This window comes from Xiphophorus hellerii, chromosome 3, assembly GCF_003331165.1.
Source record: "Xiphophorus hellerii strain 12219 chromosome 3, Xiphophorus_hellerii-4.1, whole genome shotgun sequence".
Classification (NCBI taxonomy): domain Eukaryota; kingdom Metazoa; phylum Chordata; class Actinopteri; order Cyprinodontiformes; family Poeciliidae; genus Xiphophorus; species Xiphophorus hellerii.
In genome coordinates this window covers 1447633-1657086 of record NC_045674.1, presented here as the reverse complement: position 1 = coordinate 1657086, position 209454 = coordinate 1447633, and the positions used below count along the sequence as shown (strand labels likewise).

General features: G+C 42.4%; 12 protein-coding genes and 2 long non-coding RNA genes across 22 annotated transcripts in view; 7 read left to right on the top strand and 7 right to left on the bottom strand.

Moving 5' to 3' along the window:
* glrx3 (glutaredoxin 3) overlaps window positions 1-1121 on the top strand; it is a 1614-nt gene extending 493 nt beyond the window's left edge. The window contains exon 2 of the mRNA XM_032556345.1: window positions 1-1121. Within this exon, the coding sequence (XP_032412236.1) occupies window positions 1-613 (613 nt within the window). The 3' untranslated portion in view covers window positions 614-1121.
* A 3276-nt stretch (window positions 1122-4397) lies between these two features.
* apom (apolipoprotein M) lies at window positions 4398-9576 on the top strand. Its single transcript, XM_032556765.1, has 6 exons — window positions 4398-4574; window positions 4839-4978; window positions 6649-6719; window positions 8079-8213; window positions 8917-9015; window positions 9094-9576. Exons 1-6 carry the CDS (start codon window positions 4461-4463, stop codon window positions 9105-9107), a joined length of 573 nt encoding a protein of 190 aa, XP_032412656.1. The 5' UTR covers window positions 4398-4460; the 3' UTR covers window positions 9108-9576.
* LOC116716033 (uncharacterized) lies at window positions 9470-11875 on the bottom strand. Its single transcript, XR_004338372.1, has 2 exons — window positions 11788-11875; window positions 9470-10921 (listed from the first exon to the last, which is right to left on the bottom strand). It is a non-coding gene; the product is annotated as an uncharacterized LOC116716033 (long non-coding RNA).
* Window positions 11876-15522: 3647 nt separating this feature from the next.
* On the top strand, window positions 15523-26800 carry lta (lymphotoxin alpha (TNF superfamily, member 1)). The gene is made up of 6 exons (XM_032557875.1): window positions 15523-15611; window positions 19615-19738; window positions 22195-22225; window positions 22309-22341; window positions 22424-22456; window positions 26079-26800. The coding sequence occupies exons 1-6, from the start codon at window positions 15556-15558 to the stop codon at window positions 26435-26437; spliced, it is 636 nt and encodes a 211-aa protein (XP_032413766.1). The 5' UTR covers window positions 15523-15555; the 3' UTR covers window positions 26438-26800.
* A 21260-nt stretch (window positions 26801-48060) lies between these two features.
* Window positions 48061-53722, top strand: tnfb (tumor necrosis factor b (TNF superfamily, member 2)). The gene is made up of 4 exons (XM_032558046.1): window positions 48061-51332; window positions 51423-51477; window positions 51565-51624; window positions 52226-53722. The coding sequence occupies exons 1-4, from the start codon at window positions 51144-51146 to the stop codon at window positions 52669-52671; spliced, it is 750 nt and encodes a 249-aa protein (XP_032413937.1). The 5' UTR covers window positions 48061-51143; the 3' UTR covers window positions 52672-53722.
* A 113-nt stretch (window positions 53723-53835) lies between these two features.
* gabbr1a (gamma-aminobutyric acid (GABA) B receptor, 1a) lies at window positions 53836-144427 on the bottom strand. The gene is made up of 24 exons (XM_032558038.1): window positions 144274-144427; window positions 137643-137729; window positions 137257-137321; window positions 135868-136006; window positions 131811-131996; window positions 130133-130150; window positions 116091-116251; window positions 107070-107204; window positions 100351-100521; window positions 99739-99840; window positions 99406-99471; window positions 99134-99325; window positions 93008-93253; window positions 90273-90336; window positions 89584-89661; window positions 78795-78945; window positions 74025-74157; window positions 68344-68460; window positions 66227-66337; window positions 64382-64475; window positions 60640-60767; window positions 59140-59268; window positions 58105-58248; window positions 53836-57531 (listed from the first exon to the last, which is right to left on the bottom strand). The coding sequence occupies exons 2-24, from the start codon at window positions 137719-137721 to the stop codon at window positions 57247-57249; spliced, it is 2994 nt and encodes a 997-aa protein (XP_032413929.1). The 5' UTR covers window positions 137722-137729; window positions 144274-144427; the 3' UTR covers window positions 53836-57246.
* Window positions 116260-144517, top strand: LOC116716998 (uncharacterized). Of its 3 annotated transcripts, XR_004338667.1 has the most exons (8): window positions 116260-116371; window positions 124685-124732; window positions 125882-126050; window positions 131881-132025; window positions 136125-136207; window positions 136285-136704; window positions 137272-137390; window positions 142968-144517. It is a non-coding gene; the product is annotated as an uncharacterized LOC116716998 (long non-coding RNA). The 3 variants fall into 3 exon arrangements; XR_004338668.1 differs by lacking the exon at window positions 131881-132025; XR_004338669.1 differs by lacking the exon at window positions 136285-136704.
* A 1200-nt stretch (window positions 144518-145717) lies between these two features.
* Window positions 145718-150974, bottom strand: sh3bp5la (SH3-binding domain protein 5-like, a). Its single transcript, XM_032558044.1, has 6 exons — window positions 150232-150974; window positions 149837-149899; window positions 149469-149597; window positions 148279-148443; window positions 147139-147312; window positions 145718-146997 (listed from the first exon to the last, which is right to left on the bottom strand). Exons 1-6 carry the CDS (start codon window positions 150472-150474, stop codon window positions 146482-146484), a joined length of 1290 nt encoding a protein of 429 aa, XP_032413935.1. The 5' UTR covers window positions 150475-150974; the 3' UTR covers window positions 145718-146481.
* Window positions 150975-151429: 455 nt separating this feature from the next.
* On the bottom strand, window positions 151430-156039 carry mgat1a (alpha-1,3-mannosyl-glycoprotein 2-beta-N-acetylglucosaminyltransferase a). 4 transcript variants are annotated; one of them, XM_032558040.1, is made up of 3 exons: window positions 155884-156039; window positions 153472-154332; window positions 151430-152565 (listed from the first exon to the last, which is right to left on the bottom strand). In XM_032558040.1, the coding sequence occupies exons 2-3, from the start codon at window positions 154093-154095 to the stop codon at window positions 151867-151869; spliced, it is 1323 nt and encodes a 440-aa protein (XP_032413931.1). In that variant the 5' UTR covers window positions 154096-154332; window positions 155884-156039; the 3' UTR covers window positions 151430-151866. The 4 variants fall into 4 exon arrangements, with proteins under 4 accessions (XP_032413931.1, XP_032413932.1, XP_032413934.1 ...); XM_032558041.1 differs by lacking the exon at window positions 155884-156039 and adding an exon at window positions 155259-155838; XM_032558043.1 differs by lacking the exon at window positions 155884-156039 and adding an exon at window positions 155325-155838.
* Window positions 156040-157415: 1376 nt separating this feature from the next.
* Window positions 157416-159364, bottom strand: LOC116716996 (uncharacterized). The gene is made up of 2 exons (XM_032558047.1): window positions 158470-159364; window positions 157416-158393 (listed from the first exon to the last, which is right to left on the bottom strand). The coding sequence occupies exons 1-2, from the start codon at window positions 159061-159063 to the stop codon at window positions 158325-158327; spliced, it is 663 nt and encodes a 220-aa protein (XP_032413938.1). The 5' UTR covers window positions 159064-159364; the 3' UTR covers window positions 157416-158324.
* A 1204-nt stretch (window positions 159365-160568) lies between these two features.
* On the bottom strand, window positions 160569-163349 carry rnf183 (ring finger protein 183). The gene is made up of 2 exons (XM_032558045.1): window positions 163013-163349; window positions 160569-162028 (listed from the first exon to the last, which is right to left on the bottom strand). Exon 2 carries the CDS (start codon window positions 162003-162005, stop codon window positions 161091-161093), a length of 915 nt encoding a protein of 304 aa, XP_032413936.1. The 5' UTR covers window positions 162006-162028; window positions 163013-163349; the 3' UTR covers window positions 160569-161090.
* A 130-nt stretch (window positions 163350-163479) lies between these two features.
* On the bottom strand, window positions 163480-177530 carry dhx16 (DEAH (Asp-Glu-Ala-His) box polypeptide 16). 2 transcript variants are annotated; one of them, XR_004338666.1, is made up of 22 exons: window positions 177302-177530; window positions 176344-176546; window positions 176009-176244; window positions 175433-175610; window positions 175298-175354; window positions 174966-175220; window positions 174662-174895; window positions 173150-173341; window positions 172874-172984; window positions 172684-172799; window positions 171821-172031; window positions 171079-171177; window positions 170267-170419; window positions 169939-170079; window positions 168410-168572; window positions 168219-168337; window positions 167350-167417; window positions 167100-167262; window positions 166473-166634; window positions 165029-165202; window positions 163912-164119; window positions 163480-163879 (listed from the first exon to the last, which is right to left on the bottom strand). XR_004338666.1 is itself a non-coding variant. In XM_032558037.1 (21 exons), the coding sequence occupies exons 2-21, from the start codon at window positions 176539-176541 to the stop codon at window positions 163991-163993; spliced, it is 3159 nt and encodes a 1052-aa protein (XP_032413928.1). In that variant the 5' UTR covers window positions 176542-176546; window positions 177302-177530; the 3' UTR covers window positions 163480-163990. The 2 variants fall into 2 exon arrangements, 1 of the variants encoding a protein (XP_032413928.1); XM_032558037.1 differs by having other exon boundaries at window positions 163480-164119.
* A 775-nt stretch (window positions 177531-178305) lies between these two features.
* LOC116717417 (lysosomal thioesterase PPT2-A-like) lies at window positions 178306-183750 on the top strand. Its single transcript, XM_032558789.1, has 8 exons — window positions 178306-178581; window positions 179614-179767; window positions 181179-181274; window positions 181369-181473; window positions 181555-181638; window positions 181959-182043; window positions 182361-182415; window positions 182774-183750. The coding sequence occupies exons 1-8, from the start codon at window positions 178426-178428 to the stop codon at window positions 182915-182917; spliced, it is 879 nt and encodes a 292-aa protein (XP_032414680.1). The 5' UTR covers window positions 178306-178425; the 3' UTR covers window positions 182918-183750.
* Window positions 183751-184119: 369 nt separating this feature from the next.
* LOC116717416 (uncharacterized) lies at window positions 184120-195051 on the top strand. 3 transcript variants are annotated; one of them, XM_032558786.1, is made up of 11 exons: window positions 184120-184480; window positions 186127-186349; window positions 186941-187926; window positions 188133-188273; window positions 190489-190572; window positions 191266-191382; window positions 191542-191691; window positions 191757-191909; window positions 192585-192710; window positions 193453-193644; window positions 194478-195051. In XM_032558786.1, the coding sequence occupies exons 2-11, from the start codon at window positions 186175-186177 to the stop codon at window positions 194580-194582; spliced, it is 2229 nt and encodes a 742-aa protein (XP_032414677.1). In that variant the 5' UTR covers window positions 184120-184480; window positions 186127-186174; the 3' UTR covers window positions 194583-195051. The 3 variants fall into 3 exon arrangements, with proteins under 3 accessions (XP_032414677.1, XP_032414679.1, XP_032414678.1); XM_032558788.1 differs by having other exon boundaries at window positions 184122-184480; window positions 192588-192710; XM_032558787.1 differs by lacking the exon at window positions 184120-184480 and adding an exon at window positions 184583-184968.
* The last annotated feature ends 14403 nt before the right edge of the window (window positions 195052-209454 follow it).

Here is a 209454-nt window from a genome sequence, read left to right as displayed (position 1 = left end):
CCTGAACGAGCGTCTGAAGAAGCTAATCAATGCGGGGCCCTGCATGCTGTTCATGAAGGGCTCCCCGCAGGAGCCCCGCTGCGGTTTCAGCCGGCAGATCGTGGGGCTCCTGAAGGAGCATAACATCCAGTTCAGCAGCTTCGACATCCTCTCCGACGAGGAGGTCCGACAGGGACTGAAGACCTTCTCCAACTGGCCCACCTACCCTCAGCTGTATGTCAACGGGGAGCTGGTGGGCGGACTGGACATCGTGAAGGAGCTGGCCGAGTCCGGGGAGCTGGAGAACACCTGCCCGAAGGCCGTCAGCCTGGAGCAGCGCCTGAAGTCCGTCATCAGCCAGAGTCCGGTCATGCTGTTCATGAAGGGCAACAAGGAGGAGGCCAGATGCGGCTTCAGCCGGCAGATCCTGGAGATCTTAAACGGAACCGGGGTGGATTATGACACCTTTGATATTCTGCAGGATGAGGAGGTCCGGCAGGGGTTGAAGACCTACTCTAACTGGCCCACGTACCCGCAGCTGTACGTGAAGGGCGAGCTGATTGGAGGCCTGGACATAGTCAAGGAGCTGAAGGAAAGTGGGGAGCTGGTGTCGGTTCTGAAGGGGGAGTCATAGGTGCATGTCCCCCACCGTCCTCCATCCTTCAGACAGGGAACAAGAAGCTTCTGCAAGGGCCCCAAACAGCAGCTCCACAGGGGCCTCCAGAGCAAAGATCAACAAGAACTTTCAGATCGTAGCAGTTCGGTAGATTCTGTTTGCAGAAACAGAGAACATGTTTGTTTCTTAAGAAAAGTCATGCAAACACTGGAGACTCTTGAAAATGCATCTTTAAAATGTTTAAAAAGTAGGAATATATGTGGGATAATGGCATAAAATCCTGTAATTTGGCCCCTCACATCTGATTCTTGGGAAGATTCTGATAAAAGCTACTTTTGGTTTGAACTTTAAGGTTTTTGAGGTTCTTCAGATCGTTCCTCTTCATGTTTTTCACATCTTCGTCCTTGGGAAATGTTTCATAAACAGCTTTTCATCCGTTTCATGAGACTTCTGGAAATCCCATTTCCTGCCTCTGTCATTCTTCCTTGATTAAAAACAATAATTAAATGATTTAAATGAACATAAAGATGTTTGCTTCTGTTACTGAACATTTATTAAATGAGTCGTCCTGTTTTCCTCTTGAATAGGAAAAACCTGCTGAGTTGCATCATAAATCCTTTTAACTGTTGGACATGATGCTATTCAAGCTGCAGCAGAGCCAAGCTAACTTTATTTCAAAACAACACACCTGATCAAAGTGCTGAACAGATTCAACTGAATATCCACAGAATCTGAACATATTTCTGCGGTTTTACGGACCTGTGACCTGATGAGAATAAACGTAGAAGATAAGATGCTGCGACGGCTCGTCACATAGACATTAATATTAAGTTTAGATTGTCAGCACATTTTGATTTGCTATTTATTTGATTTACACCAATAAATAGGAAGTGAACACTGGAGGAGCTCAGGACATTAATAGAAGCATCTGAAGGTTTTATTAAACCTGGTTATGAAATAAGCCTTTGAGCTAAAACCTTTGAGTATCATAAATGTGATATAAAGCCACGTAAACATCAGCAGGTATTCTTCATGTCTATGTTCTTCAATCCAGTTGCTGATTGGATGATTGTTGGCTATAGAAGCCATTGAACAGGTGTACCTAATAAAATGGCCGTTCAGAATACAGAAGAAATTGCAGAAAATGAATCCACACTAAATAGATCTGCATATTAATATTATAATATTTAGATGATAGCCTTTCTTCTATTTTTTCAGGTGACCAGGTTGTCTAAACTTTTTTTTTTCAAAATCTTCAATTTGAAAAAAACTTGCAGCCAAAAACAAAAACACATTTTAAAATACTAAAATCACAAAAAAATATATCGGGATTTTTTTGTCAGTTCAACAAAAACTAAGCATGAAATATTTAAATGAAACAAATATATATATTTTAATTAGGAAAGCGACGTGTGAATCAAAACTTCAAAAAAGTTTCACATTTTGATTATTAAAATAAATAAATCCAGTTTTCTAAATTTCCTTGGCTTGATTAAAGGTAACAGAATAAGATGTAGTTTATTATCAGCAATAAAAACAGGAATTAAATCACCGTTAATTTAAAAACACTTTCTGTGTTTGGTTATGTTTTAATAAAGTGCTTAAAGCTGATCTGGGTGCATCAAACTCCACTGGACAGATGTGATTCTACTCAGCATTAAATCACAGAAAAATCAGGAAACTTGGTTATTAAAATACTTTGTGTGTGTCAAACATTTTTGAAATATTATTTCAATTTGTGGATAATTATTTTGCCCCTCCCTGCATCACATTTGCATCATTAAGGCCGTTAGTGGCCCCGGGCCACACTTTGGACCCCCCTGATCTGAGGTGAGTCTTCTTCTGCTAAAACTTCACATCATTAAGCCTTAAAGCCTGAGAATCAGGCAGGAAATGGTCTGGCTGACCCTCCAGGTAAACATGTCTGTCGCCCCCTTGTAGAAGCAGGAATTATTACAGTAACTAATCATATCTTCCACCATCTCTTTCTGCACCTCTCTCCTTGTTTAATAGTTTCCAGTGATCTGATGCATATGAATTTCATTACTCATTCATAGTTCTCATTATTTTTTACTTGGTAGAGCAGTCTAACCCTAATAAGGTTGTTATATTCATAATTTAAGCAATAAGCACTGAATCTATTTTGGATTAACCTAAAAATGATTCAGCACAATGATAAAATTTCAGTGTGTCTATTTTAATAAAACAAAAATGTATTTTTTAAATTTCCAGAGCATGGACTGACCTTTTGTATGTCAAGATTTTCCCTGAGGGGTTTTATTGTTTCACATGTAAATCAGTTCACACAACACAGCTCCTGGAAATGACGACTATGTAACCAAGGCTATGACTACAACCACCAGAAATGAGAAGTGCTCAGGTTTTCTACTGTTGTCACTGAGACTTTAGGTGGTAAAACAAGAAATACTTTCAAGCTGAAGACCAAAAAGCAGAAAAATTTAGAATATACTCTTTTTTTCAACTGAAGGGGAATAAATGGTTAGTTCACATCTAAGAGAAAATAAACCAAACTGACCAGAAAACCAAAAGGCCACCAGAACCAGAACACACCCAGTCCTGACCTTGGCTGCTCCTTCAGCTTCATGCTCTGCTGCTGAGGCAGCATGCAGCTAAAAGTTGGTTTGTTTATCCACACAGTATGTTAAAATGATCTTTTTAGAGAGTATTGTGTAATTACAAGATAATTAAATCCTCGCTGACCTAAAGCAGTGAAGCACCCAGAAGGTTTGCTAAAAGGATGACATGACGTCATGCAAACCTGCAGGCGTTCCCGCTGCGTCTCCATGCTGCTGCTGAGCTGTGTGTGCACCTCCTGCCTCTGCTGACCTTCACTCACCATCGCGACAGAAGCTCCAGTAACCTCCAGATGCCACTCATCATTTACAGTCTCATCTAAGCATCTAGTCCAAGGTGGTTTCACGATTTACTTATTTAAAAATAAATATGTATTTAAAAGTAAATAAATAAAAATTAAACACCCTTCAGTGATTCTGATCCATGAGGTATATTTCATTTTCTGTTTTTGTGGCTATGATAAGAAAAGAACATGGAAAATAAAGACTGCTCTGATCTTTTTTCCTAAAGTTATTTCATTTACTTATTTACTTTTAATTTTACATTTATGCATTAAATACATTAAATACATTATATGTAGATTATCTGATTTCTAAAAATAATTTATTTAAATCTTTTGTTTATTGTTTTTTGAATATTTTAATTTCTTTTAGAACGCTTCAAATAAATTAAGGGGGAAATTAGAGAAAATTAATAACTGTAATCCTGTCCCCCAAAAAACTGCTTTTAAAAATATTTATGTATGTAGTTAGTTAGTGAGTTAGTTAGTTAGTTGTGAACAGTTCTTTTTAAAAATACGCTCTGCTCTCTGAAGAGCAGGCTGCAGCACAGTTAATAATTCTGTTGACATTCTGATTCTGACTGTTTTCCTTTAAATTGTCTCTGATACAGAAGCTGAGGTTGAAGCAAGACTTTCTTTAATGATCTGCTTCTTTTTTGATGAGATTTTGACATTACCACATCCTCCCACATGGGGCCGATTCACTCAGGAAGTTAGTTTTTTTAAAGTGGGTTTTCAAATGTTCATCTCTTTGAAAAAATGAAAGTTTGATTCACTTTATACTATGAACGAGTTCATCTAAAAACCACATTTGTTTGCATCAAAGGATGCTGAAACCTCCTTTGAGGTTGGTAACCGCGGCACCGCTGCAGAACAGTAGCTAATAATTCACCCACACCCACTCTGTTTAATTTAGCAACATTGCATAAAGTCAGACGTGTCCTTGGAGTTCACTGACATTTCTTGTACATACTGGTTTAATTTGCAGTCATGTTCAGTGACGTTTGGCTATATTTGTTGTATTTTCAAGCTTTTGTTCAGCAGATTTTTGCTCCCTGCAAGTATCGTGAGCAGCTGGCTGTGAACTCGCTCGACCTGCACCAGGTGAGACTTAAAATGTTTACTTTCTGTCAGTAAAAAAGTAAATGGACCCCTGAAGGAACGTTAACCGTCCCTCGTGTGGTTTGCTGGTGCTTTTGCTGAGATGTGTTGCCTCAAAAGGGAACTTTCCACCTCCTCTGCTCTTTCCACAAGTGGTCTTTGCTGCAAGTCGTGGGCTTCTATCTTTAATAATCTTCTTCTCGTATCTGCCGCTCCCTCCCCCCACGCCACACCATCTCTCTCCATGTGTGTGTGTGTGTGTTTCAGTTTGCGGGGAAATGGTTCTTCAAGGCGGCTGTCAGTCTCAGGGACTCAGACATCAGCAAGTTCAGGATGTTTGACAACATCGTCTTCACCATACAGGACAGGTCCAACACCACTCTGGTCCTGACTGGAAACATGCGGATGTAAGAAGTCAAACTGCCCCGCTACACACACACACACACCACCACACACGCACGCACAAGCACCCCTGCACGCAGGCACGCGCACACACACACGCCCACACACACACACGTTATGTCCTGTTTGCAATTCAAACACACTGATTTGGTACCAGCTCGTTCTTTTCCGTTCCAGTTCTTCTGGAAGGATTTCCACAAGGCTTAGGAGAGTTGATGGGAGTTTTTGATCACATCTGTGAGGTCAGACACTGATGTTGGATGAGGCTCACCATGAACCTGTCCTGTTCATGGCTGATAATTGGTGCATTAGTGAGAGGTCATGTTAGCATAGCTGGAGGCCAAACTGCTTTTCATTTCTGCACTCGACGCTCCACATCGCTCTTGTTGACCTAACCGGCAGCTCGTATATTTACAGCGCTTCAGCTACAGAAACCCATTTTTAGAATCTCTCTACGCGCCATTCTTGACCCAATCTGAAGGACATATGAAGTTCTGCAACTACTAACTCTGCAGAATGCTCAGACCTCTGACCTCTGACCCCACTCTGTGACTAAATATGTACCAATGCTTGCATTTTAATATATCTCTAACAGTTCACTGAACATGACTACGGCTGCAGCTAGTGATTATTTTGGTAATCAATTATTCTGATAAGTCATCAGGTAAAAAATAGGTACATTCTGCATTCATTTAATCATATGCAAACATTCAGTTCCTTTTTCAAATGTCTCTAAACATTTCAAAAATAAAGTTTAAATAAACATTTTACTGTCTAAAATGCAATAACTGTATTCATTTAGTCAAAGCCTGGTCATTTGTAGCACAGGATGCATCTGAAGCTAAAATATCCTTCTGACTTCAACATGTGAAATGCCCAGAGCTTTCTGATTGGCTCTAATCAATACCGTGATCAGTTGATACATTTCTGGATTAAGCCATTAATAACTGGATAGTAAAAGGTGCTTAATGGGAAATTACAGAAGTTTAACCAGGAGAAACTAAACTACAGAACTAACATATATACGTATATATATGTGTGGGTGTGTGTGTGTGTGTGGGTGTGGGCGTGGGTGTGTGTGTGTGTGTGGGGGTGTGCGTGTGGGTGTGTGTGTGTGTGCATGTGTGTGTGTCAACAGCGGATTTCTTTATTGATCGGCTGTTTAATTGTGTAATCCAGCACTTATGATTCCTGACATTCATGATCTTCTGCCAGATGGTTGAACTCAAACCCTTTTCAAACCCGTTTAACTTCCAGTTTTTGCTTGCAGTCCGTCTTTGGACGTTGAACCCAAACATACGAGATGTTGGTCTAAAATACCAAGATAAGCTCCAGTGTTTGTCAAGCTGCTTTTTGGTGAAGGTTGATTAGCCTTTTGTATTTAAAAACTGTAGGTAACTGCATCTATGAAAATCAGCAACAGAGGACGCGTTGCTGTTCAAAAGTTTAAAAAGGGAACTAAAGTTTTTATGCCTGTGAATTTGCGTCAGCTTCATTGAAACCAGAGTTATTCAAGGAAAATAAAGCTGCTTAGTTTGTAAATAAAAACTAGAAAAGGGAATCTGACAGAAGAAAAAGTAAAAATGATTTTGTTTGAAAATTCAAACAAAATCATTTGTTTTCACTCTTGTATTTCTCAATAGGTCAGTTTTGGTTTTATTTTTTATTTTTGTAGGGGAGATGACTGCATAAAGCAGAACTGGACGTACCATGTGCAGGCGGGGAGGGATGACCTGCTGCTGGAAGGTCAGTGCAGCTTTTACTATCTACTAGTATTGACACAGAGTGGGGAAACGGATCAGGATTTGGTGGTTAAAACGGGTGGTGGTGTGTTTATGTCTGTGTACGAACAGAAAAAAGAGGAAAAAATGAAGAAAACACCTGACATCAAAGATGTGATTCTCTAGAACTATATTGTGAGCTGCTGGGGAAATCCCGGCGCTGGTTTTGGTTTTCAAGCCTGTAGAAATGTGATATTCTTGGGAATGTGTTCAGTTTGCCGCTTTGCATCAAACGTTAGAACCACTTTCTCATCACATGGAGTTCCCCAGGGTACTGTTTTGGGTTAATTGTTTTTAAAAAAAAATTATCATTCAAACTCATCTTTCTTCACTCTGATTATAATATTTAGGAACTCTGTTTCCTCCACTTTCCCCACTACAGATAACAAACTTAGATAATAGCATAAACTGCCTTAATGATAGCATAAGCTGCCAGCTGCTTCAGATTGGTCAAAGATCTCGTTTATTTACAGTCAAGGTCTAATAAAACCACTTTGCACCTTTTTAAACTGTTTTTGCTGCAGAATAAGACTTTAACAGTTGCTGAATGGTTGCACAGCAACAGAAAAGTTTCCTACAATGAAGACAGCGAGGGACTATGACTGCAGGGAGTCCTCTGGACCTGATAAAGTGAAATACACGAACAGGCAAAGAACCATTTACAATCAGTAATTCAGAATACTTCCAGGATTTCCACAGATTTTTGACAGTGATTATTAAAAGATTGTAAATACCTGAGCCGCCTGAAACAATCTGTGCACCTCGTCTGGTTTACTGTACGTCATTGTTTTGAATTGTTTTCTCAATAGAGAAAATATGTCTCAATTTTAAAATATTTTTCTTTATTAAACATATCTGGTGAACAACTGACAGCATTTTATAAACTAAATGGTGAATCACAATAATGTTTTCTGTTCACTTTAAGGAACAAGCTAAAATCTTTCTCACCACTATAAATGGTTAATGAGAAAAATCATTAAATGGACACAACAAAAATTATATTTGTCTTAACTTCATGATTTCCTTCATACCTATTAAAAACAAGAAACCCTTCTTATATTCAGCTTGACTGCGTGATAAATGAAGCAGAAATGGATTTTCTTTTACATCTGGACGAGAGACGATCTGCCTCTGAGCCTTATCTCAATCAATCAATCAATCAAATTTTATTTGTATAGCACATTTCAGCAGCAAGGCATTTCAAAGTGCTTTACATCATTACAAACACAGAATCACAATGCAATATAGAATCAATCATTAAGTCGAGTTACATCAATAAATTTGTAATTATCTGTGTTTTACTGGTGTGTCGGTTCTAATCCAGGGAGGCCACAGCGCCGTAATCTGCTGTGGAGCGGCATGTGGGCCAACTGCAGCGACTGCATCGTTTTCCAGGAACTAGACCCGCCTCTGAAAGAGACCGACTCGCAGGATTCACTCAACAGATTCCTGCTATACTGTAAGGAGTAACTCACCCGACGTCAAGTCACATTCAGTCTTTTATCAAACAATAACCTCTAAAACTGCAAATACTTCACTTTTTTTTTCTTTTTTTTTTTTACGTCTGTTATATTTATATTCTGCTGGTCAAATTACTTCCATTGTGGTTTGTGTTATAAATAATTTAGTTAGTTGTAGGGATGCAATTCATCAACTTGTGTTTAATTGTATATTAGATGAAAATTAATTCCAATGATTAACCGATAATGTTCGCTTAGACCTTCCTGTAGTGTTGTAGTTTGGGCAGCATCCAGAAGAGGGCGCCACTGGTCATTTTTAAGCAAATCAGTAGATACATAAACAAAGATGGTGGGGCCATCCCAGAACGGGAGAGAGAAACGGTGTGGAGGGGAATGAAAAATGCACCTTATTTGGTTCTGTTTTGAAATCTAAACACTCAACAAACTTTTTAAGTTTCACAATATATAATGTTTTAAAAAATTATAATTATAAATTCTAAAAAGTTTTGCCCTAAAGAGGCAAGAGAAAACCCAAATTTTTAAGAAAATGTCCAATAATTGAAATAATTGAACTAATCATTCATTAAATTAAATGTCAGTCGATTAGAAAAATCAATCACGTTTAGATTAAGTCAGTAATCACTAACTTGCATCCCTACTAAGTTACTTAGATTTTCTTTTTTTCTGCGGTTTGACCTGAAGGTCGGCAGAAGGATGTCGACTCGGAGATGTTGACGACGTTTCTTAGGAACTCGGCTTGCAGTGGCCTGACAGCGAGCGTCACACTACCTCATGAGAAAGGTTTTTTATCAGCTATACACATTTTATGTTGTTTTCTGTAATGTTAACATTTATTCTAACAGTTTGATGTTTTTCCAGAGTTTTGCATCTAGACGTGAGAGTCGAGGACGTAGAGTCGCTGCAACTCTGCAGCGGCTTCTACCAGCTGCAGAGTCGCTTCCCGCTCAGTGAAATCGCAGCATTTATCTCAGGATGCTTTGGGAGATCTTGGCTCTTTGTAACTGGGATCATTTTGTCTCTCCTGTGCCACACTAAAGTGAACCAGATGGCCTCAGAGAGTAGTTATAATTTTGTTAAACACATCAAAGCCAAACCCATCCAGAGGTTTTATTTTCAGAGCTGCAGCTGCTGAGGCGGGAAACCCGACAGAATCCACCATCAATCAAAACCCAGGAAATCCCAGCAGTCAGAAATAGCTGATCACCTGCCCAGGAAGGAGCAGTTTGTGTTCTCATATAAATATTTTACTTTATTCTTTTGAGTTTATCAGAGTGGCATTAATGTGACTCATTGTGAAGATTTCCTTCACATTTCTCTGAATAAACAAAGCTTTCATCTTGAGATCAATTTGAAATGGATTCACTGAACTCTGATAAGACAGTTAGTATGAAAAGGTAAAACATTTCTGTTCCAAGAGGTTTTCAGTTTCAGAGGCTTGTTTTTGTAGGCAGGAGATCTCTGACGATGCAAAGCTGCATGAATGAATCATTCGGAGGTTTTGTTTGTGAGTTTAATCTGTTGTACATTAAGCCGAATTCAGTGCAGATAGACGTTTCATTTGGGTCAAAAAAATATTGCTTAAGTCAAATAAAATAAGTGTTCAAGCTTTGATATTATTTATCCTGAAAACATGAAGCTAAAGCTCACATCATCTCATATCCAGCTGCATCACTGCAGATTACAAGCAGTCCAGTTCAATCCAGCTCCATTAAAGCTTTATCACTCATCTTAATTTATAACTAATTATATTATAATCCTTTATGAATAGACTGGAATCAGATTTGAACTGAAATCCCATAATTAAATTTGAACCAAATTTATTCCTCTGAAGCTTCCTGGTTGCTGATGGGAGATTTTAATAACGGTAAAATGAAAATTTTTTTCAACTTGTCCAACTAGAAAAGATAAGAGCTTCAATCTGTGTTTTGGTCTGTCAGTTATGATCATTTATTGAATTTAGATGAACTAACAGATCTGCAGATGTATTGTTTTTTATGTATGTTCAGAAGAAAGTCTGGAAGGATCAGGGTGGAGATTAATAAAAAATAAAACAGAATACCTACAGAAAATGCAGGCGGAGAAGAGGACATGCAGCACAATCAGAGGAAAGGAGAGCAAAAATAATAAAACCCGGAAAGCTTAAATAGTAAAGGTCCGGGTGGAGAATGAGTCTGAATGCAGGTGAGTTAATCAGGGGAATGTGGAACAGCTGAGGAGGAGAACAGAGGAAGAGGAGAATAATGTACACAGAAATCACAAAGGAGAGAAAATGACCTTAAAGATGGAGGTAACAAACATTTCTAACCAGTAAAACACGTCCCTGCACATTTCAGTTTATTACAATCTCTATTATTCTGGTCAGATTCATTTAATCCATCAGTTTATTTGAACTCAGATAGACAGAAATTTACATATAGGTCGAATATAATGTTTTACTGAACTTGGATGCTACAGCATGATGACACAAGGTGAGTTCATCCACTCTGAAGCTAAAACAAGAACACAAAAATCAACTAAAGGAGGTCAGATTAAACCAGATTAGCTGCAACTGCAACATAACTGAAGCTACTGGTTAACAGGAAGAGAACAGTCTCTTAGAGGATCTGGATGTGACGACAGGATGGAGTCAGGGAAGAAGGAGCAGAGGACAGGACTGAATGGAGACGGATGAGTCACCGTGGCAACGCTGAAGGGAATAAACACAAGAGAAGAAGAAGAAGAACTGAGAAACAGAAAGAACCTGACCTGGACAATCAGACGAGGGGAATTCATGCTCCACAAAGAGCAAATTATTAGAAATTATTAGAAATTACTCAACAAAATAAGACAAAACTGGAACCAGTATCAGCAAGGAAAACCAGTTAGCTAGATGTTTCACTGGTAAAAGTAAATCAGCAAACATATGACATGTAAACAAAACTTTGTGTTTGTGAATGTAAACACAAAAATGGAAGTGAGGATCATTCAAATGAACATTCAAGATTTAGTTCAGTTTTTCCACCTGAATTAAATCTGAAACTGATTTAAAACATTATATTCAAATTCTGATTCACATCCTGCAGACCAGTTCAGTCCAGTTCAGCAGAGGAACGCACCAGTACGTTCCAATTCATTATGAATAATAAAAACTTATCAGAGTTTAATCTGATTAATTCTAAATCAACACAGACCAGATTACTGGAACCTAAATGCTTTTTCATTTAAAACAGAAAGTTTTTTTACATTAACTTCAGCTAAATCCAGTTAATTAGGACAAAGTTCATTTACCAACAGTAAAAACATTTTCTAAAATTTATTTTAGGTAAATCTTTTTAAATTTAAAAGAAAGCATTTAAGTTCAAATATAGAATCTGTTAAATACTCTTAAATAAAAAAAAACAACACAAAAAAAACTCGGCAGGCTTCAAAGCTCTGCAGTTTTCACAACACAGTTATTAAATGCAAAACACTTACACACTGCAAACATCTGGCTGGTTCAAACCCAGCAAACTTCAACTATTATTTTATTTTAAGTGTAGTTTTGTCAAGTTTTGCTGGTAATTTTCCTTTTACCTGCAGCAGAAAGATATTAAATCACCGTCAGAAAAGGAAGTAAATCCGTTATGTCAGCAGCAGAGAGGAGCGTCTCTGCTCACCTCAGAGAAAGACAAAGAGTTGACCAGACAGACACAAACAACAGTTTATGTTAAAGTGTGACTTCCTGTTTGCAGACCAGCTGTGCGGAGTCGAGATCCAGGCACATGAAGAAAGATCCAGTAGAAACAGTCGAGTACATTTTACTTTACTTTAGGTCATTCAGATTTACACCAATTTTAATCCAGTCGACTTTAATCCGACTGAACTAAACTCAAGTCTTATCTTAATCTTCACTAATATCTCCATATTTATTATTTCATTTTGTCTGAAATTTTTTAAAATACTCTTAAAGCTGGGATCTGCAACAAGTGGCTCTTTGGACTTTCCACAACGGCTCTTTAAAACCTTTGCTAAAAATGATAACTAACTAAATAAAGTTTTTGTATATATTTATTAACAAATGCAGGTTTTCATAGTTTTTCCATTTTTTTCATGGAATGATTGGATTGAACTTCTACGATCAAATGACTCTAAAAGTAGCAGTTATATTCTTTGGGTCTGTTTTTCTTGTCATTAGGTTGGAAACTATACACTTTAGTTAAAATAGTTAAATTAACATCCAGAAAATAAATCCATTCTCTTTTTGCAAATGCTTTCACGTTTAATTTGCTTTAAAATCTAAAAATAGAAATAAAGTTGAGGTTATTTAAAAAATGCAACACATTTTCTATAGTAAATATTTATCAAAAATGAAAACTGTTGTTTTTGAAAACTTTATTTCCTCTTTATTAACTCTTTGTGGCTCTAAACTACTTTTATTTAGTCGGACTAGTTAATGTTGCACATCTCTGTGTTGGAAAACTGCAGCACAGTTTAAATTTAATCCCCAGATCTCCACACATCTGGGCTGTTTGTTTTGGTTGTTTGCTGCAGAAACTTTAAATATATGGATGTAAAAATATCCTAATTCTGTTTTGTTTACACTGACGGATGCAACCTCAAACAGAGAAGTGTGAGCAGAGCAGACTGGCAGCGGTGGAAGTGAGCATGTCCTCATTCTGCTGGTTTGAACTGTGGCCCTGTTAAACTGGGGCCTCACACTGGAACATAGTGCAATCTGTGGGTGAATCTTCACACTCTCTGCCTTTCAAACAGCACCCGTTGGGAACTACCTGCAAACTCATCGCCCTCTTTACTACTACAGGTAGGATGCACAGGAAGCAGCGGTGCAGAGTCCCTCCGCTGTTTTGAGTGGGGACAGCACCCTGCAGCCCACATCCAGGCCAGTTTGCGTTCTCGTGTTGCGGGTGTAGGTGTGTGTCTGTGTGTCTGGGTGAGCATGTGATGAAGCAGGAGAAAGTTAGTGACATTTTCAGAGTCCAGAGAAACCTTTTCAGCCAGCCTGGGGGGGACTGAGGGGGGGCCCCATGGAGCACGAAACCAAAAACAAAATGGAAACAGACATGCTGCTCTCACTTCTGCTTTTTTTTCCCAATCTGTCTTGTCCTCGTGTTCAGATTCACACTTAAATTTGTAAATAACACTTCTCCTCTTACAACCACTCAACGCAGCTTCTAGTTTCAAGCAGCATTTCTTTCGGAACAAACTGATTTTGCAGAAATTACTGCATCAAATATGGAAACTGGACAAATAGAGAACAAACTCAATGGAGTTCAGTACAACTTATAGTCACTCTGCATCGATTATTACTTCTTTATTCCACTAACAAATGTACACACACCAGAAAACACACCAGAGATGATTTCCACTGCCTGATGTCACACAGTAGTTCTGGTTCTGCTTTAAGGGCTTCAGCTGATGACATCACCAGGTTCAATGATAGAGTTTATTAGTAAAAATCATAGAGGGGCACGCTGTATTAGTTCAAAAATGTTAATAAAGAGGAAAAAAGAACCAAATTCAGAAAACTTTAATTGGTGGCTTGTGTCCCCGGTGACCCGGTGACCCGGTGACCTGGTGTCCCAAAACTATTAGATGTGTCCCTGCGTCAAATGATGAGGTCATCAGCAGGAGAATCTGGAAGCTGAGGAGGAAATCAGCTTTTTAATTCAGGTGTGTTGGACCAGAGGCATCTAGAGGCTGCAGCCCTGAAAGGCTGCAGGCGAACGCGACCCAAATCTGATCTCTTCACTCCCCAGAAAAATAACATTTGTGTCACTTCCGATTGTTTTCAAAGTGTCTGCAGTCTGAACTTCATGTCGCATTTTCCCCAACTTTTACGTCATTGACGCAGAATTATGGTGTTTTAGATCGGCACGAGAAATCTGGTTGAAAATGATAATAAGGAAATTATGAAAGCCTGAGTCAGTGAACACATCACAACCCAACCCCACCACTCCTGGTTCGACTCCACATCCAAACAGAACCAGATCAGAACCGGGTCAGAACCCGGTCAGAAGCTGCAGTCCAAGAAAGGTGCTGGTTGTTAGCTGGGCTTTCTTCTTATCATCTTCCTTCATCCTGCAGCTATCCAAATGTAAAAACCCGAGAGCAAAACTCCTTCCAAATGCACAGCATCAGAATAAATGTCCAAACAGAAAAAATCCTACCAGAAAATGAACTAAAGTCCAGAAAAAACTAATCAGAACCAACATAACAGAACACAAGAATAAACTAAACATAAAGGACTGAAGCTGGAAACATGGAGAATGGCAACACCTGCAGGTCATAAAAATCCCCAAAGAAAATAAACACAAACAAAAACTCAAACCCAAACACAGAGTGTGAGCGATTTGACAGGAAACTGAGAGACGTAGCCAGAAAGCAGCTGAGTGTGGATGTAGAAACCTGGCATGGAGGAAAAACGTTACATTTCTGACATCACGACCAGATCACAGTTTCATGGGCAAAGTTTAGAGAAATCTTTAAACTTAAACTGATTCTATAGAAACATCAAAAGTCAACAGAAAATAATCTCATTTGTATAAAACTGAACTTTCTACAAACTGTTTCAACTCTAAAAATATTTTTCTCCAACCAGATTGTTCTGCTAAAGAACAATCTAAAGAACAATTCCTGCTTTCTGCAGGAAACATTAAGAGATTGAATACTTTCTGTAACGGGGACCTTTCTGCTCCTCTGCCCCATCACAGCTCATTTATATTCAAACATGGCTCATTAAATATTAATCTAGGGTAAAATCAAGTTCCTCAGGTTCCTCATTGATATTTAACCTGCAGTGTGGGACAGTATGAAAAGGCCTCACATCCTGCAGCTTCATATCTGACTCTGAATCAGCCACCAAATGCTGCTGTGAGGAAGAATTTCCCTGTCATGTTTGTTTGTTTCACGATGACCTATAAACGTGGGAAATCTGAAAGCCGCCCTCAGCAAACATGTATGTGTCAATGAGGGACCGCACCACAGCGCCTTTCTCTTCACATCACCCTGCTTTCCTCACCAACATCCCCTTTTTCCTTTCACTGCTGAACCTTTTGCTTCGGGTTTAGAAGAAAGTGTTCCAAACACACACACACATCCACACACACATCCACACACACACACGCTCCGCTGGACGAGGCTCGTAAGTTTCATAAATTGAATAAACGTGTCAAACCAGAGGTGCTTCTGAGTTTCAGAGCGATGAGTGGAGCCACCTACACCACGAGCAGCAGCCCTCCCCCCTCCACTCGTTCTGTTTAACCACAACTCTCCCTGCAACAACAACAAAAAAAACCCTTCCATCTCAGCTCCTGCTCAAAGAGAAAAACCTGCGAGGCTGGCATGTCTGTCAGAGAGGAGACTCAGATGAGCGTGGACGAGGACAGCGCAGGACGCAGGTGAGTCCACTCTCTCACCAACATTCCTGGGATCCATCCCAACGTTCCCATTCAGCCCAGCAGAACGCGGCGGCGGCGGTTCGGCTGCTTGCACTGAAATGCCTAAATGAATCATTTGTTTCTTCGTTTAATCGTCTAATTTTGATTCATTTTGGTGCAGATTTACTCATATGCCATCAAAGATTTCATTTGGTTCCTCTTTTGAAACTTTTGTCCAGACTGTAGCTGAGTTATGAATCGATTCCGTTGTATTTCGCATTTTGAGTAATGAGCACTTTTATTAGGCTTTCTACGAATATTATTGATATGCGTCTTATGATACAAAGAAATGCTCATATTCTGAGAATCCTGATTTCTAAAATGAAAAACTGCAACACTAATGGACCAACGAGATCATCTGCTTTTCTGTTGAAAAGATTTAGATTCAACAGCAGAAAGGAGATAAAAGATCTGAATATCAGCTTCTGTTTGCATGAATTTACTCACCATTAAAGACGTTTCAAACAATTTAAATAATTCCTTTTTTGCTACAGCAGCATAAATCTCAGAAAAACAACCTTAATCTCTAAATGGTTTTAGAAATAAAACACGAATCAGAATAAATCTAGAGCAGCTCCACAGTCATCAGGTCTAAATACAAACTTTTGGAATCTGTATAAATTAACGCTTTTCCACTGTCTGCTTAATGTATCAGTGACAAAACAAAGCACATTTTTCTTTTTTTAACCTCATCTAAAATTTTCTCCATATAAACAATTCAAAACCATAAAAATCAAAATGCCTCACAGTTTAAATCTACATCTTTACTGAAACTTTGGCCAGTCTCATCAGGAGATAAAATGGCTGCAAAACCAGAAGTATTTGTGTAAAACCCATCAGGGGGATTGTTGTGGAAACAATGAAGAGTCCTCAACTCAGGAAAAAGAAAGAAGTCAGTGTTTCATGTTGTTTAGGGGCGGAGCTGCAACACCTGTTGCAGATGGACCAGATATGGGAAAAAGAAAATCCCACATTTACTGAAAATATTACCAAACAAAAATCCTCCTGCTGTCACTTTAGCTGCACCTGTAACTGTATAGTTAAAGCACAGAGAGACACAAAGCCTGCTGGGTTTGGATGTCAGTGTGTTTGTTTTTGGATCATCGTCCTGCTTAAAGATCCAAATCTGGCCCAGATTCACTTCACTGACGGATTTTCTGAGGTTCTCGATCCTTCAATGAACTGAAACGAGGTTCCTTGGGCTTTTGGAGTAAGAGGCCCACGGCACCACACACCCTCTACCATGCTTCAGTGAGAACAGCCTTGATCTTCTGCTTCACAACAAGTTTCCCTTTAAAGTCCCAGTGGCGTTTGCAGAACTGGACATGTCAGCTGCCAGACAACTGGCAGGATATTGATTAGCTTCAAACGGAGACTTTATCTCTGCTGCACTTCTAACCATCCTGATCCATCTTGGTTGCCATAGTTACACCTTTGCATTTCAAATATTTCCTGTACGGATCAATAGGAAGTGCTGCTGGGAAAGCATCAGGCCTCACATCCACACATCAAACAGCGGTGAAATGTGCAGGTTTAGGCAGGCGTCTGCTTTCTTGGAGCTGTTCTTCCACATATGAAGATCAACACTCATCTGGTTCCTTGGTTGTTCTCTTGTCTTCCCTATTTTGGAGAGTTGCTCAGAGAAATTAACTTCTCAAAGAAATAGGAAGTAAAGAAGCTTATGAAACGCTTTGCTTACATTTAGCTTATGGGAATTATTAGGAGTTCTGACAAGTGAGGCGTCAGTAATTAAGAAAAAATAAATAAAAATTTCCTTCACTACTGAAGTAAAAGATAGTTAGATATTTTTTTATCTCGTTTTCTGGGAGTTTTTGCTCCTGCAGATGAAAAGATGAATTCATTTTAAGGCTTTAAATCTGGAGACTTTGTCAAATAAAACGGATTTTATGAGAATGTCAGCGTAACTACGCCCTGATCGGCGGTTTTTGTCGCTGATACAAACAATCTTTCTCCAACTGAAAATGACCAACATGGGAAAGAATGGACTGTTTTAGACCAGCGGTTCCCAACAGATGGAGACAGGGCTCCAATGTGGACCATGAAGAGTAAAGAAATAGGTCATAGAAAGTGATTACATAAAAAATGACACATTAAAAACAAATCCAGCCATTGTGGACTCATAATTGGGTTTAATAACGCTGCTCTGCACTCAAAATTTCCCACGACTTATCATAACACACTTTCAGAAAAGGTCCGACTGAGAAGCACTTCACTCACGCTCCCTGGTCAGGGGTATTTCAGCCAACACAGGGAGTTTCACTTCACGTCACCACAGGTAGGAAATCTAGACCACCGTCATTATCTCCCTCCGTGAAAACTCCCACTGAGGTAAAACCCCAGAGAAGCAGAACAGGTTTGGTCGCTATAGGTTTAAAGTACATTTACCCACAATACACTGCAGGCTGTTCTATAAATGTCTTTCATAGTAATCACTGTGGGCGTTCACCAGTTTAACTCTTACAGTCACAAACGTGTTGAGTTCAGGCTTTAATCCTCTGATGAATGCAACCAGTAAGCATTTCCTTCTGTTTAATTCAAATCTTTGACTTCTGAAGGATGAGCATGATGGGAATTTGTTTAAAAGTTATGCAGCTGTGGCATCAGAGTCTCACATCACTGGAAATTCCCGCAGCAGAGTTAAATATTAAACAGAAATGTTTCTTACAACACCGAAAAACACAAAACCTTACAAAGTGTTTCTGTCTACTTTCTAGTGCAAATATCTTATCTCACTTGAAAAAGGACAAAAATAAATTACAAGTAAGTTTTCATCAAGACATGGGAGCTTTAAGTCAATAAATCCTTAACATTAATGGAAAAATGACTTTGACCAGTGGAACTGGTACTTTATTTTAACCTGTATTCAAGAATTGTTGACAAAAACAATGTGGCTTATAGAAAAGTTACTTGTAACTTAGTTCTGTCTTATTGAAAGTGTGATGAGATATTTGCACTAGAAACCAGCCAAAAACACTTTGTAAGGTTTTGTGTTTTTGCAGTGAAACAGTTTTTTTTATTGCTGTCAGGACCAACAGTGGAGATGTAGTTTTATAAAGATAAAACTGTTTTATCTTTTAATCTTTTAATCAAACACTAAAAATAAACCCCCAAAGTCACTTAATTAGATTTAGAATGAGATCAAAATGGATATATTGTATTTACTGCAGAAAATAATCATGCCTGTGTGGAGATGCTTTGTTCAGCAGCGATGATGGAAGAATGGATGGAAGAACCCCTGAGTCTGAGGTGGAGGTTCACCTTCCAGCAGGACAACCGCCTGAAACATACAGAGATACGATGGACGGTTTACATTCATGTGTCAAAATGGCCTAGTCAAAGTCTAGGCCTGTGGCTAGACTTGAAAACTGATGTTCAGAATCCAGTCTGTCTGAGTTTAAACTGTTTTGCACAGAAGAATGTTAGGAAAAGTTCAGATTCCTCCAGCTTTCTGATCATGCACCAAACTGTGTTAAAGTTTGGTGCCCATGACAAACTGCAACGGCTCAATGGACAGTAAAAGCTCTGCATTCATGTCACCGAGTGGTGAGTTTTGTCCCTGAATCAAAGCAACAACACAAGAAGAGGAGTAAAACCTAAAGGAATAAATCCTGTGAAGTGAAAAAGTGAAGAAAGAGAAACATGTTTGGGTTGGAGGTTTGATGCAATCATTGAATTAGCATGAAAACAGAGCACAAATTTAGCTCCCTGTTCTAAATTTGTGCTAGAGGTTTCCTCTGAGACTGTCAGAAACGGCGCGTCTGTTCAAACGGTACTCCTCCCCCTCATCGCTGCCCACAGGATGATGCTGATCTGAGTTCAGAGGTGGAAACTTTGAGCTGAGAATCATCACAGCTGGAAAAATGTTAAGAAAAAAAACACTCACTCCAGCACCAGCTCCGTGATGACAGTCTCCATCTGATGCAGGTGTGTGTGTGTTTGACAGAATGGAGGGTCAGTGCCGGTCGTCTCAGAAGTACCTGCTGCTCCATGTGTGGTGCGGACTCCTCACCATGGCCCTGGTCATCATGGCCGCCTTTATCGCTTCCATCAAACCAAAATCTGAGCTAGTAAGTAAACCTGATCCACACATTTCCACATTATAGGTTGAAAACTTTGACGCCTTGAACATATCTGAACATAGATTCAAAGAAAAGCCATGAAAACAATTTGTTGCTAAATAGTTTGGAATTCAAGAATTTAAAATACAGAAAATTGAACTTTTCTCAAACAGGTTGTATCAAATGTATTACTGGTGATGAAAAAACCTGGTCTTCAGTGAGATAATCAAACTTTAGATTAGTTCAGATTCCCTGTGAAACATCTGGGTGTGACTCCTACTGGTGATGTAAGCTAACAGCTAAAGACCCAGTTACACCAGGATTCCTTTTATAGCACCAGAGCAGATCTGATCTTTGAACAATAAAGATGACAAATACTGAAATTTTTCTCTGTGAGTCGATTTGTGATGAGGCGATTATTGAGTCGGTCAGAACCAAAGTGATGCACAGAGATTGTTAATCACATGAGATTTTGACCCAATAACATCTAAATTTCATCGACTTGTCTAAATATTCTGCAGCAAACTTTAAACGAGCTTGCAGATGCTTTTTCTTCATCAGTGGAGTCTGCATGAAGGCCTGAATGACATATCTTATATTTAATTTTTTCAAGTAAAGTCATAGTATTCCGCCTTTATTCTTGTAATTTTATGACTTTATTCTTTATTTTTTCTTAGTATGGCTCTAATATTCCATCTTCCAAATGGAAATTATTAAACCATCACATAAATACTTATTGAAGACTTTTTATTGTACCACGTTTCTTTTATTTTGGTCCTGATTCTGTTTCAGTGGGTTAGCTCTTACAGTGAGGAAATATTAAGTTACAACATCAGAATCACATGATCCAAACTTTCCACTTCAGGTAGTTTTTCATAAATTGCTTTAAATCACCAGTTGTTGTGAAGATAGGCACATAAAAATATATAAAACATGGATGGCATGAAGACTGACGTTGAATAAACAAGTTACCCACAATGCACTGCAACCTTTCCTGTATTTCCCAAAGAAATAGGAAGTGACTTTGAGTAGCTTTAAAAATAAAAATTTGTTTAAAGAAACTCTTCATTTATGTTTATCTTGGAAATTATTAAATGTTCCAACAAATGACGCATCTGAATAAAATAAAACATGTGATGATTTATATTCTGAGCATTTCCACACGTTTGGCTTCAATTTCCCCAGATAGTATTTAGTAAAGAAGTATCTCTAATTATTTTGAATCATTTTTAAATTGCTTCAAAAGCACAAATTACTCCTTGAAGACATCATGGGGAAATAAAAGCACAATGATTTCTGTATTTTTACACTTTACTGGTTTGATCAGAAGCTTATCCTGAGAAAATCTTGTAGATTCTGAATTACATTACAATTCATCTTAAGCGTATATATATCTAAACTGCCAAACATATTTTATTAGTTGTTTTAGTTATTTATTTTTGGCTGCAGCTGGTCAGTTCTGTCCAAATGTTGTTGTTAACTTGCAATTTAGAAAAATATCTAAAACATTTTGATAGACATGAGTTATCCGGTGCATGGATTAGTTTTAAATTGAGAAGTTTAATCCATTCATTGAAACAAAGTTAAAACCTGATCTGGTTTAATTTTCGCCTGTAGGTGGCAGCATTTTCAAAGCTAACAGGCTGTCCTCGGGTTTCCCCAGACGGTTTGGCTCCATTGTGGGTTCAGAAACATCTTCACACTCTGATGATCTTTATCTATCTCTGATTGGATTGAAGCAAAAACTGATCAGAAAAGATTTGGTCTAAAATGTCTCAGAGTCTGAGAGGTGGAAATTTCATGAAAACCCCCAAACCTCAACAATCCACCAGTAAAGCTAACAGTCATGACTACAACCTGGACAAACAGCAGTTTACACCTGATTCTTCCCAGCATGAAAACCAGAGCAAAGTTTCTCTTCATTTTTCTGAAATCAGGTTTTTGTTCGTCAAATATGTGAAACTTAGTGAGCAGCAACAGTTTGAATTAGTTCTAAGACACACATTTAAACTCCAGCAGGAGAATATTTAATGAAAACAACAGAGACAGACAGACAGACAGACAGACAGACAGACAGGCAGGCAGACAGACAGACAGACAGACAGACAGACAGACAGATAGACAGACAGACAGACAGACAGACAGACAGACAGATAGATAGATAGATAGATAGATAGATAGATAGATAGATAGATAGATAGATAGATAGATAGATAGATAGATAGATAGATAGATAGATAGATAGATAGATAGATAGATAGATAGATAGATAGATAGATAGGGAAGTAAATACAATGTAGGACAGAAGAAAAAGCAAATAATCAAAATAAAACAGGAACTTCAACTCAACAGAAAACCCAAACCAACTCAGAGCATAAAATCACAACAGGAAGTTTTTAAAATCTTGTCAGTAATGAAGTGTTATACTCCATAAACACTGACTTTAAACGCTTTTGTCCCTCCAGCCCAGCGGCTCCCAGGAAACCCCTCCAGCAGGTGCGCGTCAGAAAGTCAGACTGTTTTTCAGAGTAAATCTGATCAACGCCACTAACTTTGTTTCATGTGATTTTTCTTTTCAGTCAGCGCTCACTTTTCCCCAGAGGGACTTGTTGGTATGTTGGATCATTTACACACCATAATGATTCACCAAACTGACTCAGGAAGCTGAAATTACTGTTCTTTGTTGCTTTTCAGGAAAGTGGTCTTCCTACATTGAACTGGAAACACGTAAGTTCACCTTCACTTCCTTCTAACATTCAAATGATTCCTTTCACTTTCTGAAGAAATGAATCCGTTTTATAAGTTTCTAAGCTTTTATTTAGGATTTTCTCCATGTTTAGAAGAAAAGAGCTGTCGTTTTTTCACTTGTTGCTCTTTACAGGTTGAACTGTTAAACTTCTCATTTTTCATGCTGTGAAAATCAATGAACTCTTTAAAATAAGCAGCACAGGTTGCTTAGCAACATCCTGTTTATTTATTTATACAGAGACAATACACATTTTATTAACCTTTGAAACCACAAACTTATTAAAAACATGTTAATGTTAAATGTTAAATATGCAAACATTTTATAACCAGAACATGTTCCAATCTAATTTTGCAATTTCAACAGATATGATTTGAGGTAGTTTAGAAAACAAACAGATTTAATTCATGTTCACATATCTGTGTCCAAATCACCACAAACACATTTAGATTCAGTCACATGGAGTCAGAATTACAGTCCAGGACAACAGGCAGTGATTGATTGATTGATTGATTGATTGATTAATTGATCTGGTATTTAGAGGAAAAAGCTACGAAAACTTGATGTTTCTGTTCAAATAGCAGCAAGTTTGAACAAAACAAAGGAAGTGACCACAATAGATTTTAAGTCTGAATTTAAAACAAATCAACCTGCAACAAGTTTGAACTGAGGTTCGAAACACACACAATTCAGGTGTGTGTAGCTGAGGGTCACTTGGGATTTTTGACTAAACAGATCAAGGAAAAGAGATAAATGGAGAATAATGTGGAGGTGTGGACTGAGCCCTGTGGTACACCACAACCATCATGAAGCAGCTGTGTGAGAATATTTTACATCCACATGAATGACTTGTTGTGCTCTCATGTAACAAACCTCTAAATGACTGCAACTCAGCATGATGTTTTACTCTCCTCTGGTTTTCTACCCAAAGGAGCTAATGTTCCTCTGTGGAAGGGTAAAATAAACACACCTGACCCCTGAACTCTGACCTCAACCACATAAAGGCAGTTACAAAGTCGGTCTTTTATCACCTGAAGACACAAAAACCTCTTTTATCAAAGCACCAATTAGAGATAGATCTTTATTGTCATAGGACCGATGAATAAGTGTGACTATGGTAACAAATTAGCAGCAACAAGTTTTCAAACTTTAATAATTCAGATATTGTTTAAATAAGTATTAAATATTTATATTACCTAAGAATTCATAAATCAAAAAGGATATTTTAACTTTAATGAAAATATTATTAAATTACAAGGTAACAGATAATCAGCCCTCATTTGCAGAAGCCTTGACCTTTAACCTTACTTGTGTTGATGAAAAGTGCTGATGTGACGCCTACATGTTTGGTTACAAAAACTTCAAACATGTTCTGGGAGAAGTCAGTCATTCTGAGAACGGTACAAACAAAACCCGAATCTGAAACTCGTCTGCTTCTGTTACATAAAAGTTAAATTTGTCTCCACCTTCAGTCGACTCCATTTCTGAATTCAAAAATCCTGAAACTGTACGCTCTGGCATTTCGCTTTAGCAAAAGATTTAACCTTTATAAGAATATCTGAAGACAGCGACTTTAATTTCGGCAAAATTTAAGATGGTAAATTTCAAAAGAAAGGAACTGTTAAAGTTAGTTCTCAGTCACTGATGTTAAAATAGTCCAATTTGCAGCGTTAGTAAATGTTCTGAGCCAGTCGGTGTGTGTGAGGCGGAGCAGGGAATCCAGCCTCGTCATGTTTCCAGTCGCTTGTGTCGGCTTCCTCCCACCATGTTGGCTCCTTCCTGTGTGAAGTGGCTTCCTACAACCACAACAAACCTGCAATGACTTTAGGCATAACTATGAGCCATAGCAGCAAACATGGGTTTGATGTTTAGCCTGTGCTGACAGAGAGGAGATTATGAGGCTTTCATTTCTCGCAGCTCATGGTGAAACAGATCTGTTTATTCTGCTGGAAGCCAAAGTGAACTCAAGAATCTCATTTTTTCATTACAAACCTTCTTTCATCTGTAAGGACAGTCGGTGGGGACCCGGAAATTCAACCACACACAGGAGTTGCAAAGGAAAAAAGTTTAATAAAATTTTCAGATACTGGTTGCAGCTCAGGATGTGGTCATCAAACACAGCACTGAGAAGAGAGGAGAGAAGGCTGGTGATGCACTGATAGAGGGCTAACTTAGAAATGTTCAGCTTAACTGACCTGTAGTGCAATGGACGGGTGGAGCAGAGAACCCAGGAAGAGACTAAGACGATAATCAGGCAGAGGTCATACACAGGAGAGCGGAGAGAGCAAACTTAGCTTGAGGGGCAGGCAATAGTCAGTGGTCGTGAGGCAAAGCTTGGGTCAGGGTCCAGAAATCCAGAACAGTTGGGATCCGTGAAGGGCTTGGCAGGGGGGTGTGGGGGGGGTCAATCCATGGATAGAAAAGGGTCAAAGAAACACTGAAGGCTTTTAAGGAAAAGCTGGATCTCTACTGGCTGTCGCTAATCTGGCAAGGAGGCTGAGAGGAGTTTAAGTAGGGAGGGGACCAGGTGGAACAGGTAAGCAATCAGCAGGCGTGGCAGGTGAACTGAATGAGTGTTTACGCACAGCATGGACAGGACAGAACATGGATCATGACATTCATCCCTGTGCACAGATCTGTAAAGCAGACACATATTAGCAACTTAAACATATTTAATCTTCTATCATTTCCATATATTCTGTTTTCTCTCCATTTCTGACTGGTTGGACGCCGTCATCTCTGAGTCTGAGTTTCACTGACCAGACATGAGCAAAAATCTCTTCCTTGTTTTTCAACCTGTGATCCTGAAACTCTTGGAATCTTTTAAAGTTCTCCAGGTTTTCTGAGGATTTTTCGAAATTGTTCTGCATTTGAGGAACGATCTAGAGTCAACATGAAGCTTCAGTTATTACAGCTAGAAAAAAAGAGATCAGGCCTGAAATCTGTGATGAACTATGACCTGAACCTTCAGAGCCACATAAAGACAGCTACAAAGTCAGCCTTCTATCAGCTGAAGAACATTTCCAGGATTAAAGGACTGATGTCTCAGCCAGATCTTATTTAAATGATTATTGTCTTTATTTAACCAGGTAAAACTCCATTGAGATCCACATCTCATTTTCAAGAGGGACCTGAGCAGACATCTGCAGCACACATGTAGAGAAACTCACCCACATGTTTATCTTTGGTCCCTGATTACTGCAGCAGCGTCTTCACAGCTTAAAAAAGTCAATCCTCCAGCTGCAGCTGGTCCAGAACGCTGCTGCTGGCGTTCTGACTAAAACCAGGAAGATGAATCACTGATCGTCTTCGCACTACAATACATTAAAGATCTGCTACTGTTGTATCAACCCTCCTGACCTCTCAGGTCTTCTGGTTCTGGTTCTGGTTCTGCTCTGCATCCCCAGAACCAGAACCAAACATGATGAAGCAGCTTTCAGCTTCTGTGCACCACAAATCTGGAACAAACTTCCAGAAAACTGCAAAACATCAAAAGCACTGAGTTTAGACCAGAAACATTTCTTGGGAATGAACTGTTTCCTTCGGTTCAGTGCAGCTGCGGGACTGAAGGAAATGTTTTGGATGTTTTTTGTGTTTTTGCAGACTTTGGTAAAGATGCGTGGAGGGAACACGTGGCCTGTGCGTCCTGCTCCCTCTGCCTCCATCAGGACGCCATCTACGTCAACAGCAGCAGCCTGGAGAGCTCGCTCTTCTTCTTCTACGCCCATGTGGCCTTCAGGAAGAACACGACTCACAACCTTCCCTCGTCTGTGATGTTGATAAGAAATGCCACTAAATATCCAAAGAAGGACGAGAGGGTTTTGGTGGCTGTCCCGGCGGCGGGCGAGTCGGTCTGGTTGGGGAAGATGGTGACTCTGACCGGCGGCGACAGCGTGAGGCTGAGGATCACAAGAGAATATCTAAAAGGCGACTCGTTCTGGGGAGCTTTCCAGCTCCATTAACGCGCCACGTCTGGATGGACCGGTAGTTCTGGTATAACTTATGACCTGTTCATTCATTTGGTTAGATTTTTTCCCCCAAATACATTTCTGAAGTATTTCCGTTCCTCCTGTGGCCAACATGGAACACTAACTCCATCAGACAAGTTTAAATGCAGATTTTACTCCTAATCGTTGAATAACGGCCCTTTTTCTCAGTCCTTTTGGTTTAGTGAAGTTCATCCTCCGTTTGAAGCCAGTAGAAAGTTTAAATGAATGTAAACTGTGAATGGGCCATAAAAAACCTCCTTCATTCCTATTTTGTAACTTCTCTGTGTGTTTTTTTAATTTATAATTAAATATTTTATCGTGGTTGTTTGGAAGCAAACCAGAAAACTAATAAAATGTATTCTTATTATAAGTCACATTGTGTTTTTGTGTTTAACATTTCATTTTTTATTACTCCAGGTGTAATTATGTTCACTTATTGTTTTTTATATATTTATGAACAACATGCATTGCAGTCTGAATTATCCTTCGGTGTGAAATGATGGATGTTATTTTTGCATTAAATATGTTCTAAAGGTATTTTTTTTACAGTTTCTGTAAACATGCTGAATATTAACTTCTACACCAAATTCTGACTGATGATGCTCCGGTCTTGTCTCCTGAGGTAACGCTAGGCGGTTTTGTTGTCCCTCATTTTGACTGAAAGAAATCCCATCGTTTCATATTTTCACATTTTTATCCGTCAACTTTTAAAATGAAAATCATACATTAGAGTTTTATTTTCATTCAGTTTAGCTAATATTCAACAAGTTGAATGGAGAACCCACATCATGCCATCACACACCAAGATGTAACCTTTCTGAGAGGTAAGAAAACCCGCTGACTGCAGCCCCAGTAACTTTCTGAACGCAATGAAAGTGAAAAATGGCTCTTAAATTATGAACGATTCTCCGGCTGTGGCCTGAACGCACCGTCTCACAGCCTCCTCCTGGTCCTCATGGAGCTGAACTGGAACCTGTTTGTGCGTAATCAAATGTCTCCGGGTTTATGTGTTGATCTGGAGGATGAATCCAGTCTCTGCTGCCACACCGGAGAATGGAATAACCAACACCAGCCAAAGTTTTGAAATCAGGGAACATTTCTCCATCTGAAGTGATCAGAAGACTTTCTGAAGGAGAAGTTTCCTGATCCTGTAAAACGCAGCAGCAGGTTCAGACGCTCCAAAGCCTCCTGAGCACAACTTTTCAACGCGCCGCTCCTGGATAGGGAGACGCATGGAGTCAGGACTAGAGAAGACACTCAGATGGAAATTTATATATATATATATTTAATTAATTTAGTTAGCTGTGCGATAGTCTCAGTGCATAACTCCAACCCCCGACGTATGTGGCAAGGCCTTCAGATTCTCACAGACTACAAGAACCCCAATACACGCCATCATCAAGTTCGCAGACGACACCACGGTGATCGGCCTCATCAGAGATAATGACGAGGCCGCTTACAGGGAGGAGGTAGACCGTCTGGCTGAGTGGTGCGACAAAAACAACCTGCAGCTGAACACCGAGAAGACCAAGGAGCTTATCGTGGACTTCAGGAGGAACGCTGACCCACATCCACCCATCCACATTAAGGGGACAGTGGTGGAGCGTGTGGACACCTTTAAGTTCCTGGGAGTCCACATCTCCGAGGACCTGACTTGGACAACCAGCTGCTCCAAACTCATTAAGAAGGCGCATCAGCGCCTCTTCTTCATGAGGACCCTGAGGAAGAACCACCTGTCCTCAGAGATCCTCACGAACTTCTACCGCTGCACCATTGAGAGCATCCTCACCAACTGTATTACAGCTTGGTACGGGAACTGCTCTGTCTCCGACCGGCAGGCGCTGCAGAGGGTGGTGAAAACTGCCCAGTATATCGCCGGGGCACCGCTCCCTGCCATCAAGGACATCTACAGGAAGCGGTGTTTGAAAAGGGCCGGGAAAATCACAAAGGACTCCACTCACCCAGCACACACACTCTTTTCCCTACTGCCCTCTGGGAGGCGTTACAGAAGCCTACGGACCAGAACCACCAGGCACCGGAACAGCTTCTTTCCCACAGCTGTCACGCTTTTGAACGCCTCCTGACATAAAACATAAACTATAAGGACTGTACTCCCCTATCCTCTCATACAACAATAACACACGGACTATCCTCACACACACACACACATCACGGACTGTTTTCTTCACACACACATACAACCTGTAAATTTTATCTGCCATTATTTATCTTGTATTATATTATATACATACTGTATATAATCCATTCCCTAACATTCTTGTATATTCTGTACAATCTGTATAATCTGTGCATATAGCTCTCATATTTATATTTATACACAATATCTATATCTCTTGCTATAACCCCTTATAGTCCATACATACATAGTCTTGTACATCTGTAAATAAATATTTATATCTCGTAGAGCACTTCTGGATAGATGCAAACTACATCTCGTTGCTTGTACTTGTGACAGTGCAATGACAATAAAGTTGAATTCTGTTCTATTCTATTCTATTCTATTCTATTCTATTCTAAAACTGAAAATGTCCTGACTTGTGCTCAGCTGTCTGAATTGTAATCCATTAAAATGATGGAAGGTCATCAGAAGTTTCTGTTACCTTAAAAAAAAAAACGGTCAAAGATGTAAAATATTCAGTGAAAGCAAACATTACTGCTGATTTGAAGTCATTCATTGTCCAAAAACCTGTCCTCCTCATTCCAGCTTTTCTTTGGAGGTAATGATTGCTAACAATAATCAATGATTTTAACACATTAATTCTGATCTGGAGTCCTGCTTCACCTCCTCTGATGACGTCATCATCCTCAGATGAAGCTAAAACACTATTTTTTATTAAACAATGAAGATGTTCTAGTGTAAGTAAACTTTAGATAAACTTTTAATAACGTCGCAAGTGACCAGCTGCGATTTGACCACACGGTGGCGCCACTTCCCACCAAATTCATTGAAACAAAAGCCCACGTGTGTATTCTGTAAACACAAACTAATCGTTTTTAAATTACAGCCCAAGGAGACATTTATAAGTTACAAGAATAACAAAGAAAGACATAAATAAATGTAAATATCGTTTATGTTGTCAGTAAATTCTTCAGTAATGTTTTGGGTCTGAAGGTGATAATGCAAAAAGCTGAAACCTCAAAGGTATTTATTTACAAGATGCGTCAAGCAGCAGCAGCAGCAAAACAGGAAGCCACATATTTGGTGCAGCATCTGTCAGCTTCCTCCAGCAGGTTCACACTTCGAGCGGCTCAGGCTGCTCACACTAACGCTGCTGCTGCCGTCAGCCTCCTCCAGCCTCACTGCCACGCCCTCCAGGTTTATCTCTGTGGAAAAGTGATCCGGTGAGAACAGTGACATGCTAAATTGGGTAATTGTTTTCAGATGTCGTGATGTCTGACCTCAACACTCATTAACTCCTGAAGTTTTGGGCTATTTTTGGAAAATTCCTCCTGAGAAAAAAAAAATTCCCAGATTCAGTCAGAAACAACTCCTGAGCCAGAATGCTAAAAATAAGTTTGAAAAGCTTTTGTGATGGACTGAAATACGCCACTTACACCTGATTAAATAAATCCATCCATGAGTCACATCAGTGTTTTAATAATGGGAAATATGGAGAGTCGATGTAAAGTTGGTTGCTGAAAACTGACAGCTGCAATGATTTCTTTAGGGACCATTTTCTTCAGGTCTTTATTTAATGTGCCGGGTTTAATAAGGATCTGTACCACACTGGATCCTGTGGTATTTGAAAACCTTTCAACAGTTCCTCAGGTTTCCTGGTTCTCACTCCTCACATCAGATTTTCTTGGGTTGTTAAAGCTCAGCTACATGAAAAAGACAGCTAAGCTCAAGAGATGAACCAGAGTCGTGTCATCAGATCTTCAGGATCGGTTTATTGTGATTTATCACATAACACAGATCCAACAAGTAGATTTCAGTTCCAACAAGGTAATTCCCTGGGGGAAAGAGGTTTGCCACTTTCTCTTTAGTCCAAAATTGAAGCATGAATTACAAACCCAGTTCCTATAGAAGACCTGGATGAAGCTTCAGAAAACCTGAAGAGTGTAAAGAATATTTCAGAAGATCATTCTGGGTCTTTGGAACTAAAATCTGAAGATGTTTTACTCTTGACTGGATGGTGTAAACTAAAAAAGGCCTTTAGTAAGAAGTCAGTTGTTAGCCTGCGTACATAAAGTTATCACCGCTGTGTGACAGGAGGAGCCGTTTCTTGCTTTTGCTAACAAACAAAAGTTATTCCTCTGGAAGGTACAAGGAACGAAAATAACTGAAACTAAAAAATCCTGTGGAACTACATGAAGACCGCTTTAAAGATTACAGCAAAGTTTTGCTGCTTGGAAGGAATATCCATATTTCAACCTTCATAAACAACAGCCTGTGATATTGACAGAAGAGTCTTCTCAGCTCTGTGATGTTTGATGGATTTCTTTCATGCACTGTTGGTTTTAAATCTCCAGCAGAATCTCAATAAGACTCAGGTCTGAGATTTAGACCGATCTGCTCCATTTCTGTCTCTCAGTCCTTTCCCTGATGGATTCCTGTGAAGTTCTGGATAACTGGGTGCTGCATGGTTCACCTCGGCTTCAGCTTTGATTTTTGTCAGATGTCTCCCTCTGATACAGCAAAGTCTTCTTGTGCATTTCTTAAAAATTAGTGTGGAGCTGCAGACCAAATGAATCCCATTAAAACACAAGCTGCCTTTCATCTGACCATGGGTTGTATTTCTCTTCTTTTTATCATTCGTCTCGTTTTAACGTGTTACTTTCTATGGTTGTTTTTTACACGTTGACCTGAACTCCTTGAAAGAAGAATTGTTTCTCATTTGGACTTTCTTGGTTGAAAAAGGCTGATTAAAATAACTAAAGATAGATTTTAGAGTCACCTGCCCAAACCACAACGTTCAAAAAGCCCAACTGTTTCCTCACTCTTTCACTTCTTTAATATTTTTCTGGTTATTTTTGGCCCAAATCAGTTGATCTGAACTTTCTTCTTTGCCTTTCTGTTTTTATTCTTTGTGTTTTTATTTCTTCTTTCATTCATTTTGCATCTGCAATCATGTTCCTTAAGGTCTGCATTGACAGACTGTCCATCGAAGACAAAGGCAGTGATATCAGTGTCTCCAGCATAAATGTAAGTTTATAACATGAAGATTAATATGACAAACCATAAAGGAAGAAACTCAGGAGAAACACAGCCTGCGTGACTGATCTAACAGAACGGCACATTTGACTTTGATTCACCACAAAGATTAATGGAGATGCCAAAATTTGAAATAACTTCCTCAATTTTGTAAAAAAAAAAAAAAAAGTTTTCAGCAGGTTTTTGGCTTTTCCAAAAATAAGCTGATTGAAGGGGAGATGGAAGTACATTTGCCAAATAAGTTCTGACGTGATGAGCATTTATCTCACATGAATGACCAGCCGTGTCCACCTGCTTTCGAATCACAGTTATTCTTCCTGCATGTCTCTGGACTGATAGAACAACTTCTGATAGCAACACATTCCTGAAAACCTTCCTCCATTTTTCTGCAGTCCAACACTCCGTCTTCATTTGGCTCAGGCACTGAGGAAAGTTTTCTACTTTCTGCAGACTTTGTTGGTAAAAAACCTACAGAAAGCTTAGAGGGTTTATAGCAGTTTGTTTTTTTGTCACTGTAGACATTTATTGATGTGATGAACAGGCGATAGACCAATAAATAAAAAGTAAAAACAACAGACACTTTATGCTCACAAACAACAGTGTGATGCCATGGCTCCTGACTCACTGCTAGAGAAATCTGCACAAACTCTGTCATGTTCACATCCGTCAGCTTTGGATTGTTTCTTTTCTTGAAGCAAAGATCCAAAATATTTCATAATTTCAGAGCAAAGTGGACCAAACAGACTCTGTTCTGGTGAGTTCAAGTTTTATTAAATGCTTACCTGTTTTCCAGGTTAGGTGATGTTTGGGGAAAGAACCATTGCTCACTCATTTTTCTGTGTTATTGTCATGTAGTTATGTATCTTTGGGACATTTTCCCTTTAAAAAAGTCTCATTGTTAAGAGAAGAACTTATTTTCTGTTAGAAATTGGTCCACAGAGTTGGAGCATCTAGAGAACACACATAAAGAAATCACTTTCTGTTGTAGAGAGCAGTGCTCTTAAATAACTTATGCTGCTTTCATTTTAATACCATAGCCACGATTTTTAGTTGTTTTACCAAAATATAGGAATATTTTCAGAAAAATCTGGACTGATTGAGATTCCAACTAGATATAAAATGGATCAGTTTGGATATTACGTTTGCTGTGCATTTCCACTGAACTGAATGAGTGTACTATAGATAAATAATACACAAAACCACTTTTTGTGCAAAACAAAACCAGCTATTTGTTGAGCATTCCCAAAACCTCCATCCGATCTAACAGGGTGTCCTCGGCATTTCACAGGACTTTATGTCGTTACGTCCGTCAGACTGAAGAATTTTCTCTCAGGTGACTTTGAATTTAAAGAAAAGGAAAAGCCGGGGAATCACCAACACCTCTCTGAGGGCCAGATGAATGTGAAATCAGAAGAAAAGGAAAAATTTGCTGTAATAATTGTGTCAGATGAAACATTTTGTTGCTCAGTTTGATGCAGGTATTTCCCCAAACTCTGCAGAGAGAACAAACTGCTCACATCAGACCAAACTCAGAACGTTCCTCAGAAAAGGAAGAAGTTTCAAATTACACAACTTCAAATGAAAAACAGACAAACAAAACAACATAGACGAATATGAATCAGGAAGCAGAGAATATGTTTATCCACTGTTAGTTCCTGAACTGAATAATAAAAATTCGCTCAGCTTCTTCTAACCCTGAAGACTCTGGAGCTTTCAGCACATTTCCTCTTCTGCCTCCAGCCTCTGTTGATCCCCTGCTGCTCCTGTCAGACCTCTCATGACATTTAAATGACACTAAAAGCAGAAACGCTCCCTGCTCAAATATCACCCTACACTGTGGACTCAACACAAAGCTGTCCTTTCAGAAAAGCAAAAGTTCAACTCAATTTTCAATTCAGCTTATTTATAAAGCATTGATTCACAGTGGAAGTCATCTCAAGGCTCTTTGGGAAAAACACAAAATGTACAAAGAGAAAAATGTATTTAATCCTCTACAATCATACAAACTGTATGGTCATTTATTCATCTGACCTTTACTTAACTAGCAGGTTAGTTATGAAGGGCAGATTCTTACTTACAGCAATGACTAGGCAGGGAAAAGAGGGGAAAACACAAACAGCACACAGTTCGAATAAACAAACAATAATTATACTGCTGAGGTCATAAAAACAATAAAACAATTCTGTGACATAAACAGAAAAAAATGTAACAAAATAAAACAAAATAAAAAGCGTTCAGCTTTACTGCTTGTTGAAGTTCGCTCCATAATGGAAAAATATTTCTCCACATTTTCATTTAATTTTGGAGACACTGAGAAGAACAAACACAAACCAAAGGATTTTCCTTTAACGACCCGTAAACTGCAGAGTACAGACAGAGAGACGTACAGCAGAGGTCAGGTCATGGAGGGAAAAACATAGATCTACGTTTAGAATAGAACAGAACAGAACAGAACAGAATAGAATAGAACAGAACAGAACAGAGAATAGAACAGAACAGAACAGAACAGAACAGAACAGAACAGAACAGAACAGAATAGAACAGAACAGAACAGAACAGAACAGAACAGAACAGAGAACAGAACAGAACAGAACAGAGAATAGAACAGAACAGAACAGAACAGAACAGAACAGAACCGAATAGAATAGAATAGAACAGAACAGAACAGAACAGAACAGAACAGAACAGAACAGAACAGAACAGAGAACAGAACAGAACAGAACAGAACAGAGAACAGAACAGAACAGAATAGAATAGAATAGAATAGAATAGATATAACAGATATCTGTTAACAGATAATAATAATATTCTGTGCAGGTATTAGGAATAGGAAATCACTACAGTAGAAAATTGGGAATAAAAATGGAATAAATGTCTTTTGGACCAAAGTTTTTCTCTCTGAATCATGTGGAAGTGTCTTACTGTCTCCAAACCTCATTACGCACAGCAAACATTTCTACTCTTTCATCATCAGTTGTGGATAATTATTCCAATCTGTAAAATGTTTCCTTTCAGACGCGGCGAACAGCATGGAGTTGTTACGTTTGCAGCAATCCCTCCTGCTTTACGGCTCTCCTATGTTAACCAACAAACTAACAACCAAACATGGAGAAGCAGCTTTCAGCTTCTATGAACCACAAATCTGGAACAAACTTCCAGAAAACTGCAAAACAGCTGAAACACTGATTTCCTTCAAATGAAGGCTAAAACCCAGCTGGTTTGATTTTAACCATCATAAACGAAAATCGATGATTTCTATGATTTCTATGATTTCTATGATTTCTATGATTTCTATGATTTCTATGATGGCTCTCATCAAAATGTGACGTTTGTTTCTGGTTTTCTCAGTTGTTGACTGGAGTCGTTTGTAACTTTGTGTTTTTGTGGTTTTATGAAGCAAAGCATGAAATATTCTGTACAAGTATTGATGGAAGAATCATGAACTGTTGTTGTTTGGAGTTTTTTTGCTCAGGTAATAAATGTGACCAAGTGATAGAAGGCCGAATAAATGATTTACTTTACATCAGTGCAGAATGTCAATGTGAAGGTTTGAGAGAAGTAGAAGATGGACAGAATATCTAATATAATCTAAACTGTTTTTAATATATAAGTTCAATAAATATTTTTGTGTTTCTAAGTTCTTTAAACCATCTGTAAGTAAATGTGGTCCATTAAAAAAACCTTCTACACCTTTGTCTCCTCCCCACTGAACAATCTCACAGCTAAATTATTTATTATCACAGATAAAGTCAGCTGAGGAGATAAAACTGGAGGTTTAAACGTTTTAATTCCTGCCCCCTCAGCCAGATTCGACGGACCGAAAGGAAAACGTTGCTGCTCCAAGCAGAACCTCAGTGGAGGAGAAAAACGGATCTACAGCCAGTCCAGCTGAAACCATCACCACCAGCAGCAGCAGCTGGTGTTCTGGCCACATAAACATAAAACTGAGTCAGAAATCCTTTATTAATGGTTGTGGTTTCAAACACTACAGGCAAAACAAGCGGACTAAATATTTCTCTTCATTTTAACCATTAGAAAACAAAATGGATATATAAAAAGCATTAATGTGTATTTGGTTAACTGAGCTGCCTAATAAAGCTAATAAATAACTGAAACTTGTAAGTTTTACTGCTTCTTTATGAGCAGAAACCATTTCTGATGTCCAGCCTTCTGCTGCTCTGCATCCTGGACGGCCCGGTTCAGGAGGCAACTGGAAAGTGATGAATCAGTGATCAACTTATTTAATGAGTTTGCATTTTTAGACTCTTAATTTACATTTGAAACAGGAGAGAGAGAGAAAGAAAAGAACTTGAACTGTGAACGTCCACAGTTCCTGCAGAAAACAGAAGATGAAGTTGGTGAAGTGAAATCAGGTTCATGGAGTCCAGCGACACGTCTACCTGCTACAATGATTTCTGAACAGAAACCTGAGCAGGGAAACTTGCTGACAGGAGAAACTCTCAGATTGTGGTCACTGGATGAAAGAGGATTTAAAAACAAGAAAAAATGCAGGAAAACACAGAAACTCTTTTGGCCAGAACAGCAGCAGCAGATCTCTGACAGCCGAGACTCAAACAGACAAAGTTCTCCTTTTCTCCATCTGCTTAATGGTTTTAGTTTCCATGCAGGCTCAGTTTGGACGTCCAGGTTCCACTGATGGTCCCTGAAGACAAAATAATAATAATAATAATTTTTACCACCTTTAACATGAGCTGTCATTTAAAAAGCAGATCATTCTCAGCTGCTGTGCATCAGGTGCATCAGCTGGCCGCCTGCAGCGCAGAGAGGAAGATAATCGCTTCTTGTCTTACTCTGAACGCTCCTTTGATTCTCAGCTTAAAAATGGACCTGCCTGAATTAGTCCCTTTACCCCCTCAGGAAGCCGAGACATCATCAGCTGTCACTCATTCCTTTTTGCAGGAAGCAGACATGAAATCATTTTGTTCCATCACATCATCTCTACTTGCCTCTCTGCAGGAAACTGCACTTTCAGAGGAAAGGGAAACAAAAGCCTGTCCTGTCAGAATCCTAGCAACCATCTGTTTGGCTGGTTGCCAGCGTGTTGATGTGCAGAAAGTAGCCCTGCAGAGGACAGTGACAGGAGCTGCACAGTTTTTGCATGTCTTTAACACTGCAGGAGCAACTCTGATCTACATTAAGATGTAGAGCCGCCGGGTGAAGAACCTGCTGCAGTAATCAATGTGACTGAAGGTAAATGAGTGTCTCTGATGCTCATCCAGGTTAGTCCTCTAACCCTGGAAATGTTGTTCAGGTGATAGAAGGCCGACTTTGTAAACTGTCTTTATGTGGCTCTGAAGGTTCAGGTCAGAGGTCAGCCTGATCTCTGGTTTCCAGCTGTAGTAACTGAAGCTGTGGTGACTCCAGACCGTTCCTGTTTAGGCCCAAAGATAATAACTTCAGTTTTGTTTTTGTTCAGCTGCAGAAAGTCGTGACATATTGTCACATCAGTTTGTTCTAAGATTTTGTTCAGTTCTTCTTCTTTGTGGTTCATATTGTACCACAGAAAGCACATAAATCAGTCCTGTGGTCTCCACCTACCTGCAATAAAATTTCCCATCAAGTCGAATAACATTTTCATCTTCCATCCATCTGTACAGCTTATTGGAACATGCAGTGAATGTTATGCAACATACATGAGGCTTTATCTAATCACGCAGGGTGAGATTTCAAATAATCAGGATTTATTTAACTTGTACCTTGCAATTACTTTATGGTAACAATCAGATTGCGTCAGAAAATAGCCTTTCTTCCGATGCTGCACTGTTGCAGGGTTTCGAACAAGGAGTGACTCAGATTACAAAACCTGTTGGTGAGCCACTGGCAAAGTCACTGAGATCAGACTGGAAAACACACCGAGGGCAGGACAGGAAGGAGACACGCCCAGAAACACCTGAGACAAAACAGAGGCAGGTGTGACGATTAAATCCATACCAGGACGGCCTGCAGAGATCAAACACAAAGCAACACAAACAAACTTATTTATGCAGCACTGAGTCACAGCAAATATAAACTCTAACAGTTCTCTGGTTAATTCAACCCAGATCAGCTGATCATTAACTTTTTACCAGATCAATAAAAAGTTATTTATCTTAGAAAGCCGTGATAATTATTCCTCAATCTGAGATTAAACAAGAACAACCAGTCAGTGTCTGCTGTCAACGCCGCAGAGTTTCAACTTACACACAAATTAAACTCAGAAGAAAGAAAACCAACAAGTACGCAAAGTAAATAGCAGATATATCCAGGCAATATGGAGAGTAGTAGGAGAAAGTAGTCAATGGTCACTGTAAGCCTCTTCAAAAAGAAAAGGTTTTGGTCTAGTCAAAGACTCGATGTGACCTGCTGGGTTTCCTTAGATAGAAACTTTTTACAGTACTTTGAATGATGAACTGATCATACTGTACTGTTTGATAACTTGGATCAATTGGAATGATTGAATTGAAAGGATTTTTTGTAAAGTGGCAGAAACAACTCATTTAAATGAACTGAGTTGAATTTAAGTGAATAGTTAAAAGTAGACAGGATGTCTTTAAAGTAAAAAAAGGAAAGAGAGAAGAATGTTGGTATTGTAGGAAAACCTGGAGGTCTGTAAAAGACCCAAAGAACAGATGACCAAAAAAACATAATTTCTGAAGTTGGAAAGAAAAGGTGGACGAGTGGCAAAGAGTTATTCATTCATAACTCCACTATTGTAAAAGCTTTAACTTCACGTGACTGCCACATAAATTGGTTCTAATAATGGAAAAGTTACAGTTTTCTGCTGTAATCGATACCTAAAAGGGAAGTAGATTGTTGAGTGAACCTGGTCTTTGTTCCTAAATACCAGCTTCTGGTTTTCAGCTCAGACTTGATCCCTCTACGACAAACAGCAGGAGGGGGAGGAAGTGTCAGAGCTGCTTTTGTTCAGGCGGCATTAATGGCCCACTACTGCATCTGTGGCGTCGTCACTCTCCAGGTTGTGAAACGGGAAGCGACCAGCGGAGGTTTCCACGCTGCGTTCTGGTCACTGCTGAAACAAAACCCAGATCTCTGAGGGACCCAAAAGTCTCGTCGCTCTGCTAATACTTTACTGATCCTCCGTTTCAGGGCCTTACAGCCTCCAGTCCGCTCGGTTGGACTCTGTCGGCATGTCAAGCCAGCCACAGATGTTCTACCTCATTTAGGGAAGCTGTACTTTGACAAGGCCGTTTACAAACCAGAAGTTTCTTCAGCATTGATTTAGATTTATGTTGAGTGTAAAAAACACTAAAATCTAAGATGGAGCTGTTGCTTTTAATCCCTACGGACAAAATTTAACCAAAATCGATTTGAAGACAACAAAGATTATGTCAGATTATGATGCTGCCACCACCGTGTTTTACCCTCACTGACAACTGTGGCTTCACCTAAAGGCTGGAAACGAGAAGCAGGCTGGAAAATCCGACCGGATTAATCAGATTAACTACATTTGAATACAGGAAGGAAGGATCAGCCAGTTTGAGGTTGTTGACATCCAATCAGAGTCCATCCAACTTCTTTCTTTCTTTCTTTCTTTCTTTCTTTCTTTCTTTCTTTCTTTCTTTCTTTCTTTCTTTCTTTCTTTCTTTCTTTCTTTCTTTCTTTCTTTCTTTCTTTCTTTCTTTCTTTCTTTCTTTCTTTCTTTCTTTATTTATTTATTTATTTATTTTTTAATTTTCCACTCCACCTGATTTCATTTTAATGTTTTTTGAATCACCTGAACCAGCATCTCCATGTGTCATTATGAAAGTCAGGAGGATATGACAAGAATAAAACTGATCTATCAGTTTTATTCTTGTTTAACTCTCCTGAGCTCATCGTCCCTGACAGGTGCAGGAGAGCTACAAACAGCTGAAAGAGCTTAAACCTAATTTAAAACTGTATTTAACTAAGTTTTATTTCTTCTATTTGATTGTAGTGTATGGAAAATTCATACATTTTCAATACACTGATAAGGGATTGTATTGTTATATTCTTGGTGGAGGCCCTTTGGCTTTTCCCTACTTCATCTGTATTTTTAATTGTGCAAACTAAACTAAACAAAGTTAAAAACTAAACTCCACTGATGTTATTGAGTTTACAGCTCCTGTTTTATTAGAAAGACCGTTCCTGCTGCGTTCGTCACACTTCTGCTCCACACAAAGGGGATCCCTATTGTTTGCATGATAAGACTTTTGTCTTTTAAACGCAATGGTATAAGGATGTGGAAAATATATGTCATCACTTCCTCCGTCGTCGTCGTGAGAACGCCGCTCAGCTAACCTCAGCTCATGTTTTTAGGGTCTACTTCCTTTATTTACTACTGCCCTGTTTGCATACATCAGAGTTTTTCTTAGTTCAAGGAAACATTCAGACTTTCTCGTGTCCAAGCAATGAGACTCCATCGTTTACTGAGTGGTAAAAAATAGAAAACACGCTCCCTTCCCTCATTGTCTTCAGTAGAGGGTAAAAGCTTGTTGCTGACTGTTTCTTCAAACATGAATCATGAAAAGGTCAGAGAGAAAACACTGTAATGTCACTGCTGTGTGCATTAGTCACCTCTCAGAGTGACAGAATCTAACCAACATGAAACTGAAGACGGCCCCACTCGGAGTGGAAACGCCTGACATACAGTAGAGAAGCGGGTCTCTGCGGTCCTGGTTTACTAACAGGTGTGCTGATGACCTGTAATGAAAGTGTCTGCGGTGGCACGCAGGTTGGACCTTCTGCACCAAAGGAGGTCAGGTCTCCTGACATTTACTCTGTTTATGAAAAATAAAACATCTCGTTGTTTTCTAAATGTTCTGAAAGGATTTGTGACAGCGGCAGTTCAGGCTAAAATTATTCATACGCTTGGCAGATTTAGCTCCAGATTAAATCCTTTCTCTAATACCAGAATTGGCTGCATATGGTAGCATGTTGGAGGAACTGTAGCGTTAGTTCCAACCAACAGAGGAGCAGCAAAAGCAAATGAGGTGGATTAGCAGAGCTGCCGATAACTAATGGTGTCAGAGTGAAAAATGGTCTCTGCTGTCTGGATGTTAACGACTCTTTGGACGATGAGAGTTCAGATACCATAAAGCTATTTTTGAGATGAATCTTTTTATTTAACCAAAGTTTTTCTTCTGATAGGAAACAAGCTCTGAAGTGACCCATCCGACCTCAAGCTAGAAAATGATTCCTTTTTGATCTTAATTTTCCATGGCAACCATGGCGGCCATCTTGAAAAAGCACAAATATCTTTGTAAAAATGATTTCTATGATTTCAATTGAACATGATTTGGCACTTTAAGAATTCATTGATTTTAAATATTGGCAAATTTAGCGCACAAATTTATTTTCCATGACGGCCTGAATTCTTCAGTGGCGAACATTTTGGGTTTTTTCCCCAAACAGCAAGAATCTGGTGACATCTGTGCCAAGTTAGGTTCTTCTATCCACATGTGAAGAATTTTGCTTAAATATTCAATTATTCAATGATCTGCTGGACTATAATATCCTCAATCTATGTACTTACTACTTCATGCTCAAGTACTTATCATTTTTAATCATTTTGTGGAAATAAATTTTCCTTTCTTAAAAATAAAACAAACTCAGATCAATATTTCTTTGGTTCCTGTTTTGATCAATATTAGTAAAGCAGATAATCAATCCAAAGCTAATACATGCTAAGGTGTATCAGCTGCTGACCCATATAGGTCCTCATGGTCTAAATGAAAATACTAACATGAAAAATAAAACTGTCAGCAGTTAAAAATTAAGTCATCTGACATGTTTCAGTGGAAGTTATCTTAGAACATTCTTTCATTTCAATGTTTAAATGTTTAACTGTCTGTAATTAAAAGTCTGAAATATTCAGGCTGATCAGACCTCAGCAGGGATTTCTGGGGCACAGAAAGTGTTAGTCAGATTTTCTGCCCAGGTGGCGTTCATGTAGCCGCCGCTGCATTAAGTTCAGCCTCACCGAGTGTCAGAAAGGTGCTAAACTGTTAGCGCATGCTAACAGTCCTGTGTTCAGCTTGAAAACAGGACAAAAAGTGAAATTGAGGAGAGTTTTGGTGCCAAATCAGATTCAGGTAAAGTTGACAATTATAACTTTACAAACTTTAACATAATAAAGATAAAGAAATCGAAGGAAATCAGTGCAGTTCATAAACTGAAGCTGAATCCAGGCTGCTTCATTGTAATTAAGCCCAGACTTCCTGCCAGAGGTTTGTAGGCCGCCGTGCTGCGGAGCCCAGAGGCAGCTGAAGCCACGCAGCTTCGCTGGTTGAACCCGGCTTTGACCTGATTTCGGCTCCGTCAGAGCCCACACACACGCTGCCACCGGCGCAGCGAATGATGACAGGGAAAACCGAACCTTTCTGATGTGGATTTGTTTCTTAAAGAGTCGACACCTGTGAGTGTGTCACCGAGGGAATCTGAAACTGACGCTCTTTGCACAAACAGGGCCTCCACTTCGCCTACAACTGGTTCCTTCCTACGCTTCCACTTCCCTCGCCGCGTCACGCTTCCCTTTTCCATCCCTTCCAGGTCTGATGTAATGTGTGGCAGCAGACTGCTTGGGCTCAGCTGTGTGATTACTGAACTTCTCTGGGATAAAAATGACGCAATCCTTGATAAAAATCTGCAAAGAACAAAAGAGAGCTTTTTTTTTAGGCCGTACTGATAACAACAGGCAGAGTTAGAGGACAGAAATACGTCAGCGGGGGCTTGGAGGAATGGAGAAGGGGGAAAGGGCAGGTGAATACAGCAGAGTTTGTGTCCAGCTCTGTTTTCCCCGAGGCCGATGAAAAGAGGGATTTGTGTCAGGGAGGAATCCCATGGGAGCCTGAGTCACATTCTGCTGACGACCTCTGACCGGGAAAACTTTTCTGTCAGGATTTACAGATCAGCCATACTGATACAAATGATTTCATTTCTACATTCTCAAAACAAAAGCGGTTGGGATGTCTCACCCTCCAAGGTTATGTGACAGCTTTTGTTTGAGAACATCCTAGAAAAATAAATCCCATCTATCCAGAGACTAAAACAATCACATAACAGTAGGTTCTCACCTGCTCTGTTACGGTTTCACGCAAAGATGATCTAAAACAGCTGCTGGAGCAACATCAAATATTAATAATTTAAATAATTACAATGATACATATACCATTTATTTATTGTTTTCTGAATGGGGGGACACTTCTGCTAATGCACTGTCAGCAGAGATCATTTTTCGTTTAGCATTTTTGCGTTTTTGAAGATGCTTAACAAACTTAGCTTCCTCTAAATTAATTTTTCCAAATAAATTCTAAAGTGCTAATTTACTGGGCTGTTTTGTAAACTTTCAGTTGAATAAACTTCAATATCGGTGGCAAAGTTTTGGTTAATGACAGTTAATGCAGTAAACGGTTTGAAATCTACTGAGGTCTTTCTGATCGAAGTCGAACCGCGTTTAGCCAATTAGGCAAAATTAGCAGCAGAGTTAGAAAAACTCAACAACTATAAAACTGAAACCATTAATCAAAGGTCTGTTCCAAAATAAAATCACTTCCTGCAGTCACTGCTTTACCATTTTAGCATTAGCTTTTTAAAATGACATGTTGGTATTAGCAGAATTACTGTAAATGACTAGAACTTCAGGATAGAGCAACCAACTTTAGCTATCAGTGCTTTATCCATCCATCCATCCATCCATCCATCCATCCATCCATCCATCCATCCGTTGTCTTCCGCTTATCCGGGGTCGGGTCGCGGGGGTAGCAGCTTCAGAAGGGAGGCCCAGACGTCCCTCCCCAGCCACTTGTTCCAGCTCCTCCGGGGGAATCCCAAGGTGTTCCCAGCCCAGCCGAGAGACATCGTCCCTCCAGCGTGTCCTGGGTTTTCCCCTCCTCCCGGTGGGACCTGAACTCCTCACCAGGGAGGTGTCCAGGAGGCATCCTGGCCAGATGCTTGAGCCTCAACTGGCTTCTCTCGATGTGAAGAAGCAGCAGCTCTACTCTGAGTCCCTCCCGGATGACTGAGCTTCTCTCTAAGGGAGAGTCCAGACACAGTACGGAGAAAACCCATTTCAGCCGCTTGTATCCGCGATCTCGTTCTTTGTGCTTTAAACTGGTAGTTTTCATCCTTAGAGCAAACACTGAGTAAACGCTACGGTCCAGTAGTCCAGTTTGAGCCAGCTAACTGCTGGTGAGTAGCAGTTAGCTGGCGCTGGGGGAGGGTGAGCGCTGTGCTTCTTTCTGCACCATAAAGCTGAAGATATCCCTGGTTACTTTTACTCTTTCTCTTGCACCTTGTTAAGGAGGATTTTTGTATACTTACCAGTGGTACAACCAGCTTGTCCCAAACACTAAAATACTTAGAAAACTCCACAAAAAGAAGGTAAAATCCAATAAAATGCATTTTACGGTTTCATTATTTCTGCCACTGGAAAATGTTTGCAAATCTTTTATTCCATATATTCTAAGAAAACCTGTTTCATTTAATATTTTTATTTATTTCCTCTGCTTTCACAGGACACGACAAAAAACGTTCTAAATGACGGGTGGAATTACAATGGACCTTACCAAGCTCCGCCCACAACCGACCCACCTGACCGCAAGTCTCACAAACAAAGCCTCAGCGCGTTGTTTCTATGTAAACATGACTCGATTAGTGCATCTGGATTTTCACAATATATCAGCTACTAAATGGACAGAGGAACAAGTTCCTGTCATCATCTGGGAGGAGGTTACTGGTTTCTCAGTCACAATCTGGTTGCAAACCTGAGGCCAGCAGGTGTCAGTCAGTTATGGTAGATCTGAACTTTGACCTCAATATGAGAAGCTACAGACTGATAGGAGGAACCAAAGAGCTCTGTAAAGGTAAAGGCAAATCTTCTGAAGTTGGGATATAATTAATTTAATTTCACATAATTACCGCGGTAGAAGCCATTTGTTTGTTAACATTTTATGAAATATATTTGTTCTATTTGATGTTTGTTGTGAATGACGTAAACTCACAAACGAACGAGGTAATTAGTCCAACGTTCAGAAACTACAGCGGCTGTAATGAGCCACAGCAAAGGTAAACAAAGGTAAAATAACCCGAACAGGTGATCAACTCAAAACCACTCCTACCTTTTTACTCTCTCTCTTTGTAGTTTAAGCACACCTGTTACCGTGGCAACCGCCTGCGCCCCCAAGACGAGCAAAGATTAGTTAAAAACATAACATTCAGTCCGTTACATATCAAGTTTCCAGGCTTGATATTTATTTCTCGATTATTAATCAGCGCTTCCCTGAACACAGCGATGGTTGACTGACTAGCTGTACTTGGTGCTAACGTGGCTAACACAAGTAACAGTTTAGTCCAAAGCCTTTTCTGCTAAAATAAAACCTTTAGTGTATGTCAGATACAGACACATTGCATATTGATCTGTTTAGCTAACGTAAGACTGTGTAGCAGACAGGCTTCAGGGTGTAGAAGTTGTATCAGTTCTGCCATTATGCTGTACTTAGCTAACGGGAAGCTAAGTGTGTTTGTGAGATGGCCACGCACGTGACCAGGTAGAATGGGCATCAGCCAATGAAAAGCGGCCCTGTGATAAGGTCCAGGGAGTAAAATAGCAACAGCTCATTAACTATGATGCCTTAATTTTGATTAATTACGTCGATTTTAACACTTTAAAAAATGTTTATGCACATTTGCATACGTTTGTTCCGGCCTGGAATCTTTGTATTTGGACGACAAAGCTAAACAATGCTAAACAGACTGCAAATGCTAATGCTAATGCTAGCATCCTCATTTCTAAGGAAATTCTATAATTGATCAGCAGTACCTGAAACTGTAAAACTGAATGGACAGAGAAACACTTTACACCAATCTGACAGATGAAGGACCTGAAGAGTTTTTAATTTACATTTTAATTTAATTAAAAACTATAAATATTTTTGTTGCTGAGTCCATATGTTTATTTATTCAATAATTTAGCAGAAAAAAAGGTTGCTCAAACTGATGGAACCAGCAGCCTTGAAGTGAGAGAGAATATTTATGGGCTGATGATGAAAGAGAATAATCCTACTGAGCATCAACTTACAGAAACCATATATTTACATACACTCAAAACTTTCAGCTATTTAGTGAAAACCTCTCCTTCCTAACTGCCAGAACGATGAGAATGTGAATTTATTAGGTTTTTTTTCTCTGTACTTGGTAGCATTGCCCTTTAAACTGTATGAACTGAGTAAAACCGTTTACTTCTCTGAAGTTCTGGTCCGTTTCTCCTGACAGAACCGGTTTACGTGACAGCTACAGCATAGCCCGTCATGAATGCTATTGCTAGTTAGCGTAGCCACCAGTGACAGTGGATACACAGTTTTCCTGGAACGTTGAGCATCATTGATTGACAGCGCTAACACCCGCCTCCTACCTCTGATTGGTGCATTTCGTCAGTCGGTAGCTCAGACAGGAGATCGATCTTTTCACAGATTATCTGTCTCATATTACGCTGTGGTGACATGATGATGCTTTAAAAGTTACATCCTGCAGCTTTGTAACAGATTTATTGGTTTCTAAAGAATCCATTTATAGGTCCGAGCTTTAACTTCCTGGTTGATGTTTGCAATTGTTGCCTCAATGTTTCCACATCTTGTTCTCTCCTCATGATGCGATGTATTTTCTGGACAGCACCAGTCCTCCCACTCCTGCCCTCCACCTCCTTACTTCATAGTAGGGATGATTTTCTCAGACCTGCAAACTTCCCCTTCTCCCCTGAAAACGTATCGATGTTATCGTGGCTGATCAGTTCCACTTCATGTTCATGAGTCGACGTTCAAATCTGTCATGAATTCTGCCTCCTGATTGGCCTTCATGTTGTTTAAAGCCACAGTAATCTTCAATAAAACAATTCTTTCTCATTTTTCTTGGCAAACAGAAATAAACGTTAACCTTAACCTGACAGGAGAGGTTTGATCTACAGTTCAGTAATTTATCTCCTCTGACATGAATCATGAAGATGCATGAGTCACCTCAGCTCTTTTAAAAGCACTTTAATGTCACAAAGTGTTGGGATTATTTGCGTGTATTTCCAAGAACGTGTCCTCTGCAACTGCTCAGAGAGAATGAAAGTTGGGTTGGATTTTTACTGACCTTTAGGGAGCGAAAGTGTTATTTAGGAGCTTCCTGTGCTGTTTGAACACACCGGATACCAAAACCAAGATCTTCGCTCTGTTATCTCCATCTGAATAATCGAAAGGTGGGGGAGTGAGTCGCAGGAAACGTAAAGATGCAACCTGTGTGTTTGTTTGTTTGTATGTCATGTGGGTGCTGCATGATGATGGTGAGGATGATGTCATCCGGCAACTTGCTGCGGTCGGATTGTGTTTGCAACACTGGAATGAGTAAGTCAAGGTGAGACAGAAAGGAAGAGTTTCCCAACTGGGTTTAAACTACAGTGTGGATATAAAGTCATAGTGCTGAACATCCAACGGCCCACACAACGTTTACCCACAATCCAATGGGCCACATGTAGCAGCTACTTCTGTCTCCCTCAGAAAAAGCAACACATTCACCAGCATAATGAGCAGCACAAAATGAGCAGAAGAGCAAAAATAATTAATCTATACAAAGATTGATTAAAGAACTGATTAAAAAAACATAAAAATTAAATACATTGAGGGAAAATCTTTTTACCTAATAATCATAATAGTAACAGTTGCTCATGTTACTATTATTATTGTTATTACTGTGTTTATTTATGATATTTCACAATAATAACCCTCAACTATTATTCAAAGAAATTTTAAAAATATGAGAAAATGAAATCTTCATTGCAGATAAATGAAGATTTATAAAACTAAACCAATTAATAACAACAACCATAATACTAATAATAAATATATTAATGATAGTAATTATTTACATAATTACTGTCATTAATATTAGGAGAGGAACTCAGACAAATAATGAAGGAAATAATAAAACAAAAACATAATAACAGTAATACCCAAGTTAAATCATAACACATTTAATAAAGGAAGTGAAAAATTACCAATTTACATTTGATAAGAAAATAAATATCCGATCATAATAAGACAAAAAGGATAGAAAAGAACCATCACAAATTAAAACAAACAAAAAAAAAATTATTACAGAATAAAAGAAAAACACACAAAAACATTTTTATTAAGAATAAAATAAAACGCTCAAAAATAATTAATGCTCTCATTATATAAACCAGGGAGACACATGAAGTTTTCCATCAAACAGCAGAGATCACAGAAACCCACAGTGGTTCTGATGGAGCATCAGAACCATCAGAACCATCAAAACCATCAGAACCATCAGAACCATCAGAACCTGAGTAGCTTTCCTCCTCACACAGGAAGCAGGGTGTGCAGTGGAGTGCAGAGTGGAAGTCGGACCAACAGAACCGCCTGGAACATCTGGAGCGCTTCGGTCCGGGGAGGAGGCTGGAGGAGAACAAGATGGAGGACAGAGCTCAGCAACAGGAACAGGAAGGATGTTCATGCGTGGGGGCGGAGTCCAAAATAAAACATTTCATTAACAGGGACAAATTTGGAAACATGAAGATGTCATTCTGGTGATTCACTGGAAGAAAGACGAAATGAGCAGCTGATGCTCTAAGTGATTAAAGCCTCACAACTCATGGCTCGTAATCACCATCGTCATGGCAACAACATCACAACCGACAAGGAGGTTAAAGATCTGCCTTAGCATTTCCAACGTGGCAGGAACCAACAGAACCACCAACGGTCCAATGACCTGTCGCCGTCGGCAACAAGGATGTGCCTACAGTTTACTAATGCATTATTTTAAAAATAAAAAGTATAAATACTTAATAAATATACTGTAAATATATTTTTTAGGTGAATTAAACTAAAGCACACAACTAAACATTTACAAATCAATAAAGATCAACAAAATTTGGCTTTCGCAAAAAAAAACAACTCCTTAATATAAACAAAATAATTTCTAGAAAATAATGAGAATTAAATAAAATGGTCTGACAAAATAAGTGATTACATTAATATTCACACCTTTCAGTCAGTAATTACTGTAGTAGAAGCTCCTTTGTGTGGTTCAGTGTGCAGCTTCCCCTGACTGATACGTTTCAATAAGCTCTCCTCTGATTGGTTGGAGTAATAATGAACCAGTCGCTTATTTTATCTTAAATATTTGTAATTAAATGCCTTAATATACTGTATATTTTGTATAAATCCATGTTCACTTTTACGTTAACGGGCTATTTTGTATTTTTGTGTAAAAAAACCAAAAAAGCCTGTCGAGTTCTGTTGATCATGATTGATTAATAAAAACAATAAAAAGGTAAAAAATAATCCTAGAGGGGTGAATACGTTTTTATAGGCTTCAAAATTTAATGTATTTAAATGACTTTTCTGATCCGTGTTTTTACGATATTCCGGTTCTGAACAGAACCTGAACAGAACCATCAGAAAGAGCCCAGTGAGCTCCTGAAGGAAACCAATCACATTTAGGTAAAACATTTTTCTGCAGAGGAACCTGCAGAGTGTCCAGAACCAGCGTGTGAAACAGAGACGGACGGATAAAAGTAGAAACCGGAAACTATGATTACCTGATGATTAATGATTAGCTAACGGCTATAACGGTCAGTTACAGCCGCTAATCCTCTGAAGTGATGAAGTTCTTCCTTTAAAGGCGTTCTGGTGGAACAGGTTTTTCTGTGTGTTTCTCCCTCTGCATGTCGGTGATCTCTCTGGGTACTCTGACTTCCTCACAGTCCAAAAACAGGACTGATAATTGATCAGTTATTTATCAGATTTCAGCGTTTCAGATCAAACCAGACGGTGTGAGTAACGAGAAGCAGCATTTCAGGCGTTCAGCAGACAGAACCAAGCTGGTCTTGTTAAATCATGAATTATTGGATTACCAAGCCTTTCTAAACTGAGCTGAGATTATGCTTCGAGATTAAGTGCTTTTGTTTAACTTGGAATGTCTTATTTCCGGTGTTTAACCTCAGATTGTGGGAATAATTATAGCAACCAGTATTTCTTAGATTTTCTCTGTTTATCACAGACAACATCTCTTTCCAAGGAAGGTTCCTGCCTTCCAAGCAAACATTTTTTCTTCACACTGGTTTGTAATCACCCACAATCATGAATCATTGTTCATTTGGATCTGTGTGGTCCTGGAGGTTCATCTCTTCACAGAAATGTTGTGGTTTTGCTCCTCTGATGCTGGATCTGTCCTCTGCATTTCTTCTGTGGTTTTTATGAGTTTCACAGTAAGATGCTGTTTCTTCTCCATCCTCACCAGATCAGGAAACACAAACGTTATTTTCTCTGTTTTCGCCTCAGGCAGCTTCACTCCTCACTCTGTCACAGCTTCAAAACAAACCTCATAAAACTGAAATAGGGAAGCTGAAGAGTTTTGGATTCATGCAGAGGTAGCATAGGCATGTTTTTTACTTTAATATAAAATGCTTGATTTTATTGAAATGCATAATGTCGCCAGGCATCATTGGTTTCCCTTAAGAGAATCCATCATTTCTTCCTCACTGAACGATGAGAACGTCTCCGGACTGAAACACAGGACACAGATATCCGCTGGGTTGAATCGGACTGACTTTTAAAGTTCAGGCTGAACTTTTAAATGGATCAGAATTGATTTTTAAGCCAAAGCTGAGCGGAGCTTCGGGATGAAATCAGACAGTTCGGTGAGAGTCAGAACCGGTCGGGTGGGGTTGCATCACCTCCATGTTGTGAAACAGAAAGCGGGGAGCTGCCAAGTTTTGCTTTTCAGACTGAACAGAACTTCCAGAGGATTTTTCACCCAGAGACACAAACATCAGCTCATACAGAAAAAGAAATCACTTTAACTTCTAGCTTTTCTGATTCACTTTCCTTTGGTGTATTTTTTAAAACATATTTTTGGATGTTGAGTAAATATTAATATTAATACAGTCATTATGTTTTCCATTCCTGCCCACTGTGTGGTGGAGCTTATCATTCACCATCCGTTTGTTGTATTTGTGGTAACGTCTCTGAACTTTCACCCCTGCATTAAACTGATCACAGATTGGATCAGCGATAAACTGCTGGAGTGAAAACTGAACTCCAGGTTGATTCCGGCTGCGCAGGTCGAGGCGTGGATTACTTGTTGTTAAAGCATCTGAAGGCTGCGGCTCCAACCTCAGCTCTGACTCTGTCTCCTGTCTGCGTGTTTGTGGATCAATCTGTCCGTCTTAAAAACTCCATCCACTTTCCCGTCCTGAAACCGCAGCTCCCACCGCGGCGCAACGCTCCACACACACACCGAGAAATTCTGTGACTTCTCTTTCCTTTGCGGCGCTCTGCTGCAGCTGCGGCCTCTCTCCGCTCACTCTGTGACATAACTGGAGTTTCCCTTCTGCAAGAGCAGCCGCCACTGCATAAATACTACGAGGCGTGCTGGCAGAAGTTCATTCTAACTCAAAGACAGGCGTAAGCAGAGAGGGCTGCCGGCTCCAGCAGACTGCCAAGTGTTTCAGTCGGACACCAGAGGATGACGGGATACAAAATCACAGCGGGTGACGTGGAGGCCGGGCCTCAGGACAGGATGGAGGTCCTGGTGCAGAAGAAGTCGTCCACAGGGTGTCTGTGGAAGGTGCTGGCGGTGCTGCTCTTACTTGCGCTTTGCCTTGGAGGCGCCCGGCTGTACGTTTGGTACCAGCTCGAAAGATCACAATCAACAGTAAGGAGATTCTGCTGTATGTCTGGGTTTAATCTGAAATCTGGTTTAATCTCTGGAGCATGTTTTTAATCAATGTTTCCTCTCCTCCAGACGCAGGCAGGACACACAGCAGCACCAATCAGAATGGACTCTGATGAGACAACAGGTGAGCATCCGCTGATGTTTATTCACATGAAGACGGAAAGATTCGGTTAAGGATCATCTGAGCTCAAATTTGTCTTTTCCTCCTCAGGTGCTCACTCCACGCTGAAAGAAATGAGCAAAAAAGCAAAAGCAGCCATTCATCTAGAAGGTGAGTTCAACCCAGAGCTCCCAAACATTTCATCCAAGGAAGAGTCGACCTGCTTCAAAGTTAACGTAAAATTAGTCATTAGAAAAATTACTCATGAAAACAAAAGTCTACTGAAGTACAGATAACAAAACATCATTAATGTTTAAAAATGACATCAGATGGACCAAAACATGAGTTATGTGGGGATTTTGATATTTTCAGGATCAAAATGAAGATAATTGATATAAATAACTACAAACTCAGGAGAAACAAACATTTTTCAAAATCACAAAATCTTACCAAGGATCTTTGCTCTAGTTTCCAGTGCAAATGTCTTTCAGGAAGTTACGGGAGTTTGTTTTAAATCAATAATTATTTGATATTTATAAAAAATTTGTAGTTCCACTGGGAGATTATTTCACTCATATTAAGACATTTCTCCCATGTTATAAGTGAAATAATCCATCAGTGGAAGCAGAACTTTTTTCATTAGTGACCTACCTATAGTGGTCTAAGATGTTTGCACTAAAACTGACAGAAATATTTGGTAATATTTGATGTTTTTACAGTGTTGACCCACCTGCGGCTCCAAGGCAGAGATTTAACTTGTGAATCGTTTCAGGTCATTACGAAGAAAAAAGCAACGCGACGGCCGTGGAGTGGCGCGACCGCGTGGGCCAGGCCTTCTCTCAGGGCGGTTTCCGTCTCCATAACAACCAGATCATCATCCCAGAGAGCGGCCTGTACTTCGTCTACAGCCAGGTGTCCTTTCGGGTGTCCCGGTCCAGCGACCAGGAGGGCGAGTGGCGCCCGCCGTCCCTCAGCCACCGCGTCCGCAGGATGTCTCAGGCCATCGGAACCAAGGTGTCCCTGCTGAGCGCCGTGAGGTCGGCCTGCCAGAACGTCCAGGAGGACGGCGAGCGGTCGGGCCACGGCTGCTACAGCACCATCTATCTGGGCGCCGTGTTCCAGCTGGCCAGAGGGGACACGCTGGAGACGGAGACCAACCAGCTGAAGGAGCTGGACACGGACGAGGGGAAGACCTTCTTTGGCGTGTTCGCGCTTTGAGCTGCTGCGATACTAAGAGACTGATCCTGGACAGGATTTAAAAAGAAAAATGCACATTTTTACACTTTTATTCCACCTGAAGGTGATGTAGAAATGCTAACATCTCCATGGAGATGGAACTAGACTTTATGAACTGTAACAGTTTGAAACTTTATCTCTGTTTTAGGCACTTTTTGACTTTATTTATGTTGATCTCAGATTGTAAGACTAGACTTCTGCTGTAGCAGAAATTTCTCCACTATTTACTTGTATTTATTTATATTTATTGCTATTTAAGTTGGTGGGATTTTTGGTTTAATATTATATTTAATATGAATAAAAATGCATAAAAAAATCAACAAAAACTGAAGTAGATTTCTGAGACTTGAGAGCCTTGAAGCCTCGTTGGAAGTTCCAGTTTGCACACAAACACACACACTCTCTTAAACACACACACACACACACACGCCCTCTCTCTCTTAAACACACACACACGCACGCATACACTCTCACACACAGAGTTGGCAAAAGTTGTTTGAAATTCCTCTCCAGCCAGCAGATACTTCCTTTGTTAGCTCACAGCAGCGGAGGGGAATTTCCTGCTCGTTTTCAGTGACCCACTGACTGCTGTGTCAGGTGGAGGCCCGCAGAAGTCTCGGCCCAGATCGGGTTTTCCCCAGTGCCGCCCCCTCACAACCCACACACACACACACACACACACACAGTCACACACCCTGCAACCTTCCTCCTCTCCTCAGCCACCATTACCACACACTCTGCCTTCAGTCAGCTGGAAACTGAGACGACAAGGGAAGCTGTTTTCTGTGTGTGTGTGGGTGGGGGTGTGTGTGCGTGTGTGTTGTGGGATCATGGGACTACACCACAGCTGGTTTGCATCACACCATCATCATCTAAAAACACACTTGAACACAAACAGTGGCAGCAGTGGGAGCGATTTGTCTGCGTTTGCGCCCATCGTCCCGGTAATGAGGCTCCGGCTGCTGAAAACAAACCCCAACTTTCTGCTTAATGAGCTCTTCCTTGTGTTTCCGCTCCCACAGGTCATCCAGAAAAATGTCTCCACACAAACACCGTCGACCTCAAATGATAAACCACTGAAAAGGTCTCAGAAAGTCAGAAAACAGACATGTGGTGACCCCTAGTGGAGCCACAGGAGACGGCTTCTCAAGTGAAAAAACTATTTATTCATATTACCCACATATTAGCATACACATACTCTGAAATATATTAACATTTAAGATCTTTAGATATAGTGTGTACAAATATCCCCAAATCCATGTTTATTAGCATGTATGTGCAGGACAATAGAACATTTCTTGTGGTTTTGCTGCATTCATATGTTACACAATCCGACCCACTGAGCAAAAACTTTAAAACTGAACATCCGTCATCGTTTGGGATAAAGTGCAGCTTCACAGCCAGCAGCTGGAGAATATCTGATAAACTTGTTTAACCTGCAGATGGAGCTTATTGGTCGTTCCTTCAGAACAAAAACAGATTCTCTTCCTTCATCTTTAACTTTGACACGTTTGCAAAAAGTTCAAGGACAAAAAGGAAAAAAAAAACCTGAAATCATTTATGGTTTTTAAACATCTTCATAAAAATTAGAAAAAGCTCACAGAGATGAAGTGCAACAGAAATCATGCGTTTATTCACAAAGCTTTGCAAAAAGTTCTCACACCCCACTGACCTTCACATTGTGTTCCCACAGACCTCAGGCGGCTTTTTAGGATTTCATGGCCAGCAGGAAGTAGTGCAGAAATGTGAGAAGTTGCCATGGCAACCATTAGTCGGCAATTTGCCACGTAAGGGAAACAGAACAAAGAAGAAGCTCCTTTAGTCATCGTTTTACACTACATGTGTGGGAGAAACTAGCATTCCTCATGTCGCCTGTGGTTGGCATGGTGGTGGCAGCATCATGCTGTGTAGACAGATGGAGCTAAATCAGGACAGTCCAGGAAGAAAACCTGAGCTTCACCTGCATTCTACAAGCTATTCACTCACCGGTGCTCTTTACACTGGCAGGCCACACTTTTCAGATCTAAATCAGTTAGAAAAATATAAAATTTTCCTTGAAAATTCGGACTACTTTCTCAGATAGTCCCAGTAAAACACGATGAAGCTAAAATGTGAAAATGTTCAGGGGTGTGAGACGTTTAGCAAAGTGCTGCTGCAACTGCGGGACTTTATGATTATTATCTTCTATATTCTGCAGTAAGAGAGCAAACTAAGCTGAAGCCGAGCAAATGTCAAGCAGCTTAAACATTTTATTTAGACGTTTAAATTAGGTGAAGAAACATGTTTAGAGTGTTTGGCTCAGTTAAAGGCCGTTTCAGGAGTTTTTCCTGCTGTTGAATCTAAAACTGCATCTTTCTGACATCCAGCTGAGATCAACTGCAGTCAAACGTTACTCTGGACTCAGAATAATTCACTAAACGTTTTTCTGCTGCTCAAGTCTTGACCCAGCGCTGAATAACCAATTTACGACATGACTGGGGTCAAAGGTCGGTTAAAGTATTTTATATATTGAAGGTTGTGTGAAACTCTGAACAGTCCTGGGGCTGTTTACTGAGGTCAGACAATCCGATAAATGAGAAACTTCAGCTGCATAAAAATCTTTGTCGGTGGCAGCGCTTCAGGAACGATGCATTCAGGACACTGTAGGAATTGTTAGCTTTATGTAGAAACACAACACAAAGCATCATGATGAGAAGTGTGTGTCAGTCAAATCAGAGCTTCTCTCTTCTATCAGCCACAGGGTTTCACATGTAATGATTTAGTCTGTGATCACGACCTTTTGACCCCTGGGGGTCTCTATACTGAGACACCTGGAGACAAATTTTTTTTTTTTTTTTTTATCTTTAGCTTCAGATCCCATCATGTCTCTAAGGTTTTATCCTGCCACCATGTTTCAAACAATTACGGTTCTGATCTGTCCAGAACTGGCAGCGGTTCTGATCTGTCCAGAACTGGCAGCGGTTCTGATCTGTCCAGAACTGGCAGCGGTTCTGATCTGTCCAGAACCGGCAGAGGTTCTGATCTGTCCAGAACCGGCAGAGGTTCTGATCTGTCCAGAACCAGCAGCGGTTCTGCTGTCAGCCCCTCGCTCTTCCTCACCTCTGCAGTCAGTCTCTCTCAGTCGTCCTTTTAACGCCACATTGTGAAATAAAGCAACTGGATTTTAAAATGTAAAAAAACATAATTAAAAAAATGTAATAATTGATGCCAAACTTATTAAAATCCTTGCAATACTTTCTGCCGCATTATGTAATAATATTATTAGATTGTGCTATTAAAAAATAGGGGGGTAGCTCTTTTTTATAAATGATGATTTAATAATGTGGCACATTATGTCATAAACTGTTTATGTTCATTCTAATCATTATATTTCTAATAATCATATTGTAAATCACATCTACATTTACATTGAAACTTTGGCCAATAAATGCAGTTTTTGGTTCAGAACCACCATGTTGTTCAACTCAAAATATTTTGTTAGATTTTGTGTCGATTATTACTTTACGGTTTAATTAATTAATTACGGTTTTAATGATGTTTTATTACGTTTTAAAGTCTGATCTTATTACATTATTATATAATGTGGTATTGCATTCAGACTCGTTCCACTGCGTGTCGACATGAGAAATAAATCACGTGAAACGCCACGCTGGCATCATTTATAGATTATGATCGGATCCTTTCCGCTGATTTAACTTCAGGAAACAACATGCTGCACGTCCCTCATGAGGGTTTAATGAAGCAGGAAGTTTCTCATCTGTTTGATTTTAAAAGACCAGAACCGGGTCAGAAACTCAGCTGGATGTGTGGCTTCAGTAAAACTGACCAATAAAGAGCCTGTGTGTGTTTTCAAAACTGAATAATCTCAGATTACAAGAAATTAAAAATCCCCAAGAAAGGAAACATGAAAAACTAACGAAGCTTCAGAAATATCCCAGCTCGTCTCTTCTGCTCTCCATTTATCATCAAGGTTTATATTGAAATGCAGGATGGACAACAGACATCCACACATGCTGACCCCTGACCTTCAAGGTATGGCTATTAAATAAATCACATGACAACTCTTGGATAAACGTGGTGTTCCCGGGAACGTTGAATAAAATCTGTACATTGCTTTTATCAGTCAGTAACTTTCAGTTTTCTCCTGAAAAGTGAACAAAGAATCAGACGACACCTCCATGACGAAACAGATCGAATATCACAGAACGATAAAAACCATCTACTGCATGAGGAACAAACCCCACCAGACAGAGACGAAATCGCAGAAAAACACAAACACGCACGTTTTTCCAAGAACATCCCCGTCTCCACGGAGAGCGTGAACGTTCAGATGACCTCTGACCTCTGGAGGTCAGAGACGCTCGCTGCGGCCGCCATGTGTGCTTCGTTTCTGGGTTTGGATGCAGAACGGTGAGGAAGGGTTGACCTGTGGGCTCCTGCCCAGCAGAGTGACCGTCACAGTCGTGTCCTGTTTGTGTTTCGTGTGTCCACCCACCCCCTCCACCCTCTCACCCCCCAGTGCCCCCTGATCCCCCCGGCCTCCCCCCGCCTCACCGCCTACTTGTAGAGCAGCGGGATCTGGCTGTTGTGACAGTGGTTGCGGCTCATCTTGCTGTCCGCCGGGTAGAGGCTGGACGAGTTGGAGAAGGATGGCGGCAGGGAGTGATTGTCCGCGGCGGGGTTGGGGTATCCTGGAGGGGGAAGCAGCGACTTGGGGTCGGTCTGGGACGCGGGCGGCGGGGCGTTGTGGTTCTGATTCTGGCCTGAGGTGGGTTGGCGGCGGTTGCGTATTGCCTGACGCTCGGCCAGCTGGTTGCGAAGTGCAGACACCCTCTCTTCTTTCTAGAAAACCCAATGACAGGAAAGCTTTAGTCTTCTAGCGACTGCAGAGTTCTTCTTCTGCTCATTCTTATTCTGTCCAACTCATAAAGCATTAATGTCAACTACCTTGTTAAACACAGCAACAAAAGGAGCAATACAACCACAGAGGGCAAAACGCAGCAACAAGAAATGGCACAATGGAATTTCTCCTAAACCAGAACTTAAGTTAAACTGGGATTTTATGTGAAAACAACATTTGTGCAAAAATAAGTGATGATAAATTTGTTGCGTTGTGTGAATTTTGTTGACCCTTCGCAGCCACCGTAAAATATACTTTAATATGTATGAATACAGTTGAAGCTGCATTAGCACTAGCATTAGCACAGAGGCTAACAGAAGCAGTTTAGCTAATCTCTGGGGGAACAGCCAATCAGCAGTGGGTTCTGGTGTTCAGTGGGTTCTGGTTGGTGTTCAGTGGGTTCTGGTTGGTGTTCAGTGGGTTCTGGTTGGTGTTCAGTGGGTTCTGGTTGGTGTTCAGTGGGTTCTGGTTGGTGTTGAGTGGGTTCTGGTTGGGTTCTGGGTAAACTCCTTCACCTCCTGGATGATCTTCTGCAGCTCCCGGTTCTCCCGCTCCAGCTGCCTGGACTTCTCCTCGTCGTTGTTGTTGGTGGACGATCCGGTCTTCAGCGTGTCCTGCTGCTCTGACTGCCACTCGCCGCGGGTGATGAGGCGCCGCATCTGCACCGCGACGAAACAATGAATGATGGACACAGCTGGGAAGTAACTAGTTACATTTACTCAGTTACATTTGCATGAGTAACCATTCGGGAAAAAAATACTTTTTGGAGTATTTTTGCTCCTTCTTACTTCTACTTGAGTAACTTTACGATAAAGTACTGCTACTCTTACTAGAGTAACATTTCTGAATACTGTAATCAGAGTAACTTCAATAAATGAAGAACAAATTATATGTTTAGTTTTATTTCATTTATAAATGGTTTATTGATGTAATGAAGTGATGTGTGTATGAAGGTAGCATCTAAATGTAAACAGTAAATAAACTACATTAAACTCTTGAGTTGATTTTTTACCAAATACTTTTTTACTCTTAGCTGAATAATGTTTTGCACGGAAACGTTTAATTGAGTAAAATATGTTGAAGTAGCGTTACTCTTAATTGAGGACATTTTTCTGTACTCTGCCTCCTCTGATGATGGATCTGCTGATGAGACATTCCTTTGTAAACATCTGCACCAGTTTTTGTGAAGTCAGTTTTTCCTGCAGGTTTTCCTGGTTTCCCAACACTGTAAACTTAAGTTTGATTTGCTTTTGCTGCAGAAAATCTTCTACTTCTATATGTCATACCGTCTTTAAAGTTTTATTTTTGAGGCACAAAACAATGTTACGCATTGGAAAGCTTTCTTTCCAATGCGTAACATTTCCCTCCTCACCTTGACATTGCAATACTCTCTCTAACAAACTGGAAGACATGAAGAGAAAGATGCACTTCACTCAAAATACTGAAATCGGAATTTTTATCCGCTCAGTCTGAACTTTGTTCTGACAGGTCTGACCTTCATTTATACTCTACTGTGACGGTTTGCCTCATGCTATCAGGCTATCAGTCACCTTCGGTACAAAGAGCACCACCAGAGTGATGTAAGCAGAGAAGACGATGGCGAGCGAGGCGAAGGCGAAGGAGGCGTCTTGCTGCGAAGACAGGATCATCGTCACCGGCGCCGTGATCAGGCACAGCACCTGCAGCCGGAGACGCAGCACCGGTTAGAAACAAAGGACAGAATCACATCCATAAAAGCATTAGGCATCTGTTTATCATTCCGGAGAAGAATCCCGAGTGAAAACAGCATTAAAAAGTCATGACCGAGGCGGCGGCCGGCGCTGTCGTCTCATCAGAGCCGGAAGCTCACAGCTGAGCGGAGAGGAAGACGCTCCCCTGCAGACCCCATTAACTATTGACATCTTCATAAAACTGAAATGTGTGCATCATAACACTAAACACACACTTCTAACTTGTCTCTCATTATGGGGCCGAGTGATGAAACGAGCACACGGGCTGTTTTTATTGTCCTTATAAATTATTTGAAATTAAACATAAATGTATTTTTTAATCAACAAATCAGCACAGTTTAGGCCGATGCAGGCGCTCATTAAAGAGCTTCTGTTACTTATTATTCAGTCCAGAAGAAGAAAAATATCTGAATAACACACAGCAAAACAAAAGTGGCTCTGAACTCCTCTGGAGTTAGAAGTGGCAGAAACCACTTATTGTTTTCAGACATTCTACATCCATTCCAAAGTCGCTCCATGTCAACCGTGTCAGGAAATGGCAGCGAGTGTTTCTCTAAAGTGGCTATGGAGAACATAATGGCACCTATTTCAGCTGAAAGTGCATCCTAGGTGCCTCCATTTAAGGTGATTCACTTGGTATCAGCCGCCCCTGAAAGATGTTTACCACAGACGACTATCTGCATTAATGCTCTCCTTCAGAAGTCAAATTGCTGCATTTTCCTGCGAAAGGCCGGAGCAGATCTATAGAAGGCGCGGTGCGTCCAGTCGCGTCCCGCTGTGCACATTCTGCTTATTATTTATGCTGAAGAATAAAGCCGAAGTGCTGCACTGTGTGCATGAGCAGCAACAGACTGCAGCACAATACAAGTTGGATTGTATTGATTTTTGTTAACAAATGTCTTCAGAGATAACCGTGTCGTTGCGGCACAAAGCGATAGTTTGCGCTGTGAGTTTAGCAGGAATCTGTTCCTGTGAAGGAAAACTTCACAACAAGCTGCTGAAATCTGTTCCAACTTCCTGATTGGCTCCAACCAGGAGCTTCAACATGTTTGTGCAGCAACAACCAGGAAAGTTTAAGCTAACTTTAGATGGTGTGCTGTTTAAGTCTTTGCTAGAGGTCAAGTTAAATGTCTTCCATGAGAATGGACTGCAGAGCGGTGATGAACCCACTGACAGATATACTACGACCATCTTGTGCTGTGAAGCAATAAAAATGGCTCCTTATTGCTGCTTTAATGTTGCTCAACGTGCTGCAAACTGCAGCAAAGCAGGGAAGCAGAAACGGCAGCGCAGCAGACAGGAGTTTCTGTTTGGACTCACGGCTACGTTGTAGATGGCCATCCCCACGGCTCGATGGTCATTGATCTTCTCCGTGGAGACAGACTTCGTCTCATAAGCCAGAAAAATCCCCAGGAGCAGCAGCAGACCTTTGTAGCCATAAACCACGCCTAACAGAAGATAAAGAACGGTTAGAGCAGGAAAACATGAAGTGAATAAAAGACAGAGGGAGTTACTTTCTAAAGTAAATGTAATAAGTCACTGTTATTTTAAACAGATCAGTTTGTTCCACATCACTCCGCTACAGTGAAGTTTGAGTGAACTGATATAACTGCATGAATACGTTAAAATGTTTGAATTAACAGTTTAATAAAATATTAATATACTAAAATATGTCACTAGGTCTATCAGTAACTCAGGCGGTAAATCCATTCATAGAGTTTTAATCTATTAAGACAAAAGATCCACACAAAGAGGCAGCAGGTGAAACTTAAAGCTTCCTGAATTTCTTCCACCAGATTTAGTCCAGTTGGTTTCAGACATCAGAAAGTCTTTGTTAGATTTGGAAAGATGATTTTACATAAAATAAACTCATTAAAACAGACCATGTGAAAAAAGAAAGTACTTTTATCTATAAAACCTTTAAAATAATTTATTTTAGTTTGTTTACCACAACTATATCTAAACATCTTCAATTAATTTCATGTGCAAATTCTGTACTTATGCTAGCATGCTAATATGCTACACAAAAAGTAGTTTTAATTTTTTTTTTTACCAAGATAAAGGAAACTAAAGGGATTGTATTAAATGGATATTCAAAATGCAAAACAAGACAATTATGTGATAAAAACACTTTATCTCATTTTATTTTTGATTCATTTTCAATTCAGTCTTTCAGGAAATTAGTGATCAACAGTTATTACTTTTATGTACATGATAAATTTGTAATGTCAACCATTAATTTTCTAATAATTACACTGATCATGTTTTAAAATCGGTGACAGTCTGCGGATCGTTTTATCTTCACTTCTGTTTAATTAATAGGTGGCCATTAATAAGCTGAACTTATTAGTAATGCAATGTTTTATAACGGATCAAATTATAGAGTTTATGTTAGAATGTGTCAGTATTACTGGATTGAACTGATTTTGTGTTAAAAAAAATCATTCCTATATTTTTGTTTGCAGTATGCATTGCTAGATTTATTGTTAATCAGCACTATTTAAATAAATAGCAGGAGCTGATGGTACATGCTAATGCTCTTCACTAACCTGGAAACAAAACATGAGAATAAAAACCTTTTCAGAAAATTAAAAGTCTTAAAAGGGAAAAACTTGCACAGCTAATGCATTAAAGTGTTCGAATAATCAGACATGTTGATCCCATGTGAGACGAAATATCTGACTGCCAGTCAGTAATATTAATAACGTTAGTAATGTTTATCTTGTATTATATTATATACATATACAATCCATTCCCTAACATTCTTGTATAATCTGTATATTCTGTATAATCTGTGCATACAGCTCCCATATTTATATTTATATTTATAAACAATATCTATATTTCTTTGCTATAACCCCTTATAGTCCATATATACAGTACAGACCAAAAGTTTGGACACACCTTTTAATTCAATGAGTTTCCTTTATTTTCATGACTATTGACATTGTAGATTCACACTGAAGGCATCAAAACTATGAATAACATGTGGAAATATGCACTAAACAAAAAAGTGTAAAACAACTGAAAATAGCCCTTATATTCTAGTTTCTTCAAAGTAGCAACCTTTTGCTGTGATCACTGCTTTGCACACACTCTGCATTTTCTTGATGAGCTTCAACAGGTCGTCACCTGAAATGGTTTTCACTTCATAGGTCAACCTGCCCTGTCAGGTTAATAAGTGGGATTTATTGCCTTATAAATAGTCATGAAAATAAAGAAAACCCATTTTAATTAGAAGGTGTGTCCAAACTTTTGCTCTGTACTGTACATAGTCTTGTACATCTGTAAATAAATATTTATATCTCGTAGAGAACTTCTGGATAGATGCAAACTACATCTCGTTGCTTGTACTTGTGACAGTGCAATGACAATAAAGTTGAATTCTATTCTATTCTAATGTTATTAATGTTAGTAATATTAGTAATGTTAGTAATATTAGTAATGTTAGTAATGTTAGTAATGTTAGTAATATTAGTAATGTTAGTAATGTTAGTAATATTAGTAATGTTAGTAATGTTAGTAATATTAGTAATGTTAGTAATATTAGTAATGTTAGTAATGTTAGTAATATTAGTAATGTTAGTAATGTTAGTAATATTAGTAATGTTAGTAATATTAGTAATGTTAGTAATATTAGTAATGTTATTAATGTTAGTAATATTAGTAATGTTAGTAATATTAGTAATGTTAGTAATGTTAGTAATATTAGTAATGTTAGTAATGTTAGTAATATTAGTAATGTTAGTAATGTTAGTAATATTAGTAATGTTAGTAATGTTAGTAATGTTAGTAATGTTAGTAATATTAGTAATGTTAGTAATGTTAGTAATGTTAGTAATGTTAGTAATATTAGTAATGTTAGTAATGTTAGTAATATTAGTAATGTTAGTAATGTTAGTAATGTTAGTAATGTTAGTAATGTTAGTAATATTAGTAATGTTAGTAATGTTAGTAATGTTAGTAATGTTAGTAATATTAGTAATGTTAGTAATATTAGTAATGTTAGTAATGTTAGTAATGTTAGTAATATTAGTAATGTTAGTAATGTTAGTAATATTAGTAATGTTAGTAATGTTAGTAATGTTAGTAATGTTAGTAATATTAGTAATGTTAGTAATGTTAGTAATATTAGTAATGTTAGTAATGTTAGTAATATTAGTAATGTTAGTAATGTTAGTAATGTTAGTAATGTTAGTAATGTTAGTAATATTAGTAATGTTAGTAATGTTAGTAATATTAGTAATGTTAGTAATGTTAGTAATGTTAGTAATGTTAGTAACGTGTTTATAAGGTTCCACAGGAACGGATCTCATCTCCCTCAGAAGTAAAGGCGGTCGGTCTAACAGCTGTAAATGCTGGAATTAAAGAAACTCAACAAACTCATTTCCTTACTTTAGCATAAATTAACATTTATTTACAAATGACTAGAATAACTTAAGCAGGATTTTTGCAGTGCAGTTTTTGTCTTTCAGTTCAGGATCTTGGAGCCTGAAGCTTCTGCAAATTTTAACCTGACGAAAATTTCTCAAATTAATTCACCAATCAAGGCTGCTTTTACAAGATGTAATAAAACAGCACTATTAAATCTGTTTTAGGAAAGTCTGAGGTGCAATAAAAAAAGAAACAGATTTGAAATGTGGCCAGAGGCGAAAATAATAAAGATGGGAGAAAAGCAGCGAAGCGTTTAAGATCAACCGCTCCTCCAACTGCCCGCCGTTTCCTGATACAGCCTGAAATTACTCCTCCATCTTCTCCTTCTGAGGGGGGGAGCGACGGGGCATTGGCCCAGTTTGTGACCCACATTGTTAGAATTTCAGAACTATTTCTCTTTCATAAGAGCAGCCACGAAATGCAACAGAGACAGACAGATGCAGAGGAAACGAGGGTGAAAAGCCGGAGTGAAAGCTGGAATCAAACCTAACTGTGTGATGAGAGACCCGTTTAATTTGCAGTGAAAGGTCGTGACGTGTGTGTGTGTGGGGGGGGGGGGGGGGGGGGGGGGGTGACAAAGATACGCAGGGCGAGCTGAGAGAAACGGTGGAGAGGAGAGGACAGATACCGAGCCACGTGTTCATCTTCTCAGAGCTGCAGTGCTCCAGCAGAGGCTGGATCAGGACGTCCAGGTCTTCTTTAGGCGCCTCTCTGGTGAACTTCTGCTCAAATGGTGGACAGGGAGGAGGAAGAGCAGGGAGGAGATGAAGAGCAGGGAGGAAAACAGAGATAATAAGAAACGATGAGACAGCAGCAGAAAAAAGCAACGTAAGCCTGAAGCTGAGAGCTGCAGGTCGATCCCGTCGGGTCCAAAGGTTCCTCCCACGGCTCACACAGACGATACCAGACATCCAATACACAGGAAATATGAGATTATAACTTCCTGTAGAGTCTGACTGAAGTAAAGCTTAGAGTAGATTTATTCACACTCCCCTGAAAATCAGGCTGGAGGTATTCACTCAGTGTGTCATACACACCATGTAAAATTAAACTTAAACTAATTTATACAGAGAAATATATATTTGAAAAGCAATAACCTGGTTTCACGTCTAAACTAATACTTTCTAAAATCACACTGCAAAAACACTAACTTAAAACTAACTTGCACAGATAAATCAATCATTGCTAAATATTGATAAAAAGTCCTGTCAGGTTATTCCACTTATGGAGAAAATGTCTTAAGGTGGAACATGCAGGATTCAAACCCAGAACCTTCTGGCTTCAGGCAGCAGTGCTGCTAACTGTGGCGGCCATCTTTTTATCGTTTGTTTGTTTTCCCCAAATTAACCAAAAATCAACTTGGAAATAATTCAGGAAGGCAGAACCAGATGATTCTGTGCTGCAGGCGACAGACGTGTCCTGTATCCTCACTCTGCTGCAAAACAACATTGAGGTCTAGTCAAAGTCCAAAACTAAATCTGACAGAAAGCCTGAAGACGACTGTGGATAAGAAATGTTTTCAAATATGAAAGATGTAGCTGGCACCCTGGGATTACATACAAACACGTTTAATCTGAAATAACCAGATAAATGATCCACTGCAGAAATGTTTTTCCTGAGTGAGAAAAATAATACTAAAATTATTCATGTCTTCAGAATATTTTGACCAGGATAGAATTTTGGGAGAATTTTTAATTATTTTGCTTTTGTTCATTTTACTGCAAATCTTCCCTGAACTTTTTAAACTAAATCTGGGTTTCTTCAGCTTTTTTATTTATTCATTTTTAATCTCACATTAAGATTAAAAACCTCTTTTTGCCTGTTTGATTTTTGGTCACAATTCGTTTTCTCCTGTGTTGAAATCCTTTTTGTTTCAAGAAACAAAATTTACCGTACAATTTTCCTGTACTGGATAGAAACACACAGATGGAGCGATTTTAATAAAAGCAAAGATAGAAATTGATCAGAATGAATTTTGTTGCTGGTTTCTGAAACAGGCTGTGAAAAACAGAAATCAGTTTCTGCTCAGGATGGGAAAAGTCTCCCTTTTGTTCTGGTTTAAACAAAAACAACCTTTTATTGCTTCAACTCGTATTGAAGAGCTTAAAATGTGTCATAAATGTTGAGGGCTAATGTTATTAATAATTAATGTTAAAAAATTAGGCATTATTTTAACATTAAAACATTTTTCTATTTCTATTGCAGGACTTAGAGGCTTTAGCTATTTATTTTCTGATTTAAACTGTTTCTCTGGTTCAACCAAACATGTTTGATTTATTAAACACATTAGTCCAAATGAGTTTGTTAAATGGCTTCTGTTTTCTCTGTTTTACAACCTGCATTGATCTAGTTTCTTGTTTTGAGGCCTTTGAATGAGGAAATGAAAACCGCCGCTCTGTCAGTCACGCCTCGCCGTCTCATTACTCAGCGGCTGAACACAAAACCATGATCTCATCCGTCTCTCGTACTCTACCTCGACCGTGATGTGCAGAGGATCCACAATCTGCCAGATCATGAGGGACAGGAAGTCGATGGCCAGCAGCACTCCAACTGTTGCGTAGAGTTTCCACGGCTCCAAGGGTTGCTGTGAGAGTGGGAGCCAAAGACATGCACAAACACAAACACAAGAGTCATCACTATCCAAGGGCATCACGAGCCGCCCGGCAAACAAAGACAAACTGCCCGGGCAAACAACACGACAGGCGTCCTTGTGATTTCTGGATGACTGGGCACAAATTGTCTCTCTGGATGTGTGTCTTAGCCAGGCGGACGTGAGCATCCGAGAGGATTCAAGTGTCCGAGTGTGTCTGCAGGCGACACACACAGCGCTGCAGTGGCTATATTTGTGCTGCCACCTGAAATCATCGTCTAAACACACAGAGTCGACTCTGGTGTGGACTGTGTGGATCTGGAGCCGAGCCGTGATGGAAGCAGAACAAGCAGGGCTGGAAACAAGCGTCCTTCTTTTAATTCAACGGCTTACTCACAGCTCCTCTGACACAGCAGCGGCCAAGCAAGCATGCGATGACTAAAACGGAGCGATAAAATAAAGGAGGAAACTCGTTTACAGCACTTCTCCTGAGCAGCAGGAGGAAAGCAGCCATTCTCCTCTCGGTTTGGGAAACTTTCTTTAAATAAGCGCGCTGAGCTCTCAGGCAAATTGCCCTGCTGCGGACATGAAGGGAGCTGAAAGTCAACCTGATTCGACGCGCTTTAGCTCCAATAATAAACCCCTGAAGGTTGGATTTCTGCATGGAAATTTAATGCCCATCCATATTCATAAATACTCCATAAATGGCTAAATCTCTTATTCTTCTGCTTAGGTCCTAGAAATCTCCACAACACACTGCCGAGTCCCTCGGTAGCTCCAGGAGACACTGTGTTGGACGCACACTTCAACATCTGCTTTGTACTTGCATGAACAGCATCTGGAGCTGCATGTTGGTAGTTTTATGTCACATTGTTCAATAAAGACGCCTCCCGAATCCTCAGCAAAGCTTTGTTATGGCGATACAGGCTCTGCAGCTCGGCCATGCTCTCCTCCGCTGCCTCGGCCGCCTGCAGGCAGGATAATCCCTCCATGCTTCCAGCAGAGCAGCACAATTAAACTGCTGCTCAGCTGGCAGAGGCTACTAAAATGTAGCTTGAGGCTATCGCCCAGCCAAAGCCAGACACCATGACTGAGCGGCTGAAGGTGACCAGAGCCGAGGCGACGGCTCATTTGATTTCAGTCAAATCCTGTCTAACACGTTCAGTTCAAGGTGACAGAGACACATCATCATCATCATCATCATCATCATCACTGTCTACTTGGCAAACAGGTGAGGAAGAGTTACAGAAAACCACCAGCTATCGGGCGGTTAGCTGCTCTGGAGGCCGCGGGGCGAACTGCTAGCAAAACATCATTTACGTTAACCTTTAAACACTAAGCATTGTTTCGCTAGGCTAATGCGCTACTGGCAGCTAATGCTAAAGTGGTAAACGCTAACTTCAACAAAATGTGTGATCCTTCCTGTTCTCTACCGTTTTATTTTGTTCCAGTTTGTATTTAAAATGACATTACTGGAAAAAACAGGAGAGCAAACAAAACAGAAAATTCAAAATAAAAGCAAGAATATAAAGGCCAAACTACTTAAATAATTCTTAACAATCGATAACTAGAACTTAAAAAGGACGTAGGACTTTATTCAACTGAGAGTTTACAAAACAGCCAAGTAAATTAGCACTTTAAAATATATACAGAAAACTGTGTTTAAGTGGGCTAAACGTTTTCAAAGTTAGCAAAAGTGCTAAACAAAAAGTTAGCTCCACTACTAGCGCATTAGCATGGAGGTGATGGATCATGAATCCTTCAGGTTTTCCAAACTGGAATTTCACGTTTTTGATGTTTCAACTCCAACATTTCATTGTAAAATTTAAACTTTATTGTTAATTTTTTTTCTAACTGGTTAATGAGATACTAAATTTACAAGCTGGTCAGCAACTTGTTGCTGAAGATTAGCAGCAATAGACCGACGACTAGCGTAGCTGCGGTGATAACTGGATTCCTGGAATCACGTCAGTGCAGCAGGTGGCTCGGCTCATCCATACCTTCTTCTTCTCCTTCTTCTCGTCCTTCTTGGTGAACAGGGTGTGGACCCACCAGATCTTGGTGAACATGCTGCCATAAGCGAGGCTGAAGCCGAGGCCGAGCAGCCACAGGCGGAACTGCAGGAGAAACATAAAAACCTTGTTTTTAGTTTAAATATTTCTCATTTCAAGATGCAGCTGAGATTTAGGAAATGGGAACAGAGTGGAAGAAAACACTGAATAATTTATTAACCATTAAGTTTTCATTGCAGGAAGGTACTGACCAGCGTCAGGAAGATATTTGAATGTATGAAGAAAACCAAACTTAAGCTGAAAATCATGTTTCTGATTTCTTGGATGCTTCATTTTGCTTTGAAAGCAGCTCTTCATTCTCCACTTCCTGAGGGCGTCGTCTGGACCTTTTCCAGCGTGTTGGAAGGAGTTCTTACATATGCTGAGCTTTTCTTGGCTCAGTTTACCTCACTCTGACTGCCTCACACCAAAGGCTGAGAAACCTCTAGCTAACCCCTAGTTTACCTCTGTTAACTAGTCAAACATCACTAGTCTGAGTTAGTTAATCTGAAAACTGACAAGTCAAACATTCAGAAACAAAACTTCAAGATCTGAGCAGCTGATGCACTGAAAAAACACAAAATCTTACAAAATATTTCTGTCTGGTTTCTGGTGCAAATATCTCAGTGAATTTGAAATAAAGCAAAAGTAATTTACAAGAAACTATTCAGCAACACATAGGAGCTTCGTTTAATAAATATTCCTTGAGTATTGATGAAAGTGCTAGCTCCACAGGCAGATTATTTCACTTACAGCAAAAAAATCTGCCAGTATGAATATTAAGGAATTATTGACTTAAAACAAGTTTCTATATCTTGCTAAAAATGTACTTTTTGCTAAAAAGCTACTTTTTAGCAAGATATAGATATAGTTAGTTTGTCTTTGACTGGAAACAAGACACAAATACTTGGCAGTATGTTGCGTTTTTGCAGTGATGTGACTGCAGTTTAATGCATGATTATAAATGTAGTCGATGTTTTGCATGTCAGATGTATTTACAGACAGAGAAGCACCAATCTGTGCAGGTGAGACATCTCTGGCTCTCAGAGCTGCTGGAAGTTAAAGTTTTTTCTCAGGACATTCCTGAATCCTGAATGAGCCTCTTGTGTGTCTGGATTTCAGAGCAACGTTTCTAAGTTGAACATGATGGTAAACAGAGGCTGAGCGAAGAATCAAAGCAACATGTTAAGAGTTAATAAATTAATTCATAAGTGGAGAGAACTAAATAAACAGATGAAGACTGAAAGAACGAGACCCCAGATACAAACGTCTCCACATGAGCCTCCATCCGCGGACGGTTGGGAGTTCAGAGTCGAGCGTGCAGACGACCTGCTTTCTTGGGACAAATTCTAAAATCTAAAGGCATGCTAGCAAGTTTAAGCTAGCTGGGAAGCTAGACCAGTTTACTGTGCGACACCGAGAACACGAACACGGCCGAAAAAACTAAACTTTGCACAGGCGTGTCCAACTGACATCCGCTTTGAACTTTGACTGAGTCTAAATCCGGTTTGTGGGAACCTTGAAGCTTGATTTAAACTTGATGCATTTATATTCCACACAGAAAACAGACATGTATAATCTGCTCAAAACAGCATTTATAATCTGTTTTGCTCATCTTCTGCTAGACTTTAGGCCGCAACAAAGTTAGAAGTAAAAGTTGCAGTTGTAACATGGTGAACATCTGTGAGCGTAGTCGTCTTTATAGTCTGAATTATGAAGGAGAGAGACTTTGGAAAACTCCATCAAGAGGAGATTCTTCTCGTCCGCCATGTTTTTTCACTGGAACTGCCCATGGGGCAGAGAATGTGGTCCATGCAGAGGAAACATGGATACCTTTGGGATTTTGGTGCAATGTCTGTTTCAGTCAGGTTTAACAAAGGAAGTGACTGTTGAGACTTAGTTGCCTTGGTTACGTCTAATCAGGGGATTTTATGTGCACCTGTTTACATGATCCTTTTTATAAACAGTCCAGGTCATCAAGCCTGATATAGACAGACAGAGGAGCAGCAGGAGGCGAGACGTTTGAGGAGATGAGAGGAAGAGGAGATCCAGGGCCGAAGGTGAGAGTCGGAGCAAAACATGAGAGAATAACTGGACAGGGACAAAGAGCCGAGAAACCACAGAAATGGAAATCTCCCTTCTCGCCTCCGCAACACAAAGGCTCAACATGGGTGACACAGACGCACTCCCACTCCTCATTAGAGCTGGGTTCCCGGCGCCGAGCTTTTCTGGCAGACAGGAAGTCACGGCTTCTGCGCCCAGAACCAAAATACTTTCAAAAAGGAAACAAACTCTAAACTTTTGCTACGTTTCATGTATACATGCTCAGAATCGCAAAGAAAGCTCCTCACAGGTCGGCAGGTTTCTGTCTGCTGCAGAATGAACGCTGCAGTTTTAATGGAAACTAATAGTTGTTGCTGAAAAACGCAAAATTCTTCCAATGAAATGGTAACAACTGGCTTACACATATGCCAGATTTAGGATAACAGAATAAAATGGTGCAAAAACACATTTAACATTTATATATTCATATCAGAATAAACACTGGGCTTAAATTAAAGGCTCAAAGGTAATAAAATATACATGTCTCACTGTCAGTCACTACGGAGAACGGTGATATTTCAAACCGCTGACATAATTAAAACAAGACAAGACCAAATATCAATGAGCATATTTTAGGAACGCTGGTTTCAACTCTTCATGACCTCAATATTAAAACAGCATAATGTCCCTCACACAGCGCGCTGTCAAAGTAAAACGGATGATTAAATTGTTTTACTGACTGAACAGCAACTTTTTTACAAAGCAGGACTGAAACAAAGCAAGATCTGATATCTGTCTGCAGCGCTAACTGATTCATGCTAACGCTAACCTTTCATAGAGGTAGCATTAGTTTTACCAGGTCTGCCTCATTAACTTATTTTTAAATACTGAACAACAATTCAAAAGCAGAAACTGGTTAAATTTCAGTTTCAGGTTAAAGTTTTCAGTATTTCTCTAATATTTTAATGCTACCGTCATGCGAGACGTTCCAGTGGACTTCTGGTCACTCAGCTGTCTGGGTCACCTGGTTTTCTGCTGAAGGAGTTTGTTTCTTCTTAGGCTTTAACAGATAAGCTGATGTTTATCTGTGTGATAAAATGGATCCTCTTCTTGCTAAATAATCCACTTTGGGATTTTTGCTGTTCCAGTGAGACAGAGACGAAGCAGGAAAGCAAAGTAAGATATTTTCTTTAAGAAAGACCAGAAAACACAATAGAAATGAGTCAAACCCCTGACTGTTGATCTGTTGCTGACCTGCAGTGAATGAGCAGAACTAGTAATCTGTTGAACCAGGATCCTGTTGCTTAGAGGTGGAGAAGTTTCAGTCATGCTGTTATCTTCTCATTTTCTGCCTCTCACATTTAAAAATAATCACACGCATCCCAAAAAGGTAACAAGCTTCAGTATGGCTTCCTTTAGGTGACTGTGTTTCAGAAATTTGGATTTTCATTCTGAACCGTTTCAGGTTAACAGCGAAAGGTGAGAAAAACAGAAACCTTCCAGTGAGCAGCAGCTGCTCCTTGATTTCAGGAGTCGGAGCAGAATGATCAGGGTAGTTCAGATGATAAAAAGGCAACAGCACCTCTAACAACCACTCATCACAACCCAGAGCTGCAGATTCAGTCCCTGACGGAGGGGAACCTTGAAGCAGATGGCCTACAAAGATAGAGGACCCACCGGGTGCCGCTCCTGTCAGCTGGGAACCAAAACTGGGGCAACGGCTCACACTGGCTCAACTTAACTGGACAATAAGAGGGTAGAGAAAAAATGTTGCCTGCTTTGATTAGCCTCAATTCTAGCTGCAAATTTCAGACCGACGGGTCAGAATTTAGTGTAAAAAACATTGAGTATGGATCCATGCTGCTGGGTTCCAGCTGGACGATGCATCAGGTCACAGAGTTCAAATCATCGTAATCTGGTTTCTGGTAGGGAACCGCTAATAGGAAACTAGCTGCGCTAACACTAAAACACTGGTCATAAAGCATGAATATAAAAATTTACCAAACATATTAGAATCTATGCAAAAAAGACTTTATTTAGATGAAGCTAAGTGGGCTAAATATTTTCAAATTTAGCAAACACACTAAACAGAAAAGTTAGTTCCTTGGGTTAGCAGCAGGTCCTCCACGGTCACCACGTCTTCATCCAGTAGAAAATACTCATAATACTTCTGGTGGAAGGACAGATTGACATCACGGATGTGCAGCAATCAAATCTGCATAAAAACAGAGAATCCTAGAGGAATGTCAGAGTCGGATCTGCGCTCGGCAGAATGAAGCAGAACGGCAGAACTAAGAAGCGTGCAGGAACCGACCTGAAGAAGGATTTATATCAGAAAGAGAAGCCTGCTGTCAAATGAAAGGATCAGAGATGGAAAAGGACGACTGACTGGTTGCCATGGTAACCCCTGTCTTTTCCAGGGGAGTTGGTCGGGTTGGGTTTCAGGGCATCACCTTTCTCCACAGGGAAGACAGAAATGCAAACAATAATTTCCTTCCTGTCTGATTTTCTGTCTGCCACGGCGTGGGTCCAACAGTTCTTCATCCGGCTGGTGTGGACCGGTTCAGGACCAGTTCAGGACCGGTTCAGAGATTGTTCCAGATGTCTGCCACTGTGAAGTCTATCGATCGCTGGTGTCTTCAACCTTCTGGCTGCTGCCTCCCTAGAGTCTAGTTTACCTCCAGAGGAACCCAGTGAGCAGCGAGGCGTTCTGTGGCCGTCTGCAGAGCCTCCGGTACGGACCGGCTCCGGAACGGACCGGCTCCGGTACGGAGAAGAGGTGAACTCTGTGAGTTTTCCACAGCAGTCTCAGTCATTATCTTTTCTTTTTATCATGACAACAGACAGATGTTTGTTAGGACCAGAGCAGAGACGAGACGACGCGGCAGTTCAAACCATCTCAGTCGTAAACGAGTAGAGGATGTGACCCTAGAGATCACATCCTCTACTCCAACATCCATTAAACCAGGCAGAGATTTACAGAGAGGAAGCAAAAGCAACTGAGGCGGACCAGCAGAGCATCTAATGGTGTCATTCAGGACGTGTGGAATATCGTCTCTACTTCCTGGAAACTGAGCTGTTAGCATGTTAGCATGAGCCTGACATCAGCCTCACAAAGCTAACTGCTGCTAAAGATCCGTCCTGCCCACAGCGTCACCTTATCAACAAACAAGTTACAACAACATTTAATTTCTCTTTGGGATAAATGAACTATTTTTGACTTTGAACCTAACAAATCAAAATCAGTCTTAGAAGTTGGGAGATGGTTGATTCGGTTTCTTCTTTAGACTTTGACTATGCTAACGTGAAAATCTGGAAACCTGACACCACCTGCTGCCGCAACTTGGGTATTTGTTGCAACTTCTGAGCAAATAGAGGAAACAATATGAGAGGAATGCAGTCAGGCACTTCGTTACCTTGGTAACATCTTATCAGGTGATTAGAAATCCACTTGTTGAGACAGAGAGAGGAGAAAGATGGATGTATGTGGGAACAGATGGCTGTAAAGCCCTCTCCTCTCCATCCTGCCCTCTGCCGCCTCCCCCCCCAACCCGTCTCCCCGGTAACAGCCCCCCTCCTCCTGTTACCTGGCAGACGACGGGGAACTGCGGTCTGTTGACGTGGTGCCGATCAATCCCCAGCGGGAACACTGCAGCCAGCGCCATCATGCAGCCCACCGCTGTCATGTTGTTCAGGTAGGGCTGAGAGTTCTGGATGTAGCTGCAACAGATTCACAGCGAACACAGTCACACACACACACACACACACCCCGACAACAACACTGCTTTCTGCTGGGAGGTGAAATTAGAAAGGATATGAAAGGAAACAAGTCGGATGAAATGTTCTGATTTTTGTTAACCGTTTTCTGCTTTCGTCTGGTCGTCTTTTGTCACTCTGAGAAAAGGGGCTGAAAACGGAAAGACTCCAGGGTTTCTCCTCTGAAGTGTGATTTCCAGGCACGAGGCTAATTAGTGTTGACAGAAGGCGACGTGTTGTCGTCTGTGCAACAGGACAGTTTCAGGTGAAAAACTATTTTTTCCAGAAAGAAAGGAAAATGTGTTGCGTTCTCTGCAGACACCCCAGAGAAGCAGAAAGCATTATTTTTCCTAATTAACTGTGAATTAGCAGAAATGTGTTGCTTTCACTGCAGAACGGCTGATCACAGGCAAACTGTGCACAACTAAAGGTTCGTGAATTTAAATATGAATAAAATCATCATTTCATAAAATAAACCAACAATGAGAGCAGTTAGTCATTCACAACACCTAGAGATACATGAAATGAAAACAGATTGATTTACTGTCATCTTCCTCAAATCCCTCAGATTATGAATAAAAGTCAGACGATGGAGAAGACTGATGATGTTTGATCTGATGTTTTTTATTAAATTACAGGCTGTCACTTTGTAATCCACATAATCTGAAGTTAAAATGGTTCTTCAGACGCATCGCCTTAATGGGAAGCTCATCGATGTTCTGACAGATCTGGGAGCAATTTGGAGGTGTGTGTGCCATTACCCAGTTGGAGTTTGCAAATTTAAAGATAATAAAAAAGAACATTTCCTTACAGAAAACTCTAGTCCTGAAACCACAGAGCTAATCCCAAACTGCCTTACAGTCCGTGACTGTTTCCTAAAATCTCTGCAGAGGGAGAAATTTCTCATCCAGTCAAATAAATCACAGAGTTCACAGAGTTCACAGGTCCGTCCCTCCATTTCACAAACGTTTATTTTATATATATAGGCAAGAATTTCTGATTTTATCTCATCATATTCCCTTTGGGGGCGTTTATCCATCGGCTGTGTTGAACGGAGGTTTTTGTTTTTATGTCCTCCTCTCTGCCTCTAAAATCAGTTTTGGCTCCATCTGATGGTCAGACAAGCTTTCATCCTAATTAAACCAACATGAGTTAACAGCAGGAGCGAGGTGACCAGGCGTATTAAAGTTGAATCAAACTTCTCCAGCCGCCGTGCTCAGAGGATTTGAGCTGCAGCTCAGAGTCGGACTCCTAATCTTTCCTCCGCTGACCTTCCCTCATGTCGCCCTGAGGCCAGGCCGCTTATTTACACCGCAGCAAACACACATTAGCATATAAACACATTTACTAATGAACACTGACCTTAATCCAACCTTTTAATATGTCTAAAACTTTAAATGCCGTCAGATTTCCAATCACCTAATCCTCTTTGCTGCAGACGACTGTTCTGCATCTTTAATTATAATTCATCCAGGAAAATGATTATATTTTGTACGAGCAAACGGGATTCAGTTCTGCAGGTTTAGTCGGTTTAAATGTGTAAAAATAAACTCCAGTTAAATCTGTCATCCATAAACATGTAAAGGTCAAGTTTCTGTTTGTTTTGCCATTTTCCTGTAAATCATGAAATAATTGAAGCTGATTTTTCCTCTGACCTGAGAAGGTTAATATGCTGGGAGACTCATCTCCTACAACAACACTCTGTAACATTATCATGATGTTTTCATTTCTTATTGGAAATAAACACAGGCTTTATGTTTATTCTGACAGATTGTGGTTTAATGTAGATAAACTAAAAGTCAATGCAGGAATAACAGTAAAATCAAAACAGCAGCTGAATCAAAACGTGAGTCTCGTATCGGACAGATGCATTACATGAGTGATTTATTTCAAGCTTTTGCTTCTGATCATTTTGATCATTACGGCTTACAGATAGTAATTCAGAGAAATGTTTAACAGCGGACCCAAAGCACATTAATGTGTGCTAATGAAAAGTTGAGTGGAAGGAAAAAGTGTGATCTAAAAAGTTGCTGGAGTTTCAGTCCCATCCCTGATGTCACCACTCCAGAACCAGAGACAGAGAAAACAAAGACTGCTCCTCTTTTTTTGTTTTTCTTCATAAAATTATAAAGAAAAAAATGTTTTTCAGGGACTAATGTTCTCTTTTCAGATGAATATTTCATTTCATTTGGAAATCAAGGTCTCTTCTGCTCTGCAGCTGTTTGTTACAGAAAACAGAAATTCTTCTAAATGTGGACAAACTTTTCACATCATTTATTTTAATTAAAATGAAACATTTCAGTTTAAATTTGTCCTACAGTCATATTCAGTAAATTGTAATTTTATAGAAAAGTTAATTAATTCCACATCAGACACATTATATGGATTAATTCCACTCACTGTTTTTAAAATCTTTATTCCTGTTAATTATGATTTTCTGCTTACAAACATTTAAAATATTACATTTATGTTAGATTACATCAGACCAATTAAATAAACATTTTAATACAGAAACTTAATGTAAAATATGTTTAATACTGAATTTATGTTAAAGGATTTAAAACTCAACATGTGAGGAAATTAGCTTTTAGAAAGATAGAAAATGTAGTTTTTGTGAATTAAGCCGTATTAAACTGTATTTGGTGTTTGAAGTATTAAAACAGGAAGTCCAAGCGTTTTTAGATCAGCTCTCAAATATTCATAGACCCCATAAACAAGAAGGGAAAAATAATAATAATAATAATAAGAACTGTAATTTATTTATAGAAGCAGAACAAATAGTTGCAGAGTTTCTATTTGTTTATGTTTTTGTAATTGTTGCGTTTTGTTTTACTTTAATCACTATTTTATTACTCATTTTAGCTTCTCCCAAAGAAGAGACCATGAGTATGAAGGCATTAGTCCATCATGAGGAGAAGCCTCAGAACCAGCCTGACAGGGGGTTCGGGTCCGTCTGGGTCCGACAACCAGAGCAGAACCAAGACGGAGCATCTGTTTTCTGAATCTACTCAAGTTCAGGTGTGAATCGCTGGAGCGTCAAAACGCTTCCTGAACTTTGCTGCAGACCTGCAGAGGTCAGGTTCTTCCGTCTCGCCTGGCTGTTTTTCTTGCTCCTAAAACTGATCGATTCTGTTTCTGCCCTCTAACGAGCCAAAGTTGCCTCAGAAAACAGCTTAGTGAATATATTTTGTTTGATCTGACTCACACTGTTTGGCAGATGAGAGCAGCGCTGGGTGAAATTGCGTTTGAAATGTAATCAAAGCTGGAAGAGGGTCTGAACGGCGCGCAGGAGCCGGGCGCAGATTCCCTGAGGAATGAACCTCTCCAGCTCCACCAAAGGCTGCGGTAAGCTCCGGACTTTAGGGACTTAAAATCACTTTGACCTCAGTTAAACATACAAATACCACCTTAAAAAAGCCCGTCTGCTCAGACGTGTAATAAGGTTGCAAATCCCAGTTCAAAAGATATTTATTTTAAAGCATCTCTATTTGCATTTGGTCCTGGGCTGAGCTTAAGCTGCGACAACAAAACCTGCAGCAACACCAGAGAAATCTCTCCACCCGACTTCAAAAGAGGAAACATTTATTCTTGTTCTGATTCACATCCAAAAAATGATTATTGACACTTAAAGAGGGAATGCTGGGAATGACTCGAAGGATCCAGGTGTGTTGGAGACATCAGCAGTCCTCCCACTTTCACCTCTGGACTGTTATTCTGAAGTAAAGCTACACGAACGAACTCCGCTCTGCTCACCTCCAGTTACAAACATGATTTAACCAAAACAGACAGATTCCTGGTTAGTGCACAGACTTCATTATTCTAATGTTCTTCTCTGTCAGTCTGATACTCTACCCCCGTCTGCATGTGTGCAGGAGAGCAGAAACGCTACACATCAATGGTGAAGCAAGGTGGAGGCGGCATGATGGTTTGGGCTCGTTTTGCATCAGATAAATGTTGTTAAAAACTATTAAGTGCAGAGATAAAAACTACATTTCTTACATTTTTTAAGGATAACATTATTTTTCACCAAAGTTTTAAGATTTTAATTCCATTTTGAATGATTCAGTTTTATTTGAAAAGTTTTGCTGCAGGAAACATGAGATTTTCCAGACCTGAAGGCAGATTGGTGACTATTTCCTCCGTCCAGGATGTTTGTATTTACTAATAAACTATAATCTTTAATTTTCAATGCATCTATGTGCGTTATTGATAAATTAACATTTGATTTCTGGTGATTAAATGAGACATTAATGTTGGGTTTTGGTCCAACATTCAGCGTTCATCTTCAACAAAACCAAGCAAAGAATCAAATTTCACCAGAGATGATGAAACTTTTAGTTTTTGTTATTAGAAAACAAAAGTAGAGCTGACTGCAAAGAAAAAGAAAAACATTGTTTGCTTTTGAATCAGCCTCATATTCTTCAAATGCATTTTTGACTTTCATAAGTCTATGAGGGAAAACTCATCTGGACTTCCTGCGAACCCACCGGCGATGCAAACAGAACGACATTAAATAAAAATGATAAGAGGACAGAAGGAATATCGTTCCAATGAATATTTCAGCTTTATCAGGACGGACGTGTTGCTGTTTGGGAACTCACCGCACGTTGCCGTTGTAGATGTTGAAGGTCAGACAGACGATGCCGAGCAGGATGCCGAGGCCGGCGAAGACCGACACCGACGCAAACAGCTTCTGAGACAAGAGGCGGTACTCCTCCAGAACCACGGTCCGGTCCGCCGGAGGCTTCCCGCCTGAACAGGAAACCACAAGAGTCTTCAAAGGTCTGAGACCACGGTGAGTTTCAGATGACAGAAAGGCTCCAGTGCTGTAAATGATCCTGCTGCGCTAAAATAATTCAGTTCCACTTCTACAAACAGCAAAACCTGTCAAACTTTATGATTTCTGTAAAAACTGATAGAAAACAGAAATAAGTCGACTTCAGGGTTGTTGGTGAAACACTAAAAGCTGTTCTGTTGTATCTGCAGCTCATTTTAAACTCACTGCATAAAAAAACAGAATGTAAGAGCGCTGTGGGACATTTTAATAAATTTGACTATTAGATCTAATGCTACGGTTGCTGATGTAAACAGAATAAATGTAACAAATAAATGAGGTAGCTTCCCTCCAAACTGCCAAGGGAGTTTGGTGCAGCAGGGCTGAGAAAACAGTTTTTACATTCAGTCTCTGTTTTCCTCATGAATTCGTTCGAATCAAACAGAAGGTCACAGAGTTGCTGTTTCCACACAACGAACCAACAAACATCAGATAGAGATCACAGTCACTTCTGCTACCCACCACACCGCTCATATCAGGCTGAGGTCTGGGCTTTGACTAGACCAAAGCAACAACTTGATTAATTTCCTTTTCAGCCTTTCTGTTGCAGATTTGCTGCAATGAGCCTCAGACAGACAGACAGACAGACAGACAGACAGACAGACAACCAGCAACATGCACTAAAAAAACACAAACAGGAATGAAATGTTTTGCAGTCTCGAACAGATTCCATCCGGCATGTTGATATTTTAATATCTGTTTCTCTTCTCTGTGACCTTCCTGAAAACACCGACAGTCTTCACATTTTGCCTCATTTAAGATGCAGGAACAACAGCTGGGAATAGCAGAACCTTCATTTCCTCACAACGGCAGTTTGTTTGAACCCCAAGTGGCTCCAGATGGCGAGCACTTTGCACGGCAGCTCTGACTCCATGGCTTCATGTGTGTGTGTGTGTGTGTGTGTGCGTGGGTGGGCGTGTGTGTGTGTGTTTACAGGTGAGTGAGTAAAAACCTTTACAACAAGGCCAAGGTTAAAAGGTGCTCTGAAACAGCAGACCATTTCACTCTGTCTGGCTCTGGCAGTTACGCAACCTTTGCTACAGATTCAGCGTCTGGTCTGAACACGAAGGTCACACACGCAGCTCCTGCGACGTTACGAGCTGCAGCTTGCAGCAGAGAGTGTTTAACAGGTGCAGGTAAGAGACGGGACCGAGCCGGCGCCGCAGAGAAAAAACACTGACTCTACGATGAGCTACATCCTGGAGGGTCCATGTTGGGAATCTGTTACAAGGAAAAGCTTTTATTTGTGGAGAAATTCCCTTTGTGACTTAGATTTCCTTTGTTCCTAGTTGGGGAAATGAGTTGGAGCCTCAGACGGCTCCCTGGAGAAGGTCCGGGGTTCGAGTCCCGGCCTGGGACCTTTCTCCTGGGTTAGTTCTCTGCAGGTTCCTCCTGCAGTCCAAAACCAGGACTGATAATTGATTAATTGGTTTCTAAATCGTTTCTGGGTAAAAACAATGGGTGGAAGAGTTCAAAGAAAGCTGGATGGAGATTTACATTCCCGTTTATGTCCATCATATCTGAACTTCTCGCTCCAGTGAATGTATATGATAAACAAAGTGGCATTAGCCTGTAATGGCTAACAGCAGTTAGCCTGGACAGCTAGCAGCAGTAAATCCCTCTGGTTTCTGGCTTCCTGCTGAGGCTCGGTTAAATTGAGTGTTTTGTTTTTCCCAGATCTGAGTTTCAGACCCAGACTCTGCCTCTCTGCTGTATTTACTGTTTGTGAGTAACTGGGCCTTTTCTGTCCAACCCCCCACACCCAGAGTACTGAGACTACAGCACTGCAGCAAAGCCACTGCAGCAAACACTGGCAAAAACAAACCGCTTCATTCAACACCTGGAAACTAAAACAGTGATCCAGTAAATGTGTCAATGATCTACAATTATGTCCCCAAAGCTTCCTGATGATTGTAGAACAACAACAAACTGTGTTTTATTCTAAAACGTCTCAAATTGTTTCCATTTCCACTGAATGTTCTGGTTTCTCTGCATCCAGCTCTAATCTCCAGGAGTTTTATTAGCTGTCATGGTAATGACTTTTATTAGCACATTTTAATCTCTCTGCTCATGTTGCTCACTGTGTGACTGCATGCTGAACCTCACTATACGACCGACAGGTTTCTCTGCTCAGAAGCTTTATTCTTAGCCCTAAACAATAAATATTACCTAAGGTCACCATTCCAAAATAAAGGCTTCGGTGCAATGTAATTATTTAATAAGGAGATATAAAATATATTTTACTTAGTATTGAATCATAATTCAGGTATGGAGTCTGTGGTCTAATTATGTAACTGCAGACAACATGAGCAGATGACCTGATGAATCAAACATTCAGACAACATGAGGCACATTCTGGCTTCACCTCCAGTTACACAGAATAAACTGGTTTTGAGACTCGAGTTTTGAGTTTTAGGATGTTTTCACACCTGACATTCCAGTGAACTCGGTTTGATTGAGAATCAAAGTTGCAACATTTGATCCATTTCCAGCTGCTGTGGTTTTCTGACTCAAACCAAGCAAAACGTTTCAGGAACCTGTTCCCCTCCTCGCCTGTGGGGGCGCTGAAGAAAATGACACAAAAACCTCTGAAGAAGACACTGAGCAAAATTTCTGTCTTCACAAGCAAAAACGGAGCAGCATCAGATTTTAGCGGTTGGTGGATTTCTCTTCTGTCTTTGGCTAAAAACCACGAGACATTTCTCCCGCTAACTCTATGCTAGCACATTTGTTTTGGTTGTATTTACCCAGAATGCCCTGTGCTGCAGTCCACTTCCTGCTTTTGGAGCAGTCTCCGGTCCGCTTGTTGTTCACATACGCACTCAAACCGAACCAGAGTTCAGTTTTATCCAAACTAGACCGACTGAACTGGACTTTCTGGGCAAACGGACCGGAGTTGGATTAAAGCAGACTGATGATGGCTGCTGGGAATGAAAGCTGAATTACTGGCACATGAAATGGAAAATCCCAACAAATACTGCATCCAAGCAATCCTCAGTGAATCTGATATTACACAGAAGTAACAGATCAAATTTTGCATTTCTAATTAAAACTGAATGAAAGAATTCCTCTGACTGTAATAAAACATTTTTTAGTTTTCTCTGGAGCCTCTAACTGTTTATTGGTGATATAATTTATTTTTTTAGAGTTGTAATGAGACATAATCTGAGATTCTAAAGCTGAGTTTTTTTTCCAGAGTTTTAGATTTGTGACTCTCTCCTCCATGTTTTGTTTTATCCATGCAGTCAGAGGTTGTTGGTTCTGAGCTGAGTAAAGCTCTCCCTGACTGAGAGTGAAAAACTAAATAAAACACCAGGGGCTTCAGTGGTTAAGGAATGTGTGTATTAACCACCGAATTATTCATGCTTGCGTAGCTTTACACCAGAAGAACTCCTCAGTGAGACAGGTTCAAACACGGGCAGATGGACAGAGAGTCTCTTTTACACCCAGCAGCCTCCGACTATCTGTCTGCATGAATCTGCGCCTGCCTGCAGATTCATGCGTGTTCATCTGAGCACAGCATATGCAAATGTGGACTAAATAAATCCCACACGTATGTGGATCGAGACTTCAAGCGTGAGTGAACATGCTCAAGTGTGAGCCCGCGGGAAGCCTTTCTGCATGCGCGGAGCGAGGAGTGTGTGCATGTCAGAGGGGAAGCAGAGCAGGAGTGTCAGCGCTGCGTGAAGCTGATGTGTCAGATGTCAGAGGAAAGTGTCAGAGCGTCGTCCCTGCAGGGCGTCAAGACGCCCATCACGCTCTGTTTAGATGCTTGTCACCTCAGTCACACAGCGAGTGCGTAGCTGGTGACATCTGAGCGAGGAGAGATATTTTAATAGCATGTAGTGTTACCTTCCACATTGTCACACTGGCTAAAAAATGAAGACCTGAGGGGAAAAAAAAAAAACTGAAATAAAGTTCAGGATTTAGCGTGAAATCGTCTCATTCTCGCTGCACACCAACAGGAAGTTCCTCCAATTCATCAGGATTGTTTACCAAGAGAATTTTATTACCTGGTTGCAGTTTCAAACTGACTCAACAGGTGGCGACTCTGAGCTGGTTGGGCAACTTTTAACATAATCAATTCAGCTTTTTTATAATGACCAAAGTTGAGAACAGTGGCAGGCTAACTTCTGTTAATCCGCAATTTTGCCAACTCTGAAAAAGTTCAGCACTTTTATCTCCCCTAAACTAATTTCTCCAGATAATTTATTAAGAGTTCATTTACTTGGCTGTTTTGTAAAATTTCAGTTGAATGAAGTTAAACATCTTTGTTAGAGTTTTGGTTTCTGAATGTTAAGAACAGTTAGATGTTTATATTCATGCTCTTATTTTGAAGTGAGTGAAGACTGTTTCCTCTCTGCGTGTGTTCATCCTGTACCCAGAATGCATCACTGTAGTAGCGGTTTAAGATCCCCTGACGTCCAGCGTGCTTTATGTTAGTTAGCAAAACTCAACAGCTGGAAAACTGAGTGAAAAGTTTGTTCAGGAAGGTGCGTAATAAATATTTAGATCCTGTTGAGGGCGAAATTCTCAACATAATTAAAGTTTAGTGCTTTAGAGTTTTAGCATTAGCTTCTGCTAAATGCCATGTTAATATAGAGCCTGACCGTTAGCAGAACTAACATTTATGATTAGCGCCTTAGGGTTAGCACAGCTAGCACTGGTTGAAAAACTTTCTTCTGATGTTGTCATAGTTATTTAGTTTGGAAGGGAAAGTCACATCACCGCAAATATGAGATTTGAAGGTCTTCATCACAAATAGCTGAGCTTTAACGCTGCACATCCAGAGTATCGTAGATAAAATGTTTAAACTGAAACTACCCACCTGAACAAAGGGATGGTTATCTTTACAGCACTGAGTGCAAACAGCACTTTCTTTGCTTTCACGCCTTTGTGAAGAAAAACTGATCATAACATTGTCTATGGAGCATTTATTAATCAAACATCAATATTCAGATGAATAAATTCCTCTTCTGCTCCTCTGAAAGCTGATGGAGCGAAAACGTCTGTCAGACTTCTTCGTTAGGATTGAATCTCTGCTTGAGGCTGATTGACATCTCAAAACTTTTCCTAAGATCCGATACATAAACAACCAACAAACACCAATTTATTTTTTTATCAAAAGATGATGTATTGCACAAAGAAAAACAAAAGCCCGACAGGACTTCTTTCACACATATCCTTCCATCTGAACACATCAGATTTCCTCCAGGAATCCAGAGAATCAGGTTTAAATGTTTCTCCAGGTACAGGTGATATAATCCACCAATTCATCAGAAAAGAAATGAAAGTTTAGTGGTAAAATCCCAGTCCCAGTCAGACTAACACATACTGGTTGCTTTATTTGTTCTGTAGCATTTTGTTTGAGCCAAAGCAAAGAGCCACTGGAAAAATGCATTTCAAAGGTTTAATAAATAGAGAAAGTTGCAGGTTCTCCACAAAGTAAAGAAGACAATGAGCATGGGCAAAGAAAAGAAAGAACGAGTCATGAAAACCCAGGAGCTTAAATACTGTTTCCAGTTTGAATCTCGAGCTGATCAGTACAAAAACACAGAACAGCGTTTTGTTCATCGACACCAGTGAGAAACCCAGGAACCACTTCCTGTCATACTTCAAAACAAGAGTCCAGAATAGATGCTGAGTCTCCATCTTAAAACAGCCACTTATTATTATTATCCATGACAATAATGACATTATGTCCCCTGATAAAGTGATAAAGGTAACGTCGTTTCAACAAGAAATATTGTGCCATCTTAGTGTCACGAAGTCTCGTTACAACCGTTTGCCGAACTGTACGTCTGCAAACGATTCCAGCAGCAAACAAAACAATAAATATTACACGTTTACTTATTTTAAAATCCTGAGTAATATTATTCAAATATTGATGCAGTTTTGTGAAGAAATGTATTTAACCCTTTCATGCATAAGTTATGCATGTGTCAGGATTCTTTTCAATTTTTTTTTTTATTTTCTTAAGGCATAAAAAAAGGTGGGAAAAAAATTTTGTAGAAAAAAAAAACGTTTTTTTTTTTTTAGGTGATCAATTGAAATTTTCTCCAAATACAAAGTTGTTATTTGAAAAAAACATCAGTCGTATTGTTCTTTAGGTGTTATCTGATGTCACAATATTTTTTACCTGTAAGAGTCGTCTACAGGAGAAGGAGGAACCGGGTCGGTCGGCAGGCTGGTTTGTCTGTCGGCCATATTGGGTTTAACAAAAAGAATTTCTTGCATTTGCAGCTGATGGCCAGTAGTTGATGGTGTATTTTATGATGCATTAGTGTCCACTTCAGTGGTCTGTGTGCATTTATAACATAAAAGATAGCTGTCCACTGTAGTGACCACTAGGCATGAAAGGGTTAATTTATGTAATATCTGGATCTGAATTAGCTGCTACAAGGTTTGGTTGTGTTTTGTTTCACTGGTTTGTCACTCGTCACTTTCCTTTTCAAAGCAACCTGGCGGCGTTGCTTTTCAGCAACCAATCAGCTTGTTTACTGTGCAGGAACATTTTTGATCTCAGCTTTTCAGTGTTTCCCTACAGAATGACGCTACCGACCCGTTTCAAACAAACATCAGGCTTTATGACAGACGAGAGGAAAATTTTAGAGGCTTTTAAATTCCTTCTAGGGTTTTTAACGACTTTCCAAGACTTCTGAAGACTTGTTTTCATCACAATCCTTTTTTGTTTGCAGCTCTGAGGTGCTTGTGTCCATCTTTGTAGAACGTTTTAGCAGCAAATCCAGCCTGCAGTAATAACAAAGCTGCACAATTGTGCATTGACCCATAATTTTACTCTTCATGTAAGGAGTGTGATGTTTATCATAATCCAACATCTTCCTCTAAGGGTTTTACTGAATACGATGCTTCACCTTTACATCGAAGTCAAACCAGACAACTAAATATGGAGCCAGAACCAACGATGATGAATATATTAGAGAGAAGAACTTGCCTGAAGATAGCCAACATGTCACAGTGCTGGAGTTCTTTAAAAAGCATGCGGTGCAGTAAAAGTGTCAGAATCGAGTCGACTAAGAAGCCTGTGGAGGCTAAATTCATACCAGCTACAGATCCGGCCTGCGCTGCTAACAGACAGCCGAGCGATGTGAAATGACAAGGCTCATTCGACCTCGGTGCCAACTCCAATCTAACTCAGCAAAACACTGGATTAGCCTTTGGCTCATCTGGTCAACAGAACAGTGAGGCTGACAGACCAACGGATGGACTGAACCGTCAGCTGCGGCTCGCCGCTCTGGTCTTACAACAGCCAAGTTTCACAACTCAGACCCATGAGAAATGATTCCTGAATGTTTTTACTGAAAACACATCCTATGCTTTCTTTTACTGAGATCCGTTAGTTTCTCCCTTTTACTGTGTAACTCAGCCAGTCACGGCAGTATGTGGAATGCCTGGCAGAAATCACCCACTTTCTTTATGTTAAATTACATTTATCTTTGTTTCTCAGGAAAAGTTTCGTTTTGAAAATATTTGCAATGTCAAGAAGAAAATGACAGAATAATTTTCTCGTGTATAAAGGTTGTAGAAGCGGTGGATGCCTAATTTTAGGCACAGCTGGTTCAGTGACTGGGATTCAAAGTAAACCTCTGGTCATATTTAATGAGCTGCCAATCATGGAAACACAACGCAGCTAGCAGCGCGTGTCTGAACAATGAGTCACCATCTTATTTTAAACTGTTTCACAATCATAATTTATCATGACTGAAATTATTTAACAACTAAGATTCAAACGTTTAGTTTTTTGAGTCCATTTAGTGCCTGGTTTGGGATGCTAATACTTAGCCAAGCTAGCATTTTGTCTAGCTGGCAGGAATAAAAGTTTCAGGATTAGCAAAAAATGCTACCACTTTGGAGTTAGTGGCATTTATCTGAAGTGAAAAGACTCAACGGTTGAGTTGAGCTTTTGTTTCCATCCAGTAGGTTTCCAGAAACAAGACAAACGGTATAAAACTAGCAGCTTGTCCACAGTTTCAGTAGGAAACACCTGACTTTAATTTAGGGCAGGTAATTTACAACATGAAGTTCCAACACTTTTCACTTGGTGCAGTTCTCTTTCATACTTCACTGTCAAACCAACCAAACCCTTTAAAAGCCTGTTCCCCTCCTCGCCTGTGGGGGCGCTGCACCAAGAAACACTGAAGCAAACGACAAAAACGGAGTAAGATTTTAGCGCTGGTAGCATTTCTCTTTTGTCTTTGGCTAAAGACCACAAGACATTTCTCCTGTTAGTGCTAGCTGAGCATGTTTGTTTTGGTTCCATTTACCCACAATGCCCTGCACTGCAGTCCACTTCCTGCGTTTGGAGCGGTTTCCAAACTGCTTGTTGTTCACATACGAATTCAAACCAACCCAGAGTTCGTTTGTAGACAGACCAGAGTTCACACCTCCACAAACTAACCGGACTTTCTACGCAAACGGACTGGAGTTAGATTACAGTGAATTTTATTTTTATTTTTTAGCCATTCAGAGATGGACTTGGATCACAGTCCTGATACATAACCAAGGTGAGTCTGAGCAATATTTTCATTTAAATCTTACATTTTCCCTCTGTCTTACGGTTTTCATACATGAGCCCAATTAAGAGCCGTCTTTCACTCTGGTGAATAGCTGCATAAATAGGCCTGTTATGCTACCATATTAAATATATAATGAGAAGCTTAAGGTCATAAATGTGAGTGAATGAATGAACAGGAAGCCGGAGTATTCCTGAGTGTGTGTGCATGTCAACTGTCCATTCACTTATTGTGTTTGCAGCACTGATACCCTCCTCCGTCCTTGATGAAAGAATCGGGACAGGGTGTTGCCATGGAGACCCTGCTCTGAAACAGTTGCCACAGCGATTAGAAGAAAAGCTGAGCTGAAGCGGTTGTTAGGGCGACCGTGCAGCGAGTGAGAAAGTGCAGCGTGGTGCAGGCTGGTGGTGTGGGGGTGTGGGGGGCCGGTAAGACCTCAGCGAAATGATTGGAGGGGTTAAATGGAGAACCGCTGTGTTTACTCCACCCTGTCAGCGTGGAGCAATTCAAGCTCGCAGCCCCCCACCTCCCCTTCCTCCGCTCTACAAGAAGAAGACTTCCCTGAACGGAGTCAGGCCCAAAGAGCAGGAAATTACTCACTTCCTCCCAACAAAAAGATGTCACATGGCGGCGCCTTTATTTGGTGAACAGTCAAAAACAAAATGCAGAAAGGAAGGCAATTTCTCAACGGAGGCAATTAAATATGTTTTGTATCGCAAACGAAACTCACATCTGACCCTTTAGACGCAAACTCAGCTGATTCTCACACATTAGAGGCTTCTGGTAGCAACAAGGCAACGCAAAGAGCCGGACATGTTTACGGGTCAACCATGCTTCACCACGGACGCTGACCTGGAATCTGAGCTTCTTCAGGACTCGGTTAAGCCTTGGCAGGGATCCGTTTCCTTAAAAGCCTAAAAAAGGGCAGCTTTCTGTGAGCCACTGGGACACGAACGATTGATCAGCGACACACTCCGTCCATAAACAAGTGTGTCACCTCCGCAGGGAGCAGCCGGGCCAGTAAACAGGCGCAGCGCCGGCCGTGGTGTTTGAGGTAAATCAACATTAACGGGATTTCACGGTGAAGTAGGAGACAGGCTGCAGACTTCCAGCCAACGCTACGGTTGGTGTGGCCTGAGCTGCAGAAGTTCTGGTCCAGTTAGCCTGTGAGGTGTCAGGCAGAGACGTTTAGCTCATTAAAACGTTTCCTGCTTATTAAAAAAAGTGCATTGGCTGTTAGTCACGCTCTCTGCTGGTCATTAGGATCCATAAAAATCCTTTTTTTTTTTTGCAGCATTTAACCTCAAACCTGCTTTTCTTTTCTGTTCCGTTTGATAGCTGCAGGAATTACAGAAAATCACAACCACTTGAACATCCACTTGATGAGCGGAGGGATGCATTTACTCAGACCGTTCTGAGAATACAGCATCACCTGTTCAGAAAGTTTCATACGGGGGAAAGCAGCGGCAGCTTGAAGACTGACAGCGAGCGAAAGCTGCCAATAATAACCCTTCATCTGAAAAACCTAACTACAGCCAATTGCACTTAATGTGCATCAGATTTGACACAAATGCGTTGATGGTACTCTCCCCTGCCCCGGTGCGATTAACTATCCGCCTGCTGCAATATGACTCAAAAACCATTTACTAACATGATGCAATGCCTGTATTGAATGGCTTTTTTTCTAGTTGCAGTGGAGAGTTTTAGAGGCAAATTGCTCCAGACTTGAATGATTTGGAAAAAGACATCGGAGTTGTAATATTCTGTAATGATTGTGGAGATTCCAGGGAACCGTTGATCAGAAAGATCTGGTTTACCAGAACATGTGAGTTAAATCTGATACATAAATGCAATGATGGGACTTCCTGTTCAGATGGGGGAATTATCAGAGTAACGAGACGCTGAGATCAAGTTCAAATATGAGATGAAAGATGAGAAAACAGCATTTTAACAAGACAGAAACCAAAAACATTCAATCAGGATGGACGGACAGATGGAGGGACGGACGGTCGGATGTCTCACCGATCCAGACGTCGTTGTTGAACCAGCTCAGGTTCATCTGGGAGCTGTCATAGTAACCAATCTTCTTATAACTTCCTCCTGCAACATCAAGAGGAACAACAGGAGCTAATTATGTGTAATTTCTTCTGTCACAGAGCTAGTAAACATGTATTTATAGCGCAGGTATTTCTGTCAGTGCAGCCCACGAGAGCAGCAGAAATGAGATAAACAGCTAAAGTAAATGATGGATGAAAAGCAGCATGGGGAGGAACAAGGGGAGAGAAGGAGAAAAGGGGAGAGCTGGACCGGGAATGCTGATGAGCTCCAGGTGGGATCAGGCATTCCAGTCAGGTCGCCTCATCCTGGATGTCAAATTACCTCAACGCCACAGCAGGAAGCGGGAGACACAGCGTCACGGAGACAAGGGGGCCGGATTAGAAATTTTCATCCATTAGGACGCCAATGAGAACAGAGGTGGAGAATAATCCCCCACCTTATCTGGAGCCGGGAAACTCATTAAGTCACTGGTGACAAATAGGATGCCATTTCCAGAAACAGCTTAAAACCGAGAAACTTTTGGCCAATTAGAGCGAAGCCTTGAGTCACCACATTCCTGCATTAAGTCTGTTAGCAGGCGCCGTTACAGCGTCAAGACTGCAGCAAGCAGCTGAGAGCAGCAGCGCTGTTACTCTGAGTCTGAGCGGGTTTACCTTGCAGTTGTTCGATGAGGGTCATGGCCATCCTGGAACCCTGAGCGTCAAACACCACGTGACCCTGGAGAGGACAGAACTGGGTTAGAAAACACACACAAACACACACCGTCTGGTTTCCTTTTTTCATGATGTTTCCATCACGTATTTATTGTGTTTATTGTATTTAATTAAATTGCTCACAAAGACTTAAGACTGCAAAGGAGATTTTTATTTACTTATTTTTTAAATGCAAAGCAAACATGCTCACTAGAGATTTTTTTATTTTAAATTTTATATTTGTTGTTTCGTACTCAACCCTATAAAAACGTGATGAAACTGGGGAAAAGCCAGTCTGTCTGCCTCAATCCCACCACTGTGGTTATTATTTAATAAATGTATTTTCTGAACTTTCTGGCTTTTTGTACCAAGTTTGAAAACAATGGCTGCAGCACTTGGAGTCACTCTGGAAAATAAAACTTTGCTTGCAGCTGGAAGGATTTTGTGTTTGCCATTAAAAACAGCAGGAGTTATTTTGTCTCATGGCTCCAATCAAGGATTGTTATTACTATTATTAAGACAATAACTTATAGGCAAAAAATGAAAAATAACCGCTGAATGGCTCAGCCCGTAGTCGATAAATTTGTCCAATGGCCGAACCTAATCCAGCCGACGCCTGCGTGTTTCCAGTGGTTTTGTTTGAGTTCGCAGCCAACAAGAGGGGCTGTTGAAATCGGCAGTGTTGTATAAAGTACTGGAATCTCAGAGTCAAGTAAAAGTACAAGTACCTCTCCAAAATACGACTTTGGTAAAAGTCGAAGTCACTGACTGAAATGTTACTTGAGTAAAAGTCTTAAAGTATCTGAAACTTCTTGTACTTAAGTATGGAAATTACTGTAAAAATGGATGTACTCAAGTAATGTAATGAAAAGTACAAGTAAAAAGTAAAACAAGGCAAGTTTGAATGACATTTCTTATATCTTGGTAAACTTGTCAAATAAACTTAAAATAATGTACCCAACCAAGTGCAGGCAAAATGAAACCTGCTAATAAATTGTTCCAGTTTTAAAGAGTAGCACATGTTAATGGTTTGTGGTTTTGAACTTGCATGCCTTTCCTATATTCGTTAAATTTAGTCTAAATTGCTATCGCTATGGCTTCTGTCCCCCATTGAACTAGGGTGACCAGACGTCCTCTTTTTCCCGGACATGTCCTACTTTTCAGACCTAAAAAGATGTCCGGGGGGAATTTAAAAATTGTCCGGGATTTTGGTCAATTGCCTCAAAACACATTACATAGCTTACAGTGGATTATAGGGCACGGCGCTGCGTGTCACGTAATCCCTGAGCCGCGTCAGTGCGGGCAGCACTCTTCTCTGTTCGACCCCCCTCCCACCCGATGCAAGGTGTTCCGATTTCTGATTTCCCCAACAATGGGAGAAGCGAAACAGGTGTATCCTATTGGAGGTGATGAACAAGCCAGGCAAGCAGGCTACGACTTTGTTCGGTAGCCTGCTTGCTAATCAGTAGGTGGGGTCAAAACACTTCGTTTCTCTCTCTCGCTTTTTTGTAACGAGTAACTAAACCACACATTGAAAATGTATCGGAGTAAAAGTACGCAATTGAGTTCGGAAATATAGTGAAGTAAAAGTGAAAGTCATCAAACATTTTCATACTCCAGGAAAGTATGAAGTACTCCAAAATGTACTTAAGTAAAGTAGTGAAGTATTTTTACTTCGTTACTATACAACACTGGAAATCGGTGCGCTCAATTGACTCCTTTCAAGTTCACAACATGAGCTGCCAAATGTAAATGCCACGCTGGGAATCGATAACGAAGCTTTCATAGGATGAACAAATATTGATGCGATGCCACAGAGCCGTCAATGAGCCAGCCTGAGAGCGGACGCACCGATCAGATCCGTTTCATAAGCCCAAACTTTTCCTCAAATCATGATGAGAAAAAGTTCAACATGGAGCTGGGTTTTCAGCCTGCTGAATGCTGTTCAAAAATATTGTCAGTATTTATTTAAATAATAGTAATATAGTTTAGTAATCGATTAATTGTTAACTGGAGAACACAAACTCAAAAAAGGAATTGGCTTAAAAAACATATTCAGGACAGAAATTAAGCCAAAACTGTACAAATATAAATACATTTAGACCTTAAGATAAAAACCTTTGTCTGTAAATGTTGGATAGTTTTAGCTTCTGCTCCAGATTCACTGCAGTAGTTAATGCAAGAAAATGTTTGTCTTATTTAACAAAAAGATCTGAATTGCTCATTTGCATATTTTAAAAGTTTATGTTGTTTAATAATAAATCTACAGAATGTAATTTTTTATTAATCAATTAATTACTAAAACGGTCGTTAGTTGCTCAAACTCTCCTGGAAGCCAGAAAGGCTCTGAAATGTGACGGATTTCCTCCCAGCGTCACTCTGAACAAATCTCTCTGTTCAACATTAAAAAATAAAAACATTTCAGTCCAAACATTCAGACAGGATTTCTGTGGGAACCGATTCCCTACAAAGATTAATGTCAGAATAATTTCCCTAATTATTCTTCCCCTCCTGCCTCCACCAGTTCAGTAGAGATGTCACTCAGAGGTAGTGCGGTGCTTTTAGAAGTCAGTGGATCCAGAACATCTGCAGAGATCGGTGCCTAATCGCTCTGGAACGTCCGTCTGGTAACGGTCAGAGTCCGACTCTCACACGGAAACTTTATTTCCCATGTTTTGTTGATCTCCTGCACTCACCGAAACCCCTTCGAAGGAGCTGGTGTTGAGCGCTCTGTAGATCTCCGAGGTGATGTCGTGGTTGTTGTAGTTGAAGTCCTCCAGCCGCCGGCCCTTAGCCTTCAGGGGGGCCACGGTCTTGTTGAGGGCCAGCGCCAGGGCCCACACCGCGTCAAAGGCGAGGGGCGCCTCCTGGAAGCCGCCCGTCTCCTCGGGGTTCTTCCCCCCAAGACGAGACATCAAGGCTCCCAGAAACTCCTGTGAAGTCTGGCGGAGCGAGGAGACGGAGAAGAAACAAGTCAAACCGAGTTAACACAAAAAGCTTTCTGACATGAATCTGCAGGGCTAAAATCCACCAACTAAGCAGCATGCTGGAATAATGTGTTCAGTTTGAACTTGGAATTTGGATTCCTGAACTTCAAACTGCAGCATGGCTGCCTGGTGTGGAGAAAAACGCCAGTAAAAACTATTTATTTCAGTTTGATTTAAAGGGGATCTATTATGCTAAATTCACATTTTCCATTTGTGTTTCTACTGCTTCTAAACACATCCAGCTGTTTTCCAGTTGATGTTTTTTGGTGTGTGGAAAATGAGCCATTTCAAAAACCTCCAGAATGTGACATCACAAATCACCTAGCAACCTCAGCAAAGCCCAGCCCGTTACCTAGCAACCTCAGAAACGCTCCAGCACATTTGCTCAGCTGGGTTTACTGATGTATACGCTGTACAATGGCTGCTGGAAAAGACAAAAGCTTTGTTATTGATTTACCCTCCACAAACCCCTTCCTACATTCTTGCTGGTTTTGCAGGAGGCTCCACTTCTGCTTTTCAAAGATGCATACTTGTATAATTGTGGATCTGTTTGAGTGCAAACGCTGGGTTGGAGGGGCGTGGCCAGCAGCAGATTATGTGAATTTAAAGTGACAGAGTCCAAAAGCAGCTGAAAATAGGAGAATAAATCTCATTATCTAAGAATAATTTTGTGCAGAAAATGTGATGAACTTGTTTTGTAGCCCATAGATCAATCATAATGTGCTTAAGGGAGCATAACAGGTCCCCTTTCATTAATTCAGATACAGAGAATGCTGCTGAACTTTTCCAAGTTTAAAGTCTTTCAGTACGTTGAATACAGAATTAGCTTGTGCTAATTACAGTTAGCCTTGTCATTACGAACAACAATGAGCAATTCCCACTGGTTTTCCAGCTGGAACACAGATGAGTTGGTTGAAGCTTGATGTTATTTTTCAAACTGATTCATGACTTCAGAGGGAAATAACTCAGCTGAGCTAACGACTAGAAATGAGCAGCTCCGTCCCAGAGGAAGCCGGGATACACGCAGGCAGTTAAACTCCTCTCAGCACGCGGATCAATCACTTCCTGGTTTTCCCTCTGTGGACATTTTAAAGAAATGTCCACATTTTAAAGAAATGTCCACAGAGGACGAGATCCTGCCCCAGTGGAGGAGCTGCAGTATGTCAGGGTCTTGTTCATGAATGAGGGAAAAACGGAGCAGGAGATCGATGGGCGGGTTGGTGCTGCATCTGCTGTGGTGAAGAGAGAGCGGAGCCTAAAGTCAATCTACGTTTCCACCCTCATCTACGTTCACGGGCTCCGAGTAGAGACAGAAAGAATGAGATCGTGGACACAAACAGCTCCGCTGCTCCTCTCAGGGTTCGGGTGAGAGGCTTGGAGCCCCAAACGAAGCAGCAGACAGGCGGTGGAGTAAGATATGAGCTGGCAGGAGTTAGCGCTGGAACATCTGGACGTTGTTAGGAAGACAGGAACCTCAGAGCCACAAACATCACCATAAATAAAATAAATAAATAAACAAACACACACACATCTGGCTGCATTAGATAATCAAGTGCCTTGCTAGCTGACTTCCTATTGGCTGGTTTCTGTAAAGCAGCCAATCAAGGAGGAGCATTTCCTTTGCTTGGAGCTGACTGGTTGTTTCCCCGGCAGCAGAAACATGGACGACTAGAGGCAGTCAAGACGGTTCCCACTGTGGATGTGAGTTATTTACCTGAGGTCCGCTAACACCGGCGACCCACCATTTAATCATGTTCAACTGGTGCATAATGATACATAACTAATGAATATTCATTTACCATCACAGTTTCCATTATTGCTTCTTCAGCTAACAGTTGTACTAAAAAAGATTATTTCATCATTGGTTTTGATGAACTGAGGTTTATTTCTGTCTGTTTTTTTTTTTAATTTAATTTCATCATACTTTAAATTCTGAAAACTTTTTTTGCTTTTAAATGCATCAATAGGAAAAAGTTTAATTTATTCATTTTGCACACTATGCTTGCAAATGATCCTTTTAAAGTACAAATATTTGCATTTTACTTTGTGCTATACAACAAATTAAAGTTATTTGCAAAACTGCAATTAAAATCATAATTTAGAGGAAAAGTAATTAACAATAAATGATCAAAAGCGCAGGAATAAAACCAACTTCCCTCAGGTTTATCTGAACGTTTTCCACCAATCAACAGGCAAAGGAAAAAAGGACATTTGGCACCAGTAGCTTGCCATAGATCCGTTCATCAGACTGAGCAGAAATCTTTCCTGCATGTCGTTGGGCTGGCCTGCAAGAACAGTGAAGGACAGCAGCGCTGACCACACAGCCACTCATAACCCCGTCTTTTTATTTGGGAATAAAAACGCCTGCTGGGATCAGAGTTGTGCCAGCTAAGCTAACTGCAGGCGAGCCTGAGGGACCGAGAGGGACAGTAAAGGTGACCGCAGAGGCACACACTCCGCTCCGCTTGTTTTCTTTCTGTTTAATGTGTTTATTAAAGCTCATTAGCATTCAGAGCTGTGCCCACCAAGATGACTGCTGCAATATCACATTTGGGCAAACATGCCTGCTCCCTTCAGCTTCTAGATGTAAAGATTAACCGAGGTTTTTTATCGATGCATAAGTTGTTGATCTGGAGCCAGCGGGGGGTCAGACAAGATGACGGTAAAACTGGAGCAGCAGAGGAGATAAAAGGAGTTAAAGTGCTAAAATATAAATCAATAACAGTATGGGTGGAGCCAATAACTGGATCGATCACAACGCCATTACTGTGGCGTTAATGCACAACTAATCATTTAAACCATTGTTTATTTGCTTTTGAACCAAAAACTAAACAAATATTGACTTTTCTTCAGGTTTTTTGCCCAAACTTAGAGATTAAATTCTATTGTTCAGTTTGTGATGCTGCTGGATGGGATTTGCATATAAATTTATCCCACAGGGTCACAAACTATGACAACTTGAGATACTTTGGCAGAGCAAAATCTCTGATTCACTGCAGCACATTATTAAAAAACAAAGTCAAAAGTCCTCTAAACTTCTGTGCGATTGTGACAATGTCTTCAACCTGAGTACATATGAGCAGGTGCACAAACTGCAAACTGAAACATGTCATTACATTTTCATAAAACAAAATGTAAAACCATGTTTTCATTTCCAGGCTGCGTCTACAAAAGGCTGAACGTTTCTCCATGTTTTCCTACATCCTGGTCCTTCAGGGATGTGAAAACAAGGCGAGACGTTTCTTAAGAAAACAAACTGAGCCGCCTGGTTAACGGCTGATTGGACTCGATTTAAAGTCCACAGTTCCACCAACAGCATTTAAATAGAGACACAGCAGATAGAAACAGTCACTCTATAAAGAGAGAAAGCGTCTCACTTCTTTTCTTGCAGGCAGTTTTTTTTTTTTGTGATAAAACACCAGCCCCCCTGAAAGCAAGGACTCCATTCATCCAGCCGTCTCTCTGGATCCTTTCGGGATAATTAGGCCTACACACCTCCGACTCAGTTATGTCAATTTCATCTGATTGAAATTCCTCCCCGGCTTTTGCCATTTGAATCTGCCGCTGCCCACTGAAAGGCAGCTGACAGTCTGCTCCGGCTCGGCCCGCAGCATCACTCGAATCTGCCAATTTCAGCTTAGAAATTGAATTTGAATGGATCTGACTGTAAGCAGGAGGCCTGGCTGTAATTCTTATCAACTGCCGAGCGGCGCACGGACAGCTAAATCCGCAGGTAGTGGCAGGTGCTGCTGGAATATAAACAGCAGCTGCTGATGAAGAGGAGCAGACAGGAGGAAGGTGGGAGGAGGGAACGCTGACGGAGAGAGAGACGGATCATCAGAGCAACAACTGGACGGATCCGGAGAGGAAGAGACAACGTGAGACGATTAGAGGACGGCGGGAATCTGAGCTGCTGCACCAGAATCTTTCTAAATGAGAAAGGCAGGCGTTAAAACGAGCGAGGGCGAAACTTAGCAGGAGCATCCTCAGCGGATTCCCAACTAAATGGATTCAGGTCACACACAGTTCACCCAAGCCTTATCATTATTGTTTCCAACACGCCGGCTTTTACCGAAATAACTCGTATCTCAGGGGATTCCATATGAGAGCCCAAAAGTTTACAACCACGAATGAGCAGACGGGGCTCAAACCGCGTCGCAGGAGAAAATCCGAGAGAAAAGACGTGACGGATCGCTGAAGCAGCAGACGCCACAGAATCAGGCCAGAATCTTTATCCAGTCCAGAAAAAAATAACATTTTCACCATTTAACTGATAAAAAGTGTTTCAATTTTTCATTTAAAGATGGAAAACTGATCAATGAAATGAGTTCAGACAACATGTGGCGTTCAGACGCAGCGTGACGGAACAGAAAGTCAAAAACCATCTGATTCAAGTTGATCCAGCAGGGCTGGAGGACACCAACCGGCTCAGAGGCACATCTGGAGAGCCCAACTAAAAATCCATCAGCATAGAGAATCAAAACTAACGAGACAAACTGGAAATAAATCACTGAAGGCGAGCAGCCGAGCTCTGACAGGACAGACTCAGAAGTCGTCGTTTCCGGTCCTTTACGGCCGTTTCGGTGCCAGGAAGACGCTTCGTCTCCTGAGGCGGATCAGACCTGAGATCTGCTGCCTCCTCTCCTGAACCAGGGCACAAAAACTCACACTCCCATCTCCTACAGCCACTCTGCTTTTTATAAACCTCTTTCAGACAAACTGGGACAGCAGGACAAAATACAACCTGTGGGTTTTTAATGCAACTGTATTTTTATGCAGCATGTTTGAGTTTCAGAGAGCAGCTTCCTGAGTGCTTAAAGGTTTTCTCTGTCTTCCGGTTGTATGGTAAGTTAACATTTGGTCTTTATTTGCTTAATTCTTCGTCTTTAACAGCAGGACCATCAGACAGAAGGAACCGTTTGTGTTTGAATCTTCCCAGCTGGTAAAAAGTGCAAACACCTCCAAGTTGCACCTACATGCGGCTGTGCTGGTTGCTAAGAGACCAAAGAAAGAAAGATGTGAGATTTTCAGTTTGCAGTTTAAATGCTGTATGTGTCTGTAATGCAGAGGAGTGTACGGTCAGTGTATGAGGAGCCCAAAGCATCATTCCTCCAACGCCGAGCTTCTGCTGATGAAAGGTTTTCAGTTTGACTGAAAGTCTTTACTTTGGTCTCGTCTTTTATCCTGCTGTCATTTTCTCCTTCAACCCTCCAGACGTACTTGCTAAGTGTTTTTCATAAACTTTGACCTTTAACCTGGTAGATGAGGCCTGAAATGGAGCTTTTGGTTTTTTCTGAACATTGATCCAACATCATGGAAATTTTTCTCCTTGTTTTTATGGTTTATGCTAGGTGTGGGCATTAATCACATTGATTATCAATTATTGTGACAAATTGCTAAGAATTTTGATTTATTGTTGTCACGATAAATTCCACTTAATGATGATAAAACTGTCCACACTGTTGGGATTGTTAGTTTTATATTGTTCTTCACTGTTTGTTCGATAGAAATGTCAATAAATATCGACAGATTTGAAGATATTATTAAATGAAGTTACTGTGTGAAATAGAAATCACTTTTTGTTATCACTTTTATCGTTATCGAATTGTACCACAGAATATTGTGATAAAACTTTAAGTCCATATCCAGTTCTGATTATTTTATATTTTCAGTTTTGTAGATTTCCATGGTTTAGCTTTGTTTCCCGTTTCGTTTTGGATTTTTTTTACGTCAGCACCTGCTGCGCCAGAACATCTTCTCTAGAGCCATCATATTTTACTCTGACTTCCTGCCATCCGTTGCCACGGTTACGGTGGATCTGGGTGGAGCCCTCACCATGTTGGAGACGCCGCGGACGGTCTCGGGGTTCAGCATGACGATCTCCGTGGTAACGTGTCCCTCCACGGCCTCCGTCATGTTCTCCACTGTGCAGTTGATGGCCGGGTCTTTGATCTTGAACCAGTTGTCGGCGTACCAGCCAATCAGGAACCAGACGTGCTTCTTCCCGTACAGCTTCTCCTTGAACACCTGCGGCGGGGGGAAGGGAGACGCATCAGTCCCGGAGACGCCGAGTCAAACGCGGCTGGACAGGGAGGAAACACACTGACCTCACAGAACACCTTCCTGGCCTCGGTTTCATAAAACAGCCCCACAATGATCCTGGCATCCTGGCGCTGCATCAAATTAGCAGAAAGCATTGCTTAGTTACATCAGCAGCATAAATTTGACTTCACAATATCGCAGCTTGATGTGGCAGCACAATGTGCCAAAGTCCCGCTGCTTGACAGGATGGCACATATTGCTGTTCAGGAGTTGATAATTAGCGTGGCGCATTAATTTCCTCCATCAAGTCGCCTCTATGCTGATGGCGTCGTGTGCAGCTGTGAGGCGGAGGAGGAAGGAGACGGCCAGCAGCCGAGGTGAATTTTTAATCAAAGCACCTTGAGGTTCTTGACAGCGACAGCCGGGTCGGTGAGGAAGCTCTGACGAACGCTGATCTCGATGCCTGCCTCCTTCACCCTCTGCTCCAGATCATCCAGAGTCTGGCAGATGAAAGGAAGGACGGGGTGGGGGGGCAGAGAGACACGCAGAGAGGTGACAGGTTGAACGACAAAAGCAAGTCCGACGGGGAAAACAAAACTAATAACAGCACCTGGAGTGCATATTGGAAATATAGAGCAGAGGGATGAGTGTGTGTGAGATAAACAAGAGAAGCAGGGAGGATTTTTTTAGACATCAGCTGGAAATGAGAAAAGTAGAAGGCGAGATGAGAGAGGACGGAGCAGAATCATTAACTTCCATTACAGGAAACGGGCCAGGTGCCGCGGCATCGACCGCCGCTCCTGAGGAGGATGTATTGCTTGATCAATATTTCTCACAACCAATATACCAAAAAAATCCCTCATCAGTCAGCAGCAGAGATTGACTGTGGCCAGAAAACAACAAAAAGAGCTAATAAACAAACAGAGAGAGGCGGGAGGACGATCAGGAAACCAAAGACTGCTGTGATAAAACAAAGAGGAAACCCAGCCGGGGGCGGGAGGGTTACTGACTGAGGTGAAGACTTCTGTGGTCTGCTGGATGGTGGCGATGCGTGACCAGTTCCACTTCTTGAAGAGCCGCACCCTGGTGGGGTTATGGAGGGTGGCAGAGGGGTGGGTGCGGAAGAAGGTGGGGAAGCGCTGGCGGTTGGACAACGCTGGAGAGCTGGAGCCGTAGGACAGCTGGGGACGGAGAGGACGGAGGGGACGGAGAGGACGGAGGGGACGGAGGGGAGAGACAGGAGAGAGGAGATGGGGGGGAGAGAGAGGGCAGGGGGGAGAGAGAGGATGGAGGGGCGAGAGAGAGGACGGAGAGGAGAGAGAGAAATTAGCAAAGTACATCTGTCTAAGCAGCTCAGATATTCTCAAAAGAGGCAACATTTACATTATGGATGCAAGATTATTGATTAATGAGTTAATCTGAATTTGATTGATCTTATTAATCAACTAATGATTAATCGATAAGCGGCCACTTTCTGAAAAACCTGAGTTTTCTCTTGAATCAGGTTGACTGTTTCAGAACATAAAGGACGTTGAGATGTTTTTTTATCCTCTCGCCTTCAGTCCTTCTGACTGAGACGCTAACGCTGCTCCGCCTCGCAGCTCGGATGATCGAACGCCGTTAAGGTAAAACTAAAGGACAATCCAGTTTTTATATTTAAAAATAAAACCACATAAAGTGTGTTTTCCCTCCCACACTGGACTCAGCTCACACCGATTCTCTGTCCTGTTCTCGCATGGCCCCGCCATCTTTGTTTCTGTATCAACCGAATATGAAGAAAGGAAATGGAACTGCTGTCTAAAACTGACTTCAAAATAAGAGCTTGAATATAAAGGTCTAATTGCTTTAATTCTTGACAGATGTCAAACTTTATTCAACTGAAAGTTCAGAAACAGCGACAGCTAATCAAAGTTTCACTCTGGTTTACATCAGACCTCAGTCTATTCACACTTCACTACTTTCTGTTCGACTCCAAATTATTCACAGAAACTCTGCTAATTCACAGATTCTTTTTCATAGAGTTAACATATCTAACATATTAAAAAGAAGCTGAAACATCTAGACATGATGCTAATCGACACAGTGGCCAATCCAGAAAGAGCATTTATTATTCTTGGTGTTGATTGGCTGAGTGCAGGAAAGCAGATTTTAGCCTGTGCAGCAGTGATAGGATGGTTTCCATTCTGCATAATAATGAACATAAAGACAGATTTGGTGTTTGAATGGTTAAAATAGGCAGTAATATTTAATACTTTTTCTCAGTGGATGATGTCTACAGCGATCACTCACCCTGGAGTTTAACAGCCGCCGGTTATTAGAACCACTAATTCAAAAAAGCTTTTCTTTATTTGTTTTTGTTCACAAACGTCTCAGTTGTTATTTTTTCAGGTTAGATTTGGTGAAAATGATTTGATAAAAACCAGATCATCTCTTCAAGCCCTGCAGTCAGAGGGTGTACTTATTTTTTATGATATTTGGTGATATCCTGTCAACCATTTAGTCAGTTTTTGCAGAACTGTTGTGCTCAAATTTAAAAGTAAAATGAACCACAAACATCTCAGTTTGGACGTTTATATTGTTGCATTTCCTCTGCAGTCGGCTCAGAAACACCTAATCGTCTCTTCTTCCTCCTTTTAGTGTCTCTCAATTTAATAAAATGTGTCAACAAAGTCTGTAACTGTGATTAAAAACCAAACATTTCCTGCAGGATTTCTCATGCAGATGCCACCATGAAGCTGAGACGGCACTTCGGTTTATTAGAGAGAAATGAAGGACTGATCCGGTTCTTCCTCCTGCCCGGCGCCGCCGTCCGGACCCTGCATTGGCTTTAAGGATCAGCGGTGAGGAGAGACGCGACGGTCCTCCCATCAAACACTACCACAGCAACGACTGAGATAAAATCCTTGACAGGTCTTTCTTTAAAATGCAGAACCTGCCGTTCAGGGAACCATTAGGGAGTGAAGCGGCTCCGGCCCCATTACCCACAAACCCACTGGGTTTTAACCAGCGGCAGCCAGAGGGGCGAGCTGATGGATGTCACATGTCCGGTACAATGTGGGCTCCCCATAGAAACAAATCCCCGCAGGCAGAGGCAGGTAGATGGAAGAATCGATACGAAGGAAGGATGAAATTAAGGCAGAAACAACGGATGTGGAGGAAGAGGAGAAATATCTGAAGAGAACGGCTTCAGAGAAAAACATACGGCAAAAATCATCCAGCGTGTAATGCTGTTTAAATGACACCTCCACAAACAAATAAGGCTGATTATTGCCCACTTAAACGTTTAACTGATGGAAGATTCATATTTATAAAACCTCCAAAGCCTGTTTTATGTTTTAATAATCTACAGTCAGAAAAATATCAGCAGGAGAAGCACATCTCTACAACATAAACCCTAAAAGATGCAGCAGACCAGTCAGCGATCCAATCAGTTTTCACATGTTTTATTGGATTTAATCTACTTTCCAACAGAAACACAATCATAGCTGCTCTGCTGCATTTCTAACTGCGGCTCATTCTGGGAACCATCAGGAATCAACACAAATCAATGCAAGAGATCAGAAAATATTCATATTGGATGGATGGATGGATGGATGGATGGATGGATGGATGGATGGATGGATGGATGGATGGATGGATGGATGGATGGATGGATGGATGGATGGATGGATGGATGGATGGATGGATGGATGGATGGATGGATGGATGGATGGATGGATGGATGGATGTTTTTCCATTTGCAAAATGAAACTGTTTAACATAAAACCCGGGTCAAGATTCAAAACCCTAACCTTCTTGTTGCTAGGCAACAGCGCCAGCATCGCTCCACTGTTCAGCCCCTTTCTGTTTTACACCTACACATTTTTAAAAACTCAGTCTTCTCCTCCGATCCAACATAAAGTCACAGCCAAACTGATCCAGAGGTCAAAGTTCAGAGAGATGTGAGCGCTTCTCGGCGTCCGCCCTCCAGTCAAACAACTTCCAGATCCAAATGTCGGCACAACTCATCCGGGGTTCTGTCAGGTCTTCATAAATTAGTCTGAGTTTCAGCAGAGGATGACTCAGGAGAATATTAAAGTCATTACGATGAATTATCTGGAGTGTTAAAGCTGCTAACCGGCTCTGGGTTCACATCCCACATAAATCACAAAAAAGATCAACTAGCAGGAGCCGGAGAGGAAACATGTTCCGGTCGCTTTAAAGTCACTCTGCGGCTTATTTAGGGCTGAACCTGGAAGAGCAGAACTATCTCATTTGTGTCAAACCCAAAATAACCGGGTTTAAGCCTTCCTGTTGGCAACATTTCAATAAGGAGGCACAAATAAAGCAGCAGCAGAAAAGATGCAAGAGTCCCTCAGATCTCTGAGGATCCGGGCTCCTTCCAGGAACAGGGAGAAACCGGATCGAGTTAAAGACCTCTGTGATCCGGACCGGGTCGCCGCAGGCGGCTGCGAGGTTACGCCAGCAGTGGCCTGTAGTAAAGACAGACGGATCCCTTTCTTCTGCGGGGAGAATCTGCCGCTGGAGCCGAGACGGAAATGAAGACGGGGTGAAACAGAGAGAGAGGCGGGGGAGGAAGGAAGAGGGGCGAAGAAATGAGAGAGAGGCTGACAAAGAGAAGACCAGCTCCAGGCAGCGACAAACCGACAAAGAAAAGGAGGAAAAAGAGCAAGTCAGAAAGTGGAAAGAGTTTTTAATGATGAGGAAACAGAGAAAGACCAGAAACAAGAAAGAGCGCAGAAGCCAAGCTCTTGAGCTGATTGTTCTCACTGACTAATCTGTGGATGAAACGTCAATTATGGGACAAAGATAACGAGCCGAGCGCCGCGGAAAGAAGTGAACTGAAACTCAGAGACGCTGCAGATCTCCAGATCTGAGAGGAAACAAGCAGCTCTTGTGTTGTTGGAGGCTAAACGACGAGTTCTGTCCTGGACAGAAGAGCCGCTGCAATAATTAAAGGTGCAGTCAGAAACACGTTTTAATCAATGAAACAGCCAAGGCATTGATTGGTGGATTTAGGAGCAATTAGTGGAAAACAAACGAAAAGCTGAGTTTCACATCTGTGAAGGATTTTATGGTTAAATCCTGAAATATGAGCAGAAAAATCCTTCAAGTTGAAACTTTAAATGCTTTATTTACTCCAAAGGGAAGTGAATTCATATGTGAATGTCGCCACAGAGCCGATATCCTGAGGCAGGAAGGATCTGCAGTAGCAGTCAGTAGCTGCTTCCATCAGTCACTAAGCTGCACAATTTATAAATAATTTCACTTATTAGAAACACGGCAGTTTTTTAAAAATCTTGTTTTTCTATAAAAGGCTTTGGGTGACGTGTTGGTTTATGTCTCAAAACAGCAATAGAAACTTTTTTCACATCACAAGAGTCACATGATGAGCAACCAGTTGATGCTGGGGAAACCATGAAGACAGGAAGTGGTGGGAGGATGAAGGTGGATGATTTAAACTTAATCATTGAGTTTCTTAAATAATACAAACAGAACCATTACTCTTGTTTTTCCAACATTACCCCGACCTGCTGCAGGGTGGAGGCTTTTATTACCCCAACCTGCAGGGTGGAGGCTTTTATTACCCCAACCTGCAGGGTGGAGGCTTTTATTACCCCAACCTGCAGGGTGGAGGCTTTTATTACCCCAACCTGCAGGGTGGGGTAATAACCTACCAGGGTGGAGATCATTTCAAACTGGTGACAGTTTTTAAACATTAAAACTCAGTGAATTAAGTTGAATTAATTTTGTCTGTGTGGCAAAATAAAAACTTACAATCAAAGTAATATTTTATGAGCTGAAATAAACATTAAACAAAAACTAAATTTATGAACATTATAACTTTTCCCTGAGGTTCAACTGATCTTTATTGCGTGTCGGAGTTACCACCGCGCTGGAATCTGGGATTTGGTGAAACGTCTTTAAAATCTGTTCCAGTAAAAACTCTGCAGTAAATTTACTTAAACTATAAAACTAATCTGCTGTGACAGGATGACTGGTTATAGATTTATTAGTGGAAAGCTTTTAAATTCGTAACAGCAGCTGCTCTTCCACTCGTTCAGTTCATGAACATTATTTACATGAAAGAATCAAAATGGTGGAAACGGAATAAAGTCTAAAGTTCCTGGGAAAACGTTCTGGAGGAAAAAACTTTATAACAACCTTTCAGCACTGAAAGAGACACCAGAAAAATCTGTTTCTGTACCGACATCATGAAGCAGCTACTTAACTTCTACTGGGAATTTTAACTGGAACTCAGACGACTGGACTGGTCTGAATAACCTGATGTCTGCTGTGAAGCACGGCGGAGGATCTGTGATGCTGTGGTCTGCTTTCTGTGGCATCATGAGAACTTTGATGTTTCACATTTAAATCTGATCAGAGGATTAAATTTTGGATCAAAAATATGAGCAGATCAACACAATCAATCACTTTTCCATATAAATATCAAATCAAATGGTTGGATTTTCCTAAATTGCAATAAAAGATCAATTTATTTTCCACATCTTGACCCGGCAGTGTGGACTCAGCTCAACCCAAACTGCAGCACTTCAACCAGAGCTGGGCAATATGGTAATTTTTATTCATAGCAAATTAAATGTAAAAAACTGGATTTTATTTCTTTCATTTTTTCTTTGAGTTGAATTCAGAGAAGTGCAGTGAAGCAGTGAAACGGGTTCGTCAGACAAGATGGCGGTTCTGTGTGGCGACGTCTGTCTGAACTCTGGAAACTTAAACAACATTCTGGAGGAAAATCCCAATTTCCAAAAATAAAATCTCCCAAAACAGAAAAAGTGATAATGGATTTATAGCCCAGCCCTCCTGCCTGGACGGCGGGTCTGTTTCCGGACGAGCCGCAGAACCACACAACCACAGAACCACAGAACCACAGAACCACAGAGCTGCAGAACCACAGAACCGCAGAACCACAGAACCACAGAGCTGCAGAACCACAGAACCACAGAACCACAGAACCGCAGAACCACAGAACCACAGAACTGCAGAACCACAGAACCGCAGAACCACAGAACTGCAGAACCGCAGAACCACAGAACCGCAGAACCACAGAACTGCAGAACCACAGAACCGCAGAACCACAGAACTGCAGAACCGCAGAACCACAGAACCGCAGAACCGCAGAACCACAGAGCTGCAGAACCACAGAACCGCAGAACCACAGAACCACAGAACCGCAGAACCACAGAATTGCAGAACCACAGAGCTGCAGAACCACAGAGCTGCAGAAACACAGAACCACAGAACTGCAGAACCACAGAACCACAGAACCGCGGAATCACAGAGCTGCAGAACCACAGAACCGCAGAACCGCAGAATTGCAGAACCACAGAACCACAGAACTGCAGAACCACAGAGCTGCAGAACCACAGAACTGCAGAACCACAGAATCACAGAACTGCAGAACCATAGAACCACAGAACCGCAGAACTGCAGAACCACAGAACCACAGAACCGCAGAACCACAGAGCTGCAGAACCACAGAACCGCAGAACCACAGAACCACAAAACCGCAGAACTGCAGAACCACAGAACCACAGAACCGCAGAACCACAGAGCTGCAGAACCACAGAACCGCAGAACCACAGAACCACAAAACCGCAGAACTGCAGAACCACAGAACCACAGAACCACAGAGCTGCAGAACCACAGAACCACAGAACTGCAGAACCACAGAGCTGCAGAACCACAGAACCACAGAACCACTCACCACGATGAGGTTCCACATGCGGGCGGCTTCGGCCACCAGCGTGGAGACGCCGCTGCAGCCGGGCATCAGGACGATCTTGATGGGCTCGGTGTAGAGCAGGTCGTACAGCAGCTTGGTGGCCTCCCCCGGGTCGCACTGCAAGGACAAAACACATGCATTTAGATCAGGACCAGAAATAGATGGACAAGAGAAAAGATAAGACTGACGGAGAGATGGGAGAGAGAGATAAAAAGGGAGAAACAAAGAGGCAGATTGAGGAATGAGAGGGTGAAGATAAAGGGAGCTGGCAGCTGCCTTAAGAACAGCCACATCACAAGTGGAAGAAAAACTCTGGAAATAGAAGAAACAGATACAAGACTCACAAACAAGGTGATAAAAATGTAAAAATAAGAAAAACGAGCGTCACATTTTCATCCTGACAGCAACCATCTTTAATTAAATCCACCGTTCTGACTCCAGATCAGCACACAGAGAGGCAGCGGCCAAACAGAGGTGACCCGATGGGGCGGCGCTGGCCGTCACACAGATTTACGCCCTCCATGAAGTCATTTACCACACATCCAGGAAAAGGAAACGTTCCCGGCGATCCATCACCGGAGGATCAGCTGACAGACCGGATAAACGGCCGACACGCCTCGCGATCAGAGAGGAACGCTGCGCAAAATCCACTTCAGAGGGACGGCACGTCCACTCACATGACATCTGAGGCAAAAAAAACAGAGATGGTCCCTGGACGGCCCCGGTGCGGGCCCCCGGTGGCCCCCGGACCCCGCGGTTAGCAGCAGGGGGCCTGAGCGGAGTGTGTGGGATTGGTATTCAGCGGCTGGTCGTTCATTAACTCTCAGGCTGCGTCTCATGGCAGACAGAGTCAAGGAGCCGACAAGCTGTTAGATCATTCTGAGCTCCATTAAGGAGAATCGGCTCCCAATTTAAAACCCATCTCTCTTCAGTTTCACTATTTAAACAAAATTCAATAAAATAGAAGAATTATGACAATAAGTTCGAAACCCGTCCGCTGGATCCAGATGTTCCCTGTTAGCTTTTAATCAGATTCATACTGGAACTGTCCAGAGTGAATATTCTTCATAATTTCAACCACAATTCAATACAGTGAATACTTTTGCGTGGCTGTGCTGAGTCTGAGGCAGTCAGAGCCGCATCGCCTCAGGACCAAATTCACCTGACAACGGATCGCTGCAGCTGCTTGTTTGTCCAGAAAATCCTCATTTGTTGAGAGAAAGCAGGAGCTGATTGGAAGTGGAGTCGTGACTGTGAATCTGATGAGAGTTTGGACGATGGAGCGAATGCAGCCATGGAGGACCTGACGGCTCCCAGAGGGGAAGCCAAAACATCTGCGCGATCTGGCGTGGAGCACAAGTGGCCGCAGTGATCAGCCTGACTTCATGTCTGTAAATGGTGAGCTGTGATTACGCATGGAAGAGCTGGAGTTCATCACAGCACATGGGCCTGAAGGAGCCGCTTCAAAACGCCTCAATGAGACCCTCAGCAAAAACTCTACAGTTATCAGTGAAAACAGAAAGGCATGAAAAATCATTTCTCTGCTTTAAGGAGGCAGAGCAAATCCCATCACATCACTTTGTTTCTCAGTCACCAGATATAAATCTACAGTTCTCACCTCCAGACCAAAATGTTTGATTTTTAGCTTTAAATAAGCTAAACTTGATAATATAGCCCATTTAAAACAGTTAAAGTCCTGCACATCTAAATGAATCAAATGAAACATAAACGCACCAAAAGATCTGGAACAAACTTCCAGAAAACTGCAAAACAGCCGAAACACTGAGTTCCTCTAAATCCAGACTATATGCTATAAAAATTCAATTTATTAGATTGTAAATAAAGACATGGCAGCGTTTAAGAAAATGAAGCAGGAAATGAGAAAATGTTGACAGGAGGCAGTGACAGCAGAAACCAGATCTGGAATCATAGAACCGTTTTCTGTTCATTCAGATTAAGATAAATCCATCCACGTTTTAACGTCCTCCAGCCAAACCCTCAGAGGAGTCGTAGATTTACGCTTCAGTTTAAGGTAAATCTGAGAGTCATCTGCATAACGATGAAATGAGACGCCATGTTTTTTAGAGATGGAGCCCAGAGGGTCCAGAAACAGACCCCTGGGGGATCCCATAAGGAAGTGATGTTGGAGAAAGAGGTTTCCTCACCATCTGACAGGAAACTTTCATTTTATCTGTGAGATTCAAACATTTTGGAGCTCCAGCTGAGACACACAGATGTTCTGATCTGCAGTATGAATAAAACTACTTGATGTTGCAAACATCTGCCTGGGATCAGCTGGGCTTTTTGCAGCAGCTGCTCTGCATCCTGACTTCATGAACCTGCGTGCGGCCAACATGTCGGTCTGTCTGAAAACATTCTGATTCAAATTTCTCTTCTTCTCGCTGGAAGTTTTCCAGATCAGTTCAACAAAGCTGTTCATTTTTCCCTTAAAGTGAAAGTAATCCCTCTGAGGAGGCTGTGACTGAACCCTGATAATCTGACCTCAGAGTAAATATGCTGAAACAAAACTGCTGGCCTTCACCATCCGCACATAAAACAAGCTGGGATTCAAGACGCTGCACATGTTCCATGTGAACGCAGGGTAAGTCAGGAAAAACATCGGTGGTTAATTCAGATGTTTTACTGTTTTATTTAGCGTAACACATTAATTCCATTAAGCATCATCATTTTGTATTCTCTGAAGCCGTTTAGATCCACTGTGTCATCCGGGATGATCTGAAGGAGCAGGTTCTGGTTCTGCTGGAGGTTTCTTCCTGTTAAACGGGAGTTTTTCCTCTCCACTGTCACCACATGCATGCTGGGTGTGAGGCATGACTGTAACGTCAACATCAACGTGAGCGCTACGCTCTCAGCGGGAGGAGTGAAAGCTGCAGGCCGATGACTCCATGCTCTGCTGGATACAAATGTTTTTCATTTTAATAAACTGACTGATAACTAGAATCATTTAGTGTGTGACTGGATTAAAAAGACGACATTTGTTATAAGTTGGTGCTACATGAATAAACTGAACTGAATTGATGTCTGAACGTCAGATCTCTTGCTTCCTTTTCCTATCTTCCATTTTAACAGTTTAAAGAGGCGTGTTGGTGGTTAAATGTTCACAGGTTAGTTTAGTTTGATGTTTACAATAAGTTCATTTCTCTATTTGGAGCAAACTTAGCTCGGCTCTCTGCTGCAGGTCTCCACAGCTGCAGCGGTTCTGTTGGTGTTTCAGACAGACAGGCTGAGGCTGGAAGGTTAGAGCCAGAAACCAGCCCAGTTTCAGGACCTGACTATAAATATGTCTGGGTGGGAGTTAAGGCGCCTCTGTTTTAGTTTAGTAATTAGCAGAGAAAGTTTCCTCTTGAGCGCAGCAGATGGCAGGAAGAGACACTTTTAAAGCCGCTTCACTTCCCACCAATCCTCACAATCTGAATCCTTTAACTGATTAGTTCAGTTGTGAAACTTCTGAGTCTATATTTAATCACAGGCTGAGCTGTTTTTAATCACACGGATAAGAGCATTAATATTAATAAGAATGTTTATGTAAAGTGGGAGCGTAGAGTTTCTCTCAGTCAATCAGCGCTGCGGCTGATTCCACTGATTTTCCCGTCTCCTCTTCCGACTTTTCTAAGTGAAAGCAGCGGGAAGCTCGCCTGCAGCCCGGCCCGGCCCGGCCCGGCACACAGTTCGGTTCCTCAGAAGCATCGGGTTCATGCAGATCGACTCGGAGATGCAGATCGACTCGGAGAGCTTTCTAAACACTCCGATTCCCCGAGGTTGTTTGTGTTCGCGGCCCGGCTGCCCGCTGAGGACGAGCTTGTTAGTTTTCTGCTGTTTCAGAGTCTTAACTTCACTCTGATGAGCAGTACTTCATCGCCCGCGCCAATTATCTTCAAATTATTTCATCAATCCATCACCACCATAGCAGATTACAGGTTTTAATAGCAGCTTGTTTTAATCAGCATTCCAAATGACTCGCTGATTATAACATGTAGAAATGAGAATTTAATCAAGAAGTGCAGCTTCTGGTCCTGTAGAGGTTATTAAAACATCCAAACCAAGACAAACAGCCATTAGCCCTCTACATGTTTAGTCAAGACAATTTTCCTGCGTAAAAAACACATTAACTGCAGACTATTTACATGGAGCCGCAGCAACACGCTCGGCTGCAGAGCTCCAATTTCAAAAAAAAAGGGTCATTACAGCTGAATGTTTGCAGGGAAAACATAATGACTCACATTAGTCAGAAGAAGCATTTTACTGGGTGGCAAACCCAGTAAGCAGCGAAAGCATTTCTCCTTAAAAGGCTTTAAAACGCCTCAGTCGTCACGTCAAAAACAAACACTCAAATACAGCGTCTAACAACGGGAAGCAGAGAGAAAACGGTTCAAGGTCAAAGGTGAAGGTCACGCCTGGCATATGACCGCCACCCCCCACCGGGCCCTGCTGATCCGACAAACGCCTCCAACCAGGCAGGAGAAGTCTGGGATAATCAGGACGGGAATGTTCGACCAGATGAGCCTCAAATCACCAGAATATCATCAGAACCTGAACGACTTCCAGCTGAACTCAAAGTGGAGCTAACGAAAACATTTTACACCAGACCAACAAAATCTTTTTCAAACGTTCTGACCTGCAGAACCGCAGAGAAGATGGCCCAGTGCTTGTATCCAGCATATTAGTGGAAAGTTAAGTGGAAGGAAAAAGTGTGGCAGAAAAAGGTGCAACATCAGTAACTGCATGCCGACAATGAGACGACGTCTGAGCGCCGTCCTTCATTTCCAGTGATGACAGTTTGACGTTTCTGCAGCTGTGAGGAAACAAAGCTGAGCGGAGAATCCGGCGGTTCGGAGTCAGATCTACTCTCCTCTGATAGCTTTCTATCTCTCTATCCTCCTGGAAGTTTTAATTTTCAATATTTTGTTTGTAACATATTAAAGCTAATGAAGCTCTGTAGCGCCTCCTGCAGGTTGATATTCACTGCAACAGGAAACCTGTGGAGTGAGCAGAACGGAGGAACTGAACCTGAACTGCTGGGCTGGCCGTCATTGACCCGGCATTGATTTTGCCAAAATCAATTATTTCTTAATGTTTTCAAATCAAATGTTGGATTTTTCTCTTTTTTCACTGGGATGTTAAAATATGGATTCATCTGAAGTATTTTTACCAGAGGTATTAATAAACGTGACCTGAGGTAACGGCGCCTCCCTGATGATTAACGGCGCCAGAACCGGAGCGTTGCCGCGGCGCTCCGGAGCCGGAAGCGTCCCGGCCTCACGCGGCTCTCGGGGGTCTTCATCGTTTCCACTTCAAGCCCAGCCGGGCCGCCGCAACACCTGATGCCGTCCGTGTTTACGCAGCCCGATGCAGCCAATGAGGAGCCGTTCAGTCCACAGCAGAGCAGCCGCGTCTTCCTCCTCCATCCAGGGTGGAACGGTTGCACCGTCACTATTTTATCCTACTACAGCTTTCTATAACCAGGAAGCCACAAGTCTTACGGTCCTGCTGGGTTTTCCGGCTGTTTTCCAGGACCAGGATCACAGGTCCTGGAAAACCTTCCCAAACCTCCAACCTCATCTCCGTTCAGCGCTGAGGTGAACATCCTGCCCCATAGCGACCACTTTAAAGAAACTCCTCTGGTTTATTCAAGAGGTTAGCCTGGTGAACATCAGCCTCTTGTTCTACGCTTTGCTTCGTCCAGAAGGTCTGGACCCTCAGCTGTTGAGAGATGATTGTTTCCTGGAGAAGTGAACTCTGGGTAAAATCTGACCCATCGATTCATTGTTAACATTTGGCTGTGACGTTTGTAAAGAACCAGTTTCACCATTAAGATAAGCTATGAAGTTTACCAGACATTAATGGAAAACCAGACTGATACTGAACCCTGTGAGGATTAGAGCTAACATCCATGTTAGCAGTAAAATGTCTTAAACATTCCTGTTGCTCATTTGGAGGCGTGACTTTGTTCACTTCCTCTGCTGAATTTGTTAAAGTACAAATACTATATAGGCAGATTATAATTTAAAATCAGAACAGAAACATCATCATCGTTGACAAATCAAGGGCAATGGGAGAAATCCCACATGGAGCAATGAAGGGAAATGAGAATCAAGCAGAACTGCATAGAAAGTTAAAGGCTATGAGAAGGAGATTTTACCCAAACATGAGCAGCAGCCATTGTATTTATATGAGCATGGAAATCCACACCGATTTCAAACTTGTACATCTAACTCTTGGTTTATTCTGGTTTACGTCCCGAAGGTCTGAAACTTTCTCTAATTAAACTCACAATCTAATCAAATGACGAGACGGAGACAGAAAGGAATCCTGATTCAGGCCCGTCTACCGGTGGGAGCAGAGAGGGACCTCGCTACACCGCACCGGGGATGGGGCCCGGGGCAGGAGCCGGGGCCCGGGGTCAGGGCCAGGGCCCGGGGTCAGGGCCAAGGCCGGGTCAGGGCCAGGGCCGGGACGATCTGTCACAGCTGCCGACTAAACGAAGAGTCGGACATGAAGGAAGCACCTCGTTCCTCCATCTCTCTGCATCTCCATCTCTCACTCATCATCACTGTTAATAATTGATCAAAGTTTGCAGTCTCCGCTTTGATATATCCATGGCAACGGCCCTGTGTGGCGAGCGAGCGAACGCAGCTCGTGTGTGTGCGTGTGTGTGTGTGTGTGTGTGTTGGGATCACAGAAGGCTGTAAATAGTCTGACGCTGTCACCAGAATAACCGTAGAAACGCGGCGCTCTGCTACCACAGGGTATCTGCATCCATTTAAGAGGACAGGCTGGGATTAAGCGTGGAGCTTCATGAATATTGGATGATGTTGAACAAGCTCCACACTCTCGGCCTTTAATGGTCACAAAACACTCGGCGTGGGTGTGTTTTCCTTCACTCCTGTTTGCTAAAAACAAGCCAGACTCTAATGCGTCTTTCACACAGACAGAAAGGAGGAAGAAAAGTTTTGAACCCTTCAACGTGAAACCAGGTAAACATGGACATGGCTTCAACAAACACAGACATGTGAAGAGATAATTAACCTCCAGAGTTCATTAAACAGCCAGGGAACCAGAATCTCTGCCATGTTTCAGGTCTTTCCTCTGTTCACATTCATTCCTTCAGCCGCAGGCGGAGCAGCAGCCATGTTCCCCAAACCCCGGAAATCTCCACCACCTTTGTCTTTATTTTCATGGTAGCTCAATGTGAAGAAGCACATTTAATCAGAGGACACACACACTCACACACACTCACCACCATATTTCATCTGTTTAGCATTAGATTGGAAAGAACAAGGTGGAACAGGATGCCGCGTCCTCCCAGCATCTCCTGTATGAATTTGCACACATATTGTCACAGAGCCGGAGTCTTGTTTGTTAACGCCATTCGCTTCGAGAGTGTTGCCATGCCAACCCTCCCGCTCTCCCTTTCACACACACACTAACACACACTCCTCTCCCTCCCTGCTCTGCTGTTTAACAGGATTCCAATGCAGAGCTGCGTGCACCAATCAGGAAAAAGCTCGTAGCGGATTTCTAACCAGTACCGGCGCCGTTAACCGTTTGCTGCCTCGGCCTGCAGCTCTCCAGGCATCTGTCCCGCAGCATGATGGGTAACAAGCCTGGGCAGAGCGGGGCGGGGGAGGGCCGGGCATTAGGCTGCTTTTTAATGCATCTGCTCTCATTCTGCTGCTCACACAACGCCTCAAACTTTCAGGAAGAGCAGCACCGAGGTCCAAACCCAGAGAGAATCGGCGCCTCGGGGAAATGCCACCTGGGGTCGGATATTTCATTTATAGTGGTGACATTTTTAAAATACCAACATGATTAATGATTGATGAGCAACAAGCGGGAGGTGGGATCCGGCCCAGCAGGGCTTCCTGTCTGAACTGTGACCTTTCAGGAGCCACCAGGGTTCCTGAACCTCCAGCTTCACATCCAACTCTTTTCCAGAGTTAACATCCTAAATGGATTTGTGAGGCATTTCACTGTCATTTTTATAATTATGAAAATTTTACAATTAAATTAATTTATTTTCTTACAGATATAAATGTTAAGCTATTCCCCAAAACTGGAAATGGATTTATTTTGAGCCATTTTCCATGAAGCTGCGTGAGTGAGCAGCTGGAGTCTCTGCAGTACGGCTGCAGACTGACAACAAAAAGCTACAAGAACCGCTTCATAATCTCACCAACTCGGCTGCGAGGAGCCGGGTCGACTTCAACCCACTTCCACCACAGAAACCACCAACATGGCGCCTCTGGACAAGCGTTTTGTAAAAGTACAATAAGTCAAATATTAATAGAGTGAATCTGTATTTGAGATAAAGGTGAGTTGGGTAAAAATGCATTAAGATATTTGAATAGTCATAAGTTTTTGTAAATGTGAATTTAAGACAGAAAAATTTTGAAGAGTTGCAAAATGTCTTGATTTAAATAAAGATACTTTAATTTTCTTACTCTGAGATCAGAGACCAAGATTCCAGATATTTGGGTCAAAAATAACTGATGGTTTTATTTAGAGATAAATGTAGGAGCTAAAAACAAGCTAACATGTCAAACTGGTTTATTTTAGTGTTTATGTGATTAAAAACTTGAACCAACAGAGTAGAAGATTGTTTAAAACTATTATTGATTCTCTATTGGCTCCCATCTGTCCAAACATTATAAAACCTTCTAAAAATGAATCTGTCATTAATTGCTTCAATGAATATTTTTATTTTTGGAAAGTGGACTAAAGCTTCTTCCATACTGGACCAGATCAGGTGAAACATTTTAATGTGTAGGAACCCAGCAGGGATCAGCTTCTCTCACAAACACAACTGGAAACAAAACTGGACAAAAACGTGCAAAACGAGGCGGCAGGTCGATGTGACGGCGTGTCAGGTCAGAACATGACAGAAAGAGAGCGGAGAGCCAACAGGAGAGGCTGCTGCTCCCCCATGACAACGCTCTCCACTTAAGAGCAGCACCTCCTCTGCTCTCCTGCACATCCACTCACCATGCTGTCGTAGTGGATGAGCTCCAGCTCGTAGTCCGGCAGGATGTCGCTCCTGTTGTTCACCAGGTCCAGAGCCATCTGAGCGGACGGCATGCACGCCTGGCCGCCCGGCCAGCCGCCGCTCATGGGGAACAGCGCTCCGATGTACAGCTTCTTCTTCCCTGCAGACGGCCGGGGCCAGAGGAGAAGGAGGATGAGAGCGGAGCGGAGGAGCGCGGCATGTCCGCGGGACGCGCGGCTCACACGGGGAGGGCATGGGGACGCCAGCAGCATGGTTCAAGGTGAGCCGAACCGAACCGAACCGAGCCGAGCCGAGCCGCAGCGGGGGCGAGCCAGGCGCAGGTTAGGAGGCTTCAGAGCCGGATGTGGAGGTTTGGGGGGAGTCAACACGTGTCCGGAGCAGGACGGAGTTTGATGCGCGTCTGCCGCTTTGACTGGACGAGCTGATCAGCTTACGGCTCTGCTGGGGGGAACATGCTGATGTTTCCCAGACAAAGTCAGACCCGGTTCATCCTGTTCGCCTCCAAACGAGTCGAGCTGAAAACAAACCCAGGTTCTGGTTCTCATCTCTGGACGGTTCCGACTCCGCGCATCGTCAGACTCCGCTTAAAAAAAGAAAAAGAAAAGAAAAGAAAAAACGCGATCTGTGTTGAAAATAGAGCAGCGCGTTTTCCGTCCTCACGACTTTTTCTTTTTCTACGCAGAATAAAAAAATGCTGCGATGCGAAGCGAAGCGCGGTTCGGACGCGGGTTTGGAGTCCGCGCAGAGGACGTCGGGTCGGGTCAGAGGAGCGCGGAGCGACGGCCGCAGATGGAGAAAACAGATGGAGCGCGAAGCGGCGGAGAGACACACATTTCCCCCCCGGGTTTTTTTTTTAACGCCGCCGTTTTCCAGGAGATGAAGCGGGTTAGCAGGCAGGCGCGGTGGAGCTCTGCGACTGATCCACTGCAGCACCGGCTGGCAGAGTGAGAGGAGAGGGGGAGTGAGGAAGAGGAGCGGGAGGAGGAGGAGGAGGAGGAGGAGGGAGGCTCTTTCTCTGATGAATTACTCACTTCAGGTTGTTTAAAGGTGATAGATTATCACATCATTTCCTGAGCTTTTAATGAAATGTCTGAAATCCTCCGATCAAAATGCAGGAGGCCTTTTATTCCTGCTGCTTTGTTACCATCTGCAGGTCATCGATGCATTTTTATTCTTACTGGATTGTTTTTATGCTCTCAATTAGTTTCGTCTCTTCTAACAGCTCGCTTTCATTAATTATTTTTGTTTTTATGCAGCATTTAATATTCATTATCTCTGGAATAGAAATAAATCAGTCAATACTGACAGGAGGAAAAGATCAAATGTACAAGATTTTAGAAACTTCACAACAAAATATCCTTTTTATATCACATTTTAAAAATCACATTTATCGATAGTAACCATTGATTTCAGCAGGAGTCACGTGACTCAGGCTGAAAGCTGCTGATTTATTGAGAAAAACGGATTTAGGGGTAAGAGAGCATTTTGTTTTTCACTAAACTTTGTTTGGTTCTCTGTCAGCTGGAATCATAATTAATGTCAGATGAAAATTTAACTTGTCAAGCAAAATGTGGCGCGTTTCTCCCTGGGCTAACTCCACGATGCTAATGCAGCTAGCTAAACAGTGGCTAACAGGGTTTATGGATCTTAAATACAGAAACGATTCGATTTCTCAGGATCGTTTCCACATCAAATGAAGTTATTCCAACATTTAAAGCCCAGTATCATCAGTTGCCTCCATCATAAATTTCTCTACTAATTTTAATCTATCTGACACCTGGACTTTGACTGGACCGTTGCAGCAGGTTGGTCTCATTTGCAGCCGTTCTGTTTGGTGAAACACTGAACTTTGATGATGTGTCTGGTTCCTGGGCTGTGCAGCCCACATCACCACTCCTCCACCACCGTGTGGCAGATGGTGTGCTGCGTTTGGTTTTCTCCCAACATGGCGCTGAAACATCTCCACTCATCTGATGTTCCAGGTGTTTGCTAGCTTCACCTGAGCTGCCATGTTGGTTTAAACAGATTTCATGACCTTTAACCTTTAACCTGCTAGCTGAGTGATGGAGCTCTGAGGTTTTCAGTCATTTTTCTGACCTCAGCAGGAATTTAGTGGCATGAATATTTTATGGATTCACATTTTTTGGAAATGGTTTTCCACCGTTTCCTGGTCAATGAGCAGCAGAAATCGTTTCCCTGTTTGCTCAGACAGAAATCCAGATCATCATCAGGCACCTGAACCCAGTGGAAATAAAGATTTATTGTTTTAGCTGCAGGTTTATTTAAAAACGACGGCAGCCTGCAATCTGATGCTTTGTCTGCACATTTTGAGGTCAGATCAAATTAATTTTGGAATCTATTAAAGCTCAGATTATTATTATTATTATTAAACTGGAAGAGAGTAGGCCAAAGCTGTCAGGTAGGCCGGGCGATATGGGCCTAAAGTTTTATCACGATATTTTGTGGTGGTATTGTGATAACAATAAAATGATGATAAAAACTGTTATTTGTTTTTTAGGTAACTCTGACTGCATAAAAATCAGCTATAAACACAAAAACTGCTCTTGAAAATCTTTCATAAAATCCTCACTTAGGACTCCAGTCACAGAAAATGACATTTAATTATATTTAAAAAATGTTTGATGCTCTTATTGAACAGTGGAAAAAATAGTAAAACATAAAATCCCAACAATGCACACATTTTTAAAGAGAACTAATTGGATTTTACTGTGACAATGATGAATGAAAATTGAGAAATTTATCATAATAAATAATAAACGGTTGGACAAAAGCCCTGCCCAGCCAGGCGCGTTTCTTTGTGAGGTAATCAGCAGTAAGGAGGCTGATTGGACGATTCTCTCTGCTTTAGGCAGCAGATAAACGTCAGTGTGAAAGACTGGAGGAGTGTGTGTGACACCGGCTGAGAGGCAGAGCTGCAGAGCGACCCGGGAAGACGGGAGGAGAGGAGCGGAGAGGCCGAGTGGAAATCTGGAGCCGTGAATCCACAACGCCTCGCAGCCATACAGCAGCTTGCCTGTTTGGAGCTTTATGGCACCTCATTATTTTTTCAGCAGCACTATGAGCCAAAACACACCTCCAGGCTGCGCTTGACCAAAAAACAGAGTGATGGAGTGCTGCATGACAGGAGCTATAATGCAACAGCCCTGCAACAAATTATCCTTCATGAAGGTTTTAATGCCGGTGGAGCAGCGAGTTTCAGATCAGATTCTGGGGCGAATTCAACTGTTTTCACTCGAAATGTGGAAATCTGAAGATTTGACTGAAAATTACAGAATTATCTTTACAGTTTTGGCTGTTAAAGCTGCTCACATGTAAACAATTTAACTGTGAGTTAATGTTAGCGCCGGCGCTGCTTCTGGGCCGTAAATCAATACGAAGCAACGAGCGTCTCTGATCCGTTAGCAGCTCCACCGATTCATGTCTCAGCTCTGCCTCGTCTCCATGAAACTCACAAACCGCTTCGACAAATCAAAGAAAACAACAATAAGGTTCAATCAGGCTGGGTTTATCTGCCCTCATCTCTGACTGCCAGGTGCGGCTCACATGTAGGCCAGGTTGGTGCTGAACAGCAAGCCGTTCACGGTCGGCACACACTCCGGATCCCTGACCCATAAACGGATTCAGAACCGGCCCTTTAAATCTGAACCATCACAGCTGCTTTATTCCTGCTCTGCTCTAAAATTAGCAGCCAGTTTGTCTTTAGACGAGACGAGAGCGAAACTGCAGAGAATTCAGGTTTTGATTTGGATCAGCGCAGTGGAAACAGACGGCATCTTTAATACGGTTCAGACTGCGCTCCCCGTCCAGCCTGCTGCCTTCAGGGGTCAAGGGTCACCATGGCATAGAAGAAACTCTCACTTTGCTCATCCCAGCTTCAAACTCCTGACAAACCCAGATATTTATTTCTGGTCTAATTAGAGATTTTTGGAGAATTTGGAGGTAAAACGTTTCTCCTCAACGAGCAGCGCTGACCTCCATGAACGCCGACAGCTTCCACTGCTGCAGCAACCGCTACCGTTACAGGTTGCTGCAGCAACCGCTACCGTTACAGACTGCTGCAGCAACCGCTACCGTTACAGACTGCTGCAGCAACCGCTACAGACTGCTGCAGCAACCGCTACCGTTACAGACTGCTGCAGCAGCCGCTACCGTTACAGACTGCTGCAGCAACCGCTACCGTTACAGACTGCTGCAGCAACCGCTACAGACTGCTGCAGCAACCGCTACCGTTACAGACTGCTGCAGCAGCCGCTACCGTTACAGACTGCTGCAGCAACCGCTACCGTTACAGACTGCTGCAGCAACCGCTACAGACTGCTGCAGCAACCGCTACAGACTGCTGCAGCAACCGCTACCGTTACAGACTGCTGCAGCAACCGCTACAGACTGCTGCAGCGACCGCTACAGACTGCTGCAGCAACCGCTACAGACTGCCGCAGCGACCGCTACCGTTACAGACTGCTGCAGCGACCGCTACCGTTACAGACTGCTGCAGCAACCGCTACAGACTGCTGCAGCGACCGCTACCGTTACAGACTGCTGCAGCAACCACTACCGTTACAGACTGCTGCAGCAACCGCTACCGTTACAGACTGCTGCAGCAGATGACGGCTGCTGTCCTTCCAGGCCGTCCTTCATCTCCTCTCTTCTCTCACTGAACGCTACAATGTCATCTGCAAACATCATAATAAATTCACACTCACTTCTAATGCTTACATTTATAAATATCTTTTGTTCATATTTTCAGTGCCAATATTTCATGCAAGTTTCATTTTAATTCATCCCCATTTTAGCCCAGAAAAAATCCTGTTTGCTGCCAAACTGTTAATTTTGATATTTTTCTTAGATTCATAGAAGAAAACGAGTTAAATTATGTCTCAGTGACGTCAGTGGAGCATTTCTGAGAAAATGTTTCCGGTGGGAATAAAACTGAGCCAAAAAAACAAAAAATTAATATTTTAAAAAGGTTCTAGAATTATGAGCACATCAGTTGATAAGGACGTCTGTCTGCTCAGATGTGAAACATGAAGGGAATATTTTCTGACCTACATTACAGTTAACATGTTTTTGCAGCAGGAAGTTGAAGGCGTTTTGTGAGAACTTCCTGGTTCAGAGGTTGATTAGCTGCTGATTTCCGGCTGACGTGGCTTTGGATCCTCCAGCAGAACTTTCTGACCTTCTCTCCTCCTAATGAAGCTGAAATAAACTCCACACTAACAGATCCAATGATGATGACTGCTGCTGCTCTGTCTGCAGTTCCTCTCTTAGTGCTCTAATTACAGCGAAGCTCCTTTTGTAAAATTACTTATTGCACCGATCGAGTCGACCATTATGACTCCAGTCTAAATTAAAAATTCTCCGTAGTTGAGCGGCGGAATGGGGCCGTTATGTAACCCTGGTTCATTACTCGGGTCTCATTATGTGGATGTGTAACAGAGAGCCAATCAGATCCAGCTGCTGACAGGCCCTCACAGGCCGACCGGCGCCGCCATCATCTCTGCCTTGCTCTTCCTCCTGCCCTTCCTCCTCCTCTTCCTCCTGCCACCCTCTGACCCTCCAACGATCCATCAGTTATTCAGCCCTGAACTTTACCTGCTGCCTGCAGTCGACAGCAGAAGCCACAGCGCAGCGTTAGCGGCCCTCATGGTGGCCAGGGGCCCATTAGCGGCGACCCGATCTGAAGATGCAACAGCAGCTGCAACGAGCTGCAACGCTGCCTTAATGAGCTCCTCTGACCCGACATGTGTTCCCGTCTGCGGCCGGATTCCTCTGGAAGGAAAAGATCCTAACGGCGCCAGAGGTTCTGCTGGAGCACGTGTTGTTCTGATCCAAATCAGAGAGAAAAACCTCTGACAAATCACGCTGTGTAAAAATCAATGTTGCTCTTCCCCAAGATGCTGATATTTATAGATGTGAGGTTTGTGCAGCGAGCTGCAGCAGAAACATCCAGTTATGCAGATATGAGGCGGCAAACAGCAAATCTGCATCTGCTCAGACTTTCCCTGTCAGATCAGGAGGCAAATTCAGACCTTATGGGAATCTGAACCTGAGACATTTCAGTTACTGTTGACCTGCTTTACCTGGAATGATCCAGTTCTGTGAATCATTGACAGCAGCAGATAGTTTGTATTTCTCTGCTGCAGGTTTTCCTTAACATTTCTTTACATTTATGCTATTTTTACATCAAATATATTTAAATGTAACAAAATCAATTTTGTATTTAGTTCAGTTAATATAAGGACTAATAATGTAAACTTTTAAAAATCTTGTCTAAAATGTAAATAGTCATAAAAAGGTATGAAAGATGTGTTCAAGAGCCCTGAAACTAGATTAGCATTAAAAGTTTACAGAATGGAAAGAAAGAAAAAAGTATCCGATTTTCTACTGGCGAAAATTTAACTCAAAAAAATATATTTGGATCTGACGCTTTCAAGCAAACAGAAGCGTTTATTTGGTTTCTCTCAAGCAGCTGCCCCTCCCCCACCTGTTGCTGTGAGGAGCAGGTCAGCATGCTACATTTTAAAGATTTGAGCAAATTTTCAGACAGTAAAGGTAAAACTTTTTCAAAACCCCTGAAGTTTTGAGTCCGGACTAAATGCTAAACGCCTCGTAGGTTTTTCTCCAGAGTGTGATTCTCCCTCCCCCACCTGTTGCTGTGAGTTGTGGGTCAGCCAGGTGGCTGATTAGCTTAATAAACCTTTTTGGACGAAACTAAAATGTTAACATTTTTACAAAGTTAGCAAAAATGCTAATGTGCAAAACAAAACATTTGTTTCAATATTAGCAAAACAGAAATGTTACAGGTTTAACTTTTTATGATATCATATAATAAAATCTAAATTCCTTTGAGGACAGAGTAGGATCCTCCTCCCCCACTAGTTGCTGCAGCCAGTCTGGTTTGTATATTTACCGTTTTACTGATGTTGTTTCATTTCTAATCTAAATCTCTGGACAGCAACGAGTTGACCAGAAGACCAGATTAATAAATATCCTGTTAAAAATTATCGTTTGGAGAAAAACAACATTTTGTTTTTCTGCTCTTCATTAAGTTACTTTGGGAGCTAAAAGCTGAAGTTCACTAGTTAAATACGAGTTGTGAGAAAGTATTTATCCGCTCAGATTTATCCTGATGTGTAGCTTCAGAGTTTCAGACCAAATAAATGATGAAAAACCTCCAGTGAGGCTGAAATCACTCTGAGTGGGTCTGACTTCGCCAAGCAGAACAACCACATCATTTCCTTTTCACATCGATTAGTTTCCTCCAGTGACATCACAGCTTTGAGTTTATTTTTCTTTTCTTTGCAGGATGTTCACATTTGTTTTGCAATCTGAAACATCAAAATATGACAAACAAATTTGATCTGCAGACGTTTTCACCTCAACCTGAACTCCGATTCCGTTTTTGCCTCCAGGAATGTTTCCGAACTTTTCCACAAAAAAGGAAAAAGTTCAGCTTTATTTCAGGAAAGAACTGAAATAAGAAATCAGTTATTTTTCTACATGTGATTCTCAAACATTGAACTTAGAGATGGCGTCGATGTAACGGATCATATCTGAGTTAAAGGTGTGAAAGAATATTTGAACTGATCTTGGAATTAAACCGGCGCCAGTTTAGCTCCTCAGTTCTGGAAAGTTCTGGAAGGTTCTGGTAGTTTTGGAAGGTTCTGGTAGTTCTGGAAGGTTCTGGTAGTTTTGGAAGGTTCTGGTAGTTCTGGAAGGTTCTGGTAGTTGCGGTCATGTTGCTGTCTGAACATTGGGCCTGAATCTTCGGGTCTTCGGCTCTGTTGTCCTGCCGGGTCCAAAGGACAGTTTTCCTGTTTTCCCTCTGGGTTTCGTTGGAGGTTTGATCCGCAGCGGTTCTGCCGTCGTCATGCAGACCCGGTTTGTCGGTTTAATTAAGTTCTGCCTCGGCTCGGTTCTTCCGTTTGTCCTTAATTTGCTCCGGGGAGTCGGTTTTGGACCAGCTGCTTTTCTCCGGTCTGGTTTTCCTCTCAGCGGATGTGAAAAAGCTGCTTCTGTTTTGAACTGAAGGTTTCCTGAACGTCTCTTCAGTTCTTGTTCTCCTTCCACGCCGCCAGGCGCTGTGGGTTTGCTCTTACAGAAACCTGTCAACAGGCTTTTCTTTTACGTTTTTTGCTGCTTTTTTCACTCATTTCCTGTTTTCTAAATTATCCGTTTGATGAACCGCTGAACTCTAAATTCAATAACTGAGGCATAAAAAAGTTCTAGACCCAGAACGGCGATGTGGGGTTAGGGTTAGACAGCCAGAGCCAGTTGAAGCTGCAGCCTGTCAGAGACGGTTTGTTGTTTTCTGATGGATCAACGGTTTGCAGCGTTCAACACCTGGACAGACGGTTCAGGTTTATGAATCTGTTGCATCAGCAAGTTTACAGAAAAGTCTGAATATTGTTCAGATCTCAAGACTTTAAATGTCCTTTTAATTTCATATTAAAGCAACCAGCTTTCAGAGAAAGAGCTGCACTAATTACTTAAACATTTATTTTTGAAAGTTGGTACTTAGGATTTCATTTCTCCGTCTGTTTGCTGACAGGACAGAACGGGACTGACGTCACCAAACGACGACGCAGCAGCAGATCAGGTCAGTTAATAGGTCATAAATCCCTCACCATGCATGAGTTACCTCATCTTGGTTTCTTCAACATAAATAAATAAGAACAAGGCAATATTTCTAACAGCTCTGCAAAAATCCAGCTCCCTTAAAAAAGCTACAAACGCAATTTATATTCCCTCAGCCAAAAATCATCTTTTAATCTTTTAAAACTTTACTTAACATGTGACATCACTGGGTTAGCATCTTTGATCTGCAATCAAACAGAAAATCTCCGAGATACACAGAGAACGGTCTGGTCAGCATGAGAGACCAGGAAGTACTTTTATTCTGACAAACAGGAAGTGTCATTATTGACACCTCCAGCATAACATTAAAAATAACACGTCAAGATATTTTATTCATTTAATGCAGTGTTCAGTTGGAGAGATCGACACTGTGGAGCTAACGCTAACTGGAGAAATACAGCAATTTAAGAAACAAAAAAAACCTAATTTTTTGATAAGTTTTTGTACCTTAGTGAGGTGTGATCAAAATTAGCAAAAATGCAATGGAAGTACTTTTTTTCGTATCACGAGTCATGTGATCAGCAGTCAGATGTTACTACTGGCAGAAAAGACGAAGAAGACGACAGGAAGTGGCAGGATGATGATGTCACAGCTTGGTTTTTGATTATATTGCGTGAACAAACTTATTTGTTTAATTGATAAGTGATTTCATTTGAATTTCTTATTTAATGGAAACAACACAATTGTAAAATTGCTCTTTTTTGACATCAGCTGAATACTGAAAACGTTTTGCTCCCGTTGCTGAAGGAAGAGCAGCCACAGGTTCGATGCCCGGACCGGATTTCCTCTGAGCGCGGCCGCTGACTTAGACTGCAGCGTGACGCCAAACCAAGTCAAAGACTTCTAAAAAAATCAAACGATGTTCGTTTTGCTGTAAATTATCATGGATCGAGTCCTGAAAATAAATATTAATTTGCAAACTTCCCTTAGTGGGAAGTGAAAAAGAGGAAGGATTTAGTCTTTTAGGCTCCATACCTGAACATTTAGTAGATTATTAACTGAAATCATCTTAAGCTTTTTCTTCTTGCATTAGCAGCAGATTTCTTGGACATAAGCTGATTATATATTTTTTTTTATTTGCTTTCTTTTTATGTTTCCTGCAAACCTGCAGTAGTTATCGAGAGAAACAGAGGAGAAACAGAGGAGTCTTCCTGCCACGGATCCGGAGAGCAGGGCAGCGCAGACAGCGACAGGAGAGGGTATTAACCTTTCTCCCGCTGAGAGCCAGGAAGTGGGTGGTGACGGCACACGGAGAGGAGATGGAACCGAGCGGGAAGGAGGTCAGCACAGAGACGGCGCTCGGAAATGTCTATTTGTGGAAGCAGACCGCCGCTGCTTTGTTAATTATCTGTTTGTCGAGTCTGTCTGACATTTCCAAAGTTTCTGTGAGAAAGTCGTGAGCCAAGATTACGTTGTGGGTTCAGTGCTGCTCATCTCGGCGCTCGCACTGAGGGGACGACATGTGCTACTGGGCAGGGCCGGCTCAAGGTCAAACTGGGACCTGAGCAGAACCTGATTCCAGGACATCAGTAAAGGCGATTTGATCCAGAGTCACTGGGATCAGGAAGGAGAAGCAAATTCAGCCGGACTGGTCATTATTTACCGACATGCTGGAGCTCAGACACTTAGAAAAGACTAAACTCATAGCATCAGACTGTTACTATGGTAACAAAAACAGTCTTTTTAAAATAAAAAATATTAAACATTAATATCTTAATTAAAATTTTAGATCTACAGTTTGTGTTCAGACCTGTGGATTTTTGGGGAGGCTTAAAGACTAAGTTCACTAATACCTTGGGCCGGCTCTGTTTTACTTATATCAGTTATACAACGTGGAGGAATCAGTAAAAATATCTAATTAATTAACATTTATAAATGTTCTACTATTTTAAGATCCAAATGCTTTCAGATTTAGCAAAAATTGTAAAAATGTTGATTACAACAATGTTATACTTTCGGCTGTCCGTTTTTTAATAAAAACGTTGAAATACCTGAGCTAGGCCACCAGGTGGCGACAAAATCCACATTAACGACACATGAGAGCTGATCATTTATCCAAAACAATCACTCGTTTTCTGCTGACAATGTTGGTAGAAATGACAGTGACGTCACTAGGTAATTAGTGACGTCAAAAATCTAAATGCTCCAAAATCTAAATGTTAAAGTTTCATTTAGAAATCATTTTGCTCAACTAGAAAAAAATCAACAGCCATTTATGCAAATATTCTGTATTCCTGCTCCAGAATCTAAGTGTGACTCTACAGAAACTCAGTGGCGGCTGAAGAATCTTTCTTTGATTACAAACTTCAAAAACATTTTTTTATATTAAACATTTCCAGAGCTCTATCAAAGCCAAAGATCTTTTTATCTCCCACCTGAAACCTACGGAGGCCCCCAGCCGCCAGGGGGCGCCACAACAACAAAGAGGTGTGGCTAATGGGCTCCTTCAGTTTTGTTTTCAGTCTGGAGCTGAGTCCATATCGGGCCCTTTGATGTTTAATATTAATGTCGTCTGTTAGTGTGAAAAACCTAAGCAGGTGTTCAAGACGCTCATTATTGTCATCAGAGTTTTATTTGGGTATAAAACTGGAGGATCTGTATCCACATGTACAACATGCTTTGGTTGAAAACAGACTGGATGGATCTTGTAGTGTTGATTGAAGGTGATGTTTGTAGTTTTACTTTGATTTGAGCCTGGCAGAGAGAATCAGTCGAGCTCTAAGCTTCTCCAAGTCTGTTGGTCTTTCCAAAGACAAACGAGAAATCCTGAAACCTCTAAAAATCTGACGGTGTTCATTTCATGGAGGTTTGTTTGACTCTGAACAAACCTTCACAAAAATGGAACGATGCTGGAGCTTCGGTTAAAATAGAACCGAGTCTACCGGACTGTCAGGTGTGCAAACACCTTTAAGAGGCACGAACGAAAAACAGCAAGACGTTCTGTTTTATTAAAACATTTTCTGAGCCCTGCACAGACTGGCAGCTTTCTTGCATTGCCTTGGTGTGGAGTGTCTAAACTTAAAGACCCGCTTAGGAGAAACTGATAAATATGTACGACTTCCTTACGATGACTGATCATGTGACCAACTTATTGTTGTGACGCTGCAGGTAGATGCAGCTGGAATCCATTAAATGAAAATTTTCTGCTTTTGATTGAAGGAAGTTTTTGTAATTAAAGTATCTAACAGGATGATGTTCGTTTTTTCACGTTTGCGTACAGAAGCTCCGTTTGTGAATCATCTGTTTTATTTTATTTTATTTATTTTATTTATTTATTTTTTGCTTTAACATCCAGAGGAAAGGTTCTGATTTGCCAAACCGCGAACCGGACCACCAGAATCCAGGCTTCTGAGTGAGAACTGTGAAATATCCGCTGCTTTCTTAATATCTGTGGCTGTAGTGCCACTTCAATGATCAGCAACAAACTAATAAGAATACAATTTCCATTCAAACTTTGAAATTCCAATTAAGAGAGGACATGAGGGAATTAATTTAACCGAACTGAAAATACTCCCCCACTAATGAGCAAATTACTTTTAATCTTCTCCGTAATATCAGAAGGATTTGTGGAGTAGTTGGGCGGAACAATTATGTCCCCCCTGTAATGGGCTGGTTGGGATTTAGAGGAAACGCAGAGTGCTTTCTCAAATTATTTCCGAACTTCAGAGCTTGAGCTATAATCTCGTTTCCTTCAGCTGAAAAGGCTTTAATTGGAAAAGCTGTCAGAAGAAGCTTCTGTCTCTTCTCGCAGCAAGTGAGAGGATTCAAAGCTTCCAGAGTCTCATCAGAGCAGCGGGCTTCTTCAGGACTCACCGCTTCCAAAAGATCACTGCTGCCCTCTGGTGGCCACAACACAGACCGCAGCCTCATCACGCACACGCTGTTTGTTTGTTTGTTTGTTTGTTTGTTTGTTTGTTTAATAATTACCTGATTTAGGCTCCCAAAATATCTACTGAAGTAAGAGTAAAACAGTATCGGGTTAAAATGTTACTCGAGCACCGAGTAACTGATCAGAATATCTGATTCAATATTTTAAAATTATGTCAGACTGACAAAAATGTAAAGTTATGTCCAAATTCTTTTAAAGACTAAAATGAAAAAAAAGAAGATACCATAATTACAAAATAACAGATTTAGGCAACACTTTCCCAGATTATTAAAAACAGCCATGGAGTCTGTGAAGCAAATAAACGACGTTAGAGCAGAACGAAAAACTTCTGGTGCTAAATGACTCAGCAGGTGAAAAAAATAAAATAAAACATTTAGACAAACAAATATTTTGCACAAAGCAGCAGAATGACTTTACGCCGTCTGTCTGTCTGTCTGTCTGTCTGTCTGTCTGTCTGTCTGTCTGTCTGTTACTCAGAGGATCCAGACGTTTTAGAAATACTTTATAAAAATATTACTCAAGAAAAACTAAGCAGTACAATTAATTATTAATAAAAATTCATGTTTTTCAAAACGTTAATGTAACTAGTTACTTCACAACTCTGGATTTAGATGAGATTTAAAGCAGCAGGAACCTTTCTAGAGTTTCTGGAGGACCTTTAAAACCGAGACACCGCGATAAGGAGGAGAGAAAAAATAAAAATTACATAAAGTGGAAACAAAAGTTTAAAATGTGTGATTTTGACAATAGTTTGTTAAACACCAATGTTTAAACTAAGCAGAAATGTAATTATTTTAATTTATTAAATTGTAAAGTTTTTTACTATTTCAATTTTACTAGATTTTCTTTTGCAGGTCAGGAGCTTCATGCCACCCCCTGAAAGATCCCACCCTGGGAATATCATCATGTCAGAAATGATTGTCTTTAAATCTAATTTAGTTTGTTTTATGAAATTTTGATGTTTGGATGGAAAAAATGTCCAGAATCAGATTCATCAGCTTTGATCCTGTAACTGCAGAAAGTTTGAGCAGATGATGGATTCAGTTAGTCGCTTCAGTCAAACAGGAGATGAAACTTTAATAATAATAATAATAATAATAATGTCTCAGAAACTGGGGGAAATAAGATTATAGTTATCTCTTCTCAGAAGGGAAAAAAAAAACGTTTCCCAGAAGAAATTTCTTTTTTTTCCCATTAATTTACTGATGCTTTGGTCAAAGACCAAATGTCCAGATCAAGTTGTTCTTTATTCAATAGTGCAAAAGAAGCATGTTCTAATTTAATGATAAATCAAATAAGTCACGTTAAAAAATTAAATGTTGCATCTGGAGAAAAAGAACTGATCATAAAGTTTTAAAAAAAGAAAAACATTTCAGGGAAATTGCCTGTTTTCTTTAAACATGTTTTATGATCCATTACATATATATTCAAAATACATTAGAAAATAATGTTTTAAAATAATAAGAGTCCTACCTGTGTAGTTTCTGTCATCTTGGGTGAGCAAAGAGGAAGAGAAGAAAAAAGTAGAAATAAATGACTCAGCATTAAAAACAGCCGGTCTCATCCGCTCCACTAGGGGGCAGCAGAGTTGATTAATGTGGAGCAGATCTACCGGGGGGCCAATTATTATGTAACTGCTTTACAATGTGTTCCAGAAACGTGTTTTAAAAAAAAAACAAACTTCTATTACAGATGGAATAATGAGAAATTAAACGTCACAGTTTTTATCCTGAATCTGAATCTAAAATCAAACCATAAAGCTTCATGAGAATCTTAACATTTGTGCAGGATTGCTCACTCCAGCTGTCCCGATAATCCCTTTAAAAACCACCATTCCCATGGCAACCTGACTGGTTACCATACCAACATTTCCTTCATCGTTCTCCTTTCTTTCTGCCCATAAATCCTCATTTATTTGCACTAATCGGAACGAGACGTTCCGGCAGCCATCTGCTGTCTGTGAAGGAAGCACCAACTTCCGGTCTTCATGGATTCATTCACTCCTTCCTCATCTCCTCCTCTTCCTCCCCCCTCTACCTGCCAGACAAACCCCTCAGAGGATCACGCTCTGATTGGTCGGATCATTTGTCGCCTAGCAACCGGCCGGCAGCGCAGGTGTTTGTAATGACGTGTTGCGTTTGAGGCCTGATGTTCCAGTTGATGAGGGAAGCTGCAGGAGCTGGATTTAACTCTAAACTCTTTAACATGTTCACTAATATTACAACAAGGATTTATGAAATAATATAAATAACTAATAAAGATTAAAAGAAAATAATTGACTTTAAATGTTTAATGCATCAAGTTAATCTATTATGTAGTGAAAATAAAACATTAAATTGATACCAGAGTTAGCAGCTCTGGTATTTTTTAAATATTTGTACTATTTTACATATTTGTTTAATTTATTCACATAGTTTTATTAAGTTATATCTAAAATTTTAATGTATTAATATTTATTATTAATCTGAATTGTTTTATAGTTTTATTCTTAACTTATAGTGTAAAACTATAAGTTTTATAGTTTTGTTCTATGAAACTTATAGAATAAGTTTTATGTTACATATATTTGTATTATACTACATTTATATTTTGTAATCATTTGTGGATTTTATTTTTATTTAATGTCACGAAAGATAAATTAGCAACTATTTATTTTTTGACCTGTTTATTTCTTGCTGATTTTCTGCATTTATTTTATTTTGTAATTTTATTTTATTTACTCTAAACGTCTCCAGATATCAGAGCTTCCTGGTTTAGTGTAAATAAAATAATGCAGAGAGCAGTGAGGCGCGTCACAACACAACTTCTTATTTTTGATGCATTAGTATCAAAAATGGATCAATAATAAATTTCTTAAATATTTATTTTACCTCACACTCATTAGAAGTTGCTAACTGAAGATTTTTTACAGTGCTGTTTTATGAATTAGCTTTGGAGCTGTGGTGCATTCATAAAGGAAAAAAAATCAGAATTTTGCGTTTTAAATCTGCTGTCATGATGTTATCAAACTGCTGCTGCTTTCCTGTTCATTATTATACTTTCAAATGTAAACATAGGCTTTAACATATGGTGGTCACACACACACACCTACACACACACATACCCCGACGCACACACCCACACACACACACACACACACACACAGACTCACAGAGGCAGGTGGGTTTGGGGGCGTCCCATTTGCCCAGCTTGGTGCAGTGGCTGATGTTTCTGCCCTCCAGGGTGAAGCCGGAGTTGCAGCTGTAGTAGAGCACCGTCCCCTCCGCCGGGGGCCCCGGGGGCCGCGCCGTCACCCTGCCGTTCTCCAGGGACGTCCACACCTTGGGGCACTGCAGCACTGAGGGGGAGCAGAGCAGAAGGCCGGAGGTAAAACTTACAGGATGTTTCCTCGGATCAGTTCCTCAGAGGCGAAGGAAGAAAAAACACAAAATGTTTCTTACGCTGGAGAGCATTTCTCAGCTAATTGTCCAGAACGCTGCCTGGTAACCATGGCAACCTAATGTGGACGGTGGACAGACAGCGCTGGCTGTTGGAGAGGCTTTGTCTCTGATTGGAAACTCAAACAGGCTGCAGGTAAACGCTGAATATAAATGAGCAAACAGGGAAATCCTTCTCTACTTTCAGACGGTTCAATTCCTCCTGTGGGATTTAAACAGCTTTGGCTTCCAGGTTTGGGCTCCTGTCAGCTTTCATGAACGGGATTTAAGCCGAAACGCAGAAACAAAGCGAGGAAGACGACAAAGTTAGCAGGAGGGAGAAAGAAATCAGCGGCGTTCGGCTGCTTTGGTGTGACTGCCTGACAGAGAGGAGGAAAATAATTCAGTTTAGCTGTGGGGTTTGCTCCGGTGTGTGAGCACACACTGCAGCCTGCGCTCTTACATAAGCAGAGAAAACAAAAATCCTGTTTCACTAAAGCTCTGAGAGCCAAACTCCTCCGGAGAGAAGAACCGGAACCGAGGAGGAGCCGGACGAATCCAGGACCTTCTGACGATTCTTCAAGTTTCTCTCCTTTCACAAAACCTGCAGAATTAAAGATGAAACCTGCTGCGTGATGCTGTACGATGCTGCGTGATGCTGTACGATGCTGTACGATGCTGCGTGATGCTGTACGATGCTGTACGATGCTGCACGATGCTGCACGATACTGCATGATGCTGCACGATGCTGTACGATGCTGCACGATGCTGCACGATACTGCACGATACTGCACGATGCTGCATGATGCTAAATAACTGAAACTCATCAGTAAAACTTTGGTAAAATGTGTAAATATTCATCTGATCATCAGGACTTCATCCTCTAATGATGCTGGTTTTTGTCCAAACCTCAGCAGGAAGTCAACACTTCCCCAAAGATTTTCACAGTAAAGGTGTTGCAGGTTTCCCTTTATAGGTCCGTGAGAAACCCGAACAGAACCGAGCAGAACCGCCTGAACAGAACCAGGAGAAAAACCTGAATGGTTCTGATCTGCAGATCTGACGAGTTGAATAGTTTTATTATTTGATCATTTTAACGTTCATTGAGCTCCAGCTGTCAGACTGAATATTTTCCAGTCACAGATTTTGATCTGGAAACGCCTCGGCGTGTTTTAGGAGATCAGATTTAATTCATAAACTCGGCGCGTTGTTAGGCAGCTGCAGAATAAAACCCTGAACCCTGCAGACTAGCTTCCACAAACAGCAAACTGTGACGCAGCCATCTTTATTTCAGTGCGTTAGAGCTGATGACGGCGCTGACCCATCCCAGCGACTGACCTCCAGGGCCGTAACAAACGGAGGAGGCCGGGGGGGACACGCCGTTTCCAGGCATTAAAACCGTTTAGAGGTTCTGCTGAGCCGAGCTGCACCGTGAGTCAGAATCATGTTCAGAAAACCAGCAAGAGGCAGAAAATATTTATTATTTATCACTTCAGATTTCATTTGAATTTTACAATATTCGTGTCAAAGCAGCAGCTGAAGGTCAGGCCAGTTTTCTTTGTTTTTATTCATTTTGTGCCACATTTAGCTAAAATCTCAAGGTGTTTTCTATGTTCACATCATTACAGTGAACTATGTGGCTCATTAACTGTCACTTCCTTTCTGTGTGTTAAATAATAATCTGCATACAGGAATAAAGTTTTCTGGATATTTAATGTTTTAATGTTCAGCTGCTGAAGCTGTTAAAGCTCCAGGGAAATGATCTCAAAAACTTTACATTCTGTTAGTTTACAGTTGAAAACTAACTGGTTCTTTAAACTGGAGGTCTAGAGAACCGCCGGGTCTGACCGCCGGCCGGGTCCAACCGACGGAACCGCCGGCAAATTTCTTTTTCAAGTTAACTTGCTGATACATGTTGATTTGTATTGGCAGCAAAGTTAAATGTGAAATGTTGGAGTCACGTTTGAGAAATCCTGTAATCTCCATGGCAATCATTCAGCTGTGCAAAAGGCCTGGGTGGACCAAGCCCCGCCCTCCAGGCGCAGCTCCTCCTCAGAGCATCAAGCTTCCACCTCACAGTTAGTCTCAGTTCCTTAAGACTAGCCGGCAGCAATCAGCTGCTGGAGCAGCTCAGCTCCTTGTAGGAGCTACACTGGTAAAAACATTGAAGGGTAAATAGAAGAGCCATGTTGGAATGACTTCCTGAAGGTGGAGCTTCAGAAAGAGTTGGAGCTTCTTAAAGAGACAGTGACACATTTTCAAGATATTAATTTACAATGTTAAATTTCTGTTTGATTTATACAGCATTTTTTAACTGGAGTTGCTAAAAGTTTCTTGGCTGTGGTATAAAATGGCACTGTGCTGGAAAACACGTGACACCGGCCCTTTAAGGGTTAAATTCAGGGAAAATAAAGATGAAAATCCTGGATTTTATTTTCTAAACTGAGGTTTTAATTTTGTGCCATGAATCTGACACTGAAGTAGAAACGCAGGAAAAGTTTCTGTGTCGTTTAGGAGCCGATGGTGACTCAGATCCTAATTCTGCTCTTTTTTAAACCAAACAAAGAGATCTGGACGATGATGTGAGCTTCCTGCTGGGCTCCTGAAGTCTCTCTGGTTTCTCTCTGAGCTCCAGCCAGCAGCCTGCAGCTATTCCTGGATGGGAATCGTACCTGCTCGGCTTCAGACAGAGTCCAAACCGGCTGCTGGGCAGCCAGGACGCTCCCTGGAGGAAAAACTCTCAGCAGTGAAGCGTCACGTTTGCGTAAATAAAAGCTGATTTCAGTTCAGCCAGAAATCTGAACGTCTTCTTTAAGTGGAGCAAATCGAGACAAGAAGTCGACATTTAAGAGGCTTGAAAGGAAATCCAGATCAATAAACATAACTAGATAATTAACCATTAGCCAGAGAGCATGATGGGAAAAAATAACAGCATGATCAAGCTGTCATTCGGTTTGTGTGCTTTAACCTGTAACTCTTAATTTTTTATATTTAATCATTCCTGAAACACTGAGAAGCTTCTCATTTCATTTTCCCATAATCAATCTATCTATCTATCTATCTATCTGACATGTTTGATGATGTTTTTAAATTTTGAAAGAAAGAACAAAAAAACTAAATCTAATTACTGAAATCTGGCAAAAAAAACTTTAATCTTCTGCTCTGGTTCACATGTTATCAGTTATTTATCTATAAACATATTTTTATCTAACAGATAAAATTAAAAAATATATATGTAGTCATAAAACTACTAAAAATGATGAGTGGCAGTTAAAGGGTTAAATAAACATGAAGATTCAGTTTATTTCTCAAATTACGATTTATTTTCCATATTTGCTCAAACAAAAGATTATATTTAATAATAATCTTATTTCTGCTCTTTAATATCAACTAAACTGAAATGACCATCAGCAGCGTAAAGAAATAATATTTCCTAATTATTTTCTGTAAAGCGACCCGGAACCGACACGTCGGGTTCTGTTCTGACTTGGTACCGTTCACCCACTGGGTGCTAAAGGTGATGATAAATATTTACTTTGTATCAATATTAAGGAATTATTAACTCATAAAAAGCTCCTTTATTTTGCTGAAAAGTTTTGTCTGAAGATGTTTGCAGTAGAAATCCTTGTTAGGATTCTGTGTTTTTCAGCGTTTGGGCTCAGGATCGTCTGGTGGTTCTGAGCAGAGATAACTGGACCGTCTGAGACCCGAGGCTACAGCAGCTGATGGCTCCAGTCACAGGCTGGTGAACATCAGACGGAGATTTGAACCTTGAAGGAATGCTGAACTCACGGCATACGCTGAGCTGTGTCATGTCCGTCCACGTGCCGTTGGGCAAACACTTCCTGACCTTTGGCCCCGCGATCTGCCGGTTTTCTCTGCAGATGTACTCGATCTCATAATCCACAGGCAGAATCCGAACGCTGCGGATCTGAGAGGAAACGCAGAGTTAGAGAGATTTAACTCTGGAATAAATCCTCACATTTACTGCAGAATAATAGAAATAAAAAATGCTAATTATTTCTAAATGTGTTAATCTGTGTTTACAGATATGAATCCAGACCTGCAGCCGCCTGACCCTGGATGGGTCAAACAGCAGCTTTCACACACCTGTGCAGCAAAGATGATTCAGGTAACACTCACCCACACACCTGAAAACTAGTAAATAATTTTTCATTTGTTCATTAAACTGATTTTCTGACAATCCAGATGACCCAGCTTTTCACCAGCACTTAAACGCAGCACTGCGATAGCATGAAGAAAACCTCCAAACCTGGAGACTCAAACGCACCACAGAAACAACCTCAGCATGTCGTATGAAGGATAAAACACAAATTATTTAAATGTAACTAAATCAGATCCAGTTTAAAAATAACATTTAATTGAGTTTTGTCATTTTTTCATACAGCAGTTGAGATATTAAAAATATCATGTATATTTAGTAGATGAAGAAAAATGAAAAGAAGGAAACAACTTACCAAAAAAAATCCAAAAACAGGAGATACAGAGAAACCAGGAAGTAACGACAAGGAGAGGAGACGAGCCAAACCTGAGAATGAGGAGCTTAAATACTGGGAGGCTGGTAGTGGGAACACTGGACCCGTGCTGATGAGTTAACTGACTGCAGGTGTGAGTAACTGGAGCAGAACCAGACTGGCGGGGTGGGGGGGCAAAAATACAAACACTAAGGAATAACTGGACCTACTGAAATGAAACCTTGTACAACTAAAAGGACCAAGAAGGGCTGAGCTAAAATGAGCTGGAACAACAGAAACAAACTAAACCCGACCCAAGTCGAGTTTCTAGTTCAAATATCTCAGTACGTTTGAAATGAAATAAAAGTAACTCACTGGTCAATAATGTCTTAATATAAAGACATTAAAAATAATCATTATGATCAAGCTCCTGTTTTATAAGTTAGTTTTGTTTCATTTTATGTTTGCTAAGATATTTGCACCAGTAACTCGACAGAAGTTCTTGGTGAGATTTTGTGTTTTTGCTCTTCAAGGAGCCAGAACATCAGGTTCTGCTCAGTTTGATTGGGTCGCAGCAGCTGGAACAGCTGCAGCTCTCCAGCATGTCTCCAGTAATCAGATTACCCGCTGATGAGCTGAAATGTCCAACATGGCGCAGAAACCAGCAGATAATTCATGTCAGACAGTAACTGCTGTCGTTCTGTACCTGCTCCTGCGTCAGGCCTCGGTAGCGGATCCCTCCGTCCCGCGGAGGCCGGATGATGGCACAGCCTGCACAGGAAGAGACAGGATGAAGGACAGGAAGAGGACAGGAGGACAGCAGGGGACATCTGTCTTCAGGTAGACACGTCTCAGAAACTCCAGCTGTTTTGGTTTGAGCCTCGCTGCACAGATTCCAGCGTTTCACTCAGGAATCTCTGTTAAAAACTCACTGCACACACTCCATCACACACACTCCATCACACACACTCCATCACACACACACTCCATCACACACACTCCATCACACACACTCCATCACACACACTCCATCACACACACTCCATCACACACACTCCATCACACACACTCCATCACACACACTCCAATTACCTCCCGCTGATGAATTATGTATGGGCACAACGAGCGCTGGGAGAGCGCAGAGGATAATCAGAAACAATATCCGCGCCATTTCTGGATCTGGAAGAGAGAGAAGGTTTAAAATAAGGAACGGAGGAAAGGAAGACAAACGGGACATTTTTACATCTGTACTGAAACTCTGCTGCTCTCAGCATCCAGACACTCTTTCTGGTCCATGTTTCAATGTGTGGCCTCACAATGTTCTGTGGTCCCAGGTTTCCAGGAATATTGGTCCATATTTAACCATTCAGAGGGAAATTTATGAATGAGTTGATTGGCTTCTGCTGGTGAATCCATGAGGAAAACTTCAAATGATTTTATTTTATAACAATTATTTTATGACACATTACAGGCATTAAGTTAGAAGCAGCATTATTAATGGATATGAAGTTTGCTTCGTAATTTTTATGGCTGATTGTAATCTCATGAGTTTATCCTTTAAACTCATGAGATTGTGAGGGATAATCTGAGTAATTCAGCTGCAACCAAACACATTTATTTATTTAATTCAAATTTGGGACGTGGAATGTCACCTCTCTGGTGGGGAAGGAGCCGGAGCTAGTGCGTGAGGTCGAGAGGTTCCGGCTAGAAATAGTCGGTCTCACCTCGACGCACGGCTCTGGTTCTGGAACCAGTCTCCTTGAGAGGGGCTGGACATACTTCCACTCTGGAGTTGCCCAGGGTGAGAGGCGTCGGGCAGGAGTGGGCATACTTGTTGCTCCCCATCTCGGCGCCTGTACGTTGGGGTTTACCCCGGTGAACGAGAGGGTAGCATCCCTCCGCCTACGGGTGGGGGGACGGGTTCTGACTGTCGTTTGTGCTTACGGGCCGAACGACAGTTCAGATTACCCACCCTTTTTGGAGTCCTTAGAGGGGGTACTGGAGAGTGCTCCTCCTGGGGACTCCCTTGTTCTGCTGGGGGACTTCAACGCTCACGTGGGCAATGACAGTGAGACCTGGAGGGGCGTGGTTGGGAGGAACAGCCCGCCCGACCTGAACTCGAGCGGTGTTCTGTTGCTGGACTTCTGTGCTCGCCATGGATTGTCCATAACGAACACCATGTTCAAGCATAAGGGTGTCCATATGTGCACTTGGCACCAGGACACCCTAGGCCGCAGTTCGATGATCGACTTTGTCATCGTTTCATCGGATCTGCGGCCGTATGTCTTGGACACTCGGGTGAAGAGAGGTGCGGAGCTGTCCACTGACCACTACCTGGTGGTGAGTTGGCTCCGGTGGTGGGGGCGAAAGCCGGTCAGACCTGGCAGGCCCAAACGTGTTGTGAGGGTCTGCTGGGAACGTCTGGCGGAATCCCCTGTGAGACGGAGCTTTAACTCCCATCTCCGGCAAAACTTCGAACACGTCCCGGGGGAGGTGGGGGACATGGAGTCTGAGTGGACCGTGTTCCGTGCCTCCATTGTCGAGGCGGCCGATCGGAGCTGTGGCCGCAAGGTTGTCGGTGCCTGTCGCGGCGGCAACCCTCGAACCCGCTGGTGGACACCTTCGGTGAGGGATGCCGTCAGGCTGAAGAAGGAGTCCTATCGGGCCTTTTTGGCCTGTGGGACTCCGGAAGCAGCTGATGGGTACCGGCGGGCGAAGCGGCATGCGGCTCGGGCGGTTGCTGAGGCAAAAACCCGGGCGTGGGAGGAGTTTGGAGAGGCCATGGAGAAAGACTTCCGTACGGCTTCGAGGCGATTCTGGTCCACCATCCGGCGTCTCAGGGGGGGGAAGCGGTGCAGCACCAACACTGTTTATAGTGGGGATGGTGTGCTGCTGACCTCTACTCGGGACGTTGTGGGCCGGTGGGCAGAGTACTTCGAAGACCTCCTCAATCCCACCAACATGCCTTCCACTGAGGAAGCGGAGCCTGGGGACTCTGGGTTGGGCTCTCCAATCTCTGGGGACGAGGTCGCCGAGGTGGTTAAAAAGCTCCTCGGTGGCAGGGCCCCGGGGGTGGATGAGATCCGCCCGGAGTTCCTTAAGGCTCTGGATGTTGTAGGGTTGTGTTGGTTGACGCGACTCTGCAATGTCGCATGGACATCGGGGGCAGTTCCCCTGGATTGGCAGACTGGGGTGGTGGTCCCCCTGTTCAAAAAGGGGGACCGGAGGGTGTGCTCCAATTATAGAGGGGTCGCACTCTTAAGCCTCCCTGGCAAGGTCTATTCAGGGGTCCTGGAGAGGAGGGTCCGTCGGATAGTCGAACCTCGGATTCAGGAAGAGCAGTGTGGTTTTCGTCCTGGTCGTGGAACGCTGGACCAGCTCTACACCCTCGGCAGGGTCCTGGAGGGTGCATGGGAGTTCGCCCAACCAGTCTACATGTGTTTTGTGGACCTGGAGAAGGCGTTCGACCGTGTCCCTCGGGGAGCCCTGTGGGGGGTTCTCCGGGAGTATGGGGTACCGGGCCCTTTGATACGGGCTGTCAGGTCCCTGTATGACCGGTGTCAGAGTCTGGTCCGCATTGCCGGCAGTAAGTCGGGCTCGTTTCCGGTGAGAGTTGGACTCCGCCAGGGCTGCCCTTTGTCACCGATTCTGTTCATCACTTTCATGGACAGAATTTCTAGGCGCAGCCAAGGTGTTGAGGGGATCCGATTTGGTGGCCTTAGGATCTCATCTCTGCTTTTTGCAGACGATGTGGTCCTTTTGGCTTCATCAGATCGTGATCTGCAGCTCTCGCTGGAGCGGTTCGCAGCCGAGTGTGACGCGGCCGGGATGAGGATCAGTGCCTCCAAATCCGAGGCCATGGTCTTGAGCCGGAAAAGGGTAGAGTGCCTTCTCCGGGTCAGGGGGGGTGTCCTGCCCCAAGTGGAGGAGTTTAAGTATCTCGGGATCTTGTTCACGAATGGGGGAAGAAGGGAGCGGGAGATCGACAGGCGGATTGGCGCAGCGTCTGCTGTCAAGCGGGCGCTGTACCGGTCCGTCGTGGTGAAGAGAGAGCTGAGCCAAAAAGCGAGGCTCTCGATTTACCGGTCGATCTACGTTCCCACCCTCATCTATGGTCATGAGCTTTGGGTCATGACCGAAAGAACGAGATCGCGGATACAAGCGGCCGAAATGGGTTTTCTCCGTAGGGTGGCTGGGCTCTCCCTTAGAGATAGGGTGAGAAGCTCAGTCATCCGGGAGGGACTCAGAGTAGAGCCGCTGCTCCTTCACATCGAGAGGAGCCAGTTGAGGTGGCTCGGGCATCTGGTCAGGATGCCTCCTAGACGCCTCCCTGGTGAGGTGTTCCGGGCACGTCCCACCGGGAGGAGGCCCCGGGGAAGACCCAGGACACGCTGGAGGGACTATGTCTCTCGGCTGGCCTGGGAACGCCTCGGGATTCCCCCGGAGGAGCTAGAAGAAGTGGCTGGGGAGAGGGAAGTCTGGGCCTCCCTTCTGAAGCTGCTACCCCCGCGACCCGACCTCGGATAAGCGGAAGAAGATGGATGGATGGATGGATGGATATTCATAATTCAAATTCCAGGGTATATATTTAGATAACCGTTTAATAATGAGGAAGGCAGAAACAGGAACTGGTTGGATCCTGACCCTTTTCTTTTACATATCTCACTTCTTACACATTATTATTTATTTAAAGAAAATAAGAAAAAATTAAATAAAGAGAACATTAAAAAAAAGAAAAGAAACTATGGATCCAAATAATTTTCCTCCATATTTTTGACGCAGCTGAGCTTTATGTTAATTTTACTGCTGCTACTGAAAAGTTTTCTGATGCATTAAAAACAGTTTTTTTACACCTGGAGTCACTATGACACCCATAAGCCCCGCCCACTGCTCCTGTTACCTGTCAGCTGCTGCTTCAACCCAGCAGCTCATAATCAATCCTTCACATTCCCATCGCAGGAAATTTGGTTTTTTTCTCCAATATTTTGAGGTTTATTTATTAAAATGAGAATATTTCCTCTTCCTTCAGTCAGAAAGAATCTAATCTGAACATTTTTGTGGAGCTGCTGACTAAACGTGACGTTTATCGCCGACGTCCTGCTGCTGCTTCTCTGAGCGTCTGAAGGCTGGAAACGTTTTAGTCCTGATGTTCAAACTGTTTATTAAATCTATCATTAATTGGTCGTTCTTAGTCTTGATTTTAACTCAACAAACTATTATCAATCTGATTTTTAAAGCATTTTTAACTCATTGGTTTTAATTGATTTTGGTGAAAAATTAAAAGATTTCCTTTAAATCAAGTTTGAAGTTTTTGACTCATTTATGCTTGAAAAGTTTTTCAAAATCAAGAATGAACTTTATTTCATCTAAACAACTCATCAGAACATTTTATTATTTATGTTCTGACTTGAAACAATCTGGATTTATTTTCTTAGTTTCAGGGTTTAATACTTAGAAGAAATATTTTTCTCAGTGTTAAATTTCTTTATTGTCATTTGGAAACATTGAAATGTTGGTCAAAGTTATGTGAACAATTTGATCTGACACTAAACATATACATATTTATCTTAAAGACATAAACATCTTTATTTTCCTATAAAATGAGACTTGAGAAGGATTTATAATAATAATCTAAACTGATCTGGATTAATAATTCTCTCAACTTTCTGAAGGATTTTCTTTGGAAACTAAAAATTGGAGAGTTGTGGAGGGTTTGTTTAAAAAGTGGATAAGCTGAGGATTGGACGATCATTTTGCAAGAATCACCTCGTTAGATCTAAGTTCATATTTTCTATACCAGCCTGGGGATCTTTGGACTTTTCACAGATTAAACTAAAAATAAGTGAAAATCTGAGGCTCTGATGTCACAAAGCCTCTGATAGAATCTTTTAATACTGAAGAGTTTCCTGTTATGTGCCAAACATCGTCTGCCTCACAATGTAATTCAAACAACTTTTTCTCAATATTGGTGCAATAAGGAAACATGTAATTTAATCAAAAATAAATCTGAATCTTCCAGAACAATCAAAATGGATCTGAAAGCAGAAAAACACAATTTAAATCCCAAATAAACAACTTTCTGTTCTGGTCAGTCATAAATGATGGAGGATAAACTTCCGCTCATTTCCTGAGTTTAGAAATCATATTTAATGCCTGAGTGGTTCATAGGTCAGAGTTGAGCTGCTTAACAAACTAAAACATGGATAGAAACTGGCCGATAAAGCCACTAAAGTCTGAGGAGAGTTTTTAGAAAATGACTTCAAGACTTTCTAGAATATTTCAGCAGATCTGTTGGTTCTGATTTATTCCTTTTTTTCATCCTGATTCTGGTTGAATTGTTGCATGTTTGGATTATTAATCCCTCTGGTTATGGATGCTGTTTCAAAAACCGAAATAATCCCTGAACTCTGACCCCAGGTCCCGGAGGAGTCCTGGAGGAAGTTCATCCGTCATAAGGATCATGATCCCTCAGTCGCACACAGGAGCAGCTAAAGCAAAGGAGCTGGAGGAGCAGAACTGACACCTGATGATGATGATGATGATGATGATGATGATGATGATGATGATGATGATGATGATGATGATGATGATGATGATGATGATGGAATATCGTCTCTGCAGCCCGAATGTTGAGCTGTTAGCAACATGCTAGCAGTCTTCAGTCAGAGGCTTCTTTAGATTGGTTACGAGACTGACTGCTACTGGAGATTCTTCCTCCCCACAGCATCAGGAGCCACATGATGATTTGAGTTATGATAATATCTAACTTCCGTTTGGGATGAATAGAAGATTTTTTTAATTTGAATTAAATTGAGAAAGACAGGGAGAGGCTGGTTCTGCAAACAGATCCAGATGTTATCACAGTGAGCAGCCATGGTTCTTATGCCAGAACTAAACATGTCGTTTAGAAAAGCAATGGGTCCAAATCCAGAACCCTGTGGAACACCAACTGTGTGAAACTACCTGACATATATCTATAAAAACATTTTATGGTCTGTAATCTCTGGTTAGAACAAGATCAATAAAATCTCCAGAAACACTTGAACAGATCTGAGGAGATTCTGAGGAAGGTGGTGTAACTGGGTTTGGATCAGAACTTTTCCGTAACATCAGTGTTCTTAATGACCGGCTGAATGGCAGAAGCTGCTGCTTCTTCATTTCCTTCCTTCCTGGCAGAGAGGAGGACTGAAGGAAGTCCCGATGCGTCCACCAGCGGAGCGGGAAGGAAAGCAGGCCGAACCGGTTCGGCTCGGTCCATCAGCTGTGAGGACGGCCGGGGAATTCCAGCCAGCGCCTCGGAACCAGCGCAGGCCTGACAGACGGAGCCCCACCGCCCAGCAACGGGCTGCCGGCCGGAAGCTGCCGATCCGGCTCGGTTTCAGCACCGCGGACAGCGTCCACCCCGCTGCTTCACGCAGAGACCCGCAAAATGCTGCATTTCGTGCGTGGCTGAGCGTGAACCGCGGGTCACGGCGCGGCTGCCGGCGGTTCCTGCTCAGGGAGTCCGTGGCGGCCTGCAGGGGAAGCCGAGCCTCCCGCTCGCTGGGAAACCTGACCCAGAATGTCACCGTCTAATCTCTGGAACAACGCGAGCATCGCTCCCGCTCGGGCCTGGCGGCTCCATCGAATATGCATCCAGCCTTCTGCATTCACAGCCACATCTGCCCGGATCCGCTGCAGCCGCAGTGGATCTGGACCGGAAAGCCGAGCCTCGGGTACTTACTGTCGGTTCGATGGCTCCCAGTCCAGACCAGTCCTCCCAGTGAGTCGGATTAGTGGGCAGAAAGGTGCATCCTCCTCGCGCTCTGCATGGCTCTGTTATTATGGCTTTGCAGTAAATGAGCGAGCAGCTCCGCGCGTAAACAGCGCTGGTCCGGGTTATTTCCAAGTATTGCAAAGAGATGACAAGAAGGGAAAAAAATCCACTCACTCACACACACACACACACCCACACACACACACACACACACACACACGCTCACACACAAATAAAGATACACAAAGCATCCACAGAAACGACGAGCAGCGATTCAGCACTCCCCTCCTCCTCTCTACAATCTGGAGCTCATGGCGACGTCATGATGGAGACGCACTGTGCGTAAAAGCTCCCGCACGTATTTATCTGTTTTTTTCTGAAACCCGAGCAGGGAACGGACTGCGCCCAGCCCGGCAGGAAGCGGCTCCTGATGAAGGATCATTCCGCTGCTTTAACGCTTTAAGCCCAAAAGCTCCTCGGAGCTTAAATGACAGAAGCTTCGCTCAGGTTTCTGCTCATCCGCCGAGCCGAAGCCCTGCGCGCGCAATCAGCTTCACATGAAACACCTGCGGAGGACACGAACATTTTATAATCATTTCTTCAATATTCAAGGAAACATTTTCAATTCAAATGGAGTTTAACTCTGATGACATTTGAATCTTTCTTTCACTTGAAAAACCCGAACTCATTCTGGAAAGGTATCAGTCAGGAGCAGGGGGTTTATTAGGTGTTAACCTGCAGCAGCAGCAGCAGGACTGACCCTGCTGGGCTTCCTTAGAGACATCCTGAACTCTGCAGAGCCATCACTGCTGTTTACATTCCTGCTCATAGTCACAGATTCTTCTAATCTCATATTTTGCATTTTGTGCACAAACACATATTTTTAAAATGATCCTGATCAGTTCAACATTTCTTTAGAGTATGCTATTTTAATTTGTATTTTCTAACGATGTACAATTAGAGGGACAATAAAGAATATTTCTATTCTATTTAATAGAATAATTATTTTTACAATAATTTTAATTATGTTCAAACTAAATTTCAAACTAAAGTTCTGCTTTAAATAGAACCAAGTTTGAATCTGTCAACATGATTGAATATAAAACGGATTGGATTGTCTTTAAGATGACATGTTATGAATTTGTTTTATAATAAACTGAACTGGTTTTAGTTTTTCATATTCTCCATATTTCTGGACAAAAACAACCATTGAAACTCAGTGGTGGCAGCATTATGCTGTGGGATTACTTTTTCTAACCCAGAACTTTTGTGATCTAGAATGAACAATATGGTTGTAATTTATAAAACTTATTTTTCAGCTCCTCCTCTAACAGATCCGTTTGTAGTTTGAATCTTAAACTGTTTCCTTCGTGTCTTTGGCTTCAAATCCAAACAGATTCATAAAAACACGTTCAGGAGTCAAAGGTGAGATTTATTGGTGCAACAGGAAGCAGAGTCACATTTACAGATCATCAAACACATTTAAATATTCTCCATCTGAATAATTACAAACATTTACAGGCTGTTCCACTTTATTGTTTTAGACGTTTCAGTCGTCAAATAAAAACTTTTGTCTGGAACATAAAAGTTCTGATCAGTTGGGAACAGAAAAGTTAAAGTGTCAAGGCACACATCAAGTCACAACAGGAGCTTCTTTTGTTTTTAAGGCAAACAAAAATCCATGTAAACAATATTTTAAATAACACAAATCTGACTTCACACCATTTAAACAAAAGGCTGATTCTAAAACCTGGACCGGAACTTCAGGACCGAGCAAAACACGCTCCTGCAGCTGCAGACAGAACCAAGAGTTTAATCAAGTCTTCCTGACGGTGCCAGGTTCTGCCGGGTCCGGGTGACCCGGTTAGCTTCCGGCCTGATGGGACACAGGGGAAACGGCGCCTCCAGAGGTCCGACCGGACCGGACCGGACCGGACCAGAGCCTGAGAAAATAAAACAAACAGGGATTTTAAAGTTCTGATGGTTTCATCATGCTAGAGGAACAGATTGACCTTCAGGGTTCTGCTGTAGTGTTCTACTGCGGCTGCCGGGTCAACCGGGTTCTGCTGAAGTTCTACTGAAGTTCTACTGAGGCTGCCGGGTCAACCGGGTCGGTTTAAGCTCGTTCTGGTTTGTGTTTTCCATCCCGGTCCCGGTTCTGGTTCCGGTCCCGGCTCACAGGCTGAAGCTGCGGTGGTGCTGCTTGGAGAAGTTCTGCTGGCGCTCCCTGGCGCCGCTCGGTGCCGCCGGGTCCCGTGTCCTGGCCCGGTCCCGCTCCGCCTCGTCTCCAGTCACGCTGCCCACGTCGCTCAGGTCGCCCAGGTCGCCCAGGTGCTCCACCGAGTCGTACTTCTCCAGGTCCGAGGCGATGGTCTGCAGGCTGAAGACGGACAGCGAGTCGGACCCGGCCCGCTCCCGCTCCGCCTCCTTGTAGCGGTCCGCCAGGTCCAAGGCCGCGTCCAGACGATCCTTGGCGGCGGCGGAAGCTCCGCAGGTCGCGTCGTCCTCCCCGACCCGGGCGTTGGACTCGGCGCCGACAGGCGGGCTGCGGGTGGGGCAGTCGGGCGGGTCGCGACCCCTCTGGGCGTGAATCTGCTCACTGATCTGCTCCAGGTTCCTCAGAGCGACGGAGTAACGAGTCTTCACCTTGGAGACGTTCTGCTCCAGCTGCAGGACCTTCGTCTTATGATCCTGACCCCACACACACACACACACACACAGAGTTCAAACAGTTGTAATGGATCAGCTCCAGTATGAACCCGTCACCAGGCTGATGACAGGTGTGTGTTCTCGGTTTCAGAACACACTCCGGCCCGCTGCGGCTCGCTGTACCTCCAGGATGTGGTTGAGTTGGGACTTGAGCTCAAAGTAGGGCTTGGACTTGACGATGACCCGCTTCAGGGACTTCTGCAGGGTCTGGACCCGGGCCTCGGCCTCCTGGCAGGCATGTGTGACGCGCATGTGTTCCCGCTCGCTGCGGATCCGTTCCTCCTCGGCTTCGTTCACCTGCAGGACAAACGGAGAACAACCGAACGAGTTCTGGTAAAGTTAAAGATGAAATAAAAGTCCAAATCAACTTTTTATTGCAGATTAAATGTATAAATTCATTATTAAAGGTTCTATTTCATGTTTCTGTGCAAATTATGACATTTTCATATAAATGCAGCAATTTTTGACCTATAACTGTCTCAGTGCTGCCCTCTTTGGGTTGAACGGTGGTACTGCCATCCGGCTCGGCTTATGTCACAGCCCTGCTTCAGGAACGCCCCCTGGTGGCGAGTCAGGAGTAGGACCAGAGCGTTTATGGACCATTTTGCTCATGTGAAGCCGTCTGCTCTGCTGCTCACTCAGCTGCTGCAGGGATCGATGCTGCACGTCAGAAATCCCTGCGACTCGTGGCTCCGCCCACTACGGTGGGATTTTTCTAAATTTGCCTGGAGGCGGGGCTAACCTTTCACACTGGTCTAATAAATCCAGAATAATTGAATTTTGCCTCCATGTTTCAGTCATTTATATCTAACTTTATTAAACAGATTCTGCTCAGTATTTCAAATATTTAAAGCATTTATTTCTGTTATTGAATCATTTTAATACAAAACAACATCCAGAGTCTCAGAATATTCCATCAGATCAATAAAATTTCATTTTGAACAGAGATGTCAGGATTTGGTCTGGGCTCCTTCTGCACCAATGCAGCGCAGCGTGGAGGTTCTGGTTCTGGTTCTCTCCACTCTTCCTCCAGTCTCTGGGAACATTGGAGCGGTTCTGGTTCTGCTCAGCCCAGGTAAGACGCTGCTGACCTGTTTCCACCAGGTTCTGGTTCTGACCGTCCAGAAGACGTTCGGTCGGTCCGATCTGATGATCCCGGAAGCTGCAGCCGTTCTTCAGATTGCTCCGGGTTTGATGTTCTGAGTCCAGCAGGCGGGACGCAGCAGGCGCCGGCTGCGTGTGTGTGTGTTGGTGTGTGTTTACCTTGGAGGTGGCGTGGTTGAGCATCTCCTGCCAGGTGGGGTCCAGCGTGTTCTTGCCGTCGGCCATCAGGCCCTGCTCCGCCACGTAAACCATCTCCCTGGCAGCCGTGTGCATGGAAACGGCGCGCTCATAACTCAGCGCCGCCTTCTGCGTCTCCTGCTGCGCCTGCAGGAAGCAGGAAGTTCAACCAACGCTCCCTCACTGTCCTGTGAGATGTCTAGGTGTTGCTATGACGATATACTGTGGGGCCTTACCATGAACCCAAAACAGAAACACTTTAATACTGTTTAAGTTCAGTCTGAGAAAAAGGCAGGAAAAGTATACTGCTACTTTAATAATCTTCACCCTGATAAGTGATATTATGCAAATATTCTGCATATTTTACATGAAAATACACAAAACAAAGTGTACCAGCTGGCATTTTTATTTTTTAACTTTAAATTTGACATATTTGGCCAGACATCTGAAGAGCCAGAGGAGATTCTGCTGAGCTCAAACGTTACGCAGACCAGAGGCGAACCGATCGATCAGCAGATCGAAACCGATCTGATCAATGTTCTCAAAGGTCTGAAAATAATCCACTCTTCTGCGAGAAACGGCTAAAAAAAATGTAACAAATTACAGGCTAAAGGAGCTGATTGTTTTAGTTTATTTAGTAGTTTTCTTTAGATTTCATAGCAACACCTCATGCTACTAAAACAAGTTTGTTTCACCGGTATTATACAAGGTTTATCAATAAAATAAGATTGGAGGATTGAAGGTGCATCGTGACCTTTTATCACATGACTGAGTCAGTAAAAAAATGTAAAAATTGAAAGTGACAGGTAAGGAGTGGATACTCTCATATCAAATAATCACAATAAAAGACAATTTTCCATCACAAAGACATGGATGATTGCATTTCTACCAGAACAGATCAAACAACAACACCCAGCTTCATCACATCAAGAACCTCTGACATCTTTTAGTGCAAATGTCCGACTTCAAGGGTTTTCTCCTTACATGTCTGACTCCACAATGTCAGAAAACATCTTACTTTTCGGATCATAAATCTATGCCTTTGTAAAGGTCTGGAGATCCCAGGAGGCCGGCTGGCCTCTGGCCTGATTCTGGGAGACAGCAGCACTTTGCTAACACACACACACACACACACACACACACAGTTTGAGACGAGGTGTATTGATCCGTACCTCCTTAGCGAGGCGGCGAGCTTCGTAGTACGGCCTGGCTTTCTCGATGCAGCCGCCGAGCTGAGAGCTCTGTGCGTTCAGCTTCCTGGCAGACTCAGTGAGGATCTTCCTGTACGCTGACCTGGCATCCTTCAGGGTTCATGCAGGAAAATAATGAACCACATCAGATCAGGTTTCACACAGAAGGAACAGCCAGACATTAACATTTACAGTTTTTATTCTTTAAATTTGGAACTATAAACACACATTTATCAGACTAACTTTAACAGACAAACATTTGATAATTGTATTTGTGAGTTAAACCTATAATTAATAAAAGAGTGCCATCTGAAGCTGAATCTTCTGATGACTGACTCGTCTCCACTTACATCCAGCTCCAGCTCCAGTTTGTTGATTTCTGCGCTGGCTTCGTTTAGATGCTCCAGCTCCTCCTGCGAAAATGCAAACTAAAAATCATCAACTGCAAGAGCAAACCAGCATGTTTACCTCTGGGATTAAAGGGAATAAAGGCCAACAATGACGGCTAATCTGAAACTGAAAGCTGGTGGAGCTCTGCTGTTAAAGCTCTGCAACAAAGATGATTACTTCTGACAGACAGTGGGATTATCACAGATTATTATAATTTATAATGAAGAACAAAGCACTCTTAAATAATTAATCAGCTACGTCCCTTCATCGAAAGTAATCCAGTGATCATATATCTGCCACTATTACTACGGGTTACAGAGCTGCTAACAGGAACACCAGAGGCCGGTGGTCTCACCTGAATCCGGGGGTCCAGCTCCTCCTCATACGGGCTGTGCAGCTGATCTCCGACGCCTCTTTCACTGTCGCCTTCGTCGCAGGCGTCTCTGAGCGCATTTTCTACTTTAGTCCCGCTCGTTTTGGTAGCCTTCGCCTCCAAATCCTCCCCCTCCTCCTCACCGCCGGGAGTAACCTCCCTCCAGCCCCCCACATCCGACTCCCCGGAGCCGGCGGGGCTTTCTCGCAAGTCGCCTGGTTCCATCCCAGGCCCTAGACAGACGGGCGGGTATTGGCTTGATTTATCCCGGCGAGAAGCACCTTCCTCCCAGCAGCGACCGAGAAAGAAGCGGTTGGAGATCAGAAAATAATCCAAGTGGCGGAGAGAGAGGAGTTTGAAGCCATTTTTATTCTGCACAGAAACCCGAACCCGCAATTAGCCTAGCCTAGCATATTCTGTATAGATAGGCGCTCCAATTAGCCTAGCCTAGCCTAGCCTGTATAGAAACCAGTAGCATAAATTAGCCTAGCCTGTCAAAATGCTTATTCCGCCGCTTTCTGCGAACATGTGAGAACCAACAGCTGCTGTTCGATATAAACCATGTGGAGGTTTAATCAATAAAACTAACTTTTTTACCGCCACTTTGCTCCATCTCTTAACATCTCCACTCCAGAGCTAGACCAGCTAGCCGCCCCGTTCTCACACCATCATCACAGATGAAGCGAACAGTTCAGAGCGGAATGCGCTTGAACCACGGCAGCCACCGTAGACACAACAGAACTCTGCGGCAGTTTCTCTTCAACACCCAATGACAGTAAATGTTTTAAAACTCACGATTTCACATTAATAGTATATTCCATTTTCAATTATTTCAATATAAATATACTTTGATCTATTTTTTAATCGTGTGTAAGTTGATTATATCCCTCTTTCAACCAAAACACAGCGTCATTATCCAAACTTAATTTATTATAACTGTTGGGTTTTCTTTGAAAGTCTGAAGTCCCAGTTCCGTTTTTAATTAGTAAAATGTAAAATAATAAAATATTGAGAATTCAAAACATGAAGTAATTTGCAGTCTCTGCTTAAAAAGAAATGCAAGATTAAAAGGTCCACCTTAACAGTTTGCATAAATTAGATATGACTAGACATGAGCTCAAACATTAAACGATTCATAGATCATAACTGAGAAAAACTGAGATACATTATGACCAAAAACTCTGCATTAATTTTGTTTTTATTAAAAAACAAAAACATACAAATCCCCACAGTGATTCCAAGGCAACAAATATTCCAAACAAAATCATCTGACAAAATGTGAGCAGGAAGAGCAGAATTTGGTTTCATCGCAGTCATCAGCAGACAGAATCACAGATTAGATGAGCCAGCTTCCTTCTCAGGATTAACTCAGACTAACTCCAATAATTTAAAGACAATAAGGCAAACTGGGCTGATGCATTAAATGCGTGGCTGCAATGTGCACAATCAGAATCATAGAAAAATAGAGCTCTGGTGATTTACAGCAGATCTGTTGTGCGCTGCAGGGAAACCTGAGTAGTGTTGGCTGAACCTCTTAAACAACCAGCATCTGTAAAGGCAAACAGCAGAAATCCTGTTTCTCTTTGGTGTGGAATGTGTCAGACGCTCTGCGGATCCTCAGCTCCAGGTGGGATCGTACCGACTCCACCCGGGAGGCGGGGCCAGGTAGATCCTCCGCCCCCTGTAGAAGAAGCTGACCACGCCCCGGTATCCGGTCCGTGGCACGCCGGACTTCAAGTCGTCCATGATGCCCAGATTCTTGGCCATGACCTTGAAGCTGTCCTTGCTGGAGTACTGGAGCCGGAACGGTCCGGTGCCGCTCAGCCGGCCCTGCTTCACGTCTTCATACGTTACCACGGCGGCGCTGTACACCTGCTTGGTGAAGCTGGTCCGGTACGCGTCCTCCTGCAGGTAGGCCAGGTCCAGCTTGGTGAAAGGCACAAACTCAGAGTTCAGTTTGATGAACTTCAGGTATTTGTCGTAGAACTGGCCCAGGCTGACGCCCTGCCGGCCGAAGGTCAGCGTGCGGGAGATCTCGGGCCGGACGCAGGCGCGGCCCCGCCGCTGCTCTGGCTGCCGCATCCAGTCGTCCCAGAAGGAGGAGGGCCACTTGGGCTCCAGCTCCTCCCAGGCCTCCCGGAGCAGCATCCAGCCCAGGCCCGGGAAGAAGTCGGTGCGGTAGAGGAGCGCCGGCTGGCCGGGGTCCACCATCCCGTCCCGGCCGTTGTCGTTCCAGGCCGAAGCGCACCACAGGGTGGGGTCCGACCGCAGCACTGGGTGCAGGGCCCGGAAATACTCAAAGAAGTCTGGCGCCACCTGCAGGAGAGGACGGATGGTTAGATGTTTTGAGGAGAGAGACGGAAAACGTGAAGGATTTGGAGGGTGAGCAAGTTATCAATTAATGAGTTAATCAAAAGTTGATCTTATTGATCAACTAAGGATTAATTAAAAACATGAGCTTTCTCTTGTATGAAGAGGGCCGACCATCTTTCCATAACACAAACGGCTTCATTTTCATAATATGCAGAATTAAAAAACATATAGATTGTGTTTGATAATATCCTTTAGTTTTCTGCTGTATATTGAAATGTTTTCTGAACAAGTTGTTGCTGAAAGTGAGAATTTAATCTCAATCAATTTACCTAATCAATACAGGTTAAACAGATAAAAAGGTATCTATATAAACTGAGTAAACAGAAAATTGTGATCTCACATTAATAAACGTATTTATAAAATGTAACAAGACACAAACCTCTTAGGTTACTGAACAGGAAAAATAAAAATAAAATACTTCATTCCCCATTAACAGAGATATTCATACAGAAGTATTGTCTGTGGTTTTTCTTAAAGGAATATTAAAACTTCGCGCTATGAAGTGTATTAACTCATGACAGCCCTCTGCTGGATGGCAGTCAAATTACAACACTGAAAGGAAATCTAAGCCAGTGATTTTAAACAGAGTTCCTGGAGGTCCAGGAACCTTTAGATGTGTCCGCTGGCCTACATGCTTGAACTCAGTGGTGAAGTTGCCTCACCAGCATGCAGTCCAGCTCTGCCAATGAGCCAATACTGGAGCCAGGTGTGCTGAAGCACAGACGCATCTAAAAGTTGCAGGACATTGGCGGATGCTATTAGTTAATCAATTAGAACTAATTTTAATCTAATAAACTGACGATCATAAGTTGGTTAATTGTTTGCGTCCGTATCAGAGAACGCCGGTACCTCCAGGTCGTCCTCCACGATCACCACAGAGGAGTGGGAAAGGGTCCGGAAGACCTGGTTCAGAGCCCAGCGGTAGTGTCTGGAGATCTTGTAGTAACCCTGGAACTTCTTGTGCTCGGGCCGGACGGGAATGTCAGACAGGTCCGGCTGCTTCAGGTGCGTGACTTTATCCCCGTAGGAGGCGATGACGTCGGCGGTGGCGGAGTGCCCGCAGTCCTGGCTCACTATGATGGGATGGAGCTCGGCGGAGGGCCGCAGCTCCAGCAGCTTGTCCAGGCAGCGCCTCACTGTGACCCGGTTACAGGCGATCACCAGGATGGGAATGACTGGCGGACTGGGAACGTCGACCTTCGCCCTCTTTCTGTTGGCCGGCTTCCACAGCGACCGGTGGCTCAGGATCTGGGACAGGATCTCCTTCTGCTTTGCCAGCTCCAATTCAAAGGAGTCTGCGACGCGGATCACGTCTCCCACCACGTCATCGGTGGGCATAGAGGCCGGATCCAGCTGCCCGGCGCCCGGCTGGCCCGGGGGCGCTCTGCCCCAGAGCAGCAGCACCAGCACGGCGTTCCAGGTTACAAACAGGAACGTCCCACATAGAATGAAAGAGCTTCTTTTCCGGAACATGGCTCCGGGATCTGGGAAGAGCTTGGCTCTGAGTAGGCAGTGTCCTGGTTGCAGACAAAAGGAACGGGATCTGGGAGGGTCCGTCTTCGTTCCGTTTCATCACAGAGTCATGTTCCCAGATGTGTCCGGCTCAGGGTGCAGCTGCCGGCGCCAGGGGGAAAAAATCCAGCATGTTTTCAGGATTACAGCCCAACCATCCTGGAGTAATTATCCCTGGCTGTTTGGTTCCCGTTTCACCTGAAACAACAAGAGCAGAAACATGGAAACCAGAGGTAACAGAGCAGGAAGGCATGCAAATGCAGCGCATCGCAGGAACGATCCGGACAGCTGAACCGCATTGATTTTCCCTTATCACCTGGAAGCAAACAGCACACATACTCACACACACACACACACACACACTCACCTGCAGGTCCTGAAACTCTCCCACTCAGCGCTTCCCAAATATTTCAGAGTCTAACCCAGAAAAAACCGTGACCCAGATTATGGGTTCAGGACGACATGAACAGCCCAGTTATTTGCTTTAAAAGATGATTTCCTCTAAAAACAAAATAACATAAAATATTTTTTATGACTAAAGGTTTAAGTTAAAGGAAACTGCAAAAAGTTGTGACTCAAAAATCACCAAAAATGAATTAAATTCAACAACCTTTGATGACAACCGTCCAGGTCAAAGGTCAGTCGTTCCAGCAGAAGGCGAAGGTTGTTTTTTTTTTTAGCTCAAAAACAAAGAATATTCTGCCTGAAAAATAAAAATACAAACTTTGAGCTTCTTTTGGTTTTCAAAGTAAACTTTAGAGCCGAAGCCTGACTTTAAGAAATAAATGAAACCTGGAAACTTTGACTAGTCCACTCTTTGTTTTGTTGTTTCTACACTCCAGAAACAATCTGCTGCTATCTGCTCAGCATTAAAGTAGATAATTAATGAGAACAGGGGTGTGTTTACTTCATCACAAAACCTCCAACAGCAAACAAAAAGTTGCTCTTAAAGGGGCGGCAACGCAACGTGCAACTAATCAATAAAACATCCGCCAGACTCACTGGGTAAAAAAAATAAAAATAAATCACCTCAACAAGAGTTGAAGCCTGAAAATGTTTAATATGTGATACATGATGCAGTTCCACAGACAGTCACTCAGACCCACTCAGCTCCACAGACTCACCGCCTGCCGTGGATTCCCTCTCAGCACTTTCCACTCTGCTGCATATCCACAGACACTAAAACCCACCAGCCTTCCGTGGATCGGCCACCAGTAGCTTCCACCCTGTTGAAGCTCCACAGGTATTGAGACCCACTCCCACCCAGCCAGCCTGCCGTGGATCCCCCACCAGAAGCTCTCACCCTGCCGGAGCGCCCTCCGCCTCCTGCCGGCTCATTCCCCCGCTGACAGCCGGGCTCAGGTGAACCTCGCGGCGGCGGGAGGTGGCGCGGACCTCGCTCCTGTCGGATTTCCTCCCGCTGGAGCAACTTACAGCCGCCGCGTTAGCGTGTTTTTTTCCCACGGAGCAGAACTATGACGCTGAAGGAAAGTAACACGACGACTTCCCTGTTTGAGTGGTCGGGCGGAAGTCCCGCCCTAACCGTCACCTTGAGGAGTTATGCAACAGTTTGAGGAAGGAAGGAATTAAAAGTAATGAAAAGCAGCTGCTGGTCGCTGACAAGCTGAACACAAAGTTCAGACTTAGAGAAGTTAGTTTAACGAGGCTCGTTTTTCTGTTTCTGCGCAACAAAATCCCCGATTTTTATCTCCTAAAGAAAGAAATGCAAATGTAGGAGAGAGTTTTTACTTTCTGCCAGCAACCCGCAGCTTCCTGTTCCAGTCCATATCTGCTGCAGTTTGCTGCTCAGGTTTCAGTTTTCTATCCGGCCGAGCTGGTCGCTTTTCTTTCCTCTAAACTCTGAAGACTGTTGTCTGCGGAAGGAATGAAGGGCAACAGGTTTCAGTTTTCCACATTTAGAAATGTTCTGAATAAAGAAGAACTGATTTCATAAATACATCAGAGTATAAAACAGAAAAACATCCAGAAATTCACAAATGTAAAGAACCCAAACAGAAATCCCTCCATTCAGAAATCCATTTTCTACGTTGTGCCAAATGTTATAGTTCAAATTTAACTGGAATTAAATACATTTAATTATTTACATGTTGCAATATTTTAACAAATACATGACTTTATATGTATTATATATTAACTAACATATGTAACTGATTCAGTATTTCATTTTATATTTTTAATGCATACAATTTTATTTGATGACTTATTAAATTGTGGCTCCAAGTATCATTTTGAATGTTTACAAGAAGGTAAAACATTATGAATATTTTCTTCCAATATTTTCAACAAACTGCAGTAATTTGGAGGCTGAAACGTCTGAATGCAAATATTTATCCTAAAGTGATTTTAATGAAAATGCTGATTATGTTTGAGTCTGATGCGTCACCCAGTGAGCTTTTCCTGGTTAAATAAAGGTTAAAAACCATAAATAATAATCCGTCTGCCCATCTAACCATACATTCCTCAGTTTTTCATAAATCTGTAAATCAGTCAGTGAATCCTTTATTGTTTGTTTCTTTGTTTGTCCAAGATTGAGTCACAGAGGGAAAAGGTTGAGCTGTTAAACTCAGACCTTCCTCCCTCCATCTGTTGTTCATTTTATCCAGATGGATCCAAAGCATTTGTGTTCATAATCATAGCAGATAAACATCATGATATTCTACATGGACAGTCATTTGCTGCAGTTATTGCAGTTATTAGAGGAAGAGAGCACCAGACGTTGTGCTGATTATGGTTTATTCCTCTGAAAATATGAGATAAATGGGAAATCCTAGAAATCTGTTAAATGAACCGCAGACTTCATCTAAACAGAAAATGATGCTTGTCAGCTAAAATGCTCTTAGAAGTGAAAACAAAATCCAGAAAGTCATGGCTGAAAACGGAGAACGAACATTCAAATGGAAGGAAGAACAGGTGAAACAGCAAAAATTTAACCTGCAGAAGAGGTCAGAGGTCACCAAAGAACAGGCTCAGTGACCCATGGAGCAACATTTTATGGACTGCTGACAGACAGACGGATGTTTTTAGATCTACGGCCGTTTCTCAGGCGACGGTATATCCAGAAGAGAAATTCCTCTCAGTCTTGAGTTGGTTTGGCTCAGTTTTCTGCAGAACTGATTAAAGTTGGTTTTGGTCTCATCAGCAGATCCTGGTTGCTTTTGTGACTCTTGCGGTTCTCTGTGTTTCGCTGAGACGGGAAGCATGGAAGGTTTTGCAATGCAAAAAACTTCTACAGAAAATCGACTACAGAACAAAACTGCAGCTGTTGGTAAAAAAAACGTTTTATTTTACACTCAACTGGATGAGAAACTCAAGCTTCGGTTTCCTGAAAGGCTGATTACATTTCAAACTCTTTCTGTTCAGGGAGAAAGTAAATGTAGACCAACCAGCTTTTCAAGCACTGTAAAAAAAAAACGGGATAATTTATCTGCAAATCATTTTTAGATTTAATAAATAATAAGAGTCAGAATCAGGTCATTTTTGAAACTCTTTTCCACATTCATCCGGTGAATATCTGGTCCAGGTTGGTAGCTGAACTTTGCTTTTTCCTGGAAACACTAACAGGAAGCCATGTTCATGTGTTCATGTGTTTATATGGATCACTGGAGGTCGGGTGCAAGGTGGGAACATCTGGACCTCCTGGTTCCTAGAGTCCTAATCTGGATAATCTGTAGTGTTTTCCATTTTGGTACCTGAGCTTGGCCTTTGACCTTACTGGGTGTGTGCATGCATAACTGGCTCTTTCTTGACCCTACAGTAGACTGACCTCTGACCCTGACCAGATTAAACTGCAGGTAAGAAAGGGATGAATGAATGCATTCATGTTTTCATATGTCTTGTCTGAAAACTTGCAACAGATTTTATTTTCAGAAGCTGAAACTCCATTTTTAATAATCGCCAAAGGAAATGACATGAAAGCCGTTTCATGTGTTTTAGTTTTCTTTTTGTGTTGAACAGATTTTTTGTGCAGTGAGAAGGAAAAAATAGCCACACTGTTTGAATTTCATCAGACGTTTTACTAGACTGTGTTTTCCGTTGGTTTGCTGTTTCCTGACTCTGAGTTCAGCGGGAGCCAAAGCGAGCGTGTCCTGACGGCGCCAGCAGGCCGAAGTCCAAACCTGTGAGTAAATGTAAGCAGATCGAAGCTGAGCTGGAGTCTGGCTGCGTGGAGCTCAGTCAGGTGGGTCATGGGTCATCTGTCGGCCAGAACTGCACATGTTTTCCTGCTTCTGCGTGTTTTCCTGAAAGAGGAAAAACAGTACGATTCCACACACACTGCACTGCAGACATGATTACGTTTCATTTACAAAAGCTCACCTGTGTTGGGTCAGAGCTGCCGCTCTTCATCTGTCGTTTTGAGAAAATGAACCAGGACACCCAGGAGGTGAGGGAAGAACCGGGGTTTTGCACCTTCAACCCAGAGCTGATGGAGACGGAGAGCTTCAGGACTCCGGCTGGAAGCTGAATGAAGCCCTGCAAACATATCCTCTCTGATGCTTCAGGGATAATGATGTGAATTATTTTGGAGAAGACATCGCCTCTCTGCTGCAGTGGCGCCTTTTGGCCGCTGGGGGCGCCACAAGCCGAGGATTGGGAAAGTTTGGAAGAAGATAATTTATGATTTTTCTTAAAAACTTCTTCTGCCGGAGCTTCACCGTCTCCACTATCCCCCCTGCAGCAGACAGAGAGCCCTGCGGCCGACACCAGGCGCTCTCCTCGGCGGAGAATCCTCCACTCGGACCCGCGGGATGATCCGCCGCGCTCCGCCGGGGAGTCGCGCAGCGTCCCGCCGGCCAATCCGAGGCTGTACGCCGCCGAGGCAGGCCGCTTGGTCGGCGGGTTCCGGGTCCAGATGTTCCCCCTGCAGCGGAGCACGGCGGACAGGGCCGAGGCGGAGGGGGTGGAAGCCATGGCGAGAAGGAGTCGGTTCGTCCTGGAGGTCCGCAGCCGAGCAGAGAGTCACATAATGAGGCTAAAGGAGGGGAGCGGCGGAGGGCCGAGGGGTCCAGACCATGTTCCAGTCCCACTGGGGTGTGTCTTCAAGGAGAAGCTGTCATGAGACTCGGCACCAAATAAAACTGGGTCAAAGGTCTTAATTTAGCTTCCAGAGCAGAGAAACACACGAACAGCAACGAACAGATTACACAAGTCAGAATATTCATCTAGAATCTGAGAAATTATCATTCAGAAAGTTCATATCTGACAGAAACAACAGCAGCTGAAAGACTGAGCAAAATACAGACATGTTGTCACAGCCACAAGGCTCATCAGCAACTAGAAATACTGTCAAAGGTCATAATAGAAAGGTTAGTGGAAGGAAAAACTGCAGTAGAGCCCTTCAGCTGGTGTCAGAGCTCCCAGAACCACCAGACTCAGAGGAGTCCAGAATAACTGTCACTGTGTTGGGACCCGAAGGAACCCGAGACACAAGCAGAACCAGTCCAAACTCATGAAACTAAAGGTGGCATTTTATTTGGAAATGAAAACGTGGAGCGGTCCAGAACCCGAGCTGCTGAAGGTCCAGTGTGAGGTTTCCTAAAATCTACAGGAAAATATTCACACTTAAACATTTTATCACATTACAGCCACAAACTCAAATGTGTTTTATTTAATTTTTTAGTTTTAGGTTTGAATCAAAGAAAAACTAAAGTTTGCAAAAAGAACGTTGCTACAGTTTCTTCAGCAGGATGTTGACTGTGGAAATGCTGCAAAGCACAAAGATCCCTGGTTTAACCCAAACTACTAACTTAACTAAAATAATAAAATATTCCTTCCTTTAGGTTTTTATTTTTCAAATTAAATTGCTTTCCATCCTCCCACAGCAGCTGATTTTCAGAGCTACACTCCCAATCTGCAACAGAACAGCAGAAAAGGAAAATAATCTAGAGGTTGCAATGGTCTAGTCAAAGTCCAGACTTGAAAGTAGCTGAAATGAAAAGGATTTCTGTTTATTTCTGGTGTTGTTCCTGTAATGTGGGATCTGGTTTGGTTGCCCGGATGTTTCCTGACATTCAAGTATTCTGTCTGTTGCCCTGGGTTACGGACCCGGCCTCAAGCAGCGGGTCGGCATGCGGTGGAACCGGCTGGTCCACCTGGACCCGACCAGAGCCCGAACTGGGCCCGCTCTCAGCCGTTGTGCTTTCACCAATAGAGTGTCAGGTGTCACAGTTCTGGGAAGTCACAGATAAAATAACTCAGATTCTCCAGGAAACGTTTGAATAAAAACAGTTTTATTGAATCTGGTACCTGTCAATATCTGTACATCAGTTCTGTTCGGAGTTCAGGGTATAAATACGGAGTTTCAGAAGGTTTAGTGCTTTTCATGGTCTGGAGACGTTTCTCCCCGATTCTGTTTCACATTCAGATTCGGTCGCTGAGAGACGCAGTCAGAAACTAACCAGTAATTATCCATTTTCATAAGAGAAAACGGTTTCAAGGTTACAGGTTTACATTCATTCATTTATAAATGTCACAGTTTCAAAGTAAATATTTAACCAGCTAATTATTTAGCTTTCTAATTAAATATTTAGCTTGGAGCAACATTTTTAGTTTGAAGTTAAATATTTAATTGGCTAACTAAACAATGAGCTTAACAATATGGTGAAAAGATGACTCAAAGATTAATTTCCTTTTTTTTTTTCTTATGATGGTTAAACAATAAATTATTGCTGTTAATTTTTCACTGTATCGTCACAGATGGAACCCCATATATTTCACACTCAGCCTGGAGAAACGGCGCCATCTTCCTCTTCTTCATTCCTTCACCGCTTCAAACTCAGCGTAATCCTTCCTGACCCCTCAGGGGTCAAAGTTCTTCATGCTCAGCTGGGAAAACGCCTCCATCTTGTTCTTCCTCATTCCTCCTTCCTTCACTGTTTCACACCCGGAGTAATACCTCAGCCCACCTCTCAAGCCCCGCCCCTTCAGGCCCCGCCCCCTCAGGGCGAGTCCGGTTCAAAGTTGTCGTTCTCATGTGAGGAGGAGTCGGTAAAGTTCCCGCCGGGTCTGCCGGGTCCGGGGATCGGGACCTTGGGGATGATGACGAAAGCCAGGATGCCCACCATCATCAGCGCCACGGTGATGGTGATGATGGACGCCACCACGGCGTAGTAGCAGCGGTCGGAGTGGAACAGGCGCCGCATGCGGCCCCTCATCCTGCTCGGCGGTCTGCCCACGTCCACCATGGTGGGCGGGGCGCCGCCCTCCTCTGCGGCGGCCAGGTTGGCGCCGTGGGAGGCCGCCGGCGGGGCCTGCTGCTTCTTGACGGGCAGGCTGAGGACGGTGGGCTTGGCGGTGGGGGGCGGGTGCTTCAGCAGCAGCCGGCCCTTGCTGCGCTGGAAGCGGACGGACAGCGCGCGGCGCATGTTGTCCGGCAGGCGGCCGATGACGTCCTGGTTGTTGCCCAGGCGGGGCAGGTCGCGGCCGTGGGGCAGCTCGGTCAGGACGCGGCACACGGGGCACGACAGCGTCTTGATCTCCGGCGACGTGACGTTGATGCGCGCCAGGCACTCCAGGCAGAAGGTGTGACCGCAGGCCAGCAGCTTGGGCGTCTTGAAGACGTTGTCATAGGAACAGAAGCACACGGCGCACTCCGTGTCCCCCAGCATGTCCACGGGGGGCGCGTCCCGCTGCTCCGCGTCCTTCCCGTCCCGCCGTCGCGTCTCCTCGCTGCGGCCCCTCCGGTGCCGGTCGCCGTGGTGACGCTCCCGCCTCCTCCCTCGCTCTGAGTCGCTGCTGCGGGAGCGCCGTGCCTTCTGGGGCCGGTCCTTCCGGGTCGGAGCCGGCTGGCCCGGTTTAGGCTTGACGTTCTGGGGCATCCTGGACCCCCGGGGCCCCTCGCCCTGTCCGCTCATGATGGCTCTCCTTCACCAAGCAGCTGTGGAGGACAGAACGCTGAGTTAGGGAATGCTGCAGCGCCGGCTCATGGTGACGAAGCACAAAAGTGACTAATGAAAGCCTTTTGTCCCAAAAGGTTTTCCTTTCACTAAACTTCCTCAGGGACCTGCTGGTTCGGTTAAAGGACGTTTCACCAGCAGATCAAACTTTGTTTCCAACATGAAAACAGGAAGTTGAACAACAAAATATTACCAAGTATTTCTGTCTGGTTCCTAAAGCACATGAAATGAGACAGAACTAATTATAAAGGAACTGTTTCATTTGTCAATAATTCCTGAATATTCACAGTACAATCCTACTTCTGCTGCTAGATTAGTTTCTTTTATAGAAAAATGTCTTATTAGTGAAACATCTGGATGTAAACGGTTCGCAGGGTTTGTACCGGCGCTGAAATCCTTGAAAAAGCTTAAATTTCATTCAGATGTTTTTAAGTCATTGATTTCTGTATCAAACTGCTTCATATTCAAACTGCACCGTTTTGTAATAAAGTTAAAAGTAACATTTGATTAACGTTTACAGTTTATTTAAAAAATAATAAAAAATTGTGTCTGAACTTAAATCAGACTAAATTAGTTTAGTTAGAAGTATAAAGATTATTTCTATTTGCTGAAAGCCAGGAAACCTGAGAACATTTAGAGCTGGTTTTGTAAGTCAGGTGTGTGAGGGTGTGTGTTGGAGGCATTTCAAAACAAAATGTTGGTCTATTTCAGTTGACCTGCTCCCTGCTGTAGAATCTTATTAACAACAGTAATAAAAATATCACAGCTGTGAACGGAAACTGATTTATTTCATTTGGATTATTTTTATATCTAAAGTGGAAAGTTTAAAACTCACCTTGAAATGTGAAAACCGTGTTTTTATGAATATAGAGGAATTATTGACTTAAGCTCATATATGTGTGAAACGTTACGTGTCAGTTGGTTTTGTTTTGTTGTAGTGTGGTGTGAAGTTTTTTAATTCTGACCTGATAAGTCGGAAAAGGTCCGATCCGGTTTTCCGCTCCGCTCCAGACGCTCAGGTAATCCTGCTGCGACAACTGGGATCAAAAAACTTCATCATTGAGTAAAGAAAGCCCAGCGGTTCTGACCCGGACTGACAAACCTAGGCTCTTATCGTCTTCTTCACACCCTCCTCTCTCTCCGCCCGCCCTCGCCGTGTTCTGGTCAGACCGGTCCGACCAGCTGCAGCTCAACCAGGACGTTCAGCCAGAAAATACTCGGTTCTCCTTCCTGCACAATAACATCTGATGAGACTCACCTGATCCGATACGAGGCGCCGGAGCTGAAGGAGAGTTCAGCGCAGCAGAAGGGCATACCTGTCATACCTCAGAACCGGAGCAGAACCAGAGCAGAACCGGAGCAGAACCAGAGCAAAACCATAGCAAAACCGCCTCAGCGCATCCACATGACCAACACACACTCAGAGCCGTTGTCAAACATCACTCTCTTTAATTCTGCACAGTGTTTTGGGTCAGGTGTTGGCACAGAGCCCAGAGCTGGGCGTGTTCGACCAGAACCTTTAACCTGTTTACGTCTGAAAACATCAGAGGAAAACAGATCGCCATAAACTTTATGAGCTCAGATAAACAGTAACCTACTTCTGCACAACCCAGTTCTGTGTGGATTCAGGTCCGTTAATGAGTCTGAGGTGCGTTCAGGTGCAGCGGGAAAAAGCACCGACAGTCCGTCCGGACCCGGCTGGTTTATCACTAAACCTGTCCATCAGCGTGGCCCGGTTCTTCCTCCATGACAGGCCCAGCAGCTTTACGGTCAGATAATCCAGATGTGTGAGCGTTGACCCGGGACCCGGGCCCCCTAAGTCCCCCCGGGGCCTCAGCCCAGCTCCTCCCGGGCCCTCCGAGGCCTCAGCCCAGCTCCTCCAGGGCCCCGGGCCCTCCGGGGCCTCAGCCCAGCTCCTCCCGGGCCCCGGGCCCTCCGGGGCCTCAGCCCAGCTCCTCCCGGGCCTTGCCCTGCTTCCGGGGCATCTTCTTGCTGCTGCTGTCCTCCAGCTCTTTGCTCTTGTAGTAGTGCGGCGCCACCTCCAGCAGCCAGCCGCTGTCGATCTCTATCACCTGTTGGCACAGCAAGGAGCCGGATCAGAACCAAACTGAACCATCCTGCTGGGTTCTGATCCGAACCGAACCGCTCCGTTCCTACAACCTGTCCCTCTCCTGAAGGTCCAAACTGTTACCTGAGCCGTTATATTACCACCAGAACCTTCTGGTGGGTCAAACAGGCAGAATCAAAATGGACCTGAATATTAAAAAGCCCCAGAGTGTTTTTTTAATATTCATACTGCCATATTTATGTTAAAAACATAAGTAAAAGTTTTACCTTCCACATAATTTTCCCTGAAAATGCATGGCTGCAGCGCTCTCTGAACAGCCAGCGGCTTTCTGTTGCAGTCATTACATACATGTCTGTAGAAAAGCCTTTTAAATGAAGTTATTAAATTAACGTTTTGAGATTTTGACGCAGCTTTAATGTTTTTATTTCCTCCATGGGAGGAGCTGGAAATCTAACCAGGAGAGAAACGTTTCATTCAGTGGTTATTTATAGTCATTCTTAATGAATGGAGGCTGGAGGAAACGGGGATCGGCTTGTTGCAGCTGAATCCTTTCCATCATGTTTGTTTCTTACATTCAGGTAAAGAATCGCTGGTCTTTGCAACGAGCTGCAGGCAACAGGCAGCTCAAAGGTTCAGGTTGAAACTGTCTGTTATCGGTCAACACAACATCTCTGGAGTTCAGGAGCGTTTTTATCTCTGAGTGACTCAAAGGTCAGATTAGAGGAACGTGAGTTAAATAAAGACTCCTAAGAATAGCCTGGAGAACTGAAGATGGAGGCTAACAGAACAGATTACAGAGCTGATGAATCTGATTTCATTGTTTTCGCTGCGTGGTGTGAGGCCTTAAGCTCCCTGCCCGCCGGCTTCAGGGTGTGTTGTTTACTTCCCAAACATGCATCAGAGCTGCTGTCACCTGTCTCATGAACTCCTTGGTGGTGAAGACGAGTTCGTGGTAGATGAGCCAGCGCGGCTGCTCCTCGAACAGCGAGCTGTTGGGATGGACGAACACCGTCTGCTGGTGCTTCACCGACCGGTAGCCGCCCTTACTGAGCCGCGCCGTGTGGTAGAAGTACCCGGCCGTCACCGCCTGCCGGGGGACACAGGGGCCGTCAGGGTCAAAGGTCATCAGACAGGAACACAGAGGATGACAGTCAATATGGGAGAGACATTTAGAGGTTCGGTTTGTGTTGCTGCTTTCCACAGGACACAAACAGAAACAGCAGCTGAGTCATCGAGTTAAAAACTCGTCCATCAGGTTTAACTCTCACTGCAGAAGGAAAAAAAAAAACAAGCACAAATATTTAAATCATCCTGTCAAACAAACAGATCCGCCATGTTGCTTTTTATTCAGCAACTTTTTCAGGAAACAACGGTGCCCAAAGATCTGGTCTGGGAACTAATTTCCTGCTTCAATCTGAACTCTGACCTCTCTCTAAAGTCTGAATCTGTTGGTAATTTCTGAATTCAGAAACTAAGAAAGGAAAAGCTGCAAAGTGTTTTAGTGATTGTGACGAGACAGACGGAGTGTTTTCTGTGAAACCAGAAACACTCTGTCCATCCCTGCTGTGGTTGAGGTTGGGTCCGCTGGTCCAACACACCCAGCACCGCCTCAGATAATATGAGGTGTCGGTACCTCTGTTTGCTAGCAGCCTCAGCTCTTCTGGTTCTGCTCCACACAGCCGGGAAGAGAAACACGGATCAGAACTCCTAAGAGTAAATGACGTTACAGAAAATTCCCTGTTGGACCCAGCGTGACTCGTGTCTCTGAGATTTGCCTCCTGAAGTCGTAGTTTTGTTTTGTGAATGAACCCGACACCTTCGGTTCCACGAGGCCTGAGCAGCTTCCAGGGATCAGGATTAGAAAAGGCGTGAAGGAGTTTATTCATCTGCCGAAGCAACAGAAAACCAACCTGTACAGGAATGTTTTCATTTGGGCTGAAAATGTCATCAGAGGCTCAAATCCACAGAAATCATTTATTAAACATTGTTTATGTTTATGATGGAGAGAATGACTGATGGAGCTCAGTGAAGATCTAAGACAGAAAACTGTAGATTCCAACAAGCAGCTGCAGGTCAAAGGTCAATATATCATGACACACATGTGGTTTTATCATCAGAGGGAGTTAGGTCTCCTGCTGCTCAGTAACCGGACCCGGCTCTCCATGAACAGTTTCACTGTCGAGTCTTTGTGAAAGAACCCAGGAAATCTGAGAGGATATTTAGGAAAGTGAACCTTTTGTTTAGCAGATTGTATCTGGAGACGTCAGCGAGAAAACAGAGAGGGACACGCTTTGTTCCTCATTTCAGACGGCAGGGAAACGCTGTGGAAGGACGACCGCTCTGTGAGCAGGACTGACCTTACGGATGGGGACGTTGTCCCCGCTGCAGCTGACCACCTCCACCTCGATGCGCTCCATCAGACCCTCCAGCTGGTCCCGGACGTCCCGGGCTCGCCTCATGGAGCGGAACTGGATGAAGTTCTCGTAGCACCACTGGGTGGAGTAGCCGCTCTCCACCCACTGGGGACAAAGCAGAGCGGGACACAGCTTAGAGACAGAACCAGCAGAACCAACAGCTGTCCGGTCCACACGTCTGGACTGAGATCATCTACCACAGAGACTTTAAACCAAACAGTTCAGAGCAAAAGAATCGTTTTGAAGAACAGAGTTTATGTTTATGGGGCTCTGACTGAAAACAGCTACCTAAAAATTAATAGTCACTTTTATTGCTAGAATGATAGTACCACAAAATACTGTGATAAACTGCCAGTCCATATTGTCAGTTCTTTAGAACTGTCCCGGCTGTGTCCAGTCTGGCCCGTTTGTTCCTGAGACTCATGAATGATTTGAATTTTCCAGTGAACGTTTGCATTTTTCTCAGAGTTCGTCCGCAGAGCGGATTCTGCTCCAGATTCTGCTGTGGGACATGGCGGATCAATGCAGCTCCTGTTTTTAACCAGCAGCGTCACCCGGGTTACCGCTCACCTGCGTGTAGACGTTGAGCAGCACCAGGTGGTCTCCGCCCGGAACCACGAAGTTCATCCTGGCGTTGTCGGCGTGCACCACCTTGTCTTTGGGCCGGTAGAAGATGGAGTTGTTCACCGACAGCATGGCGGCGATGGTCAGCACTTCCTCTGAACACTTGTACCTGGAAACCATGGAAACGACATTTATCAGCATAATCATGTCTGATTTAATTCTTCGTCATAGTGAGAAGTGAAGCTGTGCCACTCACTGCTCTGAGGCCAGGATCATTTTACTCAGCATGGGATCCACCGGTAACTCGGCCATCCTGCGACCCAGCTGGAGCAGAACCAAAACAACCGGCTTCAGTTCAGAAACACTCCTTCAGTGATCAGTGATTAACGAGGCCGGCCGGCCGGGAAACGCCGAGTCATCCCTCAGTTTGAGGAAGTCACTGACTCACGTCACTGACTCAGCAACACGTGACAAACATCAGGTGTAGAAATATGCATAAGATCTTAATGGATCTGGTTCACCCAAATGTTAGATCTGGAGATAACGGATGAACCTGAACGCATCACCAACATCTGATGCCTTCAGGTTGAGAATGGAGTTACTCTGAGCCTCCTTTACTTGAATCATTTCATCATAAATGTGTTTCCACAACACTGAAGGCATACTTCTAACTATTTATGGTTACTGCAAATATAAGGTGATAAGGTTCCTTTTGGGAATGATAAAAATCTGACCTTCGACCTCTGTTTGGCTTCCAGATGTCAGTAATAAGACAAAGCTTATTACTGAGGTTGTTATCACATTTCAGGCAATAAAAGCTGAAAAGCATTGATCAATGCATCACGTGTCATTTCCTCCCATTCAGGGACTGTTTGTCATTATGGAGCTGCATGTTGACACCGGATCATGGTAAACATGCAGCCACGCCGCAGCACGGGGCGCTACGGCGACGCCGCAGCACGGGGCGCTACGGTGATGCTGCAGCACGGGGTGCTAAAATTACGCAGTTGTATTAATATTTAGTTTTGTATTGCAGGTTTAGAAGTAAATGCTAAAGAGTTTTTCTGCTACGGTGCCGTACGCAGAGCTACGCAGCAAGCTGAGATAAAACAGGAAGGACTGAACCTTGGTGAGCTCCCCCAGGTGGTTGAGGGCTCCCAGTGCGTACAGCTGCTCCAGAGCCAGCACCAGGGTCTCATGGGGAGGCGGGTCCATGAAGTCAAAGTGAATCAGGTCGTTGATTCCTGCACAGACACACAGCAGTGAGCTGGGAGGGTAGCGGCGAGCCAACATGGCCGTCGTCTCCTCAGACTGACCTAAGCTCTTCAGCAGCAGCACCACGTTGCCCAGGTTGGTCCTCTGGATCTCAGGGACCGTCGTCTCCTCCATCTCGTGTTTGAAGGCCCAGGCCGTGTAGAGGCGGAAACATTTCCCAGCAGCCACTCTGCCCGCCCGCCCTGCTCTCTGATTGGCTGAAGCCTGAAAGCAGGAGACACATGATAATTATTAACCAACCACAGCAGAAAATAATAAACATAAAACTGAATCAATAACATAATTTTGTGGAGTTGCCCTATTGGTTTCTATGGTAACAGCGATCAGGACACTGACATTTGGACGACCCACCTGCGGACACTTCCACAGAAAGTGTCCGCAGGTGTGTGGACAAACTTCCTGTCTGATTCCTCCTGATGCGTCATTCTGTTAAGCGCACCAGTCTCTCTTGCAGTAAAACAGACCCACAACATGATGCTGCCACCTCCGTGCTTCACTGCAAGCTTCCTCCCTTTCCTCCAAACACAACGATGCGCATTATGACCAAACACTTTTCACATGTTGATGTTTTTCAGCTGCAGATCATCGTTTGCCTCAAATGATCAAACGTTCACTAATGGAATGTTGTCACATTTCAGGCAATAAAATGCTGATTTTCTTTAAAAAATTTACTGAATATTTGCTTATTTTCAGTTTTTATGTATTTCAAATATTGTAAATGGCCTAAAGAAAAATTTGCAGTGTGCCATTTTGATCCCAATAACTCAATCATCAGAATAACTGATAGAATAATCAATTACTAATATAATCGTTCGTTGACGTGTGACGTGTTCTTGTCTCATCAGAATACGGGACACGTCTCCAAAACTTCCGGTTTTTGTCTCAGAGTTTTGTCATTTTTTATCTTCTGTTGCTTTTGGAGCCATGGTTTCGTCCAGCCCAGTTGGTACCGGATCCGTTTTGCTGTGGATAAAAGCTTCAGCTTCTGGAAACTGGACCTGAACAAGAAGCAGACCTGTGGAGGCCCACGGCGCTCGGCCTGATAGCTTCAGATTGATTCATGTTGTCACTTCTTAAAATACAAACATCCACAGCTGAGCCTCCAGCTAACGCAGATTAATCTATCAGAAACTGTGAAAGCCCCAAACAGGAACAGTTTAATTGAATTTAATGTCAGAGACAAAAAGACTCTTGTTTTAGGGAGCGAATGCAAATATCTGCCTTGAACTCTATAAATATAAACGTTCAGCATGAATTTAGCCCACACTGTGAGGAAGAGTGAGGACAGAGAAGCTGCTTCTTCTTCATAATAATAATCAGCTGCACCATCAATAATTGGGAAGCAGAATGAAGTTATTTTGTATTTGGGGGCAGCAGCTACCGTAGCATCCAACAAATTTCCAAAATTTGTTTTCTAGAAACTTCAGGAGAGTCTGTAATGCTCCTTATCTCCACCAGAGCAGCTTTCTCATAAAGATAAAACCATTACAGTCAGAGCTTCTCCAATAAACACTCCTCTGACGGAAAGCTGCAGCCGGTTAAACATTAAGAAGAGCAGAGCTTCCTGTACCCTGGAGCAAGGCGTGACGATGAGCGACTCCATGCCCGTGCGCGCGTTGTAGCTCTTCTGTTTGCAGAAGCCGGGGTCGATGACGTAGATGATGCCGTCTATGGTCAGAGACGTTTCTGCGATGTTGGTGGCCACCACCACCTGGGAGTGGAGAGACCAGACAGGAAGTGGAAGTTACTGCTCTGATCCACAGCTGCACCGCAGAGCTGCTTCAGTTCACAGGAACTCCTCTGGGAAGAGGAGTTGTTCTTCTGTTTCCTGGAATGAAACTTTACACTCTGTGACTTTCTGGGTGGGAAGCATCGGCGTTCCGAGGAGACGGACTCACCTTCCGGGCTCCAGGAGGAGTCGGGCTGAAGATCTTGGCCTGCATGTCGGACGGCAGGTTGGCGTAGATGGGCAGGACGACCAGCTCAGCGATCTTTGAGCCCAGACGCCTGCATCTCTCCTGCAGCATCTCGCAGCACGCTTCAATCTCCTCCTGCAAAACCCACAGGAGGAGTCAGTTCCTCTTACGGCAGGAAGCAAAGATGCAGTTTGAGCCATCACAGATACTTTAAAAACTTCCTGAGCATTTAATCAAATAAATAAAATATCAGTGAAAAAGGAACAAACTTTGAATTATTAATCAGTTTCTGACCTATAGTTTATAATACAGAAACTATAAAACAATAACATAAGCTCCCAGAATGAGTGGATCCATGTTGATGTAAAATGAAGCCAGAACGTGACACAAAGTGTTTTGCAGCAAGAAGAGCGGCTCACAGGGTTTCACACCGTAAATCCTGCAAGCAGCTCATATTCACTGTTTACAGCGACACAGGTGTGTTTTTAATACCAACACCTTCCTGTGGACGTCACACTGATGCTGGTTCAGATGGCTGCACACAACAGCGCCACCTACTGGGCAATGCTTCCAACTGCTAACTAATAAAAACAAAACTATAAACTATAAATCTGCTGCATACAACTGAGTCATTTTACTTTCCTATTATCTTCTGAAGTGAAAAGTATCTGTACCTTCTGGAACCAACTGGAACCATTTCACATTTTTGTGAAGCAGAAAGAAAAGATCATTTTTGTTTTCTGGATATTTTACAGATAAAATTCCTGCTGCTTGATGTTTGATAAAAAGCGAACCTGTCCGGTGAGGAAGACCAGGATGTCTCCGGGAGGCTGGGTGACGTGAATCTGCAGCACTGAAACCACACAAGCGTCCAGGTAATCTGCCTCCGGAGCCTTCACAGCGCAACACACAAACACCAGAACGGTCAGTAAACAGACGCTTTTCATTTCTACTGTTCTACATCCAATTAAAGGAGCAAAAGGTCAAGAAACGTCACTGAGCTCACAGGTACAAAAAACATTTTACCTACAGAAAAACACTTGGAACAACTAGCTAAAACACACAGATAAATAGAAATAAAGTTGCGTTATGTGCATTAATATGGTAATAGATGTCACAGTATTCCATAATCTAAGCCAGACTAAAAGTGGCCAAACAGCAGAACCTTGAGGAACCCCACGAGATTTTTGTTAGCTCAGATTAAAAACTGCCAAGTGACAACGTTTAATTTAGTATATTTTCAATGTTATTATAAAATAAAAATAAATTAAACATATAAATAATAATGAAGAAACATTAAAGTACAGCTTTCTGAAACATTCAGAATGAAGTAGAAAGGAAAAAATGGATAAAAGAGCAAACTGATAGTGGTACTGAGTTCATTTCTGAACAAACAGGTTAACTTCATTATGAGGGTGAAATCAAGAACCGTTAAAGAATTTCAAAAAGTCTGTTTTCCAATAATCAGGAAGGATAAAATGATCCATTAAAGATTTTCAGAATAAATCTGTCTCTAAAAATAAACCGGCGACTTACTTTAGTGTAGAAAATGTCGACAGGGAATCTCCTGCCGGGAATCCTGAACACCGGAGCGTCGTCGAAGAAGCAGGAAAATCGCTCCGTGTCCAGCGTGGCGCTGGCCACCAGGACCTTCAGGCCGGGTCGGAACCGAGCGATGTCTTTGATGAGACCGAACAGGATGTCGGTGTGGAGCGTTCGCTCGTGGGCCTCATCGATGATGATCACACTGCAGAGGGAAACGAACCGAGACGTTCAGGAACCGAACACAACAAAAACAAAGCAGAGAACAGATTTTATTTTTTATTTTAAAAAAGTTCATTTATTGTGAATTTTTAGTTTTTGGCTCTACCAAAAATTTATGCGTTTTCCGTAAACACTTTATTATCCATAGTTTCCTAGATTTTTGAAGTCGATTGTTTTTTTCTGTCTAGAAAAAAACCCTCAAATCTGATAACAAGAACAGATTTGTGTTGCTGTTTCTTTAAATGTGCTGCTTAGACACTTTTAATGAGTTGAGGCTGCTTTCAGTAAAAGTCACCTAAAGTGAAACAAACCACATGGATAATTCAAGGAAAATACTGTATCTTGAACCTAAAGACCCAGTTTTAAAGGACTTCAACACTGACCCTAAGCTGCAATCGGGTCATAAAATAAATCACTCCACGAGACGTAAATGGACACGTCTGGTCCAAAAGACAGACTTAAAATCAAGTTTTTCATATACTTGTTGCTCCTGGAGGAGCTGAAAGTGAGTACATGATATAAAATGCTGCTCTGATGTCCATCTGGAGGTGAATGCAGATTTTTGGGATTATTCCCCTGGTTTTAATCGGCTTTGTGAGTAAAGCCTTTATTTTGAAGGTAATGGTCTCCTCTACCTGTAGCTGGCCAGGTCGGGTTCAGTCAGGAACTCTCGGAGCAGCATCCCGTCCGTCATGTACTTCAGCACGGTGCGTTCAGACGTGCAGTCCTCGAAGCGGATGCTGTACCCCACCTGCACGACGCCACCAAATAAAAGGTTACAGGGACGTTTGAACCCTGGATGCAGGCCCTAACCTCCGGGCTCACCTCGTTACCCAGCTTCACGCTCATCTCCTCGGCAACGCGGGCCGCCACAGACATGGCCGCCACCCTGCGGGGCTGCGTGCAGCCGATCTTCATCCCTCCTTTGGTGTAGCCCTGCAACAGAAGAGGCAGGTTTTTTTATCATTATTTTTCAATTAATAATTTCCCCAAAAATATATTTATCTGTGTATTTTTTATCTCTCCACTGCAGTAAAATCTGTTCATGTTGGCATTTGATGAAGGGAGACAATCAATTAGATATTTATAGTGCAGACTCACGTCCTCCAGCAGGTACTGCGGGATCTGGGTGGTCTTCCCGGAGCCCGTCTCCCCCTCTATGACCAGGATCTGGTGCTCAGTGATGGCGGCCAGCAGGTCCTCCCTGTAGGGGAAGATGGGCAGGCTGCGGCGCACCTCCTGCATGGAGAGCTTCTTCAGCTCGGCCTGCGACAGCGCCGGCTCCGCCTCGTCCTGGACACACGCCATGGAGCATGTTACCATGGTCACCGTGGAGCATGCTTTAACACCAGACTGCTTTTACTGAATCGGAACCAGGTGAAGCTAAATCTGCCACCAGACGAGATTTACAGACATAGAAAGGTTTTATTTTTAATGCAAAATGTTTATAGTTATTGTAAAGTTTTGGCTTCATTACTGCTAGTATGATTTAGAGTCTTTATACTCCAGTTAACAATAAATTGATTACTAAATCAGTTGATTTCATCACAATTATGCTGAAAAAGTAAAATGTAAAATAAGATATTTGTGGGCTGGGTGGGAAATTGACTTCGTCAAATAAACACACTTTTTGTTTTTCAGGATTTTCTTTTTGGAAAATGTGGATTTTTTTTTAGACCTCTCCTTGTGTCTCAGAGTGATGTCAGCATGCCGAGGGCGGCCATCTTGTTTGACAAGCCTGTATTACAGCTTTTTTTATTTGGACTTTGAATTCAAGTTCCTCTACAATAAAATATTAGGGCTGGGCAAAGATTTTTTCTTTTTTCAGTACAAGAATAAAGTTGTAGTAATACGATAATAAAGTCCTAATATTTAGAGTAATTTTATGAGAACGCCAACTCAAAAAATAAATAATAATTCTCCAAGACTTTTTCTTATTAAAATTAGTTTTTTCCTCATAATTTTAAGCCAATTACATCTATATTCTGCTAATATTATGACTATGTTCTCTTAATTAAACAAAACGTCTCATAGCTGGCCCTACAGTTCTTTATTCAGAAAAGAATGCATGAAAAAAAAGTATTAAAATTTTAAATCGGATCTGGGATAAAAAGAATGAGAGATTTATACTTTTAGGTCATATTTAGCAAGTAAAGTTATAAATCACTGCATAACTCAAATCAGCTTTAAAGGACTCAGTGACTGAAATAAAACTCTGTGGAACCACAAATCCCAGAATGCACTGCAGCAACCTGGTGAAGACTGCTCCATAGAGTGTAGCGCCTGGTTCCTGCACATAAGGATAATTATTAGAAATAAATATTACTGATGTTGTATTTTTGATGTTTGTTGTGATAAAATATTTGAAACCAAGTTATTTTAAACTCAGCTGCTGCGCCCTCTAGTGGACAGTCTAAGGAACCACATTCTCAGCCTCTGATGTGTTCAGGTCAGAGGGTTGGCTGCTGTGAAGCCCCTTCCTGTCCTCTCCAGGTTTGGGTTCAAAGGTCAGCAAATCCTCTAACTGTAACCCTCCCGGATGTTTCTGGAAGTTTGTCGGATCATTAAAGCTTCAGGAAATGTTTTCCTGTGAGTGCTGCAGACGGGGCTGACCTTGTCGGAGCGCGTCCCCTTCATGGTGATGGCCGTGCTGACGAAGTCGATCATCTCCTCCTCCTCCAGAACCAGCTGGTACCGGTCCTGCTCCTGCTTTAGGCCCAGCTCGCGCTCCTTCCTGGCTCCGAAGCTGAGGGAGGCCGTCTTCAGCCGCTCCTCCTCCCAGCGGCCCTGCTCCCCCCCCAGCTCCATGGGGGCCTCGTCCAGCTCCAGATCCCTCTGGGGGACGTCCTGCAGGCAGGAGACGCTGGCTGAGCCCGGCTCTGTTTGCTAAGCCATGTTTATCTGACGCTCTGCTCACCTTGCTCCTCCTCTCCTCAGGCATGTAGTAGCGGTTCTTCCTCTCCTCCTGCTCCTTGGCCCCGGCCTGCTTGTAGTCCTTGGCCAGGTCCCGGAGGGTCCGCTTGTACTCCAGCTCCCGCCTCTCGCGCTCCGTCAGCTCCTCCTTGGAGAACAGATACTCATCGTCTATGATCTCCGCCTCCAGGTCCTCCAGCTTCTCCTCCTCTCTTTTCTTCAGATATTCCCAACGGGAACGCTTCCTCAGCTCCGGCAACTGAACACAGAGAGAGAAACTTTACAACCCGGCTACAATCCAGAAAAACTCAAAGCTGACGATGTGATTCAACCAACCATGTTCTTCTGATCGTCTTCAGCCATCTTCAGTCGTTTCTGAGCTTCTTCATAGGCCTGAAGATAGAAGAAACAGAAGATAAAGCTTCCACCTGTAGGAGGCGCTGTTCCCTCTTTAAAAAAAGCTTTATCCACCTTTTTATCCGTCCGCTCAGCAATATTCCGCGTCTTTTCTTTGTCTTTCTGCCTGACTCTCTGAGCGAAGGCGTCTCTCTCCTCGATGTCCAGCAGTCGCTCCCTCTCCTCCTTCTCCCACTCTTCTTCTTCTTCTTCTTTCTTCACAGATCTGTGGTCCTCCAGGACAGAACCGCCCCTGAAGCGACAAGAACCAACCGGAGCTCAGTAAACTGTAAAAACTGTTTCTGTGCAACTTCAACACTGAACTCTAATCCAGAACCGCACAGCATTCTGGGGGATGTAGGCAGAGGAAAGGCTTTAACTGCTTAACCTCTCACAGCGAGCTAAGCTAGGTTGGGGAATCAACTAACTAACTCACTCTTTGGTTACCTAGCAACAACCTGTAGAGTAACTTGCGCAGCACCCCTTCATAAAGACATCGAAGTGGAGTGATGGTTAAAACAGGAAAGGCCACAGTTTGGAAATATTTCAGATATTTAAAACAAAAAACTAATCAATCAATAATTGTCAATATGGATTGATATGAAAGCATTATATCCAGATACGTGTTCCAGACGCATCATCCAGCTCTACCTCTTTGGCGTTTCATCGTCGCTTGACGACTCGCTGGCCTTCTTCTGTCTGATGTTCTTCCTCTTGCTTCCTCTGTCCTTGTCTTTCTTCTTCTTGCCTCTCTGTTTGTCTGCCGCCGCCTCTTCGCCGCTGTCGCTGTCCTCCAGCAGCGTGTAGGTCCGGTTCTTCCTGTCCATCTCTATGGCCTGGCGCTCCAGGGCTTTGGACGGCTTCTCAATAACCTGCTGACGGGGAATCTGCCACACAACAGAGAAACATTAGTGGTCCAAGTTTCATCATCAACCGAAAGACCTTTAATCCAAAAGAGAAGCCATTAAGGTTTAGGAAGCTGGTACTTTTTCAAACAGTTCCTTTGCGAAGGCAGAGACGCTCTGGTCGATGTCGATTGTTCCCGTCTGCTCCAGGCGGCTCACCAGGTCCTCCGGGCTGGACGCTTTGCGAGCGATGCCGATCATGAACTGGGAGACGTATCTGTCGCTCAGGCCGAGGATGTCATGGAGACGGTCGTTCACCCACTGCTCCAGCTGGGCCATCTCACCTGGAGACAGAACAGGCGGAGCAGAAACAGTTTAGTTTGGTCAGGAAGTAGAGACAGCAGCTCCAGAAACAACACGTGAAACCTTTAGCAAAATATGATAAAAAATAATAAGGAAAACCAGGAAATAAACACAACAAAAAACAACTGAATTATAGGAAACAATCTAGTTACAACATATTTTTTCCAGACAAAACTCTAAACTTTTTCAGGTCTAAATTTACAAAGTTCTAGTTCTTATTAAACGAGTTTGTAAAACACTACAATCAAAGAAGTTAATTTTTAACTAAAGGTCGGGCAATAAAAAAATACTAAAAAGCAAAGAAAAAATTTCCATAGTGAAACTTTCTATTTCTGGTAAACAAAAATAAATTAAGTTTTCAGATTATTCCAAACTGAGGGAGATTCTTGGGAGAAATAGATGCTTCGTGTTCAAGTTCAGTTGGATTGAGAGACAAGGATATAACAGTTTTAATAAAAACGTTGACTTTTAGCCGACAAAGCTCGGCTCCTCATTATTGTATTGTTTTTCTATCAGAAGTAAATACAGTTTATGGAAAACGTTAGAAAACAGTAACTGCCTGTCTTGAACCAGGTTCAGAATAATGAAACTTTAGTCATTTTAGAAACCTTTAGTTTTTCTGCACTTTTACTCAGAACAGCGTGGAAGGTTTAAACGGATCCGTTTTTATTATTTAAAATTATTCTGTTTGTCATTTTTAGGTGAAAAGAACCAAAACATAAGCAGCTTCACTCACCGATTTCAAAACGCTCCAACAATGTTCTAATAGTTAAAAAAATAAAATAAAATGAAATATTTGTTCTAGTGCAGGTAAAAGTTCAGAGTCTGAACGGTTAGAAAATACAAACCGCCGCCTGCAGCCATGGAAAAAACGTTTTCTGAACCTTTATTTTCCTGAAAACTGCCAACAAATTCAGTTTGGTTAGCTTAGTTTAGCATGGAGCGCGCTACAGGGGAAACAGGAAACACGTGACCCTACTCTGCTAGAGTCAGCAGCAGCGTTCACTGCCCCCTGCGGCCACATTAGGAACAACAACAAGTTAAGTTCATATTAAAATGGTATAGTTTATTTTTACAGTGCACTATTCTAAACCTCTGAGCTCCTAAACTGAACTAATTCAATAAACAATAATAAAAAAGTAAAAAAGGCAAAAAAGAAGAAAAAAAATCACATATAACGTTTGAAAGTCAAATAACGGTAAATTTCCTTATATTTGGTTCATCTTATCTGCATTAGTGGCCCTGTTAGCGCTACATCCATACTAGCATTAAGACACAAACGTGTGTTTTACTATAGAAAAAATAAAACGTTTAATTTAGTTCGGATATTGGGAACTCGAAAGACTGGTCTAGATTTGGAAAACAAATTCATCTCGTTTCCATATTAGCTTTGCATGATTTATCTTATTCCCACATTCAGGCTACCTGTTGGAGAAGAGTTCAAACAAACATACGTCACATAGCCACAGTACATACTTTATTAGTTTTTTTTCAGTGTCTTTTTAACAATGTCATATTTTTTCATTATCTGCAGGAAACGAGTTGAGATGATTTTATTTTCATAGTTTACTTGGCGTCACTTAAATTTAACAGTTCATTTCTAAGATCTAAATGGCCAAACTGTAACACGCTGCTGACTCTGGTTTTGTACGAGAAGCTTCATGTTGGAAACCGCAATATTACAGAAGCACTGAAGCGCTGCAGCGTGGCTGCGTGGGTTGGGTTTCATTTAAATTACAACATAATACGGATATTGCAAAGCAAGCACGCCAGCCATCACAAAGAGGAGGGAAAAAGCAAACAGTTCCTGATCAGGTCTCCTCCTGCCGCCGATCCTCAGCGACCTGCGACCAGGTGGAGATGAGGGGTCCACGGGCCAGCGGGGGGCCCCCGGCGGTGCTGCTGCTGCTGCTGCTGGCTTCAGGCTCCACGGATGGATACAAACCTGTCATCATCGTCCACGGCATCCTGGACGGACCCGGACAGTTTAAAAATCTCTCAGGCTTCATTAATGAGGTGGGACTCATCGCCAGTTCAGAGTAACTCACTGAAAGTTTTTAATCTAGATTAAATTACAACTAGCTATAACTGGTATAATTTTGTAAAACATCTGATACTATTTGCACACTTTATCGCAGCTTTTTAAGACATTTATCACTTTTTTTTTCATTTTAAAATACTGTGCAAAAATCTTGATCCACCACCAGTTTTTTCAGTATTTTCTTTCCAAGCAGCCAGATTTCTTTCAATCATTTAAATTTGACCTTGGACTTCTAAATCTTATTTTCTTTGCACTTTGGTTTCTTAGAACCGGGACATTTTATTTTGCATCTGCTGATGCTTTGAAGAGATCACATCTAAGACATTCAGCTTTGCAAAGATTCATGTTTAAATGGGATTTGTAGGAATTTTTGTATCAGGAACTTATCACAAAAACACAATTTGATGAAAAATGTAAAAAAAATAAATAAAAAAATGACCAATGGAAATTACGATTTTAGCTAACCACCCCATGATGCAGATTTATGTCAGGTATAAAATGTGACTTTCTGTGATTGGTGATGGCCTCATTTGAATTATTAGTGTTGTTAACAAAACAAGACTGAGTTCAGGATTCAGCAAGACATTTAAATAGAAAATGTTTAAATCCATGGCAGAAAAGGTAAGTTTTAAACCATGTAGGTTAGCTTTTCTGAAGAACATCCACCGTTTTTTATTCCACAGGATGTATTAGAAAACCTCATTGTAGCTCAGATAGATGCCAAAGAAACATTGCAGTCAAGTTCAGTTCATGGACTTCATAAAATAAAAACTGTGAACAGTTTGAAGCACAGCTGGAGATTTTAGGTGAAGTGAAATCCAACCCGGAATTTCAAACCCCTGATTTCTGTTCCTCTGTGATTTTCAATTCCTCACAGTGAGTTTTGTTTCAGGGAGCGAGAAACATCTGATGGTTGGTTGGTAACACTCAGCTGAAGAACTGCCAGTTTTTGTTTTAAATGGTTTATTTCTCTGATTTATTTATTGTTTTTACTGATTTGCATCCAGGTGCATCCAGGTACGGAGGTGCAGATCATCAGTCTGTTCAACGACGGGAAGAGCATGAAGCCGTTGTGGATTCAAATCCCAGAGTTCAAGAAGGCCATCGAGAAAATCATGAGCGCGCATCCTGAGGGAGTCCATGTGTTGTGTTTCTCACAAGGTGAGCAGACTCAAACCGTCCTGAGGCAGGAGAAACAGTGATGCTGAGTGAGCCAAAAATGGACAAGAAACATCTTTAATTTTAGTATTTTCCAGGTCTAACCTATAAAATCAGTTTGTCCTTCCCACATCCACCCCTCAGCTCTGCTTCAACACGCAGCTATAGACAACGGATGGATGAATGATTGGACTAGACCCTGAAATTTCAATGTTTTTTTTCTGAATCAATGAAGATCAACTTCAGGGCTCACGTGGGCGGAGTTAAGCAACTTGCTCCAAAAGTTCTTGAATCCCTCATTATTTAAGGACTATGAAACTTTATGCGTAACAAAAACCACAGAATACATTCGTCATTTCGTTCCTCCTCCAGCTGTATGTAATGTGTATGCAGTGTTTTCTTCCACTGAATCTGGGAAAGATTCCTGCCTGTTGTAGCTTGTTGGATCCAAGAAGTTACCTGGAATTTCCTCTGGTCATTAATAGACCCGATCACGATGCCTCCTAATCTTTTTCTTCACAGTTCTTCAGAACATGGAAACAAGTTTAACTCGTAGCTGGTTGGAAAAGGTTTTGTAGCTGCAAGACACACTCATAAATAAAAACCCTAATTCATCTGCAGGTGTACAAATATAACTTCTGTCGCTCTGGCCTGGCAGCGTGTCTTTACTCAAAGAAATCAACAATGGCTGTTTATTAAAGTTAGTTAATAAATAAAGTTGTTTCTGTCGGTTCTCCTCTCAAGGAAAACTGGAGACCTTTAACTAAATTTACAAAAAATAAAAACCAGATGATTAGCATTAGTGTTAGCATGAGTCTTTAGCATTGGTCTTAGCTTGATGTTAGCATTAGTGATAATAGAAACCTGTTAGCATTAGGGTTAGCTGGAACCTTTTAGCACATACATAAGAGTGATTGACACCACTAAGAGCCCAGTTTTAGCAGAGTCAATCTGTCAGATTATAGATTAGCATAATCTGAAATCATCTGTCATCATCTGCTGTCCTGAACAGTCAGTTGCAAAACTATTTAGGCAGATTCAAGTTTAAAGCAATTCTCAAGATGTTTCTTATATGACTGGCAGCTGACAGAGGATCAGTGGCTGAAGCTAAAGATAAGGGTGATGGTAATGAGGCTTTCCAACCTTAAGACTCGAATCTTACCCCTAAAGATAATCAGATGGCCCACAGCCTGTAGCTGCTGCCTTGGTTCCTGAGAAATGTCCGTTTGTTGGGTCAGAACCAGGGACAGCAGCGCCTCCACCATGTGGGAGTAAGACCAACATCTACTGTTTGCTTCTGTTAAATCTGCCACAGTCAGATCATCTCCATCCAGGTGAACTGATACTGGCAGCGATAGCCACAGACTACCAGCATCTGATGTTTGCCTAATTTAGTTGTTTTGACTTTTCTAAGGTGGTTTAATCTGCAGAGCAGTTCTGTCTACGTCTCCAAATCACAACGTTCACACCTTCATCTCCCTGTCATCCCCCCTGGCTGGACAGTACGGAGGTCAGATGTTTGCTTCAGGGTTTGGGTGTCTTTTCTTCTTTTCTAATTAAAGGAAAATCAACACAAGGCTGACAGGTGTGATGTTTTTCCACAGACACTGATTACCTGCAGTGGTTACCTGGCTGTGTAAAGAAGACTGCTTATCTTTTCTGCTACAACAAAGTGGGGCAGCATTTTTCGTTTTGTGACTACTGGAACGGTAGGTGGGGAGCAGGAACTCTGCAAGAGCCTCTGTGTGACCAGAACACAAAACAAAATATGCTGTATTTCCTCTGTGCAGACCCTCACCATAGAGCCTGCTACCTGAAGGGCAACACCTTCCTGCCTCTGATTAACGGTGAAATACCTCACCAGCACCTGACAGGTACTAAACCAGCTGCCTTCATGGCACCTTTGGTCTTTATTTCATTACTTAATGATGTTTTGTCCTGATAAACCCACTGTCCACAGGCAGACAGTGGGTTGAATCCACACAGAGGCTTAGAACAGATCAATGCATGGAGATGCCAAAACTTTCTGCAGCTGAACAGAAACAAAACTGGAGTTATTATCTTTAAAAGAGAGGAATCCATATTTTGTAGGAAAAGTAAAATATAATCGAGGTTGATTAAATGACCTGTTTAACTCCAGTGATATGCATCTAAAACACTTTTTTCTTATCTGCATCTGCAATCCTTCCCTCAGATTGGAGAGAAAACTTCCTGCGTATCAAGAAGATGGTGCTGATTGGAGGACCAGATGATGGTGTCATCACGCCATGGCAATCCAGGTTTTACCACTTTAAGAAACGTTTTCCCTCTGCGACTCATTATCTGGTCAATTCAGTGTCTCTGACAAGGACAGCTGCCATGTCAGGCACCATCAGGTCCAGCTTACTCTGGTTCTCATTTAGATAAATGACATCATGTGCTGCAGAGATCATTACAAACAGTTAGAGGTTTACAATCAAGACATGTTGGTTTGGTGTGAACACAAAAAACAGAGAAGTGGTTATTTTCACTTTTCAGTTTATCAACATGAAGTTTCGACCAAATAATGTTTCAGAAGCTTTAAGCAAGAAATAATTGCTTCCTCTTTCCTGTGCAGCCAGTTTGGGTTCTACGACTCCAACGAAGATGTTGTGGAAATGAGGAACCAGGCGGTAGGTGACCAGCTGATGTTTTTCTGCAACCAGTTGATGTTTCTTCAACCTCTTTCAACTAAATTCAATCTAATGAGAAAGAAAAGTCTGATAATAGAGTAAAATGTCCTTTATGAGGGCAGAAATCAAACATTTATGAGGATTTTGAGGTGCTGGGTTGCCCCTGCCCCATTCCTGGAGGATAAAACTGGAGGTCCAGTCGATGTCTGCTGCGTCATTTGGAGAATAACTTTCTGTGATTGGTTGGAGAACTTTAATAAGAACAAACTTCAGCTGGAGAACCAGTCAGATCAAATGTATTAACCTCATCAACGCTTTGATATTCATAAGTTGTGGTCTTCCTCTCTGCCTCTGACAGTTTTATAAAAACGACACGTTTGGTCTGAAGACGCTGGACGCCCGCGGCGACGTGTCGGTGTGTGTTCAGTCCGGAGTCAAACACACACACTGGCACTCTGACTTCACCGTGTTCAAAAACTGCGTAGAGAGGTGGCTCATATGAAAGAGATGCTGGTTGGAGGTTCGATTTGCCCCAAACTTATCTAAAACATGTCATCTTTAAGAACAGTTTGTACTAAAAGAGAAATTGTGAAAAGATTATGAGGGCTCAACATGGAGGATGAGGTAAAATATTACAACACAATGAATAATTGTCCTTCTTTCCCCTGATGTCTGTAAACACTTTAATATTTGTGTTGTTTAATTATTGCTCCCTATAACTTTTATATCCATGTTTCTATAGACATATTAGAACAAGACTGCAGATGTTAATGTGAAACTATTGTATTATAATAGAAAGTTTTATCTGAAACTTTAAGTGCCTTTACAAAGAATTACCTCGTTGTTTGCAATCTATAATCTATTTTGATATTACTCATACTCTCCTAATAATCCCACTTTCTCCAGAAAGTTAAAATAATCAGATGGTATGTTATTTTATGATGTTTGTTTGTTTTTTCCAGTTTTATAGTAACAAATGCTGCATATTCTTGCAATAAACACTTCAGACTTCCAGTATTAAAGAGTTTAAACGGCTGAAACGTATTTTATTTACATTATCAATAATATTTCATATCGGTCTTTTCTCTGTTGCTTTCAACACTTTTTCATTGTTTCATATCTTTAAACATGGTGGTTTTCTTAAACACTTAATTATCTTCCCCTTTTTTTTTGCTTTGTGTGTTTTTAAGGTCAGAAAATGATCCATTTTACAACTCTAAGAAATCCTGGTGATAAATCACTGATACATAGTTTCTGCATTTTATTGACTTTGCATACTATTTGCTGTTACCATAGTGACCTCCTGATACACAGCAATAAAAAGTCAGATCCTGAGCTCTGCTCTGCAGCCTGGTGACTCTTCTGTCCTTCACACATGATTAGACAGAAGCTGCAGCAGCGATCAGTCAGAGACACAACATTGATTTTCTGGAGCGAACCGATGAGGGCTGGACGTTATCGATCCTGTTCGATCACATAAACCATCCTGTATGATGAAAACACACAGGTCTGCATGCCACATGATGGCGCTGCGACAAAATGTGTGGTTGTAATTTTTAATAAAGGTTTTAAATCAAAATCTTTTTTTTTTTCAAAACGTTTATTTTCTTAAGTTCCAGAAAAAAAATCCTCTGCAGGTAAAACAGATAAAACTGTAAACAATGTTAGACTAATAAGTTATCATGAGTGATAAATGATCTAAACTACACAAAAAGAAAAGTTGAAAACCTTTAATAAAGTATATTTACAGTCATAAGCACGCGCGTGTCTCTGTGGAGCTGAGATTTGAACACGTGAGCGCTCCCGCTCGGACAGGTGTGACCAGTGACGTCAGAAAGGTGACTCCCCCTCCCGTCCCTGTCAGCTCCGGTGTGTCGCAACGCGGCTCCTCTTCAGTCGGTTCCGGAGGTCCAGATTTGTCCCGCGGCTCTCGGTTCTGCTCAGACCGTTTTCCGGCTCCGCTCTCCCTCCTGACGTCATGTGTGATGAAGACTCTCGGTCCTCGCGCGGACACTGAAACCGTGACCCCGGGCTGAGCGCGTGAGTCCTCGGGACCACTTCAAAGGTAAGTTCACCGCTGCGCTTCAAAATAAAAGCTGGGAATGTGTTTGTGAAGCTTTGCAGCGGTTAGAGCGACCGGAACCGAACCGAACCGGGCCGGACCGGGTTGCGCCGCTGTGGGTTATAAATAGCAGCAGACACAGAGGAGAGTTCAGCCGTTTCCAAAGTTTCCTTTCGGGATTCAGGAACGTGTTGCTTTAAATGTCTCCGCCCTGAGCTCATGTTTTCCTGTCCGGACCGCGGACAGCCTGGTCCGGTCCGGTCCGCCGGGCTGTGGAGTCAGTGACAGCGTGGCTAAGGACGACGTGTCCCGCCCTGCGGGGAAAACATCCTGCAGCGGCTCGAACATCCAGGAAGAGACCGGAGAGCCGGGAGTCTGAGCTCATGTCAGCATTCCCTCTGTGAGTTTTCCAGCTCAGCATCAACTCAGAGCTGCTTTATGGAAAACGGCTCAGTCCAAGTCCAGCAGCGGAGATTCCCGAAGCTAACCAGGTTTATAGCGCAGATTTCTGATGAACTGAGACAGAAACCAGTCTGATCTGGGTTCTGTTTATGACTTTTGTGTTTTTCCATGTCTTTAGATTGTGTGAGGAAACTGGGATCTGAACCCAGAACCTGCAGAAAGCCCTGCAGCCCTGGGATTGTGTGGCTGTTCTAAAGAGAAAACAGGATTATCTTAAAACTTCGCAACAGTCTTTAGATGAGAGTTAAATGTCAAACATGCTTTTTGGCCTTCGCTATGGTGTCAACCAGAAAAACCTGAAATGTTCTCTTCAGGTTGATGGTGAGGTTTTCCTTCCAGCAAACTATCAGTTTTAGTTTGCATAAATGAGCTCTGATCTGTCATTCTGATGGAGATTGGCTGAGATTTGAAGCTCTAGATTTAGTCCATCTAGATTCAACCTTCATTTCTAATCCTGAATAGAGATGAAGCTGAAATGAGCTGATATGATAGTTTAGGCTGATATTGATATTCAATACTTAAGTTGCTGTTGTGGTTGTTAATCCATATTTACCAATGTTATTTAAATTTTCCTGTTCTTTCAGCACCACTGACGGTGCTTCTGTGTTTCAGTTTAAATCAGTCTTGAAAATCAACGTTGCTTGTTGGTATCATTGGGCCAGTTTCATTTACCGATGTGTTAAAATATTGTGAACTTTGGCTGATACCGATACTGACGAATCGCTGGACCTGAAACATGGGCCAGAACTGAACAAACAAGATCCTGTTGAACTCAATATTAATTCAGATTTGACTTGTTTTCAACGATCTTAATTACATCCTGCTTTTCTGAATGGCTCCAAAGATTATCTTATGAAATATCCCTGCCATCCCCAAACTATCATGACTGCTTCTGTTTGTTTACTCTGAACTCATGTTTGGTCTCGAGAGGTTCTGCATCTGCCATCTGAAAGGGTGTGTGTGTGTGTGTGTGTTGCTCCTGCCGTGTGGCTCGACATCACATCCTGTACGACCAAACTTGTTAGATCTATGATTTTTAACATCATGCGTCTTTCAGGTTTTGAAAATCAACTGACAATTTTAAAATGTTGCTGTGTGAAGAAACCAGTTTACGTGGTTTTGTTTGGTCCATTTGGGATCGTGGTTCTGATGTCGACTAATTCTGTAAATTCTGCTGACATCCACAGAGAAGTCTCCATATTTGTTGGACCCTGAAAGCTGTCACCGTCTGCGCCATGATGTCCAGCACAAGAAAGAACGAGACGTGCCGAATATGCGGCGGTAGTCTCCAGGGAAACCAACGCCGATGGCTGTTTGCGGCCCAGAACAGGAGGAACGATCAGCCTGTTACCCCAACCGGGTCAGCGAGAGGCGGGAGCCTGACCCGGTCCACTCAGAGCAGTCCCTGGGGTGAGTCTGGAGAAAACAGACATGTCCTCCATGCCTGGGAGGCACCGATACAATATCTGAGGTTTAGTATCGGCCGATACCGATCCGATACAGAGAAACAGCTGAACTGATTTAAAACGTTTCTTTTTTTAACATAAATACATAAATATTCTGAACTGCAGATTTATTTAATAACTCTGCACCAGTTCAGCTCAGGTTAATACACCAGTAGCTTCACAAACTGGTTAAAATGTAAAAACAACTTTAATCTGTTCAGCCAATAGAAAATAAATAATAAAGAAACTGAAACTGATCAAATCAACAGATTCACAACCAGACATGTAAAAATAAACAGCAACAAACTTTCTTTCAAATGTCTAAGAAAATACAATTATGAATTCTAAATATAGTCCAAAATAAATAACAAAGCACAACGTCTCTCAGAGCACAAAGCATAGAATTAGATCGGATAGATCTGCCCTCATGGATCGGACACATCGTCACTGATACTCCATCTAGAAATTTTTCAGTATCAGAACCGATACAGATATCGGATTGGTGCATCTCCACTCAAGCCTGCGTTCAAGAAATAAATCTGTTGTTTGTTCACAGGCAGCACGTTGTCTCTGGGCTCCTCCGGGTCTCTGTCCCGGTCCCAAGTGTCCCTGAGCTCCCCGTCCAAGTCTGTGGACATTTTGGCTGTTCTGACCCACATTCTGGGACAGTCGGTACCGAGGAAAGGCAGAACCGGAGAGTTTGTGTGCGGCAAATGTGTTTCCGCTTTGGAGCGAGTGTTCAAGTTCGACACGGTGATCGCCCGGGTCCAGGTTCTTTCGTCTGAGCGGCTTCAGAAGCTGACCCAGGAGCGGGACAGGATCCGGCAGTGGGTCCGGCAGAACTACCGGCAGAGACACCCGCAGGAGCTCCGGAACCGGAGCAGCGCCAGCGAGGAGGACAGTGAGGCGGAGAAGGAGGGCTACCGGGAGATGCTGAAGGACAACATGGCTCTGTCGGAGTACGAGTGCTGGTCCGAGAAGTGGGACACGTGTCCGTACTTCATCAGAACTGGTAAGCGGTGCCGAAAGGGCAAAGGCTGTGAAGGCTGCGACTCTTTACGGGTTTCTGATTCAAACTACGAGTCGGTCTGCGGGATTCCTCGCCACATGCCCTTCTCCCCGTTGGAGCTGACCCGGGACAAGTCCCGGAGCATGCCGCTCCACTGGCACGGCGTTCCCAGGTCCAGCCCGCCGTCCCTGACCGGGTCCAGCCTCTCGCTCCGGCCGCCTTCCCGCACAGAGTCCGTCCATTCGCTGGACACTCTGGACGGCAACGACCCGTTCTGTTCTCCCGGCGACCAGTCGGTTAGCTTTGTGCTATCAGAGCTGAGGAGCATCGAAGGGAAGCCGCTCAGCTCGGCGTCTGGAAGTAAGATCCCAGTGCTGGGCCGGAAGGGCGGGAAAAACCCCGGGCCGGCGTCACCCGGGGTCAGCCGGGTTCTGAACTTTGGGGTTCTGGAGAACGGAGGAGGTCAGGCGGAGGAGGAGGACGGAGACGTGCTGACAGAGCTGAGGGACGAGTACATGCCGCTGCACCGAGAGGTGAGGCTCCATCAGCTGCAAGGCGTAGCAGCGCGATGTGTTGGTGGTTTTCCAGGGACAGTCACTGATCTGAGTCTTTTTAGCTGTAAATTAGCACTTTTATATCAATATTTAAAAAACATTAGTTACTTTATCATTTTAACCAAAATTATAAAGATCCTCTGCCATTTGGACCGCCTGATCCAAGAGAACCTCTGTGATTCCAGAACAGCACCGGCCGGCTTCAGAGTGCGGTCAGGCACCTCCGAGCCCAACTGGACCAGGCCGGGACCCAGATCAGAACCCTGGAGGCCGAGCTGAGACGGGCCGGACCGGATCAGGTCAACGGATCGGAGGACCTGGGCTTGGTAAGAACCGACCTTCAACACTCTTTATGTGTCTGCTTTTCAGAAGGAGACTGGATTATTAGAGATTATTAGAGATTAGTTATGTTGATCGTGGAGATTTGAAGCAAGAAGAAACCAAAACAACTGAACTGAGATCAGTGATCACTAAACTGTCAGGTTTTCTACAACAATCTGTTCAGAAAACATTAAAACTTCATACAGCAGAAAACAGAAGAATATCATAAAACAAACAGAGAAAAAATCAAAATACGTGTTGAAGCAACGAGACACAGATCTGTTTCTGAAAGGTTGAGCAAAAGCTGCTAAGTTCATGGAAACATGACTGAGGAGCAGGATGACCTTTGACCTTCTCATGGTGAACCTAAATGTTTTACGGCCTTCCTCACGTCTCACCTCCACCTGTCAGCAGTTCTCCAGAAACTTCCTCCCTGCATGTTTGCTCAGCTCTGACCGTCGGCTCCAGTTAAAGCGAATAACTTCTGGATGTTTCAGTGATTCAGGTTTCCCTCCTCAGCTTCATTACAAAGTAAAAGCCTTTTCAGGTGATTTCAGCAGATTAAACATTGCAGTTTACGGCTCTAATTATAGATCCGCGTCCCGCCCTGGTATGTCAGCAGCTCTGAACCTTTTGATTCGGCTGGACAAGCCGGTTTATGGGAGTCAGCTGGCAAACAGCCTCGTGAAGCAATCAGTGTGAAGATCGGCGCTGTGAAAGCAGCGCGGGGCGTGTCATCAGAGCTGCAGGTGCACACGCAGGCCGGCGCTGTGAGGAATCCACCCGGACCGGTGCAGTGGCCCCGGGGCCCCTCAGCTGATCCGAACCGGATCAGTCAGACCGACGAGCCGCTGCAGGTTCAAACCAGCGGGGAAGCTGCTTTCATAACCGATGGCTTCCACTCAGGGAAAATCTCATTTTATTGTGGCGTTAAAAAGCTGCAGGAGTTTTCCTTCAGGATGAGTCGTAACACCAAACCTTCACTGAGCCTTGACTTTATCTCTAAACGTTTCAGATAAAAGGTCTGAGGAGGGAAAACCTTTCCTGTTTAGACTCAGATTCAAGATCAATTTAAAACATGAAAGTTGGGGCGTGCCGTGGTGGCGTAGCGGTTAGCGCGACCCGTATTTGGAGGCCTTCAGTCCTCGACGCAGCCGCCGCGGGTTCGACTCCCGGACCTGACGACATTTGCCGCATGTCTTCCCCCCTCTCCTTCCCTGTTTCCTGTCAGCCTGCTGTCATATAAGGGACACTAGAGCCACAAAAGACCCTGGAGGGGTAAAAAAAAACGTGAAAGTTGGTGGGAGATTACCAATACAATCAGCCATCAAATGTGTTGTTATATATTATTTTAGCCATAATTAACTTAAAAGCTTAAGTCTTACATTAATGTATCTAAAATTAAGCCTTTTAAAATGTCTTAATTTCATAAAATATAGAAGTTGGCCTTCGGGTCTTAAATTGTTCTGTGGCTTGAGCTGTTTGATGCTTCCTGTAGCTAGCTGCCAAAATTCGCTGGTTAGCTTTTCTGTGTTCAACAAACTGATGGGCTGAACACACAGAGCGACCAATCACAGCCCAATGTTTCACAGGCTTCAATGTCATTGGTCGCTTGGCTGAGGACGGCTAGCGGTCGTGGCCTCATCATGCTAGCTCTGTAGGAAATGACTGGAGAGGGCGTGACCTCCGCCGGCTGGACGATTCATCAGACACTTTGATTTATAGGGTTTTTAGGTCTTTACATGAATTAAATCTGGCACTAAAATGTCTTAAATTTGAGTTTGTGAAACCTGCAGAATTCCAGATTTATCTGTAAAAACAGCCTTCACATTTAAACTGATCAGTATTTACATTAGTTTAAATTTCAGCCTGAATGTTTTTATTCTTTATTCTTCATGTTGACTCCATGTCTGCATGGATTCTCTCCGGCTTGTGCTGCTGAGCTAACGGCTCTGTGAATCATTATGAATGTTTGGTCGCTTTCTGTGGGTCTTAAATTTTGTTCAGAGTCTGATCTGACACACACACACACACACCCACACACACACCCACCCACCCCCACACACACACACACACACACACACAGATGAGTTTGTTTTGACCCGGTTCTGCCACCAGATATCCATATTTTACTGCAGGTTGTTGATGATTTCCTGTTCTCACTTCCTGTTTTCCTTCTCCAGTGTCTGAAATCAAATCGTTCTTCTTCTCTCCCTCCAGTTGACCCCGGAGGGCAGCGGCGGCGGCGCCTCGGTGCTGCAGAGCCTCGGCCACGCCCTGCACAGCCGGGAGCGACTGATCCAGGTGTGTGAGGCCGGCCGGGTGGGTCCGGTGGGTCCAGTTGATCCTCCGCTCCGGCTCAAAGGCCACAGGAATGTTGTTTGCTGTGGAGCTGCAGGGGGGCGGAGCTTCTGCTGCTGGGGATTAATGATCCACCAGGACTTTGTTTGACTTATTGTGGACAGACCTAACCAAACAGCTGACCTTTGACCTCTGCTTTCAGATGGTTTTAGAGAGAATGTTAAAGAAACGGGGAGTTTATTTAGAGGAGATGATTTTTCTGCTGACCGGTCCAGTAAGCAGCCGTCTGCAGTTTGGTGCTGTGGGTCGGTTCCAGAGCAACAGGCCCACAGCACCACTCATCCTCCACTCTGCCTAACAGCTGGCTCTACATGCACATCCACTGCTGGGATCTGGATTCTGCTGCCAAACCAGCACCAGGAAACTGGATCAGAACCAGAACCAGTGTTTGGTTTTTCTGCTCCTCACATTGAAACAAACTCTCAGATGTTCTCAAACTGCTGCTTCTTTTAAATCGGGACTGAAAACATTTTTTCCTTCCAGCAACTTTTGAACAAAGACAAACTGTTTTATTTAATCTGTTTAGTTTTATTCTGTCAGCTGCTTCTGAGCCTCTTTGGTTGAAAGTTTCCTTTTCTCTGCTGAGTGAAGCACTAACGGACAGAACCCTGACCTGGACGTGTTTCTGCCTCTCAGGAGTGTTTGGTTCTGATCCGAAGTCTGTGTGTGGAGAGCGGAACCGGCTCCGAACTGGGAACCCGGCTGACTGGGAAGCTGCTGGAGACGCTGAAGGAACTGCTGTCTGATAACAAGGTCAGAGTCGAGGTCGTCTGATTGGCTTCAGGGCCGAGTCGGCAGACGGCGGGTCGCTGTGACCTCCAGGCTGGAGGTCACACGGGTCAGCTGGACCGGGACGGAGATGAAACGTCTCTGCTGATCCGACTTGATGTTTTGTCCTCGTCTGTCCTTCAGGTTGCCTTGGAGACTCTGAGGTCTGAAGCCACTGAGGCGGAGAGGAGCCTGGCGGCGGAGGTGGAGGCGCTGAGACGAGCCGGACGGGACCGTGAGGCGGACCTGGACACGCTGAGGACGGTTCTGCAGAGCAGCCAGGACGTGGTCGACGTGAGGACAGACGGGTTTTTTAGACGTCCGGGTCTGGGCTGAGCTGAGCGTTGTTCCGTCTGCAGGAGCTTCGGGCGTCTCTGGAGGACAGGGAGCGCCGGCTGGACGAGGCGGAGACGCAGCGGGAGCTGTGGAGACGGAGGGACGCTGCCGCCGCCGCTGTCCTGAAGGACAAGGACGCTCTGATCCTGAACCTCCAGCAGCGCCTGGACCACCCGGTGAGCAGATCCGGTTCTGGTCCAAACCTCCGTTTTTGCTGCAGTTCACTAGAGGTCTGTGTTCGTCTCCATGGAGACGGGCCAACGCCTGTAGCGTCTGAGGCTGGAGCCTTCAGTCCTCTCTGTGGAACCAGACAGGAGTTCAGCTGGTCTGGAGATGACCTCTGACCTCTGACCTTTACCAGGAGCTGCTTCTATGCAAAAATTCAAAACCATACCAAGCATTGTAGTCTTGTTTTCAGTACAAAAATATTTTTTTCTTATTATAGAGGTATGGTTAATATAATAGAAAAATGGTATCTTGTTCTAGTCAATAATTCCTTAATATTGATGAAAATCTTCTAGTGAAATAATTTGCCAGTGGAACTGAAAACCAGCTCCTACATTTTGCTGAAAAGTTTCTCAGAAGTTAGTTTTTATTTGAAATGTTTTATATTTCTATTTGCAGTAGAAACCAGACAGAAATAGTTGTTAATATTTAGTGTTTTTACAGTGCAGTGTCATCGCTCTCAGCATCGGGTTCTTATCAGAATCTGAGCGGCTCGGTCCGATCTCTAAGAACTGCTGGGTTCTGTTGTGCTTCTGCACTGGTTGCAGTTCAAACCAGTAAAACCAGAAAACATTTTTATTTTCATCCTAAAACTTCTAAATCTTCTCCTCTCTCTGATTGGTCAGCAGTCGACAGCAAGTGAAGCGCAGGCGGCAGCTCGGTGGGAAACTGCAGAGGAAAACAGCGCCACCTTGTGTGAAGAGGTCACCAAGCTGAGTGCAGCTGTGCAGGCGTCGCAGGATCTGCTGCAGGTTCATGACGAGGATTAAACATTTCTGAACTCTGAAAATATTTAAACACGACAAGCAGGCAGAAACTGCTCAAACCTGAAGGCTTTATGTGGATTTACCTACATATTCTGGACTTCATGAATAGGAAGTGAATAATTTTACCACTAAATGCAAAAATACAAAGATTTTAACAACCAGAAAATAAAGTTAAATGGAGCTTAAATCATGAATAAGAAGCAATAAAATGTGTAATTACAAAACTAGTTGCTTAAATCTGGGATGAAAATATTGATTATGATAAATCCACATTTTCCTGAACCTTTTCTTCAGGGGTGTTCAATGTGTGGCCCGGGGGCCATTTGCCCTCGTTAGCTTTCCTCGAAGACACCGTCAGGTTTCAGGATGTTGGATGCTTCCCTGAGGATGTGAAAGGATCCGGGTCAGCCGGGCTCCACTCAGCTGGCCACAGAGACACCCATGGTGCCTGGGCAGATTGTTCAGCTCCAAGCCATTAAAATTATCTGAAGATTGATATAAAATAAGAAAGAATCAAATTAATTAATAAGATTTTGAAAAGGAGCAATAAGGTAGATAAAATAAAAGTCTGGTGATTTCTGAGATATTTGGGTGAAGCTGGCAGTTGGAAGGGAATCACTGATAAACTAGAGTCTAAAAGTGAAAACTTCTCCAGTTTAAATTCAGCTGAAGGTTCAGCACCATCTGGCTGCAGCCGGCGGCTCTGATCCCTCCGTCTCTCTATCAGGCTCAGCAGCAGAGCCACGCCCAGACGGTCAGCTCCCTGACGGCCCGGTTCCGGGACGCCCAGCAGCAGCTGAGGCGGGCGGAGGAGCAGCAGAAGAAGACGGACAGAGAGCGGCGGACGAGCCGAGAGGACGGCGAGCGGCGGGAGCGCCTGCTGAGGGAGAGTCTGCAGAAGAGAGACCGGCTCATCGAGGTACAGCACCCACTTCTGCCCTCTGGTGGCGCAGCTCTGAACTACACCTGATTCCTCACATTCTACAGAAAACACGCAGCTGTGGTTAAAACAATTAACAAACAATTAACCACTGATAAAACAATTAGAATGTTGTGAAGAAAGTTCACTATTTTAGTCCCTTACTTCATAAGGTGAAACCTGTATAAAAATGATTTCAAAAGTTTTAAAATATTTTTTTATTGCTTCCAAAAAGCCAAACTATCTTCCAAAGTGTTTGTATGCCAGCACATTACAGCCATTGGAGTTAGAAAAAATAGATAAATTACTGCCAAGAAAACTCAAACTCAAAAAAATGTCTATGAAGAAAAAAAAAAAAAAAAATTAACATTTCTGGGCTGGAAAAGTCAAAAATTAGCTTGAAAGAAATCATGAAATTTATATTAATCTTAGAAATTTGAAAACAACTTGGGAAGATAGACTTTCTAAAGTTGAAAATTTCTGACTTTTGAAACTCAGAATCTCAGAAATTTTCTAGAAAAAAAAAATTTTGACTTTTAGATCTGAGAAATGTCCACATTTTTCTAGAAAATATCTGAGATTAGTCTAAATATTTTGGTGCAAATGTATTCCTTTGTTCTCTATCTGCAGAGGCCCAAATACACTGTCGTATTTCTGAAATGTAGAAAAAGAGAAATCTAGGAAAAGGTCAGAGGTTGTACAGGAAAACCTGAAGAACTGATGATTAATTTGGTTTTATAGGAAAACAGAAAACAGATCTGGATCCGGATCTGGATTCTGTGTTTACACTCTGTTCTGTTTAAACCAACTCTTGTTTCTGCTCTTCATGGCAGCAAATCCTGGTGGATGCAGAGGAGCGAGAGCGCCTCCTGCAGGATCTGCAGCAGAACCTGCAGAACAAGCGGGAGCCGGTGACGGCTGTCAAGCACACGCTGTGACGCAGCAGCTGTTTGGACCAATCAGGGACGGAGGAATCTGGACCAATGAGGGATGGAGGAATCGTTTGCACTTTGTTCCCCTCCTGATGTATTTATAGTTTTGACCCCTGGGTTAAAGGAGCATTTCCACAGTTTCAGCTGAGCTCTGTGTGACTCAGATGATTAATACTTGAATTATTGATTGATTATTGAGTGATTCATTTTGAATGTTTCATTTCATGAGGTTGGAACGTTTCCATGGTTACTTAATGTCGGACAGGCTTAGGGTAATTTAAAACTGCTTTAATGTTTCTATTTGTTTTAATCTGAAAGTCAAATTAAGTTTTAGCTGCTTTGATTTTTCTCATTTTTCTGTTTCCTTTGGATTATTCTGTTTTCAGTGTTTAAACACGTCACTGTTGCTCTGGGATTCATACTGGAAAATGTTTTTGTCTTTTTGGCTCAAGAGAATAAAAACCTCTGAACCGGATGAGTTTGAGTTTGAGTTGTTTTGGTTTGGAGCCGATCAAAGCTGTTACGTTTCCACCTTCATCTGGGTTTTGACCAAAAGATCCAACCTATTATTTTATTATCGAATCATCACTGGGCAACAATCCGATGCTTTGAGATGAAATGTTAAATATTAAAATTGGGGGGGGGAGCTCCTTTAACAGTCATTGCCAAAAATGTTGTTCAAAAAGTCATTATTTAATCAGATCTGGTGAACCAGGGGTTCCATCTGTCCTATCTTGTGGTTGTGCTCATGCGCACATCGATGCTACGTTACATACTGCTTACTCAGCAGATTTCTTATCAATACATCCTACCTGCTCACTAGCACCGACAGATGGCTATCTATCTGCGCTACGGTAGGAAAATCTGAGAAGCAGCTTTGCGCATGCATGACTCATTTAAAATGTGGACACAGAAAGAGGGTCAGTTCAGTTCAGTTCAAATGTAGTTAATCAAGAGCAGCACGTTAAACAATGTTACATGTTTCCCCACAGTAAACTGTGCCGAGGTTTTCTAACCTGGGCACAAAATTAATTTCTTGGTTGTAGCTTTATTTAAAGACGGTAATATCAAAAGTTAAAAATTCCTGTCATATACACAGAATTTCTGCGACTATAAACAAGAAAAACATAAAAAGCTAATTCTCCATAACATTGTAGTTCAGTATAAATCAGTTTTCAGATATTTGTTTTTGTTTGTCCTTAATTTATTATCCAACAGAAAAATGGTGCAAAATGAATGAGAGCTCATAGTCGGAAATGACTATTCAACAGCTCTTCTTCTGGGTCAGTTTAAAGTGAAATGTACATTTTGAGTTTTAAATTACCATATGAGTTTGTTATTTGGCTTTTGATGGTTACATTTACAGATTTACCTGCAGAAAATTGATGGACGGGAGCTTTTAATTCAGAAATCTTCCCATTTGGTCTGAAACTTGTGTTTGTTTTGAACCAGCAATCAGAAAACATGTTTCTGTTACAGGACAGTTTACTGCTCTAATGGGTTTTAAATGTTTTCTCTGAAAAACACCAGAAATAAATCTTAGGCTCTGAAAGGGATGAAGGGAATATTTAAATCCACAAGGTGGCGTCCTGAACTGTCTTACACTGAAGACGGAGAATGAAAGAGAATTAAACCATAGTTACTGTTTTAGTATAATGTAGAAAATATGTGACATTAGTTACACACAGAAAATGTACATTTTATAACTATTTGTGGCTTATGATAGTATAAAAATATAACAAACAAGCTCTTTGCTCTCATATTCTGCATTGTTCAATGCACTGAGAGACTGCTATGAGTTCATTTAGTTCAGAAACATCAAACGACAAAAAGTTCATGATTTAAATTAAATTCAAGCTGAACATTTAATTAAGATCTGTTGACTTATATTTGCAAAAAAAAAAAATCAAGCATAAAGAAAAATTTATTTTACAAAACTGTATTGTACATTTTTAAATAAGCAAATTATGAATAAATTTATATTATTTAAAGATGGATCAGGGTCAGAGTTTTAATAAATTCATGGCATATTTAAATAATTATTACATAAGTTATTGTCATTTGACAATTTTCACTAAAACTATGGATATATATATATAGATATATATATCTATATATAGATATATATATATATCTATATATAGATATATATATATATATCTATATCTATATATATATATCTATATATATAGATATAGATATATATATATATCCATTTTTACTGTTTCTCTACATTTTTCTAAAACTGAATTAGTTCTTAGAAAAATTTACATTTTTATATTTTGAAAACTTAAAAATAATCTTCAGTCCTACATTATAAAAAAACAAATAAAAATTTAGCTGTTTCTCTAAATTATTCTAAAAATATACGAGGGTTAGATTATGAATTCAACATATAGCGCTATTAACATGACTTTTATTAGAGGTTTAGATTGTTTCTTTGCAGTTGGTCAAGTTTTACAGGTTTAGTTTTACAGTGTTTGGACTGGAAAATTTCAAATCTGGCAAAAGTTGCGAATGGCGCAAACGTCTGTATGTATGTTCATGTTATTTGTTTGAAATAAAGTTTTTTTTTAAAGTTGCGAATGGCGCCATTTTTGTTATTAATGAGCATGACGCGCATGCGCCATGCTGTATAAAAATATGACGCAACGTCTACATGGGCGTTTGTAAAAAAACGCTATCACCCGGCCGCACGAGACACAGAACTGTCGGTCTGATATTCATGAACTTTAGGAGCTGGACCTTTAAAAATGATATTTTCTGATCTCCCAAGACGCGGAGTCCGAGTGGACGGGACTAAAAGGACTGAAACGTTTGTGGATCCGATTGAAATCGTGTCAGTGTTCATCGAGGCCGATTGTTGCCTTGTACTGACCTGCCAGTAGGCCGCGGGAGCGCCATGTTTGAAATCGCTGCGTTGGCTATTCGGTAAGTCATTTTTCGGATACCTTATTCTAAGTTGTTTGTCTTTAGTGGCATAGGAACCGGGACGTGTCCCTTCCAATATTGGAGACAGGCGCATTTGTCCCACTCAATCATTTTACCGCAGTTGCGAAAAATATTTGATTTGGAAATCTTCCGCTCGCGTGCTTTTATTTTGAAGGCCTTCAGCACAGCACTTCCTCCCCCTCTGATCGGCTCAAAGAGGCAGAAACTCAGTATGAACGAGTAAAACAGTCAACCTGGAATGTTGCCGTGAATATCTTGTAGTCAGTTTACATTCATATAATCAACCAAATCTTTTTGGTTAAGTCGTTTTAATTCTGGAATAGACACGCGCACACACATTTAGTTTATTGGAATATGTATTAACTTATTACTTCTTAAATAAATTAAACTATTTTATTATGAGAAGAGTAGGTCAGGGGAGAGGTAGAAAGGCAGGTGGAGCTTCAGGGTGTGAAGAAATATAAAACATTTTGGGTTTTTTTGCATCAGTTTGTGTTTTTCAGCCTTTTGAGAGCCATGGCTCATGTTTGACTGGAAAGTGAGACATGAAGTCACTGGATGCAGGACTGGAAAGTGAGACGGCACAGAGTTATCAGTGAGGAGCTAAGGTGTCTGTTAGATGTGAAAAGCATCATTTTTAATTATATTTGTAGGACAAACTGTTGCACTGATGTAGAGAGTTGTTCAAGAAGAACAAAGCTTATCTTTTAGATTTTATTTTTGTTGGTCAAACTGCTGTACTGAGTGTAAAACTGCCGAGTCCCATTTTACTGTTTTTTACTTTAGAAACAGAATCAGTTCAATTGCCAGTCAACTGATATCAATGCATTTTTGACCAATGAAATATATCAAAATCTTGTGTGTGCTACCAGAGTATTTATCTCATTAATTGTGAAGCAAATGATAAAGTGAGTTTTCATCCTGGAAGTCATTATATTCATTAAAAACTCAAACTATTTTGTTCAAAAGGAAGTGGAAGAAGATGTTTTTAGGGCAGTTTGATAAAACATATAAACACATATGATATATAGTTAATTTATTACCAGGGATGGCATAGTTACTTTGAAAAAGTAACTTGAATGCTGAATGAAAAATCCATCAGTTAGAAAATGTGCATCTCTTTTCCCTCCATCGTTTCCGTTTGTGTCTCTGGTTTTACACATGAAACGTAACTCCCCAAGGAAAAACAAGTAGGCAACAATATGTGTTTACTAAAAAAATTACAAATATAGTAACACACAGTGACTTGGATACATAACTTTAATCTGATTATTGGATTGTAAATAGTAACACGTTACAAGGGATCAGATTAGAATAACGTGTTGATGACACTATTGTTTGACATTTCTGCTCAAGATATTTACGGATCTGTCAGGTTTCCATATGTGTCCCTCCCAATGATAAACTCGTTCCTACACCCTTGGTTAGTGAAGCCATTTTTTGTGTCTAAACAGAGCAGCACACAAGGAGAGACCCGACCACGGCCTCTCAGCGGCGGTTTGTTTGGTCGCTGATGTCCCTGAAACATCCGAGGAGATATAGTGGCATCTGGAGCTAGCAGTTGATCGACTATGGATTTACTACAATCAAGCTGAGGATCGCTAGCAGTTGATCGATTATGGATATACTACAATCAAGCTGAGGATTCCCTTCAATCAAGCTGAGGATCGCTTCCGTCAAGCTGAGGATTCCCTACAAGGTGCCTGGCGGATCCGCCCAACCCATCAAAGGTTGGTTAAGTCAAAGAACTGTTCCGATGGCGGGTCCAGAAGACATCTCAGGGTAGGAGCTGTTGCGGGTTTTGCTAAGCTACGCTGCTGATGCTAACGCTGTTTGTTGAAGGCCAACGCCAGGCCTCCTGCTGCTGGTTTGGTTTGATTCTCTGCTGAGAGTCAATGAGCTGAGAAGGATCTGCTGTTGTAAATCCTTCTGTCTTTGGGTTTTTAGTGTTTGAAGCAGTTACTGTGGTCTTGTGACCTGTTCAGGTTTAGGTGTAACTAGAATCATATATCTACAATCTGAAGTTCCTGGCTTAAAGTCAGTTGTGATGTGAAAGAAAGATGGCTGCCAAGGACTTGGCAAATACAGTTTAGATGCTGTAGGAAGTGATTCAGCTTAGGCTTTGTAAATATCACTATTATAAACCTTGATAACATACAGTACCTACTTATTAGTACCAATATAATGTGGCTGTTATTAGTATAGCTGCATTGGGATAATATTTTATCTTTCCAATGAATATCAAATATGTTTTTGGGTGACCATGAGGTCTTTATATTTCAACATACATACATTTTTTACCATTTTTTGTACCTACTTAATATTTAGTTTGAAATGTAGGGTCCATACTTTAATAATTCAATAACTCAAACAAATTTAATTTACGTTCAATTTAAACGTGAAAACCGGTTAGTTTTTGCGCCGGAACAACGCGTGGCCTCGTGCATTTCATCATGCAACTTCATTTCTTCTGGACGACGACGGACAACGGAGGGATCTCCTGGAGCTGCAGGTCGGAGGTCACAGAGGTAATGTTCACACTGTAATCCACCATCTCTTATTTGCAGGTTTTCAGCTGAACTCCATGTTTTCCTTCTGGAGAGGATCGACTGGGACCTGTCCTTCAGTGTTTATGTTTGTTTTAACCCATTTTCTCTCCTAGACTAAGCAACCGGTGGACCTTGTGTTGCAAATAACTTTTTTTCTCATAGATGAAGCCACCAAAGGAGCTTCTACTACAACTAATTATTTTCTCCTATAGAAACACTCCTGGAGCAGCTCTTTTTCTTTTTCTGTCTCTCTCTTTGCTCTGTCCTCTCAAATCCCCCGGGGGTCGTGACAGATGGCCTTTCATAGAGCCAACTTCTGGTTCTGCTGGAGGGTTCTTCCTGTTAAAGGGAAGTTTATCCTCTCCACTGTCACTACATGCATCCTAAATATGAGGCATTGATTTAGCTTACTTAACTTTTAACCAATTTAAATAATTGGTGCAGTGTTAGCCTCATTTTGGAAAGTCTTCCTGTTAAAGGGAAGGTTTTCCTCTCCACTGTCACCACATGTATCCTCAACATGAGGTATTGCTTAAGCTTTGATAACCAATTTTTATTCTTTATTTTTTGGAAAGTCTTCCTGTTAAAAGGAAGTTTTCCTTTCTACTCTCACTACATGCATGTTCATTATGAGGGATTGCCAAAGCTTACTTGTGTAACTTAACAAATTTAAATTGGTGCAGTGTTAACTTCTTTTAGAAAGTCTTCCTGTTAAAGGGAAGTCTTTACTCTCCACTGTCACCAGATGTATATTCCGTACAAGTCATTGCTTTAGCCTAACTATTAACCAATTTAAATAATTGATCTAGTGTCAATCTTATTTTGGAAAGTCTTCCTGTTAAAGGGAAGTTTTTACATTCTTGCTACCATGTGGATCCTCGGTAAGAGGCACTGCTTAAGCTTATTTATAATGAATTTCTGTAATTGGTGCAGTGGTAATTTTCCTGGAAGTCTTCCTGTTAAAGGGACGTTTTTCCTCTGCAACGTCACCACATGTAGCCTCAACATGAGGCATTGCTTAAGCTTTCATAATGTTTAGCCAATGTGTGATAGCTGGTTTTTATTTATTTTTTGGAAGTCTTCCTGTTAAAGGGAAGATTTTCCTTTCTACTCTCACTACATGCATGTTCATTATGAGACATTGCCTAAACGTACTTGTATAACTTAACAAATTTAAATTGGTGCAGTGTTAACTTCTTTTGGAAAGTCTTCCTGTTAAAGGGAAGTTTTTCTTCTCCACTGTCACCAGATGGGATCCTCAATACGAGTCATTGTTTTAGCTGAACCTTTAACCAATTTAAGTAATTGGCACAGTAATAACCTTATTTTGGAAAGTCTTCCTGTTAAAGGGAAGTGTTTTTGGAAAGTCTTATCACGTGGCTTTTCAGTAGGAGGCATTGCTTAAGCTTACTTACTTGGTGCATTGTTCACCTTTTTTTGGAAAGTCTTTCTGATAAAGGGAAGTTTTTCCTATCCACTGTCGCATACAGCTTCAGTATGAGTCTCTGCTTCAGCTTACTTAACTTTTAATCAGTGTTTGATAACTGCAGTTTTTCTTTGTGGGAAGTCTTCCTGTTAAAGGGAAGATTTTTCTCCCCTGTCACCACATGCATCCTCAGTGTCTATGGTGGTGAATGATTGTTTTGAGATCATGGTTGAGAATTTAAGGCCTTCTCAACACCACATGGTATATGGACCGGGAAGATATGGAATATGGACCGGGAAGATATGGAATATGGACCGGGAAGATATGGAAGCCGATCAACAGTTTTTGTTGAGATGCAACGATGACTCTGAAGACACCAGATGGCCTCGGACTGTGAAAGGTAGGAGTGTGAATCCAAATCCAGGAAATGTGGTTTGGTACTTCCGTTTGCCACTCCTCAAGGCTATGAAGTCATCGGATGAGTTCAAGGAATTTGGTAACAGACAAGTACAATGAAGGGGTCGATCCATTCCATGCACAAGTCTCCACACATGAAAAACACGGTAGGTTATTTGAAATGTAGGAGTTCTGATCTTAGTTACCAAGGGTACCCAAGATCCTTTTGGTTGCCCTTGGTAACTTTTTGTTAATCGAGGTAACAAAAGGTTGTGTGTTCAGTGTTTGTTTTCACACACAGTTCGGTCGGGTGTGTGAAAACAAATGCGACCGTGTACCAAAGGGTTAGGGTTGCCCTTCGGTCGGGTTTGTGTGAAAACGAACCCTCCCGACGGGTAAGGGGTTGGTTGCCCTTCGGTCGGGTTTGTGCGAAAACGAACCCTCCCGACGGGTAAGGGGTTGGTTGCCCTTCGGTCGGGTTTGTGCGAAAACGAACCCTCCCGACGGGTAAGGGGTTGGTTGCCCTTCGGTCGGGTTTGTGCGAAAACGAACCCTCCCGACGGGTAAGGGGTTGGTTGCCCTTCGGTCGGGTTTGTGCGAAAACGAACCCTCCCGACGGGTAAGGGGTTGGTTGCCCTTCGGTCGGGTTTGTGCGAAAACGAACCCTCCCGACGGGTAAGGGGTTGGTTGCCCTTCGGTCGGGTTTGTGCGAAAACGAACCCTCCCGACGGGTTAAGGGGTTGGTTGCCCTTCGGTCGGGTTTGTGCGAAAACGAACCCTCCCGACGGGTAAGGGGTTAGTTGGCCTTCGGTTGGGTTTGTATGAAAACGAACCCTCCCGACGGGTAAGGGGTTAGTTGGCCTTCGGTTGGGTTTGTATGAAAACGAACCCTCCCGACGGGTAAGGGGTTAGTTGCCCTTCGGTCGGGTTTGTGCGAAAACGAACCCTCCCGACGGCTAAAGGTGTGAAAACTAACCAACCAAACGTAGATTTTTCAGTCAACTATGTGTATGGGATCCACTGTGAAGATTACTGAAAAGGTAATTTAAGAGTCTCTTGAGTTTTTGAAAAGTGATGATTTCAGAGTTGCTGATTTAAGGTTGCAGGTTTAAGGGTTTGACCTTAAACCTGCACCCGTCTCGTTGCCTTTCTGTCCTGTTATCCTTCAGGAATCCTCCTGGATCATCTTCTTTTTTTTTTGTCTCGGATTTCGCCCTTCATCGTCCTTCATCGTCTCCCATCGGCCGACAGAGGAAAAAGGCTGAACTTAACACATTTATCAAAACAACTGTAGTTTATCTTTTTTTTCTTTCTACCAAAATCTTGATTAGTCTTCAATCTGGTACTTTGGCCTCATCTAGCCATTGTTAGTTTGTTGTTGTTTTTTTTTTTAATGGACAATTTTGTTTAGAGACTTTATAATTTATTTTGTTTTGTTTATATATTTTAGATATATAAAATGTCTTCCAATTTCAGTGTTAAATGTAAGAATTTAATGTATGTTGATTTTTCAGAATGTGTTCTTGCGTCATTTTAGCGTTACCATGGTTATGGCATTTATTATGAGAAGGCTTAGACTGGTTTATTGTGATCTGTCTGTATTTATGCTGTTGTTTGTCATTTTCTGTTGTTTTTTTTCTCAATTATTTTTCTCTCCATAGATTCGACACCTGGCCTGGCGTTCTGATTGGCTGTGGTTTCTACCTGGAGGAAGACATTGGCTGGCATGATGCTGCCATCACCTGACCGTTCTCCCTCTCCTTTTCACTTCCACGAACATGGAAAGTTCTCCTGAACAGTTGACCTGTTGTGTCTCTGCTCTGTCCTCTCTCAGCTCCAGTCGGTCGTGGCAGATGGCTGCTGGTACTTGGCCCGGTTCTGGTTCTGTTGGAGGTTTCTTCCTGGTTGAGGGAAGTTCTTCCTCTCCTCTGTTGCTACATGCATGCTCTGGATGAGGGACTGCTGTAAAGTCAACGACTTAACACAAGCGGTTTGCTGTCGCCCCCTGCTGGTCTGATGGAGTGAATGCTGTAAGTGATGACTCCATACAATCTGCTGGGTTTTATTTGGTACAAACTTTTTAAACTACTTTATAATTAACTGAGCTTATTGTACTAGCAATTGAAGTACATGTGATTGAACTAAAATTACTTCAAAGTGCATTGAGACGACATTTGTTGTGAATTGGCAATATATAAAATTGAACTTTCAAACTAACAAATGAGCCCCACCAATAAACAATATAAAAAACCAAACAAAAACCCCAACAACTAATACAAGAAAGTTCAAAACCCTAAAAGTAGATACCAAAAGTAGATACCAAAACATTCAAACTCACAAAAGTAGATATCAAAAGGTTAGAAGCTTATAATTATAACGTTAATTCACAATAATGTTGTCGAGGCATTTCACGAAGTCATTTCAATTTAGTCAAATTACTGTTGATCCAAGTAATCAATTCATTAGGTTCAGTTAATTATAAAGTAGTTTAAAAAGTTTGTACCAAATAAAACCCAGCAGATTGTATGGAGTCATCACTTGCAGCATTCACTCCATCTGACCAGCAGGGGGCGACAGCAAATCGCTTGTGTTGAGTCGTTGACTTTACAGCAGTCCCTCATCCAGAGCATGCATGTAGCAACAGAGGAGAGGAAGAACTTCCCTCAACCAGGAAGAAACCTCCAACAGAACCAGAACCGGGCCAAGTACCAGCAGCCATCTGCCACGACCGACTGGAGCTGAGAGAGGACAGAGCAGAGACACAACAGGTCAACTGTTCAGGAGAACTTTCCATGTTCGTGGAAGTGAAAAGGAGAGGGAGAACGGTCAGGTGATGGCAGCATCATGCCAGCCAATGTCTTCCTCCAGGTAGAAACCACAGCCAATCAGAACGCCAGGCCAGGTGTCGAATCTATGGAGAGAAAAATAACTGAGAGAACAAAAGGTTTAGTTTCTAACTAAACTGATTGTTTAGTTAGAAACACTAGAGTGCCACCTTCTGGCCTCTCTCCAGATCAGTTCAGGTCAGAGAATGGAACTGTTTCTGGCTTTGTTTTTCCCCTCCGTGGGCTGCCACCTTATCGTGGTGGAGGGGTTTGAGTGTCCCAGTGATCCCAGGAGCCGTCGGAGGCTTCATGCCTCTATTTGGGTCGGGTCTGCCGGGGCAAACGGGTCCTAGGTGAGGGATCGGACCAAGAGCAGCCCAGAGATCGCTTAGAAATATAAACACAGAATGTTCCTGTTTAGAGATGGTGATATAGACTGGGTTTCCACTTCCAGCCAGAGCTATAGACAGAAGTCAGTTTCTCCCAGTGCTTTATCAGCCTGACAGGCCACCAGGCTTTATTTTGCCCCCACCAGGCTATGGGTTGTTATTTTAAATGAGGATTTTTCTACACCAGTGACAGTAAAGACAGATTAAGCTAAAGGTTTATAGTTGAGGCTTTGAACTGACTGTGAACCAATTGTTCGTCCCATCAGTTGCCCGTTGGCTTCACATGCTAAGGTGGAATAATTTGTCAGGTTGTAAATATTTATTTTGAAGCAGGTCAAAGAGAATTCAGAGTAACGGCTGTTAATTAATGGAGATGCTGATTGTTGCTCTCATATCTTGTCTGTCAACAGTCGTCCTTAATAAAGAAACCTGCAAAACAACAGATTAATTACTTGAGCATGTTGGTAGCGATATCATATGAGATATTGAAGCTGTGTAATAGTGGTGTAACATTAGCGTATATTATTAATCATATCCTATCATTTCAGTGACTTGTGCAGTTTGGTGGACACATTGTGGCTGCGCTGCATTTGATAAAGTGTCATGTAGATTTCTGTGTTTAATTCAATTTCAATAAAAACCAGTTTCCCCTGTCTGATACTGTTTCATTCTTACAAACACCTCTGTATTTAAAATGGTTTTTAAAAGGTAGGATATTCTCATAAAAGGATTAGTGCAAACATCTGCAATAGCTTCATTTTAAGCAGATAGGATATTTTGATGAAGGAAGTGATATTTTTGTGTCTATAAATTGTTCCAATACTATGCTAAGCATCAGGCACGTGCAGAGGGGGGCCAAGGGGGCTTGCGCCCTTGCCCCTTTTATCCTTGATGCCCCTGGTGCCCTTTTTGAGCTTTTTTTTCAATTTTGTATTTATTTTTAATTTAATCTGTATGTCAGAAGGCCTGTTTGAGCCCCACAGCAATAATATTTAGCTAAATATAATAAATTAGTAAAAATAAACTAGTCTGGCTGCCCTCAGTCTAATAATGACTCTCAGAGCCTCCATGTTGTTCAGACTCCATGGTGGTGAGGAGGAGGAGGATCTGTTCCTCTATCTATCTAATTATGGGCAAGAATATTTTTTCATATACTGGTTTGTGAATAAAAACGTAGGTCTGATGTTAACGTTAGAAAAACTGTTTCTATTTATATTTTTATAATCGTCCTGCAATAGTGGGACAAAACCCGCCTCACCACTAAACTCAGAAATGCTGCAGAGAAACTTCTGACTTTAACTTCATCATTCTGCTAAAGCCCGGTTCACTACAGGCAGTTTGGGTCGGAACCACCGACAGATAGAAAGAATGTCTGTCTTTATATCAGACATCCTGATATAAGACACGGTACCGACTGTCACTGCGAATCGCAATGCAGCTCAAAGCCCCGGTACCACCTGGTACCACCCGATACCACCTGGTACCACCTGGTACCACCTGCTCTCTGTTTGCTCTGCTTCTCCTTAACGTTTCTACCAGGCGAGTTAAAGCCGCTGCTGACAGGATCTGGGCTGGAGGTTCTGGGCTGTAAACAGAAGTTACTGCAGAACCTCAACTGTTAAAGGAAGATTCGGCCCAATTAGAGTCGCAAAATAAACATCAGAGAAAATATTGTAGCAATAATTAGAACCGCAGCAAAAAGCCAAACATGCCACAATGAAATGAATCAAAATGTCTCCAAAGCATCGGGGGACTGACAGGGGCCACCGGGGGATTCCAGGTAGATTCCAGGTAGATTCCAGGTAGATTCCAGAGATGCTCATCGCAGCGGCTGTTCCTCCAGGGCCGGCCCAAGGTAATATGGGGCCTTAGCCAGAACCCCCCGTCCTACTAAGAACCTCAGCATCACTAACATGTTTAAATATCGATCAGGTGAATCTGTGAGAGGGAGACCAGGTTTATTGGCCCAGTTTAAAATCAATCACTGATTATTGGTTATTTGCTGTGATGTATTTGTGAACAAACCCAATTCAAACACAAAGATTACACCATATTGTAGCCATGGTAACACAACAATCAAACTATCAAGATGATTCTTTAAACTTTTACAAAGTAAACGTCCTAATTAAATCCTAAATGTAATTTTTTTCTCAGCTGAATGCATTAAACAAAATTTAACAACATTGTCATTCTCTATAAATGATGCTACAGGTTTTGATCTATGGTCTGTTTTACAATTAAACCATTTCTAGGGGCCCCTGAATGGCCCCTACCAGCAGAGCCCAGTCTTATAATTCTAGATCTAGAGGTTTAACATCAAACTATTATATAGTTTTAACCCCTTTGAGTTTCTGATCTATAAATCAGTCTGCAGCCAGGTTGTTCTAGAGGTTAAATAGATATCATTAGGGCTTAATTAGTAAAATGGCAGCAAATGTTCTTATTTCATAACTTCATAACCTTTGACCTTCTCTCCTCTGGCCTGTTTAAGTCTCAGATTAACTCAGCCCTCCAGGACTGTCAGCAGCAGAAACAGAAACTTTATACCTATCAAGGAAAATAGACTAGATTTGCTTTGCATTTCCCCACATGATGACAATGATACAGTAGGATCCAATTAGAGTCTTGATTAATATGGGTTGTTGCTATGTTGTTGACCTTTGGAGGAGCCCCTGCCCCTCCAAAGGTCTCTGCACGGCCCTGCTAAGCATAACTCCTGAGCTTCCACCTCAGTCTCGTCACACAAATAATATTATCCAATAATAATATTTAACATTAACATAGCTTGCTGTAGTTTTCAGTTTGTAAACGTGACGGTAGAAGTTTCAGACTGGTAGCACCGACGGATAGACGGCTATCTATCTGTGCTGCTATAGGAAAATCTGATGAGGTAGCACAGATGGTCAGAACACCGGTTCTCCTGGGGAGCTCTAACAGGACGGCTCAGCAGAACCCTGAGACCGGACGGCTGTGGACAGAGCCGTGTCTCCGTCTGCAGGTCCAGAATCCGAACCACAGGAGGGACAGACAGACAGCAGGGCGGAAGGGTCAGATCAGAATTAGTAAAAACATAAAGCAGCATTAAAGGTTTTATATTTCCAAACCATGAGGAGGTTTAATAATAACCCAGAAAATATTCTGAAACAAAATCCAAATATTTCAGAATTCATTGGTGTAAAGTAAAACATGTTGGATGAAAATGAGAAAGTCAGAGGAGACGAGACGATTTCAGAATCATGATGTGAAAAAACAAACCTTAATATGAGGTCATTAAATCTTCTATGACAAATAATATACCTATAAATGTACACTGATACAAATAAATAAATAGATCCACAGAAAACACTGCAGAACCACAAGGTTCTGACAAAACATGCAGTTTGGAGGATCAGATCAGAACAGGTTGCTTCATTTCCTCCGATAATAAAGCTAACCATATTTATTTACTTATTAAACATTTATTTGTGTTATTTCTGATCCACAACATGAACCAAAAGCAGAATCATTTTGCAGTCAGCTCCAGTCATGAGACTGCAGGTCACTTGATTTCCTCCTCCACGACTCAACGTCCTTCATTAACAGAAGAGTCGTGATTTAATTAGGCCGCCATGTCTTTAAGGCTGCCTGCTAACGTAGATCTTTGTCACACAGAAAGTGACCGACAGAGCAAGCTGATCTAAACTGGCTGCTTGTTTTAATCCTGAGCAGGAGAATATTTCCTCTGCAGCTGCACAGATCAACACAGGACACTAATGAAATCAGCAGCAGGTGGGGGTGGGGCTTCAGTGAGTGATCATCAGAACATCAGAAGGAACCAGATGAGTCCAACGTTCAGAACCTGCAGCCGGGTGGACAAGCTGAGCTGGTCCAGCGCCTTCAGCATGCAGACAGCTGGCAGCCTGTAGGAACCAAACAGCAGGAACTGAACTGGACCAAACTGAACTACAGGAACTGAACTGAACTACAGGAACTGAACTGAACTACAGGAACCGAATTGACTACAGGAACCAGACTGACTACAGGAACCGGACTGATCCGAACTGCAGGGAAGGTTTTCATCCCCCCTCCGCTACAGAAACCATCCATGATGCCCCACCTTCTGCTTCTCCTGTGCTTCCCTCCAGCTGTGGGTGAGAAAACCAATAACTGGATCTGTTTGTGTGCAGGATCATAGAAATCTGACAATATAACATAATTAGCACGATGGAGTCAGTTAGGATTAAAACAACTTGATTAAATCTCTGATTTTTAATCAGTCTGGTTGTTTCTCTTCAGTTTTCGTTCAGTCCATAAATACAAATGGGATCATTTAGATATAAAACATGCATTTCTTATTGTTTT

Coding starts and splice junctions, on each gene's coding strand:
- tnfb (XM_032558046.1), top strand. CDS start 51,144: ATGACGGGATACAAAATCACAGCGGGTGACGTGGAGGCCGGGCCTCAG. Junction 51,333..51,422: donor TCGAAAGATCACAATCAACA/GTAAGGAGATTC, acceptor CCTCTCCTCCAG/ACGCAGGCAGGACACACAGC. Junction 51,625..52,225: donor AGCAGCCATTCATCTAGAAG/GTGAGTTCAACC, acceptor GAATCGTTTCAG/GTCATTACGAAGAAAAAAGC.
- dhx16 (XM_032558037.1), bottom strand. CDS start 176,541: ATGGCCCAGCTGGAGCAGTGGGTGAACGACCGTCTCCATGACATCCTC. Junction 171,178..171,820: donor TCGACATTTTCTACACTAAA/GTAAGTCGCCGG, acceptor TGCGCTGTGAAG/GCTCCGGAGGCAGATTACCT. Junction 170,420..171,078: donor TGGTCTTCCTCACCGGACAG/GTTCGCTTTTTA, acceptor TGGGTTTTGCAG/GAGGAGATTGAAGCGTGCTG.
- rnf183 (XM_032558045.1), bottom strand. CDS start 162,005: ATGAGCGGACAGGGCGAGGGGCCCCGGGGGTCCAGGATGCCCCAGAAC.
- gabbr1a (XM_032558038.1), bottom strand. CDS start 137,721: ATGGCGCGGATATTGTTTCTGATTATCCTCTGCGCTCTCCCAGCGCTC. Junction 100,522..107,069: donor GCATGTGGAACCTCATCGTG/GTGAGTGGTTCT, acceptor CTCCGTCCCCAG/CTGTCCTACGGCTCCAGCTC. Junction 68,461..74,024: donor AGTTCCCCGTCGTCTGCCAG/GTAACAGGAGGA, acceptor TTTCTCCTGCAG/TTCCGCCTGTGGCTGCTCGG.
- sh3bp5la (XM_032558044.1), bottom strand. CDS start 150,474: ATGGAACCAGGCGACTTGCGAGAAAGCCCCGCCGGCTCCGGGGAGTCG. Junction 149,598..149,836: donor AACTGGAGCTGGAGCTGGAT/GTAAGTGGAGAC, acceptor TGAACCCTGAAG/GATGCCAGGTCAGCGTACAG. Junction 146,998..147,138: donor AACTCAACCACATCCTGGAG/GTACAGCGAGCC, acceptor GTGTGGGGTCAG/GATCATAAGACGAAGGTCCT.
- LOC116717417 (XM_032558789.1), top strand. CDS start 178,426: ATGAGGGGTCCACGGGCCAGCGGGGGGCCCCCGGCGGTGCTGCTGCTG. Junction 178,582..179,613: donor TCTCAGGCTTCATTAATGAG/GTGGGACTCATC, acceptor ATTTGCATCCAG/GTGCATCCAGGTACGGAGGT. Junction 182,044..182,360: donor ATCACGCCATGGCAATCCAG/GTTTTACCACTT, acceptor TTTCCTGTGCAG/CCAGTTTGGGTTCTACGACT.
- lta (XM_032557875.1), top strand. CDS start 15,556: ATGTCTGTCAGAGAGGAGACTCAGATGAGCGTGGACGAGGACAGCGCA. Junction 19,739..22,194: donor TCAAACCAAAATCTGAGCTA/GTAAGTAAACCT, acceptor TTGTCCCTCCAG/CCCAGCGGCTCCCAGGAAAC. Junction 22,226..22,308: donor CCAGGAAACCCCTCCAGCAG/GTGCGCGTCAGA, acceptor TTTTCTTTTCAG/TCAGCGCTCACTTTTCCCCA.
- LOC116716996 (XM_032558047.1), bottom strand. CDS start 159,063: ATGGCTTCCACCCCCTCCGCCTCGGCCCTGTCCGCCGTGCTCCGCTGC. Junction 158,394..158,469: donor GCAGCTCTGACCCAACACAG/GTGAGCTTTTGT, acceptor TTCCTCTTTCAG/GAAAACACGCAGAAGCAGGA.
- mgat1a (XM_032558040.1), bottom strand. CDS start 154,095: ATGTTCCGGAAAAGAAGCTCTTTCATTCTATGTGGGACGTTCCTGTTT. Junction 152,566..153,471: donor TCGTGGAGGACGACCTGGAG/GTACCGGCGTTC, acceptor CCTCTCCTGCAG/GTGGCGCCAGACTTCTTTGA.
- apom (XM_032556765.1), top strand. CDS start 4,461: ATGTTCAGTGACGTTTGGCTATATTTGTTGTATTTTCAAGCTTTTGTT. Junction 4,979..6,648: donor CTGACTGGAAACATGCGGAT/GTAAGAAGTCAA, acceptor TTATTTTTGTAG/GGGAGATGACTGCATAAAGC. Junction 8,214..8,916: donor CAACAGATTCCTGCTATACT/GTAAGGAGTAAC, acceptor TTTGACCTGAAG/GTCGGCAGAAGGATGTCGAC.
- LOC116717416 (XM_032558786.1), top strand. CDS start 186,175: ATGATGTCCAGCACAAGAAAGAACGAGACGTGCCGAATATGCGGCGGT. Junction 191,383..191,541: donor AACTGCTGTCTGATAACAAG/GTCAGAGTCGAG, acceptor TCTGTCCTTCAG/GTTGCCTTGGAGACTCTGAG. Junction 191,910..192,584: donor AGCAGCGCCTGGACCACCCG/GTGAGCAGATCC, acceptor CTGATTGGTCAG/CAGTCGACAGCAAGTGAAGC.